The sequence below is a fragment of the Cyanistes caeruleus genome, chromosome 1 (assembly GCF_971803275.1).
Source record: "Cyanistes caeruleus chromosome 1, bCyaCae1.hap1.1, whole genome shotgun sequence".
Lineage (NCBI taxonomy): Eukaryota > Metazoa > Chordata > Aves > Passeriformes > Paridae > Cyanistes > Cyanistes caeruleus.
This window is the reverse complement of record NC_141701.1, coordinates 23,837,428-24,070,576: the sequence shown is the minus strand read 5'-3', so window position 1 is coordinate 24,070,576 and position 233,149 is coordinate 23,837,428. Positions and strand designations below refer to the sequence as shown.

At 42.1% G+C, this 233,149-nt stretch overlaps 5 protein-coding genes and 2 long non-coding RNA genes across 24 annotated transcripts; 3 read left to right on the top strand and 4 right to left on the bottom strand.

The window, feature by feature from the left end:
* Nucleotides 1-28,380: 28,380 nt before the first annotated feature.
* Nucleotides 28,381-29,641, bottom strand: LOC147655382 (GSK-3-binding protein-like). Its single transcript, XM_086882731.1, has one exon. The coding sequence runs from the start codon at nucleotides 29,135-29,137 to the stop codon at nucleotides 28,523-28,525; it is 615 nt and encodes a 204-aa protein (XP_086738857.1). The 5' UTR covers nucleotides 29,138-29,641; the 3' UTR covers nucleotides 28,381-28,522.
* Nucleotides 29,216-127,247, top strand: DPY19L4 (dpy-19 like 4). 6 transcript variants are annotated; one of them, XM_086882670.1, is made up of 21 exons: nucleotides 29,813-30,426; nucleotides 30,893-30,986; nucleotides 38,025-38,209; nucleotides 98,264-98,371; nucleotides 99,334-99,458; nucleotides 100,183-100,273; nucleotides 102,091-102,212; nucleotides 103,045-103,190; nucleotides 104,815-104,938; nucleotides 105,485-105,619; nucleotides 106,792-106,923; nucleotides 107,013-107,111; nucleotides 108,296-108,369; nucleotides 110,198-110,356; nucleotides 111,967-112,086; nucleotides 113,179-113,299; nucleotides 114,663-114,719; nucleotides 117,054-117,136; nucleotides 118,870-119,002; nucleotides 119,436-119,594; nucleotides 121,891-127,247. In XM_086882670.1, the coding sequence occupies exons 4-21, from the start codon at nucleotides 98,317-98,319 to the stop codon at nucleotides 122,053-122,055; spliced, it is 2,100 nt and encodes a 699-aa protein (XP_086738796.1). In that variant the 5' UTR covers nucleotides 29,813-30,426; nucleotides 30,893-30,986; nucleotides 38,025-38,209; nucleotides 98,264-98,316; the 3' UTR covers nucleotides 122,056-127,247. The 6 variants fall into 6 exon arrangements, with proteins under 6 accessions (XP_086738835.1, XP_086738796.1, XP_086738807.1 ...); XM_086882681.1 differs by having other exon boundaries at nucleotides 29,820-30,426; nucleotides 30,893-30,990; XM_086882709.1 differs by lacking the exons at nucleotides 29,813-30,426; nucleotides 30,893-30,986 and adding an exon at nucleotides 29,216-29,271.
* LOC111924533 (uncharacterized) lies at nucleotides 33,443-45,834 on the bottom strand. Its single transcript, XR_002861695.2, has 3 exons — nucleotides 45,800-45,834; nucleotides 45,672-45,714; nucleotides 33,443-33,514 (listed from the first exon to the last, which is right to left on the bottom strand). It is a non-coding gene; the product is annotated as an uncharacterized LOC111924533 (long non-coding RNA).
* A 3,968-nt stretch (nucleotides 127,248-131,215) lies between the features above and the next one.
* LOC111924773 (neural-cadherin-like) lies at nucleotides 131,216-184,761 on the top strand. Of its 2 annotated transcripts, XR_015284877.1 has the most exons (34): nucleotides 131,216-132,227; nucleotides 144,823-145,017; nucleotides 145,463-145,688; nucleotides 146,984-147,188; nucleotides 147,575-147,686; nucleotides 150,794-151,043; nucleotides 151,965-152,107; nucleotides 152,439-152,611; nucleotides 152,959-153,127; nucleotides 154,596-154,766; nucleotides 158,055-158,227; nucleotides 158,331-158,498; nucleotides 159,407-159,656; nucleotides 160,870-160,997; nucleotides 162,189-162,375; nucleotides 162,514-162,657; nucleotides 163,994-164,277; nucleotides 165,218-166,835; nucleotides 168,683-168,776; nucleotides 169,535-169,719; nucleotides 170,298-170,530; nucleotides 171,520-171,797; nucleotides 173,504-173,718; nucleotides 174,012-174,139; nucleotides 175,015-175,139; nucleotides 175,436-175,568; nucleotides 175,651-175,831; nucleotides 178,618-178,784; nucleotides 179,440-179,704; nucleotides 180,563-180,743; nucleotides 182,131-182,384; nucleotides 182,997-183,054; nucleotides 183,284-183,438; nucleotides 183,877-184,761. XR_015284877.1 is itself a non-coding variant. In XM_086882282.1 (33 exons), exons 1-33 carry the CDS (start codon nucleotides 131,216-131,218, stop codon nucleotides 184,276-184,278), a joined length of 8,604 nt encoding a protein of 2,867 aa, XP_086738408.1. In that variant the 3' UTR covers nucleotides 184,279-184,761. The 2 variants fall into 2 exon arrangements, 1 of the variants encoding a protein (XP_086738408.1); XM_086882282.1 differs by lacking the exon at nucleotides 182,997-183,054.
* Nucleotides 184,762-185,771: 1,010 nt separating this feature from the next.
* On the bottom strand, nucleotides 185,772-188,254 carry LOC147655381 (uncharacterized). The gene is made up of 2 exons (XR_015284900.1): nucleotides 188,004-188,254; nucleotides 185,772-187,170 (listed from the first exon to the last, which is right to left on the bottom strand). It is a non-coding gene; the product is annotated as an uncharacterized LOC147655381 (long non-coding RNA).
* Nucleotides 188,238-209,742, top strand: INTS8 (integrator complex subunit 8). The gene is made up of 27 exons (XM_086882294.1): nucleotides 188,238-188,514; nucleotides 189,803-189,977; nucleotides 191,797-191,937; nucleotides 192,358-192,429; nucleotides 193,583-193,634; nucleotides 193,864-194,046; nucleotides 194,591-194,698; nucleotides 195,352-195,507; nucleotides 196,023-196,123; nucleotides 196,463-196,604; nucleotides 198,406-198,476; nucleotides 198,611-198,786; nucleotides 199,645-199,778; nucleotides 200,382-200,492; nucleotides 201,147-201,348; nucleotides 201,890-202,011; nucleotides 203,044-203,228; nucleotides 204,627-204,660; nucleotides 205,313-205,369; nucleotides 205,453-205,514; nucleotides 206,152-206,270; nucleotides 207,390-207,493; nucleotides 208,170-208,220; nucleotides 208,842-208,915; nucleotides 208,990-209,054; nucleotides 209,148-209,191; nucleotides 209,458-209,742. Exons 1-27 carry the CDS (start codon nucleotides 188,385-188,387, stop codon nucleotides 209,572-209,574), a joined length of 2,988 nt encoding a protein of 995 aa, XP_086738420.1. The 5' UTR covers nucleotides 188,238-188,384; the 3' UTR covers nucleotides 209,575-209,742.
* CCNE2 (cyclin E2) lies at nucleotides 209,605-223,574 on the bottom strand. 12 transcript variants are annotated; one of them, XM_086882317.1, is made up of 12 exons: nucleotides 223,467-223,574; nucleotides 221,629-221,667; nucleotides 221,437-221,545; nucleotides 221,209-221,268; nucleotides 219,173-219,324; nucleotides 217,340-217,475; nucleotides 215,143-215,289; nucleotides 213,797-213,892; nucleotides 212,930-213,064; nucleotides 212,163-212,274; nucleotides 211,353-211,507; nucleotides 209,605-210,967 (listed from the first exon to the last, which is right to left on the bottom strand). In XM_086882317.1, the coding sequence occupies exons 2-12, from the start codon at nucleotides 221,640-221,642 to the stop codon at nucleotides 210,866-210,868; spliced, it is 1,218 nt and encodes a 405-aa protein (XP_086738443.1). In that variant the 5' UTR covers nucleotides 221,643-221,667; nucleotides 223,467-223,574; the 3' UTR covers nucleotides 209,605-210,865. The 12 variants fall into 12 exon arrangements, with proteins under 12 accessions (XP_086738443.1, XP_086738475.1, XP_086738437.1 ...); XM_086882349.1 differs by having other exon boundaries at nucleotides 221,209-221,265; XM_086882311.1 differs by lacking the exon at nucleotides 223,467-223,574 and adding an exon at nucleotides 223,112-223,265.
* Between the last annotated feature and the right edge of the window lie 9,575 nt (nucleotides 223,575-233,149).

The following is a 233,149-nucleotide window of genomic DNA, read 5'->3' as shown; positions in this document are numbered from 1 at the left end:
CTTGGCAATTGCTAACATCCTATAAAAACTTTTACCATAAACAAACTTAAAAGCTATTGCTACAGGGTAAACAGTTTTTAAACAAAATTGAATCTTATTGTATTTATTGAGTTCTAATGCCATTTTTATCACTTTAAAGCAGTGCCTTTAAAGCTTCAAAAGTATCTGTCAAAATCCATGCATTTACACTTTTAACTTTTTTTAAAAAAAAATAAATTTAAATAGCATGGTGGAAAATTGTAGGACTCATAGCCAAAACATGATATGGAAACCAAAACCTGGTGTGGGTTCAAACAAACTGGATAAATTCCATGGCAGGAAATTCATTATGAATTAGTGAATACACAGAAACCACACCTGGCTCAGGAAGTCCTTGAACTCAAAATAACTGGAAGAGTGTTCTGGTGTTCTGTGTCCTACAGTAAATTCTTGTGCTGTTGAACCAAGGTGGGTAGGTAAACTTGTGTGTTTGCACTTTTGTGGGACTCATCTCAAAAGATACAGGTACTGCTTGAGAGCGTGGGTCTTCCAGTGTGTGTCTCTAATAGTGGCTAAGTTGGGGTTATCTCGCTGTTGTGCCAGTGTGTGCATTTCTCTCCACTGGAGTGGTTTGAGTTAAAAGGCCTTTTTGTGTGATAAAGGTATGATTCTGACACTTGCTGCACAAGGAAATACAGGGTAATGTCTTGGTGTTCTCATCTGCTTATGTCTCTTCCTGCTCTGGATAAGGTATGGGTTTTCTCATTATACACTAATAACCTTGTGGAAGTATACATATAGCATTAATATTTATGTATGCATACATGCAGAAGTATGTATGTATAAAAGTAAAATGACCAGTCTGAGCAATAATCAACGTTAGAAAAAAGTCTCATTCTGTGATGAATCAGATTCTCCATAATTATCATGAGAAACATGTGAGTCTTTTCTAACCTTGATTATTGCTCAGATTCTTATTGAAGCACAATTAAGTTACAGAGAGTTTAAAACTGGCAAACCTAGGAACAAGTGGGCGATACCATTCAGAGCTGCTGCCAACAGCTTTGTTTACATATCTCTGTCTGGCTAACCAGCATCACTTGACAGAACTGGGTTAGGAAACAACCATATGTGTATTTAGCCTGGGAGCTCTGTCACAGATGGAGAACAGCAGCAGCCAGAAACAAAACCTCTTTTAGTTGTACTCACAGCATCACATCAACACTCTGGACCACAGCTCTTAAACTCATGTGATTTTGTTTTTATTATTATTTTTATGCTAAGTATGTTGGCTTGGATTACACGAAATCACATCTGCAGTGACAGGCTCACCAGATATAAAGGTTTATTGGTGGCTTTTAGTTGCTGTCCAGCAAATGGAGTTCAAATGTTTTAAATTGTGTCTGAACCTGGGACTCTTCTCTACTTGTCCTTGTTTTGTTGAGCTGCTCTCCATCATGAATTTTTCAATATAACCTTAACTCTTTAGCTAATGTCACAGATTTGTCACCAGAATGATTGTTTGGGGGGACACTTCATGATTCACTTTGAAAATAAATGTAGCTTGACAAGGGTAAGAACAGCAGGGATGCCTTTAACTACTGCCATATTTCATTGGAGGGAGGAGTGCATTAGCAGGGAAGACTAATTGTTGCATGCTTCCATAGGCTGTCGTCCCTTCATATGTAGGTTTTAATTAGTAAAACTGCCATGGTGTGTGGAAACAGCAGAACAGTAATGCTCTGATCAATAGTTATCTGGATATCAGGATAGTAAAATTATTTCAATTAAAAAAACAATCCAAACAAACCCCACCTTTCTTCAAAGCTGGTAAGCCTGTTAAAATCTTGTTGCTGGTAGCAGTGTCCAAGTTTTTAATCAGCCCACCATACAAAATGCTGCCATGGAGACTGGTGGGGATGTCTTCCTTTTGTTTCCTTAATAGACTCAGTGACTTGATTTTCAGGTAGCAGCTCTTACTGTCATCTTCTGACTGTTTCTCTGCTAACTAATAAAACATTTGGAATTGTATGAGGGATTAATTGTTACAGCAACATTGCGCAAGCTTGCTGCAGAGATCAGTTTGAATATAGTTTTTCCTTTTGCCTATTTACAACACAGTTCAGTGGTGGGAGAGAAGATCTGCCCATTGTGCCTGAGGGCATGTGTGTCATCCATGCAGGTGGCTTTTTAAAACATTTGCAGTGATCTCAGGTTGTTCATGGCACCAAGGTACACTGCTGGATGCTTCACTTTACTCAGAAGCAGCCTTCTACAGGTGTGTGTTGAAAGTCCCAGGGCAGACTATTGTAGTCCTCTGTGGCAGAGCTTCTGGATCCATTCCCCCTGCTTATTGTTGTTGTGCTACCATGAATTTACCCAGCTGGGAAGTTGATTTCAGTAGGCAGAGTGGGCAGCAGATTATCTGGTTAAATGTGGGGAAGGCATCTGTATTGAAGGAGCTTTGGGTGTTTCCAGTAATAGAGCTAGGTTGATCTTGGAATAAGACTCCTTAGAGCTGAAAGGTGGTTTTTTTTTTTTTTTAGTAATAATAAAAAAGTCTTCCTTGTTGAGAATACCAGCTGTGCTATTCCTCCATGATTATATAGTCATAGGGATTTAAATGTTTCTCTTGGATTAACAGATGACCTGATGGTTTAGTGCTCCTACTTCTGCTATTTGTCAAGTTATACAGCCTTTCTTTCTTTCAATGTGGGTAAACATTGCAATCTTGGAACAGGAAAATTATTCTGGCTGTGTAAAGAACATGTCTTGTTAGTTTTTGTAAGCAAAGTACCATGTTAAAACTTTCAACTTTGGTGATTATACCACAAAATTTACTATTAACTTTTGTACAAACCACTTCTAAAAAAGCTTTATATTGAAGCTGCATTTCCTCATGGGCTGCTTTCCAGTAGTGAACATTATAGCCATTGTGCCATAAGCTTGTGTATACATGTGTATTATAGTCCCTTACCAGCCCAGGAGTAATTTGAAAATTCCTATCAGTTTCTGAAAAGATTTGCTGTTCTCTGAAGTCTGGCATAATCTGTCAAATTTTGAGTTTTTCTGAAGGCTACTTGGTAATGTGCACCCTTTACTTTTTCTGTTCTTCCTGCTGGCTTTAGTCAGAGCATCTCACTTTGGGGTGCTGCAGAGATGCTCTGGGTCTCCTGAGCTTCCTAGACCTAGAAAAGAGAGGCAATAACTTAATTTTGAAATACTAATGGATGAGTCTGACAAGTTCTTTCACTGTGAGTGCTCCTCTGAATATAAGAGTAAGGCATATGAAGTAAGACTAACATGTAGTCTTAGTCCTGAAATTAATAGAAGCTGCTATATATACTATATAATAGTAGCTTGATGAAAATCTATTGTTAGTATTTGTCACAAAGCAGAAAATAGTTAATATACTTCACAAACAAAAAACTTTCAGGACTACTGATTAAAAAAAAGTCAAAGGAAAAGTAGGAATAGAAAAATCTACAGGGAGATAACTGAAACCTCTAGATGGTGTCTATGCACATATTTGTTCCTACGTGCAAATAGTGCTGGGTATGTTTGTGGTTCTCTTGATGGACCAGCAGGATACTTGGCAGATATCTGAAAACCTGCTTGGTTATGTATGCTGACTGCTCCCAGCTCACACCCACTTGTAATATAAGCCACAGCTTCCTTCTGGATATTGGTATCTGTTAAGCAAATGTATAATGAAAAAAATTGTTAGGAAATCAGGAGAGACAGTGAACCTTAATGTTGCCACATAATATTTTAGTGATGAATATTTGGGATCCCTTGAGGTGTATAAATGCTGCTTGAATGCCAACATCAACCTTTAGAACATGTGAAAACTTGTTCTTGCATCCAAAACTGATTTCTGAAACTTAATTGTGTTTTATTTTGAGATTCTTGGGAGAATACAACAATCTCAGAATATATGGATTGGAAAAGAATCCAATCCACATGTTGATGAGATCCAAGAAGGATCAGTTCATAAGGAAAAAAGGTTTGTATTGGGAAATTCTTCATATCATATTTGATTTCAAGAACTAGATATAGTTTAAGCTCTTGCACTGCATCATTATATAGTGGTATATACCTACTAAGAACAACTGTAGAAATTCTGTCTGGCCTGATGTAAAACATGCAAGTATTTGTTCCTGAGGCTTGTTTGATTAGAGAATTAGTAGGAGAGTAGGCTGGAGTACTTGTCTTGTATGCTTGCCTGGATACTTTCCGCTACATTTTCGTGTGTCTTCTATTGACTACTTTTCCATCTGGAGACATGACCACTCTAAGTCACTTGCTGCTGTTCCTCTGGGGGGTTGTCACCCCTCAGATTGGGAAAACAGAATTGGCTGGGAACAGTCTATGTGTTATCTGCTCTTAGGGAGTCGGAGCAGGTAGCACCCTTAGCCTTTGAGAAAAGCTATGAAAGACATGAAAAAGATGATCAAAGTTTCTAGCATGTACAGATTAAATATTTTGGGTGTAAGAAAAGATTTTTTTCTTCATTACTCCTGAATAAATTATATTATTGTGGCATTTATACTGCTTTAAAACAAGACAAGCTTGTCCCTTTGTGGCGCTAACCTTTAATATCTGGTGGTTGCCATTGACCACAAAAGATGCTGTGTCTAACAGTCCATGAAACAGAAGTAAATGGAAGCATATACTGCCTTGCTGACAGATGTGGGGAGTTCCATCCCCAGATGTATTTGGCAGACACGGGCCTGGAGTTTGCATCCAAATTCTGGATGGGCATATCTGCCTTGGATTCATATCCTTATTCTGTGGCTACATTAAAGAAGTGGATGGAGACAGCATGTGATGGGTGTAAGTTCCAAAGCTGAATGGTGCACTGGTGGGGGAAGACTTCTTTTCAACTTCATTATTGTCATAAGCTGACCCCTGGATCTTATTTTTGAGAATCTGAGTAGTACAAAGGTGTATTGACTGTGGTAGTAATTTTTTAGGGATTAGTATGACTACTAATGTAACAGAAAAGGCATGCAGGAAATGATAAGTGGGAGGTGTTGTGATAAGTTTGTATGAAGATGCTACTGTGCAGCATAAATTCTTACCTTCCTTCAGCTGTTTTTGTTTTTTTTTTTGACAATAGGCTTAAAATTGACAAAAATTATTTTGAGTGTTGTCCTTGGCACCAGACTATCTCTGCTGTCTAATGGAGCCACCAGTGAAGATGTTGTCACAAAGGTACCCAGGAGCACAATTGTGGGGATAAACAAGCTTTATAAGCAGTTCCTATGGAAAAAGGAAAAGCAGCTCTTTTTAGACATGGACAGCTATTCCCTGTAGAAGCAGCAGTGTTAAACCTCAGTCAATTTCATTTACTTCCTAAAACACCTTGAAAAGGTTCCTGTGAAGGGAGGCTATAAACATCCATATATTGTGTCCAGGAATGGCCTGTCTGCTGGATTTACTTGTTACCTGCTGTGATGAAACTACTCCCTTCCATACTCTGTTGCATAAAGATGACTCAGGGCTTTGTGAATAATGGGAACTCAGTCTGGGCAGGACTGAGTGAGAACATATGCTTGGGGGCAAATGCACCCACTGGACTTGGAACCTACAGAGGCACTCAAGAAGATGAGCTTTAATTTAGGGAGATGGAATATAGGCTAACTGTAGGACTCATGTGGAGGGAGGACTCCTCCACAAGGCATCTTGGGACAGTAGCCTGTGGGCTAAATTTAGTCTTCATGAATACCAGCTTAGCTAAGGATTGAAACACCAATATAAGGACACAAAGGGAAGACTGAGAGCCCAGTAGACATTTTCTCATGGTATTTTTGTAGCATTGAGCTGGGAGAACAGAAGTGGTGGTTGTCTGTGAGCTACCTCTCTAGTGTGGTCTGGAGAGGTTATCCCAGGTCTAAGGAAGAGCACTGAAATAGTGATGGATAGGGGTAGGTGCTTGAGGCCATGTTCAGGAGATAAAGCAAAATTATTGAGGTAACTTTGAGCAAGAAGTATGAGTTCTTGGAGGACTGAGTTTTTAATTTTTTTATTTTCATAAAATTAGAGAGTAAGTAGGAGAAGCCAGTGACATCCTTCAGTATTAGAACAACTTTAGGGGTAAGTGGTCTATGCAAATCTATTTAGTAGTGATCTTGTTAACTTTTCCTTTAGAGTGTTTGGGCATGTGTGGCTGTGCAGGAGGTGTTTGTCTCCAGGGACACTCTCTTGAGATCAGTCAGTTTGGCCTGACAGAGTCTAGAGACGGTGATCTTCAACAAGATCCTGTGTATACCCACATGTTGTGCTGTTGGGGAAAGCTGATTACCCCAGCGTTGTTGCTGTTGCTGAACTGCTCTTAATGCTGGTGGTGGGAGCATTATGAATGTCTAATTCTGAGCCTGAACTTTGATATCTGCCTAGCACTTTAAGAAAGGTTAAGGTTGCAAAGCCATCTTCTGGCTCTCTTCTGCAATAGTTTGGCTTCTGATTGCTTCTGTCTTAACTTGTGTTTGTAGTATGCAGCAGAGGATGGACTTGTACACACAAATGATGCAGCCAGGACAATGTCCAAAGCATGGATTTGCATTTAAAGGCCCCAGCAGTTAGACTTCCTTAGTGAAGGTAAGGATAACAAACCGCAGGAGCTAGGGCTTGAGGGTATCATAGTATTTTATTCAGATAACCACCATACTTAACATAAATTGTCATTTGCTGCCCTGAGAAGGTGGTTACACTTTGCTGTGTCCAGAATGTCACACTGCAATATGTAAAACTCTATGAAAGCTAGAATTTAAAGTCATCTTAAGGGCTGCTGCCTTGCATGTTTTCCAGGGCTTCAAATGCATGCTACTTCAAGCTTTAACACCAGTACTGAGAGCCTGCAGAAAGCTTCTTAGAGTCAGTTTTCTTTGTGGAGCCAAGTGTGGAGATGATGTTACTCTCCTAGCAATGCACTAGGACGAGGTGTTGGTTAGACAGAATGAGCCACTTTCTTAGGTAACTACAGAATCCAATGTCTAAGCTTCACACTGGCATGAAATTGCAGTAATGAAATAGTTTGTATAATGGTAGCTATGCTTTTTCTTTTGTGAGCTTTCTGATGAGGCCACTTCAGCCTTTCAAGTTTTGTTTACACGATCTTCTATATAGGAACAGTCAAAGGGTGAAGTCACCCAAAAAGCATTTGTGTAGAAAAACGCAAGTTGAACTGCAGAGCAGTATATTGATGGATCATGTGACTTACCATGTTGTAGTATCAGAGGAAGCTATAGAAATGTATTTGCAAAAAATGCTTCTGTAAGCTCTTGAGTCTTTGAAAAAATACATAGTCAAAGAAGTGATTAGGTTTCTTTTATGTCCCTTTCTTTCCTCTGTTCCCTTTTTTCAGCTTTCCCCCTGAAAAACAGCAACAAAACTGTCCAGTTTTCTAATCGTTCTGCTTTTGACACAGACAACTTAGCCAGGATGTAAACTGCTTCTCATCAAAATCTTTGCCTGCAGCATCACCTCACTGTCACCTGCTCCAAGTGTGCTGCTTTTGCATGTGTAAAAGTGACCATCTCAGCTTGCTGCCCAACAAGGGGGCCTTTGGATTGATAAAGCTAGATCTCATCCCTGCATTGGCAGTTGGAGCCATAATTAGCTGCTTTAGTAGACTTCTGGCCAAAACTGTGCTACATCACTTCTCATTAATTTATTGTGTTGTGACTAGATAAGGAAGCTGATCCAGTTGGAAAAACTCATGGGGTTTGTCTGTTTTCAGCCAATTTGCAGCTTAGACAGTACCTGTGTTGGCCCAGAGACAGGAAGGTGGAAGTGGCCAAAGCAGGCACTGAGAGATAGTAATGGCATTGCCATGTTGGATTTGATTGTAAAGCTTCACTTCCAAAGGTAAAAGGTAATGTAATAGTGAATAAATTCTGCGATACTCTTAGTGAAGCATTCTTCACTTTAGTAGAAAATGTCATTTAAACTGTGTGTGTAAGGTGAAAACTAAAGCTTGTGGTCCATCTGTAAAGATTTTAAATATAGGAAATCAAGAAATTAATATTTGCTTTTATCATGGTGTTCAGTGACCTGCACAACTCTTCAATGCAGATTCCTCTACCCTTTCTGATGTTTTGAACAAACACAGTGAACCTAGATGGAGATTTTGATTGTTTCCAGCTTTAGCACTTCTCAAGCCAATTGTGCTCAAGAGGAAAAACCACCAGAACTCTTGGAGTGACCAGATGGATCTGTCACTGTTTTAAAATTCATGCATGGTTTTCACACATGCACACACAGACCACTGAGCCCTTCACTGGGAGCACAGGTGCTGAAATCATGCAAGTCTTTGAGGGTTTCTGCTTGATAAAGAAGGTATTAAGCTGCTCTGGGTACAAAAATAGTTCAGCCTGAACCTACACAGTCTGATCTTTCATTCTTTTGAAACAGCAAAAAAGTCTTTTTTACATAATTTTGCACATAGTTTAAAATTGTTATTTTTAATTAAAGTGTTTTACAACCTCTAATTTTGCATTTGACATTATAATAAAAAGATCTTTTGTCTTGTATATATTTGTCTAATCTCTGCAGAAGAAGCCACTGTAAACTTTATATGCAGGCATATTTTACACAGTGCAGAAATAATTAGGAATGTAAAGTGGATTATCTAAGGGAAAAATGCTGTAACTTTGTAACAATGTGTGGGATGTTAAATGCTTTGTCTCTGATTCTTATCTTGTATGCTTTTCCTATGCACTCAGGTATTTAAATTTTAAAAGGCTTACAGGAGTAGGCATTTTCAAACTTTGGTCACACTATGTACTCAGAAAATGAGAAATGCAGTTAACATCTGTCCTGTGGTTCTACTTTTATATTTCCACTCCATGCTTTCCCCACCCTTCTTGCTGTTTGACTGTCTTCTATGCAAGAAAAGCAATGTGACTTGTACTTAAGAGCCAGTGCCTTGTCTGCTTTGAGAGGGTCAGTCAAAGCTGGTATTTGAGCTTGGTCTCTCTGGACTATAGCAAGTATCCCAGCACCACCACAATTGTCTCTCCAGCCAGAGAAATCAGATGCTGTATGTGCTCTTGAATAGCTGCTGTCTTTTACCAGCCCTGGGTCTCCCTGCCTGCCCTGGGACCGGGCTTCAAGCACAGGACTAGATGGCTACACTTTTCCATGGCATTTATAATCCTTGCTTATGCTGAAGAAAGGGGGAAGGAAACCCTGAAATAAGGATATGTATGAGGCTAAAAGTGATAAATTGGGTAGGTTCTTTGGCACATTCAAAATAAATATTGCTGAACTGAGGAATACAAGCACTTTAGGTAGGTGGTGCTGTAGGAGTTTTTAGTTACCATGAACCCAAATCCACAGCAGTGCCTTTGCTATCTCTGAAAGTAAGTACGAGGAAAGATAGAACAAAAAAGGGTGGTGGGGTGACAAAGTCAAAAAAGTCTTCTAGACCAGGCACATGATAATCTCATTTCTAGTATCTAATTTTAAAAACCTCAATCTTCCCCCTCCTTTAATTCTTCCTTAGTTTTTTGCCCTTCTCTTTCCTTGGTGGGACCCTTCCCTACTCACTACAGTCATAGTAATCTAGATTTACATTTTATCCTGGAAAACTCCATACTGTTACAGTCTAAAGTATTTGACAGGGCCTTTTTTTAAAATCATTGTTCTGTTAACGTGAGTACATTGAAGTGATTAATTGATGCAAAATACTTCCAACTTTTAGCTTTTCCTTTTCCGAGAAAATGGTTCTGCCTTTAATTATGTAGCACAATTACAAATTAGTAGTTATGCATAAGGAAAATTAGCCTATATAAGCCACTAGGGAAGTGATGAGGGAGTAGAATTTTTGCCTATTAACTGTGCAGGGATATCTCAGGTGTGCAAATAGACAGATGCTGAGAGGATGGGAAGCAGTAGGCCAGCAAAGGTCTGGAAAGATAAATCACAAACTAAATGCAAAAATAATTAAATGCTTTTGCAGAAACAAACTTCATGTTGAGTTGCACAAATGGGCTTCTTGTTTGTGATGCCTTTGTATTTTTCCAAGTATTTTCTATAGCATAACTGTAAAACTTTAGCAAAAACTTATAACCAACAATTTGCTCAAACACTGGAGAGTGAAGAGAGGCAATGTGAAAACAACTCCCCCGGGCTTGCTGACGGCATTAATATTGCTTAGTTTGGTGAAAGGAGGCTGGGGAGAGGTATGAGAACAGTATATTAAGAAATGTGGCCTCAAAGAGAAAAGGAATAAATTCTTCCCATTGTGCACAGGACCAGGAGCAAGGGATGGAGTTATAGGCAGGGATTAAGGGCTCAGAACAAACCTTCTCCTACCAGCAGTAGTTAAATACTGATCTGAACTGCCTGGGGAGGCTGCACAATCTCCACCCTGGTAATCTTTTGGGACTGGTTGGCCAAGCACTTATCAGAAATGGCACTGGTATAACTGGTCCTACTGTCAGGCACACATGTGGACAAGATGTCTTCTTCAGATGTTCATCTTCACGGTGATACTGCTTTTTTCTTAAGACCCTAACCTCAGATACTATAAAGTGAGCTGTACATCTTAGCCCCCAAGTCAGATCATATATATTTTATTTTTCACAAGCTCTCTCATGTTTGGGAATTTTTGGATTCCATGTTTTCAGAACTGAATCCTTTATATTCTTTTTCAATATGTCTCTTTAAATTCATTACGTTAAATATCATTTAACCTAAAGCTGAATATATTATTTTGCCATTATAATGTGTGTATGGTTTAGAAAACAAATTAGAAATGTTTCCTACAAAAGGGGGAGATGTGTTTTCTGTTTTCTTTTTGTAAAATTAGTTGGTGAATCTCACAGCTTTGCTATCCCTTAATGTCTCCATTATCTCAGTTAGGCAGGTTCTCAGCAAGAGGCAATTTTATGTATTTAAGGACAAAAGCCTGAGACTCCATCAGTAAAGATTAAAGTCCAATTCCACAATGTAACTTTCTTGAGGTTAAGAGTATTGACTGAACTTGAGATGTCAATCTATTTCTCATATGTTTGAGTGTGTAAAGAACTTACAATATGAAGGTAACTGGAATTAATCTGAAAAAAAAGTGAAAAAATATATACTTACTTATATACTTTCATAAAGACAATATTTAAATTTGTGTTCCATGGAGAAAGTTTTTCTTTCTTGTCTTTTTCTATGCTCCCACCTCTGCCCTGTTCTGCTTTTCCCAATCACCTCCTTGCTGACTCCTTGCTGGAGCTGGCAAGAGGATAGAGTTGGGCTCTGTCCCTCACTGGGAGGGATGGGGATGAGAGGAGACCCAAAGTACACAGCCATCCTGTGTGAATGTCAGAGTGCTGCCCCAGGAGGGAGGATGGCAGGCATGGTCCACTCCCCAGCATCTCTCATCCACATGTGTCTTTCTAGTGCTGTACTCGGGGAAGGAGCCTGTGTTTGCTGGGCTTGCCACCCCCTCAAAACAGCTGGTTTTTTCAGCATGTGCTCAGACAGGCACAGTCAGCTTGTGGAGCCACACAAATGCCTTGTTTTGTTGTTGTTTAATCATTACTCACTTGAATGGAGATGTAAACAACTGTGTTCTCCTGTATCCTCACCCAGAAAGGAGCCAAGTGACCCTTTTACACACCATAGGTCACAGATGGGCTACTTGGCAAACGAGTTGGGGCAGTCAGAGCGAGTGTAAGCAAGATGAGTTTGCTTTCACCAACCATTGCCACCTCTGCCCTGCTTGTTTTGTGAACCTGGTGGAAGGTCATCCTGTACTAAAGGAAACAAAGGAAAAAATTTGTTTTCATGGTGTAAATGGAGAATGCTGATAAAAGCTGTTCTCCTGTGGCTCTTGCATTTAGTGTGGCAGTTCCTTGGTGTACTGTGTCTCCCCAGGGAATGTAGTTCTGGTCTGCTCTGGGAGCTCCTGCAGTGAGACACTGAGGTAAGAGTTGCAGCACACCACGCCAAAAGGACATACAGCCAAAGCACTGCCTACAGAACCAAGCTGGAAAACAGCTGAAAAAGCTGTCTGTGACTGCACTAAGAAAAGTTATTAAATACCAACTGCACTTCTTCATTTACTCTTGTGAGAAATATGGCAGCACACATCAGCCTGGCTGGGCTGGAGGGAGGTGACTGAGTGGCCATAGCTGAGCAAGGAGCCCACCTGAATTCCAGCAAGCTCTACCCTGACTGGCTCTCATTGCCTATGGCAAGCTCTCTGAAACACGGAAATATTATACCATCTCACATCCAAACTTTGGAGTTTTTTCAACTTTATCTCTTCAGTTAATGAAAGATATCACTTCTGTCTACAAGCTATGCCCTTAATCACATCCTGGACCCATGATTTCATAGGATGAGAGCAACCCCTTTGAAAATCCCTTCTTCCTCACCAGCTGTGCTTGCACCCAGCCCTGCCCCACCACACACCACCTTGGGTCCTTGGCATAGCTCTGAGGGTCCATGGCATTCCTGAGCATAGAGAAGTAACAGAGATCTTTAACTACTCTGTAGTTAGGTATTACTGAACACAGTTTGGAGCTGGATCAACAGTGGTGGCTGCACACACAAGGGAGCCCCAGGGCTGAGTCAGGAATGAGCAGTGCAGAATTGAGGAGCACCATCAAAAACACAGGTCTGTCACTAGAGCAGCACAGGATCACAGGCAATGAAACAGCCTGAGAAGACCCAGGGGGAATTAAGGGCAGGCCAGCTGGAGGCTCTTACCCTGATGATAACACTAGCACATCAAATCATCCCACACTTAGTCAAGACTTCCCATGATGGACAAATGGGAAGCTTATCCCATCCAGTCTTGTTGCACCACGGAAGAGAAATCAAATGCAGGAATAGTGTGGATGTCAAAAGCTACAAGCCTTGTCTGCCCATGCAATTAATGACTAATCTCATGATGATTTGTGAGCCTGACTGGTAATGGAAGAATGGACCTGGGCTCACCACACTCAGGGAGCTTGGAGGAGGAGTGCTGAGGCCCTGGTATGAATTGCTGCTGGTGTTTGGGAGGTTTGGGCAGGAGCTGAGGTTGTATGAACTCAGCTGCAGTGAGATCCTTGATAGGGAGGGACATAGGAGAATCCTCTCACACATGGCTGCAGTCACATTTAAGTGCACTTAGCAGTGAGAGCCCACCATAATAGCACAGGAATTAAATGAGAATGTACAGAAATGAGCATAGAGAAAATTAAAGATGGCCTACATTAATCAGCAAGCCTGGTTTGCTTTTTAGAGAACTGCTACACATTGGTGTCTGCAGAGAGAACCTGTCCATCATTGTGTAAAGAAGTATCAGCAGCAGAATGGGATTTTGTGAGTGCTTGCTCTGAGATCTCTAACACCAAATCCCATGTCTGATGTCCTTCCATGCACAGGGGCAGCTGCATAGGCTTCTGCAGTCCAGAGGCTGCTGGTTCTGTCTGTGCTGTGTGTCCCTCCAGCTGCACCTCTGGCTTCCAGGAAACAAAGGATCACCCGTGGCTTTGCTTAGCTTCCAGTCTCAGCCCCTACATCAAAGCTAGCATCAGGTTACAGAGGAAGGTGTCTGTGCTGCAAGCTCCACAGCAGTCCTGGCTTTCCACAGGCAGCAGCAGCGTCTGGCATGTGCTCACCACATGAAAAGGCCCAGAGCAGCACTTCACCTGCGTTTTTTAGGAGGCTGATGTCTCCTAAAAACTTGGAGTGCAAGATTCAGGCCAAATACAGAATAAAGCAGCCCGTGTATTAAAAAGTTTCAGCCCATGCAAGTCTGCCTTCAGGTGAAGTGGGAAAGGATTACGTAGAAAAATGTCACTTATAAGCTATCACAAAGTAAGCACAAAGTGACAGAGTGACATTACTAGAGCACCCCACTGCTTGTGAGCCATCCCTGGAATACAGCTACAACCAGATGGGAAAAACTAGCAAGGTAGAGCTTTAACACTTGATTCTTTTTCTGACAGCGACTGCAAAAATAGTATGGAATGGCATGACAAATTCATTATTTCTTTCTGACTTCAGGTTAAATAGCAGCTATGTTCTAGGAGACTGTACCCAAAGTTTCAAACCCAACCTTGAAGCCTCAGGCAGGCTGGGTCTCCTTTCCATGCATGGTCACCAATTGCAGCTGCTCTGCAGGTTCAGTAACACACTCACTGGTGCCTGGTGAAGGCTTCTGACTGTGCAGGTACCCTGGGTTACAATCAGCTGGGGAGCTCACAGGCTCTGGGGGCCCTTGAGCATCACACAGCATCACTGTGCACGTTCTTCCCCCCGCTGCTCTCCAAGCAGGATCAAAAAGGTATAATGAGGTAAAAATAAATAAATAGTGACAATGTAAAACTGGGTGCTGTGCTTAGCTGTACACCTCAGGACAGTAACAGTCTATTTGAGATCATTACTCAGATCTTCATCCTTTGTCAGGAAAAAAGAGGAAAATAACTTTTGGGAGAAGCTGGGCACCTCTGGCACAGCCATCCCATCTTCATGGGCAGCACCCTGCTGGGCAGAATCAAACCACCCACCCAGCACTGTGTGGCAAGTGGGAAAACCTGCTTGAGACCAAGCACTTGCTACAAAGGGTTTGAGACTAAATTCCACTTCTGGCCTATTGTGCAGGTGATTTTCTTCCCCTCCCAACTCACTGTAAAACCTATGAGCTGTGACCAGCTTTTTTGTTGCTACAAGCAGGTAATTCTGCTGTTGACATGTCTGTCTGTGGCACAGTGAGACGTGGCATTGCCTCCACCAGCTGAGTCTGTGGCCACAGAGAGCACTTCCCAGCTGAGAAGATGGAGTCTAGTAGGTGGAAATACAAAAAGGCAGTGTCTTCCAAATCTCTCTCTCTATGTGCTCTGGGATAAATATCCAGCAGCTGAACCAACTGGAAGGAAGGACACTTCTGGTTTAATTAAATGAGCAAACTGAGGAACCAGATGCAAGAATAAAGAATAAAGAATAAAGAATAAAGAATAAAGAATAAAGAATAAAGAATAAAGAATAGCTGCCACTTCTCCAGGAGACAACTTCAGAGCTGGGGGGCTGATCTGTGGATGCACCACTTTCTTCTGCTCTCATCTGTGAGAATACCACTGTATTGTCTCTTGGCAGGTAGGTGACTTGAACTGACATCAGTGGTGATCATACACTTGCACTGGAGGGAAAACTGAACTTTCCTTGATGGCAGATGTTGGCTCTCCCCGCAGTGCACACCAGGATCACCTGACAAATCCCACTGGGGTGATGCATAACACACTTTGGGTACTGACAGGTTTACAGAAAGCTGCTTAAGGTAGAAGGCAGCTGCAGAGCAGCTGTAAAAGGTGCCTGCACATTCTTATTTTGTTGTGTTCAACTCAACTGAACTAAAAAGACGAAAGGCAATTTCAAAGCACCTTGCAGATTACCTTGTCCAAGAGCTTCTTAAAAGCTCACACAATTGAAGTGCATTTGATCTAAAAATATGGCATCAGTCGTGACAGTGTGTAATAGCTACAATGTTTTAACCCAGGAGAATCAGCTCTGTTAAGTGTATCATGTTACAACTACTGGCACCTGGGAATAGCGTCTGTGTTTCTGGGTCAGTCTTTCAGATCCCAGTTTGTCAGACTAAAAGGGACCGAACCTCTTCTACCTAAAATGTAACAGCTCTCTCTGTACTGTGCACTCCAGTAAATCTGATGGTCAGCAACAGTGCAACAAAAGTCATGCATGCAGCTGGTGAGAGTGCTGCTGTCTGTGATTTAGACCATCCTGAAATCAGCACCCCATTTCACTGCTATTTGTGTGCTATGGAAGTGTTTCTGCTGCTGAGTGATTTCTGTGCCTTCAAACCTGACAGTGCTCACTCTGTACCTCCTGCCCCATCCTGTGGAGTTTACCCTGGTCCCACTCTCTGGAGACTCCATGACAGCAGAGTCTGAGCAACCCCTGGTCTCAGGGAACCTGAATTTCTCTTTTCTCTTTGCTAGCCTAGTGGTCTGACTTCTCTTGGGTTTAGCACAAGATGGCTAATGAGCATTATCTGTAAGCGAGCGAAAGTGCAAACAGCTTTTATCTCCACAAAGCCAGGCAGTGTGTCCCCTCACCGGCTTGGGGTCAACAGTGTCTATCTGAGAGGGTAAAAACTAACAGCCTCTTATCTACAAAACCTCTTGCAATACAGAGACCTGAGATATCTTGTTTTCTGGCTCTCGAGACAAAGACCGAGGCTTAGGTTGACACGTTAAAGTTTCATTTTGCCAGTGGGGAATTTGCAGGGCCTCATGTGTACCATCCCCGGCCAAACAGCCACATCACAGGGCTGCTGTTATCACAAAAGTGAAACCTACTTCAACTGTCATCCTGCTATCGAGTACCCCAGCCCCGCTATGTCCAAGGAGAAGCAGGTAGTCACTTCAAGGGCTACAGCTGTTTACTTGATAAATATTGATGGTGTGGAGCAAGGAGTATTGCAACACTGCAGAAGGTCCTTAGAAATGTTCGGAGGATGAAAATTGCGGGCACTGTTGTGATTTTGAAGCTCAAATAATAAATGATTCAACAACTGTACAGTTACCATGGGGATGAATTCTCATTGAGCCTAAAATTACCAAGCTGCTGACAAGGAGCTATTTTTAGTATCAGCAGATGTGTATCTTTAAGAACATCAGCACAGACCTACTACTGTGTGTTTGTGTATGCATGCCTGCTCGCCTGTAATTGAGTTTTCTCATGTTAATAGTAAAAGCAAAAATAAGTAAATGTCTGACCGCTGCAACAGACAAAGCAGTGATTTAGGCTGGGGGTGATAAGTGGAAAATGGCAATTAATACCCGATAAATAAAGCATGCAAGAGGCCAGATTGCCAGCATGCAACTGAACTAGTAAGCAGAGCCCTATCATTACTGTCAGCTAGCACGCCGCAGTAACGGAGCGTCTATTTTTGATGTCTGTGAGTATCTAATGGGAAGCACTCATCTGCCCTGTCAGAGCCCCACGACACAGGAAAACGGAGGCTCAAAGCTGACACGAGCTGCTGGCACAGATCCTGAATCCCCACACTCAAAGAAGGAGTTTGTGAGCGCTCTCCCTTTCCTTCGCGCCCGAGGGAGGTGCAAGGATACCCGCGCAAGGGCGAGCTGTGAATCCCTGGCAGCGCAGCCCGAGCGCTCCCCGTGCTGACTCACCGCAGCACCGAGTTTTCCTCATTAACTCTAATAGATAGGACGGGTTGGAGACCTGCCTTTTTTTTTTTTTTTTTTTTTTTTTTTTTTTTTTTTTTATGGCCTTATTTTGCTGAGGGAGAGGCCAGAGGGTGGCTATAATGACGTCTCGTTCGGTGATAAAAGGATTGGTTTGTTTTTGCCAAACACGTAGCAGGATAAACATATCTCTGCTCGCCCCTTGGCACGCCAGTGCAGTACATATACATGTAAAAGGGGTTTGCTAGCAAACCAGCCAAGCAAAAATCTAAAGCAGGACATTATCCGGATAGGATAATGGGGTACTACAGGAGACAGTTCAGCAGTTTTGTTAAAGAAAGAAACAAACAAGCTCTTCTAGTTTCTGAAAGGCAGGGATGGAGACAAGGGAGAGGACCCTGTGGTTTAGAGCAGGCAGCAGTGCTGCTGCCTGCACTGCCATGTGAGGCTCTGGTCACGCCTCCCACAGAGAGCCACAGAGAATAATGGCATTTCAGATAAGAGAGACGAAAAGAATTAAGGATAGAGAAAAGCCCTTGTGCCGAGACACACTTGGAAAAAAACGTGAACGGCCTACCCCAGAGTAAATTATGCAATGAGTCTGATTTAACCATCCATCATTCCCCATTTTTGATATTTAATTGGGAAGAATGGTTAGTTCCTCAGAGTTGGCTCTTGGAGATGTGTTGGCCATATACACTCTGCTCTGGGAGTGTACGTGCATCTGTTACAAATGCATTTTCTGCTAAGAAATACCACAGTGTTCTGCCACTATAGAAAACTACACACACACCCCTGCTTTTTTCCTTAATATTTGACCTTATGTAACTGAAACCTTGGGGGAGTTTGGCTTGACTTTGAAGAAGCCATTCCTGTGGAAGCCAGCCAACCAATATTCCAGGTGAGATTTAGAGATGCTGTCATTCAGAAAAGCTCAACAACTTGCCTATGCTGTTGAAGATTAAAGTGAGAGCTTCAGGAGATCTGGACCGATGAACTGCCTGGGCTGGCCATGCCCTGTTAAGAGCATACATGTGGGCTTTCTTCTGAATTTCCTAAAGCCCTTGCCAAAAGAAGAAGAGGAGGTATATGCTGGGTAGCAGAGATGTACAGGGCACACAAAGGTGGTTCCAGCTGAAAGGTGATCTCAGGCTCATGGCTTATCTGAAGCAAAAGATGTGAATTTAATTATCTACCAAACAGAAACTTGACCTTACATTCCATTTTCATCTTGAACAACTAAAAGTGGAGTCATTTTGTTGTCCAGGCACAGTGATCAGAAACACCCACACAGGCACCGTCCTAGAACAATTTCTGAGAAATCATTGGTACACAGGAAACTGCTTCCTGATACAGAAGGTGGTGTCAGCTCTCTTCAAGTCACAAGACACTGGGTTTTCTGAGACAAGAGCTGCCACTATGAACACAATTCTAAGAACACAGGGGACTGGGGTCCTTCAAATCCAGGAAAAGGCTTTTTTTCTTGGCCTTTTAGGAATAACCCTTGCCTTTGGGCACACACAAACATTGCACTGGTTTGTTTCCTCTTGAGTCCAAAGGTATGATCCCAATATTGCAGATGTGAGCCATGGAGGAAAGAATGCCAGAACCACAATGATGACATCTGCCATCCTTTGTCCTTTTTGACTGTCTTTTCTACTGCTGGAGAAGAAAGTGCATGTATCTGCTTGAGCAGTATCAGCTGAACAGTGGACGTCCTCCCTGTCGTAGATGAGCAATTGGTGCCTGGGGAAAGGATGCTATTGCTTTTGAAGCCTCAGAGATTTCAGTGAGAAATACCAGGATCTAGACATAGAAGAAATTGAGGAGAATGGTCTTTTCAATCATAGGACCCTAAAAGAGAGTAGTAGTCAGGGTAAATGAACCTACAGCAGGAAGAAGCCTTAAAATGGCATGTTTGCTGAGGACTACATTCACATAGCCTGGATTCCTTATTCCTAGTTGAGATTTAGGGAAATGCTGGGTGAATTCCATGTACTGTAATAAAAAGGAATATTCTGCTGCAAGCAAATGTGGCAACTTGGTGCTATCATAGGATAATTTAGGTCAGAAGCATCTCTCAAGAGAACTCAAGTCCAGAAACCTGTCCAAAGCAGGGACAGGTCTGAAGTCAGACCATGTTACTCTGTGTTTTCTCCAGTCTAATCAAACCCACCAAGGAGAGAGTCTACAACCTCTGGGCAACCTGTTCCAATATCTGGCTGTCTTCATGGGAAAGAGGTTTATCCTTATATCCAAGACATAAGGATGTGGTAAATTATATAATCAGCTTCGCTATGCCCCAGAGACATCACCAAATACAGTGTGAGTGTTAAACAACTGAGCAACAGCAGTTATTCAAGAGAAGCTGTTGATGCCAGGAACACCCAGAGGCATGAATTTCAGCTGTCAGCTATAAATGACAACGTAAGTGCTGAACTCTTTGGTACCAACAAAATTCTGTCATCATTGCTGAATGTACAGTCAAAAGAGCAGCAAGCCAATAGGCATTACTTATATTTCATTTCATTCATTGTGATATGGGTTGAAGTGCAGTAGCAACTAACTTAAAGAAAAAAAGAAAAAGGCAACTTGAAGAGGAAGGTGTAGCTGCTACATCTCCAGTGCTTTCAAAATCATTTTGCAACAACCAAGGAGTCAATAACCACACAGGTTGCTTTAGAGCCACAGCTGTAGAAATCAGACCAGGCAGTGCTGTACTTCTCCCACTTCCCCACAGAGGCCAAGACTTCTACGTGGAGCATTAGACAAAAAGTTCAGATCTCTGAAAAGTGCTGGGGTGTTGAGGAGTACTGATGCAGAGCAAGCTCCCAAACTATGTCTGTCCTGCCATCTGTCCTGCAAATCCACGATCCCAGAGTTAATCAGTGACAGGAAAAGGGTAAAACCCCAGCAAGACCCAGGCCAATAGCACACCAGAACAGAAGGAACAGTCAGTGTTGCCCATAGTCTGTGTCCACATATCCACACTCTTTTGTATGCAGTCAGGGATAGCTATTCAAGCCTCTCTTAATTTTCTCTGCCATGCCACTGGTTTTCCCATCAGGAAGTTTGTTTCTACCTGCAGTTCTCCAGATGGGTCTCTCACAATCTTTCCTCTCATGATGGGGATACATAATCTGCTGTCAAAGTTTCAGTAACTTCTTCCTCCAGGACTTAGTAAGGGGAATTGAAGCTTATGTACCCTTTTGGGTTTCTTTGATCTAGAGTGCCTAAAACCGTTTTTCCCATCTTGGTGTTGGTTCAAATCTCACCTCTGTGCAGTGTTTTCCCATCTTCTGTTTCTCTTCCTGGTCAGCTCCAATGTGTCCCGAGGAGTCTTTCATGTAGAACCTGACTTGCCAGTCCCACATCCCTCTCTGGAGGCAGCTTCCACAGGAAACATCCATTCCTACTCTTTGACTGTCAGCCCTCAGCATTAAATGCAGAAGTCAAGGCAGTCAGGTTTGTTGGGCTGGCCAGCCCCTCTGCTTCTCACAGGGAGAACCTTGCTGCCCAACCATGTTGATCACCCTCCCACCACCATCCCCAGAAGGCAGCTTTGAATCTGAGCAGACACAGGCTGTACAGCAGGGCAGCTCTCCTGGCTCAGAAAACACTGCAACACCCATAATGAGCTGTCAGGAAAATCAACTGTAGCCATGGCTAAAGCTCCAAAATCCAACAGCATGGAAGTGACTCTAACCAAGACGGAGCCAAACTGACAGACATCAGGACAAGAGCTGCTGGGGGCTATTCCACCACACAACAGGTGATATGAAACAGCTGACTGGCATCCAAGATACTGAGCTACCCAGAGCTCAGGTCTTACCCAGTAAGGTAAAGGTTTACTTATGTAGGAGATGATTCTTCCCCTCTGCTCTGCTCTTCTGAGACCTGGAATACTAAAGGGACCCTACAAGAAGGCTGGAGAGGGACTTTTGACCAGGGTATGTAATGACAGGACAAGGGGGAGGGAATGGCTTTCTCTTTGCTGTGAGGGTGCTGAGGCACTGAAACAGGTTCCCCAGGAAGCCGTGGATGCCCCATCCCCAACAGTGTTCAACTCCAGGTTTGATGGGGCTTTGAGCAGTCTGGTCTAGTGTCCCTGCCCATGGCAGGGGAGTTGGAACTGGTTGATCTTAAAGGCCCCTTCCAGTTCAAACCATTCTATGATTCTATGACTATCACTTACAAAAGATCACATTTGGTGTCAATTTATTAATCTCCTCTGCTGATTCACAAGGGTGCAAATAAACTGAATGACTTGTGAAGTTGAAATCACCCATGGAAAATCAGTACTCTAGTTTTACCATTCAAGTTAACTTCCACTCTCCAATTTAAAACTTCCTAAAGTTTATGAACTTAAAAGTAGTGCCTCCTGAATAACACAATTTCAACTTCTATGCATCTGCAACCATTTTTAAAATTACTGAAGCCAAAATAATTGAGACCTTTAATAACAGATAAATTAAAGTGATTGCAATAATAAGGCAGCTCTGTATTATGCTGGCTGCACACCAAAGTCATTCCTACATGAAGACATTCTTCAAAGAGTAATTCAGCATTGATATATACCTTACATTAAGGATTTCTGTTTTGTTCAGGAAGAAGCAGGTAAACCAAAATCCATTTGAAACTCTATTTCTTACAATAATTTTGTAGGTCTGATAGGGTTTGATCTGCTTTTTCCAAAATAAGGCCTGTTCAGGAGCAGCTATCAAGTCAAGACACACAGGACATAGGCAGTATTACACTAAAACACACTTCCTTAACTTTTAAAACAAGATGAAAAGCACAACAATATTCTTCCATAGATTTTACTATATTTTTTTCCTGAAAATTTAGTTTTAAATCTGATTAATAGCACATGTCCTTTGTATAAGTCCATATCTATTCTCAGTGTCAATAAAACATTTGCACATTTGACACTGAACACAAGTACTGTTTCAGGAAATCACATCTGATCCATGCTTGTGTGTGCACATGCACAGCACCCAGGCTGAGCATGTTTGCTCTTTAGCCCCAAAGCATCTTTGTTTCACTGCAGGTTGGAGAACAGGATCAGCACAAACCAAACTTGCTCTGAAAAGCTCTCCAGGAAAAAAAGGGGAAAAGTGAACACAGGGGCCATGGATCACTTCTAAACCCCTACTGAGGTAGGCAGTTTGATTTCCAGAGATTCTTGACATCTGTGGCCTCTCTTAAAAAAAGGGGGGGGTGGGGGTGGAAGGTGGGAGAAGAACAGAAGAACATATCTATACAAATGCAGACGTGGAAGTTTGTGTTTCTTATTTTCATCCTGCTACCAGTCTGGCATGCTCCAGGCTGACTTACTTATTTTTTATGGGAGTAAGTTTTCAGTGTCCTGTGATCCAGAATCCAGCCACAGTTCAGGTCAGAGCTGACAGCAGCTGAGGAAGTTTGCAACGGAGTCTCTGGAAGAAAGCAGCTGTCAAAGCAGCCTGGTGAAAACTAACAACAGAGCAGAACAGCAAGATGGAAAACATAAGTGTCTGGCTTTTTACCTTTCAAAACAATGTCGGGATATCACACCAGTGGGGCATTGCCAGAATATCAACTGCCAGTGCTGCCTGCTGACAACAGGAGAGGATTAGGTATCCCCCCCATCTTCCATTTCACAGGAAAGCTGGGGATGTACATACATGCATTCAGACACCTGCTTCAGCCCTGTGTGGTTTCCTCTGGAACACTAAGTTAGTCTTGTAAACAAGAAAAGGCTTTGCAATGTGGATTTAAGAACACTAATAACCCAAATTTGCACTTCAACTGCGAGCCCATGCTTCTGTAGATTTAAGCCTTGAAACTAGGACAATTGTTGTGATGCGGGTAGAATAAGCCCCAATCTCTTATGGTAAAATGCTTAGAGCAGTAAATATTTACTATTAAGCCAGCCAGGATCCATTTCCTCTAATTAAAACATTTTTATCCTGGTGCTGTTTCATCCCTTACCACTAAACGAAAAATGTATTTAAGTTAGCACTGCTCCTGAAAGTGATCCCACCGAGCTGTAAAATCAATCAGAGATCATCTCCTCAGGGGCAGCTGATGATACAAGCCCCATAGTGTGCCAGGGAGGAGTGAAGTTCCTTGGATAAAGACTGAAGTACCTATATGGAAGAAAAATGAAAGCAGGTCCATTTATTCTCAAATTTACCACTTGGCTTCCAAGCTCAAAGTTCCAGCAGGATTTTTTTCTCCCTAGCTTTAAAATTGTTGCTGCTATAAAATATGTACTTGGGGTTCGAATTGAACATATTAAACTTCTTCATATAGCCCAGGACCTTATAGCCTATCCTTAGCACCTTTTCATGAAGTCCTGCCAAGTCAGTAATTACAAGGACACAGAGACAAGGTGGTTTTTACAATTTCTTTTGATTGCTCATGTCCTACCTAATGCCTGCAGTGATGAACAGCACTCTTAGCTGGCTGTATTACTCCACCAGACACCACCATATTATATAATGGGAAGCAAAAATAATACAATTTAAATACAGGATATTGCATAAGGAAGAGCTAATGCTGCACGTCTCTGAATTTATGGTGCCTGATTTCCTGTAGCTTCCTCTGCTGTGGAGTTTACAGTGTTCACTAATGCAGCTCGGGCACACTGCAGCCTTCCTCTCTCTATGGGCACCAATTCTTTTCCAGCAGCTGCCTTTTGCCAAGGAAATTGTATAATGGCAGTTCTGCAGCTTTGACAAATGTGACTGAGGTTAGTCACACAGCTAAAACATAATTTTTGGAAGAGAAAAAGTGAACCAAACTCATTGACTCAGGAAATGAGTTTGCTGATGTCATTTTTGTGTCCCCCCAATGGCATTTATGTAGTCATTGTACCACTTTACGTGGTATTTCCCAGTTCTAAAAAAAAATAAAAATCAAAACCAAGAAAACAAACCAAACAACAAAAATAAACCAAACCAAATCAGGAGGAAATTCCCATGGAAGCTGAAAAGAATTCTTCTGCTAACTTCATCTGTTCATTTCATTGCAGCAAGGATTTCTCTTCTGATTTCTGCCCTATGCTGCACAAGCTGAAGGACACTTGTAACTTGCCTCCAACTCACACGGCAAGATTTGTAAGGAGTTAACCAGATCATGGCCACCAAGTGACTGAGCAACAGTATTTTCTTGAAAATCAAATAAACTAGAACATCAAAAGCACCCACCAAAAAGCAACTGAAAAGAACAAAGCTACTTAGTATTTGGGAAGAGTAATATGACATGGACAAAAGAGATGTAAAAGTGAAATACTTCAACCACAAGCTGAAATAATGGCCTGGCTAAGGCAGGGAATGCTAGGTGAAGAGATGAAAATCTTGGGGCTAGGGACTAGGAGGGAATGAGAAATGGTTTTTATACAGAGATGTTAGAGAAGTCACCAACACTGGGACTGGCCCCAGCTGACCAGAACTTAAATTGTGCATTAACCAGCACACATCCTTCTCCCTTAAGCCTTCTGTGTGATGCACTTGCTATTTGCTTGAAAGGCTTCTTCTAAACCTCGTTTTAAGGACTTAGGGTGGGGTCCCTACTTTCCCACCATGTTTATCATGCCAAATACCATGCCAACATAATTTCTACAGTAGATTCAAAGCTCTGGTACAATACACAATAATGATCTAAAAGTGAGATGAGTCACACGAGGGAAATAGCGGACAAAAGTCATTCTACCTGCCAGACTTCTGGCTAAACTGAGTTACTTTTAAGAGCTCAGGGAACATGGGAATACAAAGAACAAGATATAACTAGGATGCAAAGCTGAGTTTTGGGCAGTCAGGAAAACAGTTGTCCAGACATAGAGAGAACTCAGGAGGAGTTAAGCAGCAATGTAAACTACAAATGAAAAATCTGTGGCAGCCCAGTGCCACGCTAGCGCAACACCACTGAGAGGCACATTGAAAGATGGGGTTGTGAGCCTTCAGTTCATTTGTCTACAACATTATTTAAAATCAAGTTTACCCTCCAAACATATAGCCTCCTGTAGATAAAATGAAATTAATTTTCTTCCCCAATGCATTGGAATATTACTTGTTACAAAAATCTAAATGATTTACTTTTGTTCTACAGCCCATGTCACCCACTGCAAAATCTGTGTGTTTTGAACGATTTTTCTTCATAGTACAGAAAAAAAAGAGCCAAAACCTAGCTAAATGTCTATCATGAAAAGACAATTTTATTCCAAATTTAAACCTGTAAGTAAACTTATATTTTCACTTACAAATGAAGAAAGTTTAAGCATACTGTGAAGGCCAAATGTATTTCCACTTTGCTTCTCTAGAAACCAACAACTGGTATTTGAGGACTGGCACAGACTTAATATACTAAAGAAACTCCACCTCTGAAACATAGATATATAAAACTTAGAAAAATTATTATTTCCCAGGTCAACACTTTCTATCTTGTTTGGGAAACAAAGCAGATGATGACTTTTTTATCACAGTTTGTATGCTTGCATAGTGCAGCACAAGGCAAAGGAGAATTTGCAACGAGTCAACAGAAACCTTCTGGCAGTAATTCAGCTGGTCCAACATCTTTTAAAATGTATCTTCCAAAACCAAAACGAGCCATGTTTGATCCATTCCCTTATGAAGGAGTGACATGTTCTATATTTTGAAGAAGACAAAGACTTACATGGCAAGATGTAAGTGACAAAGATGTGTCGGTGAATTATGCAAGTTATCTGAAACAAGGGCCAAAATTCCTTTTACTGAATCATCACACACTCTGCGTAACACTTAACTTACTATAACCTTGTTCATATATACATCTCCCAGCCTTGCACAAAGGAGAAAGTAAAAGCTATTTTTGAAGTAATTTAGGAAGCTTAAAAACCAGCCAGTCACAGTGAAATTTATTAGCATCTTTTCTACGCCTCACTTCAACTGCCACTTTATTGAAAAGTGTTATTCTAGTAAAATCCTTAAAAGGAATGTCTTGAGGCTTTCAATGACTACAAAGGACACTTGTAAAGTTAGCTGTTCTCATTAGTATACAGGGGCTAGGGTTTGGGGAGAAGGAAGGGGGGGGAGGGAAAGGAGATGCAAAATCGATGCATAATTATCAGTGGCAAAAAGTTCAAGTCAAACTCACCAGCTTTCAGAATTCCAGCTGACCCCTACCCATATGTTTTTAACCATTTTAACTATTCAGGCTTCACCAACCATGCCCAGCTTTTAGCTTGTTTCCTTCAGCTTTTTTAGTAATTAAACTACTCATCCCTGGGTTCAAATTCAACATCTGCACAGCAAATACCTACCTCCCTGAGCATCTAAAGGACAAATACAAGAATAACTACTTCTTCAGTTGTGGCTAGTGGTTATATTCTTTGTACCTGCTATTGAACTTTTTCCTGGAGAAAGAAAGAAACAAGAAAATTGCAAATGAAAATTCATTTGAAGAATAACTGACACAAAGTATATCATTGTATTAGACAGTAAGAATTAATGGCAGATCCAGATCTTTTCCAAGTGCAAAATGCCACAAAAGCAGCCCAGGTTATGAGAAAGGACTTCAGATGTTAGTAATTAAGAAGATTGAAAAATCCACAGAACTTTTTTTTTTTTTTTTGCATTTTACACGCTTTGATATGGAAAAACTACATTCAACTTATAAATTAGTCAAGATAAAGCTAATAATATCACATACTGGTCCTAATGCAGGAGGAATCCAGTGAGACATCACAAAAACCTTCAGCATCAGGTTCTAGTAGCAGCTGTGGCAGAGAGAGAAATCTAAAATATTTTGTGGATTTAATGTATTCATGAAAGAACTAATCACACAAGTAAACGTAGTTGCTCAAATTGCTCTCTTGGACAAAGGCAAACATCTTCCATTTTCTTTCATGTGGGATTGCTACCTTCTTCAAAGGAGAAGCTTTTACCTCAAATTGAGTGGGGGTTGGGAGATTGTTAAGCTCCAGTCTGTCTGATGTGTTCAGTTCTGATCTTGAAGCTCAATGGCTCCTAAAAACCCAACATAGGATTTTTACAAAGGAAGCTATTCAAAATAGGTATTGGAACTTAATGACCAGCATTGAATTATCAAATTCTGCTTTATAGATTTTAATTTTTTTGTGATTGCTGCCTAGACCTCTTCTCTTTCCTACAGTCCTTTTTCTATCCTCACAGAACCAAAAAAAAAAAAAAAAAAAATCAAAACAACCCGAACAAGTGACCAACACAAGCCATGTTCCTTCCCCAGCACAAAATACCTAGTTTTTTGTTTCAGTATGATTCGACTTAAAAATTCCAACAGCCACATTCTCGGCTGCTCGAAGGGGCGTCTCACGGCTTACAAATGAACGCTGCTGGCAAACAAAGGGGCTCAGTTGCATCTCCGTGCATTAATAACCGGTGTCCCACTGCATCAGACTATGCGGATTGTTGTGGGGATTTTTTTTTTTTTTTTTTTGCTTGCAAAATGGAGATCTTACAACTGAAAGAAGATCAAGGGGGAAACGTGCCTACACAGTTTTGTTCTCATGAATCAGAATTCATTTCCCCTTAACAATGAGACACAGACCCAAAAATAAAAACAAGACCACGTTTATTCAATACAGACAGGTTAATTAAGACAGTAAGTCCTGTAAATCAGGAACACATTTCAAACGCTCCGGTACGAAGTGCATATATTTTAAAATCAACAGCTGCATCTTGTACTTGAGCCATTGAGTTTGTCGGGAAAGGGTGGATTCAGGGTTTTTCTTTTTGGTAGAAAAAACTTGTGTCGGCTACCTTATGTGAACAATGCATCTCAGGCTCCATTCACTCATTTGTTTTAAGTCCAGCTGCCTTCCAGCTTTGATATTCACATTTTTAAAAACTGCTTCATACAGTCACAACGAGAAATAATAACAATAAACGTTAAAATAACAACAAATAAACCCCCAACAAAAAACCAAACCAGCCCGGGAGGGGAAAGGAAACACCTCCCGCCGGGGTCAGCGAGGATTATTGCAAATGGCTCCTGGGAGACGGCGGAGCTCCGCGGCAGCGGGGGACCGGCGGCGGGGGGGTCCGCGGCCTCGGCCGGGCTGCCCCGGCGGGGGGAGGAGAAGGAGGAGCTCCCGGGGAAGGCAGAGGAGAAGGGGGGCACAACAACGGCTCGGGGCGGGCGGCGTGCGCGGCCTCGCCGGCTGGGGCTCCGCGGGGTCCGCGCCGAGGGTGACCTTGGGGCGGGGGGGTTCGGGCACCCTCCCCGCCCCAACCGGCCCCGGCCCGGCGGGCCCAGCCGCCAGGACACACTTACATCCTGGCGGAGCCCGCACGGCGCTCCCGCGGCTCCGCCGCCGCCGCCGCCAGCGGCCGCGCTCCTTCGCCCCGGTCACCGCCGCCGCCGCCGCTCGTCCCCGCCGGCTACTGCAGGGGCTGCACCGCCGCCGCCGCCGCCGCCTCGCCGTCCGCGCCGCCGCTCCCCGCCGAGGCGCTGCCGCTGGAGGCCGCGGATGCCGCTGCCGCCGCCGCCGCTGCCGCCAGCTGCAGCCGCCGGACGGCTTCTTTGATGAGGTTGCCGGAAAGGATGAGCTGCTGCAGGAGCCGGTGCGGGTCCTCCTCCTCCGCCGGCCCGTCGCCCGGCCCCGGCGGAGGCTGCTTCCTCCGGCGGGCGGCGCTCCGCAGCCAGCCCCGTCCGCACAGCTGCTTGGTCACCCGCTGCTGGCCGCTCCGGTCCGGCCGCGGAGCCTCAACGTGTTGCGAGTGAGCTTGCGGCGGGGCCGGTCCCCGCGGCGCCAGCAGCCCGGCCCCGGCCCCGCCGCCGCTGCAGCACCGCGGCGAGTAGGGGGCGGCGCGGTCGCGGGCGCTGCCCGGCCCCAGGTGCTTGGGGGCGCGGGGCGGCGGCGGCGCCCGCTGGGCGCTTAGCTGCAGCACCTCGCCCAGCTTGGCCACCAGCGCGTCCACCTCCTTGGAGCCCGCCTGTCCCACGGCGACCGGGCGCTCCAGCAGCAGGAAGCGCTCGCCCGGGCGGCACGGCATCTCTGCCGGGTCCCCGCCGTGCCGCAGCCGCCGCAGCGGGACCGGGGCCGCCGCCCGCCCGCCGCCCCGCGCGCGCGCGAGCACACGCGGCTCCGGCGCTGCGGTCGCGGCTGGAGCTCGGCCCGCTGGCGTTGGTTTGTAAACAATGGGTGACGCGCGCGCCCGGGCACCTCCCACTGCGCCGGCCGGGGGGGGGAGGGGGGCGGCCCTCCGGACCAACCTCTCGCCGGCCGCTCCCGGGGCCGGCGCCCCTACCGGGGAGGGCTCGGCCGACAGCGCGGGGGCCGCTTCCGCCAGTGGGCACCGCCGGCCGGGCGAGGCCGCCCCGCGACCACCGAGCGCGACGCTCCCTGTTCCGTTCCCTTCTCCCCCCCGTCTACGCGCCGCGTGGACCGGCCCGCTTTCAAACCCCGCACCTCGGGTCTCGGGGGTGGAGCATCGGTGATTGGCAGGAGGGGGCGGGGCGGGCGGCGCGGCGGAGGGTCCCGCACCGCCCCGTCGCCTCGGGACGGTCGCTTAGATGGGGGCACGGGGGGGGCAGCGCGGAGGGCGAGCGGCGCCCGGTGACCGCCCCGTGGCCGCCCGGTGACCGCTCGGCCGGTGTCGCTCCCGGCCCGCCGTTAACGGCCCGCGGGGCGCCGGTGCGGGCGCGCGCCGTTGCCCCCGTGAGCGCCCGGCGGTTGCGCGCGTGCGGCTCTCCCGCAGCGCCGCGCGCCTGGAGCGGGAGCTGGCGCTTCCCAGCGGAGCGCGACCGGCCCGCACCGGCCTCTCCGGGAGCGAGCGCTGCGATCCCCGGTGCCCAGCGCAGTCTCCCGCAAGGTTCCGTGCTGGGATCGCCGCGCGTTCGTACCGCAGCGCCCGGCTCTGACCGCTCGCTTCGCGCTCGCCGGCCGTCTGTGCCCTGACTGCTGTGCCCGCTCTGTGCCCGCACCAGCAGCGCACTGCTTTGAGATTTAATTCCTTGACATAGAAATGCATTAGGAATCTTATTTTGCATCTCCAGAATTAGCAGACGTGAAGTAACTCCGTGCAGGTGTTGTGTCGGGATTTCGGTCAGCCTGCGATTTACTTCACCACCTGCATCAAGGCTCTGCCCTGTCCCTTCGTGTCCCAGTCCCATTCCTGCCCTTTTTCCTGTCACTGCATCATTCACGTAGGCGCTGAAATCTCTACGATGAGCCTTAAATAAGGTTTTCTGGGTGTTGGAACTCTGGGGACATAGGCCAGAACACGCTTATATTCACGTGACGGGGCGTGTGGTCGGCTCCGCTGGGAACAGCTTGTAAGGTGTGAGTTGCACATACACGTAACTGCTCTCAGCATTGTACCTTTGATTAATCAGTAAGCGGCTGGCAAAGGAGAGGGCATGTCCTTTGGTCCGTTTGTCCTCGCGTTCTCCTGAGCTACTTCCACTTGCTGTACAGAGCAAGAGACCCTGTGCATAAATGCCCATGTTTTGTGAACATGACTGCTGTCTGCTCTTGGTCACTCCAGCCTAGGTGTCCAAGCCCATTGCTGCATCCCCTGCCTGGATTTATATGAGCTGGGTGTAAATCATGCTACCTAATTGCATATTATTTATTCATGTGCGTACTTAAAGTACCGATACCTTCTTATTTTCAGCACCTTTGTGGTAACTGTCAATTAAAAATCAGATCACATTTTTCTACAGATGATGAAAAAGTGAGATTTTCTTGACCCCTATCCGCCCCCCAATATTTTTAACACTTTCACCTTTATTCCTTATTTATGCAGTATCTATTCAAAATCAATAGAAGCAGGCCTACATAAATGCAGTGGATGGATCTACTTCAACTCCAAGGGAGATCTATATTCAGATCACTTCTGAGTAGGTAATCTGGTATTCTATACAAGCAAGACTGCAATAAACTAGTACAGCTTATTCCAGCCTTTTCTTCTCCCACAAAAGCAAAATAAGCTATACCAGCAAAAGCTCAGTGCTGCTTGTGATTACATCTACACCTGGGGCTTTCATGAGCCCGGGAATGATAATCGCAAATCGTGCTTCATTGCATCCCTAACCAACGGCAGTGCTGGGAAGAGCTTGCAGGATCGTGCAGATCATTGCCACAGATAGGGAGCTCAGAGCGCAGTCATTAGCAGAATCCTGATGTCCTCAGATCTTTTTAAATGCAAAATTTTCATGATGACTGGTTGATAGTGGACTGAGTATCTGCTGAGGGTTTTAGGACTAAACGCACTGTAAATGTTTACTCTGAATACTACTGATCAGGATTAATAGATTTACCAGCTGAACAAAATGAGATTTTTGGACCTTCAGGAGAAGGGTGTTCCAGATTATTATAATTCCTCCTAGAGGAATTGGGAATCTCAGCCATTACTTTGCTACTATCTGCTCTTTTCACTGTATGATGAGAGAAAAGCTAAAATGCTGGAGAAGACAGTATATCCTGTATCTGTGGTTCTCCCTCAAAGATTTGTTTATGTGGGAAAACTGTACCAAAGAGGGCTCAATATGAATTTATGTCGTAATCATATCTGTGGAATGGATCTCAGTCTGTCAGCACCTTTCTGGGATTAAACCCCAATCCATGCTAGGGGCAGATCTAAACTGTCCACAGCCATTATTGGATGTTCCTGGTAGAATACTACAGCAGTTCGTGAACAGGTAGCTGTTTGCTAGTGCCCCTCCTTAGAAATGAGAACAACTTCAACAGTGCATTTTGAAATAAAGAGGCTGTCATAGGTGTCCTGATGCAGTTTGTGAGCGTAAGTGACAGGGTTGGCTGCCAGGTCAGCCCCAAAGAACCCAAGGCCTCATCAGTTGTATCTGGTCATTTGACCAAGTCCTGAGTAAGCTATAGCTTACTCACTGTATTCTCTTTTAAATTAGGAGGATCACAGCCTGGTTATCATATTTGGTCTTCTACCGCTGGAGATGAGCTCTGCAGCTCTGCTTTTACTTTAGCAGTTTACCACAGTAATTGCAATTAAAAAAATCTTCAAAACCCCAAAGCATAGAACACAGAGGATAGGGGGAGGTTCTTCCTAAAGTAAAAGCATAAAAGGAGTTGCAAAACTGTTGAGAAAAATTTTCTGACCTCTGACAGTGTTTTTCTGAGCAGAAATTTAATAATGACCATTGATGCTATTCTTCTTTTTGATTTTCCAGATGTATTTCTGTGTATGGTCTGCTTCTCTACTGGGATTGCCAAAATTCTCATGGCAACCTGTCATCTAAGTAATTCTATTAGTGAGACATTACGGTTGAGAACAGTGGCTTTTTATGATTATTGTTCACTTGCACTCTCACTTTATCTGTTCAAATGTTTAAAAAAGTCTTTAAGATACTTTTAGTAATACTTGTCTTTCAGATATTCCTAGCAGAGGACAAAATCTGAGTTGCATAAACAAGTACTAATTATATTAATTATGTGTCCATCTGAAAAAAGGACATAATTTTATTGTGTTTCCTGTGGATACATTTTAATTTCAGAATATAAAGGTTAACTTATATATTTTACCTTTTGTACTGATCCTGACAACATGGACAACTGGATGTGATTTCTGAGCTTTAAACCTATTAAAGACAAAGAAAACCTTTAAATCCTTTGAAGTCTGCAATCCGGTAATCTCAGTCCTTTGACTACATGTCTGTGTTCAGGATCATGCACGTGTTCTAATCTGTTATGGAGACCCTGTAACCACGTCAATGTGAAAATTATAAATATTACTTCATTTATGCAGGTGTTTATATTTCAAGCCCTTTTGTTGGAGCTGCATGATCTGTGATCTCAGACTTTGGCATGTGTAGAAATGAATCAGGTTGATAAATTCATGATAGAGACTGTGTAGTGTTGCATCACAGTGTTAAAGTATTTATAGTGTTGTTTACAAAACAGTAAGACAGCTTTGAACTGGGTGAACCCAGTGACTAGGAGTTCCTTTCCAGTCCTTTCTCCAGGCGTTTCTCACATCCTTTATTTTCAACAGAAACTTCTGTCATATTTGTTAAATATGCAGAGCTTCTCTTCATAACACTAGTGTCAATGAAGGATGTTTGTGCAAAGTAAATTAATTTCCTGTGCACACTTCAAATGCAGAATGGGGAGAGGCCAGAACACCATCCAAATAAGACAAGTTTAGATTCCCCAATAATTGTTTTGTAATCTGCATTTATAATATATTTCCAAGAACAAAAGACATTCCTTTAAAAACAACTGAGGTTGCTAAGTGACACAAATGTATTTACTGTGTCATAACTTGCAAAAGCCAAGCACATTAAAACAAGAGCTTTAATAAGCAACAGTGTCATGAATCTCACCTTGACTCCCAGGGTAAATATAAACCTGTTGGCCAACAGCTTTACATGGTTTGAGATGCCCAGTCTGAGACCTTAATGGAAACAGGAAACATTAGTTGTTCTAGAAAATACAGACTTTGACTCTTAAGGAATTGAAATATGCATACTTTGTCCCAATGGATGTTTGGGATTTGTTTCTTTCATGTATTGTTTCTGTTTATCCTCATTCAATTACCTAAGAATTTGCATGTAGGGCTACTGCTTCCTAACAAGGCTGGAAACTACTCTGTCAGTTGTGAGGCTGAGTTACTTTGTTTTGCTGAAGTTTTCACTGTTTCTTTTAACTTTTAGACACAAAAACTCCTCTCCAATCTTTTGGGGAAGGCAAAAAGCTGGCACCTTCTTCTGTCTTCTCACCTCCTTCTAGTATCTGACACACCGATCTGCTGTATTTCAGCTTGCCCAAGCAACCAGAACACAGGGCCCCTTTGGAGGCACCACAGTAACATTCCTTTGGCCTAGTAAGCTGATCCTTCTCTTTCCCCAAGATGCAAAACCTCTTCTTCCTCCTCTGATACACACAGGATGCAGTTGATGCCCTGTCCCTGCAGCGAACGTACAGAAGTGGACAGTGTGCAGGAATTGCTTCTGAGGAGTGCATTGAGCTACCTGTTCATTAGGAGCTGCCAGGTTGCCTTGCACAACAGCCTCTGCTAGTTTAGGAGTGAGACAGGAGGCGTGGGAAAGGAGCCTACAGACGTCTCAGGGATGCACTAAACTGTGGGGCAACCAAGTGTTTGTTTATTCAAATCATTGACTCACTTCCAGCTTTCCTAATAACTGGAATACATTTTAATGGTAACCTGTATTATAAGTAATGAGCCATTGTGTGGGCTCTCATAGGTTTTCCATATAGGCAGTTCCTGAGAATAATTTCCATTTGTTCAATCTTTTCAAATATTGAAATATAGGAAGCTGAGATGAAAAGAATATATTGAACGACTCCTAAAATGTCATTAAATGGACTTTAGGAACATCCCTTAAAAAATACCAGATTGAAGAGAAAAGCCCTTTCACCTTTTGTCAAAATACCCTGCACATTTCTGGATGTCCTGACAAAATCCCTGTGCTTGTTTCTATACCTTCAATTGGTAATTGTTTGTTAACCAGACATGTCTCTTGAGAGTTCTGTTAAAACAAGCCTATCTACAGTGAATACTGAAAAGCCACGATCAATAAACTAGTATATAATGATTACAAGTAATGCGTCTCACTCAGCACGTAGGGAAAAAAGAGAAAAAAAAGCCTCCTGTCTAATTATATTTGAAGTAGACTTGTCTAAAATTAAGGGAGCACTTGTCCCACAAGGACTACAGCCAGTTCCACTGAATCAATGGAACCTGGGCAGGGCTGCCAACTTTCCACATTGAAATACCTCCTTCAAGCATACTTTTGACATTAAGCCATTAGAAAAAGATGACTGTTACTTAAAAAGAAAAATGAAGACCAGAAGCCACCTGAGATCTGATAGCTGCTTCTTGTTTTGAGTCTGAACTGTGCTGTTAGTGCAACTTAGGCCCTGAATTTGCTCCTCGCAGAAGCATGATCAGCTTACAGGTAAGAAACCTCTTGGGGCAGCTACAGTCATTACAGATGTGGTCACATTTCCTTCTTTTGCTCTCTGACCACAGCTCACTTTTTTTTGTTGTTGTATTATCTCATTGTGAATTCCTCGGTTTTCTTTCTTAATCTAATCCTGCAGGCTACTATGATGTTCACTTGTGGTAGGTACTCAGTATGATATTTAATCTTGGCCCTTTTTCCCTGTGAGAGAGATTAGTAAAAGATTTAAAACCCAACAATCTTCATATCCATTTTTCTTAAGACTTGTTAGCCCTTTAGAGCAAGACAGATAGGTCTAGCTTCTTGAAACACCTTTTCTTCTTCTCTTTAAAAATAATAGTTCATGACTGATTCCACTGCACGTGCTCCTTTCTGTTTTACCTCAAGTAGTCCTTTTGATCAGCTTCTGGTCCTTTTCTTCTTCTTTTTTTTTTTTTTTTTTCTCTCTCTAGTAACTTCTAAATATCCAAACATATCATATTTCATAGAATAATGTAATGGTTTGTGTAGGAGACGCTTTCTGGGGACGGTCAGAGACACGGCAAAGACCTCTATAATCGAGTTAAGTGTTAGAAGTTTATTTCAGGGCGTGGGGTAGAGAGGTAGAGAGAGAGAGAGAGAGAGCGAGAGAGCGAGAGCAAGAGAGAGAGAGCAAGAGAGGGCAAGAGAGAGAGCGCAAGAGAGCGAGAGAGGGCAAGAGAGAGAGAGAGAGGGCAAGAGCCGGAAAAGAGAGAGCGCGAGAGAGAGAGCGAGCTCTTCTATACCACTACTTATATAACCTATACCTTTGAATATTCTATTCCTTTACTAACCAATCTTTCTAAGTATACTAATATAGTAACATTTGTGTACAACCTATAGAAATCGCTATTTTTGCATATTTTTAGTTATCTCAGGGTCCTTCAGACCTTTCCTTATAAGGCTGGGATGAGGGGTCTCAGCTTGGTTTTATTGCAGGAAAGAATGTGTTCTGGCATACCAGCCCGGTTTCTTTGAATTATTCAAACCGTGCTATCATTTGTATTTCTTCCTTAGCCTTTCTGGCTACAAAGTCATACTTATAATTTCTTTCTAATTCTACCTTCCCAACAGGTTTGGGTTGGAATGGACGTTAAAGATCATGTAGTGCCAACCCCTGTACTGTGGGCAGGAGCACCTTCCACTAGACCTGGTTGCTCAGAGTTCCATGCAATCTAGCCTTGAATGCTTTCAGGGATGGGACATCCACAACTTCTCTGGGCAACCTGTGCCAGTGCCTCACTACACTCACAGTAAAGAATTTCTTCCAAGTATCCAATCTAAACCTACATTCTTTCAATTTAAAGGCATTTCCCCTTGTCCTGTCACTGCACACACTGGTCAAAAGTCCCTCTCCAGCCTTCTTTTAGGTCCCCTTGAGGTACTGGAAGGCAACTCTCCCAGCCTGTCCTCACAGGAGAGGTACTTCAGCCCTCCAGTCATGTTTATGACCCGACTCTGGACTTGCTTCAACAGGTCTACATCTTTCTTGTTTTGGGGGCACCTAGAGCTGTACTCTAGGCAGGATTTCACAAGAGTTGAGTAAAGGGGCAGAATCGCCTTCCTCAGCCTGCTGGTCAGAGTGTGAAGAAGTGGCTTATTTTGAGGGGTTTGGGGGTTTTTGTTCCTCTATCTGCATATTATATCTTCCAACCATCTGTTAGGTTAGCCTGATTTTCTCTTTTTAAAATCAAGCCTACATATGTAGATAGTGAATTTCCCAATAGCAAAGTCAACAAACAACACACATTTATTATTACACTGTAATAATTCCCATCACATTAACAACTGTGTTTTCCTGTATATTTTGTTTAGGGCTAAATTCACCTTCAATGGATAATGAAAACTAGCCCTTTATGTTGCAAACCTTTCAGCATATGTTTGTCATAATAGATTTCACGATATCCTTGGGTGCTGTTATACATGCATAATTTAGAGTAAGTATCACAGGTCATGTCACTTCACCTCCTCCTGGTGTAGGGTTCTCAAGACTTTTGTATAAAAAAAGTGTTTGGCTCACAATAAGAGATGTGGAGAACATTCCTGCATCATTAGTTTTCCTCTCTTCAAAGTCCTGCTGAACCACCACAGTTCACAGCCAGGAGCATACACATAAACTGACCATGCTTTTAAACTGTAGAGTCATAGGATACAGGTTGGAAAGAACTGACCTCAAGGAACATTTCATTCAACCTTTCTTGGTAAAATGACAATCTAGGCAAGATGGCCCAGCATACTGGCAGCCAAATCTCAGGAGTGTACAGTATTGGAGAATCCACCATCTCCCTGGGGAGATTATTCCAATGGCTGATTGTTCTCATTGTGAAAAGTTTTCCTTGTGTAAGTAGTTGTAACTTCCTCAGGAGTTACTTTTACCCAATACCCCCTGTCTTTTTTGTGTGACTCCTTGTAAAAAGAGGGTATCCATCTTGTCTGGAGCCACCCATCAAATAGTGGAACATGGTGAGGAGGCCTCCCCTAAGCCTTCTTTTCTCAAGGCTGAACAAACCCAGTTCTCTCAGCCTTTGCCCTTCTCAGGCTTCCCAGTCATTTGAACATCTTTGTGGCTCTTCTGTGGACCTTCTCCAGCCTCTTCACGAGTTTTTTGCGCAGCAGGGACCAAAACTGAGCACAGAATTCCAGTGTGGGCTGATAAGCACTGAGCAGAGTGGGACAATGACTTCTTGATCTCTACTGGTGATGCCCTTGTGGATGCATCAGCATAGATTTTTTATCCCCATAGCAGGGGCCCCACCACTGCTGGTGCAGACAGAGGTGAAGGAAGTGTTGAGAACCTTTGCCTTTTCAGCATTGTCAGTGACAAATTCACCTCTCTTATCAGTGGGACGGTATTTTCTTTCTCTTTCTGCTTGTTGTTGATGTATCTGAAGAAGCGTTTCTTTTAGTTTTGAGCGGACTCAGAAGCACACAGTTAACCTGAATTTTAATTTTCCTTTACAGCAAGACTTGGATTTGCAGCAGTTTTGTAGCTGCAGAGGAGCAGACTGAGTTGCCCCTGCAGCAGGAAAACTGAGCAGTGTGGAAGTAAGAAGGAGAAGCCATCTCAGTGAGAGCTTTGCCTTCATCCTTGGGGTTGGAGAGCTGTGCTCAGATTGAGTGGAGACCTCTGGAATGAAGATTTACAGGTAAATCCTTACAGAACCCACTGCTTTTTTGCATGGTATGAATTGTTCTTTTTGGACTCCCACTGTTTTAGATAAATGGGCTCTTCTACCTTTGAAAACATTCAACACTTTGGAATAATTCCACCCCCTTTCTTCTGCATAGCATCTCTTAAACTAAGAGCAGCAATCCAAAATTCCTGCCAATTATGAAGAAAGTTTTTCTACACTTTAGAGCCAAATAGCAATAACTTTCCTACCTCACTCTGTGTTTCCTCTTCCCTACACTGCCCGCTACAAGACAACTATGATTGCCACTGGACATTTTGATTCCTGCGTTACATCCTTTTTGCTGAGAGATGTGACTGTATTTCAAAGGAATGAGTCATGGGGATTCGAGTGAGGATTTTTGTCAGGAAAATTCCAATTAGCCCTCCCCAATGACTCCCTGATTGCTGGCTGCATTTTGGGGGGATTTAGAAGCGTTCTATGTGCTCTTGCAGTAGCTGCCTCAAGTCTCTTGCTGGTTTAAGAAGGGACATTTGGAGCCTCTGCCCCTGCAGCATGTCATTATACCTTCACTTGTGTCTCCTGCAGTTGTCACAGCTTCACAATGTCACCTGCTTTGTAAAAATGTTGTTTTAAGTTTTATGACTGTGAATGCCAACTGCCATGCCCGTGTTGCAGCCCCCATCGTTGTGCTGGAGAGGTGTGTTGTGCCACACTAGGAGCCACTGAGCTGTTCCTTGGAAATGTATCTTTTCAGGACTCTCAAAAATACTGCATCAGCAGAAATGAGCAGTGCAGGGGCAGAGGAGGGCAGGACTGAGGAATGATGCTGAAATGGGAACACTGAAAGTCGGTTCTACCCTTAAGAACACTTCACACCATAAAACCATGCCCCAGGATTGCTGCCAGCCTTAAAGGTTCTTAGCAGTACCACAAGCTGGTGGTGCTCCTCATTCTGTTGCAGGCATGAGCAGGAGGCCTCTGGCAATAAGGAAGGAGGAATGGAAAGGCATTGGAAGAATAATATCATTCAAGTGATGGAAAAATGTCCTCATAGTACAGAGTAGCCAACAAGACACACACTATAGTATCAGCCTTTATCCTCCTGTTAAACTGGCTACCTCAAATCAAAAGCAACTGCAGGCTTGGGTTTCATATTTTTTGTGTAGAAAAGATTCCAGTTATACTTGGAATAACTTACAACTCAGGTTAACTTTTCAGTGAAATTGAGTTCAAAGAGCTTATAAACAGAATTCTTGATTGCAAAATTGATTTTAAACAGTATAAAGTAGTTCTATTGGCACTATGCTATTTTAGCAAGGACAACAGGACCCCTAAGGCCAACATTTCTAAGGCAATTTGTCCAAGAAAGAAACCTCTTTTAATGAACCACTTTATAAAGAACTTAATATTGTTAGCTTTCACTGTAACTTTAACTTTCCTGTATAAAATACATCTTCAGCTAGGAAGTCATCGCTTAGATTGTGTACCATTGGCATCATGACTTCATATACTTTAGAAGTTCCCTCCTATAGTGTTTTCACAAATTTAGCTTCATGATCCTTTTCCAAATGGTCCCTTCTTAAAGTTTGTGTTTCTTACTGAATGTCAAGCTGCAATAAGAAAACACTCCACCGCATTTACCAAAATTCGTTGGTATTGCAGCCTGGTGGTTTTTATTACTTTCCTTTAACGTTCATTTGAATAAGATAGTAAATTGGGAAAAACAGTACTAAAACCAGAAGTTGCAACATGGTTTGTGAGGACACAAACCTATAAATGAGCATCAAAGCCAGGAACCAGGAAAACTAGATACCATCTGTCTACATGCTTGAGTCTGTCTTTCTTCTCCTTCAGAATCATACCTGACTTGAAAGACACTCATACAGCAAAATAAAATAATTTTAAAAATCAAAACAGTAAACAACCATGGCAGTTCCAGCTTAGTGATCACTTTCTTCCTCATGGCTTTCCTACTCTTCATATTTATCAGCACTGGGCATTGCAGTCTGCCACAGCAAATTGTAGTACATCGGAGTAGGAGTTGCACTGCAGAAAATAAAACATTAATGATGATGATTAAAGTTTTCCTGGGATTCCCATATGCACTCATTATCACTGCTGCCATCATTTACTCTGTGCTGTGCTCATTGAAGGCTCTGCAACTGTAGTGGGTAGGATATACTGAAACTGAAATAATTTCTTGAAAATAATGTGAATCTAAATTCATCTTCCTTCACAAAATAATTCTGAAATAACAGTGCAGTCCCAAAATCCCAAAAGAAAACTTATTCAGAGGTACCAAAAGAGGAAGCTGGTTGCATTGCTCAATAAGAAACCCCTTGAACATGACAAGCAGAAGGGAGTGACCACATGAATATTTCCTGTGCTGAGGTATCCCAGCTTTCGCAGGGGTGTTGTAAGGTGACTTGTGTAATTTGTGGGTAGTCTGGATGGCACCTCATCGAGGAGATAGGATTCAATAATGGCCAAACCTGACTAAGCCAACATAATGCCAAGCTGCCTTTGAAAGCCCTTCCCCACCTGCTTCTCTTTCTGTGTTTCTGACACATCCCTTGTGCTGTCTCGGTGCTCTTTGGAGCCACAGGCAGTCAGATCAGAGGGTTCAGACAGCAGAAAACATTGAGTTATAGATCAGTTTAGCTTTCTGCTCTGGATTATTTGTGGCTTGATGTACACCCCTAGCTAAGAGCTTGCAGAAAGCATGACTGATAGGTAGGAGAGGGAGTGGAGTGGGACTTCTTTCAGCTGTTAAGTCTGGTTTAACTGAATCATGAACCTGCAGGAGAAGTCTCCCCAATACACTGACCTTTGGTAGTGAAGCTCTTTGAAACAGTGCCTGCCATGCTCCAGGCCTGGCTGACTGCTTCTGCCTTTGTGCTGAAATTCATCACCTCTTGAGGTGGGTCTGTGAAATCAGTCTCTGTAGAGCTAGACTATAAACTGGGCTGTGGCTCGAGGTACATAACTTCTGACTCAACAGCAGAGGTGATGAGCTGTGGTGTAACACCAGGAGTGAGTAGCTGGAGGTCACAGGGCAGGAACTTCTACCCACGTGGTTGCTGGAGCCAATCTCTCATGCAACTACGTTTGGAGTGTTCTCAAAGGCTCACATTCCATGAACTTATCAGCACCTGCAATTCCTCTGTGCTTTGTAATTAGAGGATGCTCTGTGTGGCAGCTACACTAGTGAATTCAGTGTTTTTTTCCAGAAAACAATCAGCTGAGGGAACAAATTAACACATAGCAATTGTAGCATGGCATTGTGGGCTTGTATAACTCATGATGGTTGTCCCTAATTTAGTCTTGCAGCATAGATGGGCATGGCAGAGAGGCCACGACTACACCAGCAGTGCAGTTACTAGGGCTTACTGGTACCACAGATCTCCTTTGCAGAACAGAGTCATGCAGATCTGCCCAATATAGACCCATCAGCTGACATTACACACCTTCAAAATCCATTTGCTTTCACCATGATTTAGGAATAAAAAGAAATCCAATTTCTTCCATGCTGGCAACCAATCATAGGTTATGTTTGGGATAAAAAACACCTTAACAGTGCCTGTATTTAGACTTGGACCAAAATGCCTGAAGGCATTGTCTTCATGGGTAGTCTCAGCGTTCCACTGAGAGTTTGCATGCAGTCAAGTCTCCAAAAAAAGTGTGATTCTATATGCAACCATATAACCTGCAGAGGTGGTGTCAGAGGCAAGGACCAGTCACCATAAAGATCTGTCTCTGTTCTGGCTGGTGTAAGGGATGAGTAAATTTTCTGTACTTCTCTGAGAAAACATTGTAAAAATATTTTACTTATAATACATTTTCTGCTTGGAAAGTGTGTCAAAGTTTGAACTGATTGTCCACTAGGAGTGAATTCTTTCTTTTGTCCTTGGCTCTTTGAATTGCCCAGCGCCCAATGAACGCCTTCTCTTATTACAGCCAAGACAAAATGTGTAATGGATTGTAGCAGATCCCCTCCCACCCCTGCCAATATGTAAAGAAGGCTAGTACTGCTTGTAAAAAAACCCTTGATGCACATAGTTTCTCATTCTGATCACAAGGCAAAGCCAAGTATGATGGAAAGCATTTTCCCTCTGAACTGATTTGTTGTATATATATTACTGTTTGCAGCAACAAAGATGCCACTGTAACGTAAAAATGTCAGTCCTCAGGTTGAATTTGTAGTTGCAGTTATCTGATTACATAAAAAAAAATGCTGAAGAACTGTAAAACTCTCAAATATTTATTCAGCACAAAAGCTGAATCCTGTAGGCTCTTCCTTCACCGTGCACATGTACATGTTTCTTGCATACTACTTAGTGTGTGATGCTTTTTATAGCATAGTTTGTGTAATTTGTTACTTTGATTTACTGTATTATTTCCTGAGTATGGAACAATTGTGAAGTAAGTGCCGTTTTGTGGGTAGCAAAGTATTTGAGTGCAGCTCACCACCTCCAATGTGTCAGCTAGATCTATTGCACAACTATTAATGGCATGTTCAGAAGAACTTTTACACTAATATTGAAATTCTTTTAAGACCATATTTAGCTTTGGCAAATGCTTCCCACATGTCTTTGAGTGGCAGTCCATCTCTTGATGTTTATATTTGCCATCTGGATATGTCAGCTTTGTGCAACAGAAGTATGAAATGGTGTAAGTAAATCTCAAGAAGTGGAAAGAACATTTTAAAAGGTTTACAAACAAATGTACCCATAAATAGTATAGAAAAATGAATACGTAATGGTGTGGACATATTTTTTTGGCAAGTCACTCTACAGTCTGAATTTTTTTTTAGATCTTACTGATACAGATATCCCAAAAGGAATTTTAAGGAAGTTATATAAGAGAAAAAAATATACATTGTAGTTTTTAGTTTGTTAATTTTTTTGCTTGTGATCATATGTTCAGTATGCTCAAACCCACACTTCTCCCAGTACTTCATATAAAGAGGCAAATTTCCTGATTTTCACGTATTTTCCCACACAGCTTTTGTGGAAAATATTTGAACAAAGGATAAACTACCTGTAAAACAAAAAAATCCTTAGTTCCTTGGACAGGCAGATGCAAGAGTTATGCATTATGCTTATGGCTGCTGCCATTACTCTTTGTACTTACAAGAATTTGAATGCAGAGTCTGTTTTTCCTTGTACTTGGGTACAACTCAGATAAGCATCAGGAGAGATTAAATATAACTGTGTAAAGGACGTAACCTCCTGTTACGCTGCAGTAGGTTTGTTTTGCCACCAGCTACTGCAGGATAACATGAAATTCAGATATTGGCAGTAAAACACTTGCCGTTGAACTTCATAATTTCTGTAATGTGGAATATTTGAAGCCATAGCTTAAATACAATTAGGTGCAACCAATGGTTGTATACCACAGAACAATTAGAACTCAATCCCTAGAAATGTGTTAAAGTTCTTTCCAGTTATTTATGCTGTTGAGATAGGCAGAGCCATATACAGTACTCAGAAGTGATATGCATTCATCTGTGTTTATATCACCAGGAAAGGCACTGCCATCTGCCCTTAGCAATTCTCTCTTTACTCTTTGCTCTTTGTAAGATGAGCCCAGCTTCAATGTCATGTTACAATTTATTGCTAGTGATCTGCTTCGAGTTGTTTTCTGGTCACCAGTAGCTTGTTTGGAGTCCCTTTTTTCTTGTCTGTTGTCTAGTGTCACTGTAGGACTTGGGACTTGTCAGGCTTATTTTATACATTATTAGCTCAGCAGTGCAGGGGATGATTACTTTCTCATAAAAAAGTAAATTCTTTCTCGAAAGACATGTGTTAATCTTGGCTGTTGAGACAGTGTTTTTTGCAAATTTCCTTGAAAGCTGAATACTCAGGATTTTATTCTTCATTGCCTCACACCTCTTGCTGTCATTTAAACTCCTGCCAAAGAACATCACTGAAACAGCGGCTCTGCACTCTGCGTCTTCCAGCCTTCGAGGCTGCTGCTTTGCAATCTTAATGTCCTTGTACACAAGTCGTATTTACTTTTTTTTATGTCATCCCAAGTTCATTTCCTTTAATGATCAAAAGTCGATGGCACGGTTTAGCCCTGGAAAGGACTGATACTACAGCCCTTGCTGAGTTACTGAGTCTAACTAGGGCAGAGGCCAGCTGGGCAGCAGCCAGTGCCTGACTCCAGCATTTGAGAGCTAGGAAGCTCTAAGGTGAAACATTATTGGACACACTTGAGAACTAGAGGCTGTAAATAGAATAAAGCAAATAAAAACATTCAGAAAAATGAGGGCTGCAAGAGCCGGGCACTTTCCAAACACTCTTCCTATTTTACTTTTTTTTTTACAAGGTCTTCATTTGTAGGGTAATACAAGTTCTGGATCTTGGCACTGCCCTTTCTGCAGCACAACATGTGTTAAACTCTCTGTCCTATTTCTTGTGATGTAGTTTGCTGAAAGGCTCTGGTATGTATTTGTTAAAGTTCATGACAAAGTGACTGGTGGGGTCAGGACACAGCAATTTTTCAAGTGTATTCGGTGTGCCTCAGTGATCATCTACTATTTGTGCACCAGGGGATTCATTTTCATTGTCTGAGAGCTGCTCTGTCATTGAAACTTGTAAGAAGTTGGGACATTCACAACTGCTCCATGTTTCTCCAAAGAGAAACAACCAAAGTTTATTGTAGAACAATTTCTCCAAAATCCTGTTCTGTTCCATTTTTCTGGTGTTCTAATACTACAGCAGTGTTTGCTGTTAATAGGGAACCCGGGCTCACAGGGAAACAGGTACATTGTGGCAGCAGCAAAGTTGTCAACCATCACTCCACAGTCCAAACTCTTCAACGCCCAGCTGGGCCCACATATGTGATAATATTTGTTAGCAGATAACTTTATTAAGCAAGCTGTCAGCCTGATTGGAAGCCTTTTCCATTCAATTTTTCTGTCCTCCGAATTTCCCAACTTAATTTTTTCACAATGAGCTCTGCCCTCATTATCAAGAGCAGCGCTTTCTGGAGTAATCTGGAGGAAACTTTGTGATGCCTTTGCCTTCCATTTATAACATTTCATTTTAATTAACACTTGATTTTTTTTTTTTCAATCTCCCTGTACTTTAGCAAGGATATCATTGAAGGAATGTGTATTCTACTCAGGTAAGGGAGAATTGTTCCTCCTGTCATTTCTTTGTGACATTCCAATAGTGTTTGCTTTATTTAATGGCTGCACAAATTACCTCCCAGGGGAAGCTGCACATTTAATAATACTTACGTCCCTTGGCCTAATTCTCTTCTATCTTGGTTTTTTGTTAGCCATCCACCCCTGTGCATGGTATATATCCACTATTAGGAGGAGTACATTTTGGGGATTCAGTTGCATTTTTCCTTCATCCACAAAAAACATACAGTGACCCAAAGGTCATGTCAGTGATATTGTACTTCTGGCCAAAGCTGTCTACTGGTTTGTCCCACTTACTTGCAGGGGTGACTGGCATACCTGCAGTGTAGAACTACACAACCCTTCCAGATGTACACCAGCCCTGCAGGAACAGACAAGTCATGATGAAGAATCCAAAATCTTACTGGTAGAGGCCACACTGGTAAAACCTAGAGCAGCACTTCCACAGGCACATTGGTCTTAGGTCCCCATAAAGGACTTTTGTGTTTGAGATTTTGTAGGGGACAGAGAGTCCCTTGGTGGAATTGTGTGGGAGTGAGCATACGTCATAGCCAGTGGGTTCCTACTGTGATCTTTCTGTACTGGAAACAGGCCTCAGACCACAACTCCACTAAAGAAATCATCAAGGCACTGATAACTGCAGGTATTTGCTTCTCTGACATTTGTCTCTGCCCCTGTCAGTGCCCTGGCCTTTTGGTCTATCAGCTCAAAAAAATAACCCTGTGGGTAAATAATTTGCTGGACCAAAGCTGGACCAGTTTTTCAATCACTCCCACAAAGATCTGGGTTGGCTTCCCCAATGGAGTGTAGCGTTGTGATTTGGGGACTGGAGACTTGTGATCAAGATGGATAGAGAAGGATAGAGAGGGGCTCTGTGGTTTTGCAACCCAGCTTCTTGTTGGTTATGTTCCAGATATGGGAACATATTCTGACTGAAGCAGATTTACTGGGATGCTCAAGAGAGAATGACTGTTTTGCAGTCAGTGTGTTACCATATAACATGCACAGGAACTACAAAATGAAATATCCAAATGTATGACTGCCTCTATTACTTCATGAAAGGCTGAAAGAAAGAAGCCAGAGCAAAAGGAAAAACTGGAATAATTCACAACTGGCAGTTAGAAAGTGATACAGTATGTCAAAAAAGTAGAGACTTTATGAAAGCCAACTACGCACTGCAGTCATTTATGCTTAGCAAAGCTTGTAACTATTGCTATACGTAGAAGGATAGAAAATAATTAACATAAAACTGGTTAGTTATTACTTGGGCGTGGAGCCAAACCATGTTATGGCTGATTTACTGTAAAGGCTTATCTGCACTCGAGTTGTTCCCACCCTTGCTCTGGTACCAGCATGGCTTCCCTTGTAGTAATTGTAGTAACAATTGCAGGAGCCCTTGTTGGACCAGGCTGGGGCACTTTTACTGCCATGTGGCCTAATCTGGTTGTGCAGTCATGTGTGCAGGGAGCAGCATACGGGTGTATGTTTTACAGCTTTTCCTTAGAAATGGCTTTAATATGCACACCGACAGTCAGCACATAAAAATAATTTCCACTGAGTGATTTGGGGATATAGGAAAGACAGATTTCAAGGCTTGTTATTATGCTACTGTGATGGGCTTTAAAAAGGAAACATTTTTCCTAGCATGTTATAAATATCTCATCATGCCGTTATGATCACAGGCTAAGAAACCATCATGGCTGTGCACAAGAAAGGCAACACTGCAGTAACATAAAATCTCTCACTCTCTTTTGTTTTCTTTGTGGATTGTTGCAAGAAGGAACACTTGCTAATGTTCAGACATTTTCTTGCCCTTTTTTAAAAATCAGAATTTTTTCTTGTTTACCTTAGAAACTGAGGCTTTGTTTATGGTGAGGTCTGTGCTGTGCTGCACATGGAAATAAATACAGGCAGTCCCTGTTTGAGAAGGCTCCTTACTCACTGATCTGCTCCTAGGCTATGTGCTCACAGGGAAACCTGGGCGTGGGTTTGGTGATTAGCCCAACACATGTACGTGTCTCAGAGGACTCAGGCATTTGAGAACATAAGCTTAAGTTTCTAAATGTAAGCAAGGAGTTAAACAATAAACCATATCAGGTAGCCTGTTTGTTACCACATGGCCATTTCCACTGCTGTTCTCCATAAAGTTGTGCCAGCACTTTCATTTTAAACATTGTTTTTCATTAGTTTATATAATACAGCTGTAAATTTTTTTTCAGGCTCAAACTTGGAATTTAAAGGGAAAGACTAGTTAAAAAACACACTTCTGATTACTCTGCTTTTGAATGATATAAAAGTGAAACTGCTGGGCATATTGCATGTGATGGATATGTCCATCTCAATAAAAGCTTTGGATTAACAAGTGGAGGATGTAAAAAGCCATCTCTGCAGATGTCCTGCATGAGACAGATGTCCTGGAAAAGGCCAGGGAATGAGCCTGTGTGCTGAATCTTGAGCTAGAATGGAAGAGCTCAATAAACAAAATACCAGTATAGTAATGCTGAAGGAATATAATTAGTCACCACATTCTTGACTTGTGCTCTCTGGTATTTCCATTGTAAACATGGAATGTTTTCATCAAGCATAAGGATAACCATGGATACAAGAGTGTGTCCTTGTGTGACAAGCATCAAGGATCTATCTGATCACTGAGGGTGACATCATACAAGGCAACTAAACCATCTAACAGCCTGGTAGAAAACTAGCCTCTTTTTTACCCAGCCTACCTAGCTTCTGCCAGGTTAGTGAGCTCAGTTACTCTGGTGAAGCCTCCAAATGCTAGAGCCAGCACAAGTGAAATGGCTCAAGGAAAGACCCTCTTGACAGCACCTGCTGATGTAGCTCAGTCCCTTTACATCACCAACCCGGAAGCATCTTCCAGGGGGACATTTTGCAGCAGTGTTGAGCAGCTGTTTCTCCTTCCTTGCCCTGGACCCTGTGCCACCTGTCTGTGGGGCTGGCACAGCTGTTTGTGCAGCCAGGCAGTGAGCTGTGCCGGGGAACATCCCTGTGCTGGGCGATTTCCTAAGGCAGTTTGCTGCATGGTTATGGAAACAGTCGTGCTGGTGCAACTCTGGAGGCTGCAGGGAGACACAACTGCTCAGCTGATGGGGACAGGCTAAACAGCAACTGCTACAGCCAGTTCCAAAGCAGTAGTGGGACCAGAAGCCAAACCACAGGCTCAAGTTATTTACAGTCCTTTCCATTGGCTTCAGTGAACAACAGGTAGTCCCCCTATTGCAACCCCAAATCCTGGTAAGATTGAAATCAGTGAACAAGTATTTTCTCCATGATTTCAAATTTTTTGTATTTAGACTAAAAATCTTACCCAAGTTTTGATGTTATCTCAAAAGGTACCATCTGAGGGCATTTGGTGTGGGCACTAAAAGACCATTTGGGTAGCATAGATTTTTATCCCACTTCCTGGCTCATTCACCCTGGTCTCTGTTGTGACTAGGGATGATGTAAAATAATATGAAAGCAAGTTCCTTCAACCTTAATGATGGGGGAAATAAAAAACCATGGCTGACAGAGGCTCCTATGCATCCAGCTCAGCTGAGAACATAGGCTGGGAAAAAAAGCACCTGATGCCTGGGACATGTCCACTGAAAGAGACCATCCAGTATTCTTCCTCATGCTAGGACACATACTCTGTGATTGTGGTGTTTTAGCAGTTGTGCAGGGAAAGTCCCATAAAAGCCATCATGGACTTGACCATCTGGATAGGTCAGTACATCCATAAAAAGCCTCTTGTGTTAAACCAAAATGAAGAATAACTCTCCAAATCCGTCAAAGGAAGTCCGACATGTGGGTGTTAATACAATGGGCCCTTTAGGTGTGTAGCTCTTGTCTACAGCAGGATTACTAAAACCTCATTTATTTTTGACTTGTTTTGAATCTAGGTGCCCACTATCCAGTGCAAGTATCAAAGTTTTGGCCAGGAACGCCCTAGGCGTGGAGATAGTAAATGATAATTCCTGCATGAACCTGTGAGGGCCTGGTTCTTTGGAATGAGGTTTCAAGCACCCCTAGGAAAAAAAAAATCAGAGAAAACAGCTTGATGTCTCTGGCAGAAAGATTTGTTTTGCAGTCCCTTTATCTGAAAAATGCCTACAATTACACCTAGCCTAACAGAAAAGCTCTGAGGCTTGATTAGTGTGTGCAAAGCCCATCAGTGTGTACATGGTGAAGTCTATAGCCCTGAGAAAGGAAGGAATGAGGTGGCCCAATAACTCTGCAGTGAGTCAGTAGTGTTACCTAATCTGTAGTACAGAATACTCACTATAAACACAGTGCCTTATCACCTGTTTGTTGGGAAGGATGAACTGGTTCAGCTAAAATAAGAACAGGAATAAACCTGTGTCCAATAGCACTTCCATCTTACCTCCAGTTATGCTCCAGCGCTCCCTGTCCTGAGTGAAACAAACTCCCAGAGGAGCTTTTTTCCTTGAAGTACTTCATTGAACAAAAAGATGGAGGATGAAAATAACCCAGAGAAATGGGGTTTTGTGCAGTGTTTCAGCCAAGGTTTCCAAGCTGATATACAGCAATAAATATCAGGGACCAGCTACTTCCTTTCTTACACGAGTCCATGTGGAGATGGTGATTCCCCCCAGATCTCCCCTGGGAAACACTGGACCAGAGCATTATTTAAAAAAGAAATAAAGGATGTCAGTCAACACACATTAAGAGGTGGATTTTGCATTATTCCCATCTCATTTTTCCCTTTACAGTCCACCAGGTTCCATGGCTGCATTCATGGGGTCTCATGGAACCATCTGGCCGATGGAGGCTTTTCTTCCACGGGAGTTATGTCCTGCTCCCCACCACCGTGAGGAGGAAGGGCAGCTGACACTGAAGCATAGCACAAAGGTTCAGCAGATGTTGGTTCTCATGTCTGTAGGGACATGTTATGTGTCCTGTGTCACATCACTGTTGCTCATGTGAGATGTGAGGGTATGAGCACCTTGTCACACTGGAGGATCCTCCAAGCTCCTTAGAGCTAGGTAGATGGACGATCACAGAGAGATGCTTAGGTAGTACACAGACATCCTAAGACTGCAGGCAATGAGTCCTTTATGTATTATTTTGATGATTATACAGCATTTATGTTGCAGGAGTGATCAGATGTGCTAGAAATTGTACAAACTGATAGGGTAATATAGCTTCTGTCACTAGGGAACATTTTTAAAAGATAAAAGAGCTGAGTCTGGGGGGAAGGTAATTCTCTGTCTGAGAAATATGTACCAAGGTGATGATGAGAGTTCTTGTACATGCTCATAGCTGTTACCCAGAAAAATACACTTGTAGCAGAATTGTTAATCTTGGGCTTTCCTGCTTGGTTGTGTTTTCTTTAGAAATCCAGTTCTTGAATCAGAAAAATCTCATCAGAATAGAAATGAGAAGGAGGGGAAGGGCTAATCAGTAAGGGCATAAGAAAATAAGGAGATGGGAATAAGGAAGGAACAGAAAGAAAGAAGATGAGTACAAGAGGAACAGAAGAGCTTATCATTTGAGATCATTAGCATGGGGAGATTACAGAGTATGGAATTAGGACAAGTGCAGTGTAAAGCAGGAACAATTGCCATTGGTAGGTTAGGAAAAGAATGAAAAATAGCCAGAACTTTAAACATGTGTAAATGTTGGCTTCATGAGCTCTAGAGGCATCAGAAAAAAACTGGTGACCACTGGGACTAAGACAGGGGCACTACCTGAGCAAGGACAGAAGAGGATGCTGCTGCACCCTCCCACACTGCTTCCCATTAGCAGCACCCTTTTGTTAAGTCTATTCTTAGAGTAGTTCCTCCTAAGACCACCTGTCTCGATCCAAGCAGTTCTGCACCCCAGTGCTGAGAAACGTGCAAATACAGAGTAAATCCATTTGCAGTTGTCCTTCATTTCAGTGAAGTCCCAAACCAAATCTGGGTCTATGTTTGAGTCTTAAGAGGAACTGATGCCAGGGATAGGCATTCCTTAGGTGCAGTTTTCCTCACTTACTAAATAGCTCTCCAAAGTAATTTCTCCCTGAGCAGTGCAAAAAAGCCAGGCCTGTCCTTCCATAAATCTTATATTCTTCTTTACTTCCACAAGGAATGACACACCATCCCTTCTCTGATTTTTCTCCTTTCTTTCCATTTCCTTTGCACGTGCACCCTTTGGTCTGTAATCAGTCCTAAGAAAGCTCTTTGGTACTCAGTGGTGCCTCCTGCTTCGATCACTCTGCATCCCCACTACCCCTTCAGATGTGTCATCACCACTTCTGCAGTGTCAGCCATCAAGCAGGAATAGGAAACTGATCCGGGTGTAAAGTAATCCTCTGAAACTGGGAGACTGGGAGAGAGGGAGGGAGAAGCATGGTCATTTTTAACCTGGATTGATTCTCTTGCCCACTTCATGCTGCAGCCTCACAGACACACAAGTGGAGCAGACAATGGCAATGAGCTGGTGGGTGGGGGATCTGTGCTGCTGAGCATTCCTTGCCAAAAAGACAAGGGTGGCATGTGCATGTGCTCTGGCCTGCTCAGCCCATGTTGTGCTGGCCAGTGGCTTCTGTTGCACTTCTCCAAAATTAACCCTTCCTTCCTCCTTCCACTTGGGGTGTTCATGGCAGCTGGAGTGGAAAGTTTTTATTCTACAGAAAACTGGCGATGTATAAGCTCAAGGTGACATTGTTTTAGCTGAGTTATGTTGGCCCATCACACAGATGAGGGTGTGTTGGACTGTGCTGACTGCTCTAACAGCATTATCTTGAGTTTTGTGAGATCAGGTGATGTTGGTAGGGGCCAGCTGTTAGAATCAGATGATCATATGTTAATCCCAGCTCTCCTTTTCCTTTCTTAAAGCAGGCTTGTGGCAGGAAAGTGAGGGAAGCCTGACAGCATGGCACAAAGCCTGAAACATTTAAAGGCCCATAAAACACACTTCAAATGAACACATTTTGTAAAATCTCATTAGTTTTTGAGGCTTGACTCATGACAGCTGAATCCTCAGGACTGGCAATATTCATATAATGTAAAAAAGCTATAAACATTAAAGAAGTAAAAATGCACAAAGCTTCTACATCAGTCACCAGCTGCAGCCAAGCTATGGCTCATTGGAATTTATTGCAGCGTCTTCAAGCGGAGCAAGTGGTGAAGTGGTGCTATTACTTCTGATTACAAATGGACTGGGTGAGAGCATTGGTGCTATAAACACCCCATTATAGAATGGGCTGCACAGTACAACACCTACTATATTAATAACATTCAATTCTTCAGATTTAAAAATTGTGCTCTTAGGAAGAAAAGCAATTGCATTCTAGTCTGACACCTGAAAGGAAATGTGGGAAGGAAATAACTGTAACTGGCACAGCTAATAATGGATTATGATGTTACCCTCCTGGGAACTGAAGGGAATTGTCCTGCACTTTAGATTGGAACTAGCCTGCTTTCTCAAACATAAATCTGTGTTAATCCTTCTAAAAGCTAAAAAAAAAAAAACCCAACCAAATGAAAAAAAAACAACAAACCAGGTGAGCTTTTGCTTCCCATGGAGCTCCTCTGTGCCATTTTGATGAAAGAAAAGGATCAGAAAGCTGCCTCTATGTTCATCTGAAAGCACCCCACTGAAAAGGGAACCAGAGACATCCCTGCTACCTACCCCACACACGGTGTCTCCACACCTGCTGACGACAAGAAGAGACTGGAGAAACCTGCCCTTTGGTAGGCTTTACTGAACATAATGATCCCTCAAGGCCTTTGGCAATTCAAAGATTAGAGGGCTCAGCTGAACACAGAAGCTGCAGCAATTTAACTTATATTATGGCTTTGATTTGCATTCCCAGAGCCAGTTCAAGGTGTGGTTTCACAGGTTCCTAGGTCTCTGTTCCCATCCCCTTGCCAGAGGTCTGTCTCTCTCAGCAGAGCTGGTGGCCCTTGCCCTGGTGCTCATCTCAGCTGGTTTTGTGAAAAAAACCTGCACACCTTCCCACACACCTTCCTTCATCAGCCACTTGTGGGAGGACACTGGACTTTTGCCCTGGAGGAGCCGGGGCACAGGGAGGCTTGTTTCTGCCAGCTCACAGCAGGATGATGATGACAGCAAAAGTGCTGAATAAACACCTGAGGAGGGGACTCCTCCAACATAGCAGGAAGGGTTGTCAGACTTTGTCAGTCAGCACAGCTGCTTTACTGCCCCAGGGAGTTCAAACCCTTCCTCTCCCACACCCCAGCATTATGCCCAAGTCACATGACTGTGGGATAGCTGGAGAGGAGGAAACACTGTCTCATCCCATGATTTTTTTAACTACTGAAAAGAAAGAAATCAAGATTCAGGCAGGAGGAGCAAAGTGGGGCTTTAGGTATCACTCCCCTCTGGTGGATCTTAAAGAGGTTTTGCAGGTAGACAGCTTTAAACCCACTGCATAGACGTTGCACCAACATCATTGAGTAGGTGGTTGATTTGAGGAAGGTCATCTAGCAAGCAAATGGCAGAACTGGGAAAAAATGTTACATTAGACCCTTTCACTGTGCCTCCAACTATGAACTCCTCCGGCAGAGACAGACCATAGTTAAATGCTTGCATCTTCCTCCTATCCCCTATCTGGGCATCAGATTTTAACCAAACCTGTCCTATCCCTGCCGAGGCCCCCTTCCACCACCCAGATCATGCACAAAGGACCTTACATGACTGCACTCACCCTCATACACCCTGGAGGAGGGGGAAGGGACAAATTCATGCTTCAAGACACACCAGTTTATTCATCTCAGTCCACCCTTGCATCTTTGGTTAAATTGATGAGACATTACACATGGGCTACAACAAAAAACCCCATGGCCTCTAGGAAATAAAATGGCTGAAGAGGGGCCTAAAGGTTTGTTTAAACCTTTGTAATTTTGTCAGACTAAGTAGTGCATGAGCACGGATGAAGATCCAGCCTACTTTGTAACAAGTGTAGATTTAATAAATCTGTCTCAACTCCAGTTGTACAATGAGAAGCTGTTATAATGGGAGGAAGTCAGCTGAGCTCATATTCTTCCCTGAGACAAAAGTTCTGGGCACAGCTAGATGAGAAAATAGCTACAGCTTTTTCTAAAGAGCCAGTGAAATAAAATCACCGGAGGAAGTACTCCAAAACCCTTCAATACCACAAACTATGTAGGCAATCAGTACAAGCAAAGATTACATCATTGCCAGAAACAAGCAAATAGTCCCATCAAGGTAATTACCAAGTATGAGGCAAACAACTGGATCAGGGTACAGGTAAATACTGTTTAACCAGAATACTGAGCCTGTTATCCTGGAGAACAGAATGGAAGTATTTCAAGGCATATGTTAATTCATCAGCTCTCACCATTATTCTTGATCAGAAGTGCTTGTGTTTCAATACTGTCTTGGGAAGCTGTGTACATCAAAGCCCAGGCATACACACACACACATATCCAGGTCCACCAGCTCTACCAGGCAGGTATAAATCTCCAGCAAGCAGATGATAACAAATAGCAGAAAGCCCATGAAAATACATCTTAAGCCAGCTCTGGGAACAGGAATCAAAGCCACAGTTTAAGTTACTTTGATTCAGCCCCTGTGTAGAGACTAGAAACTGAAAATCAAAGTGGCTCTTGGTACCTTTTTAAGGGAGCCAATTCACCATAGCCTAAATGAAAAGAGTTAGTAGCTCCCACAGAAGTGCAGGTACAATTCTCAGCTGAGATGTGAGAAACTCTTTTTCTCTTTTCAGAGCTGGTTACACAAAGAAGTTGACTTTGAAATGTGTGGTGCTGCAATGTAATTGCTTCATATAAACTAGTATTCAGGAGCAGTCTCCAGCTGAACACAGGGCTTCTTCCCGAGTCGTTTCTGCTTGGAGAAAAAGAGCGAGGATTCAGCTTCAGCTGGACACCAGGGTACCTGGTGGAATTGCTAGGCTGTGGGATAGCTCCAGTGGCACCCATGGGGGCAGGTGAGAGCATAGCCAGAAGTCACAAATTTCCACACTGACGTTCACACCATCAAATCTCCGTGATTCACCTTTTGGGTGTTATCATAGTTCCAGTTACCAACAGATCACCATGAAGAAACCAGCTCTCCCCAGAGTCACTGGACGTAGGTGGCCATCAGTGTGGGGATACCAGTGTCAGACAGCAGCAAGTTTTCCAGACAGGCACAACTCTTCCACATAATTTTGGCTGCCATTTCCCAGCTTTGTCTTCCTCCCCCAGTGACAATGCCACAAGTACAAGGATGCAGAGGAGAAGGAGTTCAATATGGTGTTCTTCTGGTAGAACTTCATTTCATATGTCTTCCCTCCTTGTCATGAGCTTGGGAGAGTGGAGAGGAGTATGCTGAGGGCCACCACTGGTCCACAGGACATGCTTCAAAGTGTGAAAAGGCACTTTTCCACCTGAGAGATATTGCATCAGACTACCTACTCAAAAGGACACAGTCATTACAATCCAGAAAAATGTTGCCAGGACAGCATGTGGAAATCCCCAGGTCTTGGAGTGTTGTTAGTGTCACCTATGAGGGTCCCTAATTTAATTGGCTTGGCACAGCCCTTGCTGTTATTATCCCTGAGCCAAGGCTTGCACTTAATGATTACAACCAGGTATGGGCAACTTCATGCAGCCTTGGCCTTGAGGGAGCAGACCACCCAAGAACAGGATCACTCCTGCTTACCTGGACCACTCCCACCTTGGGCTATGCCACTGAAGGTACCTTGAGCCCCACAGTTTTCCAATAGAACTTCATCTAGGAGTTGTCTGCTCTACTTCAGGCCTTCTGAAAACCTCACAGAGGTCTTAGCTTTACAGTGTGTGCAGTTCACCAGATTGTCACCTGACTCCATTACTGAAAAAAAGAGGACTGCCATCCCACTTAAGAGTGTTGCTAGCACTGCCAGGGTTTCTTCTTTAGTTTCTAGAATGTTCTGTGAGCACTCTCTATGTGTGGCTCAGTAAGATAAAATCCATTTAATGACTGCAGGAGCCGTGACAGGCCAGTAGCGCAGTGCTGCTCCCCATCACCACAAGCTGTGTGGAGACACCAGCCAGGCTCCATGAGCCAAGGGCAATCGGTCCCCTCCTGCACCAGAGAGAGAGAGGGACTAGCCTCAGCTGGAGACCAGGCTTTAGATGTTATAAGGCTGGCTTAGCAGCCTGTGTTGTTTGTCCATCAGAGTGGCAATTTCCAGAGCATGTGTCAGACAGCCCTCCTACACTGATGCTGAGAGTGTACCTTGGATACCTTGGATACAGGCCTGACATAATACTGGGAATATTTGTCATGATTTAAGGTATGCATTATCACTGATACAGTGACATGATCTGATGAGCTGTGTGAGACATCTCCTTTGCTATGATGTGCAAGTTCTGCACGCTTGGCAAGCTTTTATTAATTTGAAATAAAATGGGGGATGTCAATTAACTGTGGGAAATATGTCAGCCTTTGTTAAGGCACTTTGTACTCCTTTATTAATTTTTCATACTGCCATGGATGCAAGTCTGCTTGGGGGAAATACCAGTTGTACACAGTGCACTTCCCTGCAGGGTCCTGTGTTGGGGGGCAGGGAATGGAGAGAAGGGGAGGCTCTCTGTCATTGCTTAGTAAGATTTTCAAAGTGCCTGAGTACACTCACGAGTGTATAAAACTGTGCAACTTGTGCATAATCAGTTTGAGTGCCTGAGTGCTGGCCTATGGGGCCTCTCTCCCTGCCTGCAGCATCATTCCAAAAGCTTAAGTTCTTTTCTAGGTCATGATCAATTTTATATATTATTAAATGTTGGATAATGCTGGTACATTAAAAAAAAAAAAAAGTAAAATTCAGCTTTAAAATTACAAATATTAGACAGAAGTCTTTCTCCCTGGAAAGTGCAGTGCATTAATGCTGTGCAAACAGAGCAAAGGCAAGTGGCTTAATAAAGAACAAGCGAGATCCTGGTATACAGAGCTGAGGGCTCTTGGCGTGCTGTGGAGAGTCTTCCAGTGTGTATGACCAGCTTTCCTTTCCAGGAATCTTGGGAACTGGTGTGACATGGCTCTGTAATCTGCTCACAACATCAAAGGTGGATCCACCTCTGTGAACAATTTTTGCACTGGTTCTTTGATAAGGGAGAGATCTGTCTTGCATTCCCTGGACTCTGCTCCTCCCAGAGCATCACACCCCCATCCTGAACATTTCCGCATTTCTCAGGGCTAAGATAAGGTCACCAAACGTTTCTTTCTTTGTTTTTCCCTTTCTTCACTCTCAGGCCCTCTCAGGCCCAGATCTTGAGATCTGTGATCTCAAGGAGTGTGAGTCTGGAAAGGAGCAAAGTCAAACCCCTGAATTTTGCAAGAGCGAACTTCCAGCTCTTTAAGGAGTTGGTAAGTAAGATTCACTGGGAAACTGTCCTTAAGGACAGAGGTGATGACCAGCACTGGCAGCTCCTTAAGGCCCCTTTTCTTAGAGTGCAAGAGTGCTCTTCCAGTATGTAGGAAATCAAACAAGGCAGGCCAGAAACTAATATGGATTTTCTCCTCAGACTGAGGATTAAGAAAGAAATGCACTGCCAGTGGAAGCAGAGACAGGTGACCTGGGGAGAGCACAGGGACACATTTCATATGTCTAGGAATGAGGTCAGGAAAGCCAAGGCAAAGCTGGAATAGGACTTGGCAAGAGAAGTAAGGAATTACACGAAGGGATTCCATAAGGACATAGGTTAAAAAATAAAAGGCCAAGGAGAGTGTAGCCCCCGTTATAAGCAAGAACGGTGACAGTGATATGGAGAAGGCTGAGGTAGTCAATGAGTTTTTTGTTTCAATCTTCACTGACAGTCAGGCTTCCCACTTCTCTCAATCTGAGGATCAACCCTGATCCTCTGAGTAGGTGTGGGGGGAGTGGAGCCCCTCCCTCCATAAGTGAAGAGCAGGATCAGGATCACTTGATGAAGCTGAATAGCCACAAGTCTATGGGATCTGAGGAGATGCATCCCAGGATCCTGAGGGAACTTGTCAATATTGTTGCTAGGCTATTCTCCATCATATTTGGAAAGTCATGGTGGTCAGGTGAAGTCCTTGGCGACTGGAAAACTGGAGACGTCACTCCCATTTTTAAAAATTGGTAAAAGGAAGTTCCAGGGAACTACAGACCTGGAATGAACATGGGAACATGGGAATACCATGGTGCAGAACCTCCTAGAAGATCTGCTAAAGCACATAAAAGACAAGGAGGTGTCAGCCAGCACATCTCTACAGAGAGCAAATCATGCCTGGCCAATCTGGTGGCCTGTGTTGGAGTGATGGCAAGAGTTGGTAAGAAAAGACCAAAAGACATCAGTTATCTAGTCTTCTGTTAGGTGTTCAGTCTGGTCCAACATGATTTCCTTATCTCCAAATTGGAAGACATGGATTTGATGGGTGGACCATTCAGTGGATAAGGAATTGGCGGAATGAATGCAGTCAGAGAGTTGTGATCAATGGCTTTATGTCTTTATGTCTAGGTGGAGGCCAGCAATGCATTGTGTCCCTCAGGACCCTGTCTTGGGACCAGTACTCTTGAACATCTTCATCAGTGACACAGACAGTGCGATCAAGTGCACCTTCATCATGTTTGCAGATGACCTGCAGCTGAGCAGTACAGCTGACTCAAAAGAAGGACAGCATGGGACCTGGACAAATTCAAGGAGTGGCCCATAAAAACTTCCTGAAATTCAACAAATCCAAGTGCAAAGTGCTGCACCTGGTTGAGAGCAATCCCAGATATAAGCACAGATTGGGAGAAGTCACTGAGATCAGTCCTGCAAAGGATTTGGGTATTCTCAGGGATGAAAAGCTGGCATGAGCCAAGAGTGTGTGCTCACAGTCCAGAAAGCTACATCAAAAGAGGTGTGGCCAGCACATCAAGGGGGGTGGTTCTCCCCCTCTACCCTGCCCCACGAGGTCACCACCTGAAGTCCTGTGTCCAGCTCTGGGAGCTTCAGTACAAGAAAGATATGGATGTGTTAGAGTGGGTCTAGAGAATGGCCATGAATATGGTCAGAGGAATGGAGTACCTCTACTACAAAGACAGGCTGATGTTCTGCCTCAGCTGGTAGGAGATAGTCATAGATTTGGGGTCCCAGAGGAGGCAGTGTGCTTTGGGCACCTGAAATGCTGCCTCCCTCCCTTGCAGCCCTGTTCCGAGTCCCAAACGGCCTTTAATGCTGCTTTTCAATAAATCTGAAGGCTCATGGAAGTAACCTTACCAAAGCCTTACTAACAGGACTCTGCAATGTATGTCCTACTTGGAATCCCTAAGTTCTTCTGAGAGAGAAATGCCACTTAAAAATTGTTAGTAATAGGAAATGCTTGTGTGAGTATTATAGGGTTTTGCACTGGCCAAGGTGTGCTGGATGACAGGAAAATGGACTGTATGAGGATTGTGCATGGTGATGAGGTGCTGGGAGAGAGGCAGGGAAGAGGATGAAGGGCTGGCTTTGAGGCATGCAGGCTCCCTCTTGCATTCCATGTTTGTAGGGAGGGAGACTGTAGTGTGGGGCTGTTCCTCAGTGCCATAAACCAGTCTCAGATGGAGCTGCCATGGAGTGCATCCTCCTCTCCAGCCAGAGCTGTACTGGCCTTGCACATGCAGGGCTGGCAGGGAGCTGAACTGGCTGAAAGCTAACACTATGTGTCTTCAGAAAAACAAGCTCCACTACCCAGTCACTGTATCATTGCACTGGTGCCAGTGTTAGTGCCAGGGTGGGGGACAGCGAGGGTGGCTGGAGCCCCAAATTCTACCAGCAGGGTTGTGTCCCAACTCCTTGAAAGACATCTGGCTCCTGGCTGACTTCTTCCTTCCTTGTCAATCCAATGTGCAGTGCAGTGCCAAAGGGGTGCTCAGTTCTCAAAGGCTGCGGGCATGTTAATACATCAAATGGCTGAGGGCTTCTTCCTTGGCCCCAAGGGCAGATGGCACAGCTAAACTCTTCTCATCCATCCTTCCTCTTGGGGAATGGTCACTGGATTTTTCATATCCTCCAAACTGGACTGGACTGTAGTATGGAAACAAAATCGTGCTGGAGAGTGCACTGGTAGGAATTAAATGGCATGAGAGGTCAGTGATGGCTCAGGAGGGTGGATGCCAATGCGCAGGATTCAGCTGCAACACGCCATGGAGGTATGGGAGGAGGACCACAGGGAGCCACTAGTTGCCACAGGGCAACTTATCCTGGAGGTTTATTCAGAGTTCTCTGAGAGGCAGTGCACTCTATAAGTATAGATACCCTTGTGGCCCCAAAATAAATATGGATCTGTAAAAACACCGTGCATTTCATAGGTGACAGTGCTGTAAGGAACCATGCCTTTCAGTGTTGTGCAGTGTTTGGATAGCCCAGAGACGTGAGACATGCTGCACAGCCTGCTCTGTGAGGGCCTTTGTGGCAAGATCTTCAAATGTCCTGGCCTCTCCACGCTGATATTTAAAGGTCAGTTGTATTCTGAAAAGTTACCTTGATAGGCAGGGTGAAAATTTGTCTTTCTAATCAACAAATCTGCCCAGCTAACAACCAAAAATTTTAATTTCCAGATGTGCCAGTTCAGGGTAAGTTCAACAGAGAAAGTCAGAGCAGCTTTTTCTGTGTCCCACCATCAGTAGTAAGAGCTGTGTAAAAAAGGCTTCCAATTTTGCAAGTGTGACTGGAGTTGGAGTAGAAATGTGCTATCTTGGGTAAGGAAGTTCTGCAGCCTTAGCTGGCATAAAACGTAGCAAGTCCTTATTTTAGTGAGTGAATTCCCCAGATGTGCCTGGGAATAAGTCAACTGACTACAGAAGATCTATTTTTCCACAATCACTATTTAGAGTAAAACTGCACTTTGAAGTTTGGAAGGCACTTTCGCAATAGAGGGGTTTGCCCTGATGTCCTTGGCCAAAAATAGTGGTTTATTTTTGTCCTGCTAACACATGCCAGCTGGCTGCCACCCTGATTCCTGATGCAGCTGCATTTCAGTTCTGCTGTTTATGTAAAGTTTGTGCAGTGTGATTTAGGGTCCTTTGGGATGAAATGTACTATGTAAATATAAACTCTTCTTTCCTTATTTCTGTAGCCATCAAGGGCCTAATTCAACCCACCTCACAGAGATTTACACCAAAAGTTGCCCAAACAGATGCAGATCCCAGCATCATCTGGCACCTAGTGGGTTCAGTCTCTGGAGGGAGCTTCCATGAGCAGCTTCTGGAAACACCACAGTACTGCTCAGTGTCCCAGCACTCAGCCCCAGCTTGGCCCAGGACTTGGAACATCTGAGTGGAAGACTGTTTTGAAGACAAGGGTTTATTTTGGCATTTTACTACATAAATTTGTTGTTTGCCAGCAGATTGGAATCTGTATTTGGAGTTTTGCATATTCCTTCATACTAGGCTGTAGGATAGTTTGGATCCATCTGGTTAACCTACTAATAGAGCTGAGCAAGTGATAAGGAATAGGGTGTGCTACAACCATCTAAGTGCTTCTCTTGCAAGGTCAGCTATCCCCATAGCTGGGAATAATGTTCAAATATATTGCTTTCACAAAGAAATAAGCCCTGCTGAGGAATTGGGAGAACTGTGAACCTGGTCCAGTTTGACTGTATCTTGCCAGACCAGTATGGGTCTATACCAGACTATATTCCACACATATCCATAATTCACACTACACAATACTAAATGCAGTATTTGCAACATAGCAAAGCAGATGATCTGCAAGATATAGCTGCCTATTTAAATAGTGTCCTAAATATTTATCCATAAGAATTTCCATGATGCTTCAGCTGTAGAAAGAGTGGAAAAATGTGGGCAAAAAAAACCAAAGATAAAGGCAAAGTTTGAAAATCCAGGATGGAAAACTCAAGGGTCTAGGATTACATGCCTACAATACACTCCCAGCAGTTTAGTCAGGGATGTTCAGCCTCCCCTGACAGCAGAAAAGACATTGAACAATAGGAGATATCCCTCAGAATTTAGAAGCTACAAAATATGGAGCAGACTTTGTGTGCCTTAATAGCAGGTGAAGTTGAAATTTCACCTGTGCCCAGCCAGCACCAACTTCTGCCAGCACAGGCAGAGCATGTGACATGAAATCATATCCCCAGAGTTGTGAGCTGATAAGCAGAATAGTTTGCAAACTTCCAGCTACACCTCCTGCAAATGATTCAACTCAGGTGAATGTCTCTGCCTCCAAGGGCAGAAGTGTGGGGCAAACCTGAAGGTGGGTCTCTTTCCCCATAAGTCTCTCTCCTTTGATATTAATTCAGTTTTCACATGTGCAATAGCAGCAGCACATATTCTCAGGCTAAGCTTTTCATGCACACTTTGAATCGGCACTGTGGCCACGCTGATGCCTTAAGTTTTAGCTTTCATATTTTCTAGATTCCAAACTGCATTAGTATATAACTCTGAAATTCATATAAAGTGTTAGCAAGTTCTCCTCATGGTTTAGTTAGACAAAACAATCCTTTTCCAGCCCAAGAACCAAGGACACCATTGCAGCTCCAGGCACAAAAAGTATAAACAACAGTGAATTGAGGGGAGCAATCTGGGAGGATGGGACTTCATTACCTGGAGCTGTAATTGGACAATTAACCCAAATATGTAAATAGACCAAAACTTTCAAAAGTGTGAAAACTTGTGACCCATTGTCCATCTTGAATGTAGCCACAGCTGAGCTCTTGTACTGCCCAAGGTGTATCCTTTGAAGGCCTTTTTAATAAATGCCTACTTTATCCCTTTAACACTGTCTACCCTCTGTTCTAGGTAGCCCCTCAAGGCATCAACATAAGCCACAGGAAATGGGAGCTGCCTCAGACAGAGGCTTCTGAGGATGTCATTGTCAAAACTCAGACACAAAAGGACACTCGTGGACTTCTGTTCCAGGCAAGAAAAACTATGATCATACAGACATACATACATACATACATACATAGAAAAACTATGATCAGAAGGAACTTGCTAAGCCTGGTACAAAATGCTGATGGTTGCTCATTAGAGCAGGGAGGTCTGCTCTGGCAGTCCTCCTTGCATCTGAGAACACCTTGGTCACCAACAGAGCTCCTTGTAAGCATTGGGACACCGTTTTGAAAATGATCAGATGCCTTTCTCAGACAGACTACTGGGACTTCACAAAGCAGGTGGGAATACTGCACCAAAAACTAAAACCTGGAGCTGCTGAATTTCCAACAACCAGCAAGACTAATATGGACATTGAAAAGGCAAAGTAAATATAAAAAGTATAATATAAAAGTAAATATAATCCAGATCTCCACACCAGAGATGTCATCCTGCTGCATTCACGAGATGATGCAGCCCACTCCAACAGAACCTGTCCCCCTCCTGGAGAATGGACTCACTTGTCTGAAGGCAGAGGAGACCATGCTCATCAAACCTGGATCAACCGCATCCCCAACTCCACCTGCTGTCAAGTCTCACCAAAACCCATATAATCACCTTTTGCAATGTCCTTGAACCTAACTGGATTGCCATTGGGCTCCTGCAGTACGTGCTGGAAGATGAGATCTGCTCCCTGTGCTGTTCTCAATCAGCAGCACACAGTGCCTCTTGCTTTGCCCTTGCAAATTCAAAGAAGGAAATTTTTTGATTTATTCAAAGGTGCCCAGGACTGTTTGAGGCTACCTGATCCCAGGGAAGAAGATGGAAGTGTTCTGTACCCTTTCCCATTTTCCTCTGTGTCTCCATGCCCATTACTGCTGCACCAAACTTAGAGCGTATTAGCTAAAAAGGAATTGCAGAGGAATTTGCAGAGGAGCTTAGAGGCTATTTTTGGTCTGAATGAGCCAAATGAGTGAGGAGCAGAGACTGGCTGCAATGGTGATGCTCACATACCTCCAGGACTGGGGTGACGATGATCCCCATGCTGGTCCTATGGCTCTAATCTGGCACTGTGAAATATCAACCTGTCCTTAGAACAAAACAAAACAGACAAATTAAGTATTGCCTCTGTCATATCCAGAGAGAGATGAAAGACTGTAATGCGTGTTATCTGTGGCTTACTGCTACAGAGAGCAGCAGCTACATGAGATTCACTCATGGTGAGCACATCACCATCACTGAAATATAGGACTGGTGCCAACATGACATATTTTTACCAGAAGTGCACAAAAGGGAATTATCTCTAAAAAAAAAATCCCTCTTCCTCTCCCAGGAGCAGTCCTAGCTCTTTTCTTCTCTCCAGGATTCCCTCTCATTCTTACACTCACAATCTTTTTACCTTTTTTTCCCCATTTGGCAAAGAAAAGATGTGAATCCTCATGGGAGGTACAGGGCAGCAGAAGGTGTACCAGAGGCTGCCAAAGGGGCAGTGGTGTGTAGTTTGCCTGTCTTTGGTGTCAGCTGGGTTTGGGATGAGTCAGACAGATAAGTTAGGTAACAAACAAGTGGGAGAGCTAATAGACCAGTTGGTAGCGTGGCAAGGGGTGCGTCCACTGCTGACTCAGAGACCTAATCAATGTCTTATCATTTCTCACGCCTTCCAGCTCCAGCATCAAACCTCCAAGGCTTCTCATCAGGGGATTAATTCCTCCTTCTCATCTTCATCAGGAGCATGCACTTGAGCCCTCTGTGTGGGAAAGAGACACATCTTCTCCATGTGGCAGAAACTCCCAGCCAATGATTACACCCGTCAGCTAATGGATGGGCACGTATCCCCGCCAGTTGTATCTAGGTACAGAATGCAGCTATATTATCCCCAGCTGCAAGCACTATCAGGAGCCCAAGGAATTATTAGATATATTTTATAACGGAATAAAGAGATTGTAAGGGAAATGGAAACTCAAAGGAAGAAGTTCAGACATCCTGAAGACAACAAGCAGAGATACTTAGGAGGATGCATATTATGCTTAAACACAAGTCCATCAGAGCAGCTGAGTCCCATGTGACAGAATAAGATCATCTCTTGGTGTCATTCTATGAGAGCTATGAAGATTCACCTGAAGATCCATTGTGAAGGCTGGAAGTCATGTTGTCAAAGGACTTGTCCTGAGAAGAAAGACAAAGGATGAATGCTAGCCCAGTGCTGTGCACATGAACCTTGCCATCTGGAAGGGAGCCATACTGCATACAAGACTCTCCAGCACCAGGCTCAAGTAGGGCCCTCTTTGGCTCCCTGGTGGCACACATGGGCACCTTCTAAGGCTCTTTGTCTTGTCCTTGTCTTTTTCCTCACTTGCTCTCTATGGCCTTTCACTCTGGGCAGGGTTATGATGGTTGCTGATTGCTGGTGATCATTTCAGACAGACTTGTTAGCTCCCTCAATGTTTCTGACTCTGCGCCATCCTGGACACGGCTATAAATGATGTTCCTTCTTCATGTTTTGCCCCAGCTTTTGTTCTATTTTGTCTCCCTCTCCCTCAGTCTCCAAAGTGTTGGCGTATGTCTTTCATCTACCTGGCGTGGGCTCCATGAGTATGCAATGGGCACAGAAGGTAATTAGTGACTGATGCAACAGGGTTTTAAATTTAACCTCATGGTGCAGCCGTTCTTTGAATGTAAATATGGCATGTTCTTTTGGGTGAACGTGTGGGGTCCTTTGAGAGCACTTCAGAGTAAACCAACCTGCTGCTCAGGACAGGTGTGACCTCTGCAAAAAACCCCTGGAATACTTAGAAAAATGACTGTGTTCTACTTTCACTATGAATCTTTAGAAAGGGATCTATAGGAAAATTTGGAGGTCAAGCTTTTAGATGGTATCCATTTCTGACCTCCCTCTGGCCCTATTTACTAAAAGAAATCGAGTCCAAACAAAGGGAATAAAATCAAGAAAAAGATGCTTCTAAAGTAATGTTATGAACAATAAATAAAATAAGAAAACAAATCAATAAAATAAGCACATCAAGATGATCTCAATAATCTCAAGACAAACCAGTTAATCCTTATAAGCGTTAAGAGAGGCTCTTCAGGAAGCAGCTGTCCCTTTGGTTACAAACACACTGAGTCAATTTAGCATAGAAACTGGAGCTGTTTAAATAGTTTACTTTTGAGACATTACTATCTAATGTTCACATCACAGAGCCAGTTATAAAGCTCCCGTCTTAGATTTCCGTTCTCACATAGTAGGTAACCCTTTCCTCCCCTCTGCTGGCAGATTCCAACAGATGACTCACATTTCAACAGAACAACTCTAATAAACCAAATTTTGACATGTCTTATTAGCTAGAAACTCTCTGGGACAATGGCAAGGGCTCGTTTAGCACAAAATAATTTTTCCTTATGAGCCAACATTTAAATCTAAAATATTTTCTTCAGAGTACAGATTTTAGGGACGGGCACATGCGTGCACACAGCAATGCTTTCATGGCAGAGAGTGAAGTCTAAGAAAGTCCAGACATTTCCTGCACATCAAACACAAACAGCAAACATTGATAAAGAAGCCACTTCCCAGAGGACTGGGCCTGGAGCTGCAGTTGTGGACGCAGAAGATGTCCTCTTGGCTCAATGCTTCTCCTGCACAGATCTTGTTTGGGTGCTGGCTGGGAAGCAGAAGTCAGGGATAACATAATCAGCAGAGTTTTGACAATGTCTCTTTAAAACAGTTTTACTTGGAGGCACTGGAGAGCCAGTCTTCTCTCAAGAGGCTCATTGACCTTAAAGGTGAGATATCCCAGACTGGTTCTTAGGGTTTGTGAACTTTGCTTATTTGGCCCGGTGACATCTCCCTCCTCAGGCTGTGAGCAAATCTGCTGCAAGGACTGATTTGGACCTACACCAGATTTGAATTTAGCAAGTGGCAGGTTTGGGAAAAGTCCCATTTGCATCCACAGAATAAAAAGTATTTGGTGCCTTATAGAGCAGATACTGTACATCTGCAAATGTTTCCCTAAGCCTTCGTTTCCCTCCCTCTCCCCTCTTTTGTAAGTAAAAAAAGTTAACATGCAAGATGTTTCCTGAAGATTTTGGCATAGTCTTATCTGGATAAAAGGTCTCATGATGACTCTGTTGCCAACTTATAGAAATTTCAACACAAAACTATTCTATAAAAATAGCTGCTTGCCAGGGTTTGTTTGTTTTCTTCCGAACCACTGCTTGACATTCCCTCTTCTGCAAACTCAGAAATAAATGTGTACAATTTATTACTTCTGTCATCATTCTTCTCCTAAAGAAGGCAACTTACAGTCAGCATTCTATTTTGGAAATAAGCTAGAAGTCAAGCAGTTTGTCTCTCGTACACTTTTAGCATAGCAAAACTTGCTAGTTATTTCTTTGCTGACTTAGTCTCTGAGCAGTGCTGGGCATGCTGCCTGAAGCTTCCACAGCTGATTCCAAAGCCTCCTTTACCCCACCAAGAACAGTGCTTGCAGTAGCCCTTTGCAGAAGGAGGGACCTTGGGGTTTCCAAGGGACTGGGATCTTACTACCATCCCCTGAGGAGACTGCCCTGGCTGAAGGGTGAGGGACAGGGAGCAGGGGCTGAGCCCTGAGAGCTTTGCCCGAGGGTGATGCTTCCTGTTCCTGTGCACAAACAACCCTGCTGATGGACACTGAGCAGCAGTGAGGCAGTGTCACCCTGTGCCCCATTTTGCGGGAAGAGCTGTCGTGTTTCCCCCTCCACAGCTGGCTGCCCTTCTTCCCCACATTTTGGAGAAGCGGTGATGATAGTACCACTCTGATACTGTCATCATACTACATAGTAATAAAAATGTGCTCTGGAACCCTACATTCTTGGCCTTGCCTGGCAGGGTAGAATCTTTGTCTCTCATCCAGGCAGTTTGGAATCTGAGGGTGAACAACTCAGTGGGTGTGGGAAGACTCACTTTTCTATTCTCCATCACAGACTCATTTTGTGACAAGGAAAAGATGTCCAGAGCTACAGAGAAGTGCCCAGTTGGCTCACCCTTTGAAAACCAGACCCTAAACCTTCTGTGCCCAAGCTCTCCATCTCCAGTTAGTGAAAGAAGCACTTCCCTGTGTCCTGCTGAGAAATGTATTCAAACCTGAGAAGCACTGAGTGATGGGGATGCTCCTTGTACCCTGGGGATTACTGTCTTGCATGTCTGATTGCTCTTGGTTGGTCAGGACCAGCCACACAGGTGGAAACTGAGCCCCTGCTGCCACACTGGCTTTGTGGGGGCATGGGGAGCCAGGGGCTTTGGCTGGGTGAAGCAAGAGGGCTGGAGGTGAGCTTCACCCAGGGCTCATGGCAAGGGCAGCCCCAGCAAGAGGAGGCAGGTCCATAGCTTCCTCACTCCAAAGAGGAAGGTAAGAGAAGATCTGGACCCAGGCACCTGGCATAAACATTAAAGGGATTTTGCATGCTTATATTTTTTTCCTCAGAGAAAAATTATGCTGCTTTGGGTTGCCATGGTTCCTGGTTTCCCTGGTTACCTCTCACTCTGGAGTAGGGGATGAGAGATGAGGGGAGGGAAGGAGGAGCCAAAAAAAGACAGGGGCCAATTACAAATATCCTGAGCAAGGCAGATGATGTCAGCAGGCCTTTTTTCCCAGGAAAAAGAACAAAAAGACAGAATGGATGTTTCTCGACAAGGACAGTGGCCGTGTTTTGTACTCTTTGATGTTTTATAATTCAGAAAGAGGAGATTATACAACAAAATTAATCACCAGTGAAAACCTACATCCCAGTGTTAAACTTAGAAGCAAGAGGATCATTGATGAGAGAACCATGACGCAAAATGAGAAGTCACAGCAATGGGAGTAACGGGGACTATGTGCAGACTGGCAGGCAAGGCCAGGCTGCTGGTAATGGCTTTTGCAGTGGACCATTGCAGCCAGGAAGGAGAAAAGTGTTGGTGCAACTCCAGTTCCAGCAAGCTCCAGCTTCTGGCCAGCCCCATCCTGCAGAGCCTCATGCAAATCATCCCCTTCCAAAAATCAACAGGACAGTATACTCAAGAAAGGCTTCCTTACGTGGCCAAGTCCCCAGTCCTTAGTGTAAGTCCCATGCTGTTTTCAAGTGGTCAAACTTTGAGTAAGGACTAAACCAAGCCTGTGTAAACCCTCTTTATACAACCACATGTTTCAGTGGTTGGACAAGAAATCCAACCTGATCCCAGTGGCAGGGTGCCAATAATCCTCTCACCTTTCTCTTAATATCCTGTGACTCAGTGATATATGTCAGGCCATTTAAACCCCGGCAGTAGAGTTCAGGTGCTGTGCCAATTATATTGAGCGGATGGGGAGATATGCCAGTTGAACAAGAAATAGGTCAGAGGAATGATTTAGCTAATAAATTATATTAATGAAAAGTTCTTTCGGGAGCTGTTGGGTTTGTAGTTCTGCAGAGGAGAAGAGGGTCAGCAGGACCTCAGAGAAAAATGGGAAGACTTGGCAGCAGACCTCAGTAGAGCAATGAACAGGCAGCCGAGAAGATGGGAAATAGGATGAGCTGAGCACATCTGGTCTTTGTGGCACAGACCCTGCTATAATGGCACTGAACTGTCTCCACATGGCACAGAGGTGCTTGGGCTAGTTTGTGCTGGGGGAAAAACTGCTGCCCTAACTGAGCTTCCCTGCCCAGGTGAAAATAGACAGCTTCTCATCAAAGGGTTAGCTGGGATATGGTCTCTAACCAGGACAGCAATATCAGCCTCCAGCCCTGGCAGTGGCTCGCACAGCACTGGGCATCTTTGTACAGCATTTCATTCACCCCATAGAAATATCTACCTCCCTGTCCAAAATCTGCTGATGTCAAGTCTTTCCAGTGCTGAGCTTTGAATCAAGTCCAAGTCTAGTGTCTAGATATAGAGTTAGCAAAACTGAAATCGTTGCCAGGAACACACAGAATCCTTAGGTTGCCTTCATTACCAGCTCACTTTGCAGTGATTCCTAAGGACTACTCTGTTGTGTTCTGATTGATGGGGTTTGGAAGGGCAGGGGAGAGTTTCTCTGCAGAGTCCTGTAGCTGCATGTGTTCTACCTGTAGATAAACCAAGACAAAACACACCTTCCAGAGTACTAATGGCAATCTCTTGAATGTCCTACAGGGAGGGCAGGACATTACAGCATGTTGGGCAAAAATTACAAAGATGGGTAAACAAGGTATCTTTGGAGTATTGTTTCTGTCTGTAGTAAGAGAGATAAGTTATGTCATCACTGGAAATGAAGGCCTATAGATTAGTGGCACCTAATTTTAGGTGATTTGAAGTTAGATGACAACATCTAACTATGCTAGCCAGAGGCATAGAGAGGAGGGCAGCCATGACTGCACACCTTGGAGCTGTCTCTCCTGGGCACCTCTTGTAGGATGGGAATAAGCCTCTCCTAGTGGTGCCTGTTTCTTTCCACCATTTTCAGACAAAGCAAAACTGATCATCAGCAAACTGATTTTAGTTATCTGACTGCTGAGTGCACCATGTCAGGTGTACAAAGTCCACCTGTACTTTCTGTGATGGCTGTTGACAAAGTAGTGCCCCCTGTCCCCAGAGCTCCTGCTGGTTGTGCTCAGGCCTGAAACTCCTCCTGGCAGCTAAGGACAAAACTGATGCTGTCAGGAGATGGGCAGGGGAAGCAACACCTCCCTGTAGAGAAGACATTTGGGTTTCTGTTTTCTCATTTCTCTCTGCCATACAGAATCCAGCCACAAAGTTTATTGCATATTGTTGGTGAATTTAATTTAGGGCTGATGATGAGTGAACCACAGAAACTGGGCCTTCATCAGAGCACTTAGTTTTGTAGTGAGATTTGAAGAAGTAGTTTGAAAAATAATCTCCAGCATTCATGAGAACCATAAATTGGTCCTTTTATGTATTAGAGACAGGGCAATAAATGCCAAAGGGGATTTATTGGTTATTGCTGCTCTGATAAAAGGGTCATTAAGAGTTGTAAAAGTCTAAATGATAATGGGTAGATGTTGTAAATGCTGTAAGTGAATAGAACGAAAGAACATGATATACCCGTCAGCTGAGGTCACTTCCTAATAGTTTATAACCCTCTTCTAAATACTGAAGAGAAATCTGGGTTTGTCCAGCCAGGCAACTGAAAATTCCCATCAGTCACCCCAAGCTGACTGGAGCTCCTGGTCAACCAAGTTGACCCCAAGCTCCTGGAGCTTCCCAAACAGCACCTGACTGACGAGCATCCTGAAAAAGCCCAAGCCTGCAGAGTAAGGTCTGAAAGGGCAAGTATGGGGCTCAAGGGTGTCTCATATGGTGCTGTGGTACAGCACCAGGGCTGTTCTGAGAAAGGCACTAAACAGTCATGAGGGACCTACATGCCCCAAATGGGTACCTCTGATGCAGACAAGCCTCATCCTCCTCTCAAATGCAAAGGGAGATTTTTTTTTAAATACCCCAGCAGGACTGCCAGCCATTTGCTTTATCTGCCCTGCACACAGCATCTAACCAATAAGTCCCATCAAAATTTAAATGTGAAAATAATTTTAAAATGAACACCATCAATTCCCACAGCTTATTATTAGCAGAGCTGCTGAAAGTGCCTGCTATTAAGGTCTTCAGTATGTCCCTTAGGAGCCTTGTTTTCTGTTGTTTATGATTTTGTCAAACTTGAACTGAAATTTTTCATTCTATCTCTGTCTCCTGCTGAATTACTGTGGAACATTTCAGGCAGAACAGTATAGCTGTGAGGCTAGAGGAAAAGACATCATTTTGTCTGTGTTAAAGTAAGACACTGGTGACTTTTTCTTTGAGGAAGGCTAATTTCTCTGTACTCAGAAGTCTGTCATGACAGCATGATTTCTTTTCATTGATCTGTTTTTTTTGCAATTTCACAGGTAAATTAGGGAAATCTGGTAAACTATGTTCTTTGGCAGTTAAAAAAGTCAACATAACCAGTCAAGATGCAGGACATGACAACTGATTTCCTGGCTGTGCTCCAGCCCAAGGTGGCCATAACCTTACCTGCAGTTACAGGAGAGAATGTCAGTCCAGCAAGTGCTAATCAGATCTAAGGGGGAATTGTAATTTTAGGTCCCTAATAGGAGCTGTGAATGTAGCCATAAAGAAGAAGTTTCCCGGTATGAATGCAGAGCTGTGAGAGATGTAGGACCTGATTCACAAAATATAATGGGGGGTGAGTTGTGGGAAGAGGGAGAGGAGGTTTACATCAGGGCAAGAAATTGTGGATGGAGATGGAATGTATGGGCATGAGGCTTTGAATTTGCTGGTGAGGGGGGTGGGCTTCTCTGCAGTAGCACCTGAGGGAACTGCCCTTGGTTTGTCCTCCCCACTCCCTTGTGTGGGTAAAACACACCCTCTCCTACCCCTTGGGAGTGTTATTGCAATTGTCAGGTCAAACATCTGCAGATGGGAAATGTTGAGGACTCTGCACATCTTCTATTTTGCTGAGCTACTCCAGCAGTACAATCATATGAAAAATCCTGAGTAAGAATAAGTCTCCCAAGCAGCGTTTGAAGAGTGTACAGTAACCAAGGGCTGGGCACACTCAGCACAGAGTAAACAAACTGCTCATCCTGAGCACCAGGGCAGGAGAAAACACCAGTGGGTGATCATGTGGCTAGAGATAAATGTACCATAAATCATTTGCCACTAGGAAACAAATGTCAGTTGAGCAAGCATCATAATTCTGGCATTTCTTAAATTTTCAGTGCTTGCTTTTGCAACCTAATAATGCTTTTGGCTTCTGTGATATATCTGATATCATGGCACACTGCATAGTGAGACACTGCAGGCTGTCTCTGACCTAGTAAGTGAGGCACGTCGGATTTATTCCCGTAACGAGGCTTGAGCAGGCACACTGCAGACCTGTTCTCTGCAGCAGATGAGCTAAGGAGCTTGGCATTTCACCTGGCCTTAATTCCCCCAGACCAGGCACACACCAGCTGAGACTCTTTGTAAGACCTGATGGAATGCAGAAACTCCATGGAGCCCAGCTTGGTTAGTAACTTATGTGTGCTCTGGGAGGTACTGTAAGTACCTTGAAATATCAATTTCACACACGTAAACTAATCTGAAGAGGATTAAAAGATTGCTCAGCATTTGAGCAAACAAGAAGGATCATTTTTTTTCCTAGGGGGATCTATGAGTCATCTTTTATTTGATAAGTCAGACAACTTTCAGATATTAAAATACATCTTGAAAATACTTCTAAACCCTTGACTTATTTTAATCCAAAGAGAACTGTTGTTGACTATACCTGGTTTTAAAAGCTTTCCATGTTTTGGTCAGGAGCAAGTACAATGATGCATTTTACAGCTTCACTATAAAATATAAGGAATAAATAGGTTCTGAATGTCACATGAAATGAGAAGTTATTCTTTGAATTAATTACAGCATACTCACAAATAAGGAATTTGTGTAGAGAAAATAGGGACAACTATGCATACACAAAAGGGAAAAGGTTTGTCAATAAAATAGTATGAACAACTACAAATTATAAACAACTGTAAACAACATTTTAAAAACAAGTAACTGTATCAGAGGTTTCTCAGACAAATATTTTCAAGCAATTGACTAATTATGACATTAGTCAGAAAAAGTCGGACGAGTCCCAGCCCAGCAAATTATCAGCATCCTGAGAGAGGATAATTTCATTTCCAGGGCACCATTGAGAACAGACAAACAAGTCGGTTCTGTTTTACATTTAATTTTTATTTTCTTGTTGTTATAAATTGTATGTTGTTGTTTTGGTTTTTAGTGCTTATGGTTAAGTTACTTACAAGCAGCATGACTGCAGCTTCATTCAAGAAAATGATTGTAGATTTATTTACAAGATATTCATTTACACTTGTGTAACTGAGTAGAGAATTCTCCTCCAACCTGTATGTTCTCACCTGGCATTCTTCCTGTTTGCTTGCTTTTAATTACTTCTAACATGCATACTAATGCTCTTAATAACTTGGCTTATGAAATCTACATCTGCAGTGGGCTTTTAATTTACAGCTTGAATGGTATTGTTCTAATTTCCTTCTTTCCAGTAACAAAGCAACTACTGATGCTTCAGATGTGATCAGAGGATTTAAACATTCCTTTGGTGTGCAATGGGATGCTTGTTGTTATTCCAGTGCCTTTCCTGGAGTGAGGCTGGAACACACACAGGACAACCCTGCACTTGTACTGGTCAGTACTTCATCCACTGACAAGCCCTGAGCATCCTTCTGCACAAAGGAACCTTGTTCCAACCCCTGTTCTCTTCATCACTTCTGCTTCTTGACTGCTGTATACCTTTCCTTTTCCAATCTATAACCATCTCACAACCTTCATAGAAAGCAACCTGTCACCTCTTCCCCAAACCCTGACTGTGATTGCTGTTTCATTGCTTGCTCACGTGCACTCTGGCTTTCACGGCTTGCAGCACAGCAGGGGCCTCCCATGCACTAACAAACCTCACACCCAGGGACTGGTTTAGAAGTCATGAGTGTAAAATAATGGGGATACATTTGCTTTCGTGGTTTCTAGTCTTTCCAAGTTTCTATCTAATCATGAAGGTTGGGAATTTGCTTGCATAATTATTTTTTTTTTTAAACAAAAGACAAATCAGAAATATAACTGAGATTATTCACCAGACACGTGACTTCTGGAATGTGAGTTAAAAGTAAAACATAAAATTAATATAATGCTTTAGAAGTCAAGAGAAGCAGAACCACTGCAAAGAATAATTTGTGGATTACTTTTACTGTGTTACACAAAAAAGAATTAGTAAAAGTAAATTAATTTTGAGGTCACATAACAAATAATGATTGTGACAGATAATCTACACTGTAAAAAGTTCTAGATTTGCTCCAGATTTTTAAACATAAACTAGTTTTCTGAGAAACAGTGTTTTATATACATGCACTTTAAAAGCTCTTTAACTCTGCTGTACTGTGTGGAGTAAATAAAAATCAAACTCTGTATTTACATACATTGAATGTGCACAGTAATGTGTTCTGAGAGTTAATAATGCATGAAGGGTGCTCAGGGTAGAGGTGGTAGCTTGGCCTCTGGTTGCTGAAAACTTCTGAGATACAAAGCGGGTCATGAAGATTTCACTGTTTCCCTGAGAGCTTTTCCTGGGGTTTGTTGTTTGAAAATAAAAAAAAATTCAAAAGTTTTATAGAAAGCAAAGTGGGAGAAAGGTTTCAAGTGAAACAAATACCAGCTTAAAGAAAAATTATACTACAATTTTACAAATTTATATTTATTTACATTCTATATTAAGTAAAATATATTGTAATAAAATAACATAAATCTCTTAAAAATAAACTACTGAGAAGAAGTTCATAGAAGCTTTGTGAACTTCTTCATCAATAACATGCTAGACAACCCATGCTGGACGATCTCCTCTCCCCTGTGTTTGCCCTATGTATCCTTGACCAGCAACCTGTGCTTCCTGGTGTTAAGTCTTTTTCTCCCTTTCTAAGCCCTGCATTTGTGCTCCTCAGGCACAGTTCATGTGGTTCCTCACACCTTTCCCAGCCAGTTCTCTCAGAAGGGGGTGAATGGCCCCCAGGAGACGCCTCTCTCTCTCCATTTGCTCAGCTGGAGCTGGGATGATGAGCTGGAGCAGCACACAGGCACTCATCTCAAGATAGGCGAGAGGAATCCTACCCCTCTTCCCAGTAACTCTCATTTCCTGGTTTTCCAGGATTAAACAGTGCTGAACTGTTTGGCCCCAGAGGAAAAAGGAGGAAACAGAACAACAAAGGAGAAATCTGATTCCAATGGGAGCTGTTGATGAAAAGCATTTAGGCAGAGCTTTAAAAGGGAGGCAGGGATACTCACTTCTGTCTCACTTCGGGTGACACACATCAATAAAACAGTGTAAAAGCGAAGGGATCTGCTGACCTTCAGAGCACAGCTTTCATGGGAAACACATTTTGTGATTTGGCTCAAGTATGTCAGGAGTCATTAAACTGGGAAATTACAAAACTGAAGGCTGGTGCTATTGGGAATCAGAAGTGAGCACAAAAATGGATGAATTCTGTACTGATCAATTTAATAAAAAATAGTGGCAGTTTGAGAGCTGACAAGCAATCAAACAAGATCAAAGTTCTCCCACAATGGTTGGCATCAGATGGGGCATGGTGTTTGCTAGGTGGGGAAGCCTGCCCTGCCCTTCTCCACCATGAACCTGTTTGTGGACAAATACATTAATTCAAGGTCCCAAATGACTTCAGTATTTCAGGCTACTAGCCTGATTCTCAACTCCTATTGAAGCTTTGTTTATCAGTGCTAACAACCTATTTCGCAAGGCAAGCCTTTATTTTGGCTGACAAACTGTATTCCCAAAGGCTGATGTAACATGGGTCACAAATGTCTGGTGACAAATCTCTTCCATCCTCTCTAATTTCCATGTGAAATCAGCTTGCATGTATCCCAGATTATATACAGCCAAGCAAGGAGACGGTGTCTTGGCACAAGCACGTTTAAATCCCCCAGGTGCAAGGAAGGAAAAACAAAGATTCATTACAGTAATAAAGTTTCAGCCTTCTAGGGATGAGGTCAAATGAGAGCAGCAGAGCTCTGGCTAACAGGAAAGCAGATCTTCTGTACATGGGAACTATCAATAAGCCTTCTGACGTGTCTGTTGAGTAGGGTCCATTGAGGGAAAATACCTACCTTGTCACTGAACATTTCACAGGGCAAGAAATGTTCATTGGGCAGTGTTGCACAAGTAGGATTTTTTTTTTTTCTATCTAAATTTGCTTTCTTAGCTTATATACCTTTGAATCTGGTCAGCAAGTAGTGAGTTCTGTCAATCTGTGTGTTTAGTCCAACAGAAAAATGCTGTATTATTTTGGCACTTAGCAATTTTGTATTTACTGAGAATCCTTTCTTTGTAATGATGGAAATTCAGTGTTTAGTGTAGGAACTGTTCACTGGAATCAAGTCTGGAAATTGCAAGGGTGCATGCCAGAATGCTGCCCACCTCTTCAGAGTCAATGAAAATGTGCATTCTCCTTAATATACTACCACACATTAGTATGGTTTTACAGAGTAAAAGCTGCTGTTGAAAATGACAAAGCAAACTGAAAAGTACAACTAATACCTAGGTTGCAACATCTTGCCAGAACATTCCTGAGAAACAGGAGCCTCCTGGGAGCAGTGTAGGTGGCATTCACTCACTTTGGAGCCTCAATGTTTATACCAAACTGCATTTCCTTGCCACTGCGCATGCCAGAGCCTGCCTTAATTTAGACTCTGCCCTCATTAGACCCTGAACTCCCTCCACTGCTCCCTATTGCAGGCACAAGTGGCAGCCAGAGTCTCCCAGCACTGATCTCAAAAACCTCTTGCCCCTCCACTCAGTTCAGTAGAATTTCATTATATATACATGAACTTGGATTTAATTTGGTACTTCTCCAAATGCCAACTGAAAACAAAGGGGTTGAGGAGGACAAGGGAAGAAAACTCCACAAGCATGATACCTGCAGGCTGATAGTTCCATTAACCTTTCCAGGGAAAGGCAGGTGCTCTTGTTTTCTAGCAGTCTATCAGTTTTCTCCCTATTTATAAATGTACTCTTTGCCTAGGTCATAAAGTGTGTAAACAAAAATTTATTGCAGGGACTGGCTATTGATTTGCAGTCCTGCACATCTGGAAGACATGATCCTAAAAGAATGTCCATTCCCTGAACTAATGAAAATTTAAGCTCTAGCATAAAATAAATTGTTTCACGATAAAATTAACTGACATTTTGAATGAACACCATCGATGCTTGGGTCTATTTTATAGGTAAATCCTGTTTACAAAATACACCACAGAAGTTTGAGTGATATTTGTGGGGCTGATTGAATTCAGTGAAGCCACACTGAAGACTTACAGCAATTAATTACACCCTCCTAAGTACATTGCAGAGACTGCTTACATGATAGCTGCTTCTCAGGGCCCCTGATGTCAATGGGATGGATACTGTAGTAGTCTCTCTTAAGATTCAGATTTTTTTCTGTGAATGAAACAAGCTAGTCCATGACCAAGCAATTCAAGTAAACTCCCTCTCTGGGAGGGAATCCAGGTTTCTCCCTCTGTCACTCTGTGTTTCATTCAGTCATATCTCTGCCAAAACCACAGAGTTCAAGGACTAAGCGTAAATTTCCTGTCAATTCCTGTCCAAGTCGTTGCTGCTGATATCCTGACTCACTGAAGAGGAAGATATTATCTACCTCTGTCAACAAACATCATTCTTCTTGCAATTCCTAGGGCAGCACCAACTCTTCACCTGTAAGGTCAGAGTTACGTAAAGTTGGGAAGGATATTAAATTACTCTAACATGAAGTACACAGGAAAAAACAGTGAGGCCAGCTAAGGCCAACCACGAAGCCTGGTTTCCTCAGATTTTCTCATCACAGAAACCTTATAAACATTTGGCACTTTCACTAGCACTGTGCACCAACATGTTGACTCTTTGCTCATCAGAACTGTGCATAAATTAATTTCTCTGTAAGTTTCTTATTGACAGATCTTGTATCTACCTACCATCCAGGTTGTCTGTTTTATATGTGCAGACTGTGCTTGTATTAACTCAAAAAAATGCAGATTTACAAGGAAGCAAAGATTCTGCTTTTGTTTTGAGAGTCATAGAATACTCTGAGATGGAGTGGACTTAAGAGTCCAATTTTTGAGCAGGGTATAACCCACAACCTTGGTGTTACTATACCATGCTTTAAACAACTAATGTCAGAAAGATGACTGTATTTCTATCAAATGTCAAATTTAGCCACTTTTTGCTTAAGCAAAGCCAACACTTTCCTTCCCTACCTCCATCTGCCAATGCATATTTCTTCTTGTGTAAGTATTGCAATAAGGTATTACAGTAACAGTCACTGTAACAGTGGTAATGATATCACTAATAATAATTATCTTGAACTATTATAGTGCCTTTCTCTGGGAATCACACTGTGCTTTAAAATCATCAATGCAGACATCTCCTCTGGAGCTTCCATTTGAGTGGAAGAAGCTCAGATCACTGCCTAGCCAGCTCCTCTCTCAGGGCATTGCTCTCTTTGTGGATTGCTCTCCATCTAAGCAATATGGTTCCATCCAGAGCTGAATGAGCTAACAAGCTAGAGGGGGTACCAGAAGTGGTACAAGGACACCTGCTAAGAGCTGAGCACAAAGTTGCTGCTTTCTGCACCCAAGGTTTGACCAATTTGATGCATACCAGATGGTGGGACAGCTCAAGAAGCAATATGCAACTGCAAAAAATGAGCCCAAGGTAAGCGGCATAAAGGGAAGGAGGGGGATACTTCACATGGAGGAGGAACAAAAGAGTCAAATCATGGTTTGTATGCTTAGAACTGTTACCCCAACTGATAAAAATGCAGCTGTCGAGAAGAGGAAGAATCAGTCTGCAAACAAGCTAGTGATACTCTAGTAACACTATCAGATTTGACAAGTGGAGTAAATTATTCTACTTCTTCAGACAACCTGGTTTTATCACTGGATCTATCTCTCATCTTCATTAATTACTATTGAAATTGCAGGCAGTAATCCATTTACCATAGAACAAGCAGGAAACAGAGTATTCAAAGTATGATGAGTCAGTGCTTTACCTAGCCCAAACATGACAGGCAAAGCTTGCTGCCGTCACTGGTGATTCCCCAAGAAAAGCATTTATGTAACTGTACAGTTATACATAATTACACAGTGATAGGCATCCTGCTTACACACTAGGTATTTTTGTTCTCTGCATTTCTCATAGTGCCCCATGTCTCATAAAAGCAGTTATACAGACTGATGCAGGTACCAGTAAAATGAATAATTTCAAATGGGGCCATTCAACTCAGACAACTCCAGGCTTAGAGAGCATCAGTTCTGGAAATGAAGTCAAAGCCTGGCAATGATGGCTGGGATTGGAAAAAAGCTCAGGAGACAGAACTGCCCTTCCTAGAGGAATCACACTTCTCTGTAATAAACTGCCTGGCTTATGTTTCCTTCTTGGAAAATTACAGCTGGGATTATCAGAGCTGCTTCAGAGTCAAGAATCTGCATCCCAGATGGAAGTTGTACCCTACTGCCAAGTATAGTCCCATTCACTTCTTTTCCTGCTGTCTAGGAAATCCTAGCAGACAAGCAGTAGCTTGGTAGCTTGTAATAGCTAATCTGCCTGGTTGGAGTGTGTTTTGCCCGTGCAAAAGTTGCACAGTTGCACAGCGACTGTGTATGTCTGTTCCTACTCACTCCGGTGAAAAGCAGCACCAGCTGCAGAGGGCTGCTTCAGCCCAAGATGTTTTAATAACACTAGATGCAGTTTTTGAGAAGGGATCTCGTGTCTGCTTAGTGTTTGGGCTATGACTTGTATTACTGATTTATAATCTTTGAGTATCAGGCCAAGTTGCTTCCTGCTTAAAGTTGGAAACCCATCAAAAGCAGTGATATCGCCCTTTCTTCTGCCAACTGTAACATGGTCAGACAAGAATGTGGAGCTAAGGCTGCTGGTTGCTATGTTGGGATGGGAGATGTGCCTGAGTAGTGTATTTAGTAAGACATTAAGACACATTAAAGATCACATTGCTCCACTTCTCTGAAAAATGCTTATATAAAAAAGGACAGCACAATATTACAAGAGCAACCTCCTAAATGTAATCAGTCATTCCTGCTAATGTCAGTGCCAGGGATGGGGTTTCAGTGACTTCAGTCATGCTAGGCCTGCCCTTCATGGACAACAGACTGCCTGAAAAGAGACCTGAATTCTGGTGCTTGTTTTGCACCAGCTGAAGTGTTTGCTAAGCCCTCATCACCAGCACCTGTGTGATGACACCAACTTTCTGTCAGCACTGTAGGTGTGTTACTGGGGATGCCACGGGAAGCTGGGCAATGAGCTGCTCCTGGTCAAGCAGCTGATGAATAGAGAGGATGCTGCGTGGGGATGCAAGGGATGAGGCTGCCTTTCCATGTTGGCAGGGCAGGCTGTGTGGGGACCAGCACCTTCACCCTCAGAAATGCAGCCCAAACAGCTGGGCACCAGAGACAAAAAGACCTCCAGACTCTGAAATCTTCAGGGGATGTTTAAAAAATCAAACGGTATCAAACCCAGGAAGAGGGAGAAAGGGGAAATAGAGCTTTGACCAATTGTGGAGAAAACAAGCATAGCTCTGACCCAGCAGAAATGACTGAAATCAAAGATGTGGGCTGTGAGGGTTGTCGTCATTAGCAAAAAAAACACCTCAAATTGCAGCTTAGTAAGAGCTGACCAATATACTAAGTGGCAAAGTGTGAGTCAAAGCAAGTGCAGAGCTGTGAGTCATCCACCTCAAAGGGCTTTATCCTTGGATAAAAGTCAAAGAGACAGCTCAGGAAGAAAAAAGGAGTGTAGGAAAGGACAGAGACAATAGCAGAGCAGTGGGCCTCCTCACAGAGCAGAGGCCACGTGGAGGGCAAGGCAGCTATCGGCCAGTTATGTTCCCTTACTGTTATTTCTGGCTAGGGACACAATACTCTGCATGTTTCACAAATGCCAGGGTCAGCCTTCTGCTCTGAGGAACTTCACCTGCAGCACAAACAAGAATTAGAGCAAGAGCAGAAAGAGGGAAGTGGTACAGAAAGCAAGTCAGATCACTGAGGGTGTGTGTTTGTGTGTGTGTTTGATAAATGAACAAACATTTAACAAGATTTTTCTCCTGCAGTCCATTTACCATGACTAACTAAATATATATATATATATATATAATCCTGATACAGTGCTCTGCAGGCACCTGGGCTGAAGGAGCAATACGGCAATTAGTCAGCTGACATGGCTTGGTCTTATGAAGTAAGATGAAAAGCAAGAAACTAACAGGGAAAATTACAGGTCAGATAAAGGCAATTGTGATAAGGATCAATGCCATTTAAGAGGCTGAAAACAAAGAAGGAATTCTTTCAGGTGGGATGGAGAGAGAAAAAAAAGGGATGGAGAAGATGTAGATAGTTAGAAAGATGTAGAAGAGAAAGTGTACAGGATGAGAGGCTGTCGAGCATCACATATCTAAACACAGGCTGACATGAGTTAGTTCTAGATTACAGGGAAGCACAAGGAGTCACAGGAAGAAGCAAAGAAAATGAATATGCAGGATCTCTCAAGATGCTTCAAGGACAGGAAATGTAACAGGCAGGGTAGAAAGAACAGGAAGATGGTCATGGCAATCCTATCTGTAGTGTCTTCCATCTGGAGGATGCTGTCTTCTAGGTGGAGCGCTGTTTAAAGAAATTCCAAAGGCCACAGGAGAAATCAAAACATAGATTTACCACCAGAGGATTGAAACTAAGAGGGAACAGAGCCAAAGCATGTTTCTATGTCCCCAGCTCAGTTTCAGAGTGCAAATCTAAATCAGCTCCCTTGATTTAATGTATATTTTCCATGTTTTACAGTACAGCAGATGACAATATAACCTGGCTCACTTATATCCTAGCCAAGGCAGGCAGGAGCTGAAGCAATCAAAACCACAGGAAGCTGTGCTGAAATAAGACAGGAAAAGAATTAAAAAGGTGTGGAAAAATCCCAAAGGTTCTATATATTTTGGGGAACTTAATTTTCTTAGGACTTCTTAGGTCCAATTTTAAGTAATGCTTCCATATTATCATTATCCCTCAATATCTCCCCACTTATTTCCTCACAGTCTCAGTATCAGGTGGGAGAGCACACCTTTCCAACTTTAAGCAAAATTTTGGTTTCACAAACAGGTACTACTGCCTGTTTTTGTAGGCACTACTTTTTTACACTTTGATACAAGATATACAGCTTTGGGGAGGGAAGAATCTGAAATAATTAAAATAAGTGAAACCCCTGGATACTGACAATCCAGAACTGTAAGTTAGCAGCTTGAAAATTAGCCCTACAAAAGGCTGGAATTAGGAGAACTGGTGAAATATCCACAGTCGTTACCTGATTATTGAAACATGAAAGGTAATTTTTAGACATGGGATCTTTTAACCTAAAAAAATATAACTTGGTTTGTTTACAAAATAAACAACTACATTTTTTAAAAAAATTTTGTGTCATGACAAACATGCCCAGTATTAATGCATTATACTAAGGTCTGTGTCTGTCTCCTGACAACAATCTCTAAAGGAGAGAAAGAATGATTGTTAAACTGGAATGCATATCATGAACTTGTAAATAAAAAGGAAAGTTATATCTGCAGGGCTTAGAAATAATATGTAAACAGAGAACAAATGACACCATGCAGATACATGGTGCATGTTTGTACAGAGAAAGCTTGGAAAAAGAACACAACATCCTTGTATTTATTCATTGCAATGTATTACAGCACAATGTTTAGGACACATAATAAGCTTTCAAATGAAATAACTTTCATATAATATTAGTTACAGAAAGCATTTTGGAAGATTGAAGAGCAACAGTAATAACATTTTCAACATTACCTTAACAATCATTTCAGCATATTCATTCTGGGAGAAAGAAACTTGCATGAAAAATGGTTTTTGGTTCTCCCACCTTCAAATGTGCAATTTTTTTCCTTAGCAAAAAATGAAAATCGAGTGAGCAGGCTGGATTTTTCATTTCTTTGCTAACTATACAGTTATGCATGTAAATAACTTGATGCGCATTTATAATTTTACTGAAACCAAGGTGTGGGATGATCCATATTGAAGCATCAGTAGAAAACTGAAGTTGCACAATAAATGCAACAAGGTACACTATAAAACAGCAGGTACAAAGAAATCTTAATAAAAAAGAACATCTAGAGCACAACTAAGCAATTGTTTATGTCTGTCCATGTACCAAAGGTCTGAGCAAATATTTAAAACAATTACTGTTCTTTTCACTGCAATGATTATTGTTGCTTATTCCAGTAACTTAAAAAAACCCGCTAAACTAACAAAAACACCAAAAAAACCCCAAAAAAACCAGAACAGGGTGCATTAGAAATTCAATGGATAATATGTGGATCATTAAAAACATAAGTAACTCCTTTCCCTAGTCAATAAATCAACAACTGCAGAAGTATTTTAGATTTTATTAAAAAATCCAGGAAACTTATAAATCTCATTTTACACTCCAACAGGACACACATATTGATTTAGTTTTTCCTTGCAGCTGCCAGACAAGCAATCAGTTTTCCAGAGCTGATCGGCCACTGGCCTTACTGCAGGTCAGGAGACAGACAGCCTCCAAGGGGCAATTCCCATAAACCTCTTCCATAGAAGATGTAATAAATTACCATATGTATTAAAAATTCGAAAATTGTATAAATGTGACAAATGTGTTTGCAAGGATATAAAATATAAAATGTACAGAAAAACCCCTTCTTGGGGCTGGCCGAAATCTCCTTTGGGGAGAAACTGATTGCAAAACGACACCTTGATAACGAACTTTGGCAAGGCCCATCAACACGAACAAAAAGCAGGACGAGGCTCGTCAAACCTACAATGGAGCTGGCTCAGGAAGATCGTCGGCCTCCGGACCTGAGCAACGCCCTGCAGACTTCTGTGGAAACAATCTGATCAATAGTGAAAAGACAGGCTCCGAAAAACTGAGCCTTGCCAGACCAGGGCTGTTCCTGGTGTTGAGAAAGCGATCAGGAGGAACAAAGAGGAAGGCGCAGTCAAGATATCCATCGGCACCAGCCCGAATTCCCCCGCCCTGCCAGGACAACACAAATTGAAATACATACAGAATCTCCTTTACATATGAGGAGATTCTGGCCGGACACAAGTTAATGTCATCATTCTACGGCAGGAAATTCATTCACTGAACAATCAGAGACACTTGGTGAATGAAACCGGCCTGGAATTTTAGCCTAAGGACACAAAACCTCTATAAAAACCGAGGCTTGGGGACCCTCAGACGTGGATTTGGGAAACCTATACCTTTTGGTGTAGACCCTGTCCACCCAGCGCTGCGCTGATCTTTTTATTGTGGATTTTTATCGTTGTTTCTCTCTTTGTTGTTTATTAATAAATCTATTTCTCATTTCTATCATAAATTTGCCTTTGCGTTTATAACAGATTGGTGCCGTGACTCGGATTGGGAACAGCTGTGGGAGAATCTCGCTGTCCAGGGGGGTACCCCCGCCGATTTCGGCGGCCTGGGAAGTCGAGAACCTCCGCAGCCCACCCCAACATCCGAACCAAATTTGGGAAAGGTAAAAACCACAATAAAAAGAAACGGATCCAGAGAGCTCGGGAAGGCACGGGGCCTTCAAGAAAAGCCGAGGCTTGGTAGCTTGTAAAAAGTCTGAAGTGCACAAAGACATCCTTGCAAGAAAAGTTGCTGTAAGTATTGTGAGGTTGAGCGGGCGATTGGGCAAGTGTGTGTGAGACGTGATCTGATCACGGAGCGAGTGTGGACTTCAAGGCCGCGTTTCCATCCTCCCGCGAGGGAATTGGCCGGCCGCGAAGGAAGCGATTCCGTGTGAGACTCTCTGCCACATTTGTCAATCCCGGGGCTAAAGGGAGTCCCGGAGGACCGATCGCAAAGGGGGTTGAAAGGGGAAGAGGACGTCCCATCGAGCTCGGGAATTAGTAAACTCTTTCAACCCAAAAGAGAACCCAGGGAGGGTTCCGAGGGAAAGGTCAGAGCGCCAAGAAAAACCCCGGTGCAGCAAACCGCGAAGGTGAGTATTGGCAGTCTTTTTGACTTCCCAAGTATAACCGAAAGAACACAACGCAGAGAACAGGTAAGAATTTTCTCTCTTCACTATGGGGCAGAGAAAAAGTAAGGTACAAAAAGAAATTAAGGAAAAGGACCCTTCTGAAAGAACGAAGGAATTGTTAGACATTCCCCCAGAAAGTCCTTTGGGGTGGATGTTGAGAAATTGGGAAAAGTGTCCCGAAAGAAAAAGGAAGTCCAAGGCAAAGATGATCTATTACTGTGCTGAGGTTTGGGGTGGGCAAGAGTTGCGAAATTACCTCATCTGGCCAGTACTAGGTACATTTGAGAAGTGGACATGTAACGAGTTAATCTCTCACGTGGAGCGTAAAGCCTCCTCGGACTCCGAGGAAAAAGAATACGCCCGACTTTGGTTAGCTCCCAAGGTCGGGCTGTTCCCAGTGAAACAGAAAAATGAAATAAAAACAGAAAGTTGGGAACCCCTGGATCACCTGCCCCCACCATACAACGGGCCAGCGGGGCTTCCTGCGGCAGATCAAGTGGTGCCATCAGCACCCACGGGTTCCCCTGGACAACCGGCTGGTGGACACACCCCACAGATAAGGGAAACGGCGCCGGTAACGGCTCCGGCGGCTCCCCCGATGTCCCCGCCAACTGAAACCACGGCAACCACAGCCCTCTCAGGGGCCAGGGGAATGCAAGGCTGGAAAACACCTTATCCCCCGTTGCCAGTCCAACCACCACTGCCGGGACCCTCAAAAACAACAGAAAGTACCCCATTTGATAAGGTGGGTACAGCGGAATATCCGCAAACAATAAGAGAACCAATGTTTGAGAATCTTAGTTCCCCTCCCTCAAGTCGAACTCGCTACAAAGCGAGATCGATGCATGAGGATTGGGGAGAAAACGAAAGTAGGCATCGAATGTTTCCCCTCAGAGAAGTGCCTACCGCCCCAGGAGTTATTGGATTTGTAAATGTACCCCTTAATTCAGGGGACGTGCGGGCATTCAAAAAGGAGATGGGGCGATTGTTAGACGACCCGTTTGGGGTGGCGGAGAAGTTAGACGAATTTCTAGGAAGTAGTATTTACACTTATGAGGATCTCATGTCTATATTGAGATCGTTGTTCAGCCAGGAGGAAAGGGAAATGATCAAACAGGCAGGTATCAGAGACTGGGAGCGGCGAAACCCGCAGGGGACGCCAGGAAGCCAAAAATGGCCCGGCGTAAACCCGAGTTGGAGTGCCCAAACAGAAGAAGGAAGAAGGAACATGATTGATTTAAGAAACATGATTGTACAAGGAATAAGGGAAGCGGTTCCCCGAGGACAAAATATCAGTAAAGTATTCGGAGAATGCCAAGGAAAGGAAGAATCTCCCACAGAGTGGTTAGAAAGACTGAGGCGAAGTTTACAGATATATTCTGGAACGGACCCCAGCTCTCCAGTGGGAGAGGTTTTGCTAAAAACACAGTTCGTAGCAAAATCATGGGAGGACATAAGAAGGAAATTAGAGAAGGTTGATGGGTGGCAAGAGAAAAGTTTACAAGAGCTTCTAAGAGAAGCTCAAAAAGTATATATGCGAAGGGAAGACGAAAAACAGAAACTGCAGGCCAAAATCCTAGTGGCCGCAGTAAAAGAAGTTCAAAAACAAGAACAGAAACAAGGTAAGACATTACCGAAAAAGCCACAGGAGTCGCAAAAGGACAACCCGGCTCCCCGAAAAAATCCTCCAGAATGTTTTTATTGCAAAAGGGTAGGGCACTTCCAACGGGATTGCCGGCAGAAACAAAAAGATGAGAAAATATTTCAAGAAGACTAGGGAGGTCTTGGGCTTTTTCAGATGGGGACATTAACAGCAACGGAGCCCTTGATAAAACTTAAAGTAGGTCCCCATCGCCAGGAAATTGAATTTTTAGTCGACACGGGAGCTGAAAGAAGCACCCTACAGAAATTACCCAAGGGATGCCTCACAAGCAAAGAAAAGGTGGTTGTAATTGGCGCAAAGGGAGACCCTTTTAAGGTCTCTGTAATAAAAGATGTAGAAATTGAATCTGAAAATAAAGTTTGTTTAGGAAATTTGTTGTTAGTAGAGGAAGCGGATTATAATTTATTAGGGAGAGATATGATTATTGCATTAGGGATAAACATTGTGGTGAAAGATTCCGAATTAGTAATAAAAATATTCCATTTAACGCCAAAAGATGAGAAAGAAATTGATCCTCAGGTGTGGCATTCCAAGGGAGAGGTGGGGAAATTGAATATTCCCCCCATCAAAATTGAGATAGAAAACCCGGATGATCCAATCAGGATCAAGCAATATCCCATCCCTATAGAAGGGAGAAGGGGTTTAAAACTAGTAATTGACGACCTCCTCAAAGGAGGAACTCTCGAGCCGTGCATGTCCCAACATAACACCCCCATCCTGGCCGTAAAGAAAGCAGATGGGAGTTTCCGACTGGTTCAGGATCTGAGAGCAGTAAATGCTCGGACCCGAACCAGGTTCCCAGTCGTAGCCAACCCCTATACTTTACTAAACAGACTCTCGCCTGAGGATGTTTGGTACAGTGTGATTGACTTAAAGGATGCATTCTGGACCTGTCCTTTGGATGAAGGGAGTAGAAATTTCTTTGCATTTCAATGGGAGGATCCTGACACGAACAGAAATCAACAGTTAAGGTGGACTGTCCTCCCACAAGGCTTCGTGGAATCACCAAACTTGTTCGGACAAGCATTGGAACAACTACTCACACAATTTCATCCGGAGGAAGGGACAAAACTATTACAATACGTAGATGATTTATTAATTGCTGGGACGACTGAGGAACAAGTTAAAAGGAGCACAATTTCGTTGTTAAATTTCCTAGGACAGAAGGGCTTGAAGGTGTCCAAATCTAAGCTGCAGTTCACAGAGCCCGAGGTAAAGTATCTAGGGCATTGGATATCACAGGGTAAAAAAGAAGTTAGATCCTGACAGGGTAGCAGGAATTCTCATACTTCCTGCCCCTAAAACGAAAAGACAAATAAGACAGTTTTTAGGACTTTTGGGATACTGCCGGCAGTGGATTGAAGGATTTAGCGAAAAGGTAAAATTTTTGTATGAAAGATTAAACACGGACCGACTAAAATGGACAGCGCAGGATGAAAGTAAGTTCCAGGAGCTGAAAAATGCACTTATTACTGCTCCGGTTCTAACTTTACCTGACACGAATAAAGAGTTCCAATTGTTTGTCGACGTCAGTGGACAAACAGCCCAAGGAGTTCTGACCCAGGAGTGGGCAGAAAAGAAAAAACCAATAGGATTTCTATCGAAAATCCTAGATCCGGTCAGCCGAGGTTGGCCTACTTGCTTGCAGGCAATTGTTGCGGTAGCTCTGTTGGTCGGGGAAGCAAAAAGGATAACCTTTGGAGCCCCTTTAACAGTATATACCCCACATGATGTAAGAAATGTCTTACAACAAAAAGCCGAGAAATGGCTGACTGATTCGAGGCTTCTGAAATATGAAGCGATGTTAATCAGTTCGCCGGGTCTCGAGCTGAGAACAACCACTGCCCAAAATCCAGCGCAGTTTTTATTCGGGGAACCAACAGGCGAGCTACTCCATAATTGCATCGAAGCAGTAGAGCTGCAAACTAAGATAAGACCGGACTTGGAAGACCAGGAGTTAGAAGGTGGAGAAAAATGGTTCATTGATGGATCATCGAAAATGGTAGAAGGTAAAAGAAAATCGGGTTATGCCATCATAAATGGTATGACGGGACAAATCATAGAATCAGGTCCCCTGCAGGCAAACTGGTCGGCCCAGGCCTGTGAGCTATTTGCTCTCCTAAAAGCCCTCAAAGGCTTGAAAGGAAAAAGGGGAACCATTTACACAGACTCAAAGTACGCATTTGGGGTAGTGCATACTTTCGGAAAAATATGGGAAGAACGAGGACTAATAAATACGAAAGGAAAAGGATTAATACACGGAGAGATCATTAAGCAAATCTTAGAAGCAGTCAGGGAGCCACTGGAGGTGTCGGTTGTCCATGTAAGGGGACACCAAACTGGGTGGCAATTTCAAACCAGAGGAAACAATTGGGCAGACAAGGAGGCAAAACGAGCGGCATTGTTAACGGTAAGTATTCCCGAGGTTAGTCACAAGGAATCACCAGAGGTGTCCGCGCTCCCATCGGAGAAGGAGCTGGAAGACTTCAAAAAGGTAGGGGGGCAATTTAAAGACAAAAAATGGTGGTTACCTGATGGGAGGGAACTAGTTCCCAAAAGCATAGCAAGGGGAATACTCCGGAGACTGCATGAACAAACACATTGGGGAACCAGAGCATTGGCAGAACAATTTTTGAAATTTTTTGGGTGTAAGGGAATCTTCGAACTTGCCAAGCAAGAGGTACAAGGGTGCGTGGTATGCCAGAAAGTCAACCGATCAAATTCGAAACAAACAAAATTGGGGGGTCGGCCACTTTCATATCGACCTTTCGAAAGAATTCAGGTAGATTTCACTGAACTACCAAAAATTGGAAGAAACAAGTATCTGCTAGTAATAGTAGACAAATTAACACATTGGGTGGAGGCTTTTCCTAGAGCAAAAGCCACAGCCCAGACCGTATCCAAAATTCTGTTAGAGGAGATAATTCCGAGATATGGGATAGTGGACCATATCGATTCAGATCAAGGCACGCACTTCACATCGAAAATCATCAAACAATTATCAGAAGCATTAGGAATCCGGTGGCAATATCACACCCCTTGGCACCCTCAAAGCTCTGGGCAAGTGGAAAGGATGAACCAAACACTAAAATCACAATTATCTAAATTAATAATAGAGACAAAATTAACCTGGGTTCGGTGTCTCCCTCTGGCGTTGTTAAACATTCGGACCATGCCCCATTCAGAAACGGGTTTGTCCCCTTTTGAGATGCTGTATGGAATGCCATATCAGCACGGGATGCCCGTGTCACATCCTCAAGCAGAGGATGCACAATTACAACCATATCTCATCTCTGTAAATAAAAATTTACAGGAGCTCAGGAAGAGAGGATTGATTCCCCAAAGTGTCACCTTGGGATTTCCAATCCACAAAATTCAACCGGGAGATAAAGTATTAATCAAGGTCTGGAAAGAGCTACCCCTCGGCCCACATTGGGAAGGCCCTTATCTCGTTCTTCTGACAACCGATACTGCAGTACGGACAGCCGAGAAAGGGTGGACACATCACTCTCGAGCAAAGAAAGTTCCGGACTGCAGCGCCACTGAGTGGAAAGTCACCACCCCGCCGGGAGAGCTGAAGATCAAACTACGGAGACATCGCAAATGAACAATAACGAAAGGATAAGTTGCGAAATCCGCGATTGCTATTGTTTTCCCTTTGTACATTTTAAGTGTGCTTATTGTAAGCAGACTTGGGTAACTCATTGCTTAAGGGGGTATAGGCCAAGGGGACTGTGCACTAGGTGCTACGAAAGGGAATTAGAACAGACCAATAAGTTTCTAATACTCGCTACCCGGGCGGGCCTTTTGGAACTCGACTCTCCGGAGTGGTTCCTGTTTTACCGAAAAGGAATAAGGGGTCAATTTGATTGTAAGGCAGAGCCCCTGAAAATAGAGTGTCGTAGAACCGTGCAAGTACCGTGCCGGTTTGATACAGTCAAGGCTTCTCGGTGGGCGACCTTCAAGCGAAGGTTCGCCATCAGGACATCAAGGGCCCCTGAAGACAGTCCTTGCTGCCGAGAAGATGGTTATCCCCGCCGTATGCTACTATACGGGCGGAGGGAATGGCAGAGGGATGCAATTGTGGGGAATCCTGATGCTCCTGAGCCTAGCCACGTACTCGACCAAAGGAATGGGGTCCGAGGTGTCCCCAGGGGAGGGTCCCCTGGGGAAGTGTGAGCAATGTAAAATTGCCACGAGAATCGAAGGACTGACTGTCTGCCCACCTGAATTACACTCGGGAGAATGCTGGTTAAACGACACGCAATTCAAAATGTGCAAATTGGAAGAAAAAATCTGGTGTTCTAACCCTGGAGCGAGTATTAGAAAAAGACCAATTCGGACCTCGGAAGAACTAGGGGTTATGATGACCCACTTACGGAGTAAAAGAGAGATAAAGGAGATTCCCCCGATCTCGGTCTGCGGACAGTGTAACAAAACTGTCTGGATCGGGGGGAGAGAACAATCAACCTTTTTAGCATACCACCGAGTTAACCCTGTTTGCTACAACAAAGCAAACTTAAAACCGTGTTTAATGGGTGATAAATTGTACTGGGAAGGGAAAAATTTGAAACATGAAAAGAAAATGGCATTCAATAACGAACCAATAGTTTTAGACCTATTGGAACCAAATGATGAAAGGGTATGTCTCCAGTTTGACCCGGTGTTTTGTTTTTCGAAGGACGGGGAAGGGTTAGATCCGGAAAATAAAATAAAACAGCTAACATTAGAAATAAAACGACGAGAAATGGAAAACAAAAGAAAGAGGTTAGAACAAGAGAGGTTAAACTCTCTCAGTGAACATTATGAACAATTGGAAAAACAATATGACAATTGGAAATTGCCAAATCCTAGCAAAACAACATTCGCAGATGAGAGCTTTTGTGTACCAGAACAGACTAGCTCTCGATTATTTGCTAGCCGAGGAGGGAGGAGTGTGTGGAAGGTATAACGAATCCGAGTGTTGCATGGAGATAGATGACTACGGGGAAACTATAAAGGGTCTAGCTGCGGAAATTAAAAAGGTAGCGCATGTCCCTGTCCAAAAATGGAATTCTATCTTGCAAGCCTCATGGTGGGACCAAATTTTTGGACAAGGGGCTTGGTGGAAAAAGCTAGTATTCTTTATAGGGTGTTCCGCGGCCGGAGTCATCTTCCTGCCCTGTTTAATTCCATGCCTGATTAGATTAATTCACTCCGTGGTTCAAGGGATGCAGATTGCCGCCCTCCCAGTAGAACCAGAAAAAGCACAAAATAAAACGGCTCTTCTCTCAAAATTATTATTATTAGAAGAAGAGAAAGAAAGTGAAGAAGCAGTACAAGCTTTAAAAGACTTTGAGAGCAAACACATGTTGTCAATTGAAAATGATGATTTAGAAACAGATAGAGAAAGACACTAAAAGAAAAAAGGTAAAAAGGAATACAAATATTCCTCTTTTCAAAAGGTTAAACTATTTCAGTTTGCACGAATTTTTAATGTGATAAATTATTAGGTGGGGGACTGTAATAAATTACCATATGTATTAAAAATTCGAAAATTGTATAAATGTGACAAATGTGTTTGCAAGGATATAAAATATAAAATGTACAGAAAAACCCCTTCTTGGGGCTGGCCGAAATCTCCTTTGGGGAGAAACTGATTGCAAAACGACACCTTGATAACGAACTTTGGCAAGGCCCATCAACACGAACAAAAAGCAGGACGAGGCTCGTCAAACCTACAATGGAGCTGGCTCAGGAAGATCGTCGGCCTCCGGACCTGAGCAACGCCCTGCAGACTTCTGTGGAAACAATCTGATCAATAGTGAAAAGACAGGCTCCGAAAAACTGAGCCTTGCCAGACCAGGGCTGTTCCTGGTGTTGAGAAAGCGATCAGGAGGAACAAAGAGGAAGGCGCAGTCAAGATATCCATCGGCACCAGCCCGAATTCCCCCGCCCTGCCAGGACAACACAAATTGAAATACATACAGAATCTCCTTTACATATGAGGAGATTCTGGCCGGACACAAGTTAATGTCATCATTCTACGGCAGGAAATTCATTCACTGAACAATCAGAGACACTTGGTGAATGAAACCGGCCTGGAATTTTAGCCTAAGGACACAAAACCTCTATAAAAACCGAGGCTTGGGGACCCTCAGACGTGGATTTGGGAAACCTATACCTTTTGGTGTAGACCCTGTCCACCCAGCGCTGCGCTGATCTTTTTATTGTGGATTTTTATCGTTGTTTCTCTCTTTGTTGTTTATTAATAAATCTATTTCTCATTTCTATCATAAATTTGCCTTTGCGTTTATAACAGAAGAGTTACCAGTTCCGTAACCACAGAATCAATTAGGTTTGAAAAGGCCTCTGAGATCATCGAGACCGATGTCTGACCGAACACCAACATGTCAACTAGACCCTGGCACAACGTGCCACCTCCAGCCTTTCCTTAAACACCCCCAGGGACGCTGACTCCACCACTTCCCTGGGCAACCCGTTCTAATGTCTGATCAGCCTTTCTGTAAAAAAATTCCTCCTGATGTCCAACCTAAACCTTCCCTGGCACAGCTTGAGGCCAGGTCCTCTCGTCCTAGCTCTGGCTGCCTGGGAAAAGACCGACGCTCCCCTGGCTACAACCTCCTCTCAAGTAATCGTAGAGAGCGATAAGGTCCCCCTGCCGCTCCTCTTGTCCAAGCTAATCTGGGGCCCCGCGGCCTCTCTGAAGGCGCCCGGTCCCTCGGGAGCGGGGCGGGCAGGCGGCAGCGGCCCGGAGCGGCCCGGGGGGCTGCCCGGCGGGACAGGCAGCGCGGAGCCCCCTCAGGGGAGCGCCGACACCGCCCGGCAGCGCCCCGCTGTGCCCCGCTGCATTCGCTGTGCCCCGCCACCGTGCCTGTGCCCGTGGTGCCCCGGTACTGCCGGCGCGCCCGCTGCGCCCCGCTACATTCGCAGTGCCCCCGTACGATCGCTGTGCCCCGCTACATTCGCTGTGCCCCGGTACATTCGCAGTGCCCCCGTAAATTCGCAGTGCCCCCGTACGTTCGCTGTGCCCCGGTGCGCCGCCGCTCGTCTCCGGCCGCCCCCCGCGCTCCGCAGCCGCAGTTCCGGCGGTGGGAGGAAGCGCGGGGCCGCTCCGCTCCGCTCCGCTCGCCGGGGGATGCGGGAGCATTCCCGCCCCCGCGGCCGGCGGGAGGCGGGCGGCGGTGGCGGCGGCGCGGCCGGGGCGGACGCGTCGCCCCGCAGCGAGCGGCGGGGGGACCCAGCGGCGGGCGGCGGGCACAGGCCGGCGATGGAGGAAGGTGAGGGGCGGCTCCTCAGGCCGCGGAGCCGGGGCCGGGCGGAGGCGGTCGGGGCCAGGCCGCTGGCTCAGGCCGGCGATGTGGCCGCCCCCCGCGGTTTGTGCCAGGGCCGTGCCGGGACCGCCGCGCACGGACGAAGGTGGAACATTGGGCTGCAGGACACAGGCGGCCTCCCGGGCCCCAGCCCAAGGCGGCCTGTCCTTTGCAGCCTCAAGCGGGAGTCTGGGCCGGTCTCCAGGGGACGTGGGGATCTTTTTCTCTTCCCTCGCCTGGCATTGTCTCTGGGCAGAGCGCCCGGGGCAGCATCTGTGGGCTCCGTGGATGCCTCCCTGAGTGTACTTTTCTTTGGCATCTTTCCGCATGTTTTAGTCAGTCTTCTCTCTCGTTTCGTTAAGTTAGAGTTCGTTAGAGTGCACCCTAAAGAGGGCTACGAAGGTGGCGAAGGGCCTTGAGGGGAAGCGGCTGAAGTTACTTGGTTTGTTCAGCCTGGAGAAGACTGACGGAGACTGACGGAGACCTCATCAGAGTCTGCAGCTTGCTCAGGAGGGTCAGACACTGATCCCTTCTCTGTGGTGACCAGCGACAGGACCCGAGGGAATGGCCTGAAGCTGTGTATGGGGGGGTTTAGGTTGGTACTGGGGAGAGGTTTTTTTACCCAGAGGGTGCTTGGGCACTGGAACATGCTTCAAAGGGAGGTGGACGCGGCCCTAAGCCTGACAGCTTTCAAGAAGCGCTTTGAAAGTGCTCTCAGGCACATGGTGTGATTATTGAGGTGTCCTCTGCAGGGTCAAGAGTCTGGACATGGATCAGCCTTGTGGGTCCCTTCCAACTCAGGGTATTCTGCGATTCTGTTTCACTTTTAGCCCCTACACAAGCATTTTTCTCCATGTCTTTTCAGTGCAAACCCCCTTAGTAGGGGATAGGAGATGGCATTTAGTTTTCATGGAGAAATCAGCAGAAACAAAACTGTTAATAGGCACCCAGAAAAATGTGGGGAAAACAAGCATATGCAAATCTGTCCCATGGCGCATTCCAGCCTTCCAGTTGTTCTCAGCAGGGGTGCTTTCTGAGTTGCACATGGTTTCTGTATGTTCAGAGGTCTCTAGTTACTTATCCTCCACAATTGTGTCGGTATTCTTATGAATCTCTGCAAACTCTTGGTTTACAGAACATTCTTTGGGTAGGAGTGTTCTGCGTGAAGGTGATGTGCAATGAGCTGGTTCTTTTTAGCCTGACTCACTAGGTTTGTTTGAGAACTTCTTGTATTAGAAAAGGTGAATCACTGCTCTCTATTCAGTGTGTTTGTGCACTTCACTAACTAGTAGATGTCTGACATGCTTCTGTTGGTCATCTTTTCTATCTAGACTGAGGCATCTTCAATTTGCTTCCTCGTCCCTTGTATGGGAGCCATTGCACGACTTCAGTCACCCTCATGGCCCTTCTCTGAATGTTTCCCAGCTCTATCGTATCCTTCTTTAGATGAGAAGACAAAGTTACAGACAGTGTTCAATTAATAGGTGAAAAGTAGATGAGTATAGTGGCACAAAGGAGGAATGAGTTCTGTTTTTGTGTTTTGTAGAAACACAAAAATAAGTGGAACACATGTTTTCTGAACAAGAACTCGTTTGAACTGGGGACTTACAGGGAAGTGAAAAGCAGATGAAAAATCATGTTTTGGATAAAGAGGTATTAGAGGCTGTGTCATCAGTTCAAAATTCTAGGTAATTTTTAGTTGTTACCTTGTTTGACTTTCATTTCACTCTCTTTGAAGGATTTGTTGAAGTGAAAGAATTTTTCTTGTTTGCAGCAGCTGCAAGAAACAGAAGTAACACACATCTTTTTGTGTTACTGCTTGGGGGGGTTATATGTTGAGCAGTCTTGAAAATCGAGGTGAAGATCATTTGCTGATTGAGATGGTGTTTCAGAAGTAGAATTTGAAATTGTTACTTCTTTGGGAGCTTTCTATAGCTGTTGTTAATGCAATACTTTATAAATTTGTTACACTTCTGCTATGGTACACTTCTCTGCCAGAGATGCAAGGGCCTTTTCCTCCTGTGTTCTCAGTGCTATTGCTTTGGTCATAACTAGAATGACAGGGGCACTCAGCTGTCCTTCCAAGCATGTATCTGCCCACTTTTGTGATCTCGGGTTTTCTCCCACTGTGTTTTATTTCACATAGTGCAAATGATTTTTAACTACAGTGCACTTGGTGTTTGCATTGCTGATAAACTTCTCATATACATGTAATGAAGAGATGCTGGTATACATTTAATTTTGGATTGACATGATAATAAATGTGATACTGAACACCTTGTGTTGTTTAGAATCTTTCCAGTTCTTGTCTTATTTTTAAGAAGATAGACATTTTCTGTTCATTCCATCAAAAATGTTGCTATTGAGATCTTGGTTTGCTCAGGATGATTTACAAATTGCTCTGTTAACACAACGGTCTCCTGATACAGGCAGACATCACTTTAACCATTTATATTTCTATCTGTAGTTTCTAACTTTCAGATCTAATAGCCAGGAATTAAAAGTAGACTGTAGAATTGGAATTGAAGTAATACACAACCAGAGTACTTAGGAGCTTTGTTGTGGGGTGTGAAGATTGACACTTCAAGTCTGAAGTTGGATGGGTTTATAAAGGAGCTGTTTTAAGTCCAGAGGAAATTTGGTGGCTGCTAAATTTCAAGCAATGCTGTACAGTAGGTCAAATAGGAGAGCTAAAAATTCTGGAGGGTGAGTTACAGTTAAACCTTTTCATTCCACTTCCGGAATGATATAAATATTGTGGGGTATCTTTAATGTAGGAATTATAAAATACTTTCTGCAATGAGTCTTTCTGTATGTAGACTTGCAGTCTGTGAATTAGCCTTGTTACCTTTCAGATTAAAATAAATGGTCCAGGACTTCAAACTGATGCTGCTCACAAGAAAGATAACAGAAGCCCTTGGTCTTGTGATGTGATCTGTGTGGCTGAGCAGACTGGGCTTTTTAATTACATGTTAGACTAAATATTTGTAAATCTGCTTATTTCCAGTAGATCCAAAAGCTGGAAAAAAGTGATATTAGATTTACTTTATGAAAGCCTTTGCCTTAAGGCAAAGAATAAATAGTAGGCATCTCAATTTTTCTATTACACTGCTATAGCAGTATAAAACCAGGATGAGAGTAGAATGGAATTGGCACCAGTTTCTCCCAGTGTCTGTATCAATGTATCTAAACTATTCATTTCCTTCATTTCTGTTCATCAAATGGAATAAACCAGTTAGCTTCCAATTTGGGTTCTGGGTAATCCCAGAGTATGGCCTCAAGAGAATACTGTTGTTTTTTCTAAGGAGTAATGTAAGAATTCATTTCTGTAGTGTTATATTGTTATTTTAGTTGGGCATATGACATACTTTAATTGAGTCTTTGCCCAATTTGTCTTCCATCGGATTGAATCAGTAGCAGTAACTTGCTGCTACCTGCTGCTGTGTGGATTTCCCAGTGTGATTTTAGGTATTGTGTTACAATAACTTTAAAAAAAAAATGTCTTCAGGGGCAGCAGACCTGCGAGAGAGAAAGAAACAAAACAGCACAGAATCTGACAAAATGGTTCCAGAGGAGAGAAACAAAGAAAATTCAAAGCTGGGAAGGTCGCCAAAATGTAAGCTACAGAATTTTCAGCTGACTTTTTGATTGTTTTTTTCATTGTTCTCTTACATTTTATGGGAAGATATTTGTAGCACAGTAATTTATAACACACTTACTTTGAATTAGGTTTTTAAATATTTCAAGAGAAAACAGGCATGCATGTTAGAGTTCTTTAATAATGACATTTTATGTACTGGAGAGTGAAATTATAGTCTTGGACTGTTTCAGGCTTGGGGAGGTAGAGGCAGGGGAGTTAAGAAATTTACTGTTACTATTTGCATACAAATAAATATTTTTATTGCTCCTGGAATGATCTGGTTGTAAGCTGATATGCATGAAGTAATGGTACTGAAACAAGAGCAGACAAAAAGTCCTTACAGCTTTTCAAGAAACAGAAATAAAACTAGATATAATTTTAGTAAAGTGCTCACCCAAAGTAAAGAGCTACCAAAAGCATTTATGTTAAAAGTACATACTAACTCAAGGAAGCTACAGATGAAATAGACACCCTTTGAATGAGTTTGATAAAATTCAGATTTGTTTTTTCTTATATTCAAAAACAAAATGGAAAATAGAATGTCTTGGAAATTATTTTAGATGTGGTATGCTACCTCTGTCTCTTAAAGTTTTTAGAAGTTTGTGGTGTTTTGGGTAGAATCTAGAGTTTGTTATAATTATCTGGAAGATGCTTTTCTTTCTTGAAATTCATTTGAAAACAAAGCTTGCTGGAGAAAATTTGCAGTGTAGTTTTTGAGTATTTTGTCTGAAGGTCCTGTGAAGCAATAATAACAACTGGGAATTAAAACTACAGGACAGAAGTAACAAACCAGTTTTCAATGTATCTGTGCTGCTGATAGTGTGCTAATTCTCATGCCAGTAAGTTCGATTGTTGTTCAGAAGTTAGTCATATGTAGGATGTACTGTTTGTTTCTTAATCCTCTGGACTACTTTAGCTTTTCCACTGTTCATTTTCAGATATGTTAATCCAGCGTTTTGCAAAGCTTTTCTTTGGCTGTCTGGCAGCAGTCACCAGTGGGATGATGTATGCTGTGTACCTCTCTACATATCATGAACGGAAATTCTGGTTTTCCAGCAGGCAGGTAAAGATAAACTACTGCAACAAAAGCCAAATTGTGTCCTTGAAATCGAATCTGATCCATGTAATGTTGAAACTACTTGCAGAATCCTGTTCTTCTATTGAGGCCTCTGTCTTTGAAACAGCTTTTTTTTTTTTTGTCTTCTTAATTTTCTTTTTTTTTTCTCCCTGCTAACAGTTGTGGTTTGTCATGCTTTTGTATGTTTTTCTATGCCACCCTTTATTCTTAAAATACCTTTCTAAAATATGGAAAAATAATTGAAGCATAATGGGATTGCAGAAGCTGATCAACAGGATTATGTGTTGGGCTGTTTGGGTTGGGTTGTGGGTTTGCTATTGGGGTTTTCTGTGTTTATTTTGGGCTTTTGGGGTGGTTTTTTGTATTTTTTGGTTAGTTGGTTTGGTTTTGTTTTCTTAATGACTCCATTATTAAGTGAAGTATAGAAAGTTGAATGAAGTTGAGGTTTGTGAATATGAAAAGATACTGTGGATTTCGTGCTGATTTACGATGAGGATTTGAATTGCTTTGATTCCAAGCATGTTTGCTAAGTTACAGAGAGCATTATGTACCTGATAGAAATGCTGTGAAGAGTAATGTTTTGTGGAATATTTTGAAGATGTACAGTGAAGTCATAACCATGTACTGTGTTACAGAAGCAGTCTATCTGCAAATAGATTGTCTTCTCTGGGAAGATATTGCATGAGATTAATATTTATTTTTTTCCTAGGAACTTGAACGAGAAATTACATTTCAGGGTGATGGTGCCATTTATTACTCATTCTATAAAGAACTGCTAAAGGCTCCTTCCTTTGAAAGAGGTACAAAACTCATTTGTTTCATTAACTTTGAAAAGTCTTGTTCTCTTTTTATACAGTAAAAAACTCCTGCAGACTGGGGAGAACTAATTTTATTCTCTTATGTAGGTATATTGGTCAGATTAATTAAAATACACACACTGTCCTAACTTTTTAGTGCCATTTCAAAAAGAGTAGTATCTCTCTGTAGTATCTCTATTATTATCTTAACTATCCTGTATTCCAGCAGATTGCCTTTAATCAATACTCAAATAATCAAATAAAGGATAGGGTTAATATTTCTCTTATGATGCCCTGTATCAAAGTTATCATTCAGTTTGCCTGTATCACAGTAGCGGATTTTCTGCCATGTAAATATAATTTATGTTGAATTTTGGAATGAGGGATGAAAATTACTGTTTTCTATCCTCTGCTAGAAGACAGAACAGTTTCTGTCACAAGCTGATCTGCTCCATCCTGTCCCTGACAGAAGTTTTTGCTCTTGTCAGCTGTGCTGAATAGATGCTGCTGAGCACTGAGTGCTGGGGACAGAAAGCAACAGGAAGGAGAACAGACTGAGTGGCTATGATCTCTCCTTCCTTTGTGCTCCTGCTCTTTATCCTGCGCTGGCTCTGGGCTCACTGACCCTAAGTCCCTAAACCAAAGGGAAACTAAAGCAGTGAAAAGAAGAAGGAGCACTTCCATTCTAGTTCAGGGAGTTCAGAACTGCACTAGCATGGGGCTGGAATTCAGGAGAGAAGAGGTTGAACTGCCCTATCATGCAGTGGTCAGCCACTGAATTAGTTCAGTCCCTTAGTGAAACCTCACTGAAGCCAGTAAAACTAAATTTTGTGGTTAGTGTTTTATTGGTTGAACAGTTTCCCAGCTGAAATGTAGCACATCAGCAATATCTGAGGTCTTTGGTACACTCAGTGCCTCATGACCTCTGGGGATACTGCCCATGCTGTGAGTGGACGGCATGCCTCATTCAGGGACGCTGTCTCTGCAAACAGGCAGACTCATGTGTCTACAAGGTATCACAAGGCATCTGGTCTTCAAGAGTGTATTACAGCTGTGCTGAGCCCAGTTACAAGTCCTGAAAGGCTTTGTTTGGCCTACAGAGAACCAGCAGCAGACCATACAGCAAGATATGCTCAGAGCTGGAAACGATTGTCTGGTTTGACTGTTGCATTGTTTTTGAGCCTTTTGTTCTCCCCCATATCTTGATTTAGATTGTATTTGCTCTATTTTGTCTCTAAGTATTGACAAGTCTGTTCTTTATTTATAACATTTTGGAATGATCTTGGAGTGATCCTTCAAGTATGGCAGCTTCAATTCCATCTTAATCTCATAGAAAGGCACATTGTGTTTGGTGAATGATTCTTAGAAATCTCAGAAATGCAGAGTTGAAAGGAGTGATGAAGCCATCATACCTGATGTCCTTCTGGAGATGGGTTTAATACATCGTGCTCATCCTTGTTAGATCTGTCTCACTCCTTAATGTCTTCCTGTGAAGGCGATCTATAGGCAAGTAGTTCCAGGACTGCATTCAGTAACATCAGTGTGTTACTGAAAAGACTGTGCTTCAGATGATTAGTTTTGGGCCTTCCATTTAAAGACTAGATGAAAAAAGGGTAATAACTTTCTAGCTAGATCAGTGAGTGTAATGACATCTAACACGGAAGTTTCTCCTTCCTTTAAAACTAGGTGTGGTGAATCAGTCAGCAGCTTTAATGATCAAATCTGTTTCCCCCTACCTTTGAATACACTTTGTGGCCTCTTTTAGGAACAGCAGTAGTAAGTGATTCCAAGAATAATATTTATTTTTTTTTTGTCTGTAGGTGTTTATGAGTTGACACACAACAATAAGACAGTATCACTGAAGACCATAAATGCTGTTCAGCAAATGACTTTGTACCCAGAGTTGATTGCCAGTGTTTTATATCAAGCATCTGGTAGCGAAGTATGTGCATTTCTCCTACTTCCTGTACTTTCATTATGGTTGTATCTGTGTGTGTGAGTATGAGACTTTCTGTGCTGGATCCAATGAACACATACATTTTTGTTTAATGAGTTGAGCTAAGGCTCTCACCAGGTCCAGGTTCTCCTCAATTCTGATCAGTCTCTGCCATAGGATTTTTGGGGTTTAACACTAACCACTAACCTTATCTGTTGTTCTTTACTTCTACAGACTACTTAGAAATGTTAGGAGTATCTGTGCTATCCATTAGAAACAGGAAAGTTAACTCCTTTGGAGTACAGAATTCTGTTATAGTGGTACCTGTCTGCCCAATGCCCATAGGGAAAAGCACTTCTGTAGATTACCCTTTTGTCAGTTTACACTCTACTCAGGCTTTGTTCTGCTTATGCTGTGTACTTATGTCCTCTCTCATCTTTCTTTTTTTATTATTTACTTATTTTGGAACCATTTTTGCCACATCTTTACTTCTTCAAGTTCTTCCCTTTTATACCTTCTTCTAGTAGTCCTTTGATCTTTATATCCCACTGCAGCATAGATTTATTAAATCTGACACATAGAGTGTTCAAGCTAAAGCAAATTCAAAAATCATGGCACTGGCAAGCTGAGTCCTGAAGTGTGCACTTAATTCACACTGCTTTGTTCTTCCTGAGCCCCACATAAAAGCATGCCCAGTACTTTTTTAGAATAGGAGGCGTCTCTTACCTGTTTGTAAAGCACCTAGCACATTGTTAGCAGTAACAAATTGTAAATAGTAATAATTTCCAGCTTCAGCTCAGTTGCCACTATGTCTCTTCGTTTTTATTTGTAATTTCAGGAAGTTATTGAACCAGTGTATTTCTACATTGGTATAGTTTTTGGACTGCAGGGAATTTATGTGACTGCATTGTTTGTAACCAGTTGGGTTATGAGTGGGACTTGGCTGGCAGGAATGCTGACTGTAGCATGGTTCATTATTAACAGGTAAGAAAAACATCTTTATACAATCTAGTTTGTCAATAAGGCATTTTAAAATATTAGTGGATTGAAGTGATTTTAATTAGTGCATTGAAATGCTTTTATTAAGTTTTTTGTTCTCACTGTGAGAACAATATCTTATGGTGAATAGAAAACATTTGCAAGAGATTCATTGATTCTCATGATTTTTTTTTTAATGGAAAGGCCTCCTGTTGTCCATCAACATTATCAGTTGAACTGACTTCATGTGTGAGTGTGAATACAGGAGTATTCACACACAATTTCATTTTTCAAAAAAAATTCCTCAGGAGGTTTGGTTTTGTGCTGATGAAGAATGAAGACAAATGTCCAAAACAGCTGTAAAACCGAACTGCACTCTGTGGTCAGCTCTAAATATTGTGACATTTGATTTTTTTTATCTTCTTTTTGTAGTGGGTTTTTCTGCAAAGTGAAATTTTCTTAGATGATCTTAATATTAAGATTTATTTTTTTTTAATTTTAAAACAATTTGTTTGGAATTCCCCTTTTCCTTAGGAAGCACCACAATAATAGGGAGCCTCATTTGGGCAATGTAAACCTATTTTCATGCTCTTGGTTTGTCACCATGGAGCTCTGGGGCTTTCTGTGAACTTGAGAGCACCTGAAATATGGAGCAAAATGTTGGAGATTTACCTTTAAAGTTGAACAGCTGGGAAGCATCTTCTAGGAGTGTGAAGTCATCATGACAGAATCTGTGATTAGTAGCTGAAAATACTATTCATCAAGCTGGTATGAACAGTAGAAAATAGGAAAAATGGTGGATAAATCTGTAATTTTTTTCAACAGTGAATAACATCAAACAGTGTCAACAAAATGAAAGGTTTAGTAGTTAAAAAAGATCCGAAAATGCCTCTGTAAGAGGCTTCAGAGGAAAAAATGAAAGGTGATGCTTTTGAATACCTGAATGATAAAGGAGTTTGAGGCTCCTTTTTAAAGGCATAGTAGACACAAAGAAGACTATGTACCTCTGAGACTGATGCCTTTGATCACATTTGAAAGTGTGGCTTGTGCTTCTGAGTCACTTTAGCACTTTAAAAAACTTTCACCTACACCTCTAATTGTGTGGATACTGTCAAGTCATTCCATGATAAAACCCTGCATGCTCCTTATCCATCTTTACTCTCTTGTTTTGCTGGGCAGAATTTTTCCCTGTAGAGACAATATTTGCTGCTGCTGCTGCTGCTGTGAGCGAGCACCAGTTTGTCCTGAGTATGTTGTGCTCAAGTACCTAAATCACTTGTTTAAAATATATTATATGAGAACTGAAAGGAATAGTTTCTCTCAGCTATGAGCTGATTTTCATTGCAGGTCAGAAAAGGCTCAAGGCAGATGCTTTTTTGGTTTCAGTCCTGTAATTGATAGCTAACATGGACACCTGCTAAATTGATGAGTAAAGATTTGGCCTTCCATTCTGTTAATAAATTTGTGAACTGTATGAGCAGGAAAATGGTGTCAGTGTTACTTTGCACCAAAATCAGGAAAAGTTTGCTTGCAAGGCGTCATTTACAACTGGAAGTGATGTTTAGGCTTTCCTTGATATTTTTGTTCCATAAATATTTTAATACTTTTGTTTCTTTGTACTTTATTCTAGGACAGATACAACAAGAATTGATTACTCTATACCATCAAGAGAAAATTGGGCTTTGCCGTATTTTGCATGTCAAGTAGCAGCTCTCACAGGCTATTTAAAAAAGAACCTAAACTGTTCTGCTGAGGTAAAACAAAATTAGTTTCTTAATAAAAGAGCTGCTGGTAAAACTGTACTCTAGGGTAGTTACTTCTGCTATTGTTGCCCTTCTGGGCAAAAAACAGTAGATGTTTTGTTTCTTCTCTTCTGAAGAGCCAGTCGGATGTCACCTAGGCATGTGCAGTTTTTGCTAAGCAACTTGTGCCCTACCTTGTTATGCCCCCAGGAAAGTTCAGAGAGAGCAGTGTGGTAATGGACCATGTGCTGCATTTTTTTAATAAACTGAGGCAGGATTTTTCTCATGTAAACTGTTTTTCTTGAAGAAGATGGCTGTTACTTTCTTACCTTGACACTCTCTCAAAAATATTTCTTCTGATTGGCTTGAAATGTTTTTGAGTATTTCAGCAATTACTTTCTTTATTCTGAAAGTTAAACACGTCTGAAGTCAGTGTTTTAATTATTTCCCAAATTAATAATTTATTTCCATAGTTTATGTTTTAATGACCTCAGTTTCTTGGTGACAGACATGCATGGGTACACAATTAATGCCTTTTCTTTTTTTTTTTTGTTTTAGAAGTTTTGTTATCTTTTGGTGAATGCCTCAACGTATACCTTCATGATGATGTGGGAATACAGTCATTATCTCCTGTTTGTCCAGGCTGTTTCTCTTTTCCTGCTGGACAGCTTTGCCCTAGCACAGACAGAGAAGGTACTGGAACTTTTCAGCCTACTGACTGGGGACTTACAGGCAGCCTCTGAGTTGCCTGCCATTCATACTGCTCAGGAGCTCCAGAGGGCACAAGAGACTGAGTGATGAGTGTCTTGCAGCCTGGACCCAGCTGAAGTGCATGTGTTATCCACCAGAAGAATAAAATAACTTTAAACAGAGTCTCTTTTGGACTGCTGTGTCTCAGAACAAAGCTTCTGAGACCTGAAACATCCTTGGGGAGCTAAAAGAGTGATGAATGATACTCCTCTGTTTTGGTCTAGCTGTCTCTTCTTTTCTTTCACCTATTCACAGCAGGGTGGGCAGACCAAAGAAGTGCTCTGTTGGCTCTGTGCAGTCAAAGGGCTCATTTTCACCCTCAGTGGCCTGTCCTGCACTGATTTGCCAATAAATAGACTAGACAGATGTTGAAGGCAAATTGATTTTTCAATACAAGATAGTATTTAAATTCATTCTGCAAAATGTTGCTTAGAAATGTTGCAACAAGGCATTTTTATTCTGCATATTCCAGTGGTATATATGCTCCTTTCTACTTGTGTGCCTTCTGGTTTTATTAGATATAAAACTACATGGGATTTTAATTCTTCATCTCTTCTTTCAGTTTCTCTTTATTCTGTTCCTCAGCAGTGGGAAATATTTGATCTATTGTAGTTCAAAACAGGGTATATAAGGGAGAAAATGGGTGTTTTGGTAAAAGTCTGAAGAATCAAGCATCAGGGTTTATAAGATCTGCTTATCAAATAGTATATAACAGCAAGTATAGATAACAGTCTGAGTATTCATTCCTGAGACAGGTTAGTGAACAAGTTATTCTGAGGGGGAGGGAAGCACCTGTTTGCAGGTGAGCTCTGTCACAAATTGTGTGTTCTTTCATGTGCCTTGTAGTTACTGCTTCATGCTGTATCACAGGGAGGTGTTACTGAATGGGGAGACCTGGTAAAATATTCCTGCTTCTGGCATTTTTACAGAATTCTTGTGAATTGTCCATTAGTTACTCAAGCTGACCAGAATAATTTTCACGTGCAATACTTTTCAGAAAGACTGAGATCTGTTAATCCCTTGATTAACAGAGGAAGTGAGCTATCTACTGCTCTAAAAAGCAGGATTTATATCCATCATAGTTTTATTTTATTGTTTATTTTTTTCTTCAACAGGTGCATGAGGTATACAGAATCTACCTGTTTTCTCTCATCGGGGGCTACCTTCTGCAATTTGAAAATTCAGCCTTACTAGTGTCACCATTACTGAGTCTTGTGGTAGCTTTAATGTTCTCCAAATCCCTTCAGGTAACTCGACTTTCTTCTAATCCTAAGTGTAATTTTAAAATTTAAACTGAACTCCAAAATGATACAGCATTCTTTAAATATTTTTGCAGATGAATATGAAAAAAAGTACCTTTGTGTCAAGATTGTTGAAAATAATGTATATTTATTTGGTACTTACGGTAGCAGTGACACTAAACTTCTTATTAAAGGTAAGATTCCTCTGAAAAAGTGATTTTAATTTCAGAATCTGAATTGAAAGTTGCAGATAAATCTTGAAAAAATCTTTTGAAGTGTTGCTTGTCTTTTTTGATATGCTAGTTCATAGCTTAATTGATAGTTAGTATGACTGCTAAAAGTTGAGTCATTTTGTAGCAGCTCAAACAGCTTGGTCTGTTGGGGTTTTGGTCTTTAGGGTTGAAGCAGCATAGAAATACTCTTTAAAAGACATTTTATCTATTGCATAAATTTGGGGTTTGTTAAAACTTGGATGGCCTCTACAGATTAGTCTAAATATTAAAATTATATTCTTGTGTGTAATGACACGATAGCCAGGAACAACTATGAGTAGTCTCAGGGTAAATATTAATTTTCTACTACATTTCAAGTAGAACATGGAAACAGAGGTTTTCACTTTGTGGAGGAATCAGTTAGGAGTTGAGATTACACAGTGGGATTTTAGCCTGGTCTTGTATTTTGATTAGCAATTCCCTCTTGCTGGCCTTTTACACACATTATTGTGCTTTTCTTCCATCTCAAACTCACCATAATTGTGTTAATTAACAGTGTTAGCTTAAAAGTAAACAAACTACTGAACCCTAGAAGGCTTGAAAGAATGCTCACATGTAATTATTTTCTTGTGCCATTCAGAATGATTAGCCTTACTGTATCTCCAGGAAAATTAAGTCTAATCTTGAAAAATGTGAGTTAAATTACAATTGTGAGTAAGTTGCAGAACTTTAGGCAGCTCAGACAATCTGTATGAAGATTACAAGTGCTCATGACTTTTGCTTAGCTGAAGTCCTATTTTCTAGTGGAGCCAAGCACATCACTCTTAGGCTTGCTTGTGAGTAAGTCTGTGTCTGTTTTTCATGATCCTCCTTACACGGCTTAGTAGTCTCTTGACAACTTATTGGCAACTTTTCACTTGCCCTCCTGGTGTGGTATGGGAGTGGAATGAAAGGAATAATATTCTCAAGTAGACCCTAAATGTAGATTATTGAAGTGAAGATTTACAATACTGTACCAGTACCTTAATTGGCATGCTTAATAAATTTTGTTAGTTTTAACTAAATCTTGAGTAGATTTAGTTACCTGACCTTTTATAATCTGAATGACTATGTGAAAACTGCTTCCAGCATTTTGTGTGATTTTTCTTTGATAAATTAATTTTCAGATGTTCATTCCTCATAAAGAAAATGAGCATTTGCTGAAGTTCATTGAAGTAAAACTTGGCTTAAACACAACTAAGTAAGTTTATTTAAACTCTTTACACCTCCCAAGATATCCAAACTTTTGAAACTGCTCTGAGAAGTGTAATATTTCATTGTCTTGTGAGAGTTTTATAGAGGAGCTAGGGAAATAGTTTAGTTATTTGTTGTCTGGTTTCAAGACTAAAGTAAAAAAATATGCACATACAGAATTTACTTAAGGTATTAAGGTTTCCACTGCAGTATTTTTCATGCCTTGAAATGAAATGCTTTCATCCCAAGGCATGAAAAATACTGAAGTGCCTCAGAAAGAAAGTATTTCTGTTCTCTTGTGATGTTGAATAGTGAAAACTTTCTGTGTCCTGTCTAGTGTTTCTAATAAGACTTGAAAACAAAGCTAATAGGGTAAAGGTAGCAGTATGAGCTTTTAATAGCCTGGAAAAAAGGCTCTGGAAAGAGTCATGAACTATTGATACTATCTCAAAAGAGACTTGGGTTGTGGGTATCCCCAATACTTCCTGCAATGTTTTGGAAGAAATTAGGACAAGGGACATCTTAAAAGTCAGAGGGAATTGTTGTGATTCTAATAAAAAGCATTAGTATCTGTAAAGGAGTTGGATGTTGGACTGCAAGAAGATGTCATGGCAACAGATTTTCTGGAAAACTTCCAATGGAGTGTTAGTAAGGACTGACACACTCCTGGAACCAAGCCAAGACTTGCAATTCTGTGCAGGGATTGGAACTCTCTCTGAAGAGCTGCATCTCTTACAAAAAAACTACTTCACAACGTTTCAGGGGAACAAGTGGAAAATGACATCACACCCAACTGAAACTGTTGGGGAGCTTTTGGAAGACAAGATGTAGTGACATTGACTACGATGCATTGTTTAACACACACACATACCCATTCTTAAGTGTTTTGCAAGAAAAGAAAGGACTCCTGGTCAGGATTTCAGTTTATTCAGCTCCCAGGTATTAACAGATTTCCCTTTTTTCCCCCCGGGGCCTTGCTGAACCTCACTTTTCAGGCTGTCCAATGAGCCAGAGAATGAGACAAACTGGGTGCCTTTATGCCTGGAACACTGCATAACTGCGTACTGGAATTATGATTTGCAGCACAAGAGCTTGAAGATCAATCTTTTAAGGCCAGTTTGGACATGCCCAGCTATTAATCTTTAAACTGTCTAATTGAAAGTAGTTCTGTCCTCTAGTCTTCCCTTGGGAGAAAATTAAAAGAGGGACGAAAGCAAAACAAAGACAAGAATGCATTCACAGCACCACATGCTTGCAGCAGTTCCAGTTGAGAGTACACACTGACAGTGCTTCTGGGCAGAGTGTATTATCTTCCTGCTTGCTGACTGAGATAGAAGAATGTTCAGGTGGCTTCAGCTACAGAACTAGAATTTCAACATTAAGGATTTTATTCCTGGCAGTGCCTCAGGCTCCTTTGTGATCTCAGATGACCACTTTCCCTTCTTCATCTCCTTGCTTGGAATGAGGACAAGCATACCTTCTTGCATCAATATCTCTAAAATCTTAATCCATTGTGACAACAAGATTCTTTTGGTCCCCATAATGGAGTTATATGGGAAGCTGGGCTTTTGTGATATAAGGAACTGTAGTCAGGTCTGTTCAGATCACAGATGCTTTTTGGGAAGATAAACTTTTGACAGTTACTCTAAGGAGTTTTTGCAAAGCAGTTTCAAATGATAAAAAGGTAGCTTTTCAAAGATGAATTTCAAGTAGTTTCCCATGACATGAATAGGTTAAACTGGGATTGTTTCGTGCAGGGTTGTTGGTTGTTTGTTTTTTTTTCTAATCTATGGGATATTGTTATTGTTTTTAATGGAATGTTATTTCCTTACTAGGAATTTTACAATGAATTGGCTCCTTTGTCAAGAATCTCTTCAGGCACCCTCCCAAGACTTTTTTTTGCGACTAACACAGTCATCACTGTTGCCTTTTTATATTTTAGTATTAATTATCTGCCTTTTTTCTGTAACTCAGGTCATTTTTAGGAGAATTTGGTAAGTACCTCGTTTCTATTAAAAATAAGTTATAAATAAGAGGCTCCTGTGTGCCTCAGGGAATGGTCATCATGTTTGTTGCTCCAAAGTTTGCTGTACCATTGAGCTTGTCAGCATGTGAGCACCAGTGGGAAGGCCTACCACAGTCTCCTAAAGAAAAGTCCCTTAGTGAGGAGGTTCTTGAGCATCCCTACTGTCAGGACAGGGAGCTGTCAACTGGTTTGTTTCCCCACAGGTGCAGTTCCTGCAGATCTCTGGCTAATGTTTGCTGATGTGTTTGTCTCTTCCCACTGACAGAGAAAGATGTTATATCTGTAATTCTCCTTCCAACAGAAAAGTTATCTAATTGTTGCTAGAATTTGTTTTTCTGGTTTAGATTTGGGGTTTCTGGGTTTTTTTCAAGTTTACATGTTGAGAAAGATGTGATGGGTGGAGCTGAGAGGACTTTGGATTTCTAATGCTCCACTGTTAGTTTTTTAAAACACTTGTTTACTCTGATAAGGTCCACTAGCCTTTGCTGCTTGGAACAGAGCTGAAGTAAAACTGACTCAATTAGTTTTAGTTTCACAGTGCTTCACAGTTCCCTTGAGAGAAGGGGTAGTGGAACTGTCTTTGTAAAAAGACTAAGAATGCCAACACGGTAGATCCTAGCATAACTTGCCTTGGAAACTTGGTGGTTAGGAAATTATCTCTTCCTGGTAGAAGATGAATGGTGTAACTGCTCAGATACTGAAACAAATTTCTTACTTGTCTGCAGCAAAATCAATAGGTTTATTTCAAGAATGAAGGCTTCTAGTATATAAAGATTATGCTGCTGTAAATGAAAATGTTTGTCAGGTTGGATGTGTGATAAGATATTCAGAACAATGGAGCCAACTTATTGTTTGCTAATGGTTGAAATAACTATTTATTTATTTAAAATAAAAGCTTAAAATAAACCTTCTCTTTTTTTTTTTTAATTTTTGAATCAGTTAATAATCTCAAAATATTTTTTCTAATTCCATAAGGAAGCTTGTTATAAAAATGTAACCTGAAATCATACCAGGGTAGAAAGAATTGTTATCTCTTCTGTGCCTTGCTATCTTGTTAGTAGAAAACCTTTCATTGCAAGATTTTGGCCATGATTTTTATTCATAATATATTACTTGAACTTATAATAATGTGATTAAAAGCTAGTTTTGTTATCTTTGTTGTACACATATTCTGCAGACAATTATCATCCTACTGATTCCAGAAGTCTTTAACAAGCTAATGGTATGAAGGAACTTAAAATGCATGTTCAGCATGATTCGTCTAAATATTTGTAGTGTACATGCTCTTAATTAGACTGTCTCTTGGTGCTGAATTACCTTAAAGTAAGATTTGTGGTCAAAGGCAGTGATCCCATTGTATTAATTTACAGCCATTGCTCTGGAAAGTTTGCAGTCTAAAACAAGGGACAGTGGGTACTGATAGGTCACTGATCAAGTACAACAAGCAAGTAAATAGTGCAACAATATTATATGCTAAGATACAGAATGATCTTAGTGCACTGTGACTTAAAAGTATTTTGGCACCTTTTCTTGGGATAATATCTGAATTAAGTCTTGTCTCTTTTTCTCCAACTGCAGTGGTGAACCACTGAAAGAGACAGTTAAACTTGAGGATGGTCGAATTGGAGAGAGGCCAGAAATAGTTTATCATGTAATTCACACAATTTTGCTTGGTTGTCTAGCAATGTGTTTGGAAGGGTAAGTGTGATTTTGATGTATCTCTTTTGAAAGAAACAGAGTTCCTTACTGGACATAATACGCTGTTTATCCCTTTGAAGTTCACCCTTTTTTGGAAATAATTTTATCATATAGTGATAATACCTAAGAGTAGTCAAAGGTAATTTTGATTATAAATTGGATATGGTTATATGAACACTTGTGCTTGGTCTCTTTAATGTGTTTTCCAAGCTTTATGGCAGCCAAGGTCCAAGACATTAATTAAATCACATTTTAAACACTTTATGGTATTTAAGTGTAGAATTGTGCTGTAATTATTTTTAGCAAGAGCTTGTGTAGTGTTCGATGAACAGAATAGTGCTGGAATATTGGGATATGGAAGATTTCTTATCCCTCTTCTTATGTGTAGGCTGCCATGAAGTGTACCTTTGCTTTACACATTAAAGCAGTAGCAGAACTAATTTTGAAAGTATTGTATTAGTTCTTAAAGCTAGAGAAGCTGATGTTTGGAAGACATAATTGTTCTAATCTTGTTTCTCAGCTTAATCATCTTGAAGATGTCAGGCTTTTATTTCTATTAGGCTCCTCATCCTAAAATCTAAATATTCACAAATATTGCTTAAAGTGAGCAGGCTGCTGTGTTATCCTGTAGTTGTTTTAAGCTGACTAGTCTACCCTTAAGAGGCAGACAACATTAGCAAATCATAAATTGTAATTAAATATTTTCCTTTCCTTTCTTCAGGAACTCTCTTATAGTACATTGTCTGTACAGCTTTGCCAAATAGCTGCTTTTTATCCCTTCTTGGCTGGAAAACCACAACAGCCAAGTGACTTTGCTATTCTCTCTGTTTTTCTTTCATCCTCCCCTGAAATCTGTGAAGGATTATGTCATCTTTTACCTAGGATTTTGCTCCTCCATCTCACAGGAGATAATCAGGTGCCAGCTCTTCTGCTAGAGATTTCCTTGGGTTTGCCCTACCATCAAAGTTGTCCTCAGATTGTGTGAACATCCAGACTGTGTTAGACATAAGAAAAACATCTGAATGTTTTTATAGCAGTTTGAGTACAGAGGCATACACAGGGTCCCAACTAAGTTATTGCAGTGTTTTTCAGAATGAAATATCTATGGACACCTTATGTTTGCATGCTTGCTGCATTTGGTGTGTGCTCTCCTGAACTTTGGATGACGCTTTTCAAGTGGCTTCGACTGAAAGCTGTGCACCCAATACTGCTGGTGAGTTGCAGTTGCCAAAATCTTGGAAAATACAGCTAGCAAGCATATAACTTTGCAAACAATGACTTAAGACCCATGAAAGAACCCATGAAAACAACAGGTGGTTCTGTGAGCAGTGGAATGCACATGGTCTGCTTTTTCTGTCTTTTGTTCTTAGTTTCATGTTACAACCATTCCTCATAAAAAGCAGAACTGTCTTCGTCTCCCTTTCACTCTTGTCAACTTTTTTTTAAGAAATCTTTGAGACCTTGATCTCTCTTGTCATATCTAGTTGGGATTGGTCAAGAAGGTCATGTACTTTTTAGGAGGAATGCAGGAGAAAAAGTATTGGTTCACACAGGGGAGACGCAAGCTTTTTTTCACTGAGAAATGGGTCTTTAAATGGGTGGTAAGGTGTATTTAACTGCTGAGAGTAAAACTGCTTCATAAGAAATGGCAAGTGAAGTTACTTTGTGTAAGATTTGTTCATGTATGGCCATTATAGAGAAATGTGTGACTGAAGATAAGCTTGTGTTACAGAGCAAACAACTCCTCTGCTTCCAAGCTTTAGTCTCAATATTACAAGAATTGCTTTGTGTGATTTTTAGCAGCTTTGCTTATTATTAATAAAATAGGGATAGGATATTGCTTACCCTAAATTCAAGAGGCATATAGGAATAAATATATTAGAGGTTTGTTATGTCTCCTGTGAAAATAACATGCACTGCTATATCAGAAACATTGACTGTGTTCTTTCAGTCAGGGAGTAACAATATGTTCAGGTACATGGTAAGCACATTCTTTTACATACTTCATGTTTTCTGTGATGTAGACCTGCTTTTTTACTATTAACATAGTAGATGTGTTTGCTTATTATCAAAGGAATTCTTTGTGTGCATTCCTTAACAAATGTTTTCTATAGCATACAAGCTATTTTCTCCTTGCAAAGCAAAAATTGTATCAGCTAGAATGCTGAGAGATGGGTTTCTGGGTCTTGCATATCAATAATGTGATTCTGAACAAAAGCATCAACAAGATCAGAGGTTTGCTTGGTTTTTTCCTCTCTCATAGCATTTGAATGTGAGTTGTTTACTTTTTTCTGTTTCCTACATTATGTGCACAGGGAATCAGTGTTACTTGAGTAGTAATTAACTGTCCCTAAAAATGATAGTAAAGTTTTTGTGAGTCAGAGGAAGCCTTCCATGTTAAATTAGGCAAGTTCTTGTTTGAGGAAACTTTTTTGCCTGGTAGAAAACCACAAATTTTCACCTACTGTCACTCTACGGTTTCAGGCATAAATATTGCTCACTGTATGCACAGAATCAACAGACACCTTAATGTTGGAGAATGGTGCATAATCCATTTTCTCTAACGTACTTTCTAGGCTCTTATTCTGAGTATGGCAGTTCCCACTATAATTGGATTCAGCTTGTGGAAAGAGGTAAGAAAAGTACCTTTGTGGAGTTTTCTTTGTATGTAGGTACAATATGAGTCAAAATGATGAGCAAATATAATGAAATGTACTTGGTGAAATTAAGTATATGTGATGAAATTGAAGCTGTCATCCACTGAAAATATGTTTAGTTTTTTTTAAAAAAAACTTCACTTTTTTTAGAATAAGGTATTTGACAATTTAATTTTTTAATGATCACTTATTGTAATTAAATTTAAATGAAGACTTTATTATATTCAGCTATTAAGCTTTGGATGTATAAACTGACTCAACAAAGACTATACTGCTAAATGGAAACTCAGGATATTGAAAACTATGTTGCCTCAATCTCAATTTAAGTGAGAAGGAGTAAAGTTATATGAAGTAAAATTACAGGGGGCTATATCCAAATAAACTGTTTGAAAAGCTCTCATCAAATTATAATGGAGTTAAATTCTTTGTGCAGACCATTGTGTTGAGATGTGTACCTACTACAATACAGGGAAGAAAAGACACAGATGTTTCCATGTTGAAAATAAATACTTAGTTCTTTATTTCAAGTCATATACAGACTGGGGTAGAGTATTTGGAAATTATTTTTTAAGCTCCTGTGAGTGAAAAAAATAGTGCAATCCCTATATAATCTCGAAGTGCAATCCTCCGCTATACTGACACAGCTTTAAAGTAGTTTGGATAGTCTGAGAACTCATATATAGAAGCCAGTGTTGCCCAACAGTATTTTAACAGATTTTGTAGCATTTATCTTACATTGCAACCACATTTTCCATTGTAGCCTTTTTACATGTTTTTGATGGAGCAATAAATACTGTCTGTAAAAAAACCTAGAGTTGCTCAAAAAAGTTACGAAATATATTACAATAGAGGAAACTAATTTAGTTAACCAAGTAATTCTTTCAGATTGTTTTAATGAAAGCAGTGTCGGGGTTTGGACTCTAGGGGGCTTCATCCATTGCAGATCCAGCTTCTGCTTTTAAGCAGTAGTGAACAGTTTGCTCTCCACGTTCATAACTCATCCTGAGGTTGAGAATGTTGATTAGAAGTAACAGAGCAGCAAAAATGCCTTGAGACTTCTAATCTGTTACCGTGGCTATAAAAGACTGAGTGTATAGCTCAGCATCTTTTTGCTTGGCTGCCTTCTGACTGTGTCTGGCATAGTCCTTCCTCTAACTAGGTTTTTCCAGGTGCTGTGATTGATGAGTGAAGCAGGTTCTCCTTGGGGTGGCAGTAGCAATTCCTCTTTCCTTCCCTCTGTTCTGGGAGTAGTTCCAATGTATGTGTAACAGCAGTGCTGTTTGTCCCTGACACAAACATATGGCAGCTGCTCTTGTGCTGACTGTAGACTGCTGTCACTTGACAGCTGAGTTGTCCAGGTAGTGAGTGTAGAAGCTCCTCATTAGAAGTAGGCTCCCACTTCTGGCTGTCCACTGTGGCTGTCCCAAAGTAAGTTGTCTCTTTAATCTGGCATAATCTGTAAACTTTAACATCTTCCAAAAGAGCTGACAACCAGTAACTTTCACTTAGCATTTACAACAGCATGTGCATATACTTGCTCCAGCCCCTCAAGGCTGGCCTGTTTCCAGTCATGTCTTTTTCAGATAAACGTTCCAAATGACTCAAGGATTGACAAAATCTCCCGTCTTAATAGAGAGACCTCAAACCTGACAGGGTAGGAAAGCCATGATGCAGGGTTGCAGTCTGGCCTGGTTTGAAAGAGGTGGCATTCTATCTCATTTCATAGAATCCCTGCTTTTCCCAAAACGTTTTTCAAGAGCCTAAACTGAGATACCCACTTCACACATTGTAATGTACTTTTCCTTCACTGCAGTGACTGAAGTCAGAAGCAAGTCACATTACCAGGGCTCATCTAGGAAATGTCTTCTGTCCTGTCTTGCTTGCATCTTTCCATCAAGTCACAGCAGTCCAATCCCTCCTGCTCAAGCAGGTTTGCCATGGGAGATTTATCATCTTGGTTCAGTGCCCTTATTTGTAGACATTTGCATATGACCACCTGAACTATGGTTTTGATGCATTTAAGGCCACTTGGTGAATGTTGTTGCTGCTATTTGTTTATTTATTTTTAATTATAAGCATTCTAATAAAATAGAGGTGAGAACTTCTGTTTAACATACTTATTTTGGAGAGGGTCTCCTGCTGTCAGGTAAGTAAATGTAATCTGAGTTTTGCAAAATATTCTAGCAAAAGTACCAGTTGGAGGGAAAATTGTTGAAACCCCTTTCTGTTGTGTCACTTACGGCCTTAATATAGTGAGATGCTCTGTAGTTATTTTTTTAAACTGTAAGTAACCAAAAATATTTCCATCAGTTTTTCCCTAGAATAATGACAGAGCTTACAGAACTGCAAGAATTCTATGATCCTGATACAGTAGAACTTATGACATGGATAAAGTAAGCACGAAGTCCAATGTTTCTATTTTACTGCTTTTTGTAAGGGTGTTTTTATCTCAGCAGTTTGTGGAGCTACCTCTGTCAAGCTGGGTTTTCTTTTGCTAAGTCATTCAATGGTGCTTGGGGGAAGACATTTTATATTTAAAGTCTGATATTGTTCCCATGGAAAGAAACAGGAGTTTATCATGGATTACAAGAGAAGATCCTGAAACACACAAGCAAGTCATGTTTAATGTCATTGCAGACCTAGTTTCCAAGTAGAGGTGGAGGTCTTAGGAAGATCTTAGATCTTGCTTCTTTGCATGCTAGCTTTTCATTAGATTACAGAATTCGTGTTGACTGTAATGTCAGCAGGGGACAAAACCACTGAAATGTTATGTGTCTGAGCCAACAAAATGAAATACCTGAATGTGAGGATTTAGAGACTTTTGTCAGGATACAGGGAGAGGAACATGTGTGATTCAGGCTTCCCCTTTGACCACAGCAAGTGTGGAGCTGTGTTACACAGCTCACACTGAACATATACACAGCTAATACCAAGTCAGGTTATTTTCACAGATAAATTTTTCTTGCCACCAAAAGTTTCAGAATTGCATTCTGCCTCATTCAATTTAGCTTCAAACTATGTCATTAGGAACTGCACTTTTCTGAAAATTAGATCCCTTGTGTTCAGATAACTTAGCTTTAACTGTATTTTTTAGAATATTACTTTCTGTATTTATGTAGTCTTTAATGTCAACCTGTTCATCTTCACAAAAGGCAAGGCTGGTAATTAGTGTTCCAGCCAATTTCTTCTTGTTGTAGTAGTGTATGTTGTTTGTCACTGCTGTAGCTCTTTAAGGCAGCAAGTGGAATAATGCCAAGTACCTAATGGCTTTTATGTTAGTCTGCATATACTTCAAGTACATAATTAATCATGGTGAATTTCATTGAGATGCACTCATCTACGAGCAATTGGACTACCCTTATCTGTGGCAGCTGTTCTTATTTTTAAAGAAAATAAAGATATTTTTTTTTCTTATGGATATACTTAGCTATCCACATTGAAATTTTAATTTGATGTTATTTCTCAAAGTCTTCTCTCAATACGAATTTAATTTGAATTTTCTCTACAGAAGTTGCCAAAGCTTGTAATAAAGTATGACAATGACTGTTTTCTTTCATTAATACAGAAATACAAATAGTCAAAAAATCATACCAAACCCAGAAATATCATTACTGTAGACATTATTCTGTATGCTGACATTGTTTTTTCATCGATTATGAAATACATAATCAGAGATTACATATGAAATACATAGCAGAGAACAAGTTACAACAGTCACAAATCTTTCCCTTATAAGATAACATCATGTTGTTTCTCCTTCCACCTACTGTCTCTCTCAAGCTTTTTTTGTCATGAGTTGGCAACCATTCAGAAAAGCAATACTTGGATCCATTCCAGGACCACTCTGAATGGTGCTTGGTGGATTGCAAGGAGGGGAGAACAGCCATCAGCCCGAGCCCCAGCAGGAACCCTTCTTTTCAAACTCCATGTTGCTGCAGGTCTGCACTTTCACTGGCAGGGAAAGTACTGCCACAGCAAAACCATCAGCAGTTGTAGTGAGACCCCCAATGATACCTTCACGTACTCCAGTTCATTCTGCAGCACCCTACCAGACCCCACAGTATATAAAGTTGTTTTGATGAGTGCATCCAGTACTCAAACATGCTTGTTGGTGTTGCTTTTGCAGACGGCAGGCTCCTGTGGCTGCAGTGTTTGCAGGCAGCCCACAGCTCATGGGTGTGATTAAGCTCTGTACAGGATGGATGGTGTCGAGCTTGCCTTTGTATAATGATGATGATCTTCTGAAAAGAAATGAGAATGTGAGTATCCAATTCCATAAATGTTGCATCTCACAGGAGCTGTCTTCCTCTTCACCCAAATGTAGTGTAAAGAAATCAAATGTATTAGAAGGAAGGAGGACATAGGAGTCCAGCAGACATGGAAGGGATTATCAAGTAGATTACCAGTGCTTCACTCTGCACAGAGACAAATATCAAAATATTATTTCTGAAGACTTTTCAGGCCACCTGAAGTATGTAAGATGAGAACTTGCCAGCATCAAATACAAATACTTCCCATTCAGCTGGCCATTGCCTCGCTGTTTTGGAGATTTCAAAACCAAACTTTTTATAGCTTAATGTGTACATATAGTTTGTTGTTGCAGATAGGTCATCGTTGTGGGTGTGTGTGTGTCCCAGTATTTAAGTCATCACTGATCTTTGCATTGCATGAACATGTTTTCTTAATTTATAGATTTATCAAATCTATTCAAAGAGGTCAGCTGAGGATATTTACAAGATACTCACATCTTACAAAGCCAACTTTCTGGTTATTGAAGATTCAATTTGCAATGAAGTGGGACCTGTAAGAGGATGTAGAGTTAAAGATCTGTTGGATATTGCTAATGGTCATGTAAGTATTGCTGAGAAAAAAATGAATGTTTGCGTAAATAATTAAATAAAAAATAAATCTTGTAATGCTGGTCTTATTTTTCTTATTGTAATTGATGTGTAGACAAAGACTCAAGTTTTAAAAGTGATCAGTTAAGTTTTGGATTGTCTTTTTCTTAAACTTGTAGTCTTACCTAATACTATTAACTGCCCTAATCCCTCCTAACACATGGAGGTATCTAGCTGTGCTGCTTTTCTGCCAATCATTAAGTACCATTTAACTATATATAAATGTTCAAGACTGACACCTGAAGAGGTTATTACAAAAGCAATGAAGCCCTCCCTCAGAAGGCATTCTTTACTAGTTTTGAAGATTAAATTCTAATATGGATGAACTCAGTTCTCCTAAAACTGTGGCTGGGATGAGGACCAGCCTGCCATTTAGTTCAACACAGACTCTTTGGTTCTGATGAGGGTGCAAGTCTACTCAGTTCAGCCTTGCAGATAGGTTAGCACACCAACAGATAGTTTAAGCCACATCTGCTAGAAAGATTGGTTCAGCACCATTAATGCTGCTTCAGTCATTGACATGTTCTGTCTGCATGTTGGTAGTGCTGCTCTTGCTGCTAAGATGGGGTTTATAAGGTGGTCTCACTACCACTTGTTCATTGGCTTCCTGAAAACCCAGCAAAAATTTTGATTTCAGAAAGGCAGGGGGTGGCCTTAAACTCACTGAGAGTTTCATTGCTTATTCTCAGGTCAGCAGGAAAGAGGGAGTCACCAGTTACCTCTAAGAGATATAGGAGTGGTGTGTTATTAGAGGATTACTTTATAGTTCCCCAGGAATATACAGCTGGTGTCAGTTTCACTTCTAGGTTTCCTAACTACTTTATCCATGAAGGATATTGTCTCCATTTTTCTATTAAGTTCCTTACCATTGCTGAAATCTATTATTTCTTTCCTTGTCTTGCTGCTAAAATCATTGTATGCTGTGGTTATTCCTGGATATATCCAATACACTGTACCATAACTAGAGTGTGTGTATGAATAACCTCCATCACTGTTAGTCTGCACGTTACCTCAGTTTCTTCTCAGATATGTGTTTGTATGAGTAAGAATCTGTTTCCTCTTCATACTTAGGATTTCCACTGGAGCAATTAACCACAGTTTCAGGATTCCATGCTCTCATACCCATGCATCTCTCATCTCCATGCTTCCTGCATACTTCTCTCTCACACATAATCCTTCTTGTGTTTTTTTATTGTGTTCTTTTGTTGTTGTTGTTTTGGGGGGAGTGGTTGGTTTGGGTATTGGGGATTTTTTCAGAAAACTGACCTAGTTTGTTCTGGGAAGTTAATAAAGTGCATTGTCTCAGGAAGCTTTAAACAAATCTCTCCATTTGCTTGCTAACGAAAATTGTTTAAGTCATATTGGAAGATTATCAAGACATTCCAAAGTAGTGCAAGCTAGTGCATATGTATTTGAAGACTGCAACTGCAGCATTTACTTATTCCCAAAGTGAAGTGGACAGACAGTGTGTTGACAGGTCTATGGATATGTTTTGAATTGCTGTGTTTGAGAAGATAAGTACTACTTTCTAGCTTGTGCTACATCCTGTAGTGCTAGTCCAATATCTTGTTTCTGACACTGGCTGAGAGCATAGTTTTACTGATAGGGAAAGACAAACATTTTCCAGCAGTCTATTGCTGGAGGACCATAGCTCAAGGCAATTACCTTTGTGTTTGGCAGCCACTGGTAAATTTTTCTTCATGAGTTTGTCCTACCACCTTTTTTTAAAACCATGTAAATTTGTGCCTTCGGAAGGAATAATGAGGGGATTTCTTCAGGGATATCAGGCAGTAAATGCTAAAATGCACAGTTTGCTTCCAAGTCAATTGGTTGGAATTTGTAGGGTGATGTCTGTGTGTCTTTAGTCTTTATTAAGTATGTCAAACTTACTTGGGCTGGGAAAGGTAAAGAAGATTTTTGTTTCCTTTATACTGCTATGCCCAGTGCAGGTCAGGTTTGAACTACTGGGTAAACAGGGCATGTGCATAATTTCCACTGCTGTAGTTTATAATATGAATGAAATAAGCTGGTTTTAATGTCTGCTACCTTAACGGAGGAATTAATTCACAAAGGCTGTTTCAAGTGGTTAAACAAATTACAGGAGAATGTGTTTTCAGTTTATTGGAACTGTACAATGTGGAAATTAAATGTCTATCATAAATGAAATTTACAGAATACATAATTAAATGTACAGAATTACATTCTGTAACCACTTCACTACTATAATTAGATCTTTTTCTTTCTGACAGGTGGTTTGTGAGGAAGGTGACAACTATGCCTACTCAAAATATGGACGATTTTGTCATGAAATCAAAATGAACTATTCTCCATATGTGAATTATTTTACTCGAGTATACTGGAATAGATCCTACTTTGTATATAGAATCAACACTGTGATATCCTTCCAGTCATGAAAAAGCATGCAAGCTTCTTTCTAAGGATTGATTGTGAATGAATTTCAGTTGGAAAAGTTCCTTTTGAGCAAGGAAGTTTATTTTTGCAGATAGATGTGCACACATTCAGTGTACTGACAATTTTATTCTACCAAACTGAAATTCTTTGATTTACAGATCAGCAGACACATACACCATCCTTGAAGGAAACGGGAACATGTATCAGTTTTACAGGCTCTATAATGTGTTACAGTCTTCCATGTTTTTACATTTTTCTTCCCATTATAAATCATCTTAATCTTCATGTAAATGAGATTTCTGACTTTTGTGTTAGAGAGCTGGTATGTGTAGACTTCAGTAAATACAGCAAAATTATTTTAAGAGCTCATTTAAGTCATATAGCTTTTAATTTTTAGCAGGAAAGCAATCACTATCCCAAGTCTTTTCAAGTAAGTGTTTGGATTTTTAGTTTGGGGTTTCTTTTGTTTTAATTCTTCCTGTCTTCCATGGTGAACATTCCTGTGTTTATCAAATACACATTTATACATCTTCCATGTAGTTATATCGTTTGTATAAATCAAATAAGGAAGATTTTACTTAAACAACACTTCCACAAATTAAGGCACTGATCTCTACAGTGTTGTCTCTGTTGTCTACAGAGACATGTTGGTGGAAATGCTAGGAATTAGACCTAACAATAGGAGCTGACAAGCTGAGATCTTCAGTTTGGAAAGAACTTGTTTGCAACATTTTTCCACACTTAAGTGTGTATGTATGTATGCATAAGTGTGTCTTTCTTAGCAGCTACCAGAATGGGCCAGTATACCACAGTATGCCATACTTGTTTTCAGTCAGGTGTAGCAGGACAACCAGGTTTGCTACTGAGACTTCTGCACTTCAGTTTCACCCTGTCTGTGTGCTGGTGTGTGTGTGTGTGTGTGTGTGTGTGTGTGTGTGTGGAGGGATGGGTGATACTCATTTCATTCAATTTATTATGCAATAGGTATATTAAGATAGTGCCATAACTGTCATTTAAAACACTATAATCACCACCATTAGTAAATAATGGTACAGATGTTTATAGCTATTTTTATATCAATTATGCAAATACACAGATTCTTGAAAATTTGGGAAAGTACTCTGCAGCTTTGCTTCCCTCTAAAATTTGTCTTTGTTACATGACCCTCTTTGCCTCTACAACTCCTTTTCTTAACAAATTATCTGTTCATCCTGTTTGTTGCTGGCTGATAGACTTCCAAGAAAATGAATGATGTTTTAATTACAACTGGGCCTAAACCTAGTGATGAGAGTGGAAACTCCAATAAAAGGCAACAGTAGCATTGCTTAATGTAGGTGTAACTGGACAAAAAGCCAGCGGTAAGTTTTGGAAGAAGTTGCTCACCCTTTAGGGGTTACTTGCAGTTACAAACTAATGTAACACTTGGCCCAGAGACTAGTCTATCAGGCGTGTGGGAAGGATCCTTTGGAGCACAGATGTCTTTAATGAAGGATCTGGCAAAATAGGATGAACCCTCAGCTGAAAATTCTGCAAACCATTCTGCAAGTGGAAGCTGCAAAACAATCCTTATGGCAAATTGGAGATTTTAACTCTGAAATTATTAGGAACTGCAGCATGTTGTTGTATGTGCATGATTCTTCTCTGCTTATGCAGATACACTTGCTTACTTTACACTGACACATAGTGCTGAGATTTTTTAAAACTGTTGCCACTTTTGGAGTGATTTAAAGGAAAAAAGCTTTATTGTTGTAAAAGCCAACATGTCTGTAATTTGGTTTTTACTTTCGGTTATATTTTTAGGCCTACACGTCTTGACAAAAATTACACATTTTGTTTGAAACCGATGTTCAGATAAATCCATTGAATTATGGGATGTTGTCACTGAGAAACATCCATATAACTGAGTTACAAGTTACAAGTAAATATCCTTTCTGGGCATACAGGCATTGTGTTTGGGATAGTGTGTGCCTGTGTGTCTGCTGGAGTGCAGGCTGCATTTATTTGCTTGTGCACAAGTGCATGTTTTACTGCACTGAGCTGTTTCAGACTGCTCAATTACCATATACCAACAGAAGTTTGTGTATTAACTTGAGCTATGGCAGGCCTGCAGGAACTCCCTCTGTATGTGTGGGTATAGAAGCAGTATTTGGAAGTAAGTTTAGAGTTCCTTTTTCAACTTAAATTTGTTTGAGTCACTGTCAAGGAATTACATGTCTGTGTGTCAGTCATTTAATCTCTTGAAGTTAGTAATTCATGAATATCACCTCATATCAGCAATAAGGCATCCCAGGTGCAAACTTCAGGGTTACAACTGTACTTGGGTAGATGAGGTCGCAGAGCTTACGGCTTCATGCCTTAGACTGCCATGCCAAGATGCAACATTCAACTGTCCTTGACTGCCTGTTGTGTTTTACTGTAATGTTGTGCGTGTTACCACATAGAATATAGTTTGAGCACCTACATGTAGAGCACACATATTAAGAAAACCACAAATGAGGCTACCCACACATCTAAACAAAACTGTCTTGTAGCACATTGGCCTTTATACATGTTTAAATGAACGAGTTGAACTTTATTTGAACTGTGACTTAGTTATTGCTATTAGTTTTGTCATAGTTTTTAAGATGTATTCTTGATACTTCAATTGATTCTGCTTTAGGAGAATCATTTAAGATTTTTACCTTGCTTTTTATATTAGAAAAAATTATATTGCAGCACTGTTGGCACAGCAGCCTTAAGTAACAGAAGGAGCCTTTTATTTGGGAGAACATTGTGGTTGTTCCTGTAAAAAGGCATAATTGAAATGAGTGAATGAAAGAGTCATATCTTACAAAGAAAGTGAATTAATTTCTTATCCAGCTATGGACTAGCAAAAATGCTGTCTAATCTCCAGCTTCTGTGAAAAATACTAAGTTCCAGTGATATCCCTCAGTGGGACAACAATAGGGCATAATTACGCCAGACTTGTGCAGAAAACCCTGGTTTGGTTTTCAACCAGATCACAGGTTTAACTCCCTGAAAGGGTTGTGGGAAAGTTTTAGAAATTTTGATCTGCTTTGCTGTAGATGTTGCAATTTGGTTGAAACATGTGCCTTGCAAGCTTTTATTAAACAAACAAAAACCTCAATTCATGTTTCTTTTTGTGAAGATTTTTTTTTTAAATTCCTGTCCCTCTGATATCTAGAGTTTCTGTTGTGTCTTAATATGCCAGCCTCCGAGGATGCCCAAGTGGTGCAGCTGGGATGTGTGCCAGCCATCTAACAGCTGTTCACTGGGAAGAATGAGGATTTCTATAGCAATTCTTGTGACTATTCTGCTGGCTTATTTCCTCCTTCACATTTCCACTTTCTGATATACTTGATCTTAGTAAATGCAGAAAAATTACCTTGAAAGAACAAATTGTATAGTATTTTCAGGCACCCACCTGAACTTATCCTTGGACTTGGGAATCAAAGTTTTACCAACCCACAGCTGAACTAACATACACAGTTTTGTCATAATCTTAAAAAAATGCTCTTTCACTTCCTGAATGACCACATACTTGAACTCAGATTTGACAGGGCTTGAGACTAAGGAAAGGTATTGCTGAGTATAAACTTCTATTCATTTTATTTAAAAAATAATTTATTTCATTTCTTCCAAAGTAAATGGAGATACAATTTAATACAACACAATCTTAAATACATTTTCCATGGGGATGGGGAATAAGGAGAAGATACACAAATGTGGAAGAAAGATGGCCAAAAGGTTTCACAGGCATTGAAAATTCTTCCAGCTATTTGCTCTGGTGGCATAACTATTTACTGAAAGGTAGAAGTTAGGGACCATGTCTTGTTCTTATCACCTTATTTTCACTAAGTCAACTTCAAGTGCCCAGACCTTGTGACATACCATCAGCTTTTCCATGCAGTTCACAAGAAAAGGAGCTGCAACATCTGGTTGTAGGGATTGTAAGGTATCCCTGCAATCCTTACTTAAAACTTCATATAACTTGTCCTTTAACCAAAACTCCAACAGGAGAAAGCGTAGGCTGTGCTTGTGAGTGTGTGGGCATGTGCACACGTGATGTGTTTGCATTTACAGGTGTCTGTTTTACTACTGTGTTTTGGAGATGGAATGAGGAACTTCCCTTAGCAGTAATGGTGATTGAATCTGTAAGTCTGGTAAATATTGATGGGCAGGTGGACTCCGGAGTACTGTGGTATTGGAGATGAAAGAGAAGCGGAATTTTATTCCAACACAAGCAATATTTCATGTGAAATAGTACCTCAACATAAATCTGCATAATCATGCTTTAATACTCTTTTTAAAACCTAACTATAGAGGGGGAGAAAGTGGAAATTCTAAGACATATATTGTGTGTTAATAATCTTTTCTACTTCATCAGTACAGCTGAAAAAGCAATCGCCATTATGTTGCTGCACTCTAACTATGCCAAATGCAGAGCTAGTGATGCCTAAAGGTCTTCTGAATTGTTTTGTACCTCAACAATGTGTTTAAATGTAATTAATCTGGCAATGGTTTTGGTTTCAGCACAGTTAAATGTATTTCTGCCTTTCAAGTGATGTTTAAGGTTACCTATTTATTTGATGGGACAGAAGGTTTAATGCCTTTCAAAGTTTCAAACTTGTTTACTTCAATAATGCAGAAGAATTATTGGTGGTGCTTTACTTGTTAACAGTGACATTTAGCAGTAGTGTGTATGGCATATGGACTTATCTGTGTGCAGCTATTTAATAACAAGTCTAAGGAAAACAATTCCTTTTATCCTGTTTGTTGTCTTGGACATTTTTTTTTATGAAAATAATGTATACATAGTAAATATTTTTCTCTTGTAATTTTTTTTGCTGTGGAAAAAAAAATTAATAAAAGCCAAGTCCAGAAAGTATGGATTGTTTGGGACACAAACCATTTTATCCTTTGAGAAGACAAGGGAAGACTTTGCAGCATAGCTCAAATATCTGTCTTGATGGGCAGCATAAACAGTCTCGCAGCTCTTGAGGACAAGCAGCCTGCTCAGACTGGATCCATATGTCGTGCTGACAGTGACTGCCTGTTGAGACATACTTGTGTGAGGATGAACAGCAAAATGTGAGCTGCTTCATATGGAATTACTGAACCCTGTGACTTTCTCCCTAAAGATCCTCCTACAGCAAGCATGTCACCTGGAAATAAAGTGCTATGCAACGTCAAATGCTAACTGATACATTTATTTTTAATCTACTAATATATTATCTGCCTTGATTTTTTACAGGTTTTGATTGAATATCTTGGAGCCCTCTATTGTTTTATACAATATTATTAGTAGAAATCTTCAGATGCAGATTTGTAATAATATGTAATGTTAAAAAAATCTTGATTTTTTTAAAGTTAAATTCCAGTAGAAATACCCTACAGAGTACTTCTCCAAAAACTTCTCCAAAGATCATTTAGCACCTGAAAAAAATTATGTATTTACATCTTTAATTTATAATGATTCTGAGTTTGAGCATTTATCAGACTGCTTTGTTTAAAGCTAGTCAGGAAATGAGCTGATGTTGAAGTATCCAAGTTTAGCCATTCAAGCAACCAGGCTTTTTGTGGTTGCTTAGCTCAAAGGGGAGTGGAGCTTACTGGCAGCATGAAATTCATGTTGGTATCTATGTACTCTTCCATGCCTTTGTGGAAAACTGAGACTTAGTTACTATCTGTGAAACAGAGAACATTCTATCACATATAAAAGAATTTGTATTGATATATGTCTATGAGTAGGTGTATACGTGTTTTGTGTGAGTCTGTATCTCCGTGCAAAATATATATTCCATTTATAATCAATGATTCGGAGGTGTTAGATAAAATTACTGTTGGTTTGGATTATTTTCCACCTAAATAGTGGTTCTGGAATCTGTTTGTAGGACCTAGTTTCCCAGATTTTCCCATTTTTACAATGACCCAGCCTATCATACTTCAACCCCTGTACGCTTTTAAGTTGCTTAGGTAAAAAATGTAATGGATTTTTTTTTAATAGTGGTGAGATGAGATGCATCTTGTTATGGATTAAACTGCATATATAGAATATGCATACATTAAGCAATCCTGAGTATTAGAGAGTTATTCAGTAGGTTGTAACACACTATCAGTACATAGATTTACTTTCAGAACTTTGAGCAGTTACACTCTCCATGAGTCTCTGAGCACAGAAGCTGTGGTCTCCCCAGAGTAACTGCTAGGTGCACCTATGGTTTCTGTGACTGATCTGATTTCAGTTCTGGGCAGTAAGACAAAATCACTGCAGCAGAAGTGAATAAACCATTTATGCAATTTTAGAAAGGTACATTAAAATAAAGCCTGTTTTTAACTTCATCATGAAACCCTCTTTCTAAAACAAACACAGTTCAAACATTGTCATAGACTAGTATGTCACATTAGTCATGTCTAGTTATAGTATGTCACATTTTCATCTATTTCAGCATTGTTAGCACATGGATAAATGCTGCTCCTTTTTTTCTTCCTTTTTTTTTTGATTTTTCTCTCCAGGCTGGCCCATTTTATCTGAACTGTAGTCCAAACTGATGGCTGCATTGCAGGGGCTTGTCCCAGCTGCAAGGGAGGGCCAGAGGAAGGCTGTTGGGCTTGCTGATGTTTTGGCCTCAGAATGGCAGTTCTTAGATTTAGTGGTTGTAGTTCACAGTTCACTAGATCAGCTTTGCTTAAGAAGAGCCCTCAAACCAAATTTCAGTATGATTCTCTGGCCATAGAAGCTGACAATGTCCTGAAGGTATTTGTGTTGGTTTAGACAATGTCTAAGGAGCTTATTTATTTGTATTTATTTCTTGTCTGTGTTGTTTCCTATTGAAGGGAAGAGCCATCTCCAACTATCTTTACTGAGATGTCCTCTTGGATTAACACTGGATCAGTCTGTGGATTCTGCCTCAGTTTTACAGGAGCAGACAAGTTCCTTTGGAAAACATGGCTATATTCAAGTGTGTTTGCATCTCTTTAAATGGTAGGGTAGGATTTGTGGTCACAAATACCTGCATATTTGTTTCATTGTCACACAGGTTTTGTGTAATGATGTTGAAAATAACACAGCCGTGCTAGTGAGTAGCCACAAGGCAAGCTTGGCTCTGCTTCTGCCCTGTAAGGTGTGCCATAAATTCTGGCAGTGGGAGTGACATGCAGGAGAATCCTGAATTTCCATTACCAAAATGCTGTGTTAATGTATTTGAAGTACATGGGTTCATAGGTGGGAGGGAACACTGAATAAAATCTAGTTTATATCCTCGCAAGCCGTAGGGGAAACAGCATGTTTCTAAGTGCTTGAATAGAAGAGAATAGAAAGGGTAGTGTGTCCTGTAATGTAGGCTAAAAATGGGACTTGATTTTGAGAGGATTTAATTTGCTTGTTGAAAGTTGTGTGAGGATGCAACACACTTCAGAAGAGGGAATGCTGTGCCATGTCTCCATACAGAGCTAAGCTTGTCCTAAACTGAACACTTGTTTGCGTGGTCTGGCTAGCTCATAAAGTGTTTTAAATTAATGAACCTTCTAATGCCTTTGTGAAGGGAGGAATTAGGGCACAAAGACCAACCACAGCATATTCAAAGCTTGCTACAGCACATTAACCAGGCATGGATCTGGATGGTTACTTTCATACTTTCACTGTTAAACCATTCTGTAAAACTATTTGGGTTTACCTTTTCCCTTCCCAGTCTGAAATCTTGCGTTGTGCCACATTTTAGAAGCCATCATCCCTTCACCTTGAGGGGGTAAAAAATAAAGGTTGACAACTTGTAATAATGGGATGTGATCTCCCAACAATTACCTCTCCATAAAACTGGTAATTCCCCGGGTGGCGCAGGTGCAGGTCTAACAGTTGGGTGTCACCTTTGACTGTTGCCCGTCATATTTGACTAAACACGAGTGAAATGGCTTCTGGCTTTCTTGTGCAGAACTTCACTTCCAGCCTAGATATGTCATCACTGAAGTTACAACACAGCTGGCAACAAACACCCTGCCTTCCTAACAAACTTCTGATAAAACTAGCAAGCCTGTTTGAAGCAGGAAGAGGGAGCATTTCTGATGGAGCAACACCTAACACAGTTTGGCCAGCTGGATGTGGAGACTCTGCAAAAGGCTATTAAGCTGTTAACCTTCACTGTGTGAAGGGAGATACTCTTGTTCTTGGCATCTTGGCAGATGCTGCTGGGAACTCATGCTTGGAGCGATGAGAAAATTGAGTACTGTTTGGTTTGATGGGTAGTGATTGGCACTGGAGTGGCCTGGCTTGTATTCACACTTCCACTGATCTAACACATCTTCCACAGACTAACCAGAGCGATGAGTTCCATGCCCAGATTGTTTCATGCATGTTTAGTGGGACTGATGTGTTTGCTCAGAAGGTTCGTTCAGAAGGACCATTTCAGTCTTGCTCTCAACAAAAGCACACACTGTTCTTCTCCCAAAAATATTGCATCTTTCCTGAAGGAGCAGCAGCCTGAATGTGCACTTCTGAGAGGCTGTGCTTCCAAAACAAACCCAGCTTGCAACAGAGAAGCCTGTCTGCTGGGTGACATCTGCTCTTATGATTTGAGTGTCCCAAGATCTGCTCTCTCCTATGCAATAGTGTTTTCTTCCTCTTTTATGGTGGTTCTTGTAGCTTGGCCAGGTGGGATTTTTACATACAAACTCAGGAGAGGAAGGATAACCAATTTTACTCGAGTCACCCCCCCAGGAACTGTAGTTCATCCTGTGTCTGCTCAGCTTGCAGAAGACCCGGAGGGAGCAGCCGGTTGCATGTGGTGGTTTGACCCCGGCTGAATGCCGGGCACCCACCAAAGCTGCTCTATCACTCCCCTCTGCAGCTGGACAGAGCAGAGAAAATACAACAAGAAGTTCACGAGTTGGAACAGGACAGGGAGAGATCACTTAGAGATGACCCTCACGGGCAGTGTGAAATGGGGGAAGATGAGAACTTGCCAAGCAACACTGTGCGCTTTGCCACGGAATAGGGGGAGCGTTGTGCGCTTTGCCACGGGCGGGCTCCCCGCTCGACCACGCGGGGCGGGCTCGCTCCGTCCCCGCCCACGGCCGTGAGTGGCCGCGGGACGGGCCAGGGCTGCCCGTGCCGGGGGTGCCGGTGGCGGCAGCGGCGCAGAGACGGGCTGCGCTCCGCTCGGCGGGATGGGCCGGGCGCGGCGGAGCGGCTGCGGGCTGCTCCCGCTGCTGCTGCTGCTGCCGCTGCTCGGCGGGGCGGCGGGGCCGGGGTGCGGTGGCTCCTCCCGCCTGCTGCGCTTCTCCGGGCAGGTGCCCGAGAACAGCCCGGCGGGGACGCGGGTGCGGGGCTTGCGGGTGCCGCTGCGGAGGCTGCTGGGCCCCGGGGAGCCGGCCGGGGAGTGGACGCTGGAAGGCGACGGCGCCTCCCGCTTCTCCCTCCAGCGGCGTCCGGGCGGCGGCCGGGGGCTGCTGCTTCTCCGCACGGCCGAGCCCCTGGACCGGGAGACGCAGCCCGAGTACGGGCTCCGGCTGCGGCGGCGGGCGGGACGGTCCCCCCGGGAGGCGCTGCTGCGGGTCCGGGTGCTGGACCGCAACGACCAGCGGCCGTGGCTGCCGCCGGCCCGGCCGCTGGAGGTGGACGAGCTGGTCCCGCTGGGCACGGAGGTGGCGCGGCTCCGCGCCTCGGACGGCGACGAGGGCGCCAACGCGCGCCTGACCTACCGGCCCTGGCCGCCGGGCAGCGGCAGCCGCCTGCTCTTCGTGGTGCCCCGCAGCGGGCAGGTGCTGACCGTGGGCTCGCTGCTGGGGCTGCGCCGGCTCCGCCTCTGCGTGGCGGCTCTGGACCACGGGCGGCCGCGGCCGCTGCGCAGCCCCGCGCGGTGCCTGCGGCTGGCCGTGCGCGGCCGGGGGGCGGCGGCCGGCCCGGGGCGGCCGCGGGCGCCGCGCTCGCTGCAGCCGCCGGGGCCCGGCGCCCGGCGCTACACGGCCCGCCTGCCCTCCGGGGCGCGGGTGGGCGACACCGTCTTCACCGTCCCGAGGAGCCGAGACCGGGCGGCGGGCGGCTGGTTCGAGCTGGCCTCTCCCGGCGCCGCCCCCGTGGCGGTCGACAGGACGTCGGGGCGGCTCTACCTGCGGCGGGAGCTGCGAGCGGGCGGCCGGGCGGAGGTGCTGGTCAAGGTGCACCGCGGCGGCGGAGGAGGTAGCGGCCCGGGACGGGGAGGCTGGGACGGGGTCGGTTCTCCCCGCGGCGCAGCCCGGGTGGGTCGGGATGGCCGCGAAAGGGACGGGTGGGCGCGAAGGGTTGCCCCGAAGGAGGGGGGGATGCTGAGCAGGCACGGCCGTGCCGGGCGTTTGCCATTCGAGGAGATGCGGCCGCTGCGATGATGCCCCCCGTGAATTGCGGAGAGCTGTCCCCCGGCTGCGGGAGCTCGCAGGGTGAAGTGGGAATGTGCCTGCCCTTCCTCGGTACCGCCCGCAGAGCTTCTGCCTTTTGCCTTCGAAGGAGCAGCTGGAAACGTAGGGAATGTTGTTTTGGTTGTGTCTCGTAAGGAATTCTTGTCACTTTTGTAGGACCAGAGGTGTCTGGTAAGGCGTTAACAAGAAGGGCCCGATAAAGAAGGGGCCGCGCCACAATAAGCTCGTCTCATAGTGGGGCAGTTAGCAGGGAGCCTCTCCTGTCGCTCTGGTCCTGCTGGAAGGAGCTGGGATGGAGGAGGTGACGCTGTCCTGGATGTGGGCACTTACAGACCTGCAGCTTCAGCCCCCCGCTCCCTGAACCGCGCCCAGAGATGCCGGGAGTCAGGCACAGCCCTGGCACAGCCCTGGCATACCCCTGGCACAGCCCTGGCACAGTCCTGGCACAGCCCTGGCACAGTCCTGGCACAGTCCTGGCACAGCCCTGGCACAGCCCTGGCACAGTCCTGGCATACCCCTGGCACAGCCCTGGCACAGCCCTGGCACAGCAGCGCACACCAGAAATCCTAGGAGTTGGCATAGAGAACCAAATGGAGATACTGTAGTTGTATGTCAAGAGCTCATATACTGTTGTGTATGGATTTCCTAATAAGACAGCAAAAAGAATAGCTAGACTTACTTGATAAACTTCTTAAACAACATTAAGCTTGAGGTGTGTTATGGTTGCAAGAGCCATCCTTCCCATGTGTCACTTTCATCTTAAAGTAAGTTTTGGAGTGTGTTTGTAAGTGCAGCTCAGGTTGCTAATAACATATCTGGTTATCATTTGCTTAGGTTTTTTTTGTATTGTTTGCTTGTCTTTTTCTTAGATACTTGCACCTTTACTAAAGAGGGAATATTTACCAATTTATATCAATGAATTTTACAGCCTAGTGCTCAGGAAATGTGAAGCATAGAGCTGAAACAGAGAAAAACAAATGTGCTGAAGCACGCTGGGGGCTGTGATCTTTACCAGACTGCTGTGTGCAGTCAGCAAGTCCAGAGCTGCCTGCCCTGCCTGAGAAGCTTATTCTTGCAGGAGTGGGATGTGTTGTGCAAGTGACAAACATTTAACATTAGAAAAACTCTGCACAGTATTTCCAGCTACTAACTTTAAACAAATCACCTGATGTTTAAAGTAGAACTTCTCATTCAAGCTAAAGATGGAGTTGGGAAGGGGACGCACAGCTTGACTGTCTTGCTTATTTATAATGAAAACAAATAACCTTGTGAACAGTGTTCAGTATATGATTAATTGTGTTGTCCTCTCCAGTCTGATGGTGTACAGCATGTTTTCACCACTGTCTGTGCACTAATAATGTATTGACAAGAGATGAGCCTCAGGGAGAAAGAAATTCAATGATCAAGTGGGACAAGGTCATTTAGACACTCCTTTAAGCTACTTTGAAAATCAAAACTCTCTTATAACTTTGTACAGCAACAAACTTGGGATCTTTTTCTGTCTGTTTATTTTACAAAAATATGGTGAAATGTTGAGAGGATTTGAGCATCCATTTTTTTTTATCTGAAGAGACCTGACAAACTGTCAAAAGTCAAGCAGAATTAACTTTGGTCTGCTCCTCATTTCTCCTCACGTCTCTTACTAAATGTAATTAACAATCACTCACAAAGCAATCAATATTATAGAACATGTGTCAAACTTTTAATCACCTCTTTAATTGAAAAACAAAGTTATCAGACCTTTATTAATTGCCATCTCTTATGTAAAAGGCATGAATGGACTTAGGCATTTCACAGGTGCTGCTTCTCCAGGGAAGCATGTCTCTTAGGGTTCTGGATGCATTTACTAGTTGTTTGTTTTTTTTTCAAGAAAAGCTTTTTAAAAAAACAAACTTAAAAAAATAAACCAGTAGGTCAGATAGTAACTTAAAGCACTGTTTCTGCAACAGTAGTCCTAGGCAGACAAGGTATTTTTGTTCACAGTTGAAATACTGAAATAAACTGAACTTAGAGTACCATCACCTTCTGAACCTTCCCAATTTCTCTGTAGCACACACAGCAGTGATTGGGAGGGGGCTGCCAACTGTTTTGTGGGGACCCTGTAGCAGGCACTGTGAAAGCACAGCTGTTCTCCTATTGAATATACACTTGGTACATGGACTGTGCATCAGAAAGATTTTTGCACAATTTTTGTGGCTTCTCTTATTTGCCTACATGGAGCAGTTTGCATTTTCTTTAGGAATCTGGCAGCCTCAATCTGTCTGTCAAAGCCTTGATGTTCTGGGCTCTATGCATGGATAATTATGGATTGGACCTGGAGTTTAGACAAGACTCTTGCAAAGCTAGGAGTTGCAGACCCATCATTTCTCATCCGGATTTTCTTTTGGGACATTTCCCATCCTAGAAACACTGACTGCACCATCAGAACAGTGTGGGGCCTGAGCATGGAAAGGCTGGGGATGGTGAGGAAGAGCTGAAGCTCCTTTCTCTTCTGAGTCTGCCTTTGTTCATTCACACCTACAAGTACCTACAGATTTTCCTACTTCTCATACCAACTTAGGGTAGGACATGCACTTGCTGTTTCATCTTCTGCCCCCTCAGCTGTCTTCTCTGATGCTGGCAATAGGTACTGGTGCACACTGAGAAGAAGTCTGAAATTTAGGACTTTATCATGCTTCAAAAAGCGATTTCTTACCCTTGTTCTTCTAGAAGACTTTTAGCTCTCGGTTTGGTTTGGGGGCTTATTTTGTTGTTTTTGTTCTGGGGTTGTTTTTGTTTTGTTTTGTTTCAGAGGTGTTTTTGTTTGGTTTGGTTTTTTGTTTCTTTAAACTTAAGAGCCTGTCACAAAGGGCTTACAGAGTGCACACTGCCTTGGCTTGTGGTAGATGTCCATGTTCTGCACACACACACTGCAGATACACTCCACACGCCAGCTAACTGAAAACAACTCTGTAAGAAGTCTCTCCATAACATACAAAGGGTAATTTTGTTTGGCAACAGTAGGAACTCAAAAAAGTCGTGTCAAGACAAAACTCTTCCCCTCCCATGTGTCTGCAGTGCACTGAAGGGTTAAAGGGCTGGTGTTAGCAACCCTTTAATTCTGGGGTGCCTCAAGACATCAGAGGGGCAAACACCAGCAGGTAGCTTAAGACTGAAGTGAGTAAAACAGCTGCAAGGCTGCTCAGTATTTTCCTGGCTTTGGAGGTGAGATGGATATCTCATTCCTCTTCTCTTTCAGGTGGGATAACAGCTGTTTAATACTGTAAGTGAGTTCCAAGGAGGGAGATCTTAAATCTGACTGAGGAGGCTGTGGCATAATGCAGTTCCTTCGGTGTGGTGTCTTATGGTAGAATATGATCAGTGTTGAACCCTTATGACTCACTGGAAGCAAGCTGCATTTTAAAAATACATCTGTCAGATCGTGACATTCCTGTAAATACAACCTGAACTGCACATGGAAAGAATATGTGCTTTGAGTCCCTTCTGTTTTCTTAAGAAACTTCCATCAGGATGACTACTGGGAAGAGAAACCTTTCAATCCACATAGTACAGCTTTTATAAAAGCTAACAAGTAATTAATGTATTTTGCTGGCCATGATTTCAAATCAAGACATAGCTTAGGTTTGGTTTTTGTTTTTTTTTCCTTCTCTTTGTTACCAGAGCCAGAAATGGCCCACTGCTTCCTGGCACCCCCTGACATTTTTAGAAATATCTCACTCCAGAAACAGAAATTTGACCTGATCAAGTATTGAGGTCATATTATATGCTGCTTTTTTTTTTTTCCCCCTGATGGCCTTGGGGGGTGTTCCCTCCTGGTATCAAACTGATTAAAACCATCTGTGGATGCCATTACCATGCCTCCAAATTCAGGTACTGACAGAAAAAGTTTGCTTCACTTAACCCATGAAACCATTTTAATGGCCAGGGATGAAGGTTATTACGTTACCCCATCTATATGTATTTTTGGAAAAATCTTGCTGTAAAAAAAAAAAGAAAAATGAATGTAAACATATATAATGATACATAGGGAATAGATAAGTCTTAAGAATGTCTGATAAAATCAGACATGTTGAGAAGCCAAAAAAAAGCTTAAAACTGAAGAGGTAAATGTAAAGCTTATGTTAGAAGTATTCTTGGTAAGTTACATAGGCTATTTAAATGATGAGAAAGCCTCTGATGTAACAAGTTTGAGAGCAAAGCAGTTGGAAACCTTAAAAATAGAATATTCAACCCTTTATTCTCAAGACTAGCGTCTTGAGACTATGATTTAATATTTTAAGTTTTCATTACATTTCAACAGCAGGAAGGCATTTAAAAATCTGGTTTTAGACCCAGATCAAAGCTGCACCATGCCAGAAACACCCCTGCATGCTCCTGGTGTTGTCTCTCACTCCAGGAGCACTGTGCAGTGCACAGCAGTGTTTGATTTTCGTTTACTGGCAGGAGCCAGCTGACCTGGGGCTGCCTTTGCACACCTGCATTACACATGGGAGGCACAAAGCACACACATGCCACGTTTGCACAGGCAGTCTGTCTGTGTTAGCTCCCCATGGCAGATGTGCACGGAGCCTTCTCTTCTGGGACTAGGAATGGAGTGGAACTGAACTTGTTCCTGCTTGTGCATCTCCAAAGGGCTTGGAGAGCTGTGTCCTCTGCAGGGAGCAGTGGTTTCACAGCTGGGGTTTTGGGGCATTTTAGGGGTTCCTTGCTACAGCAGTCAGACCTTGGCTAGGGCTGAACTCAACAGCACTGCAGTTTGAGCACTGAGGTTGGCTTGCTGGTGGAAACTGCCCAAAACTGAAGAGAAAGTAAAGCAGAAAGTTTAAGAAAAGCCTTTAAAAACGTGACCTGAGGAAACAGGCTGATGGAAAGGATTTGGAGCTCTGCTCCTGCCATGAATGGTGCTGATGGAATGCCCTAAAAGCAGTGCTTGATGACAACAAAGTAAGGAGCCATTAGTTCCTATGGGTGGCTGAGCTTTTGCCTGAGTGAACCCCATGTATGGCATAGACCTGATTTGTGAGAGAGAAGTAGCAAAGTGTCAAGGGCCACATCTGTGGAAGAAAATCTGTTTAGCAATTCAGTATATATGGAGAGCTGGAAGGTGATCTGGCAACTTTACCTTTTCATTTCTTAGGACACAGCAGAGTTGCCAGCACATGGCTCCTTTGGAGGCTGCTGCTCCAAACTTCACTCCAGTACTGCTGGGTCTGAGCTGCTCCTCACAGCTGCTCCCAGTGGTGGTAAAGTTAATACTGCTACGAGGATTTTTGGCATCTTTTTGTACTTGCCAGACACATTTGCTGTTCTAAAATTATTGTATTTTGCTTGTGACATTATCTTTTTAAGCTTGGAAAGAATTTTATACGCTTGAAGTATGGTCATATGAACAGGTCTTACTGCTTGGCACCTGAGCAAGCAACTTTTTATTTTAAAAACCTTTAAACAACCTTCAGGGAGAAGAGACTTAATTATATTAAAGGACAACACTGACAGATGTACTGTAGTTTTTCCACAGGAAGACTGAACATGAAAGCAAAGTGATTCCTAACCACTGAAGCAATCAGACTCTGCTACAGCCTCTGAGGAACAAGATTTTTTATGTCCCACACAAACTACTTTAAACTTAATAAGTACCACTTTAATGAGGTAGAGCAGATGCTGTGCTGGGTAGGATGATTGCAGCTGTGTCTTACTACACTTTCCTTCTTTAAAAGCCATAAAAGATCCCCTGAATTCCCTCTGTGCTGTTGACTCCTCAGCTACTCTTACTATGTTGGTGTGATCTGACTTCCTCATCAGCTGATGTGCTTGCAACTAATTATTTTTTGTATAGTATTTAATAACATTTTTACTGAGGATTAGTCAGCTGTTAACGTGGCAAACTGTAATAAAAAACTTGTTCTATGTAGAATCTGTTATATGGAAGCTTTTTCAATCCTGTAAATAGTTGTACCTCCTACTTTCTCTGTGGTGCTGTGTTTCTAATTCTCCTGATAGTGTGGTAACGAGCAGCTGTTGGCAGATGCAGTAGATTTAAGGGTTGAGACAGAAATGCTGTATCTGTAGTCACAGGTCTGAGAGTGCTTCAGAGCTTTCCTCTGGAAATGGACAACAAAATTAAAGCAGATTTTAAAAACTAGAGGAGGACACCACAGGCAAGATGATGTGATAGCAGTAAAAATACAATGGATTTTGAAGTCCTGTTCCTGTAACTGCCTGCAGCTTTTCCTGTGGTGTACAGACATCTGCCTGTGGAAATTATCTTTGCTGCCTAGCAAATGCCATGGTTCTTAGACATCCCATGTGATGGAGGTACCCACTGAAGCTGTGCATTCACACAGAAAGTGAAAAATTGGCTGAAGAGTTCTTTGCTGTCCATGTGTGCAGTGGCACCTGCAGTTAGTTCAAAGGTCCCTCTGGGAGAGTCCACAGGTAGTATTGAGAAAAGCAAGACCTTGGCCCCTAAACAGGGCAAGGGTGTGTATGCATTGAAAATGTGTCCAGGTGCTGGTGTATATTAGGAAATATGTAATAGATATAATGCAAAATGATTTCTGCAGGCTGCTCTTTTCCAAGCTTGCTGGTTGTGGTCGGCTGAGGAGGGAAAATTGAAATTAGCATAGCTTTAGCTGAGACAGTCACATTGCCCAGGTGTACTGTGGCTGAGGGCTCTTTATCCCCAGGCTGCTGCAGTGGTTTGTGGACTGCCAAGAGAGTAAAGAGGCCTCTTTGCATAACTGATGGTGAGGGTATTACACTTCTATTTTTACCCTTATTATTGCCTTCAGGACACAATACTCACTACTTGGTCCAGTGTGAGTCCAATCAGTGCCCTAATGTGATTCAAAGGAGTATGATACTCCTGGGAATTGTACCCAAACCTTAGGAGTATTTGTGAGACACCAAATCTGTTACTCAACAAAAGCATCACATTCAGGAATCTCTCATCAATGTCTGAGGTGGAGCTGACCCATCACATTCATGACAGCAGACTGGCTGGACTGAAGGTGCTCCCATACAACTTTGCTTAAGGGAGTTAGGGAAAAGAAATTAATAAAATTAAGCCTTCAGTTTTGAAGGGGAGATCTGTGTTGTGAAGGCTGTCCCCATTGTAAGAGCTTCTTGGTGCCCCTGCACTTCTGTCAATGGGGGTGACAGCACGTGCTGCAGCTGGGGCAGAGGGATGAGCATCATGCTGCTGACTGGACTAGTCCTCAAGACCAAATTAAAGCTGCTTTCTCTTCTCCTTTACCTCAGTGAATACCTTTATTTGGGGTGCTCATCTTCTGGCCAGCTGCCGATGTTCAGGCTTGTAGGAATAATTTACCACCAGATTCAAAAGCCACTTGGGCAGGAGAGAGCGGCACAGTGGACAGCATGACTGTGTAAATATCACTAACAGTGAAATTAAAATGCAATATAAAAAAAAAAAAGCATTTCTGAAAGTGATGATGAACTGTGGTTAAAGATCAAATACTGCCACAAGAAATTTTAAAGTTTAAATACCCCTAAGCAGATTATGCCTATGGTCCTAAAGATGACAAGGGGGTTTTAGCATGATAGTAACCATTTCTCAGGTGTAGATTTACTGGCTGTGGTTCAATAATGAGCCAAAGCTGAGGGCTAGTGGTGTGGCCTGACAGCACAATGAGGAAATTTCTAGGCATCCCACCTTGGTGTCCTATTTCAGGCTGGGTACTTCAGAAACTTCTTCACATACCACACTCTCTCTTTTCAATTCAAATGATTCTTTTGCCTGAGGGGATAGAAACAAAACATAAACTACCATTTTTAATGCACATTTTTTACTTCTTAATTTTCCAACATTAGTTCCCTTAAACCAACATCAGTCAGTGCTGTTCTAATCCTAATCTTAGGAAAAGAGATTCTCTTCTCTTACCTTTCTTCTTTTGGTAAGGGAGGAAACGAAATGATCAAAGGAGTGAAACTGACGCTGCAAGAATTTGCAAGAATAGCCATTTGCAGTCTCAAAACCCTTTCCAGTTCTTTCTTTTCTTTCATATTCTTGTCCAAGGAAGGTGTGGGTGTATGTACTCTGATCTGCTGAAGAGGGTTTAACTCTCCAAGATGCAAACTTAGCATCTCTTCATTCCCCCTGTTCTTGCACTTGGTACATCCTAACATTTTTACTTAGGATGCTCTTAACTGGTGATTGATTGACAACCCTTTTGTTTACATGTCTTTTTCAGGTGTAAGCAGGAGGTAAAACTGAAGCCTTGGGGATACACCAGTATCTCCAGGAAAAACAGCAATCTTTAATATTCTCCTCCAGACTGATCCTACCAAGACTCTTTCCAATGTGTGGTGTAGAGGCCAGACTATCCTGTCGATAGTCGGGTTTCCTGATTATTTCCTTCCTTGCAGTGGTTGATTCATATTGACAAAACAGGTGAACTGCAACATCACTGGGTGGTGTTGCATTTTGTTTTAATAGGAAGCTGTGGTTGTGTCAGGAACAAAAAAAACCACTATTGATTTCAGAGGCTTGATCTGTTAATGCCTTTGCAGCTATGACAGTTGAAAACACAACGTATTCCTAGGGAAAAACTCTACTTTGTCAAGGCTGGTTTTGTTTCCCTGACTTGTTTCAAGACAGTGTGATAATTTTACACAGTATCTGATTGCCATGTGTCTGTAACACCTTAAAATCCTTGAGTTTCTCACATCTGCTGTGTGTGCAAAGGGGAACGACCATAACAAAAATGTCCCTACTCATAGTGCTGCTTCTGATCAGCTCTTTCTGGATCATAGGGGAAATTAGCGCTGTTTGACTGCCCACCTGATAGTCTCCAGACTGTGTTCAACACTGCTTTTCATGTTCTGGACCTGAATTGATAAAATGTGCTCTTTGTAACTATCTTTTCTTCCGTTCACGCCTTGCTAGAATTAGAGCTCTGATCTATATAGATATAACCTGGACTATTTTGCTTTGGACTGGAATGCTTGCAGGTTGTTTAAATTTAAATTTTGTTTACTTACATGGAGAAAACAGCTTCAAGTGTGAAAATCTGAAAAAAATGCTGAGGGCCTGAAGGAGTGAGCCAGGTCTCAGCTGCAAAAAGATATTCCACCCTATAGCTGAAGTTTATTACCCCTGCTGTATTACAGCCCTCCAGCTTTGGCTTCATCCCAGCTTTTTCCTTTCATGTGTGGTGCTGGATGTTTCTAGACTGCCATTCACTCCTTTTCTCACTTCTTACCCTTAAGCAAACAGCAAAGATAAAACACAAAGTCCAAAGAATGTTTATGTTAGAAGTTCCTTGAAGCTGCAGGGGAATGAGAGACATGTGGACATGCATGCCTCAAAAATCAATGAGATGCAAAAGCTGAAGGGCAGGGAGATTAATGTGTGATGGAAAGGATTTAATAGTCTTGCTGGTTCTATGCCCCTGCCTAGAGGCAGGTTTTGTCACAACAAAGCTGTTGCCAACAGATCTTTGTTTAGTCTTAAAGATCTCAGTGATGGATGCTGTCTCACCTCTCTGGCCACTATGGGGGGGGGGCTTCATTGTCCTTATAATTAAAAACATGCTGAGTGATCCCATGCCCATCACCTAATGCCAGTCTTTTCCTTCAGAATGAGAGTTGGTTGTTTTTTGGTTTGCAGTTTAGGGATAGCTGACTGACTTCATACCTCAGTCCTTCAGCCTCTTAAATCACTCTTTGCATGTCTCTTGCAGTCTCCTGAAAATCTCCAGGTCTTTTCACCTCTCTTGAAGGGCATTCTTTCTGGTTATGCTCTTTGTTTTTCTCTGGTCACTTGCCAGATGGCCCATGTCTTTCTTGAAATCCAGCCTCTAGAACTTTAGTTCACTGGATTGCCCGGAGAAGTTTTGGAGTCTCCCTCCCTGGTGATATTCAAAAGCCTTGTGGGACATTTTCCTGAGCAGCCAGCTCTAGGTAGCCCAGCTTGAGCAGAGCAGTTGGACCAGATGATCTCCAGAGGTCCTGCCACCCTCACCCATCCCATGAGTCTGTGCTCTGAGGCTTTGCTAAGTGTCAAAATTTTACCAAGTTTCAGTGAGGGCTGAGCATGAGCCACCATGTGCCCAGGTGGCCAAGAAGGCCAGTGGCATCCTGGCGTGGCTCAGCAATAGTGTGGCCAGCAGGAGCAGGGCAGGGATTGTCCCCCTGTACTGGCACTGCTGAGGCCACAGCTCGAGTGCTGTGTCCAGTTCTGGGCCCCTCAGTACAAGAAGGACATTGAGGGGCTGGAGCGTGTCCAGAGGAGGGAAATGGAGCTGGTGAGGGGTCTGGAGCACAAACCCTGTGAGGAGTGGCTGAGGGAGCTGGGGGTGCTTAGCCTGGAGAAAAGAAGGCTCAGGGTGATCTTACTGCTCTCTGCAACTGCCTGAAAGAAGGTTGTAGCCAGGAGCAGCTCAGTCTCCTCTCCCAAGTAACAAGTGATAGCACAAGAGGAAATGGCCCCAAGTTGTGCCAGGGGAGGGTTAGATTCAATATTAAGGAAAAAAATTCTTCACAGAAAGGGTTACCAAGCATTAGAACAGGCTTTCCAGGGAAGTGGTTGAGTCACCATCCCTGAAGGTATCTAAAAGACATGGGGAGACAATGGGTGGCATTTAGGGATGTGGTTTCATGGAATTGTAGAATTCTTTAGGTTTGAAAAGACCTTTAAAATTATCAAGTCTGACTGTCAGTCTAACACCAACACCACGTTCACCATTAAATCATGTTCTCAAATGCCACGTCCACATGCTTTTTCAACATTTCCAGGGATGCTGAATCCCATGTTTACTTGTGAAGTTGGCAGTACCAGGTTAATGGTTGGACTTGATGATCCTAAAGTCTTTTCCAACCTAAATTCTTCTATGTTTCTGTTTAAACCTTTCATAGAGAGAGAAGGTGTTTTTAAGAGTCCAGAAAATTATGATTAATTTGAACAACACAAATATTTCCCCTGACATGCTGTCCTGAACTCAGTGAAATTTGTTCACTTGTCTGTCTTTTTTAAAACATAGATCTGTTTTATTTCTGACTTTCGGTGGGTTTTACAATATCTACAGCAGAATTAGGACCTCATTCATTATTGATTGGTACTTAACAACTGGATCACCTACATGGAGCAATATTAAGAATAGTCTGTATAATTATAATTTTTTAAGTCATTCTCCAGGTTTCACTAAATAGGAAAAATATTTGGCTAGATATTCAGTCTCTGCAGAAATTAGAACTGCCTAAATTAGATCAATAAATGAAGAAAAATATCTTTAAATGCCCATACCTACAAGTTTTCATCCCTTTACTAGCAAAATAACACTGTCTGTAACTGGCGGAATTAGGACATGTATTTCTCAACCCTCTTTCTTGGCTACAGATAGAACAGTGACCACTCCAGCTCTCTTATGAGCTAGTACCTCATGCTGTGGGTTGTGCCTTGTCCCTCACAGCAATACAGAAGGGGGAAAAAAAAAGTGAACCAATGTTCTCCTGTATGCAGTGCTGGTACATGAGAAAAGCAGAAACCAAGCAATCTAAGAAAAACCAAGGAAACCATGTCTTAAATGATTTTAAATACTTTAAAAGCCCACAAAACTTCAGTTAAGTTTTTTCCTTCCAGACTGTCTCTGGGAAATCTGCCTGGCATGTATTTTTACTGCAGGCTAAGGCTGCTTGTAAATACAGGTCTGGTGTGTCAGGGAATATCTATCTCTGGGTAGCCTTTTATTTAGTGGCACATCCCTGAGACATACACTTAAAATTGTTTGGAATTTCTGGCTTACTTCTTACCATTGGTGCTGGTTTTGTCCACGTGCTCCTGTCTTCTTTCATCCTGTATGAAATTACCTTCTTGAAGGTAGAGATGAAGGATTTCCTGTATGAGACACACATACACCTGGGTGGGTGTTTCATGTTGTAGTGGTGTAGCCCTTAACAGACCTGCAACCTCAGTGCAGTTGGTTGAAGTATGTGATCATATTTTAACAGGCAGAAAATGTGCATTTCTCCCGTGTACCTTTCTACATACCCCCCTTTCTACATTTAGTTTGTCTTTTTATTCAAGTTTATTCTCTACATTCAGTAATACATTCATTTTAATTTGAAGTCAAATCTTAAGGTCACTTTCAGAACACAAATGTGCTTAGGAAAATTTCTTCAAGAAGCCCATATATACCTTTAGCATCTGTTAGTGACTTGCTGTGAATTAAAAAGACTTGCATATAGGTCTACCTAGAGCTAAAAATACTGTAATTAAATCTCTACATGTCCTTTGCAGTGAAAGCTTCACTCTCAGTTTGTTTACAGATACTAATGGATAAGATCTTAACATTCCCGACTAACATTTCCAAACTAAAGTTTGTGACCAAGCTGTCTAGAAATCCATGTGTCTTTTGCAGATGATGACTGGTACCTCTGCCACGTGACACTCCTTGCCCCAGAAGAAGAACTCCTGTCCTGGGGCATGTACCCATACCCGTACCTGGCTCGTGTTGATCCCGACGCGCGCAAAGGCACTCTCATCTACCAGCTCGTCGCACGTTACAGTAGCCGTGAAAACACCACTGCTGGCATAACTTACACACTCATTGCAGGTAGGGCTGGCCTGAAAAAAATGGTAAAATTCTGTTAAGTTGCAGATGTTTCATACCTAGTTCCCATTTTATAATTTCATTGGTAGATTTTTCCCTTGGGGAATCCTTAAAGGCACAGCAAGTACAGCAAGTAGAAGCTGGAAGTGCTGTAAGTAAAAGTTATGTGGATGGGAATCTTTCTCGTTGCCATTTTCTTTGCTTATTTTGAAATTGATGGCAGCTTTACTGTTAGCTTAAGGCTCCATTTCTTACTCATTCTTGTCTCTTTTACACTGGCCAACAAAACAGTGTGAGTGACAGATAAGGTGAGCAACTGGAAAGGTAAAAAGAAGTGCATGCAAGGACATGGGTGGATGAGTTGAGGACGGCTTACCTTGAGATGGTGAGGTGCCAATGTTCTTGCTGTGGGGCATGTCTGAGACTGGCTTTGTGCATGTCTTGCTAGGTGGTGAAGAGCGATTCCGAGTGGATAAGGACACTGGCGTTATCATGACGACTGGTTTGCCTTTGACGTGGAACAAGGAGTACGTGGTGACTGTGGAAGCCTCTGATGAGTACGGCAACAAAAGCCCCTACGCCTCCGTTTCCATCCTGGCAGGCTCCCGACCTCCACAGTTCACTAACATGTCCTACAGTGTGTTTGTGCCTGAAAATACTCCAGCAGGAGAAAAGTAAGTTGTACTTGGTTAGGTGACTCCCTCCCTGCACAACAGAGTGAAACTTTTGTGGTTTTCCTTCTCAGGGCTACGCAAATACATTTCTCTATTACACTTTAGGAATAATGTTGTGTTTTCTAAAAGAAGTTATGCCTCTTCTGATGTTTCAGTGTCTCCAGTGTGACATGAGTCTCCATGTCTCAGATGTAGTCTGGGATGCTGGAATTATTTCAGTGCTTTTGGGGTCTTAGCGCAACTGAGTTCATCATGAACTGGAACATCCAAACTACTGACTATGCATCTCCTGGTGATTTAAACAAATGCTTGAAAAATAGTCTTTTAATTAACCAGACCTGGAGTTGTTTGTGTCCCATTTGACTTGTATTTAAATTTCTGGAAAGAAAGTCATTGCCAGACTTTTGAGACAGCAGCACCAGTGTGAAGTAGAAATAGATAAAGCTCAATCTCCAAGGGGCTCTGCTGTTGCATGAAGAGTAGCTAAACCAAGCCACAGTGGGGAGATGCTCTCAAGCTGGCTCTGGGTTTATTGTCACTGTTCAGCTACTTGAGAGCAGAATGGGCTTAAGGCCTCTAAGGAGCAGGTGGAACAGTGCCATAAGGCCTCTAAGGAGCAGGAAACCTCAAAATAAACTGATGACCTAGGAAAAATTGCTGGACATGTGCCACTAATCCTTAAGAGAGACTGAATGAGAAGGAGGAGGGAAATTTCTCTACTTCCCAGGAGCTTTCAGTGAGATGAGTTAAAAGTGTATTGTGCTGGTGAAAGACTGGTGTGAGAGGTGGAGCTTCAAAACATAAGTCACAGTAGGAAGGCAAACATTCCTTTGATGTCCTGCCAAGGTGGACAGCAGGATCTGGAAAGCCCTGTGCTCCATGGGTTTCCCATCTATGTCTGAACCCGTTTATTTTCTGAATATACAACTACAGAGAAACTCAGAAGTGTAGTAGGCCGTTTATATCTGAGAATTATAACTGAGAATCTGGGGGTAAACCAGTAACTGCTGTCAAGTATTTAAAAGACTACAATAGGGAAGAAAAAGATGTTTTAGTGGGTTGTTTTTTCAGCACTGCTATGTCAGTGAATAAGTTTGGTGAGAGAAGAGAAGGTAGAGGGGTTCCCTGTAGCAAAAGGGGTTTCCAGTCTGAGTACAAAGCTGAGCCAAGCATTGACAGAGAGTGAGCAAGACATCTCTCCTCATCCTATCCTCCTCCTCCTCCTCTAGGTGCGGAGGAGACAGCCTCTGTTGCTATTGTTTTGAAGCAAAGGGCTGTTGTCTCATTCTTTGCAGAGTCGCAGTTGTTGAGGCTGTTTCCTTCCAGAGCCAGCCTCTTTCCTACACTCTCCTGACCAACCCCTCTGGGCTCTTCCGGGTGAGGCAAGAGAGTGGAGAGCTCAGCCTGACACACCCTGTGGACTACGAGAGCGAGCACCACCTCTACCACCTCCTGCTGAAAGCCATGGAAGTTGAGAGCACTCTCAGCAGTGTGACTGAGGTACATTAATCTCTTCATGTCCTACCCGTGGTCTGCAAACCCTTCTTCCAGGACCAGTTACACAGATGGATGGCCCGGAGCACACGTGAGGATGCTGGGCAGGGAGGAGGCCTTGCAGTACAGACAGAAATCTGGGCTCTGACTTGGGTTCACATCTAGGCTCTGCAGATACCTCTTGTTATTATTTTTTGGCTTTAACTCCCATCTTGGGAGTGGAGGGGAAAACACTTCTCTGTGTTATAGCAGTAGTGTGAGGAGAATAGCATCAGAGGTGTAAGGATGGGAGAGCAGCAAAAGCACTGACTGCCACTGCAGTATCGAGAAAGAGGTGCTCTTTTAGCAGTGTAGAAGCTAAAATCCATTCTCAATGCGTCCTTTTTCCTCAGGTCATGGTCCACATCACTGATGAAAACGACTGTTCTCCTGAATTCCAGCGCTCCATTTACAGCAGAGACAACGTTCCCGAAACCATTCCTGTTGGAACCTCTCTTCTGCAAGGTGGGGACCATCCTGTCACCTTTCATTCAGTCTTGCCAGTTACCTTTTCATGTTCTGGCCATGAGGAAGTGCTCTCCTCCACAGGCATTGCCTTTGTAAGATGTGGATGGCAGCTTTCCTGGCGGTCTGTGGATGCCTTCTAGGTACCCTGGAAGTAGAGTTGTGAGTGTCCTCAGGTGAGGATCACTGTACTGTGCCCAAGGAGAGATCCTGTGGTATCCAAGGGCAGTTAAAGCAGCTGATAGGAAGTGGCTAAGTTTCCTTTAAATGTTGTAGCTGTCTTTTAATTCATCTTGGAAATCATTTTGTGTCCCAGAAGCTGCTACAATTAGTTTTTCTTTTCTTAATGTGTTAAGAAAAAACAGGGCTTTTTAAAATGGGCAGCTAGTTTTGTCAAGTAGGCATTAATGCTGTATAACTGACTTGCAAAGTGCTAAAGGGAAAATATTTGAAAGCCTGTGAACTTATATTTATGGTTGTGGCTTACCAGTCATCATCCCATGGCTGTTTTTAACATGGCCGTGTGTCACTTGCATATAAACCCTGAGTGGCACAGATGACATTTTTAGAGGCTAAAATAGTATCCTGATAAAAGACTTCAGGGGGTATGAACCCTGAGAAATGAGTATGTGCCAAGGCAAGACTTAGCAAAAAGGCAAAAATGTAAATTTCCCAAAGCTGGAGCTGAATTCTGCAGATTGCAGAGGTAGTAAGAAGCTTAGCTTCCCTTGTGTAATGGGCTGCAGGACCTGCTTTCTCTAAATATTTTCTACAAGTGTTCAGAGCTTGTCATACTTAATTTTTAGATTTAACTGCTCTTGGGAAGAAAGAAATTGGTCAGAATATCCAAACCCTAAAATTCCTAAGCATGTGATTTTCCTTATAGAGATGAATGTTCTTCTGTCCAGAGGACTTGTAAAGCTCATCAAAATTCCACTTGTGGGGGAAAAAATGTACGCCCCATGTCCAAAGCAAGCAGAATGTCAAAGCTGTGCAATTGCATCCCATGCTGTTGTCTTGCCACATGGGGTACATTTCAAGAGAAAGCCACCTTAGAAAAGAAAATGTGAGGTGGAAGTATAGTGACAGTCAGTGGAAATGGGTGTGTGAAGACTCACTTGCTGTAGGACAACTGAGGAGGGTTGTTAGGGCTGCGAGGAAGCTGTACCTTTTTCAGGATGAGACCTGTGCCACTAATTCTGCCAAAAAAAAAGAAAAGACAAACAGCTCCTGCTCTTGTTCTTGAGGGGTGGGATGTTGCAGCCTCAGAATGACCCACAAACAAAAATAAATGCAAATATGAGGCAGCTTTTGCCATTCTGGGCATGCCTGTAGTAGCTGTTGATGGCAGTGAGAAAGGTGGTGTGGTATGTGATTTTGTTAAAACTGTGGATGACACAAATGTAGGTTTCAGTTATCGGACACTTTTATTTCAGCCCACTGGAAGTCTGGAGCACAGAGGGTGCTCTCAGCAGGGCCCTCAGCCTTCAGCTGCATCGCTGTGCCAGCAGAGCAAGGCTTGGAGCTGTAGCTGGCAACTCAGTCAGCTCTAGAGCCAGAGTTGGCTTGCACTGAGCTAGTTCAGAACACGTGTAAAGCCAGCACAGAGCTGCTTGTGGCTGGCATATGATCCTTAAAATATCCTTTGCAATGCACACCAGTTCCCAGGAAGGAATGAAATGAAGGGGAATAGAATTCCCAGTTGGGACTTAAGGCATGTTTCTGTCGTGTACAAGTAAGCACCACATTCCCCATTTGCCATAAAACATCTGGGGGAAAAGAAGCATATAGTTGAGCACATAGAATGTATTTTTGTGAATGGTTACAATGGCTCACTAATGACTGTAGATTAAATCAGAATTTTTCAAATCAAGTAAGTTTTTCACATTCTGCATGCCTTTCTAAAAATAATACTTACCCAATATATTTGACAGATTTAAATCACTGTCATTTTAGTCATTTTTGGGTTTTTAATATATTTTGTCTGTTGGTGCAGCAAGAGAGTGATTAACTCTAAAGCCCTTGATTTTATAGTCTGTAACACACACAAACATTTATTCACAGCAGGATTTGGAGAGATTTTAAACAAAGTGTTACAACCACTCTAAATATCCTGTAAACAAAGATGAGTAACTTTCCACAGGCAGATGCAGCTGAAATTTTTTGTGACTAAGTGGAACAGTTCTTCAGTGTACTTTTGAAATCATTCTCTGCTCCTTTCCTATTCTGAGTTAATATTCTGATAGGCATGGGTTGTTTCTGCCACCCCTCTGTGGGTGATGCTGCAGCTGTTTGCTGGGGTGTCCACACACTGCAATCACTGTTCTGCTTCCCAAAGGCTGTGTGCTACCACAGTGGCTGCATCTGGATCCTATTGGTAGAATAAGGAGTTTGTTTATTACCAGTGTGGGTATGATATGAAGCCTCATTGTTAGGCTAGAAAAATTGCAAGGTAATTAAAGAGGTGAGCTTCCCTCTCAAAAATCACTTTTTTGATGCTATGCTGTGAGCTCCAGGTCTTTGTTGTGCTGGTTTGCTGCTTCTGAGCAGATGGGACACTCAGCATACTGAACAAACACTTGCTGGGGAGGAATGTTTAATCACTCTTCATACCTTGAAGCACCAGGTAATTAAAAAGTGCATAACTAGCTGGGAGCTAATTAAATTTGAACATGGCATTCCTGGAAAGAGTGAGGAACTGGTTTATGACTGATAATGTTCAACCAACGTGCATACTGACTGTGTGCTAATTACCAGTGTTGACTGCAATTTGTACAAAGCATTTTGTGCAGTGCTAGGATTACAGCTCTCTTGCAAATTCACCTGGCTGTGATCACTCAGGTTGGGTTGGAGCAGAGGGAAGAATTGTTTTGATTTTTCACTCCCAGACTTCTGCTAAGTTCCCAGACTCTAACCAGAAAAACAAATGAACAAACAAAAAAAACCCAAACAAACAAACAAACAAACCCCAAAACTTTTGTGGATGAAAGAGATTTAGATGATGCCTGTTCTCAAAAACTAACGAAAAACCAGATTTGGCTTGATGGGAAACAGCACAACCAAACCTCCTTTGCAGTATGACTGTTCTGTTAAATGTTCTCTAATAGTGCTTGCAACAGACTGCGACTCTGGCTCCAACTCTGAGATCTCTTACTTCATCCAGAGCACTGATTTTTCCATCACACGTCACGGGGTCATCAATTCTAACCAGAGGCTGAACTTTGAGCGAGCAAACCACATGTACGAGTTTGTGGTGATAGCTGTCGATAAAGGACATCCCCCTCGCACAGGGACGGCGTCTGTGCGCATTCGAATGGCCAACGTGAACGACGAGGCTCCTGTCTTCTCCCAGTCCGTGTAAGGCACCTCGAACTCCTGCTTTTGCTTTTGGTTACATGTTCACACGTGTAACCTAAATAGCACTTGCCTAAATGGTCACTTGTTGTGTGCAACTGTACCGGTGAAATTGAAGGGTAATTTCTATATAGAAAGGCTTTAGGAGCTGGACTTTCATTTCTAGATCATATAAAAAAAAAAAAATACATCATTGTGATACTGGTATATTGACTTTATAGAGAGATAACAGAATGAATCAAAGACCTGTCTATCCAGGGAATGATTTTGACTGTGTTGACTCCTAGGTCTCAAAGTGATTATCCATGTATAAATAGGTGACAAATAAATATGGTAGTAAGCAAACACTAAAACTTAATTTTATCATCAACAGATTGTATTGTAAACTAATTTAATGGGCACCTGCTTGTTTAAGACTCCTTTTTCTTTCCTGTCCCTAATCAATACAATTTATATTCTTTGCACAATTTTGAAGTATTAGCATGTTTTAAATACAAAACATATATATATTTATTTACCAAATTAAATACTTTTTTTACATTTATCTCTGTAGTATATGATGCTTTCCATTAATATATAGGGATATAAGAAACACGACATGACACATACTAGCCCTTTTTCTCAAGTTTAGAAGATATATGATCCAGTTCTACAGTACAACACAGTATGGTGCATATTGTTATCCTCCAAAAGTTCCTTCAAAATTATGTATACCAAAAGCACAGGATTAAAATCCTAAAATAAGTATCCTATGTTGAACAAAGAAGAACTAAGTCATTTCTTAAACCAGTTTAAGATTCCATGGTTGCATGCCCAAAGCTTTAAAAAACCACTCATAACGAATTCATAATCTTGCTGATGGCTAGCATGGTGATGGTTATTCTGATGCTTTGTGTGCTGCCATTGCTCCCTTCTGCCCATCAGTTACAGGACTTTCCTTTCGGAAGACGCTGGTCCCGGCACCTTGGTGGCTACTGTTCGGGCAGAGGACCCTGATGGAGATGGGCTTCTTTATCTGATTACAGGAGGCAATGAGGAGGGCAACTTTGAGCTGGATAGCCAGAAAGGTAAGGAAAGAGGTTTTAGAGCACAGTTATTTACTGTCTAATCTCTACTGACTCTGCTCCACCCATATGCAAAAACCATATTTATATAATTTGCAAATGGGGATACTTTGTATCAGTGAGGATTAGTTCTGTCATATGATGGCTGTTTTTCAACTACCAGCCAAAACTTGGGATCCTGCTCCAAGGCTACACAGAATAAGATGACAGGTTCCTATGCTTTGCAACCAAAATACAAACTGAGCCAGCGATACTGTGATGGAGAAATGTGATGCTCACTTGATTTTGTGTTTACACAGGAAATTAATGTGACACTTTATGCTTCCAAATTCAGGTATCATTAAACTCCGCAGAAACCCACCGCCCAGCCTGAAAGGGCCACAGTACACCCTGAATGTCACTGCGATAGATGACAATGCCTCAGGGGGGCCCACTCCTCTCAGCAGCTTTGCTGAGGTGATTGTAGGAGTTAACGACATCAATAACAACAAGCCTGTTTTTAGAGAGGTAAGATGTCCTTCTGCAGATATTCTTTTCTCATCTAAGCTGTAACTGGGGTAATGGAGTCTCCATAGCTACTGGTGATTGCTGGTGGGCTGAAGGGTCTGCATGTGCAGAGCAGAATGAACCTGTAAGTGAGCAGCAGTCAGCTTTCTTCATAGAGGAAATGCAAAGCCTTCATTCTCCTTTTTCCTTCCTCTCCCTTAGAGATTGATTTCTTCATGTGCATAAGTAATAGCAGTGATTTTCTTCCAAGTTTTTCTCAGACCTGCTGGAAAAAATATTGACACTGTGCAGCAAATTCATGTGACCCTGTGTAACATTTAGGGTCGGATGTTTGGGTGTGTTTTTAGTGCGCTTACTACAGTGACAGCACCTGGGTTCTGGAGAATCAGCCTCCAGGCACGCCTGTGCTACAGGTAGAAGCCTATGATGCAGACCTTGGCATCAATGGAGAGGTGAAGTATGGGCTCATGCACCGAGATGGAGCTTCCCAAGGCTTCAGCATTGACCCAGACACAGGTCAGTAGCTTCAGGTTACTGAGAAAAAAATGAAAATGACATTGTATTGTAATGAAAATGCCGCTGTATCAGTATGTCCATGTGGGCTCATGCTTAACAATGTGACTGTATGGTTTGCTGTGACAGTTTATAGACAGACATCCAACCTGGCCTTGAACACTTCCAGGGATGGGGCTTCCACTGCTTCCCTGGGCAACCTCTGTTGGGCAGTGTCTCACCACCTTCACAGTAAAGAATTTCTCCCTGACCTAAACCTGTTCTCCCTCAGTTTAAAGCCAGTACCCCTGGTCCTATCACTATATGCCCACAGACCCTCTCCAGCTCTTGTGTAGGCCACTTTTAGGTACTGGAAGGTGCTGTAAGGTCTCCCTGGAACCTTCTTTTCTCCAGGCTGAAAAATCCCAACTCAGTCTGTCTTCACAGGAGACATGTTCCAACCTTCTGATCATCTTCATGTCCCTCCTCTGGATTCACTCCAACAGATGCACGTCCTTCTTATATTGGGGGCCCCAAATGCAAATTAAACAGGGAAACAAACCCCAGTTCAATAAGAAGATAAAAATGTGTTCTGTATCACTTACCTCCCTGTTTGGATCAAAGGTAGCTTAAAAATGCAGAGCAGAAAGTGTGACTTTTACAGGTTAACTTCTTCCCTATGATGTGACCACAGTTTGTTTCTCATCTCATGCACAAATAGGAGATCCAGTGCACTGCAGGCAAAACCCTCATAGCAGAACAGGGCAACAATGTCATAAAATATGATTTATTTCAAATGAAGATGTTATAAAGTTGTTGATGTTTCTACAGTCAAAACAGGAAAATAGGAAATTGTTATGTCCAGGACTGTGCAGGAGACTGGAAGTGATTACAATAGAGCTGAAGAACTCTGAGCATAGTAGAGAAATAGGTCTAGAAGTGGCCTGAAGAAAACCAGTTTGAAATCTGCCAACCAGAAGAAAATAGCTGAGGCAGGGAGAGACTTGATTAGTAAGGAGGAAAACCTGAAGGTTTGGAGAAAATTGTTTGATTTATCCACTGTATGATTTTACCCAATTTTAATCTGTTCAATGAGGTAGCCTCCAACTCCTGTAGCAGAGATTACTTTGGTGTCTTCTGTGGTGCGACACCTCCTGAAAGTGACAATGAGCTGATTCAGTTACTTGGGCTACCACTGGAGGCCCTTCAGCGAGAAGGAGAAAGTCCTTCTGTGCTCCATGAGCCATGAGATAACAAGATGCTCAGACTGAACTTCTTACCAGGGCAGCAGAAAAAAGGTGACATGTGAGGAGAGGAAAGACAAGAGTTGGTCTAGTCCAAGGTAAACATTGCAGGGTTGGTGAGGATCAAGCTTCACAGCTGTGTTGCATGCAGTCAGAGCTTCCTTTTGCACAGGAGATGTGCAGATTCCTCTCTGCAAATCCAGCCCTGAGGCTGTGACACGCAGAACAGGAGGGGTCTGTGTTTGCAGGAGTCATCACCACCACGCAGAGTTTCGACCGGGAGAAGCAGAGGGAGTACGCTCTGTCTGTCACTGCCACTGACCAGGCGCAGGAGCCGCTGATCGGCGTGTGCCAGCTCACCGTCCTCATCGCTGACGTCAACGACAACGACCCCAAGTTTGAGAACAGCCGCTATCAGTGTGAGTGTTACCTAACTGCTTGTCCCAGTACCGCCACATGAATCCTGTTAGAAGGTTATTCCTCATAACAGTGGTCAGTTTGTTGGGCCACCAATCTTCCTTTGTTGCCGCTAAGCCAGTTACTGTTTAACCCATCATCAGTGGAAATATGAAGAATTAGCCAGTCCTCTTTAGTCATTGCAGTTCTCTTAAAAACATTGATGTACTTCACTCCTACAGATGAGGCAGATCTGAATCCTTCTCTTTGCAGTTTTTCTCTGCCCAACGTTTTTCCACACTGAATTTTTAGTTGATGTCCCAAAACAAAACATGACAGCTGGGAAATCATCAACCCTGGCTAGAAGTACAATTGTCATCTGTGTCTCTGCAGCACAGCACCTCTGTTTGAAGAGACTGAAGTGGCATTTATGTCTTGTCAAACAGCACAAAATCCTTGGTTTCTAGGCTGCCTTTGGCTGGGAGCCAATGCCTGCTGTATGTGTCCTGCTGAGCTAGCTCTTCCCATTTGCCCTGGTGACATCCCCTTCTTCATCCCCACATCATATGCTTTACATCAGTCTTTTGTTTAATTTGATTTGATGCTTCTCCAGTAGAGTCCTGCATTTCATTACATTTGGACTCCCTACATTTAATGTCATCCACAAATCATGAGCATAATCTCTAGTTGTTGGATTAGAACAGGTCCTTCCTTGCATAATTGCTTGAAAATGGGAAAAAAAAAAAATTGTTCCTGATGCATTTGCCAACAACTTCACTTTGGAGTTTTTTTTGCCACTTGTGTGGAAATGTCATGGAGGGCAAAGCAATGACCAATGCCTTATTAAAATGAAGACAGCTTATAAGAAAATTGTCTTTAACATCACAGATACCAGCATTTTAGAAGGATTCAAAAATAAGTTGGATGCTTATATTTTGGAGCTTTAACAAGAAGTGACCTGCTGGGAAACAAACTAAATATACATCCACACTTCAGAGCTATGTATTAATGACAGAAGGAAAATTGTGTTGCACCTTTTAAAGTATCTTGTAGTGACTAATTCTAAGTACCAAACTCATTAAAATGTGTAGATTTGGAACAGGCATTTCTACATTCTTACCAACATCTTCTGCAAACCTGGCCAATGCAGCACTGACAAGCTGAGTAGGAATGATCTTTCTGGAGAGAAATATTTTTGAGCAGAGCAGACAAGTGCCTGAGGTAATGTTTGTGCAAAGATGAACATTTTTATTCTACCATCACACACGTCCTTCAGGTGTAACTGCCCAGGTTTTTTCTTTTTCAATAGCTGAGATGTTGCATTTCTAATTATGGTAGCTTTGGCACTTCTGGGGAACAGGCAGATTTTTTTTTCATTTTTCATGAACAGAGGGTACCAGCAGAAGCAAAGGCAGCTTTTTGAGATGGCAAAACTGCAGATAACGAGGTCACATTATGTCTAGCACTTTCCTAACATCTCTACATAAGTAATCAATGCTTGAACGTCACAGAATTAAAAATAGCTTCTTCCCTAACAAGATCAAATGCCATTAGTCATAGGTTTCTATTCATCCTGGAAACTGCTGGTTCTTTGCTCTCAGCACTAGGATGTTGGTCAAATTCCTGATTTAGCCATGCATCTTATCATCTGTCTGCAAAACAGACATTATAGAAATGCTTAACTGTAGTAGGGATGGTACAGTAAATGTTCAAGTTTTGTCAGCAGCAAGCAAAGCACACGAAATAAGAGAGTACCACCCTTCCAAGTAGTTTTGTCTTTTTTCTTACAATGCAATTTAACAGAATTTGACTGTTAAAAACAACATAAATACACACACACACAAACATAAACACAAAAAAGGAGTATTTTACAGCGATTTATGGCAGTTAAGTCAATTTTCATTTATTTATTTTAGTGCTGATAAATCTCTTGTGAGATTAGCTTTGTCTGTTACTAACATACGAAAGACAAGAATCCCAGAACAATTAAATGACACAGAGATGAGTGAAGCCAATTAAATCTCAAATTATTGTTCATGGAACAAGTGGTTGCTGTTGTTTAAAGCTGTACTGCACCACTACTCCAGACTGTAGATGTTAAAGGAGAAGACCAAAACAGAAAACATGACCACTCCAAAAGTAGTGTGCAGTTCCAATTATCCCACCTCAAAAATGCTAAAGGAGACACATATAAGGGACATGAAAGATATTAAAAGGTTTCTGAACAAAACATGGATTAACAGACTGACTGGGTTGCCTAAACTCACCTGCAACAGCCTTCCCACTGTCAGTTTTAATACACTGAGCTGATGGAGTTTTAGTACAAGGAAACAGCTCAAAGACACAATAAGGCAAGCACAGGCAGCTACTTGAAGGAGAAATTGGGACGGGATGGCTGAGGGTAGAGGGAAGAGCTGATCTAAAAATCAGTATAATGTAAAGACTGGTGTGGAAGAAAGAAGCTGGCAGGGATGTGATAGCATCATATAAAACTGTGACTTGCAGAGTGAAGGGGAGCAGGAAATGACTGCTCATGGTTTCCCATCATTTTGTTGGTGTCCATTCCAGAAATCAGGTTTTAGGAAGATGAAACTAATTACCCTTCTGTGCAGTGGGCTCTTCAAATGTGTGACTTTGCCACCAGATTTTTAGATCATAATTATCCAAGCAGGTTCAAATAAAGATTGGTGTCTCTAGAACTACGGGCAGAAAGACATGATCTCTGACAGAGGTGGATTTCTGGGAACAGGAAGTGAAACCATATTAAAGGGATATGGTCATTGTCCTTGCCCTGGGCAGCTTGTCCAAAACACTGTGGGGTTGGAGGCATCTTTGCTGTGACCTGAGTCTTTATGCTTTGCAATTACCTAGTGCCTCCCACTGGCAGTGCTGCCGGCACCACTCATATTCAAGATTAATTCAATGCACACAGAATTCCCTTTGATACCAGACTGCTTTTATCATCAGCTGAGCCCCGCAGGCTGGGCTGTGATCCGAAGCAGTGGGGATGCGAGCCTCTGTGGGGCTTGCCAGTGCTGCCGTGGAGAGGCACAAGTGCTGGCAGCAGCAATGTCAGTAAATCTGCATCACCAGCAGCTCACTTAACAGCCCAGCGTGGCAGCAGAGAGGGAAGGGGAAGCTAAAAGAGGACTATAGGCACTTGTTGGTGACAATACTTTATAGCCTGCCTCAGTACAGAAATGTTTAATCTCCCATGAAGGGAACAATGATGTTTTACAGGGGCATTTCTTTACAAATACAGACTGATAAACCAGAGCAGACCTGCTGACAATACCTTTGTCTTTTCAAAGACTTCCTTAGTGAAGACACTCCGGTGGGGACAAGTTTCCTCCGAGTTGCAGCTCACGACAGTGACCAGGGTGTGAATGCTGCTGTCACTTACTCAATGTTAGAACATCAACTGGAATACTTCCAGATCAACCCCAGCACAGGCTGGGTGTATGTGAATTGCCCACTACCCCAGGTAATGTGAGACTCCAACCCCTCAAATCCATTGCAGAGGCTTAATTGCAATCTCTTGGTTTGTACAAAGTGGTTTTCAAGTATGCTCTGTCTTTGTTTGGTAGGCAATGCGCATTAGCCGCTATATCGTCGCGACAGATGGCGGGAACAGAAGCAGCACCGTGGAGCTGACGGTGACTGTCACTAGTGCACTGAGCCAGCCACCCCAGTGGGAGCAGAGCACGTACTGGGTAACCATTCCCGAAAACACCATTCGTGACACCAAGATTGTGGTATGTTAAAAGCGTGATTACTGCCCTGTCTCTTCATTTCCACTTCTTCCTCTGCTATGCTCTAAGTCAGAAGTACACGGGTGCCCGCTCTGCAGCCTCACTGCATTGCACTGTTCCCTCATGAGCCTTCACTGCTGTGTACCTGTTAAAGTTTATCAGGTGTACCTGTCACAGAATAGGCTGGCATTTCAGCTGGCAGCACTTTTCCTAGTAAATCCTTACACTAAAGGCCCTCAAGGTGTGCTTCCACAGGAACAAGACTTGTGCACTGCCAGAGAAGGAAATCCTTGAGTGTTCCCTCCAAGAGCCAGCTCCTCACTCCTCCATCCTCAGTGGGCTGTGCTATCTGCTTGTGTCTTTCTTGAAGCTTTTCTAAGTTTAGCACAAGAGCATGGAGTGACATAGTTTGCTTCCGACTCTTCTAACTCAAACCAATTCCTTTTTAACCCATACTTAGTCTTTAAGGCCAGTGCCTTCTACATATTGCCACATAATTCCTGCCTTCCTCCTCCTGCACACAATATTCAAGCATTTGGAAACAATTTAGGATTTGGGGTTTTATTCTGCAACTTGCTGTGTAAAATGTACAGCTCAATGGAGAAATGGTCTGGATCATTTTTGCTTTGGAAGGAGAGAGGAGGGATTTCCTTTAGCTGTGCTGCAGTTCTGGCTTGGCACATTTACAGGCAGATAAATTTCCCATTGATTAAACACCTGAATCAAACCTAGATATTGTAAAATAACGCTCAGCTCTGTAAATGTTTCTATTTTGTCTGTTACCTGAGTCATACAGGCATGTGTGTCCTTGGAGAATGTACATGTATGTATGTTTCTGCCATCAAACTCAACACGTAACACTTGCAACCCCGTGCTTCATGAATGTATGTGGTGGCTCTTTTCTTCTTCAGACCATCAAAGCCACATCCCCTCTTGGTGATCCCAGGGTTACGTATAATCTGGAGGAGGGTCAAGTTCCAGAGACTAACATGCCAGTTCGTTTCTATCTGAAGCCAAACAGAGCTGATGGATCTGCTTCTCTTCTAGTCGCTGAACCACTTGACTTTGAGACAACTAAGTTTTTCACCCTGACAGTCCGGGCACAAAACGTAGCAATGACTCCTTTAGCTTCCTTTGCCACTGTTTGTGTGAATATAACAGGTAAGCTTTGCTGCTGTTCAGAACAATATTCTGATTTTTAGTATAATGCTTCAGATTAAGGTAGCATCTGTGAAATGCCACCTCAGGATGCTTTGTATATTTATGTACTGTAAAAAGTTCTGCAGTCATTAAAAAGGTCTGTCTGGGACAATTCCCAAGTACAACTATCAAATGTGGAGATGTGATACTGTGAAAATGGGCTATCTGAATGTTTAGACAGCACTAGTTCCTGGTTCTGTAAAGGTAATTACAAAGATTTTCCTTTTGAAGGGAGGAGAAACCTAGTACTTGTTCCCAAGCTATTGAAAGAAGATGAGTATTACTGGAAATGGTCCAGGAAGAGAAACAGCCCAAGTAGGCTGGGTTTGTGTTGGATATATGTTTAGGGGTTTTTGTTGCATTCAGAATTTTTCATTGCACACTGAGATTAAAACTATAGAAATGAAATTGCAAGAGTCCTTATGATAGGTTCAATTTTTAAAAATTTGATCCAAACCTCCTTATAGTAGGACCTTTTCATAATGCTCTGTTCCTGTAGATCCACATAAAACTGTAAATGCATTAATCCCTGCATTTTGCAGGATTAATGGAGTTACTTTTTTTAGACATTCAGATGAAAATATGAGTAAGTGAACTCTCTAGCAAAAACATTTGTCTTGCCTACCACCATGGAAATGAGAATGGGCCGGCAGTAATTTGAAAAGGAATCCAACTTTCCTGCTTCACTTTATCATGGCATCATCCTGTCTTTCATAATCCACTAATGCAAAACCCCTTCAGGCTGTAGAACAAGGTCTGAGCCTCATTGTGACTTATGGACCCTGTCCCAGAAGGTTTTTCCTTTGTGCATTGGTACCAGAATTTGGCAGAAACTTCATTCTTCTCATAAGAAAAAAACCTTTTCCAGTAACTTAGCTGTGGATGAAAGCCCTCCTGGTCCTGGTACTCATGGACTTAGTATATCTATGGTCAAGTCATTAGCCAGTATCTCAGCTGGGATTAGACCACTATGTCCCAGAAACTGCCCAGTGTCTATAAAATGCCTCCTGACTGCTACCATGAGAATAGGAAAACCCAGAGCAGGACTGCTTATTACTATAAACAATGTAAGTTCTTCCTCCAAGCAAGATACAAACAGGGGGAAAAAAACCACATTAAACAAAAACGTCTTCAAATATTTTCTTACCATGATCCTCATCACCTCCTTTTTCAGATGTCAATGATAATGTTCCATTCTTCATGTCTTCTAACTACGAGGTGTCTGTGCCAGAAGGAGCTGATGTTGGCACGTCCGTGGTTCAGGTGTTAGCTATGGACTTGGATTCTGGCCTGCATGGAGAGGTTTGACCTTAATCCAGCTTTTTTCCTGGCAATACTCAAGTTGTAGTATTGTAATTAGTGAGAATGTGCAGTCAGCAGATGGCAGGGTAATGAGCCACCAGCACTTCTTACAGGACTTGTCAAATGTTTGTCTATCTCATGGCTGATGCAGAGCACATGGGATGCGGGCTGAGAAGATGCTGTTTGTGATCTCAGGGTCCTGCAGCGTGGCAGCTCATCCTGATCCAGCAACCATGACAAAGCACTGCTGCATGATTCTCAGGGTTGCTCCCATGACAAGACAAGTGGATGTGGCTGCAGGACATGTTTCCAAACTCTTGGCTCTTGAGTTCATTTTTTAATTGAGTATCAGTGATTATTGTCAGTTATTCACAACCATTTAAATGTAGTCAATTAAATACTATTATCAGTCAAACCAACATTTGACTGTCGTAGTAATAATGGCCCAACCCCAGGAAAAAGCAGAATTCTGAAGGGAATTACTCATTTCCTTTGCATTTTCCTGAGTAATTTCTAAAAATCCTACTAGCTCCTCAGTGAAGAAACTCTAGGTAGTGGAGATCTTCTGTTCTGGAAATGTCATTTTTGCAGTTTCTGAAGAGCAGCCTGTGTGGTAGAACATTCTGGTGCTGCTCTGGGCATGACTTGAGGGTGAAGATGGAAATGGTGTTTTTCCAGAGAACAACGTTTATTAAAGGGAAAAGGTGAATAGCTTTCATAGGTGGATGTTTTCATTTATGCAGTCTTGTTGAACAGGACCCAAATTATTAGGGTGAGTTTTTTTGTTTGGTTGTTTTTTTTGTTTGGTTTTTTTTGAGATCAGAAGCACAGTGGATTACTAGAAGCTGAGGAGACGCCAGGGAAAATGCCAGTCTACATATTCTCTCTCCTTCTGTTATTCATGATCTTTCTTAACTGCTCCTACTGACCACTGTTGGAGATTAGATACTGGCTTGAGGGGCCTTGATATCACGTGTACAGATGTTCTTCTCTTTGAGAATTCTGCACTTTTTATATCAAAATGAACAAAAGACTTATAAAAATGTTTATAGATTTTAGATGATCTGTCTTTCCTCAGGGTGTTGCTTTGCAGACAGAACCAGGAGGCTACTGAGGAAGGGGGAGGTCACAGCACTTGGACATACAAATGAAAATTGAAAATGTAACCTCTTTTAACTATTTCTTTTTTAGGTTCACTACTTAATATTAAAAGATTCTAATGAAGATTATCAGTTCTTCACCATTGAACCTGAGACAGGAATTATTTCCACCCAGGCATCTTTTGACAGAGAGAAAAGAGCCTCTTACTTGATTGAAGTTCAGTCTCAGGACTTATCAGAGTCTGCTAGACCTGGCATTCACGGGCAGCCCAACACAGGTAAAACTAAGAAGGAATTCTATATTGGGCTTTTTAACTTTCAGAGGCTTGGCAGGTATGTGAGCTGTTTGGAATAATATAAGGTATTCCTCCTCTGCCTTTTCTACTCTGCGTGTTCCTCTCGCATCTCCTTGTTAGACACAGCCTACGTGAGGATTTTTGTCAGCGATGTGAATGACAACGCTCCGGCATTTCCTCGGTCAGTGTATGAGGTCAGCATAGACGAGGACAGGGATGTTGGAAGTCCTGTTGTGACAGCAACAGCAGATGACAAAGATGAGGGTGAGTGGGCCCTGGATGTCTTTTAAAGTCCTTTTAGTGTTAATGTGTGTTTGTACGTGGGGCTACTTCCTTCATGGACCAACAGTTCTCTGTATTCAGGAGACAATTCCACATTTCAAACATTTGTAAAAGTGGGGAGAGAAGTTTGGGGCACATGTGAGCATTTTCTTTATTTACACTGTGTCACACTGTGTCGCACTGACACCAGCTCTGATGGTGTGAAGCTGCCCCTACAGTGTGATGAGACCACATGGGCAGAGCCTGTCCAACAGCATGCACCACTAGTCAGTCCCTGTCTTTGTATTTTGGTTACTTTTGTGAGCTGGTACAGCTCAACTTGCTCTAGAGAAACAAATCCATTGATTAAAAGAAGGCAAGCTGATGACAGAGCCCAAATGAGAACCAGAGAGATGTGTTGCTCGGAGCAGGTGAGAGCTGGCCATTCCTTTCTGTGGCAGTGCTGCAATGCCTGTGTCTCTTAGTGCTGCTGAGGGAGGTGTAAAGAGGCCATTTGTGATGCTCAAACTCTTGCTGCAAAGTCAGCCAAGTCCTTCCAAGCACTAATGTTGAGCACAGCCTTTTCACTTTCTAGCCATCCATATTGCTCTAGTCTTCTCATCCACAGTTGTCTCACAACTTAAAAAGCTAAAGGTTCTTTATGCTTCTAGCAATTCACCTATTCAGTTTAGGAAGTTACTTTGTATACTGGAATGCAATGTAATTTTTACCTTTCCAAATAAGTAAACAGAAAGCACTAAACTATTTGTTGCTGTTCCTAAAAGTTTTGTTGCTTTTCCTAAAAGTTTTGCAGCAATCAAACAACTGCTGTTGCACAGGTGGAATGTTCTGAGTTCTTGCTCAAAATAGAGGATTTCTGTTATATTTTAGCACCACCCAGTGGTTTAAAAAAAATAAGTTAAGGAATACTGGCATTTGAAACGAGAGGCTTAGGAAACACTGACCAAAAACATCTTCCTGTATTTTCATTGTATGTTACTTTTTCATTATTGGCAAATGAATGCACAATAATTTAGAGGCACACAATTTCTCTGTTATCAATAAACAAGTGCTTGTCTGTGTCTGTAAATTATACTTGTAAATATAAATGCAAATCCAGCCTCCCATCTACCACAGACAAAACCTTCAAATTACATACACAGATCATTCTGTGTATGTTTTTATGTTTTATCTCACACACACACACCCACACCCACACACACACACACCACAACAGTCTGGGAAAATAAGGTTTCTCTTGGATACATGTCCATTGTGCATAGCTGTATTGAGTATTCATAGAGTAAACAAAGGGGGCAATTGTTTCTTTCTCTTATAGGTGCAAATGCCAAACTAAGGTATCAGATCACTTCAGGAAATGTGAGAGGGGTTTTTGATGTGGAACCTGAGATTGGCACTGTCTTCATTGCTCAGCCTCTGGATTTTGAACAAGAACAACATTATGAGCTCCGGCTTGTAGCTTCTGATGGAAAATGGGAAAACCACACTCTTATCATCATCAATGTTGTCAATAAGAATGACGAAGCACCAATCTTCACTCAGAATGAATACCAGGGCAGTGTCTTGGAGGAGCTCACAGATCTGCCTGTACTTGTCCTAAAGGTAAAGCAGTTTCCACAAAGCATGGCAAAACCTGGCTTTGTGTTCAGCTCAATCCCATCCATTCATACAAATCCAAAAAAGATAGTTTATTTAGGGTGGGTGAGGCCTGGTATTAAGACTTAGCTAGCAACTTTCTGTAAAGAACAGAATGAAGTAAGCCTGGTAATTTTGCATTACTTGCTATCTTGACTAACATAAATAACATTTACTTAATTGGTTTTTGATCTTAAGAGTCTTTTCCAAACTGATTCTAAAATTTTGTGATTCTAAGTGTTGAAAAATGTGATAACTTTCCTTTACAAAGAAGATTTGGCACATTTTGAGTACCAGGATAAGCACAGAACGGTTGGCATGTGTACCTCATGCATGTAATGGTTAAATTTATGCTGCCAAATAAACATTACCAGGGACTGTTCTTTGACTCCAGCTCAATCATCTTCATTGTTTTGTTGTTAGAGCCGTTCTCGATAGGGCAAACTAGCAATCTCCCAAACAATCCCTGGATGCAAATCGGGAGCTGGGAGTTCTCTCTGGCCTGTGCTGATCATCAGTTTGCATGCATGGCCTGTTCTCACAGCAGTCTGTTCACTCAGAGAGAACCAGCCTCTGCTTGCCTTTGTATTCCAGCTCCAAAGAATTTCACAAGATTTGCTCAGCAGAACTGTTATTATTTTCACTTGATTCTTCCTACACTTTTTTCTCTTCCCAAAACATACTGGGTAATAGAATGTATTAATCTGTCAAAATGTCCTCTCTTTGCTTCTCTAGGCTGTGCATGATGTTAATTGAGAGTACCTGAGTGACTCAAACCAGTAGATGGTTGCTGTTAAAATGCTCACTATTCTTTTAGCCTGCACTGTAGCAGCTGCCATCAAGAAGAGAACTGTGATCTCCCGTGTTTTTTTTAATATAAACACTTGCCTGCTGTGGCTTGTTCCAGGTTTCTGCAACAGATCCTGACCAAGCAGCAGATCAGAATGCCATTAACTATTCCCTGCACGGACAGGGAGCCAGCAGCGAGTTCAGCATCAATGAGAACACAGGTGAGATCAGCGCACACAAAAGGTTAGACCGAGAGAAGCGATCGACGTGGCGCTTTCTTGTCCTTGCAACGGATGAGGGCGGAGAGGGACTGACTGGCTTTGCAGACGTGATCATACAAGTGAGGGACGTGAACGACAACGCACCCCTTTTCCTCTGTGTGTCGGATGGCTGTTTCACCGGCCACATCCCTGAGGACTCTCCGGCTGACACTGCTATCATGGAAATGACAGCGGCGGACCTCGATGACCCCAAGGCCGGTATAAATGCTGTGCTAACCTACAGTATCATTCAGAACGTCAAAAATGAAATTAATTTGAACTTGTTCTCCATTGATCCTGTTAGTGGCACCATCTCTACGGTGCTCGGGTCCCTGGACCGTGAGAAGGAGGACAAGTACCTAGTGGTGGTTGAGGCCAGAGATGGAGGAGGGCTCACTGGGACAGGCACCGCCACTATTCTGGTGACTGATGTAAACGATCACGCTCCAGTCTTCCTGCAAAGGATTTACACAGCGTTTGTCTCCGAGAATGCAAGTATTAACACTGAGGTGGTGGTGGTGTCTGCTGTGGACAGAGATGAGGGAGAAAATGCCATGGTGACATTCAGCATCATTGATGGGGACAATGACCGCAAGTTCTCCATAGAGACAGATGAAGTCAACAACTGTGGGTTTATCCGACTACGCAAACGAATTGACTTTGAGAAGCCTCATGAGAGGGTATTCAATTTGACTGTGAAAGCAGAGGACATGGATTTCTTCAGCATCGCTCACTGTGTGATCTACGTGGAGGACTCAAATGATCATGCTCCTGTATTCTATCCTCAGTTCTATGAAGTGCCTGCACTTGGGGAAGATGTAGCAGTTGGTACCAAAGTTATTCAGGTTTCTGCTGTTGACTTGGATTCTGGCCTGAATGGAAGGTTTTCTTTCCACCTGCTAAACAAGTCTGATCCAGGCTGCCAGTTCTCTTTGGCTAGTGATGGGTGGCTGATGGTTGCAGGAGTGCTGGATCATGAGACAGTGGCTCAGTACCAACTCATTGTCATTGCCACTGATATGGGACAACCCCCTCTGACTGGCAGTGCCACTGTTTTAGTGACTCTGCAGGATGTAAATGACAATGGGCCAGAGTTCGAGGCACGTTATAACCCGGTGGTTTGGGAAAACACAGCTTCTCCACAGGTCGTCCCAATGAATGAGACCTCCACACTGCTGTACGCCAAGGACCGAGACACTGCTGCTAACGGAGCACCTTTCTCCTTTCGCCTTCTCGGTGATTTCGATATCCTGACCAGCTTCAGCTTGCAGGACTTCCACAATGGAAGTGCCATGCTCACTGCACTGCGTACTTTTGACAGGGAGGTGTACAAGGCGTTCTACCTGCCCATCCTGATCACAGACAGTGGGATCCCACCCATGAGCTCCACCAACACACTGACTGTGAACATCGGGGACCAGAATGACCACCCGCATTCTGCTGGCTACATGGAATGTCTGATTTACAGCTATGATGGTAAATCACTCCTTTATGTTTACTTCCAAGTGTGACATAAGGTCAAAAGAAGCAGTTTTAAGTTTTACAGGAGGACTCTGTCCTCTTCCACATAAGCTGTCAGTAGAGATGCTACTGAAGTTTGCTTAAAGCCCAACAGAGAGCAGTAGGTATGTGGGGCATAGGACTCTGGGCCACTTGATTTGTGGAAGAAAGTGAGCCAGCCTTGAAGAAACAGCATAACTAGCTGCTTTTCTGAGCATCTTTCTGTCAAACTTGAGTAATGATCTCTTGGTTTCAGATACAGTTTTTCAGCAGCATTAACATATCAGGGGAGAAGAAGTTACCAAAGTTTATAATGGTGCTGACAAATGATGAGTCTGAATGCTGAGAACCTTCTTTCTCCTCCTTAAAACTTTTTCCTTCTCCAGACTGAATTGAATTTTAGTGAATACACTTAAACTGAACTCGTATGTAAACTGCTGAAACATTCATCTAAGTCTTCAGCTGAAAAATACTGTTATGGGGGAATTTTCTGTGAATGCTGGCTGCACGCAGTGTGAGAGAAGCCGTCTTTCCCTTCTTGCTTTGGCAATTAGGCAGCAGTATTCTTGTGATCTTCTGCCCCCATAATAAGCCCATCAGGGAAATAAACCACACAGGTAAAAATATTTTGGGGTGTTTGCATCCATGTTGTCTCAGGGCATTCCTTCCTCTTCTACTGTGTTCTGTGTCCTATGGTTTGCTAGCACATTAAATAGATTGTCTGTCGTGGCACACTAGGAACTACTTCTGAGTAGATGCCGCTCACATTTATTTATACTGAAACGTACTGCCTGTTGCATGATTACTCAAGTTCAGCTTATTGTTAAATTGAAAACATGTCTGTTTCTATTTGCTGAGAAACTCTGTCTGTAGCTTAAATACTAAACATTTTCATTAAGCCTGAATTCCCTTTTAGTTGTTTCTTCAAAATCATTGGTACATCGGTTAATTTCTGGGAGGGACTATTCAAGACCTCAGATTTCTGATTAATTAAAATATAAAGGAGAGACACAATCAAGGATATTATCACAATGTATGTTGCATTCATATCCTGTGGGAATCAAATACTGGGGCATCCTGTATACTGTCTCCTGCAAAATACCCCATGAATGTCACCACGGTTGCCAGAGAGGCACAGTTTTCTCTCCTTGCATTCAGTTCCTTGGTTGTCAGGATTTGTGCTGTTCCTTGTCACAAGGTGAAGTCACACATTTATCCTCTTTGTGTATCCTTGATTTTTTACTCAGTAGGTTTATGAATTCAGGTAACTATGACCTTTCCTTCAGAAGTAAATTTTTAAATCCAGAAAATACTAATTTGTTGGTTTTGCTGAGAAGATGCAAAGCCAGCAGAGTACATGCTGCTTTCCATCTCACCCCAGTCTTACCATTTACTCAAAATAAGCCTGGTCGCTGTATTTTGGACATCTTCTCTGTCTTGCTGTAATTGCTATTGTTTTTTGTCCTTTATAAACCAGCTTGCATTTTGGTTATTTATCCTGCCAAACACCAATTCCTGTCTATGCTAGTACATAAGTTGGTTGGATAGTACAGACAAAATAGCGAAAATTCTCAGAGGTGGCTTTTCTCTTTTTCCTTCCCATTGCTTTTCATTGCAGCCACCTGTAGAATTAAATCCATGTGATCATACAGCAAACATGCGATAAGCCCGGTACCATGTGGCATTTGCAAACTGGTGCACATGTCTCGAGAACTACAACTATTTTTAAGAGGTCTTAGGCTTACGACACGTGTTTACACCAGTACCTGTGTGTGTACATGTGAGAGGTCTGACTGTGCTATTTGTGTGCTATGTTGTTCTAGGTATTCTCCCCACGACAGTCCTGGGCCAGGTCAGTGCCCCTGATGCTGATGACTGGGATCGCAAAATCTACCAATTTGAAGGGAAAACATCAAGGTATTTGGAGAGAAAAATAGGAATTGCATAAATTCTATGGGAAAATTGAGCACACACAGAATCATAGCAAATATTTACACTGACCTTTTTTGAAAACAAGATTACAAAAGCATTCTGTTGGTTAGACACTTCTGTGTGTAGATCTCCAAAAGCCTTTCTGAGTGTGAGGCTGCAGTAAATAACGCTGCATGCCAAATCAGCCTGCTGCCTATTGCCTCATGGGCCAGAATTCTAAATTCCTGTTCAGAGTCCTACCATAATCTGTACCAGTGAGCCACTACAGGAAACATACCTACTAACTTTTAAATTCCTCCACCCAAGCTCCTGGTGTTTCCATGTCACCACAGCTTTTAAGACCTTATTTGTACTAGATGCACAGACTTGGGAGTGTCTGGATTGTGACTGGGGCTGAGATGTACATGTGCTACTCAGAGGTTTTGACAGAGATGTCACTCTCAGTGAATGTACCTACACTAGGAGTTTGCACTGTTTCCAAAGTTATGGCTGTTGCAGCTTTAGTCTTCCTACACAGTTAATACAACATAGCAGCAGGAAGAAACCTTCATGATATACCAGTGAAGAGTCATTAGGAACCAACAGAAGACAATTAAAAAAAGTTCTGTTCTGCTCTGTCCCTTCATGAGGGAACACATGTGCTTTCTTTGATAAAGTGGTTCAGAAAAACCTTCACTGATGATAATTAGTACGTAGCTTTTGAACTTCTCATAGCTTGTTCCTTGGCTTAACTCTTATTACAGGTACTTTATCCTTAATGATAACTCAGGTTTGCTGACTATTAAAGAAGGAACCCCACCGGGAACATACAACATAAGAGTTAGAGTCATTGATGGAGTCTGGCCAGATGTTATCTCGACTGTAAAGGTTATAGTGAAGGAAATCAAAGATGATGCCCTCCATAATGCTGGTTCTGTACGAATTAAAGGTAAGCAATGTGCTAAACTATGGTCCATGTCTTTAATGTTATTGCTGTGATACTCAGAATTCTGCTTAGAATGCTTTTGGACATGAGATAAGAATTAATAATTTTCTAGGTAAAGATTTGAAAATGCATCTTTACATGGTCCTCTGATGCTGCATCTATGGAGAAAAAAACACAGCAAGGAAAAGTTGTCTGATTCCTACACCAACTTTTAAAAACCTCAGCAACTTATATATTAGAAGAAAAATTTTCTTTGAACAAATGCCTGCCTGAAATTCACCAAATTCTTTCAACCTTTGTGGAATAGTAAAATCTTCTTAAACATGTTTGTGATTAAAAAAAACAAAACAACAAAACATTTTAAAAAATTGGAAAGTAATAAAAGTCAAAAAAGTTTCAGAACACGCAGATTTAGCAGAAGCAAGCACAGAAAATTTCAGAGCCTAAGAATGAAAATACTCATGAACTTTCGGTTGAGTCCATTTTCTACAACCTTATGGTTTATTCTGTGATGCTTCTCTTTTCTATTGCTACAACAGTTGCAAGAAATATGTGTGTCAGGTTTTCAACTTCTGTTACAGGTATCACACCAGAGGAGTTCATATCCCAGTCCCCTGAAAAACAAAGTAAATACTACCAGATGAAGAAGCTGCTTTCAGAAATTATCTCAGTTCAACTGGAAAATGTTCACATTTTCAGTGTGCTGAATAGCCCAAGTCCAATCCGAGGGGTTGATGTTTGGTTTGCAGTTTATGGTCCACCTTATTATAAAGCAGAAAAACTTAATGGCAATGTAGCAGCTTCCAGAGCCTGGGTAAGTATCCATCCTGTGTATGAAACCACAGCAGCTTCTCATTGTGTCTATTCAGGTAATGTCCATTGCCTAGTGAATGTGAACAATTCGAATGATAGAGGGAGTAATGTGTGAGAAAAATAGATAGTTTCAATCAGTAAAATCAAACAATTCTTTTGCAATTAAAATTAAAAACTAGAAGTTTCAAATACAAATGTTTTGAAAGCCAGACTCTAAATATATATTAAGTCACCTAAACACAATACTCTTTTAGGACTGTAAACATGTTTTTCCTATTGAAAAATCTGTGAAACACTGTATAAAGAATGTGTTTTGCTCTTGCCTTTCTACATGATGCCTTAATGTTTCGACTTTTAGTTCTCTAGTTGAAACTCCCAAACCAGTCAAATGTTTTAAGTTTCTAGATTTATGAGAGCAAAGTAGTAAAAGAGCCACTCTCCAGTACAAAATCAGGTTGGAAATATGTGTTTAAAATTTAGTAAAGTTCCTTTCCCTCTAGCGAAAAAAAAACCCAACAAAAAAACACCAAAAACAAAACAACAAACAAACAAAACAAAAAAAAAATCACAAAAAACATTGAAGGAGTTAAATTATTTGTTCTCTTGGAAACATTTCTTCCCTATGCAGTGCCAATTCCCAATATCTTTAAGTCAGACGTTCAGATTAAAAATATAGTTCAGATGCCATGTAAATAATGCATCAGAACCATTAGTGATAAAAATTTATCTGCTCAGTCTCTAATGAATATTGTCAGTATTTTTGCCCTTGAAATGCTTATTCATGCTATAATTGACTTACTCCAAGGCTTTGGCCTTAACAGATGGCAGCCTGAGCTGCCTTTGGCTGTATCGTGTGAGCTAGACTTTGGGAGGAATTGGCACAGCAACCAGTTTTGAAAATAAATAAGACTTGAGCTTTTCATTGCTGTCATTGGTGAACTTGGAGGAAAAGTCAGATGAATGCAACTACTACTTCTTATTATTATTCAGCTGGAAAGCATTCTGGAGATAAATATCACCCAGATTGGCATTGATGAATGTGTGACTGCAGACTGCACTCACAGCAGCGGATGCATCAGTAAGCATGAACAGAACCATGTACCAACCATAACCACAGCTGGAAGTGTTTCACTGGTGTCTGTGACGGTCCTGAGTCATGCTGTGTGTGGCTGTGCTGCTCGAGAGAATCCTCATCTTTCCTGCTCCTCATACCAGACAAACCCTTGTCTCAATGGTGGCACATGTGTGGATACTGATTTGGGCTACAGGTTGGTAAAGCTTCATAAGGTGCAAACAAAATGCATGTAGTGCAGACTGTAAGGAGGATGAGTCGAAGCTTCAGGAACCATCGTTGCATGTCTTCCCACTGTGGCAGATCTAAGTTTTGCTAGGCTTCACACACAGGTCTTGCAAAAGAACCTCTGTTTTCAGGTACATACATTTTGTGTTCAACATAGTCTCCAGGAAAACCTTGGGAATGTTCCAGGCTGCACCAGTTCCATTAATGCTACTCTGAAAAATGTTTTTAGTTTGTGCAGCCTGCCTTAAACATTTTAATGCTGTTAAACGTTTTAATCATGTCTCTTATGTCGCTTAATAACCTCTTCCCCACATTCCTTGCCTCATTTGTTTCTCCAAAAATGAGATCTTGTGCATATATATATAGTATAAAGATGAAAAAAATGATTGGACTGTAATAGCTCAGAATTAGCCTGAACCCCCTCCAAAATGTGGCTTCCAGCATGTTTGCTTAAAAATAATCATCCCAATATAGGAAAGCAGAAATACTGGCCACCATCTTCATAGGGTAGGGCTGACAGGACTCAGACTGAAGCTACAGAAGCTCATGTCATGCTACAATTCTTCTTGATGCTCAAGTATAATCAGACAGAGAAACCTTGCTGCCCAGAAACTCTAGGTAGTCTCTGCCACCTATCATTTGTCCAGCTCTGAGCTGTCTTTACTTCTGCTCCATTTTCAGTAGTTTTGTGTGTCATCTTTTCCTGCATCCTACCCCCTCATTCTGCTGTCAAAGGTACTACCAATCTATGGGAAACAGAAACTGGGAAAAAGGAGCCCAGCTGATCTCCCTTCCAGTCCTTCTGCCCATTTCTGTTGTTCCTTTGGTTTCCCACTTACAGGTTCTGCTACTGTCATACTATGGCTACTTTTTTCTACAGAGTATTAAGGGAAGAACTCCAAGCCTCTCTTGTTTGATAGTGTAAAAGAAATGAACTAGAAAAAGAAAAAGATAGTAAAAGAAATAAACTAGCAAGTACCTTGCAATAGGAATGAAGACATCAAGATCTGTGACTGCCACACCCCACTTTTTCTGGGTGATATTGCCTTCCCACACCCTTCCTGTGGAGACTCTGATTGGACACAAGAAGAACTTTTTTCCCAATGAGAATGATCAACCATTGTATTAATTCCCACAGGAAGGTGGTGGTTTACCCAACAGTGGACACTTCTGAGATTCAATACCAGGATGCTAGGCCACCTTGTCTAGAATCATTCTTTTGCCAAGAAAAGTTGGACCAAATTATACTTGAGGCCCTTTCAACCTGACGTTCTATGATTCTGTGTTTCCTTTGCTTTTCCTGTCATCATTATAAAGTCTTCAGACAAGCTGACAACTAACCCTAGTGAAAAGCATGTTTTTCTTTATTTATGCTGAAGAGGTAGGAGATTTTCATGAGCTTTATATATTACAACAGGTTCATCATTTACTCACTGAATATCCTTGCATAGACATATTATAATTTAGACTAAATTTTTATTCTGTTTGTACAAACAAGTCAAAACACTTTTTGACAGAAGTTTTGCTGATGCTTAATCTCTACTATGGCCTAGGGAACATGGAGTCCTGTGTTTAAAATGGATTCTGTTGTCAGAATCTACTTCAGAATTCTACAGAACCTTTGCATTTTCTGTTTGTATGGTGGATATTTGCTTGTATTTTTTTTTCAAATAGATGTAAATGTGCTGCAAATTTTCATGGACCAGACTGCCAGCAGACAAAACACAGCTTCAGAGGCCACGGTTATGCTTGGTTCCCTCCCCTTCAGCCTTGCTTTGAGAGCCGCATCTCCTTAGAGTTTATCACTGAAGTTGTTGATGGCCTTCTGTTGTACCACGGACCAGCAGCACAAGGGCAGCCTGGAGAACAGGAAAATTTCCTTGCTTTAGGTTAGCACTTTATTAAGTATTTGTGTTTATGTGAAGGTGGGATTCTACTTAGTTCACGGGTTTGGTGTTTTTATTTTTAAAAAGGCCCAGCAAATTACTTTTGGAGAATAAGGAGAATGCACAGTAGATTGCTAGTATGCCTAATTCATATTTTTGTGTCACTGTTAGAAACTGGACATTTTTTAAGCTGTCTAAAGATCTTCTCTAACTAAGATCTAACTGCAACAGTTATTTCATTTTCATTTGAATGAAACATGGTTACTGCATATCCAATAAGAGCCTTTCCTTTGCAGAACTCTCTGGTGGTGTCCCATCACTGACCGTGGGCCACAGCTCTGGTGAGCTTTTCCTGCAGCTGTCACAAAAAGTTAATGTTGCAGATCGCCGCTGGCACAATATTAAAATTATAAATGATGGAAAGGCAAGTGTAAATATGGGTAGTCCTGTGTAAGCATTAATTCATATACCTAGTTATACCTTCCAAATATATAGCTAGTTATATCCTTCCTGCCTGCCTTCTGTAGAACTCTTATCAATAGATCAATCAATCAATTCATTTTCCATCATCTCTGAAACAGCAGGGGGAGAAGTTTGTCAGTTTGGACATCCTCTTAGTCTTGAAGCAGTGAAGCAGAACGAGACCTGGAGAAGTCAGATCTAGTTATGAAAATGGCCATGCTATTTCATTTGTTTAGTTCTCCTGCCTGCTGCTTAGACAAGAGAGTTGTGATAATCCAGGGGCTAGATGCTTTCTGATGTGATTGAGTGAAATATTTGTACTTTTGCTGAGTGAGAAGCCCTGCCCCACCCACCAAGAGACTTTAGATGTGTAGCACAAAGGAGGTGGATGCACTTTTGTGTAGAGGGAATATCTTGCTGCTGTAACACTACTGAAGGCATCTGCAAGGTTCCCCCTCCTCTCCCACATAAGACAAGCTGAAGGGCATGTCAGGATCTGGGATGCAGCCTGACACACTTTCTGCTCTGCTAGGTTATCTCAGTTGATATTACAGAAAACTCCAAGAATGTCCCATGCTCCCTCTATTATGTCAATGACTCGGCATGGTCATGGCAGAGTCAGATCTTTCTTTTGTGTGGCTCTTTAGTTATATGCCATAACTAAATAAAAAGTGCAATAACTCCAGATTAGTATATGGAGTACTTTATTATTTTAAGAAAGCTTCCTGCACTGTAATTGCTGGTTATTATTCCACCTTCTGCTAAGTGAAAGAAAATAAACAATTAAAATATATGTCGTCTCTGGATATAATTGTTTTAAATAATGCCTTTTTCTAGGAAGTGAAGCTGATTCTTGACAACTGTGTGAATGTCTCAGTTAGAGATAATGGCAGTGTCACTAAGGTTTCCCAAATGGATCTGTCTGCCTGTGAAGCCTCTGGAGAGATTGTGGGATCTCAAAGGTAAAAACGAAAACAACCAACAAAAAACACAAAACAAAAACCCACAAAAAACAACAACATAAACAAACAAACAAAAACCCACCCCAAAACCAAAAATCCCAAACAAAACAAAAAACAAACAAACGTCAAAAAACAACTGACCAAACAAAAAACCCAACAACAACAACAAAAATTTAAAAATTGAATCACAACTACTTAAAAGAGCGACAGAAAAAGGCAGGGGTGGGGTGGTGAAGTCAGACAAGCTGTTGTATTTTACATGCCACTAATTCTTTCTTTCCCTCCCTCCTGCTCAGCATGGGTAAACTCTTCAGTGGCCAACAGCCCCTGCAGCTGGGTGGAGTTAAGAAGACCTTGCCTTACCGTGACTCACAAAGGAACTTCAGAGGGTTTGTGGGCTGCATACGCAATGTCATCGTTGATAGTAAGGTAGGGCCACAAAGATCAGTTTTGGGTTTATTGCTGATAATTGTAGGCACCTGCTGTGATGGTTTTCTTTGACCTTTTCCAGGTCTATGATTTAGAGCACCCTGCAGAGTCCCTGAACAGTGCTCCTGGCTGTGTCCTTATGGATGAAATGTGTCAGAGTGGTGGGATGGCCTCCTGTGGAAACCATGGCAAGTGTGTTGGTGGCTGGGATTTCTTTCACTGTGACTGTTCCCCAGGATATGCTGGATTAGCATGTGAAAAAGGTACTGCAAATTCTGGGGAGAAATTTGTAGTGAGGATCTGTGGGAGCATCAAACTTTTCCAGTGCTCAAAGTCATACTGCCATGTGTTTGAACTGAACAGAATATGCTCTACTCTGAGAATGATTTACATCTTCAAAGATGTAAAGATCCTACTAACTCTTGTTAAATAAAGTCGTGGATGAGGGTTACATCAAGAAGTGCTTTATTTTGTAGGGTAGGGCAGTGGTCAGGTTGTTTTGTCCTTTTTATCACTATCTTATTTCTCAGTGGTGAAAGGGGAAATATTCTGCATTGTGGCTTTTTCCTCTGCTCATGCTGATCACAAAATGAAGTTTAATGAACATGTGAAATCTGTGGGCATAACCCTCTTGTTATCTTCAGGCCCCATTTTGCATTTATAAAATGATGATAATTGCATTTGCATCTGTCATTAGAACAAATTCCAAGTTGAGCAATGCCTCTAGACCACAGCAGTGGGTGTACATGGGAGGCATAATATCAGGCTGGCTGCAGCAAATGTGTTATCCTGTTCGAAATCAAATATGGAATATGTCAAAGTCAAAAATGAAATGTGTATCAGAGAACAAAAGCTTCCCATGGTGGATAATGAAAACCTCAGAGATGTTGTAAGAAAGTGGAAACATTTAAAATGTTTCCACTTCAAAAATCAAACACTTAGGTACAAATTAGCACAATTGAAAAACTTAGGAAATAAATTATTTAACCCTTAGTAGTCCACACCCATATTCAGGGTACAGGAGATATACACTTGAAGTTGGCTCTGTCCTCCTTATCTTTAAATCTTCATCGGTCAGGCAGAAGTGAGTGACAGGTGTTTATTGGGCCTTTACCTGCCTCTAGGTACAAAGTACAAATGATGTGAGTGATCATAACAGTTTGTAAAAAACACCAGTGCCCCATAACTAGAGGCTTTTGTTGGAAGAGAATTATCCCCTCAGTCCTGTGGTTTGAGTGAGCCACAGATGAGGATGAGCAGCAGTGAGCAGCTGGAAAGGAGTGCTTGCAAGCTAGTGTTGGATCAATATGCTGGAATTAATGAACAGGACAATGGTGCATTATACATATCCATTCAGCTCAATGCACTTAATTTTTCTTCTTGTATAGAGAACAATAATACCCTATGCAGGCAGCTAGATCCTCTCTTCTTTGTCCATCTGCCACACAAGACTTAAAAAGTGTGACAGTAAATTACTCAGTGGAAGCCCTGTCTGTCCAGTGAGGGGGAGGACTGGAATTGTAACTGGCATGGTCTAGGCCTGGAGCACTCACTGTTTAAGATGCTCATAATGACCACAAAATCAGTTAATATTGTTAAGCTATTTGTATTACAGACAGATGATACTGGTTTATAAACATCTGCCTGGATTCAAATCCTGCTCTGTTTTGCATTATTTTGAAATGCTCTTTCACAAGCCCAACTGATGTATTGGTTCTACCCCTCATTACTGTAGGACAAACCAAGGGCTCAGAAAGTAATTGTTCAAAATCCATAAGTCATATCCTGATGTAACAGATAAACTTTGATTTGCACCAGCTTCTTCTAATACATTGGTTTACAAAACGTTGGTGTGCAGCTTTATGAATGACTATGACATGTTCACAGCAAGGAGAAGACAGCTGAGGATAGGAGTCATTGGAGCATCCCAGGAAAACTCATGCCTGCTCATCAGTTAAGCATGTAGCTGCAGAGACAGTGAACAAGAGAGAACTGGGTTAGGAACAATAATGTGGGGGTGAAAGCTAGAGGAGAAAAGAAAACATGCTTCAAGAAAGGAGAGAAGACAATTGTGAAAGGAAGAGAATGCAGAAATTAAGTCTCTTGATTATTTGATATTTCATGTCCTGGGAACCAAACTAATTGCTCCAGGATGAGCTGGATACTCCCTGGATTTCTGCTTGCATGACACTGACATCTGATGAGTCATTGGTAACCCAGTGCCTGTCCTGTCTATTAACTAACTTGAACTATCTTTATTTGGTAAAAAGAAATTTATTTTTTTTTCAACTAAGCTTGGCCTAAAACAGATCTAGAATTGCCGTCAGCTAGAGACTGAAACAGGAGCCTCCTCTGCAAGAGCATCAGGTCCTGGGTAGTTTAGTGGTGTTCTATTTCCACAGAAGTGTGCAGTGCAACTTCATCAAACTGTGCTGGACCCTGGGTTCCTCAGAGGGATAGGGAAACAAATAATTTCAGTGCATTTTCTTTAGCTAGGATAGTAAACACTAACTTAATCTCCCTATGTAGTTAAAAAATCCTGTGCCTTCTCTCAGGCTTTCTCTTGTGCCAACTGAAACGGGAAATAAAACATACGTTTTCTAACAGTGGGGGTTTTAACCATGGGACTAAAGGACTGAAAGAAACATTTGATTCTCTTCTTTGGTTGTTTTTTTGGGGGATTGTTTTGTTTTTCTATTTTTCAGATCAACATGAGCTACTTTACTGGAAAATATGCTTCAGACTTTTAAAAAAAATTATTTGGGCACAGTGTAGGAGTGATTGGGTAGAACATATACTTGTAACAGGCAGTCTGCAAGAGATAGTAGTTAATTGTCCCTTTCCTGCTTAAATTCTGATTTGTTGGTTTTCTCTTAATTCCCTTTAAAGTGGGACAGAGGTTGCTTTATGCATGATGCTTCATTGTATTGCCAAAACTCCTTAAGAACTAAAACTCTGACATTCAGAGCTAGTAAATTCTCAAAAACCAGAAATCTGAGGGAGCAGACATTTCTGAGGTTTCCACTTTGATTTTGTGTGCTGTGCTCAGTTCTTCCAGAATGGGCTTTCGGAAGGGACAGCTGGATCCATTATGAGCCCAGGAGCATCCTCAGCACGCGAAGCACTCGGATCCAGCTGATGGTGCGCACCCGAATCTCCCACAGCACCCTTCTCAGCTTGGCCTCTGCAGATGGGAACGGATACATCCGACTGGAGGTGAGCACAGCTGTTCTGCTTGAGTGCTCCTTGTTTGTCATGGACTACCACAGTGAGAGAAAAAGATGCAGTTTCTCATTGAAGACACCTGTTTGTAATGTAATAAAGAGAAAAAATTTTCCATGAGGATAACTACTCTCACTTGTGTTGTCCTTCTCAGTATCACTCTTCCATGGTAAAAATTCTAGTTTGCACTGCCTGTAAAATGTCCATGTGGTGCATGTGAATGAAGAAGTTTGTTCTGCTTGCCCTGCTTGCTTTTTCCCTTGGCTTCTATATCTTCCTGTCTGTAAAACTTGCCTCTACATTTTTGTTATTGTTGAAAAAAGCTGTCTGGACTATACTAGCTAGAGAGAGGCTAATTATTCTAATTGAAACAGGAAGGTGAGCTGGGAAGACTTAGGGTAGATATCAGCAGGGAGAAGGCTGATTAAAGAGTTCATGTGAGTTAGAAGAGTGGCCTGTAAAAGAAAAAGAGTTGATAATTCCTACACCTGCAGTTTTCTTGTGGTAACTTTTATCTGGGAATAAAGCACTTAAAAACAAGAGTGCCATTTCCATTTTAAAAACTCACATCCATTTCTTAAGGCAGGACTGTGTAATAACATTTAAAAGTGCATTTCTGTTATTAAAGGTCTTTATCGTCTTCTTCTAGGTGGTTGAGGGTTTCTTTAGTGTTAACTTCAGTTTGGGGGACAAAAATCACTCTTTGAGAATGAGAACATTACGTATAAACAATGGCCAGTGGGTTCTTCTGACCATGGAGCGCTACAACAATGAATTTACCCTGCGTGTTAACAGTGGTGGAGGGGATCAAGAAGTCACCTCTGTCTTGGGTATGAATAGATGGTTTGAAATGGATTGGGCAAGCATTGTGCTAGGAAACCGACTTCCCAGTCATTCAGAGAGTGATTTCCAAGGTAAGTGATATGATGGATTCCTAATGGGGGGAATTAAAGCCTGAAAGTGGCATCTTTGAGTGTATTGGATAGTCTAAAACCCAGGTAACAATTCCCATGTGGACTACTATGCCCTTCCTTTACTGGGGAATTCAATGTTCAACTCAATGTGCCATTGTATCTGGTTCTAGTGAAGATGTGAGATTTCCTGTAAATATTAAAAAAATAGCACTTCAGTTTCTTATTTCATAGAATCACAGAATGGGTTGGAAGAGGTCTTAAAGATCATCTGGTTCCAAACCCACTCTCAGGGACAGGGGCACTTCCACTAGGTCAGGGTTTCCCATGCCTCAGGCAGTGTACTCATGGTGTGATCTTCACTCCTGTTTTTTTGCCTCAGAAGGATTTAAGGAACAGGCAAAACAACTCTTGGCAGAAGCAGAAAGAATTGCAAGGCAAATTGTGGTGCTCTCCATTTCCTGGGGTTGAGTGCTGTAACTTTGTGGTTCAACAAGAAAACAGCTTTTTCCATTCTGTTGCTTTTTATGCAGCCCCACTTTTAAAATTATATCTCAAATCTAGATTAATTTAGTGGAACTGTTCTAATTCATAGCACAGTTCTGCTGAACTATGGTATTGGTCCAGTGCAGCTCTCCTGGAGAAGTACTGCCAATCTGTAGATTGACCAGAGCACAATAGATGCATGTTCTGTAGCTCTCCTAAAATAAAAATGCGTAGTATAGGGATATTTTTAAACAATGTTTTAAGTTTTTTCTGCAATGCTCTAAGTTCTCCTGCTTGTGTGCTGGGGACAAGGCTTGAGGTGGGGAAGCAGCTAACTTAATGTGCTTCTGTGCATACTCCTCTGCTTTGTTGCAGGTTGTATGCGTGACGTCCAGCTGGATGGTCAGCCACTCCTCGTGGAAGGCAGAAGCACAGAGTTTGGATTAATTTTGAGGCGGCAAGGGGTCACCATGGGATGCCATTCCAGTGCCTGCAGCAGCCAGCCCTGTTACAGCCCCTTCCTTTGTGTAGACCTTTGGAGAAAATATGAATGCCGGTACGTGAAGCTTTTGTTTTCATCCAGGGATGGCTGGGAAGCTCTTTCTTTCCACCTTTGACCAGGCAACTGCTTCTAACAGTGAAATTCCTGTGGCTGCTGGCCAGAGAGAGCCATTCCAAGGACAAATCCTTCTCTCCATCTCATCTTCTATCATGGACTAGACTTGCCTTTTTCTGTAAGTCTGGTATGGAACTTAATTACTCCACCTTTTTTTCCATGGTGAGAAGATCACCAGAAGGCCAGTGAGAAAATGAAATGTCCTTTGATAAAAGGTAGATTGCAAAGCTTTGGTTTGTCCTCTGTATGAAAATACTAATATACTGTATATATACACATTGATATATACATCTATGTATATCTTTATATATCTATACATAGATATATAAAGATATCTATATTTATATATATATATATGTATGTTGCAAATTCAATACATATTTACATATATTTCCTGTAAAGAAGTTTAAATTAATTATAATTTGTATGAGACTTTCAAATGAGACTTTCAAAATTAGATTGTAACAAAACTGGATTCTAAAATTGGCTTCCAGGGCCAGAGCCAAAGCCCAACAGCTGTTATCCTACACAGTTAGTTTCTTGGAGAAGATCCACTATTTAAAGAAAAAATTCAAAATATTTATTAAAATATGCAAATCAAAATACAGGCATTCCTGTTTAAAAAACCCAAACATCAATACATGCAGGACTGAGAGGAGGAGTCACTTGAATTCTTGGCAAAATTTGGCATATCTGAAGTCTGGTGATTCTTTGCTAGAAGAGGCTGTGAAATGGTTTTAAGTGTGCCTGGGGACACTCCATTCTTCAGACTGCTTCTGAAATATGAAGTGTCTGCCATTTTTTCAGTAGAATTTCTTCTTTGGATTGCAGAAAGAAAGTCGGTCACCTCACACCATACCTCCAGGGCCTCTCCAATTACACACAAGAAGAAATCAATCCTAAAAGACAGGATAAGTCATTCTGAGGAGGTCAATGACATTTCTCCCCAGGATCCAAAGGAACATTACTAAACTTACACCACATGTTTGCTAGCTCTTTTCCTATTGATCTTTTAGGGACTTGGAGTAGAACATGGATGTAGAAAAAGGGTTAGTCAGAAAGTGATGGCTCCCTCTTTTAAGGAAAGAGTGAAGCTCTTCTGCATATCTTTTGGATCAGGAAATCAGAACATGTGTTCATGTTTTGATAAGTCTACTAGCTCACTAAGTTAAACTTTCCATGTATCTCAAACTTTCAATGTGGATTTGTGGTTTGCTTGAAAATAATTAAACTTTACTTTAAAGAAACAGTACCAAACTTTGCACAAAACAACACAGCTCCAGATGCTTTGCTTGCCTATAAGATATCATCTGCTTTGGTTGTTCAGGTGCCCAGCTGGGAAAGTAGAAGTGACTGACACCCTTACAGGGCTCAGACACTGTATCTCATCCCCTTGTGGACACTGGACCTGTAGAAACGGAGGTACCTGTGTGGTTCAATCTCAAGACAAGACTATCTGCCAGTGCCCTGAAGGTTACAAGGGAAGATGGTGTGAAATTAGCCAGGTGAAGGCTGGAAGACCTGTTGGACTAAGCTCTGGCTCTATTCTGGCAATCAGCATGTGCCTCCTTGTCTTCCTAGGTAGGAGATCATGTAACTTTCTTCCTTATTCCTAATCTTGTACTTTGTTCCACTAAACTAAGTCTCCTTTACCTTTGAGTGTTGTGGTCAGTTTTTCACCTTTTCTGGAGATCACTGTTTGAGGATGCTAAGAGATAGACAACAGCACACAGTTACAGTTTACTTGCTTTGAAGACAGTTCAAGCAAAGATAGGATTTTCTCTTCCAGAGTCACTTACTTTCAATCCTTCTTAAGTAAGAGCTTTCCATCTTTGTGTGCAACTCTGTGTGCAGCCACATCCATTTGAAACTCCCATCTGTCCTGAGCCCTTACATTTGTAGTAGGTAGGACCTACAGCTACAAATGCTCTTCACATATTATGAAGGAAGAGATCTTCTAGAAAGTTCATGGTCTTAAAAGGCAAGCCTCATTAAAAGTGTGGGCAGAGAGAGATATTTAGTGTGTCCTTTTGCAGCTGCACTTTGGCTGAAAAATCAATAACACCATAAAAATGTGCTGATGTTGATAAACAACGTACACATCTCATAATAGCAAAGACTCCATTATTATATTACACTTGTAACCTTCATTAAAACAGTGGTTTACTTACTTTGGGTATCTTATTTACTCAGGATTGGTGAAAGGCCAGAGATTGGCCAAAATGCCTTCTATTTAAATGGATTCCTTTAGGTAAGTAAAATACCCTTTTAATGAAGCTTATGATGTAATATACATAGATTATTCTTTACATTCATGAATTTAAGTTGTTTATGTTTTAACAATACTCATTTCTTACCTGCAAATTTAGTTGTCAAATTAAGAGTTGATTTAATATCTCAGGAATCATGTAACTACTGTTTATCATGCAACATACTTTTTCTTATGACATATAACAAATATGTGTCTTTATTTCTTCCAGCACTCTTGGTTTCCTATACAGTGTGGAGTCAGTGGGGAAGTTCAGGGTTTCGGAAAGGAGGAATTTACCACATTCCTGAAGAACGCGAAAGCTGGGAGGATGTTAGAGAAAATGTCTTCAATTATAATGAAGAAGGAGGTGGAGAACGTGATCAGGTATGATGCAGCTTCAATCCAGTTTTGAAAATCCAACCTCTCCTCACTTTCCCAGACCTTTTAGTCAACTTATTATCAAATTGGCTTTTTTCATTCTTTTTTTCTTTTTTTTTTTTCTTTTTTTTTTTAACCTGAAATCCTCTTAAGTGGCAGGCTTGTATTTCAACCCAGTCTGTACCTTTAATGATGCTGGTCATGTGTTCCCACCTTCAAGGGAATTGCTGTGGACACACCATTGTTGCTTTAGCTGAAAACTGTTGTTACATTAAAGGATATGCCATGATCTGAATTTAGTCCTCTGAACTAGGCACTCTCTTCTTCAACTTATATAAAACTCACAGAATTCAGTCTTGTGTTGCCTTGTGTTGTAAAACATTTTTTTAATCAGTTTCCTTTTGAGTTGTTTCTCTCTAATATTTGCATTCTCTTTGTTTCCAGAATGCTTATGATATAGATGAACTGAAGAAACCTCTCCATGAAATTCCCCACTCCTCCTTCCGAGCAGCTGCTCCACACTCCAGGACACCAACTGGCTCAAAAAGAGACTCTCTCCCAAAACATGCACATCAAAAACAAGCAATATCAGCTGTTACCAGCATCCCAGACTTCAAGGAATATGTTTCTCAAATCATACGGGATGCAGACAATGATCCGAAGAGTCTTCCAGCTGACACTATTCATTTTTACTGCTTGGAAGGGCAATGCTCTCTAGCAGGGAGCCTTAGCTCATTAGATTCCATCAGTGGGGATGAAGATCTAAATTATGATTGCCTCCAAGAGTGGGGGTCAAAATTTGAGAAGCTTAAAGAACTCTGTGTGGTCTCAAATGAAAATTTGTAACCAGATTTAAAGGAACTTGACAAATTGTCATGACATGTGGACACTACTTTTAAAAATGCCCTTTTTTATATATATATAAGTTACACCAAGTAACTTAACTGATGCAAATTTTGTAGTTACAATAGCATGATATACTACTCACTTTTCCCAGGAGCGATTATCTGAATGATCTTTTTATATGCACTGTACAAAGTTATTACATTATATAAGTGCAACGACTTTTAAAGCATGAATTTTCTTGAAAACTTTGGAATGTAGGTTATCTATAGAATAGTATTATAATATCTTTTTTTTATTTGTGTAGACCACAGTGACTTACTAGAATTATCCTGGATGCAAGAACTTGAATTATTTTCTCCCTAGTATTAATATGAAACCTCTCAGGTGGGTAACAATGCATGGAGCATTCTTTTTTAAAATGGAATTAAACTTAGACTGTGAAATAATTATTGGCAATGTTAAATATAAAACCTTTACAATTTCTGTTTTTTTTGTCAGCTTTTGTTTTATTCTCCTAAACTCTGCTCTTCCTTGACATGACACCTCACTCACTGTTACAGGCTGCCCAGCTCTATGGGACTTTTTCTGTCTGACCCTTTTTGTAATTACCTGTACGAAAGGGAAAAGAGTAGCAAGATCCCATCTGTGAACATAACTTTGTGACAATTTTACACTCTTAAAGGCAGTTGTGAGACCTGGAAAAAGTTTCTGTTCAGTAAACTTTTATGTCCAACTTTGCTTTTCGCATGGAACCCTTCTTCAAAGTGCGCAGCTGGAAAACAGAAGAGCTGATAGCAGGTGTGAAGACAAGCTAGAAGGGCATCCAGGCAAAAGTTGGAACTGAATTCTTTCAATCAGGACAGTCATTGTAAAAATTGGGATCCTCAAAACAGAAAGCATGGGAAACCTAGACTCTGCTCCTTTGCCTTCTCCTGCTCTCCAATAAATGATTGGTTTTAGTATGAAAAAAAGGCAATCAGAAGCTTCTGAAATCTGACATTGACCTGAACACTCACTTCTGTGAGTGTGGTAAATCTTTCATGGTTTTTTTCATTTTTTCATGAAAAATGTCATGTGTAAATCACTTTGTTCTTCCCATTTCTCTCTTAACCTTTCTGAAGTGGGGCAGCTCCCAATGCATGAGGTGATGTGTGAATGTTAGTAGGTGCTTAGAGTGCTTGCAAGCTCTGAAGCACCAAGGAGTTTTTTAACTGTTTTCAACTCAGTGGGATTTTTTAATTACCATGTTACTCAACATTTGTTTTTTATCAAAGTCTTGACACTTGCTTTGATTTATGTTTTGAATGTTTTGAAATTAGGTCTTTCATCACTCTTCATCATTTTACTTGGCATACAGAATGGAAATGTAATTTAGTTTTGTACCTAGAAGGAAGATTTTGATACTATTATAACAAATAGTTTACATCAAAAAGTGATTGAACAAAAGTACCATGTGACCTGAATAAAAAAAAAATTGCATTCATTTTATAAAATTATTTGTATCCATGATACTAAATTAGTAATATTTATTAGAAAAATTTGAAGAACGAGTCACCATGAGCCACTCCTTCATGCCAAAACATCACATGGGCTGGGCACTGATCATTCTTACAAGTCATAAAAAAGAAATATGGTGGATATATTAACATATAGCCACATCTTGCTTAATGTAAATTTTTCCTCCTTTCTGAAGATGTTTGTGTAGTGTGGTAAGAAACTGCAACACTTCTTACACCAAGGGACATTACTTAAATTGTTGCTGCAAATGAAAACTGCTGAGCCACAGAACTTCAGTAATGTGGTTCTTCCAAGTGTTGAATTCTTACAACATTTCCATGAAGTGGGTATATGTTCTTATTACTCTTTATTAAGATGCCTCTTCTGAACTTGGTATCAAGTAAAGCTTAGCTTAATTATTGGTAAACTGTCCCTTCCAAAAGAGACTAATTTCAACAATGTGCTACAAATCATGCTAACAGACTATGATCTCCCTGAGAGTTATTTTGTAATTCATATTCTGAAATTGAACATTTTACATATGGATGCATTAAACAATAACTCAGGAAAGCTTATGCAGTAATTAATATTTTCCCTCAAATAACTGAACACACAGAGTAACATGCACGACAGAAGATAAATTGCAATAAACTCAGGACACGTAATGGACTTGTGTCCTCATGGAAGACCCTCCTCAGGTCAGTTACGCAGAATACTTATAGCTGAGAGCTGCACATGACAGCCCCAAGAGTCACACCATTTGCCTGAAAACATGGTCCAAATACTGCTTGAACTGTCAGGCTTGATACTGCAACCACTTCCCTGGGTGGCCCGTTCCACTGCCCAACCACCCTCTGGGTGAAAAACTTTTCTAGTACTGTAATATTGTATGTAATCATATATCTACACTGCAAACCTCCTGTTCAACCTTTGTGAACTCTTCTCTTGGTAAAATATTAGAGAAACTCAGCCAATTACTGAAATAGATAAAAGTTTCTGCTGGTCATCCTGCCTCTCCCCAGGATATCTACATTTTAAGAACAGGGATACCTGAAAAGCTTCAGAACCAGACCCTGGCTAGTTGCAGTTGAGAGAGTGGCACAGTCAGACATGGACTATGCAAATGCTGACACCTTAATAACACTGGAAGTTGTTACTGCTGAAAGAGTAGCTCTTCTGCCACTTTATTCATAAGATGGACATGGAGCTGTTGGAGGAAGCCCAGAGGAGGGCCATGAAGCTGGTAAGAGGACAGGAGCATTCCCACTATGAAGACAGGAGAAAGTCGGAGCTGTTCAGCCTGGAGAAGAGAAGGTTGTGTGGAGACCTCATAGCAGTCTCTCAGTATCTGAAGCAGGCCTACAGGAAAGCTGGAGAGGGATTCTTTGTCAGGAACTGTAGTGATAACACAAGGAAGAATGGGTACAAATGGAAAGAGGGGAAATGTAGGTTAAATATTAGGAAAAAATTCTTAAGCGTGTACATAAAAGCTATGCTTTGAAAAGCTAATGTTCATAAAGAAGGCAGGAGTCCTGCAATTTTATTACAATAAAAGGAGAAATTCCACTAGGCCAATTCCCCAAGGGGTCTCTTGAGGTTTTGGAGGATGCAGCCTCCTTTTATCCTAAACTCCTGACCACATGTTGCCCTCTTCCTTTCCACACTGATGAGGTACCAGGGAGGTACAGCCTTCCCAAACCACCTGCCACATATTCCCCCAAAACACATATCATCATTTTCCCCTATAGTTCAGAAGTTCTGACTGTTTGGGTTCTGCACATCCACCAAAAGTTCAGACCATCTGGGCTCTGCAATAGACTTTGCACAGACCCATTTCTCCTAATACCCTATAGTCCAGGAATTCAAAATGTCTGGTCAAAACACTTGGGCTCTGTCACAAATCTATGCAGCTTGATGCTCCTAGAAACCCATTTCTCCTAAATCATCTCCTCATTGAATCATTTGTAGACATTAGCACCCATTTTTCCTATCAGTCGTGAGGGTGGTGAAACACTGGAACAGGTTGCCCAGGGAGGTTGTGGATGTCCCGACCTGGGAGGTGTTGAAGGCCAGGCTGGATGGGGCTCTGAGCAACCTGCTCCGGTGGGAGATGTCTGTCTATGGCAGGAGGGGCTGGGGCTGGGTGATCCCGAAGGTCTATTCCAGCCCCTTCACATTCTATGATTTAAATCTGCCTCCATCAAGGATCAAGGTCCTAATTTCTTTACCCTTTGACGAGGCATTAGGGTGTGCATGGGCAGGAGCGTGGAGGGTGAGCCACTTATTGGCCTGAGGGCACGCCTTGCGGGGACACGCGGTGGACGCAAAGGCAGAGGGACGGCTGCAGGCGGTGGCATGGGTTATGCATCGAACTAGTGATTTCGGAAAGAGAACCACCGATTCCCCAACGGAGCCAAGGCGGCTGTGCCGCGAACCCGCGGCCCTTCGTCAGGGCTGCCCCACGGGCGCGGCGCTGCCCGCGCCGCCGCGGGCGGGGCCCTGCTCGGGCCGCCTCCGAGGGGGCGGGCCCGGCGGCCATCTTGTGCAGCCGTCGGTGGCTGTGGTGCTCGGGGGTCTGTGTGTGCCGGGTGCCCTGCCGAGCGGCCGGCATGAGCGCGGAGGCGGCGGACCGGGAAGCCGCCACCTCTAGCCGGCCATGCACGCCGCCGCAGACGTCGTGGTTCGAGTTCGTGTTGGAGGAGGCGCTGCTGGAGCAGCACCTACAGAAGCCCTCTCCCGGTGCGTGCCCTGCTGGCCGCCGCCTCCCCGCGGCCTCGGGTTCGACCCGGCCCCGCTCCCTGGCCCCTCCTGCGGCAGGGTCTTTCCGGGGGGCTGTGAGGCGTCGGGAGGCTCTGCTGCGGTCCTGGGCAGTGGGAGGCAGGGGGAGCCGGGTACTGCCAGCGGCTGTGCGGCGTCATTTACCGCCCGCAATAACGCGGTTTTTCTCATTTCACGTTATCTTTCCTATTTAATAACCTCAATTCTCTGTGTTTTTTTGTCTGGTAGATCGCTTTTCCTTTCGTATATGTGAATGTTGTGTGCGGAAGGTGTTGTAGTTCGCATGTTTGTTCGGTGGGTAGTGCTGCTCGTGAACATCATTGCAGTTCACAGCTGGTTTTCTCCTGTTGGAGTCTTGTTAGTGGCTGGAGCTGAAGTCCTCCGAAATGTTCAGTGCTGAAATTGCTCTGTGGACCTGGAATAAATAGAAATCTATTATCTAATATTATTATATAATAGTATATTAATCTGATGTATTATAAGAAAGTGACCATATTTAAAATTGCCTGATCTTATGACAGTCATAAGTGGTAGTTATTTTTTTCAGTACCCAAATTCTGCGAGGAGGTGGAGGAAACAGGAAAACCTGGGCCAGTGTTGCCTCTACGAAAAAAAAAATAAGCATAATCTAGCTTAGATCAACGTTTAGATTTTACGGTCTGTTTTGTAATTGATTAAGCAAATTAATAATATTTATGTTTCACTAAGTTCAGTGAGAGTGTAATAGTTGTGGTTTGGCATCTTTTTTTAAAAGAGCTCAATGGTATTGGTATTGGTATCTATTGCAAGGGAGAAATTTGGGTGCTTTTTTTGGTGCTCTTTTTTAACCAATCTGAAAGTATTTTCTAACTTAATTCAGAAGTACCAGCAGTTGCTTGTAAATATACTTTACATGCAGAGGAGAATTACAAGTAGATAGTTTTATGATAGCTCACTTGCGATTTCATTAGGCAGCATTTATTTTCAATAGATGGAAATATTGAAACATAATTAATACAAAGTAGTGAAAATAAATAGAAGTTTAAGAGTGTGGTTGCCATGGTCAAGTGAACTTTAACATTAAGCAAAGATATCTTAATAGTCTGGTTTGAGTCAGCACATGCAGGACACCATTTGGGACTAGAATCTACCAAGTAACAATGTCAGCACTATAAACACCAAGGATAAAAGAACCATGTTCACAGCTGGGAAAAAAAGTGAATTTCTGGGCTTACAAAAAATTTGAGGAGTGTCTGTGGTTTTTTTGCAGACCCACCACCTGTGCAGCTGATTGTTCAGTTCTTGGAACAAGCTTCAAAACCATCAGTGAATGAACAGAACCAAGTCCAGCCACCACCTGATAACAAAAGAAACCGCATTCTAAAACTTCTTGCTCTCAAAGTTGCTGCTCATCTGAAGTGGGATTTGGATGTATTAGAAAAAAGGTGTAGTTTGTACATCTTCATGCTAAGTTTATTAAATTGAAGTGGCTTGAGATATTTATTTTAAAAATGAAAATCTGTCTTGCTCCCTTTTGAGTGTTACAATTGAAATCAAGTTTTATTTTAGCTGTAAGTTAGGAAAGGGTTTTTAATAAAGGCAGTGTGTCTGAACAAATCACTATTTAGAGAGGAAAAATAGCTTGTCTTAGACATTAAGAAATGTACATGTAAACTGCATAAAGATGAATTGCAGGTTATGTTTTCTTCAGTGACAAAACTAGCATATGTTTTCTCATTCTGACATGCTTGAAATTTGAGGTCTTGCTCCAATTTTGTTCCTGCGAGGAACTCCATATATCTGTGAACTAGGTCACAGAAATGACTGTGGTTGAAGTGGACAAACCCCAGCTTTGCATCTTTCCTTTGGAAATTTCAGCTGAAGAATGGTCTGATGAGCTAGAACAGTTGGGAGCTACTTCACTTTGGCAGCGCTATGCACATTAGGGGGCTGCACTTCATAGAATCACAGGACAGGTATGGCTGGAAAGAACCACAGAGTGGGTCATCTGATCCAGCCTCCCTGCTCAAACAGGGCCATCCCAGAGTACATGACACAGGATTGTGTTCAGGTGATTCTTGTTTACACTTAGGTAATAGCAGGTGTTCCTTATTCATTCACACAGTTCTCTTTCCCCTTTATCTGTAATTTAATGTAAAATCTTAAGGGGGCAGTAATTACCCTGCTTCTAACTTGCATGGAATTGTAGTGAATCAGTGAGGCTGGAAAGGAGCTTTAAGATAATCTGATAGTGCCAATTCCACCACTAAAACATGTCCCTAAGTGCCACATCTGCATATAATTTAAATACCTTCAGGGTATCTTGGTGACTCAACCACTTGCCTGGGCAGCCTGTTCCAATGCCTGTTTCCATTTGGTGGAAAACCCTTCCTAAAATTCAGTCGAAGCCTCCCCTGGAACAACTTGAGGCCATTTCCTCTCATCCTGTCACTTGCCTGGGAGAAGAGACTGTCCACCCACTTGCTGCAATCTCCTTTTGGGGAGTTGTAGAGAGTGATAAGGTTCTCTCTGAGCCTTCTTTTATTCTGGCTAGACATCCTCAGCTACTCCATGTAGAACGATTCTGATAGAACACAAGACCTAAAATTTGTTAAACAGAAATCCTGGCTTTAGCTCTAAAAGTGCAGTTTTACTGGTTGTTCCAAATACTGTTTGCAAAGAATGCAGATTTTTCACAAGATTAAAGATACTTTGGCAATAGCTGATTTAATTTCAAATAATGTCTAAATTAGTAATAGAATTTTAGTTGTGTTAAATTATACCACAAAAGCTTGGAGCAGTGCAGTCCAGCCTGCATGTCTTCTCGTTTTATGTGAGTTCTATTCCAGCTAATGTATATTTTATTTATCTCTATTCAAAAAGTTTGTAGTCTTACCTTCACTGTTCACTTTATGTGAGTGAAATTTAATTTGTGATGGAAATGGGGCTGTTTACCTTCAGGGAGTATGATCTGGGGCTGCTTTGAAAGAACTTATTAGCTGGATCATGCTGTTACAGGTGACTGGATTATTCTGGTAAGAGCTGTCAGGGCAGCTGAACTGCTACTTGGGCCCATCCACTTGGGCTTAGTTTATGCAGCTAATATTGGTAACTGCTTAACATACCTGATCTCAAATGCTGAATAAACATCTATGTGATGTTAAGTAAGGATCCAGTACTGAATAGTAGTGTATATTGTTTAACAGTACCTATGTAGGTTTACTCTATGAAGTATCTGATTCTCTCTCCTTTATTTTTTAATAGCTTGTCTGTTCCTGTGTTGAACATGCTACTGAATGAACTTCTGTGTATCAGCAAAGTTCCCCCAGGAACTAAACATGTGGATGTAGATCTGTCCAGCTTACCCCCAACCACTGCAATGGCAGTACTACTCTACAACAGATGGTAAACTACAAGGCAATAATATAAAATCATTATAGAACAAAGCAGTGCTTTCTTCTATCTGTATAATTTTATGTAGAAAGAGGAAGAATCCTACACTACTAATAAATACTGTGATCTGTTGCTAGGTTATAGTGGAGGAGCTGAGTCTTAAAAGCTATTCTAAAGCTGGTTTCCTTCCCTAAAAAATAGTCAAGATAGTGGTTTGAACACTCTCCTTATAAATATAAAAATCTTCATCTTTCAGCTTTTTACTGACATAAGAGCATTTCTTAGCTGCTAGATGTACTCTTGAGTAAAGGATATATTCTAACAGTATAATGATTCTGAAACCGTAAACTCCTATTATCAAGAGGCCTGTCATCTTCTTATTGCACTTCTGAGGCTAATACCATTCTTTGCTTAATTTCTTTCCCTATGTAGGGCCATAAGGACTATCGTTCAAAGTAGTTTTCCTGTAAAGCAAGTGAAACCTGGTCCTCCTCAGTTAAATGTGTAAGTTACAGATATAATTCATTTGGATGTCATGGGTATTTTATAATCAGAAATGTAATTTCTAAGTGGATTAAATCATGTTAATAACATACAGTTGCTTAAAATGTCTAATTGTGACATGGAAAACTTGGATTTATTTCAAGTATATTCTCACTTTCCTGTCAGACACACTTGATACATATACTTGTCTGTTGTGCCACTCTGGCAATGTTATAATCTCTGAGACTTTGTCATGGCATGAAAAATCCTGGGAGTAAGGGAGATGGCAATTTGCCTTGGCAGAATGCTTATGCTCCAGTTTAGATGAGGTACATTTCTTGCATTTTTTTTGCATCCCTAACTTAGAGTAGCTTGCTTAATATGGTTGTTTTATTACAGCAGTTTGAAGCATGGTGTGTGATAACCTAAGGAATAATGAAATATTTTCATTTGTTTCATTAGGCAACAATTTGTAATTTAAAATCAATTTTGCCTTAGAAGCTGTGAGGCTTTAGTAACAAGCTGTCTGTGACTTTTATGTTACAGATTTCTCCAAAAGTTAAGTTATCTAAGTGGTGCTTTTCATGTATTTTATGTTAATTTTATACTTAAGCATTAGACCATACTTGTTTGAGACATTCTGTTAAATATGGTGATTAAACATACTCCTCTTCCTCCTCCTTATTTTACTATAAATCTTATATTGTCCTATATGTATCAGAGTCTGATCCTGAATAAAAAAAAAAAGTATGAAAAAATAATTTAAAAATACTTCAATTTTTTATGCAAACATGTGAATACGCTTCTGCTCCTGACATGTTTGAGAAGATTTAAATGCTGAAGCTTCATGAGACTTGAGGCTGTGAAAGCTTTCTTCATTATTGTTTTGCTACTGAATTGGTATTAGCAATCTGATCTTGAAAAAGGCAATAAAAACTTTGCAACTTTTTGTTTTATTGAACCACATTCTCATACAAATATATCTTTTCAAGATATAGTTCTGTATTTCAGATATAGATAGATAAGAGAAGTCAGTGGTCCTGCATAATGAGGTTTAAAAAGTATTTAAGGAAAATTAAGGATGAATGAATTATTGTGATCTAGAACATGAAATAAAATAATATGCAGATATGCCTTATAACTGAACTCTTGACCTCTTGTGTCTAACTTGCAGTATGAATCATATTCAGCAAGAAAAGGAACTAACTGAAAATATTTTGAAAGTGGTGAGACTCTTTTCCCTTCTTATTTTTGCTGGAATTTACATGTAAATATGAATTTCTTTATTGTACAAGAAATACAAAAGCCAATTCTACTTGGCATAGAACAGTTATGTAAGAACTTTTTTTAAAACTATCCTTTCAGTGAACTGTTAAAATTGTAGCATTAACTTAAACCCAGAGTAAAACTCAAAAGCAGGAGGTTAATTCTTTTAATGTATTTGAATTATTACAGTTGAAGGAGCAGGCTGCTGATTCCATCCTGGTCCTAGAAGGAGCACTTAAATTAAACAAAGATCTTTACGTCCATACTATAAGAACTCTGGATTTATTGGCCATGGAACCTGGTATGGTGAATGGAGAAACAGAAAGTTCCACAGCTGGACTGAAAATCAGTGCAGAGGAGATACAGTGCCAGGTAGTTCACACTTTGTACTAAAGCTTTCTGTTTCTATCTGTTTCTTTAGAAAAAGTGTTAAGTAATAATTTTGAAGTAAATTGCAGTATTTTTCTATTAATTTTTTTTTTGTTTGCTTGTTTGTTTTTTGGTTTTGAGGATTTTTTTTGTAATGCAATGAAATAATACTGGCTTCATTTTTACATTAATATACCTTTTTAAAATCATTGTAAATATTGTTACTTCCCACCAGCCTCTCCCTTTTGTCCTCTCAATCCCCTGAAATAACCCATTGTATGACAAAGACATCTTACTGCATTGTTTTCAATGATTATGGGAAAATCATTCTTCAATTTTGTAATGCTTGTGCAGAGTTACTCAGACTGAGATTACAGTTAAAGAGGAAGCAGTTGAAGTATGTGGGGTAAGATGTGCAGTGTATGTTGGTAAATAAAATAAAAGTAGGAATAGTTTAAAGTGCATGCAACATTTGAGCTGAAATTATTAATTTTGACTCGAAACATGATGTCCAAGGCTGTGTATTTGATATCAGTGCTGTTTGCAGGTTTGCTATGATTTGGGTGCAATCTATTTCCAACAAGGATCTACAAATGCAGCTGTTCATGAAAAGGCTAAGGAAAAGTTTTTCAAAACAAAGGAGTTGATTGCAAAGGTAACAAGTGTTCTTTTAGCATGTGTATTCAACTTTTCTGTAAACAAACACTTGTCTAAATTATTGCTTCCTTCTTTACCACTTTAGTAACTCTTGATGATACACGGCTTTTAAAGAAACTTCCTGAAGTTTTGACAGTATTTTTTTTTCTTTTTCCATGTTGTGCCTGGTTTCAAATTATATTAATTGGTTGCAGTGTATTGCTGCTTTGTTCTACATTTTGTAATGAATATTCTTTTACACAAGTTGTATTGATGCAAAAAATGCAGAAATAACATTTCCAGTGCTTGTAGTAACTCGACTGAACAGTACATCCTATGTTCATGGTGATTATGTGTTTTTGAGGAAGGTAACCATACAGCACTTCCTATTTTTTTAAAAAATCTAATTTTCCCTTGGAAATCAGATTGCCTATGTTCTAACCTTTTAAAAAAGTAAATAATAATTTATGAGTAAGGTATGCTTCCTTTTTTATTTTGCTTCATATTCCAAAAATTCCAGAACTCCAGTTTTTATTTAGATAAAGTGTGTACATGCACATTCTTTTGTCCTTTTGCTGTTGCTTGGGGAAATTGTGAGTCTCTGTTTCTGAATTAAACATATGTTTCATAATACTTTGGCTTCTAAGATCTGATCTAACTCTTACTTTTCAGAATGGTTCATCATCACTTCATTTTACCATAGATGAAGAACGGTTAGCTGGGTATTGTCAAGCTTGTGAAGTTCTTACCTCATCTTCTGATGATGCATCTCAGCAGGCAACTCCATATAGTCAAATCCACAGCTGTATGAAATCTGGCAAATATCAGGTAGGATGTCTAAATAAAGTCACATAAATGTTTGAGGGGTTCTTTTATCATTCTATGTGGATGATTCCATTTGAACTGGTATGGGTTTTAAGGAATTTTAAAATGGTAATTTAACTGTTAACATACTGTTTTAAATCCTATGTGTTTAGGAATATAACATAATCTGGTACATATGGTACATATTAGATTAAAATATCTTGGATTCCATACAATGGTAAATAATTCCTGACAGCTGAGAAAAAGGATTTTCAGGTAGATTTTAATTCTTTGGGTTTCAGGGAATGTTGCTACTTAGATGTGCAAATTTTTGTGGTTTTTGTGGTTTTTTCTTTGATTTTTCTGATGATAGAGAGCTTTTTTTGTTACTTGATTCCTTTTTGGTTGATCAGTGAATTTTGGTATTAAATATGGATGTGAGCTGCTTCTCTTGGTTTCATAGTTTTTACCAGATAAAATAATTTTCTGTCTGGTTCTTTTGCATTATGCATTGACTATTCCAACTGTTTTTGTTGCAGGACTTAGTGAAGATATTCCTTGAAGATAACGTAACCCTCAGTTTACCTGAACAGTTCAGACAATCAGTGCTGAGAGAACTCTTCCAAAAAGCTCAGCAAGGGTGAGACATTAAATAATGATCAATGTTCAGTGATGATAAAGAGCAATTTTCTTTAGTTATAGTTTTTTGTGAAAAATATGTAAAATCTTCTAACAGGAAACTGCTTGCATCCAAGAAACTTCAGCCTTCATTTCTGTTAGCAATAGTCTAAACTACATTTTGTATCACACCACAGCTCCTTGGTTGGATCACACTGTGGCCATATATGGAAAAAACATAATGAACATAAACAGTTAATTTTATCACTTTACTGATTTTTAAAACATTTTTTTCCACCTGCTATGATACCGCTCTTTCTTTGTCAGTGCTACCCTGTGATCTTGTTTTGTGTGCATGCAGGAATGATGCTCTGGATGAAGTTTGTTTCAAAGTCTGTGTGTGCAACACGATCTGTGATGTATTACAAGGTCGAATAATTGATATTCAGTTTTGTCAACTGTTCCTGAAACCCACCAAAGAGAAAATAGACTTCCTTCTGGAGGTAAAACGTTAATCTAAAATTAGTTGTGAAAATGGTATTTAGTGAGAGATTTCTTTCCCTGCATAACTATTATTATTGTAAGTGATGCTCAAATTTTTGAAGCAGAAAAAGTAACTTCTCAAACATTATTCAACTTGTTTGCAGTTAGTACAATTCCACTGGGTGATCAGTTGCATCTGTGTTCATAGCTCTGTTTCCATCTGTCGGGGAGGGTCCAGTGGTGAACTGTTGCTTCAACTTTGAAATCGCTGCTATTCCTGGCGACTTTTAATTATATGGAGATAGTGCTGAAGATTTGTTTTTGTGGAACAAGGAATCAAATTCTTCAAGACAGAGAAAATTAGTAGAAAAAGTATCTATGGAAAAGGACCGTTTTTCCCTTAGCAATTTTGTTGTAGAAGTTAGCATGTGGTGAAGTGATCCTGAGTTACTGTTACATGTGAGACCTACACTGTTACTCTTAATGAAGCTTTTTAGGAAACTGTTATTGCTTGAACTAAACTTTAATACTTTTGTTGCTGTGCTCGTTTTTTAATGTCTTTTATTAATTTGAGCCTAGCTCTTTTGCTTGTCTCTTCAAGCATGTGGCAAAAATTAACTGACAGTACTCTCTACTGTAGAGCATGTAAAAGCTAACATCAGCTGCACATATTTGGACTGAAATGTACTTCTTAAAAAAATTCTTGCAATCTGGCAACTAAATCTAACTATCTAGTTATTCTTCAACTGCTGGTTTTACAAAAAAACCCAAGTCCTTGTGAATCTTATCATTTTGCACTTAGAAATTTTTCATTTCTACACTCATGTGCTAAATGATCTTATGAGGCTGACTGATAGCATGGCCCTGGATGTCAGTGCTTCTGTCAACCAGAGGAATAGGAAAAAGAAATGTGAGTTATGTCTGAAAAAAGATCACAGTTGTCTGAAACACCCTATCTTGTGTACAGGTTGAAGGAAACTGATCCATATGTGATGGCAATAGCTTTTATCAGGTTTAATTCAGAGACAGTCTTATTTCACACAGTTATACTGAGGTTTCTTTATCAAGCTTTGTCAGTCAAATCTTATCTTATTTCTTTGGCTTACAAGAAACCCTTGAGTGCTGGTGTCATCTCTGCAATTAGAGTAACAGAGTCATGACAGGATTACACAGAGCAAAACAGAAATACTGGCTTGATTCTAGATGAATTAGGGTAACCACCCAGCAATGCTGCCCTTGGTTCCCACCGAACAGCACTTGAGCAGGTTCAAAAATTGCTCTACAATATGAAAACAGCAGACAGGCCAAAAGAGTTGGGGTTGTTCAGCCTGGAGAAGTAAAGGCTCCAAGGGGATCTTGGAACACCTTCAAGTAGCTAGAAGAAAGCTGGAGAGGGATTTTTGCATTTTGTTGTGGGACAGGACAAGGGTAATAGGTTCAAAACTGAAAGTAGCAGGTTTAGATTAAATATTAGGAGGAAATCGGTTACAGTGAGGGGGGTGAGGCACTGGAACAGGTTGCCCAGAGAAGCTGTGGATACCCCATGCCTGGAAGTGTTCAAGGCCAGGCTGCATGGGGTTTTGAGCCATCTGGTCTAGTGAAAGGTGTCCCTGACCATGACAAGGCTTTTAGAACTGATCTTTGAGGTCTCTTCCCACCAAAACCATTCCATGATTCTGTAACTGTATTGCCTCACCTGAGATAGAGGTTTACTGGCTGTTACTATTTGTGAGACAGAAAGCTGGTCAATAATCCTGGCTGTGACTAAGTATTATAAATATACAAGAGGGCTGCTTAGTTCTTTTCTGTTTTCTTTTCCAGGTTTGTTCAGGGTCAATAAACTTGGAAAATGCTTCTGAAGAATTGAAGAGAAGAATGGCAGCATTTCTCAAGTATGTACCCATATTAAGATAGCATGAATTCGTGCTCTGTAAGCAATGTAATACAGCACAATAAATACTTCAGGAACTTAAAAAGAGAAAAATAAGCACTTTTTTCCTTATGTATAACATTTTTATTTGTTTAGAAACTTGTGTTTGGGCATGGAAGATCTTCAGTTTGTCTTCATGATCTCATCTCATGAGCTTTTCATAAAACTGCTGAAAGATGATGAACGGAAGCTGCTCATTGACCAAATGCGGAAGAGATCTCCTCGAATCAATCTGTGCACAAAACCTGTAACTTCTTTTTATGATATCCCAGGTAATTTGCACAGCACTTTCATTAACTTACAAGCAGACAGTGCCCTGTTTCCATGATGAAAACCTTGAGGTTACAAAGTGCAGGTCTGTTCTCAAAAAAGTTTAGAATTTTAGAGAGTATTTCCCATTGTTAGTCGGTACATGTACTACTTGTTCAAGGTGGCTGTTACTTGCTTGTGTTTCAAGTGAGTGTAACAGATAAACTCAAATGAACGTGTCCTAGGTGACAGTGAGAGAGTATGGCATTGGTTTGAACAAAATGTGGCTGTGACAGCTGTTCCTAGAAAGGGAACCCCGCCTCTGGACTGTAGATACACTACTGATGATGTGTCTGTATGGTAAGCTGGGCCAGGAATACCATCTGAATGAAGTTTTAAACCTACCAAAGTAAAACACAGATCCTTTCAACCAGTTAATGTCCCTGATACAGCTGACTGGCTGTGCAGCTGCACACATCAAAGATAACAAGAGGTGCCAGATGGTGGCTTGAGTTGGAAAGGCCTTACCTTTTCAGCTCTGATGCAGTCTTGCAGTAACTCAAACCAGTTAAGACAACATGTATTTTCACTAGAGCAGTATAAGAGCAGACTTTTAATGCAGGTCTTGAATCTATTGCTTTGCTATAGCAAGATTACTCAGAGCTGCTGGAGTGAGGAAGGGGGTTTGCAAGCAGCCCTTTAGGTTAGGATGAAGGTAGCACAAGGTGTTCATGGAAGGGCACAAGAGGATGGCTGAACCTATGGAAGTGTGATGTATGTACTCTTCTTACTATGTTCTGTTTGAAATGTAATATACTAAAGAATTTTAAATATCTACATTGAAAAGAAATGTGCTGGAGACCTGGTTGCTTTTCTTCTAGCGTCAGCAAGTGTCAATATTGGCCAGCTTGAACACCAGCTCATACTGTCAGTGGATCCTTGGAGGATTCGCCAGATTTTAATCGAGTTGCATGGTATGACCTCAGAACGCCAATTCTGGACAATTTCTAATAAGGTAACTTAGTTCCTGTGGTCGTGAGAGACTGTAATTCAAGGTCTGGTTAGGTGTCATACTGCAGTGAACAATAAACATTTTCTTATAGATGCTCAGGATGACTTGTGTTTTCCCTCTCTGCATAGTGGTGGTTTAATAAGAGTGATGATACATATCTAAACTCACATTCTATGTGAAGAGTATTATAACAAAGCCTATAACCTTTGTTTTAAGGAATTACTGGCTGTATCACAAGCTTTCCTTATGAGAAAATATGTTTTTGTAGCTTTTGCTTTTATGTTCTGACTAGATAGCAATACAGTTTTAGCTTAAATTTCTGTCATTAGAAGGTGGGAGCAGGAGAGAGGACTTCTTTTTGTTTAAGTAAAGATTTCTTGTCTTTTTAGTTCTTCCCCTTAATTATTGCATATTTGAAGTGTGAACAAAGGGTAGTTGGGCTTTTTTATTGTACTTCTAAATGAGCAATACATTACTTGTGATTAGCTGTAAAAACAAGAGTTGGCAGTCATTTTCAATATTTGGGGTTTGTTTATGGTGTTTTAAGCAGTGATGTGAATTCTAAAACTTGTTTCTGTGCAAATGTCCTATGCGTTTCTCTCCCAGTGGGAAGTACCAAATGTTTACGGCAATGTTATTTTAGGAATCAAAGACAGTCTGACTAGGGATTTGGTCTACATCCTGATGGCAAAGGGACTACACTGCTGTGCCATTAAGGTGAGAAAGCCACCTGAGCTTACTGGTTTGTTTGGGCAATTGAATCATAGCGAAATAGAAAATTTGGAAGGCCCTTTTTTAGAAAAATAATTTAAAATTGGGAAGTGAGGGAGGTGTTGTAAGAAGCTCCATGTGTTGTATAATAGCTAAGTATTTCTGTCTCTCAAAGTTCCACCAGCAGAGCAAAGATAATGGCTTTCCAGTGAGTTTGGCCTGGAGATAATTTCATTCATATAAAGTTTAGATTATGTTGTTCTAAATCATGTGGAACCTAAATCCAGTGGTGATTTGATTTAGTGGTATGAAGTGCTGTTCTTTAGAATAAGTGTTGTACATAAGGAGTTTATTGGAATGCTGTTTTGTTTTCCTTGTAATTGACAAAATTGCTAAACTGCAGCTAAAGCAAAATCGTACCAAACATACCAGTAGTTGGTTCTAGCATGTTTTTGCTTAAACTCCTTGTATTGTTTTCAAAAGATCTGGAACTCTCAAGCTGAATAGCAAGTCCAAAGGACTCATAAGTAGACAATGTGAGATGCTTGAGCAATGATGATGCTAATGGATGCCGAGGTTGGTTCAGCCAAGATAGAGCTGAATCCGCTATCCCCTTATGAATTCATTAGGAATCATTAATGCATATAATTTTTATTGCAGGATTTTGTCCATGCAAAACAGCTTTTTGCTGCTTGCTTGGAGCTTGTGACAGAGTTTTCTCCAAAGCTCCGTCAGGTCATGCTGAATGAAATGCTGCTTTTGGACATTTACACTCACGAAGCTGGAGCTGGTGTTTCTGGAGAACGTCCTCCTTCTGATCTTATAAGCAGAGTCCGAGGATATTTGGAAATGAGAGTACCTGGTAAGCACATTACTGTCTTTCCTAGGATGCAGTAAAGCACAAACCTTGAGAGAAGGGAAAAAAAAACTACAGCAAAATAAAACAACTTTGTATTGCAGATTAACTACTTAGGTGTATAAGTGGAAAAACAAGTGACTTTGACACTGGTTTTAGCAAGTCTTTAGAAATTTCATTAGTTTTTAGAAGCTTGAAATGAGCATGATGCCTACCTGTTGCTAAACATTGACAGTTTCTGTTCAGCTCCACTTAAAGGATTTAAACAGGATAAATGTGTCTTCACTTCTACCTGAAAGGTTTTGCTAGTTGCTAAAGCTTTCTCCTGGTTTCACAGTGAGAGAGTAACATCATACTGTTGTGATTAGATGAAACCTTGTTGCTCCTATTTTCCAGAGGTGAGGTCTCTTGTACGGCTAAGCGTCATATTTTCCTGTGATAGCTGTGGAACAAAACCAGCTAATTAGAGGGAATGGGATTTTCATGTTTTCCTACAACACCATTTTACAACAACAAAAAGTTAAACAAAGAATCTCTTTCCTTTTAGATATTCCTCTTCGACAAGTTATAGCTGAAGAATGTGTTGCCTTCCTGTTGAACTGGTGTGAGAACGAGTATTTGACCATGCAAGTTCCATTGCCTCTGGTTCAAACTAATCCTTATGTGAAGGTAACAAGTGCTCACTCTCAAAGCTTTCTCAGACTGTAATTGGTTTTTTTCTGTTGGAGTATTTTGTACTTTTCAAAGCAACTACCCTTCTGCTCAGGAGTGTGGGGCTTCGTGACTGTAATGAATTTAGTATGGGGTAGAACATAGTAGGGCTAAGCAACAAGCATATTTAGCACTTGACAAAAAACATGGAAACTGCACTGCAGGAACATACGAAATCTTGTTCCCTGTTGGCTGCCAGCTAAGGTTGGTTCCATCAGGTGTGTGGTTATGATCCATGATTGAAACACTGAAGCACTTCCCTAAAGGACTCTCCTCTCAGCTGGGATTCAGCCTAGATTTATGTAGGAGGTATGAGAAGTGTGCAGATCTCTGGTTTCATGTCTGGCTTCTTTTCTGTTCCTAAGATACTTGTGTTCCAGATGCACTGTAAGAGTTCCATTCTTTTACCCAACACCAGTGTTGAATTTTTGGAGACATTCAAGCCCTGCCTTCTTTGAAACTTTTTCAAAATTGTTTCATAGTAATGTTTCTACTTCACAGTTAGGCCCTGGAGCATAAGGCAGCTCCTATTACAGGACAGGTTCATTTTCACCCTGCTCTGCTTACCTATGATACTTCTTAATTTCTGTTTTGAGGTTCATCTTTTTTGTATAACATTGTACCAGTTTAGATTAATAGTCAGTTAAGATTAATTACTATATGGAAGTTAAGTGAGTTCTAAAGAGACAGTCTTTGTGAAATGGTATTTTATGGGGTCTAGGTTTTATGCAGTATGCGTAAGTTTTTTTTCTGGAGCTTGTAATAATGGAATACACACCAAGGAAGCTAATAAATGGGAAAATGCTCTGTTTAGTTCCTGTTTTCCAGCTTCTTCATCAGTGTTCTTTACTGCAAAATTTAGTCACATTGCTTTGTAGTTCATCATTTAAAATCACTTGCTTAGCCATTTTAAATGCCAGTAATTCCTTTGCTGTAGATGGTCTGCAGAGCAGCCTTAGTTCTTGCATTTTTTTCTGTTGCATTGCATAGCTGGGCCAGTTGCTGGCTGCTACATGCAAGGAACTGCCAGGCCCCAAAGAAAGTAGACGCACAGCTAAAGATCTCTGGGAAGTTGTTGTACAAATCTGCAGTGTATCCAACCAGCACAAACGTGGCAATGATGGAAGAGTGAGTTTGATAAAACACAGGGAGTCTACACTGGGTATTATGTACAGGTATGTTTCCTAAGATGTTTTTTGAAGATGGTTTGAATGGTTTCTTTGATCCCATGTTCCTGTCAGAAATTGTCTGGATTCCACTATAGAGTGATGGCAGCAGCTAAAGATCTGAGTAAAAATCCTGTCCACTGTGGGAATTGGGTATTAGCAGGGATGTGCTGACCTTCCTTTCCAGAGGTAGAAAAGGAGTGTGTGGGAGGCAGCTCTTCAAGCAGAAACTGAAGCATATATGGCTGTGCTCCCATTATAACCAGTGCAAGTATTCCAGTAAAGTCAATAGCATCTAGAGGGCAGTTTAACCGATGGGCTGGAGCTGTCTGCTTTGCAGCAAATAGAATTATTTTGTATCAATTTTATACTTTTATAGTTGTATCAAGTACATAGCTCACAGCATGGGTATCTGTTTCTGAGTCTGAAGCTAAATGTTTCTCAGTCTTGAAGTTTTAGTTCAGCTAAGCTCTGCAAAGAGAAAGAAAATAAAATTAGTCTGGTCAGGAGTTTTCGATGTCAGATGCCTTGGCAGCCTTAGCCTCAAATGACTGATTCAGGACTCTCTGATTTGTCCAGTGTCCAGTGATTTGGCCTGCTCTGAAATCTAAGCTTAAATATAAGTTGTCTAATGTGGTACAGTTTGGCATGTGTGATTATATTAAACCAGCTTTCCAAATTAAAGCCTTGGGAAAGGTGCCGCTATCAAACTTCTCTTTGCCTTCCTTGAGCTAATCAGGTTAACTGAAGGTGTGCTGAAGGCCAGCTGCATTTGCTTACCCTGCTGTGGGACAGGTGTAAGAGGGTACAGACGTGCTGTAGTGTAGTCTAGTTGTGTACTCTTGGCGAGGAAAAGGAGTACAGGTGTACTCCAGGTTACTGAACCTTTTCTGACCCCTCTGATTCAAACAGTAAAGGCTAGTGACCCTGTTATTACTATGGAAAAGAAGTAGTGAAACCTTTTCCAAAGGCTGTCCTTGTCTGGATTGTCTTATTGTGACAATTTCTGATGTTCATTACAAGGAAATTTAAGTACATTATGAATGATCACTGTATACCCTCTTCTGTAAATGTGTGGGTCATTGCTGCAAACCTAGCCTGGGGAATTGCAGTACAGTTCAGTTAGTTTCCCTTTTAGAGTCTGTGGTTGACTTCTGTGATTTTCATGCCTGTTATACCTTGATAGAAGAACCTCTTACTTAACCTGTTTTTAGTGTAAAATTTGCTAGTAACTGTATTAAAAGTGAATAGGCTGCTTGAACATACTCATTTACATGCTCTGCATTTGTAAACTTAGAGGTGAAGGGGTATTTTACCAGGTGAAGAATTTGCTTTACTGACTGTAAGTGTGCATATATTCTTTATTGTGGAGGATTACTTACATGGGTATTTGTGTTCCTAATTTAGGAGTGAACTGTTGTCCTTCATCAAAAAACTTCGGGTAAGTCACAGTGGTGTTGAAAATGGGTTTGCAACCAAAACTTCCTTTTGGTGTAGTATTTTTCTGGACATTCTGTGTTAAATTCCAGAAAATCTAACAGTTATATGGGTGTTTTGTATGGCTGAAAAACATCTGAATTTGCTATACCTGGCATACAGCAGTGTGGAATAGCATGTAAAAAAGTTACCCTGTTGGAGATCTGTTTACATTGGGAGTGTATTTTATTGCAGCTGTCACGAAGCAAAGCATTCCTTTTGGAGGGAGACAGAAGCTGCTACATGCATCATACTAAGCAGCAGAAGTAAGAAGGAGGGAAATTGTTTATAGCTTCTGGGTTCATAAATGCACAGAAAATTGTAGTAAACCTAGCTTATGTTTAAGGTTAGGTAGTAATCACAGAAACAACATAAAGATGCGTAAAACAAGAGTAAAGTTTATATCCAAGGAGTTATTCAGGAAAATCCGAAATAATTAAAAACTTCCCACAGAAACATTCCTGCAGTATCCTTGTGTTGCAGGTCTCTTAACAAAATATTGTCTGATTTCAATAGGAAATTATTATGATGGCACAACTTCTTACATAGTTTTAAAGCTTAGGGAAGAAAGTGGAGTTTCATCAGTTCATGGGAATACTTTTTTTTCCCCCCTACAGGAACCATTGGTTCTAACTACAATATTGTCCCTGTTTGTCAAACTTCATAATGTTCGGGTTAGTACACATCATCAAAGTCTTTCCTGGTTTTATTAAAATGGTTTTTGTTGCGATTTCTCATACCATCTTTCTTCTCTTAGGAAGACATTGTGAATGATATTGCAGCAGAACACATTTCTATCTGGCCCTCGTCCATCCCCAAGTAAGATGATGATGATGAAAATTTTTCAAAATACTGTATATGATGGGTTTGGTCCCAGTTACTGTTAGTGTGATTTCTCCATGTAAAGGCATCACTGCCCCCACTCTGTCTCAGGGAAGGTTGGTTTGAGGGCATGGAGAGCTTTGTTCCTAGTTTGATGGGTCCTGATGGAGATATGGGAAAGAATAAAGAAGAGAAGAAAAAAATGGGGTTTTTTTAAGCTGTGTGCTTTATTGAACTATATGTAACTATGTGAATGATATAATACTTTAATATGAAATCACTAATATTTTTGGGGTGTGTTTGAATAATAGCCAAAATAGGAAGTTGCAAATGGTAGGTATTGATTTATTGCAGCTGGGTTGAACTGTATTTCTCCACTGAAATGGAATTTCTCTCTGTGGGGTGGGATCTCAGAATCTGGTTTAGTTCTGCCTTTTTGTTCAGCCTGTGAAGGCTGTATTGTTCAGTCAGATTTACTGTATTGTAACAGTAGTCTTAGTCAACAGAAAATATTTTCCAGAATTATTTATGCTTTACACTTAACACAAGGTGCTTTGGACTTGAATTAGATGGGAAATCAAATTAGTGGTTAAAAAAACCAGTAAGTCAGTAATTATTTCTTTTTTTCCTTTAGTCTTCAATCAGTGGACTTTGAAGCCGTAGCTATTACAGTAAAAGAGCTGGTCAGCTATGCCTTGACGATCAATGCAAACAACCACTTCTGGTTAATTATTCAGGCAGATATTTATTTTGGTAAGTGAAACCAATGTCTGTGTTTAATGTGTGTGTAGAGGTACCTTGCTTCTCCGAGATTTGTTTGACATGACCCTCCTTGTATTTCCCTTTATGAAAAGAAGTTTAAGTGATATACGAGGTTAAAACCTTCAGATGCAGTGGTGTAGGTGGATCTGTCTGGGAAGGTGTCTAAGCCCACAGATGCACTGAGCTACTGCTGGGTCACATAGATTTGCTTTTAGGGTAAGGGAAACTTGAACGGTTACCCTTCACTTTTCTAGTGCAGTTGGTGCATGAGTGGTGTAACTGTGCAAACCCATGGTACTTGAGTGTTTTGTAAGTGAATGGAAAGTTGTGAATAGTGGTTGCTTTTAAGTGTGGAAATCAGCTTCAGTGGAGCACAAGATGAGCAGAGCAGAGAGGATCTGTATTTTATACAGGGAAGTATCAAGGGTTTGTAGATGACAAAGCATGAGGAAGGGCTTGTGAATGAGGAATAGCTGCAGCTTTATAACCCTTAGGATGAGAGGGAGGGGTCTTAATCCAGTGTTCAGTGCTGTCAGGTTACATGTGGGAGAGTGATTCAGGGTTATAAACCTGGTTTTTATTCAGTGTTTATTGCCTGTACAAAGTGCAGCAGCATCCCAGAAGGAGGACATTCATGTAGGGAGCCTTGAAGCTGGTACTTGAAAGAACAGTGGTTGGAAGCAGTGGCAGTGGTCTGTATTTCAGCAGCCACGGGCAAACAGGCTGCTCCTGTCACAAAGCCCTGGGAGGCTGCTGCCTTCTCCTCACACCAACCAAACTCCTTTCACTACCCCATGTGTGCTAAGCTCACTGAAGACAAACTTCCACTCTAAGGTTGATGGATTCAAGATCAACTACCTGAAGAAATAAAAAGCTATCCCCAAAGGCAGAAATTTGCCTGTGGTGCTAGTTTCCCTGAGTGTGTGGTTTTTCCATCTAGCACTATGTAACCACTTTGTGTGTCCGTGCTTTTTAAACAATGAAACTCGAGTCATTTTCCCAGTTGAATTCAACTATGAGATCTGAATAATTCCATAAACAATTGATCTGAGTATTAAAAGACTGCTCTATTTATTTTTGAGATCTTACTTTGCTTTTTTCCCTTGGCAGCAACTAACCAGTATTCAGCAGCCCTTCACTATTACCTACAGGCAGGAGCTGTATGCTCGGACTTCTTTAATAAGATGGTGCCACCAGATGTGTACACAGACCAGGTGAGCTAAAGCAGGATTTACAAAAATCTCTCTTTGGATTCAGTCAGCATCCTGATTCTATGTAGAGACAAAACTGTGCAGCACACACATTCCTGTAGCATGTGAGATGTTAGATCTTGATGCATTTAGGAATACATGTCCTCATCAGTCCTTTTTGGTTTTTGGCTTGTTGCTTGAAAGCCATAGAAAATCTGAGACTTCTCCTTTGCTGAATCACAGAAGGCTTTTCTGTTAGTTCATAGAGCCTGCAGCGCTGTGTGCTGGGAAAGCACTGCGGGACACCAGTGGAGCAGAGAGCAAATGGAAAAGCCCAGAGCACAAGCAGTGTGTGGTGTGACCATCTCTGGCTCATCCCTGCACAGCCACACTGTGCTGGGCAGGGCTGGGGGCCAGACCTGCTCAGGACGGTGCAGCAGCCCTGCCTCACCAGCAGTGCTCACCTGGGCTCCAGCTGCTGAAAACATCTGCCTCCTACTGTGCTGGGAATCTCTAGAGTGATGAAGGCTCAGTTCATCAGTGGATGTGCTAAAGTATGGGACCTTTTAGGGGGTAGAAGACTGTAGCTATATATTTAGCTGGTCCCTTAATTAAATAAAATTAAAAAACAATAAAAATTGCAGTTTTGTGTTCCAAAACAAGCACTTCAGAACGTGTTTTGTTTTTAACCTTTCTGTAGGTGATAAAGAGAATGATCAAGTGTTGCTCTTTACTCAATTGTCACACCCAGGTAAGAGGTGAAACATGGCATTAACTAAAACATTTGTTTATAAACATTTATATAGGGGATAACTTTAAAAGACTGAATTCAACTTCCCTTGGAAATGCCATCTGTAGTAGAATAGGTTTTGTTATCTTTGCTTCTAGGACAGTTATAGGACTAAAATTAATGAGTAAATAAGCACATACTTGGAAGTGTATAAAACAGAAGTAGTCTGGGGGTGTTTTGTCCTACTTTTCTCTGATAATATAGTTGTTTTTTTTTAGAGAGAAGGTATCTGTCAGGTGATGTTGGGAACCTGGCTTTGTTTTTCATAACTGCTGTTGCTGTTCTGTGGGGTCAGTCATTCTCCAAGAAGTAACAAAGCTTGTATTGGGCTCTGCTTTAAAAGCTCTTAAATGCATTTGGAAACCAAGTCAGTCCCTTCTGATCTGAGTAAATTGTTTTTCTTTTAGCTGTTGCTACTGTTGATGTCAGAATGGTCCATGTTCAGGTGCTCAGAACTTGCTTACCCTGGAAGCAAGGTCTAGATTAGATCTAGAAAATGAGTGGAATGAACAAGGCACCTTGTGGAAGGCTTCTTTGTGGGGAATTAAGGCAGTGAGAATCACTGTGACTCTTCCCTTACAGGTAGCTATTTTGTGCCAGTTCCTCAGAGAAGTAGACTATAAAACTGCTTTTAAGGCACTGCAGGAACAGAACAGGTAAACGTTACAATGAAGTTTATAGATGCTTAAAGATAATGTGTGACTGTCCGTTAACCTGCCTTGTCTTTCAGTCATGATGCCATGGATTCTTATTATGAATACATCTGGGATGTCACCATCTTGGAGTACTTGACATGTATCCTTTAGCTGGAATATCACACCTACTGCATGTTCACAGCTAGGAAAAGTCCATTACCTACCCACGTGACTTTTCTTGACTTGTCCTCAGATCTCCACCACAAAAGAGGCGAGACAGACAAGCGGCAGATAGCAGTAAGTTAACCCAGGGTGCTGGGATTTCTTTAGTCTTTCCCTCCCTGAAACCACCTCTGAAAAGGTGGTTTCAATTCCAGTTTTAATTTGGTCTTATAATTCTTCTAAAATCTGTGTGCTTCATGTGAAGTTGTGGCTGTAGGAGTGTGATGGGTAGGGCATGTTACAGAAATAAATCACCCATGGATCTGTGCTGAAAATGCCTTAAAATGAAACAGCTTTACTGGAAGGCCTCATGCTGGTTGTGTCTCCTCTTTTGTTTCAAGATAAAAGCCATTGGCCAGACAGAGCTGAATGCCAGCAATCCTGAGGAAGTCCTACAGCTTGCTGCACAGAGAAGGAAAAAGAAGTTTCTTCAAGCAATGGCAAAACTTTACTTTTAGGGTAATGCTGGAAGACTATTACAAAACATGTAAAAGTGAAAAAATCTTTCAAGACTTTATTATTTTTTAAAATTCATTTAAATTTTTGTACAACATTTACAGTCTATTATCTTTCTCCTTAGAAATAGATGAAATCTTAAAATAAACCCCTTATTTTTACAAACTGTACAGAAGGCTGGAAGCAACTGCATCTAGTTCCACAATGGCTTGTTTGAAGAAGACATGAATTCAAGTTTGCCAAGTTGTTGTGAGTGTAATGTGGATGTGGGTGGCACTTGATGCTCTAGTGCAGCTTTGTGGGCTGCTCAGTGTCATGTAACACTTGTCCCTGGATGCGTGGCACAGATAGGAGCATCATGAAAGAGGGAGGAGGACTGATACCCTTCTTTCCCAGTACTGCCCTTCATCACAGAAGTGACTCAGAGGTAGTGAATATTCCAAGGAAAACACAGTAGTTAATGCTGTTTATAAACACTGATAACATACAGCTCCACAGTTTGAAATACTGTTCCTATGATGTGAGTGGTTGTAGAGTACCTGTGGTTCCCTTTATTCCATACCTTCTCCAGTTTTCATACTGTTCTTTCTTGTTCCAAGTGGATGTCTGGGGACTGTACGTGTTCCAGTTCAGGTTACTGCAGCAGCAGGCTCTTTGCTGGTACTCTTACCTGAGGTCAGTGATACACTAAAACTGAAGTTTATGGCAGGCCTAAAGGGCCTTAAATTCATCAGCCTCCTGTGGAGCTGGGATTTGATATAAGGCTGTCTGCACTGTCCTGCACACGCAGAGTGGTTTCAGAGATGTGCTTGCCCACAGGCCTCTGTAATACTGCTCTCTGAGCTGGGTGGACAAACTGACATGAGTGAGCTCTGACCTTACCAGGAAAGGAAAAAGGGTCAAGAAGAGGTAATACATACAAGCTGTCAAAATTATCTTGCTCATCTAAGCCAAATTCAAGCAAGTCTGCCATGTAAACTGAGTTGACAAATCCTGCCACCCAGCCCTATTAAAAATATTCTGGAAAGTCATAAGTTAAAAATTCAATTCTCACCATTAAGTCACATCAGAATGGACCAAAGTGGTCCAAGGCTCTTGTGATAGCAGGGTGCAATGCTCAGCTGAGCTCTTTTTGTCAAGTCTGTAGGAGGATGCTGGTCTCAGTTTGCATCTGCTGTGTCTTTTACTGCCCAAGTCTAGCAGTAAAGAGCTTGAGGCACCTTTAGTGTGGTCTTTCTTGTTCTGAAGCACCAAGTCTTGTTTCTGAATCTGTTCATGACAATTGACTGTATTTCATTTCTTCTCTGTGCTTTTTGGAGGTGTTATTATTCCTCCTGTTGACACAGGTGATAACTGCCCTGGGGCAGTAGCCACTACTCCACTGTTCACTTCTTCCTGTGTATTGGGGAAAGAAGACAGCACTTAATAGCTGTGACAAGGTCTCCTTTTTTGTGGCAATAGGAGGCAGCAGTGCTGCCTCAACCAATCATACAATTCAAGTGCTCCAGAGTCAGGGTACTGAGAAAACCAAAATGACGTTGCATAACAAAGTGGGTATTATTCTCTTATAAACATCTCTCCAATACTGGTAGTGCAAGTGTTTGCTTATAGCCTGGGAGCCTTAGGGTAAATCACGTGTTGTTTATAGCATCACTGGTGGCTGGGCACTCACTCACTGAGGGCAAGCAAGGACGTGCTTGGGCCACTCACAGCTGCCTCAGGCCAAGGGATGTGTAATGAACTCTCAGCTGCCCAAACAGCACATCCACAAACCACTTACCAGCATGTCCAGATAATTTGTGTGGGTCTGGATATTGTGTCGATCTTCCGCTGCAACCTTCTTAAAGTTCTTCAGCTTCACAGGGACCTTTTTTGCCACATTCACAAAAGGAACCATCCATTGTACACACTCTGAAATGCTGTCCCAATCTAAGCCTGAAGAATAGAAAACAGGAATATATTCAGAAATTATGAAGGAGTTGCACAGTGTTTCAATATGGCCATGAGTTTAAAAACACAATAAATAATACTGCAGCTAAAAATTCAGAAACATCCTCCCAGACATTTTCCTTATGCTTGTTATTTAAAAGGGTGGTGGCTAAGGAGGGTGAATGGAGGGCACAAGGGTTGTTGTTGCTTTACAGGGGAGGCTGAAGTGACTTGTGGCTTGAACACAAGATTGTGGCTCATGCTATAAAAACATGCATGCATGTTATAAAAACAGACATGCATGACTGCTTGAGAACTACATTTCAGGAGAAAAAGTGGCCAAATATATAGCTCATGATCACCCAAACACCCAGAAGTCATAGGGCAAATATTAGCCCAAAAGCAAGAACAAGAAATGTTTCAATTCCTTAGCAAAAGCTGCACTGCTGAAAGTGTTTTATTTTGTGTCTTTGTAACATCTGAAATAGTGTAGAAAGTGAAATTAGAAGTAAAAGCAACCCACAGAACAAATACTAGTGTCCATGTTGGTTTTGGTCTTTGGCAGCTTGGTAAACCAATACCCTCTTTAAGCAGATGTGGGCCTGTGACAGCTTCCAGAATTGTCTGCCTAACAAGGCCCAGCTTTACAGAGGCATCTTACCTGAAGCTTTCTTAACTATTTCGATTGAGGTATAGTGGCAGAGCGCTGCAGCAGCTAGTGTTCTGTACTGGAAGTCCAACGAATTCACATCCAGAATACACAGGTCTAAAAGCTGAGGACATGAAGAGTAACAAATTTTAACAAACTGATGCTTTAGTATCCTGTCTCAGAGAGGACTAATACACACAGCAGTCCTACAGCCTCTGCCCCAGAACAGGGCTGAGCTCCAGGAAGCTACTGTCTTAAATTTAAATACTACATAGTACAGTATTTACAACACTGACCTACCCAGCTTCAGTAAGCCTCTCTGAGGCTGGGTACAACACATGTCCATACAAACTGAACCACAGCGCTTCCAAAATAGTCAAAACACTCCCCAGGCTCCTGCCTTGGCAATTACACAGAAATACTGTCAGGGTCAACACAGGTAAAAGCAGCCTAGAGTCCAAAATTATCCACCTTGCTCTCAGAGCTGTCACTGCTGTTTACAGAATGCTGGAGTGCACAGTGATTAAAGACATGAAATAGATATTTTATTTTTCCAACATACAGAAAAGTCATAAGGTTTGTGAAAGCAGGGAGACAAGAAACACAGAATAATTGTCCTCGAAACTGAATTTCTTTGGTAGAGTCAAACTTGCATGTTACTTAAAGTAACAGGCATGGGGAAACAAGGGAACACTTAGAACAAAGTGTCTTTCAGGGTGTGATGTCCAGTAGTGCTTGCCAATGCCCTAAGAACCATTTTCCAACAGTTTACTACCTACCTGGGCTATTTGAATGAATTTTTCCTGAGAATACTGAGGTAGCAGCACTTTTGGAACATCCTTCAGAGCATCCACTTGAAGATAGAGGTTCAGCCAAGAGACAATTGTCACTGGACAGAGTTCCCATTTTAAAGCCTGCAAATATTTAACAAACAGTTAAGTGCCCTAAACCACTCAAGGACAGTTTTGTGCTCTGATTTCTTCCTATACCTCTGCTTAGATTAATGCACATGTCCTTAAAAGATACTAAAAATTATTCACAGTTTCAAGTTTACAAATATGCTCTTTAGGTTGCATTCTCACTGCTTTTTGAAAAGGCTGCGCTAGGATCAGCACAAATCTGTATCCTTTTACCTGTGCATTTGGATTTTATATATCTTGTCCATTCAGAAGCTGGGAAATTAGTATTTCCTCAAGCTTTTGGGCTACCTGTCTGAACCTGCAGCTCATATCTATTAAGAAAGAATTAATGTATCGAGTCCTGTGCTGGTAAAGATGGATCCTTTCCAACATGAGGAACACCAAGCAGTGAGGTCTTTGCCTGTCTCTCCAGAAGCCTCTGTTCCTGGACAGCAAAGGATGTTGGCATGTGCAGTACATTACAGTGACAGCCTTCCAGCCTGCCTGTGGCTGGCTGCACTGTTGAGAGCTTTTACATTCACAAGCATGAGAAACCTGCCCTTTTCTACCGGTCAGGGACTGCATCCCAGCCAGAGTGTCAGAGGTCCACTGCACACACAACAAAGGCTTCACTATTGTGCAGAAACAGGGACAGGTTCCTTTTTCTAAGCAAGTAAGTGACATTAAAACACAAGGCTCAGCTGGAAAGTCTTTCACCCAGCACTTACAAACACAGCAAATTATTACCTTTAACATAATAAGTTCCATTCTTACAATATCATCTTCACTGCAAGCACCATCAGTGACATAAGCGAATTCCTGTATTTTAGGAGCGTAGATTTCCTTTAAAGGGAGGGAAAATGAAGATGAGTATCTTAGAGGTCTAAGAAAGGTTGAGAAGACACCAGGAAATACTTTTCTGTCCATACTGACATGTTAACATTTCTTATGCTACAACAGTGTTTTTTTCATTACATGAACTGACATGAAACTTACAGGAAAAGGAGATAACCTATAACCTACTTGGGTTCTAATATTTGTTGTATAATGCAGTGGACTGATTGCAGCTCTTTGAGCTTCTGCGAAAATAAATGCTGACCAAGCAATCAGAACACCCTTTCGTTTATAGATCTTTCTACTCAGCCATTCCAATGCTATAAAAAACAGACATCATCCCAATTCTCCTACACATGGATGGCTGGTACAGGTTACCTGCAATGTCAGTGCTGATGTAATCACATAAGTTACAAAAAAATAAATGAAAAAAAAAGGAGAGAAGTGTTTTTTTTTTTTTTTTTAAAAAAAAAAAAGAGAGAAAATCCCACAACCAGCCACTCTGTCAAAATCCATGGTGCAGAGATAGTTAAGGAAATTTGCTAAGCCAGTCATGCCAGCTGGGGCCAAGCATAGTTTGATGTGTAAGTAGAAGACAGCTTGCCAGCAAAACTGCTTCCCTACTAGCTGGCTCTGCGAGCACCATGGCCCCACACACTTCCTTAGGACAGGTAAGTGCTCATAGTGCACAATCTTGCCTTGGGAGCCACAGTGAGATCTGAGGATTCCAAGTTAACAATTTAATCCCAAGTTTTCCTGTCAGTCCAGCCCACTATGCATTATCTAAAGGCATGCTCCTGGCCCATCGATGTAGCACACAGTATGAGGTATCACCATTGCTGCACTTGAGACTCACACTCCACTAAATGGAGGCTATTGTAAGGGTATCAGCCTGATGTACAGACAGTTTGAGACTTAGGCTTGGTTTTGTTCAAGTCCCACACCCATTCCTGAGATTGTTTGGCAACTGCTGTATATTTGGGAAAAGACAAGACAAAACAAAGCTACTTCTAGCACATTTGCATGCCTTTTAACTTTATGTGGTCTCCTTCCCTGCTGCTGGAGAAAGGGAGGACAAAAACTGCTCTCCAAGAGACTGACAAATACACAGTTGAAGGAAGAGAAAAAAAATTCCCCTTCTGACCTTCAGTGTTGTAGGTACACTATCAAGTTCAAAAGATTCAGACAAGTAATCCTTATGACTGTCTTTTTAGTTACTCCAAATTCAATATCCTCCTCCCTGTAACAGTGTTTCTTACCTCAAGTTTGGAGGCAATAAATAATGAGGTAATTCCTATGAGCTGAAGCATGCTCTTGTTAATGTTCTTTTGGGTCAACATGAATCTATCAAAGAAGTCTTGAGCTAGGTAGAAGGTTTCCCGGTGGAGTGCATACACCTCACACACCTACAACAGGGGGAAAAAAAACATTCAGTTTTCTGTTATAAAACTGTGTACACACAATGGCATATTCAAGCTTTAACAGAAAAATGCAGGTTCATCTTTTGCACCCATAAAGCTTTGCATACCAAGGTATGGTAGGTTAGCATGGGACTGGAAAAGGTATTTCCCATGCTCCCACCTAAATGTGCATTACCTATGACGTACTAACAGACTTTCAAAAAAATACTTTTTCCAAATTAAACAGCAACCAATTTTCCCCTGAAAGAAGAAAGCCTGTTGAGGAAAAAACCCCAACAGAACAGCAACACCTACACATACACACACTAATTACCTTGATTAAGAATGCTCTCCAAGCATCAAGCTTAAGTCAAATCCACACTGAATTCCTAGTAGGTCTGTCCCAGGGCAGAACCACTAAAAAAATCAAAGCCTTTGGCTCTACAGCAAAGACGCCTGGAAGCTCCTGCTGGAGGGGGCTCTGCTGGCAGGCCAGGAGCACTGCCTGCAGCCCCTCAGGCACACCGACAGCCTCACTAAGCAGGAACAAAACTGCAGGAGCCGCCATCTGCTCCATCCCATTGCTGGTCTCCCTGGCAGGGAGAACTTTTAATACTCGCATTGTATCGAAGTGTTTCAAATGCCAGTTCAACAAAAAAAGAAAGGCGAGTGCCCAGACCTGCAGATCTTAAGGAGAGCCCTACTTTTTCATCTAATCTAGAATTGAATTGGGAGGGGCTACCACATATCCAGCTTGTCTGCAACTCCATAACCTTTTCACAACTAGAAAGCAGTTAGATATCTATTAATTACTTACAATCTACATGAAGTGAAGAACAAGAACAGAAAAGACTATCCAAAAAATAGATCCCAGCCGCTTTATTATTTTACTTGGATACAAAGGCAGAATAAAACCTTGTTACTTCAAGCTATTTCCCAAGATAAGGTTGGAAGCTCATTTACAAATTAAAGCCCTTCCTGACCACCAAAACTGCAACTGACTGGCAGAAACAGCACAGCCTCATGCATTTCAACCTGATATATTTGCCTGATAATTGATGTATTACTCTGATACTACTATCAACTGCTCCAAAGGAGATTCAGAACTAAAACGTAGAGACCAGGCCCACCCATAAATAAATGGCAGAGTTTCAGAGAAGTGTTATTTCCCAAACATAATAACACTTGGTCATGTTAAGCAGTATTTGTTATAATGTTCCAGAAGAGTGTAAGGAACTACTGAAAAGGTCTCAAAGTTGCTGGGATTTAAATCCACGGTGGCAGAACCACTGACCCAGACAAAAGCAATGCCCTTGTCGATATTTTTGTTTGGAAATTGGATGATTTCCCAATTCAAGATTTAAAAAAACCCAACAAATTAGTTTAATGGCGATATGTAAATTCCATGTTAGAGGAACTAGTGAAGCACACAATTTGAATAATTCTTTTATTCAGTGCATTTAAAAAAAAAACCAAACCTTTCATTTTCCTTGAAATTCCTTGCTAATACAATTTATTTGTAACCTTTCCACAAATGAAGCTGTCTATATCAAGAACCTTTACCTGTCAGCCATTAATATATTCTGCTCTTCATATGACGAATTCTGAAAATTCACTATGAAATCAGTAAATAGCATCATGGGCTGACACTCAAGAGCTCTTGACATGGTCAGGGCCATAAATCCTCAATGCAGATGCAGTTGTTTCATGGCTTAGATACAGCCTACCCCATAAGTTAAGAGATCCATAACTGGTCTGTCTACAGCAATCTCAATACAAGTGTCTCTAAACAAGACTTCTCTCCTTAGCAGGATGTAGGGTGTCATGAGCAAAACTAAATATTATTGCTACTGTCCTGGGGGGAAAGTTCAGTGCCTCCTGACTGGGAAGGCCCAGATGTAGCTCACCAAGAGGATCAAAAGCTTGTTCTGCTGCAAAACAGTTTTGCCATTTGTTATAACTGTACATGTTACTATTATATCTTTATGTAAAAGCTGTGCTTTTACCTGCCTACTTCACAGGCACAACACATGGCAAAGTAACTAAAAGTACACACCTCTAAGAGCCAGTCTAGCAGTATCGATCTCATGTGAGGCTGCAAACTAGAATGTAGTGATGTGAAGTGTTTGCAGTGAGCGTATCTGTTCTCCTTCGTCAGGATGTTGAGCCAGACATCTTTGGAATTTCCCCAGCTATGGAATAAAGTTACACAAAACATTGTTACAAAAAAATAAATAATAAAAACATGATTTATCGTTTACAGACATTCAGAAACAAAAAGAAAAATTCCACATACTATGAGATTCTTACGGTAATTGGAAAACTGCAGGAATACTTGGAACGTTTTACATCACCACAACAGCACCTTGCCAAGATCACCAGCAAGTCCAGTTCTACAGAACAGGTAGTAAAACTGAACATGTGACTCTCAAAGTTGCACATGCAACCAGAGTTTCCTATTTCACCTAGTTTGGTGGCTGTTCAGAGAGCAAGATGAAACCAAACCCTCCCCCTTAAAAAAGGACAATATACTCCTCCTCAGGAAACACAAAAGCATACATAAGTTGTCCAGTTTAGCTTGAGAAAAACTGGAGATAGTGTTTAAAGTCACTCATCCATCCCTTTATTTCCTAGCTTACTTCAAGGCTTAGAAGCAAACTATTTAGAGAAAAAATGAGTTCTTTATTGCTAACTTATAATTTATTAGCACTCCAATCTGTTCGGGAAGATGATGCCTCTATCATCAATATAGCTTTATTTGTAATGGTTATTATTAATTCATATAGGCTTTTTCTTAGACATACTTCTCATCCTGCAGGTACTAAGAGGAAAAGCATGTTAACCAACGAAATTATGATTTCCTACTGAAACTTTTGGAGTTATGTATTTACCTTTCCCCAAGCAGAAGCAGAGAGACAGAGCTGATCACCAGTATTGCCTTACAAATTTTGAGTCAATGAGAAATGACTTATGATCTTACAGCAGTTAAGGAAGGACAGGGAAGGCAGAAGTAAATTATCCTCCTATTCAGCTAATCAGAAATGATGGAGTTCAGTTTTACTAGATGCCTGTCAACAACAGGATTAAGCACCTTGCATGGAACTCTGTATCTGAACATGTCTTTGAGACAAAGCATCACCTGGCAACGCCTCAAAGTTCTGATCCAGTTTGGGCCAGAACAAAAGAAAACAAACCAAGGTATACCTAGAAAGGTTCTCTTAAAGAGATGCTTCCTGTTCTGCTTCTCATTCACCTTGGCTGAAGCTTTCCTTAGCACACTTGCAGTAAATTTACCATCTCTTTCATTAAACCCCAGGCTGATTCAAACAGCAACTGAGGACTTTTCTAACACAACTAAATGTCTAAGAAATTATTAAATTGAAAACTATAACTTAGTTAGCTAAGTTATCTCTCTGCAGAAGGGCCACTATCTAGAACTGTGACAACACCAAGCACATTGCACTGTATTAGCAAGCTACCTGCACAGTGATATTACCACAAGTTTATTTGAACTTTTTATGTTCTTTAAGATAAGTTTGTTAAATATTTTTTGGCCATTCAGTTCCAATATCACTGAGAGAAGTTTAAGCATTTAAAGCTTATTTTAACCATTATGTGCCTCTTAACCACTCAAGAGTGTCCAGTGTTAAGTTATAAAAGGTCAGTTCTGAAAGGTGGAAACTATCTGTCTGGTGTGTTTATAAGATCAGGGAAAAAAAAAATCCAAACAATCAAACCAAAGAATTTCTGTCTTTTGCTTCTACATCAAATCTTTTGTGGGATGAGAAGACAAGTAGAGGTGTGTATTATCTAAGCACAAAACCACAGATTTTATTAGAGTAGTTCAGACATTTATTCAGACAATAATTACTGCATCTGTTAAACTTACTTGAGTTCTGGCAAAGGTGATGGATTTATGAAGAGGTTCCTGAATCTGTATTTTTTGAATCTTGAGAAGTCAGTGGTTACTGATTCTTTGTGAGGTGTTTCAATAATTATGCAAGGTGAGATGCCTCCTGTTATCGTGGGGGGCCAACAACTCTGCAAAGTAAACAAGGTATCTTTTAAATGCTGAGTTTACTATGAGAGAAAAAAAGGCAAGGAGTAGATTACAGTAACAGAAGCAATATATGTAATGTACATTAGTCTTTCTGGATCTCAGCATTGATTCAAGTACTGAAACCAAAAAAGATGAAAATTAGACGCCAATGAAAATTTCTATAGTCAAGGTGGAACATGTATAAATAAATGGGATACATTTGAGAACTCAGCTTTGAGGAAGATGACTGTCTTTTGTTTATGAACCCACAAGTAACCTACCCATTGCTTGAAAAGCTCAGTTACAGTACAAAAGGCAAAGACATTAATTACTACTAAAACACAAGACATTAGGTTGCTAGTCCTATCTACTTATCTATTCAGAGGGAAAAAAAAGGAGGGGGTGGAGGTTCTACTGTCTCTCAGTAGCAATTCAGTGACTTGTTATCTTCCAGTTTAGTGCTCCAGAGAGGAGCCACCCATCTCAGGCTCCAGAGCTAGATACCCACTGAGCAAGCAGCAACTGTGAACTCTCCCTCAGCTTGCAAATGCCAAATATGGGATGCAATGACTCAAAAGGAGAAGAGAGCAAAGGTATTCAGGCAGAAAGCCTTAGAGAAGGAATTCTAGATTACCGTAGTTAACTTCAAGTTGTTTCACTCATGCTTATTTGCTTGTATGTAACCAGTACGAGTAAGGAGGTATCAAATCCCTGGAGCACATGCAATGCTGTAATGGCTGACAGCCTTCAAAATGGTGACACAGAACCTTAATTATTCTCTGTGGATTTGAGGTGGAATCTCATTCACAAAGAATGGCAACACCTGTCCCTGAGCACAGCTTTTCCTATACAGATCACTTGTAAGGTAAGCTACATAGGATTCCTTAGCATATCTAAACTTATTTATAGCCAGACTGAAGTATCCCAAGAGTGAAGTTACACATTCCAGCAGAACCTACCTTAATGCGCACAGCCAAGAGAAAAGGGAGGTCCCACTCCTCCTTCTCTCCTGTGATCCTCACTGCTTAAGTTCCACCCCAATGCTTGTCAGACCCTCTGCTGGGTTGATTTAACTTGCTAACCTGGCAGAACTTATTCTGTTGTACCAAATTATTAAGATGAACCTAATTACTGCTTCGTCCAAAGAATGGAGCAAGGCAAGGGATAGAGTACACGGCCAGCTATCAAGGAAGAAGAGACAGGGAAGCAGGATTTCCTCCTTTCAAAAAAGAGAAGTTGTAACACTTAAAACTTAAGTTTCACCCCAGGTACAACTGAGCTTACCTTCACCATAGCTGTTACTCTCATTTACTTTAGAAACAGAAAAACTACCAAAAACAATATTGTTTGCAAGAGAAAGTTATAATATTTTACTGATCTGCTTTCAAATAGAGAACTGTAAGGGCCTGTCAGTTTTAAGAGCTTCCTGTGTTAGTGAAACACATTCCTAAACTGATTTAAATAATCAAAAGAACTGTTAAATGAAAGTAAAGATGGCCTGCATGGTTATGAATCTTAACTAAATGGCCATGAAACCACACCTAAAGTTAAAACAAGTGCAGTGGTCTTGTTTAGACTTGCCTCTAGGCCTTACCTGCTCTGTATATGGAATTGTTCTGAAATATCTGGGGTTATTATCTTTTTTTCACCTAACCTTACTTTGCAGTGGATTTTACATTGAAGGATCTTTTATCTGCAACAAAGTCATGTGTAAAAAAGCAAAAAAGAGATAAAAAGGTGCTAAGCTGCCATAGTTTTTAGTAACCAAAAATAAAACCTTCCCCTATTCAATACTTTCTGGTGTGGAATGCATGATTTCACACCCACCAATATTAACCAGACAGACTCCCTCACCTAGTTTGAAATGGTACTCAGGATTGAATTACCTTAATTTCATATTGATGTTTTTTAGCAATTTTCCCATCTTCTCTTTTCTTAATCTCCTGCTGAGAAAAAGAGACACACATCAATACACTGACAGTGGCTAGCACACCCTTCTAAAGCCTGTTACCCCTACCCCTCTTTGTAACTTGGCAAATTAAGGATTGTCCCATTCAAATGCACTGGAAAGCTTTTAGTATCATTCAGCTTTCCAAGCTGCTGAAATTGCTCACCTCTGCTGTTCTCCTTTTTCTGGTGTGGACATAATCTAGTGCTTGCAGTTCTTGTGAAGCCTCTTCTTGACAGGACAGTGGCTGCTGCTGTTTGGCTTGCAAACGGCTACTGCAAAGAGTAAAAAGACATTACACATTAGGCAAACAGCAGTTGTTAGTACAGTTAATATTAGTACAATGCTAAAAACTTACCTGCGCCTTGACATCTTCTTTGGGCTATAAGATCTCTACCTGGATCAAACAATAGGATAAGCTCAGTTAGTGCATCCTCACAAAATTAGAACCAAATTCCCTACTTTGTGTCATGAACTCATCACAAAGAGCAGCATGGTTCACACAGCTCAAACAGAAGGGCACGAGTATTCCCCTGGCCCGAGGAATGCACAAGCATAGCTTGACTGTGGTATATAAGGACGAGCAGCTCCACGTCCTGTTGCAGGGTGCCCAGGTATGCCAGCAGTTTAGCTCAGGTTGCCTGGGGGTGGGGGCAGAGAAGTTATAAAGGGACACTTCCCACACAGGAGGATGTGGGGAGCCCCTGGGACTGTGACCCCTCTAGTCCCCCCACACTCTCCATTCCAGGCACCCACACAGACACACGTTTTGAGGCTGCCGCTCCCCCCGGGTCGATGCCCCCCCACACCTGCCGGGATGGCCGGGCCGCGATGGGCCGGGCCGGGCGCAGCCGCCCGCGCTCCCGCCGCGCCGGTTCCGCGCCAATTTCCAGCGAGCGGGGAGGCGGCGGCGGCCTGTGCCGGGGTCAGGCTGGGCTGGGGGCACCGCCGGCGCCCGCCCTCCCCTCCCGGAGGGCCGATCCGACACCCACCCGCTCCCGAGGGTGCTGAGGGGACGCGGGAGGGGCAGCACGGCCGCCCCGCCCCTCCAGCACTCCCGCCTGGCTGAGAGCGCGGCTCCCTCCAAAACCTGAGGGGAAGGAAGGGGCTGCCGGGACGGCGCCTCACACGCGGGGGCACCCACCCCCCGCCGGGACACCCCTCAACGGGACCCCCCAGCGCAGGGACCGGGCTGTGAGGGGGTGTCCCCACAGGCACCCCGCTCCAAGTGCCAGGGCGGGGGAGCCGGGTCCCGCCGGGGTGCGGCGCGGGCGGGCGGCCGGGGTCAGCCCGCCAAGCTGCTCGGCCGGCATCCCCGCCCCCAGCGCGCCGGGCTCCCTCCAAAACCGGGCAGCCCGCCCCCCGCGGGGCTCTCCGCGGTGGGGCGGGGGGCAGCCGATGGCGGGATCCCGCCGGCACCCCGGCCCTCCGCACCGCTCCCTCCGGGGGTGCCCACCCGGGCCATCGCCACTCTCCGCTCCGTGCGGATGGGGCCGCCCGCGGGGACATCTCCCCCCCGGCTCTCCTTAGCCACTCTCCCTCCAAAATGCTGCCCGGACGGGCGGGAGGGCAAGCCCGCCTCACCGCTCCCGCCTCACCGCTCCCGGTCACCGCTGCCAGTGCCCACCTCACATCCCCCCACCACCGGCACGGTGTCTGCCGGTACCGCCAGTACCACTACTGCTACTATCATCACCGCCATCCCCAACACCACCACCGCTACCATCACATTCGCTACCACCATCAGTGCCATCATTGTTAACATCATCATTATTGTTATTATTATCATCATCATCATCGCCCCGCCAGCCCCCGTGCTCACCGGCGGGACCCCCGCGCACCTCCGCCGCTGCCGCCCGGGCCGCGCTGCTCAGCTGGCGCCGGCGCCAACCCGCTATATAGCGCGCCTGCACTCGCGCTGCGCATGTGCGAGGGCGGCAGGCGGCTTCCCCGCCCGTTCGCAGCCCGCGCCCCGCTCGCCCCAGCGCCGCCCCTGTGCCGCGGGGCCGCGCCGACCCCCGCGCCCCGCGCAGCACCCCGCGCCCCGGCCCGGCTGCCCCGGCTCCGCCGGCAGAGGCGTCAGGGAGAGAGGCAGGCAGCGCCGGGAGGAGCGCTGCCATGGCTGCCGCCGCCCGCTGCCCCGGCACCTCTCCGCCGCCCGGCCCCGCTGGAGGGGGGCACCCCCGGCACCATCACCCCGTCCCGCTCCGCTCCGGTGCGCTCCATCGGGCCCCGGGTCCCGCCGGGCCAGCGGCGGCTCAGCCGGCGGCCCCGCGCGCCCAGCGGGGCTGAGCCCGCCCGCCCCGGGGCGGGGCCGCCGGGCGAGCCGCCAATGGGAGCGCGCGGAGCCGCGGCAGCGTGCGGCGGCACGGGATGTAAACACGGCCCGCCCGCCCCGCCTGTCAGCGCCCGGCCCGCACCGACACCGCACCACGCCGGCTGCCACACATCCCGCTGCTCCGGGAGGAGGCTCAGCAATGGCCTTGTCGCTCTCTACAAACACCCGACAGGAGGCTGTAGCCAAAGAGGGGTCTTCCTCTTCTCCCGGGTAACAAGTGACGGGACAAGAGGACAGAGTCCTAGGCTGCACCAGGGGAGGTTGGGGTTGAACATTATAGATAATTTCTTCACAGAAAAGGCGATTAGACATTGGAATGGAGTGTCCAGGGAGGTGTGGTGGAGTCACCATCGCCAGAGGTGTTTAAGGAAAGACTGGATATGGCACCATGGATATGGCACCATGGTCTAATTTGACACGGTGGTGTTCGGATTTGGATCTCAGAAATCTTTTCCAACCCTACATTGTTTCTGTGATTCTGTGCCAGCTGAGGACAGGCCTCCCCAGGCACAGCTAACATCACGTCAAGCCCTATTCCCTACAGAGCAGCTTTCCACACCTGCCAGCCGGGCCCACCTCTGCCCCTCAGGGTCCCACTGTGTCCCAGGGCAGCAGGAGCACCTGCCCTGCAATCTCCTTCTCCAGCACATGATGCTGGAGCTTACTCCCAGTGCCGGCACACCTCCTGTTAACATCACTCAATGGCTGCATGGAGTTATCTTAATACACATTCCAAAAAAAAACCCAAAATAAAATCCTCACTACCCCAAAAGCAACCAAACCCCACAGCACCACATACCTAGCAATGCTGTAAGCTGACACTTTTCTTTAAAACATCGGGTGCAAGGCACCTGCAGCCATTTTGCTGATGAGGAACAACTGGTACTTTCTTGCAGTGCTGAGCACATGTACTGCAAAACAGCACAAACAGAAGCCACAGCTGCCTTCAAGTAAATCCACTATTTTTTTTTCCCAAGTGTAACATTATTAAAGAGTAAACATAGGTTTTTCCTCCTAGTATGTATTACAGTAATTAAACATAATAACCAGGTGCTTACCTTCTGGTAGCTTTGCCATTTTAAAGGGCAAGAGAAAAAGCAGTGCAGCCCACCAAGGCAGAGTTGTCACAGCAGGGTCACTGACAGAAGTTTAACCCAAGTTTTGGGCACCAAGGGCCATCTTTCAGCTGTGTGTCCTTATAGCACCTGATAATTAGGGACAACAATTCCTGCAAACTTCAAGTAAAGCACTGACATGTGCAAGATGGACATTGCAGCCAGCCAGCCACCTCAGCTCTGCAAAATGTCTGTTCCAGATGTTGTCATGAAGAAAATCTGCTAGTTGTGGCTCGAAAGGAATGCAAAAAAGGCCAAAACTCACTGTCATTTAAACAATCTTTTGTCAACTGACTATATTGCATCAGCTCATTGCAAGAAATGACCCATGTCATAGTTCAGGATGCCTGCAATAGACATGCAGGTATCTCTTTTAATTGACTTCCACTGAAATCCACCAGCAAGCTGCATCGTGCTGCCAGGAAGTTCACCTCCTACTCCACTGACTACAGAAAAAAGGTGGTCCCCGGAATTTGGGCAAACTTGACCTGACCTCCTGCCTTTAGCTGACTTCCTGAAGCTGAAATACAACCATAGCTAGTTTGTTAAAAACAACTGAAACTTCAGCTAGCAAGAGAAGAGAAACAAATTCTCCTTTTTCCCTAAAAAAACCTCTACCCTTCAGAGATGCCTTATTAGGGCTTGTTGGCAGCCAGGCTCCATGCAGCAAAGTGGGTTTGGTACATAAGCTCCATAGCACATTGTGAAAGAATACTGTAAAGGGAACAGTAGCTAAAAATTGAATGGGACAGGTTGGCCATAAATAGGTCTCAGCACTAAGAGTGTAATGATTACATTGCTCATTTTTCTAGACCTTTTGGTGTGAGTTGCTGCAGGCCACCTGCCACATTTTTGTGGTTTTGATTCAGTAGTGGAAAGTGCACCAGGTCCCATGAACATTCCCCATCCTGCCAGCAACTTTTCCCATAAATTCTCATCAGTAAAAAAATTGCACAAAACAAACAAACCAAACCCCCAGCAGCTAATGTGTAATCAAATCCTGCAGCAGACAATGAAATTATGATTTTAATGCAAGCTAACACACTGACCTGTGTTTATTGATGTGGCAATAAAACTGAAGTGAGTTAGTCCACACTGGGACATTTCCAAGTGGATTGACACACAGTACATCCTCTTTCACTGTGTGGATGCCTCCTTAGGGAGAATGAATGTAAAAGAAGATTTTTTAAGCTTCTAGAAATGCACTACTGCTGAGCAGTGTTTGTGCTGGGATATAGAAAGTCTTTTCAGATTAGTCTGTTGGTTTTCTTTTTCTTTTTTTTCCCCAATTACCACCTGTAGGTATGTTCCAGAGAAGGTATTAAGGCTTTCCTTACAAGTTTACACATCTGAGGTTGTTTTTCTTGGTTATCCTTTTATGGATCTATTTGAAGAAGCCTAGAATCTACCAAGGATCTAAAATGCACGGATGTAAAGCTGTGAGGATCAATCCAGTAACTGTGTGCTCAATACTGCTCTTCTCTCAGAGAGTTTCTGAATCCATCTAGATGTTCCCAAGGAAAGAAGCAGTATTTCATTAGAGCATTTGCACACAGCTCCACTGTGATCTGGGCACAAAAATAACATGGAATATCAAGTCCTATGTTCCTCCTGCCTTGCAGTAAGTATATTGCTCTGGTCATCTTCTTGTGCTGTCTGGCTTTGTGCTTTTCAGTCGCAACAATTTTGTCAAAGCTGTTCTGAAAGGTAGTTAAGGGAAAGGCCTGCTCTTGTGTAGATGAAATTCACTGTTTTTAAGAGGAGTTTTAAGGTTATTTATGGATCCAACCACACAGCCTAAACAAAGCACCATTAAGGCTTTTTACCTCCTAAAGAGAAATACTTTGTCAGGAAGTTGCATTCTTCCATAAGGGTATTTTTTTTCTGTTGAAGATCATGAGACAGCTTGAAACCCTAAGGTTTAAAAACCTCTTGTTTTCTATTAGAACCTACAATATTCTACTTTCCTGCTTGTTTCATTCAGAGACCTTTTCACAGAATCACAGAATGTATAAGGTTGGAAGGGAGCACAGTGGGTCATCCGGCCCAACCTCTCTTCTCTGGGCCATCCCAGAGCACACGGCACAGGATTGCATCCAGTCAGTTCTTGAATATCTCCAGTGAGGGAGATTCCACAAACCCTTTATTTTTAAGCAATCGTGATGCAGTTTAATATGCATTAAAGAGTATTTTTAAGACCCTACAAGATTTACTAATTTTGTTGTTTGTTTGGGGTTTTTTTTCTGATTTCATGGGGAGAGAGCTCATGTTACTGTTACTAAGAATCTGTTAGCTAAAATATAGCAGAGTAAACCTTTAGTCATAAGCAAATTAATATATCTTTCTAAGGCAAATACCAGCAACAGACATCATAGGCAAAACCAGCTATTAATAAGCAGCTTGTACGACAATCTGTCTTGGGTTGCAAGATGTAACCAAAGATGTATTCTATTACCAGCTGTTGAAACCAGGTGGGGCAGTGTTTATCTCTTCCAAGACCCATCCTCCCTTCAGGGGGAAATCTTCTGTTAATGGGCCATTGAGTCTCACTGCATGACTGATAAAATCACATCATCCCATTGTGAGATGCTCCACCCAGGGGAGGAGCCAAGCTTTCCTACCTGGATATCTTTGGAGAGACTGGGAATGCCACAGCAGCCTTTCTCCACTGGATTCCCAGAGGAGAGACTGGACCCATCTACATCACCGGACCTTCAGAGGAAAGCTACACTCTTCTACAGGATCATTGCTTCAACAGAACCACATCTGTCACTCCAGGACTGCAGCCACCACTTAATCAGACTGCTGCCAACACCCTGACCAACAGGGAGTTAGGTTGTTATTCTGACTCTGTCAGTGGGTTGGGTTTTTTTGTTAGTTTTCTTTTTTGTACTGCTGCATTTTTATTTTAATTTCCTTAGCAAGGAACTGTTGTTCCTATTCCCATATCTTTCCCTGAGAGCACCTTGATTTCAAGATTACGATATCTGAAAGGTGGGGAAGTGGTTTACCGTTTTATTTATTTCACCACTGGTCTGCAAGTGTGACACCTTTTGGACCAAGAAATAAGGAGAAGAGCCATGTAGAAGACAAGTAGGACAATAATACAGGATTTTTTAAAACCAAAACAGTTTAATTTATCCTAGGGTCACCTCCTAGGCATGTAAAGAGACACCTCTTCACCTTGCTGCCAGGAGAAGCAGACAGCTGGCTACAGGGGAAGGCCTTCTTCTCCCGGGCTCTGCCTGTGACCTGGAAGTGTATGTGGTTCTTCATCCAGACAACTCACATCACCTCATCAAACCTACAGCTGCCAGGCCATGGGCTCAGGACCTTCCCTCCCAAGCCTGCAAGGTGAAGGGTGTTTACTGCTGATGCTCCAGCTTCCAAGCACTGTAGCAAACACCCTCTCAACACTTGGTGACAACCAAGACTGATGATTCCCCATAGCCTCAGGCTTAGCCATGTTTAGGCAACACCATGGACCTCTCCAGAGGCAAAGATGATAGGCAGAAGATAACAACCACCCCAAGTTGCCCAACATTAATAAAGATATACTTATTCAGCTGTTTGGTAGTTTGTCACCCGCCACATAAGCCATATTGTCCTCCCCATTCAATACAAGACATATTCATATAATTATAGAATCATTAAGGTTGGAAAAGACCTCCAAGATCATTAAGTCAAACCTTTGACTGAACATCACTTTGTCAACCAAACCATAGCACTAAGTGCCACATTCAGTCATTTTCTTGAATGCATCCTGGAATGGCGACTTAACCAGCTCCCTAGGAAACCCATTCCAATGCTTAACAGCCCTTACAGTGAAAAAATTCTTCCTGATATCCAACCTCAACCTCCCTCAGCACAGCCTGAGGCAATATCCTCTCATTCTGTCACTTGTTACCCAGGAAAAAAGACCAACCCCCACCTGGATACAACCTCCTTTCAGGTAAAGAGCATTAAGATCCCCTCTGAGCCTCATTTTCTCCAGGTTAAATACCCCTGGCTCCCTCAGACACTCTTTGAAGGACTTGTGCTCCAGACCCTTCCCCAGCTCCACTGCCCTTCTCTGGACACACTCCAGCACCTCAAAGTCTTTCTTGAATTGTGGGGCACAGAACTGGACACAGCACTCGAGCTGTGGCCTCAGCAGTGCCAGTACAGGGGGACAATCCCTGCCCTGCTCCTGCTGGCCACACTATTGCTGAGCCAGGCCAGGATGCCACTGGCTGCCTTGGCTACCTGGGAACATGTTGGCTCATGTTCAGCCACTGTCATAGAATCATATGATGCTGAGCAGAAATCATCAGGATCATCAAGTCCAACTCCTGGCCCCGCCCAGGACACCCCAAGAATCACACCGAGTGCCTGAGAGCATAGCCTAAACAATTCTCTAACTCTGTCAGCTTGGTGCTGTGACTGCTTCCCTGAGGAGCCTGTTTCAATGTTCAATCACCCTCAGGGTGAAGAACCAGAATTTCTCTGATGTGCAGCCTAAACCTCCCAACTCAGCTTCATGCTGTTCCCTTGGGTCCTGCCCCTGGTCATGAGAGTGAAGAGATCAGTCCTACCCCTTCTGTCTCCCCTTATGAGGATGTTGAGGTCTCCCCTAAGTCTTCTCCAGGCTGAGCAAATCAACCTCAGCCACTCTTAATAAGAGTTCTCCTACAGACCCTTCACCATCCTCGTGGCCTTCCTTTGGACATTCTCTAACAGTTTAATGTTTTTTTTATATTTTGGTGCCAAAAACTGCACACAACATTCAAGGTGAGGCCTTCCCAGTACAGAGCAGAGTGGGACAATCCCCTCCCTTGCCTGGCTGGTGATGCTGTGACTCCCTGGACAGGATTGGCCCTCTTGGCTGCCAGGACACTGCTGACTCATATTTAACTTGCTGCAGACCAGGACCCCAGGTCCTTTCTGTGGCACTGCTCTCCAGCCTCTCATTCCTCAGTCTGTCCTTACATGTAGCCTTACCCCATCCCACATGCAGAATCTGGCACTTGTCCTTGTTAAAATACATACAGCTGGTGACTGCCCATCTCTCTAGTTAAGGTCCCTCTGCAGGGCCTCCCTGACCTCAAGGGAGTTGACATCTCCTCCCAGTTTGGTGTCCTCTGTAAACTTGTTTGGTACTTCTTTGAATACTGTGTCCAAGTTGGTAATGAAGGTGCTGAAGAGAACTGGGCTGAGTGGGGCCCTGCAGAACCCCACTAGTGACAGGTCCCCAGCCTGGTGTCACCCTGTTCACTGTAACCCTTTGTGCCCAACCCCTCAGCCAGCTGCTCACCCATCTCATGATGTGTTTGTCCAGCTGTGTGCTGGACATTTTGTCCAGAAGCACCTTGAGAGAGATAGTATTGAAAGCTTTGCTGAAGTCCAAAAAGTCTTTCCTAGATCAGCTAGGTGGGTTACCCTGTTACAGAAGGAAATCAGGTTTGACAAGCAGAACTTTCACCTCATGAAGCTGTGCTGTCTGAAACTGAAGACTGTGTTGTCCTCCAGGTGTTTTTCAATACCTCCCAGAATAATCTTCTCCATGATTTTACCAGAACTAAAGTGAGACTGACAGGTCTGTATTTTTCAGGGTTCTCCTTCTTGCCCTCCTTGAAAATCAGGACAGTGATCACCAGCTTTCAGTCAGCTGGGACCTCTCCAGATTCCCAGTTTGAAAATCAAGAGAGATTTTGCAATTATATCAGCTAGTACTTTGAGGGTTCTTGGATGAATCCCACCAGGCCCTATAGATTTATAGGGATCCATCTGGAGCAGCACAAGTTCAGAGTCAGCTGGGATTTGATCATTCTCACAGCCACGGTCCTCCAGCTCAGGGCACTGAGACCCCCTTGGTCCATCATCTGAAGACAGAGGCAAAGAATGCATTAAACACCTCTGCCTTGTCTATGTCCCTGTTTGTGAGGTGCCCATCCTCATCCTGTAACAGGCTGATGTTATTTCTATGCTGCCTTTTGCCATAAATGTATTTGAAAAAAAACTTCTTACTATCTCCCACATTTCTGGCCAGCTTCAACTCCAGCTGATCTTTAGCTGCATGAATTTTTTCCCTACAGTGGCAAGCTGCATCTATGTATTCTTCCACCTCACCTTGCTTCCACTGGTCACACAACTTCTTTTTCTTGCCTTAGACCCAAGAGAAGACCCCTGTTCAGCCAAGCCAGCCTTCTGCCTCGTCTGCCTGGCTTCTGACACTGGAGAATTGCTGCCCCTGTGCCCTTAGGAGGTGATGTTTAAAAAGTGACCAGCACTACAGAAACATTTCCCCTGAGGAAAACTTTCTGACTAGTTCCCTGAGCAGCCTGAAGTCTGCTCTCCTCATGTCCAGAGCTGAGGTTTACCTGCACTGTTCTTCTTGTCAGCAAAGTTTTTAAACTCAATCATTTTGTGGTCTCTGTGGCTAAGATGGCACCAGTCACCACATCACTCACAAGATCCACTCTGTTGACAAGCAGCAGATCAAGGTGGGTGTCTTGCTGAGTCAGCTCCCTTAGTACCTGTTCCATAAAATTGTTACCCAGGACTTTTAGGAATTTACTGTCCCAGATTGTAGCAGTTGTGTGATGCTCCCAGTCAGTTTCTGGCAGGTTGAACTTCCCCTAAGGACAAGAGCAGTTGTTTTGGAAGTGTCCCTTAGTTCTTCAGAGAATAATTTGTTGACATCATTATCCTGCCTGGCAGGTCTATAGTAGACTCCCACAATGACGTCCATATCAACTGTTTGTTTGCCCCTAGATACTTATCCAGTCTCTGCTGTGCCATTCCCAACTGTGAGCTCCACACATTCCAGCCCTTCCATTACATATAGTGCCAATCCCTACCTCTTCTGCTATGTCTAACCCTCCCAAAGAGCCTGTAACCTTCCAACCATGTCAACCTGCACCCCTAGGTCCTTTTCTGACAAGCCACTTTGCAGCCACTCTTCCTCAAGCCTACAGTACTGTGTGGGGTTATTGGGACCCAGGTGAAGGATCCAACACTTGGTCTTGCTGAATCTCAGATCCCTGGCTTTGACCCATCAACCATTCTTCAGTCTCACACCATAGAGGAGCTAGAACTGAAATTCACTGCTAGGAGTAGATAAGGGGATACTTCTGCCCATGTCAGTCCCCCCTTTCTTAATCAAGACCTCATCTCCTTTGTTTACCTTGCAAAAATTGTCAGCTCTTTAATTGTTAGCTGTATAAACACATACTCCAAAAACCTGAGGCCTCCCTTCTCTTTTCCACCTCTCTCTGCTGCTAATTCTCTGAAGAGCCCCATTTCAGGGAATCTACAATTCTTTTAGCACTCTGGTAGATTTATTTTTGTGCATAATGTTACTTTTTTATTATACTGCCTAAGTCACCTTGTTGGACTCAACAAGTTGAAGTCTATAGAGGGAAAAGTTTAGACCTATGGCACAGCCCATGTCTGCAAGCTGAGATCTGAAGGCTGCTCCTGGACACTAGCCTAGCTTTATTACTCTTTTCTATTTGGGGGTTTTGTTGTTATTTTTCCTTTTCCTTAGCTTACTCATGAAATTACAATAGTTATTTGCCTTATTAAGGTGAGTGTTCAGCTATGAGTTTGCACACAGAACTACTGAACAGGTCGAGAGACTTCTGAAGTATTGGTTATAGAGCAGCAACTCCAGAACAGTATTTTCATCAAGAAAAATCTGGGTGCAAAACATAGCCTGTTAAGTCACAATTCAGTCTCATTTATTCTGATATTCCACAACCACACCATGAGAACAACAGTGCCACAGCAGCATCAGCATGTTCTTTTGATGAGTCATTCCTACATGTTCCAAAAAGCTCAAACCTTCCTTGTAAGAATCACTCAATAACAGTCACAATATTTTGTGGCAATAAACATGCACCAGAAGTCCATGAGACAAAGAAAGCAGATACTGAATTACTTGATGAGGAAACAGTGTAGTAATTATGGTTCTCTCTGACATTTAACACTGATGAAGGCACTCTATCAGAGAAATAAAAGGATTTATATAGACAGAAATATTAGAATGTAAAGTGAGAACTTAAGCCAATAGTTACATTGATGCAACCCATCACACAAACATTTTTCCTTCAGCACAGAGAAGTTTCAAAAAACTCATGGTGTTCATGGTGTTTTGGAGACTATCCCAGCTAAATTTTAAAAGTTGCATCAGGTCTGAAAGCACCCCCAAAAGGAACACTATCAGCTTGATTATGTTAGATTATCTGTACAGACACAATAATACAGGCATATTTGATCAAACTTTCTGCTGAAGAACAGTGTACAACTCTCAGCATAGAGTTGTTGCTTTGATAAACATATAGGACAAGATCTACATTTCAAAGGGAAAGATTTTACCCAGTTCTTGCTCTGGGAAGATGGATGCTTTGTTGCACAAATACCTTTTCACTGGTGTCAGTTAAATA

Coding starts and splice junctions, on each gene's coding strand:
- LOC147655382 (XM_086882731.1), bottom strand. CDS start 29,137: ATGCCGTGCCGCCCGGGCGAGCGCTTCCTGCTGCTGGAGCGCCCGGTC.
- DPY19L4 (XM_086882715.1), top strand. CDS start 94,581: ATGCGGGAGCATTCCCGCCCCCGCGGCCGGCGGGAGGCGGGCGGCGGT. Junction 99,459..100,182: donor TCTGGTTTTCCAGCAGGCAG/GTAAAGATAAAC, acceptor TTTTTTTCCTAG/GAACTTGAACGAGAAATTAC. Junction 106,924..107,012: donor TGTTCTCCAAATCCCTTCAG/GTAACTCGACTT, acceptor ATATTTTTGCAG/ATGAATATGAAAAAAAGTAC.
- LOC111924773 (XM_086882282.1), top strand. CDS start 131,216: ATGGGCCGGGCGCGGCGGAGCGGCTGCGGGCTGCTCCCGCTGCTGCTG. Junction 160,998..162,188: donor ATTCTGGCCTGCATGGAGAG/GTTTGACCTTAA, acceptor TTTCTTTTTTAG/GTTCACTACTTAATATTAAA. Junction 175,832..178,617: donor TGGATTAGCATGTGAAAAAG/GTACTGCAAATT, acceptor TGCTGTGCTCAG/TTCTTCCAGAATGGGCTTTC.
- INTS8 (XM_086882294.1), top strand. CDS start 188,385: ATGAGCGCGGAGGCGGCGGACCGGGAAGCCGCCACCTCTAGCCGGCCA. Junction 195,508..196,022: donor TGAAATCTGGCAAATATCAG/GTAGGATGTCTA, acceptor TTTTTGTTGCAG/GACTTAGTGAAGATATTCCT. Junction 196,124..196,462: donor TTCCAAAAAGCTCAGCAAGG/GTGAGACATTAA, acceptor GTGTGCATGCAG/GAATGATGCTCTGGATGAAG.
- CCNE2 (XM_086882317.1), bottom strand. Junction 219,325..221,208: donor AACATCAATATGAAATTAAG/GTAATTCAATCC, acceptor TTTACTTTGCAG/AGTTGTTGGCCCCCCACGAT. Junction 213,065..213,796: donor TGGAACTTATTATGTTAAAG/GTAATAATTTGC, acceptor AAATATTTGCAG/GCTTTAAAATGGGAACTCTG.